General features: G+C 40.6%; 8 protein-coding genes across 11 annotated transcripts; 5 read left to right on the forward strand and 3 right to left on the reverse strand.

The window, feature by feature from the left end:
- The first annotated feature begins 1,673 nt into the window (after positions 1-1,673).
- Positions 1,674-196,067, forward strand: hpca (hippocalcin). Of its 2 annotated transcripts, XM_051955230.1 has the most exons (6): positions 1,674-1,683; positions 143,084-143,398; positions 181,779-181,947; positions 185,676-185,957; positions 191,240-191,345; positions 193,555-196,067. In XM_051955230.1, exons 3-6 carry the CDS (start codon positions 181,852-181,854, stop codon positions 193,650-193,652), a joined length of 582 nt encoding a protein of 193 aa, XP_051811190.1. In that variant the 5' UTR covers positions 1,674-1,683; positions 143,084-143,398; positions 181,779-181,851; the 3' UTR covers positions 193,653-196,067. The 2 variants fall into 2 exon arrangements, with proteins under 2 accessions (XP_051811190.1, XP_022063645.1); XM_022207953.2 differs by lacking the exon at positions 1,674-1,683 and having other exon boundaries at positions 142,967-143,398.
- On the forward strand, positions 5,755-32,555 carry LOC110960635 (hippocalcin-like protein 4). The gene is made up of 4 exons (XM_022207958.2): positions 5,755-5,925; positions 23,752-23,925; positions 25,779-25,994; positions 26,091-32,555. Exons 2-4 carry the CDS (start codon positions 23,764-23,766, stop codon positions 26,286-26,288), a joined length of 576 nt encoding a protein of 191 aa, XP_022063650.1. The 5' UTR covers positions 5,755-5,925; positions 23,752-23,763; the 3' UTR covers positions 26,289-32,555.
- Positions 37,762-60,343, forward strand: nt5c1aa (5'-nucleotidase, cytosolic IAa). Of its 2 annotated transcripts, XM_022207955.2 has the most exons (7): positions 37,762-38,420; positions 42,257-42,301; positions 45,925-46,092; positions 46,183-46,312; positions 52,888-53,010; positions 56,672-56,856; positions 57,448-60,343. In XM_022207955.2, the coding sequence occupies exons 1-7, from the start codon at positions 38,265-38,267 to the stop codon at positions 57,802-57,804; spliced, it is 1,164 nt and encodes a 387-aa protein (XP_022063647.1). In that variant the 5' UTR covers positions 37,762-38,264; the 3' UTR covers positions 57,805-60,343. The 2 variants fall into 2 exon arrangements, with proteins under 2 accessions (XP_022063647.1, XP_022063649.1); XM_022207957.2 differs by lacking the exon at positions 42,257-42,301.
- A 1,241-nt stretch (positions 196,068-197,308) lies between the features above and the next one.
- tmem54b (transmembrane protein 54b) lies at positions 197,309-208,132 on the reverse strand. The gene is made up of 6 exons (XM_022207952.2): positions 207,977-208,132; positions 206,687-206,883; positions 204,277-204,336; positions 201,025-201,216; positions 198,565-198,711; positions 197,309-198,428 (listed from the first exon to the last, which is right to left on the reverse strand). The coding sequence occupies exons 1-6, from the start codon at positions 207,987-207,989 to the stop codon at positions 198,096-198,098; spliced, it is 942 nt and encodes a 313-aa protein (XP_022063644.2). The 5' UTR covers positions 207,990-208,132; the 3' UTR covers positions 197,309-198,095.
- Positions 208,133-209,265: 1,133 nt separating this feature from the next.
- Positions 209,266-211,350, reverse strand: LOC110960638 (gap junction beta-3 protein-like). The gene has a single exon (XM_022207962.2). It carries the CDS (start codon positions 211,056-211,058, stop codon positions 210,327-210,329), a length of 732 nt encoding a protein of 243 aa, XP_022063654.1. The 5' UTR covers positions 211,059-211,350; the 3' UTR covers positions 209,266-210,326.
- A 1,598-nt stretch (positions 211,351-212,948) lies between these two features.
- On the reverse strand, positions 212,949-214,370 carry LOC110960630 (gap junction beta-4 protein-like). The gene is made up of 2 exons (XM_022207951.2): positions 213,532-214,370; positions 212,949-213,443 (listed from the first exon to the last, which is right to left on the reverse strand). Exons 1-2 carry the CDS (start codon positions 214,065-214,067, stop codon positions 213,170-213,172), a joined length of 810 nt encoding a protein of 269 aa, XP_022063643.1. The 5' UTR covers positions 214,068-214,370; the 3' UTR covers positions 212,949-213,169.
- Positions 214,371-216,098: 1,728 nt separating this feature from the next.
- On the forward strand, positions 216,099-233,674 carry zgc:91944 (uncharacterized protein LOC436941 homolog). The gene is given in 12 exon segments (XM_022207948.2): positions 216,099-216,430; positions 218,301-218,412; positions 219,634-219,816; positions 219,819-220,059; positions 220,398-220,483; positions 222,433-222,543; positions 223,794-224,018; positions 224,902-225,058; positions 226,569-226,651; positions 228,784-228,879; positions 228,989-229,107; positions 231,714-233,674. Coding segments are annotated over 11 exon segments (1,530 nt in total). The 5' UTR covers positions 216,099-216,430; positions 218,301-218,330; the 3' UTR covers positions 231,861-233,674.
- Positions 233,675-264,101: 30,427 nt separating this feature from the next.
- Positions 264,102-280,470, forward strand: khdrbs1b (KH domain containing, RNA binding, signal transduction associated 1b). Of its 2 annotated transcripts, XM_051955297.1 has the most exons (11): positions 264,102-264,527; positions 266,435-266,556; positions 267,718-267,834; positions 268,221-268,367; positions 271,493-271,617; positions 272,250-272,481; positions 272,897-272,964; positions 273,306-273,364; positions 273,909-274,097; positions 276,246-276,313; positions 278,918-280,470. In XM_051955297.1, exons 1-9 carry the CDS (start codon positions 264,434-264,436, stop codon positions 274,013-274,015), a joined length of 1,071 nt encoding a protein of 356 aa, XP_051811257.1. In that variant the 5' UTR covers positions 264,102-264,433; the 3' UTR covers positions 274,016-274,097; positions 276,246-276,313; positions 278,918-280,470. The 2 variants fall into 2 exon arrangements, with proteins under 2 accessions (XP_051811257.1, XP_051811256.1); XM_051955296.1 differs by having other exon boundaries at positions 273,909-276,313.
- Positions 280,471-288,358: the final 7,888 nt, after the last annotated feature.

Here is a 288,358-nt window from a genome sequence, read left to right on the forward strand (position 1 = left end):
TCTGTAGTAATGGCGATGTAGTCGGCTGCAGCATCAGGCAATATGGTGGAGCTCATGGAGTAGCTCCAGATGATAAAGAAACTCAGGCCTCAGAGGAAAGAGTACAGTTCAACAAAGACAGCAATCAGTGACGAGTCATACCTCTTAGTCATGCATTAACAGTCTTTGTACAGTTAGTCTTATTGCCATTTAACAAGTGGGGGAAGCTTAGGAAACATAACAGCTCACACAGTGCACAGGAGCTGCAGAGGACTAAGCATTGGCCTCAACACATATCCTCAACTGTGCTGTCAAACTGGGGGGAGGATGGCAATATAATAAGAATAAATAAAACCAAATCAGCCAAAAGTCATATTCTTTGCTTTCACTTTAGCATGATGAGCTTCACATACACACTTACCACTATGGCGCTATGCAACTACTACTACTACCACTCAAGTGTAGTTTTATTTATTGGGTGGAGCTAAGTAGTCACCCCAAATCACATTTAATTGGATAAACTTATGTAACAGACCTCAGATTAAGGTTGAGTCATCGCAACTTTTTTTTTTGCTGTTTTAGAGAAAGAGGAAATAGAAGTCAGGCTATAGCACAGGAGAGCAGCTTTTTATTCTATAACGGGTGATTGAGAGGTCTTTAGAATTTGCCAGTCAAGCCTACATGTGTTTTGTAACAGCCTATGAATTTCTAAAAGTCTGTGTTTGTATGTTTAAATCTCACCTGCTCAGTGTGGGTGTCGGACAAAGCTACACCTTGTCTCCACTTCTGTTTGTCATTTTCACTGAAAGGATTTCAAGGCGTAGCTGCAGTGAGGAAGGTATCCATCACTGGAGTCAAGTGGTCAAATGTCTGCCGTATTTGGATGATCTCTATCTTGTTGCAGGAGGGCCTTCAAGTGCTTACTTGAATGATTTGCAGACAAGTGAGATGCAGATCAGAACATCCAAATCTGAGGCCATGGTTTTCTTCTAGAAAAGGAAAGCATGCTATCCTGGGTGAAGGAGGAGAGGCACTAACTGCAGGCTGGGTGCAGCTTCTGCAGTAATGTACTTGCTGTACTGTACTTTGATCAAAAGGGAGCTGAGCTGTAAGGCAAAGCTGTCGATTCACCAGTCGATCTACATCCTCACCCTTACATATGACCATGAACTTTGGGTAGTGACCGAAAGAACAAGATTATGAGAACATGCAGCTGAAATTAATTTCCTCTTCAGGCTGCCAGGGCTTACTCTCCTGATCAGGTGAGAAGTTCAGAAACCTCAGAGAAGCTCAGAGCAGACCTGCTGGTTCTTCACACTGAGAAGAGCCAATTGAGGTGGTTTGGACACCTGATAAATATGCCCCCCAGGCGCCTTCCTTTAGAGGTTAACAAGACACAGCCAGCTGGGCAGATCTCCCGAGGCCTAGTCAAGACTCACTTGAGGCAATATATCTGTCAGCTGACCTGGGAGCGGTTGTGGATCCCATTGGAGGAGTTGGAATAAGTTGCTGGAGACAGGGAGGCTGTACATTTCTGCTTCCCCTAGTGCTACCACAACACTAAACTGAATCAAGATATCATTTTAAAACATAAATTAAAATTCAACACAGGGATATAGGAACAGAACCTAGAAAATGTAGTTTTCATGTCATCTTGGAACATTAAAAATGTTAGCTTTCTACCTAGAGAGGCCTAGAAAGCCAGTTGTTTCCTTGTCTTCAAGCTAAGCTAAGCTAACACTAGTTAGCTTTGTATTTACGCAACATTAACGAGTATGGTGTCAATCTTCTCACCAAACTTCCAGCAAGAAAATGGAAGAAAGTGCACCTCTCCAATATCCAACTACTCTTTTAAAATAATTCATTGTGTTTTCCATGACTTTAACCTTTCAACTATTGCATTGTAATTTCTATACATTATGACTAAATCAGGTTGTTCAATCTAGTTATCTGAGTCTCTTTGGGAATGAATGATGATTACCTTGGACGGAAGGACACACACACCACAGAATATAAAAGGTGTGTGTTGCGGTGGCCCTGCTAAGTGATGGACTTTAACCTTGTGTTGAAGGTTATGTCAATCCCAATGAGAGGCGCCAGCTGTCCTCGGCTAATCACACTGTGACACATTTTTCCTTCTTGTTTGTTAGAACTCAATCTTTCTAGTGCGACACTCAAAACATTTTCATGCACTGAGTGTCAAGTCAATTGTGAAAAAGGGTTACTCGTTGATCTGAATTTCACTAAATTTAGGTCACACAAATTTACAGTACATCTGCTTTATAGTATGTAAGTTAATATAAAACAATAATGGAGGCTACAGTCTATAGATTCTGCTAATAATAACAACAGTGTGTAAAAGCAATTTGGCATGATAGAAATCAATACATGCACTAGAGTTGAAACCATTATATAACCATGTGGGACATTATTGTAGGGGCTGCCATAAGACAAAAGCCACAAAATAATTCTCTGCACCCACAGTTTCTCTCATAAAATGACATTTGTGCCATTAAGTGAAAACATCGAGACAGTGTTCTGTGTCTCCCAGTGACATTTGGAGCCTTTTTCTCTCAGTTAAAATATGAAATATGTAAATGTTAACCGTAATAGATTCTGTGGGTCTGACTTTCATTTATTCTTTGCAAGTCAGCCTTTGTTTAAAGGAAATAAAACAGTTTTTTAGGTTATAGCCACAATTTTAACTTTGCTATAGCCTTATTCTTTTTCAAGACACCTATGTTTTTTATACCCTGGGTAAATGTCACCAGGCTTTATTTCAGCATTGGAAGTATCAATAGAATCAATTTTTGTCCCACTTTTCACTTGGTTCATTCAACATGCATGTTTTAATTTCTAACCTGATCACCCACAATCAGAATAACAGTAATGATCAGAAAGGCTCAACCTGCACAATTTAGCAAGACCTAAATAGGCAACTGCTCGATGGTCCCCAAAGCTACGGATTTAGTTACTGAAGTAAAGTCAAATTTCGTCTATAAAGCCCAACATCAGTTTTAAAGTCAAAAGTTGTAATGTCTGTACAGCATGCAACACTCCCTACCCTTAAATCCTCAATTCGTAGGAAGAAATAGCTCCTCAACAAACTTTTTACTAAGAGAAAAGGGAAGATATGTAAGGAAGAGCACAGTATAGATACAACAGATGTGTGCGTACAAAAGAAATAACAGGCCCAGTTGCAGTACGAACAATCTGAAAGATAACAACATATAGAGACATAGATGTCAACAGTTTTGTGCTCATTTAAACTGTAGAAGCATGTAGCACTAATGCAAAATAAATGTAATTAAAATCAAATAAAAATGTGCTGGCCAGCATTCTTAGAATCATGTTCACATTTAGTAATGTTGCTGTTTTTCATTTACATCCAATCTCCATGTCAAGTACCAAAATTGACATTTTTCGTGACCCTATGTACTATATGATCTCTCAGTAATGTCAGACAAATGTTTTTGTTGCGTAACTATAATTAGTCATATGTAGGCCATTTAATAATTTACTACTTTATTCAACCATCCGCAACTTTTGTTACCTTTGTTATATTTGTCATATTGCAGACACTATAGACAATGACAATCTCAACATTGTCGAAACTTGGAGATGTTGTAAGTTGTTGGATATTTGTGTTCTTGTTGGGGTGACAGACATAATAACAGCCTCAAAGACTTCTCTGACATGACATGGCTTACTGGTCTGCACTGTATCTGCCTTGAAGCCCAGAGTTGCCACTTTTGGATCTGTCAAATAAGAAGTGTGGGATTTTGTCCAAAACAAACACTAACTAGCTTACTGGGCTAGTAGGTTGTTACTTACTTTAACATCATTGTGCTAATTAGCACTTAGGTAAATAATAAATGACAGCATCCTGTGGTGGACTCATTAGCATAACCCCTTGACCATTGCATGCAAGAAATCACACTCTTTAACCACAAGTTCTGAAAGTCTGAGACAGGCTCAGTTCAGGAGCTGGGAAAAGCAACAACTCAAGACATAAAACCTTCTATAAAGCTTCAAATCAACAGTTAGGGAGCAATAACTTTCAAGATTACCACCACTACACTTTTTAGATGGTCTTAGCTTAGTGACTGAGTAAACAAAGACTCAATAGTCTTTCTGATTCTTCATAAAACATCTGGAAACACATGTCTGTTTCATATTTACAATTTTTTCTATGTAAATTCTCATTTTCTGCCTTATAGTGGCTTAGATGTAACTCACCATTGCTTCCTCTGGAAAGCAGATCTGTGAAGTCTCTGCCTCTTTATCACCCACCCGTCTCCACACACTGCAATTGAAGCACACCAGCTTAGTTCCAGCTCTGGCCAAACACTGTAAAACTGCTCGATGCCATCCAACAGTAAGATGTAATGTTAAAGTAATTCAACCATGCATGTTGAAAGTACAAATGGATTCTGAAGCAGAAAATATGTACAGAAGCTGGAGTTGACAGATTTTGGGTGCTTAGGTTTATTACATTTAAAACCCTGAAAGTCTGAATCTGCGCATTATCTCTAGCAGTGACACAATGCTGTGTAGAATGGTCTGGCTGCACCTCATTATCATTTTACTGTAGTACTGTCTTCCAATCAATCAAATTTGTTTTGTTTGTGGGTACGGACAGGATGCTGTGATGCTATTCATTCTTCATTGCTTTTGGTGGACCACTGGCACTCAGAGAGGGGAGGACTGTCAATAAATGGACAATTTATTGCAAAAAAAAATCTGACAGGATGCCATTTTGCATCATTTGAACCTTTGGCACGATGTTGAACTTGAGTGTAGATGGCTGCCTGGAGGTGGTTGTTGTTGTTTTCCCATAGTGGATGGGATTCTGAAAAACAGTAACACAGTGATTGCAGAAGGGAAGGGGAAAACACGACCAATGGCAGGCTTGTACTCACAGTCTACATCCAGTAAGTCAGACTGGCCTTCAGTACACTGCAGTTTCATGGTGGGAATGCTCAGCCATGACACTGACTGCTGATTTGGTCATAATTTGTCTTCCAACATATCATAGAGACATGTTTACAAGGTAATGAACTTGATTTATCACCAAATTAAGAGAAGCTGATGTCTTTCGATTGGGACTCAGTTTGAGTCAGCATCTAGCAACTGTCGGTGGTATGTAGGCACAAGGTACTAAATTTATTGTGTCATTATCTTGCTTTTGTGAAAGTATAAACACATTTCTTAAGTACAGTTGAATACACAAAATAGTAGAAGTGTTAAAAGGGCCCCTACATTTCATTTTTACCATGCAGGTGCAAGTTAATCCTGTCATAAACGTTGCAGTTTTGAGTTCTGTTATGTCACTGTATTGCGTATAACAAATGTATGTGTCCATGTGGGCTTATCAAGCCAGTCTGCCTGCCAGGTGTGCCATTTAAAGCGTAGGAGCCAACTTATATCTGCAGAAAACTGTCAAACTGTCCTCTCTAAAGCATGAGGTTAAATTAAAAGAGAACTGGCAGCGAACGAAATGAGTCATTTTCTTGTTTTGACTGCTGTTACATTTTCCTATTCAGCTTCTTACCTCCACCGTCCCTCTAGCGCTCTCGCTCCCTCTGTCTTTCTCGCGCGCGGCCGCGGCTTCCCGGAGCGGACGCAAGGGCACAGGCGCACGAGCATGAGCCCGTGTTTGATTGAAGAGGCGCTCCGTCCAATGAGATGACGAGGATCTACCTTTAATGAGACACCTGGCCAATCGCCGCGCGGAGGAGGCGGCCTTTATGCTAATGTGTTGGCAAGGGAGACGCAGCGGTTCATTCATCTTCTTCCAGAGAGAGGTGAGTTAACACGAAGGTGATTTTACATGAGGGAGCAACTGTTTGGGAGCAAAACACCGCCGTGACTGTAGCTGGGAAGCAAAAAATAGGCTTTTGTTTTCTAGCTAAAGGAGCTTGTTCTTCTTCCAGACAATACAGGGTAAGTGGAGGGCATTTTTTCCCCCTTAAATGTGTAAATGGTCTTTTCCCCCATCGTGTTAATGAGTACAAGTGTTAGTGAAAATGTGTCAAATGTGTCTGTATTTGCTAATTAACCAAGGCAAAGAGTGATGGGAAAGGAGGTCTTGGATGTTGTTTTGCTGGACTGTTATCCAAAAAGAACTGAACTCTTAACCTTAGTGTCTTACACTTATTTAGCACTACAGAAGGGGGAAATCAGTGTCTTTATACTTGGACAGGACTGTCTTGTTGAGCAGTGAAGGGCTTATGTGTTTTCCGCAAGGGCAGTTAATGCTGTAGAGGTAATTGAACTTAGGATTATGTTATAAGAAAAGAGGCACTATGGTGAGCATGTTTGCCGTGGTGAAAGCAAACTATCACCCTGAATATATTTCATTTGTTGAGTCATTTCTAAAGAAAAAGCTGATTTCTTCTGCATGCATCTGAAAATGGAGCTTGAGAAGTCAGAATGTCCTTCATGCTTTGGGAGCAAATAATGGATGAACAAAATAAGGCTACCTGTGTGTCGCATAACTGAAACTCTCTCTTCTCTGCATGCAGAGCATCAGCATCATGACATAAGCATGTAAATGGATGCCAATAATGTGGTTATCAGAGCATATCTTCCTGTGCTTAGAGGCTCTGAATGCCCTCTGAGTGGCTACTTGTACTAAATATCACAAGTGCATGTATACCAGTGGGTCAGTGTTTGCAGAAGACGTCTGCAGCTGTGAGTCCGGCTATTTTGTCTTCAAAGTCATCTCTCATTGACCTGTGTGAGTGTGCAGAGAGGGGAGAGACAGAGGCACACAGTGGGCTGAACTGGTGGTTTAGTTCCATCTGCATCATCCAATCCTCTGGATGACACCAGGACCCGCACAATCAATAGCACCAGCTTCCAATGTGTGTGTGAGCTTGTTCACATTACTGGCGGCCTGAATGCAACTGCGCATCAAACGCATATAAGATGAATTATTGCATCGTAGTATTTTACTGTGTGTGTGTCCATATATTTACAGTAAATACATAATGTAGTGCTCATTGTTTCATATACACAAAAAAACAGCAACGCAGCATTCCAAGAAAATGTAAAGATGCAAATGATTGTGCACACATGCGCGCACACATCTGTGATGAGCACATGCATGACAGACAGGTGGTGGCAGTGACAGATCAGTTTGGGTCTGTGGCCCTTTGGCTGCTGGCCTTTAACTGAAGCCGGTCTTCAGTGCATGATGGCAGATGTAATACAGTTCTGTGGTAGCCTGATAGGTCGCAATCTTGGCTCCTGGCTGAACCGAAAAGCATCTTCTGTCGCTTTTCTTCCACTCAACCCACTTTTATACTCTCAGCAGACTGTGTATAGTCCTCAGGAGTCAGCCTGTCTCAAGTGGTGCTGAGCATCCCATGAGGGAGTCACTGCAGAGTCACAATTAGAATCCTTTAAAGGTCCTTCTCCTCCAAAATGTCCCTGCAACCACAACACACTTATTTTTTCATACAATTGTTTTATTTCTTCTAAAAATACCAAATCAGCAGCTGTTTTCAGAATATAAAGTGCTGGAGTGTTGACATATTGTGTACACCTGAGATTTACTTCTGCAGCATACACTCAGCAGAATGGAAATTATTAGGACAGGGGGCTTGAAATCCTGAATTTGAGCTGAAAAAATAAATGAAGTTATCAAGCCACTTTCATTAAAATACATCAATTCAAAGTTAGTTTTAAATCAATTAAGGCAGAAACTTGAGTTTAATTTGCACACAATATTAACATGATATAATTACCAACATTATTATGTCGACCAACCCAATGCAAATAATGTTTGAAAGTTAAAATGTTTGTCTCTATCAGTGAATTTCGTTTTTTTTTTTTAAATCTTACAACCATGCATTTATGTAAGTGGTTGGTTTATAGTGTACATACAAATTAATTATGCAGTTCTGTATTTTGAATTTTGGTGGTCTATCTTAATATTTGGATCATATATTGTGTTAGCACTGACAACAAAATTGTGCATAATTTGTAGCTTAAGTGTTCAATGCTAAAACCACCACAATTTATTCTCCCTCTGTGATACCTTTGTTGATGAAACATGGGCTTCCACTGCTTGTTTCTCCTTTAACTGACTTCAAAGGAACATTTTGTATTCTCAGTAAATGTTACCTGCAACTTTTGTGCAGCTTTAGAGAAATGCGCCACAGACGCATTTCTAATCTTGGCGTTTATGTCCTCATCACAAAAGATGAGCAACAGGCTGCTTGCTAAAGACGTGGTGGGCTGATTGTTTGAACTTTGCAGTGTTGTTCGACGTAGTCATAGCTGCTCTGTTATTTACAGCAGTGGGTGGAAAGTAGCTACAGTTACACATAGCAGCTGACTGACTGACGGATCCCTGCATAGGAAAACACATTATTACAGCTACATCCTCTACTCTGGAAAGACCTATTGATCCGCATTCTGTGGAGTACAATACCATCAGCTTGGAGCAACATGTTACACTACAATTTCCTGTATGTGTCTGTGCATGTGTGTGTGTGTGTCCTCTGCTCCTTTTTTCTGTTCTACGGCAGTAGATGAATAACACTGTGGCACCCCTTTTCACCCCCTCTCTCACTCTTGTGTCTCTTTTTTTCCTCTGCACATGTATCACTTCCATTTTGTTGTAAGCCCGTGGCCAGGTGTACTGTGCATCTGTCTCATGCATCACTGGCTCAGTGTGTGTTTTGTGTGCATGTATTTGTGTTTGTATGGGAGGCTTTCATGAGCTACTGCATGTGTATGTGTCACTTGACTGATTGATTCATCCATTCCTGTCATATGCTTTATTAGCCAGGGAGACAGATGCTGGAATATGAAGACGAGTGTGTGTGTGTGTGTGCATATGTGTGTGTGTGTGTGTGTGTGTGTGTCTGTCTGTCATCACACTACCAGCTCCTGTGAGCTCATAGTTCAGCTGATAGTGGTCGAGCAACAACAAATGAATGTTGAGTGAAGGAGTTTGGCGTCACAGGCAGATAACTAATGAACATCCACTTTTATCAATGGACACCACTGACAGTGTCCTCCAGTGGCTTGACAGGTCCAGTAAGGTACAATGGAGAGGTAACACATACCAGCAACTGTTTCAAAGAATGGATCTCTTAAAAGGAAAAAAAAGGGAGTCACTTTAAAAGGTTGTGTGGGCAAACACCTTTTAAAAAAATAGCATAATGACTTTGATAGCATGCCTTTTAGGTGAGCCTTGACATTGAAATTGTCCCCAGGTGTGCATATGAGTGTGAATGGTCTATCTTGTTATACTCAGCCTCTAGCCCAGTGCATGCTGGGAGTGTCTTATGACTGTGAACACAGTGGTTTAAAGTGGTTTAAATCTCACTAATGGTTTAAAGAATGACTGGGTGATCCTGCTGTAGAAAGATCAGCAATAGCCTGTGGAATTGCTTTTTTTTGTCTTAACCCTTAAATGAATAGTTTTTCTGACACTGTTGCAACTCTCAGGTTGCCAGCAACATGGGATGCACAGTAGGCAGGTGAAGACAAATAATAATATGCTTAAAAATAAGCGTTATATGCTTTATGTAATATTATGAAATGCTACCAACTGTTTACTTGATCTATTAATTATTCTCTGTGTTAATTTCTCATTGATTATTGAAATATATCTGTGTAGTCTGCAGTTTTCCCAAACCCCAAGGTGATCCAACAGTCCAAAAGCAAAATTCATTCAGTTTATTGTTACAGTACCATGGAACAATTACTACTGTTCCAGCTAGGTCTCGGGGAATACAATGATAGTGACATGTGGCAGTGACAGCAATATGAAAATTGTCCGGTAGAAACATTAAGCCATGAAAGCACGGAAACAAAAATGCAAAGTTCAGTTGCATGAACAGACACCAACCATGCTCCTTGCCTGGCTCATGACAGCCCAAAACCTGTTGATAACGTAGCCTCTTCGCCCTCTTTCACTCTCCCTGTAGCTTCCATACAGGTCTCCTGAAGCACACCTGGGCCTCATGACAGCGCTGTTTGTGGTCCTCTGGTGGAGGCTATGATTCAGTAACTGAGTGTTGATTAGCATGATTTTGCTGTTAAACGTACCTGCATTTCCTCAGCAGTAACTTTCCCCAGGTAAGAGGAGTCTGTTGATGTTCCATCAGAGCAGCAAAAATAAATGTCGAGGATAGTTTTACTCCAGAACTTGTTTGCTTACATGGACAAGAGTTTTTGAAGATTGAGGAACTTTCAGGCCAAAATAGCACCGGACATTGCTGTAAGGTCAAGTCTGTTGTCATTTGCAGCATAAAATAATAAGCATGGAGCAGCCCAAGGCTTTGTTGTTCGTTTTCGCAAAAGATGACATCAAGATGGAATTTTTTCTAGTGTTTTTGATGTCAGTGCGCTATATTTCTTCTTCCTGGATCTTTGGACCTGCTGTGGAAACAGAAATAGCAGTACACTGGAGGAACCTGGAAAACTGAAGCTCTTGAAACCTTTGGTGGCCAAGCATTTTTACATTTAAAAATGTTCTAAATGTGTATTGAACAGACTTGATGCAACATTGTAATCAGCAAACAAGTTCTGTGATACCACTGAGAATAACACAGGACACTTACTCTGCAAAGCGCTGTAAGAAATTGCTGAGGTCAGAAGAGGCTAAATAAATGCAGCCCGTTTACCATTTTTTCTGTGAAATATGTGTTTTCCTTAAAGCTGCATTAAATGTGCAGTGTGTAGGATTTAGTAGCTTTAGTAGCTTTTAGGTTGTGGACTGCAACCAAATAAAGACCCCTCCCTCACCTTCCCTCTCCCTTGCCCACATAAAAGCGTGAAAGGTCCTCCCTATAGCCAGTAATTGGTTTGTTCATTCAGGGTTCACATTTGAAAACACAGAAGTGCAACAGGGCAGGCTCCATGCAAGAATACCCACTCCCTCTGTAGATATAAAGGGCTCAATCTAAGTTCATAAAAATGCAGTAAATTGTCCTTTGTAGTTTACGATACACTAATGAAACACTACTAAATACTATTAGATCCCTCTAAATCCTTTGCACTGGTCCTTCAAGTAATTTTTTGACCTTAAATAGAAACAGAAAGACACCAAAGCAAAGCAGTGCAGTCATCACAGATATACTGTTATTATGCTATTATGCATTAGAAAGCAAGTACCTACCTAAACACTTGATATGATGACTATTTATCGTGACTTTACTCATCACAAAGTATCCCTCTGTATACAATAAGCAAACAGATGAACAAGTATATGCCATTAGCCTCTCGAGTTGAGAGTGGTCGTAACACCTAATGGATAAAATAGATTAATAAAAAGCATGTAATTTTGACTATGATGCAGCTGCCCGTCTATCTTTCATCTGGCTACATGGCATAGGTAATAGCTAACCAGCACTAAAAGATCAATACTGAAAAATTCTCTTTTATGTAAAACAAGAAAAGCACTGAGAGAGCGCAGCGCTCAGCCAAGGCTGCTCGGGCATTGTATCATTACCGACGGCTGAAATCTTGAAATAAATTGTGGCAGAAATCACGGCAACATAAAATATGGCCATTTAGTATAGATGTACCCACAAACAAAATGACCTTGTGCTGAGCATAGGTGTGTGTTTTGCATGTGTACATTATGTACGGATACCGAATCGCATGACCTAAATATGTAACGGGTGGTGTGAATTGACAGGACTTGGAAACACCTCCGCAATTTAATCAGTTGTTCCTTGTATTCTTTCTGATGGACAAGTCCCGATTAGTCCACACCGTGTTGCTATCTCACAATGATAAAGAAATCTTTTACAAATACGTGGATCCAAACTATAAGCCGCATCACTGCCAAAATCTAATCAGTTGGTGACTTTGTCATGTCTGACCTTCCTTAAAAATTTCATCCAAATCTGTTATTCTGTTTTTGAGTAATGTTGCTCTCAGACAAACAGACAAACCAACAGTGATCGTCACATAACTCCACTGATGCTCAGCCTCCTTGGCGGAGTAAATATAAAAGATAAACATGCAAAGGCATCTCAATAATTTTTTTGTGTTATTCTAAATTTTGACACCAACATTTTCATTGTTCCATCAAATGTACGTCAGTTCCAAATATTGGTTAAATGGTAAATGGTTGTATTTATATCGCGCTTTTATCCAAAGCGCTTTACATGATATATCATATTTACACACTGATGGTGGAAGCTGCCATGCAAGGCGCTAACCACGACCCATCAGGAGCAATTAGGGGTTAGGTGCTTGCTCAGGGACACCTCGACATGAGCACGATGGGCCAAGGATCGAACCGGCAACCCTCCAGTTACAAGATGGGCACTCTACCCACTGAGCCATGCCGCCCCCCAATGTTACTGGATAATAATAATAATCAGTATTAGTAATGGTGTTAGAAACACTACATCAAGTGGCCTGTCATCAGATGCAGAAGTACTGGGAAGTTGTAATCATGGTTAGAAATACATTGGGAATTACTACATTTTTACTAGAAAGAAAACAAAAGTAAAAATAAGTCAGGGTCAGTGTAAGTCCAAAACAAGCAGAGATGCTGCCAAAATTTACAGAAGTCCACCTCAAGGTCGTAGACACTAAATACATGACTTTCCAAATGTAAAAATAGCTCAAGGAGTTTGTGTTCTCAAACATAAATTTATCTACAGAAAAGCTCTGTTACATCGGCCAGTGCTGATATATTTCTTCATGTAAAATGCAGTTTTGTATTAATCATTTTTTAAGTGTAAATACTTTTTTTTTCAATTCTGTGTCTTTGTAGCAAAAGATCAAGATTATGAAAACATTCTCTGTGTGTCTTATCCTTACCATGTACAATTAGTAGGTTTTTAATATTTTTGTGTGACTGAGGTAAATAGTTAAATTTAAATTAACCTTCAGCACCACTGAATACAAACTTCCATTATTATTGTGTAGGTAGTAAGGGTTTAACATTTCACCTGCTGTCAATCTCAGTTTCTGAACACATACCTGTAAACGGTAGAGATGAGAGTAGCGCTTTCAGCAGAGGAGCAGGGCCAAGCACTGTGGACACTTGTCCCATGCTCGGTTTCCCCTGTTGCCTTAAACTAGTTTGAACATGCTACACAATAAACATACTGCGTGTGTTTGTGGATCTGTGTGTGTATGTGTGAGTGTGTTTACGGGACATGGGCATGTTTGTTCTAGAGACTGTTTTTGTCTGGTGCTGGAACACCTGAGCCTTGGAACTAAACAGTCCTCCACCAGAGCTTGTCTGATATAGAAAAGTGCGTTTTTGTGCTTATAAAATGTACATGTGTGTGGCATTTTCCCACTTCTACCTGAGTTTGTAGGTATTGCTGAAATATTATTAGCCACACTTTACAAGGCTGTACAGTGTTTGTTATTGTGCAGACAGAAACAATACCTGACAATTAGCGCAGCACTCAGACATGAGTCACCCAGACTTCAGTAAACATGTAACAATTGTGGCAATAAAATAAAAAAACACAGGTGAATAGCTGATGTTTTTCGAGACAGGAAATAAAGGTTAGCTGAGAGTCTGACTCATGAGGGCACATGCACACAGTCATTTTGTCCCCCCATGTTTCTCCCCAGGCTCGACATGCTGCCTGGTCTTAAATTAGCATTTGAACTGCACTGAGGTGAGCAGCGTTTCTATAGCGATGCATCCTTCCTGCTCCAGTCACCAGAGAGATGTATGTAGATTAAAATAATATGGCAACCACACTGATAAGAAGTAACACCTCAACACAATTACATCCTTTCATTACTCTAAGTACTTAACTCCTGTTCACTTTTTTATTAAATCAACTTTCACTGGTTATGAATAACATTGTAAGCACTGACTGCAAAAAACTACATCCAAACATACAAACCTCTCATACAGTTATTACAACAACTACTTTATTTACTAGTAGTACCCACACCGATAAGCTGTGAACACTAGATTGGAACTCCTACAGCTTATAGGAGAATTTATACAGAACTCAGACAAGGTGTGGGCAAATAATTGCATAACTGACAATCTCACTTTCTCACTGAACCAATTTTATTACGTTGACATGTCACAGTCATTCAGCCTACCCTTATTGCAAGTCAAAACTTGTGTTATACTAACAATTAGCCATTTGAAGAAATGGAAGAGTCCTGTGCAGACAAGGAAGGAGATGGTTAAAAAAACAGACACACACACACACATAAACATGTTTTGGTGTGTTAGAAAAAAGAACAAAGCTTCATTCAAATACTGCATAGAAAAAGTTGCCAGTCCAAATGGAAATATGTCCAATATGTGTCAACAGCTGGACCTTATCAGCTCAAGCAGCACAGATGCATGCCAATAAAGCATTTCTATCACCATTAGATAAAAACAAAGGCGAGTGTTCCACCTCTGTGTGTTTAATTTAACTCATCACATGCCACTCTGAGGTTTGTTTGGACTTCCTGCACCAAGTAGAAATAAAGATATTATAAATTTAAAACCTAGATATTTCAGTATTTGCAGGGTTTTTATTATTTTTTTCATAAAATAGCCTCCTAAAAAGGGCTGGATAATACTACACAGAGCAGAACAAAGCATAATGGGAACACAACACAGCTCCCTGGACACATTGTATTCCTTTGTGTTTACTCTTGGAGAGAAATGTGATATATGAGTGCTACAAATGAATTATTTTCTGTCTAGGTCATGGAATTCTTTTTTTCTATATAAGCTGTGTAATTTAAATCTGTCATAATCTTCATTAAAATGAGTTAAATCAAAGTAAGGATACATAGTCTACCTGGACCACACTAGCTTTTATAACTGAATATTATTGCAGTTATAATTGCTTAAAATTTACTGTGTAAAAGGAAAATGTATAAGGATTTTGAAGATGTCAGAAAATTTTGTTATGCTGTTTGCTAGCAATATAGCGTAAAACTGTCAAGCAACTTCCTGGATTTTACAAAGAAAAAAAACAGTTAAAAGAAACTTCGTAAAGCCTTTATGTATTGGACGAAACAATAATAATGATAATGTAATTCCAAAGGACTCTCAGAGATCTTAATGGTTAAACACAACTGTTTAACAGAACAGTCAAAGCTTATGTCCAAGTAAAAGTTAAAGACAAAATCACCTCCTTAACCTAGGGACTTTTCAGACACTGCGCTTCTTTGCTTTTTTTTTTTTTTTGGAACGTTACTTTGTTGGGTCAGGTAAGCATTTCGGTTGCTTTTTATTTTACAGAAATAACAGCAGACGTGAAGCAATCCTCTACGTTTTCTTCAGCAACTGCAGCAGAGTCTGTATCTGTCTTAAGTACTGCAGCAGCTGGCTTCTCACACAGACATGGGGAGAAAACAGCTAACTTGGCTTTGTTTAATTAAATATGTCTACAAGTGAAGCTAAGGTTTACTAGTTAATATATCCCATTTGTTTCATTTGTCAGCACCACAGGTAAATTACTTTTTTTAAATATTTGGTCCGGTTGTTTCCCCTTGCTTCTACTGTTTGTGCTAAGCTAACCAGTTGCTAGCTGTGGGTCAATTTAGAGGTGTAACCCATCCAACATGTTTCCCAAAATATTGTCCACATATTCCGTCAAGACCGTCAAGAAGTCAAGTGTTGAGTAAGTCAAATCACATGACAGTCAAGTCTAAGTCATGCCTCTAGCCCCTATTTTTCAAGTCTACAACTCCTACCGTTAGATAATAAAGTGGTATAAACAATATAGTATATAAACAGTAAGATAAAATCTCAGTAACAGATGTTTACGATATTACGTGTAAATTAATTGGATTCATGCTCAGTGCAATGAATGCCTTTCATCATTGTAAATTAAAGAAAAAAACTTTGATGATTTCAGTTTTGATTAAAATCATCAGTCTGGATTGCAAAATTGTACGAGAGGTCGACATAATGCAACCATGCTATCACAATCCAGTACTGTTGGTGTTAATATTTCATCATTTGTGTGTTTAAAAGTAAAATTGATTAAAATAATAAGCACTTTAGCATGAAGAAACTACATGAGAATTCAATCCGGTTGAAAGTTGTCACAGTGTAACGGCCCTCTCTTCAGTTTAGCAATAACTCAATAAGCACAAAGCAAACAAACAGGACAGATAAATGATCAAACACAGAGCCTCACGTCAGATGTGGAAGACACTGGCCTGTATTTAGATTTTCAATGCAACCCCCACATCGAGCCCATATATCAGTCAGTTCATTGGTTAGGTCCAGTTGGCAGAGGGACTGTTTCGATTGGCCCAAAGCCTCGTTCTCTGCCGGACGGCGGTCTGGCAGAGAGCCAGGCAGCTGTTGTCAAGGCGACATATTCTTCTACTTTATTTTTGATGTTTTGTTGAGTTGCCATGAAGACCATTCAGGTTGTGGTTTATAATTCACAGCGAGCTGTCCGTCCACCTCTCATCAGATTTCTCCATCTTGCTCTACTGTGTTCCTTCACTCTCACTCACACACATACATACATACTTCGCAGTGCAGTTCATAGCAGGGCTGGTATTGGACTGGTATCCTATTGATTGCTCCCCTATTGCTGCTATGGTCCATTGGACTTTTTCCACTCTCACAAAGGTTATTGCCATTGCCAACACACAACACAAACACACACACATCCGTGTGCACACACTGGAACTGTATGGCAGACGCAGCTTCCCATTTTTGCTCTCTTTCCAACTCAATTACAGCTTTTGCCAGCTAATCATTTTCAGTCACAGGGACACCAACGCATTTTCCCTCTGGGCTCTGTGTGGCTAAAGCCAGCGTGCATGAACGTCATCATAATGACAGTGTATTCAACCTTGTTTTCTTTCTTGTGTGTAGCTGCTTGAATGCAGAGAGTGTTCGTAAAGGAAAGCTGTTTGGACTGTAGTTTGTTGGTGAAGGATAATTAGCGTGATTTAAGTTTGGGTCAGAAGCTGTTGAAGCTGCAAATTACAGAAACACCTCTTCAGATAATGCACAACGGCACCGTAAAGTGCATCGGCCAAAGTGATCATACAGTTATATCTCTTTAAAACAGTTTCAACAAGAACCTTATCACCTTCATGAAGGTTGGACTTACTGCAGGACTGCAGCAGTACAAACAGCTATGTGTATGTAATACACTCGTAACTCTGTGAAACATTAGAGTACAGCTTGTCTTAGCATGACTGAAACTAGTCTTAACGATACCTTTAAGCAGGTAAGAACGATTGTTAGCTACCTGTTTTCCACAAGAAGTTGCATTGTACATAGTTCCACATGCGACGCATCAGTGGCATGCAGTAAAGTATCCATCCATTCTCTATACACCGCTTTATCCTCACTAGGGTTGCGGGGGGTGCTGGAGCCTATCTCAGCTGACTAGGGCAAAGCCAGGGGACACCCTGGACAGGTCGCCAGTCTGTCGCAGGGCTACATATACAGACTGCAGAAAAGTAGATTTTCTAAAATATTCTGTGACTCATAAAGATGCTGTAACGGACTCTTACATTGAAACATATTACATCCCAGCAGGACTCAAGATTTTTCTGTGTCTATTATGTCAACTTGAAGGAACTAAACAGGCTTGAATTACAGCATCATTATCTAATAATTCATATCATGAGATATATTTTGCTTCATAAAACCAAAAAAAGACTCAGTCACCCATCTGATCTGTTATTGATCACCTACTACGCTTGAAAGATACAACGTAGCATTTTACTTTTTACGTAAGATCTTTCTTTTTTTTGTATTTTCACATTTTCGTTGGATAGTTACAGTTGAGAGAGATGGAGCACATTGGGATCGATTCAAAGACTGGTATACATCCTTACCACTCGGCTCTCTGCACTGTTGAGTTGGTCATCATTTAGGAGAGGAGTGCTGCAGCACTACCAGACAACTGTGAATAAAACACAGTAAAGTTCAGTAAAGACAAGATCAGCTTTCCATTGATACGCTTCATTAAAATACATCTGGATACATCTGTTCTAGAGAACTGGCTCGGGACATCCCTAGTGATTGTGATCATGGTCATGGCTAGAAACAGCTGAAAGTTGTTTGGAAAGGGGAAATAACCAACATTCTAAGCACTGAAGTCCCATGTTTTATTGACATTTTATAGTAGTGCCGCTTGACTTCCCCTGACAGCTCTTATCATAATTACTACAATCTGCTGGATGACTTTTTCAGGTAAACACGTCATTTTGGAGCACTGACTCAACCTGTTAATTCTGTCAGTGTTCTCAGGGGGACAGTCTTCTACAAGTCAAACGTTAATCTGAGAACCTTGAAGTATAGGACCTCTTGTGATACATCAGCCTAACAAGTGCCTTGAGTTTGACAGAACAGCCATCAGAATGTAAGCTTTAGCACAATGGACGCTGACATGTTTAACCAGCTTGTCCAATCAGAGAGATCGCCATGAAGCAGAGCTGACAAATACACACTCCTACACAGGGACACACTCAGAGCCTCCCACGCATTAACAACTCAGACCAGACTTACTGTTTACTATCAGTCTGACAGCTGGAATGAACATGCGTTAAGGCCCCTTCAGACTCAATAAGAGGCACGTCTTTCTCTACTGAACGCCTGTTGGGACAATTTTTAACAAGCTCTGCTTATCTGCCTGCCGTCTCACATCTCTCTCCGTCCTACCATCTTCATCACTTTTCCCTCCCTGTCTCTCTCCTCGTCTGTCTGCTTGTCCTCTCCCTCAGAGGTGTGAATCCAGATTGAGTCATCCTTCTTCTTGCATTTTTGTCTACCTCTGCCTCTTCATCTTTTCCTGCTGTGTCCTTCCTCCTCCTCTATCATTTCCATGTCAGTGTCTAAGAGTCCATATGTGTGAAACTGTCAGTGTGTGATAGAACTAATATACTAATATGTCCTGCCTGTCCCTGATTGAGCTGGCATGTTTAGGTCCGAGTGTGTGTGGATTTGAATGTGTGTGTGTGCGCTCGAGCCTCCGCCGTGTGTTGACGTGAACAGAATGTGAAAGGCGTCACCGTGCACAGCAACAGCATGTTGCCAGGCCAATTGATCCCTTTGATGGGAGGTGCAGAGCTGGAATTCAAGGCTGTACATGTCATGGATATTGCAGCGTTCAGGGGACAAAGTCAACCAGATGTTGTGACTTTGATTGCATCAAAGGTTTCTCATGGAATCTGACAGACTGAGGGTTTATGCTGCCTCTACTGAAATTGGTCATTTTGGAATCAAGCATTGATTGTTGAAATATACAAAGATTCAAAAATCCCACTTTACTTTTTTTTAACAATCAGCTTTGCCTGTTTTATCCCGCAGAGAACTTCATAGGACTGGAGCCTAGCCCAGCATTAGGTGAGAGGCGAGGTACATGCTGGACAAGTCACCAGTGGATGACAGAGAGACAGAAAAGCCATGCATGCTCACATAGCTATTGCCAATTTACAATCACCAATGAACCCAACATGCACCCATGCAGGAACAATGACAACATGTAAACTCCACACAGAAATTATCACCGTGCTTTCTCACATTAAGACATCATTTCAATGCATTTTCGAATATTAAATCATCAATAAATGACAACAGAATGGTACTCTTGACTGCTTAGTTTCCTTGTGCTGTATCCAAGTTTTGAGATCAGTGGCTTCCAGCTGGATCTCTAATTTAGTCAAACAGATTTGAAAGTTTGGGCCCAATATGTGGAATTCCTTCTGTGTCATACCCAAACTGGATCCTGACTGTGAATATTTTAAACTCAGACTGATTTGATAGAGGAGTCTGTCAAGTAATCATAAATCATCTGGTGCTTCTTGTTTCTTGTGTTTCTATTCTATTGTAGTTTATGTCCTGTATTGTTCTGTCTGCATTTTCTCATTTAGTGTTGTGTTTTACACAGGTCATGGGAATGGGCAGTGTAATCTAGCTGAGGCTAGAAATGCTTTTGTGTATTAGACGAGTACATAATACGTTGTGCATTGCAGAAATCACTGATCCGTCAGACTATGTGAGCATCTGTAAGTGGTACTATTTTTTGTCTGCCTAGAGTTGATGCCCATTGCTGCTTCTAATTCTTGTATTCATTGCAGACTCTCCTCCTGTGTGTAACTGAATTATGAATTTTCTTTTTTTCCATTTTTTTTTTTCAATTAGCTGAAGAATGTTAATGTAGAGCTGAGGGAAAATGTCTAGTTCTATAGTTATAATACTCAGTTCTTTTCAACTGTAAAGGACTTCTTTTACATTTTACATGGCTAATGACCATTTTAAATCTAAATAAACTGTAGATGTGGTCAATGATTCAGGAGTTCTTTATCCATTCTTTTGTCTGCCTTACCATTCTTTTTTCCAACACAACAAGCACATCTTTATACAAAAACAAATACACGTTCGTTTAACTTACAGCACGTGTGCACACAGATTTGTATGTTCATACACTCAGATAAGCATCACTTTCTCTAAGGCAGCCAAAATGAGAAAACGGTATAAGAGCTGGTGAATCTGTATGCTCGGTGCTTCACCTTGACTCCCCAGAGATCTGACTTGTTTGTTCTGAGAGGCAGCCTAAGCCAAGAATAAGAAACAGCCAGGGTTATCTCCACATAACTTCTAACACCTGAAAACTCTGCCACACTAGATTTCTACCTCAGTGAGATGAGTTAGCAGAGGCCTGAGGACCCAACCTAGGAACAATTACAATGAACCTACGAGTTGTCTGTTTTGCCGGCATGTGCAGTGTTTAATTTGATTCTTTCAGATGGGGTAAGTTTCCAGTGTGCCCACTCACCTGCCTAGTTTGCACCTCACGCATCCTTCCTCCGGAAACTCTATTATCTGCTACATTTGCTTTCCTAACAGAGGGATGAGACCTCATCTCCTTCAGTTGGAGCTAAGAAACAACGCTACAGCTCTGTGGAGTATGTGTGTGTGTGTGCGCGTCTGTGTTCCCAGGAGGGCACCAGCTAAAATAAATCACTTGTGGCACAAGTTGGTGTGTTTGTGATCTGTTTTTACTGATGCAGTCAGTGCTACCCGAGTGGATACTGTCAATGATTAAGAGATGGTTAAACGTTCATTCCAAGTGTCTGCTGCTTTGGACAGCAAGTCATGTAAGTTTAATGACTTCAATACCTGTAGTTTTATGGAGGTCCCTTCAAACTGACCTTCTCCCACAGGGAAAAATGCTGCTACAAGTGTTTCTTCCACAACTTTACGATCCTTTCTTCACCATCATCTGTCTTCGTACATCCTGCAACAGTTAGCTGTGTGTGTATAAGCAGTGTTTGCGTCAGTGCTTGTTTAAAGACCCTCTAACATGTCCGTCCATAAGCTGTTTTTTATATTCCAGAAGACACATCATGTACTGTGAAATTCTTCAAAAACAGACTCAGACTTTGGGGTTTTATACATAACAAACATAAGGTTGGGACTTTCTGTATCCTTATTCTTCTTCAGAATAGGTTTCCAGTTCAAACATGTACAGCTAAATGACTCCAATGTATGCTTAGAGTAGTGATGCAGCGTTCAAGAGTCACGACCGAGCTGGTGTGCCCGAGTTGCAGCAAGTAAGAAGGTGTGTAGGGGTCGTTGATTTAGTTTTTTCAGGGCCAATACTGAGACAGACTGTGAGAAATCATGGAGAATGCTCATATTTATTTGGAACCAATATACATGTGCTGTTAAAATGAAGTTTCTGGTGTCAAAATTTAGAACAACAAACAAGAGAGAGGCTTAAAAAGGGGCTGAACAGACCTGCACATTTAAAAGGTGTGGAGTTCAGTCGAAGCCATTTTACAAAAGGAAAGAAAAAAGCATATATAAAATAAAACATGTAACTGTGATACACAGAGATGAGTTTTAGGTGTTTAATTAATGGCCAGAGGGGGACTTCAGGTAGTGCATTAGATAAATCTTAAAACTGATGACACACAAATGAGATGCCATCTAAAACCAAACATCCCCAGTCATCTCTAAATGGATTCAGTGTCACTGAGCAATTTAAACACAGACTCCTTTGTGAAAATGAAACACTTATAATTGCCCTTTCACTGTTCACACATGCTGAGTGCTATTTTAATCACCCTAAAAGAGAAATCCAAGTCTAAGATGCTTGTATTGTATATTAAGTGGAGTGTATTGAACAGATGAAAATCCAGCTGACCTGTTCAGTGTTAAGGCTTTGACTCTTTGATTGCAACTGCTTTTATATGTGTCATCCATTTTACATGATCTTTACAGCTGCCCTTTTTTTCTGTGAAACAGCTGTAAGGATGTTCTCTGAGAACTGAGAAACATTCATTTTTTGCTTTTGAACTTGATAAGATCACAGGTGACCTTTTTTTAAAACAAGTTAGTGCTTCAGCAGCCTCTTATTGGCATCTTTTATTGCTCTTTCTCTAAGCTTCTGCCTCTGCTAGAGTGCCTGCCACTTGTCAGGGGAATTCAAAGTCCAAAATAATTCTGCAGCTTGCAGTGATTCGGGGTTTAGCTGCCTCTTTCTACATGACTCATTCGCCATAAAGTATGACTGGGGGGATATTTCAGCCACTAAACTGCACTCACACCAGTGGGATTTGTGGCCGCTTTGCTCAGCAGTGTCGGCTGTGTCCTGGTGTCAAAGTGCGAAAGCTGTCAGACAGAGCTATGAGTCAGGAATGGCGTCACAGAAGCACTGCAGTGGTCCTCAGCCTTGGGAATATGTGTGTACTGATGGAGGTAATGGACCATTTTATGGCCAAAATAGCAGTGATGTTATCAGGTGCTTTACTCACACAAAGTGATTACCGAGGTAAAATATCAGTCATTATGGAAATGGCAAGTCTTTTCAGAGCATGAACATTTTCTCTGTAACGTATGTGCCCTGCTCAAACTGCTCATCTAGGCAAATCATTAAATCGCTGCCATAAATTCCACAAATGCAGATTTGCATGATTAGCAACTAATTTCTGGCTGCTTAACTGCTTTAACCTGGTTCGGTGACTTCGCAGTGTGTTATACACACTTAGATTCACTAAGTGATATTTTCTAAAATTGCAGTGAATTATATACTGTGACTGTACAGTAGATATTCCGTATGACACACAGAAAAGGAAGACTAGCAATAGAACATTTTGATGGATAAAAATAGCATAATCAAGGGCTTGTAATAATTACAAAGTCTGCCTCTTTCTGCCTGTAAATGTATAGAAAAACTCTTTTTATCTTGTAATCAGTATATGCACTAAAAGAAAATGTATTATTGAATTTAGAAAAATACCAGGACAGATTATTGCAAACGATTACGAACTAAAACTGAACCAGACAGCTTTGAATATGTGTTTTTTCTTCTTCTATCAATTTGTGTTAATTCTGCTTATAATGTATACATAATAGTGCTATCAGTCTATAACTAAAAAGCTGCTTTTCATGTTCCAGCTGTATGAAAATCATTTGATCAAATGCTTCACTCTGATTAGTGAACGTTGCTGTGAGATAATAAGAAGACATCTTTTACAGAGTGGTCTTTGTGGACACATAACATTTAAGAGATATTAAAATTGTTGTGATGTGAAAACCTAAGAGTAGTATAAGTGCATTTTCATAATTCTTACAACAAATACATCACTAAATGTCTTGGTAAGATTATATTTAATGTATGTTTTGACAGACAAATGCATAAAAAGACAAAACATGCGTCCTCTGTGTGTGTCTGAGTGGAAGTAATTCCTTGTTTGGATCCTTCCTCAAGAGACCGGTGCTGTTGCAGCAACACAGGTGCATTATCACCATCAGTGTTGTTTGTCTAACACCTCCTCACCTGTGTGTTCGCTCTGTCTCTGCCTTTCATCCCACAGAGGTGAAGCATCATGGGGAAACACAACAGCAAACTGGCTCCAGAGGTCTTGGATGATCTGACCAAGAACACCGAATTCAACGAGGCAGAGCTCAAGCAGTGGTACAAAGGCTTCCTCAAAGACTGTCCCTCTGGCATTCTCAACCTGGAGGAGTTTCAGCAGCTCTATGTCAAGGTGAGAGCAGCAGAGAAGGGACATGGTATTGAAGAGATGAATTTATGACATTAATATCGATAGTTAAGGTCTTTGTACGTGGGTAACATTGTGTTTTTTCCTTCATTGCCTGTGGTTTAAGTATTACTCATTGTTTTTTCCATAGTTATAAAATAACAAAAGTTAACTCTTTAGTGAGTCATAGCATTGCTGTGTTTGTACATAGGCAGCTTATGTTACAGAGGATAACTAATCAATGTTGGGGTCATAGAGAAGACGTGAAGCCTCTAATCATACCTGTAACTCTGTTGCTGCCTGAAACTCCTTCATAATATTCTGGAGCTTTTGAAATGCCAAAGTGCCAGAGAGAGACCTACTGATTTGTCACTGGTTGCATGGTGAAAAGATATTTTTAAATCAGTTTTGCATATCCTCTCAAGTTCATTCACTCCCATTCAGTTTTAAAGATCACGGAAAACAACCGTGGGTTGCACAAGTGATGTGTGAAAAGTACTACTTGTATAAAGAATATAATTCAATTTCATAAGCAGAATGCGTTCATGTTAGCATTGGCTCATGTCTGTTGAAACCTCATTGAAACAAAGGATGACTTTGTTGTTAAGAGTCATCTTTAAATGCTTAGGTGTTAGGGTGATATCATTTGAGTTAAGCTAATGTCCTTTGAGCTAAAGCTCTCATAGTCATGCAGTGAAAGTGGATCATAGATTCTACGCTATTATTACTCTGCCAAGGAATTGGAGTTGTGTAACGAATGGCGTACATTTGCCCTTCCGTCTGTTAATCTGTCGTTCCGTCTGTGGGCAACATTACTCAAAAATGAACTAAAAGGTTTGCATGAAATTTTCAGGGAAGGTCAAAAATGACACAAGAACCAATTCATTAAATTTTTGTGTTGATGCAGCTTATAGTCTGGATCCACAGATTTGTTAAAGTTTTCTGTATCATTGCGGCACGGCATCACTGTAACTATGACAAGTGAACACTACGTCAGCTACCTGCTGACGATCACATGATTGTGATCCTACTACAAATCCACCACTGTGGACTTGTTGGAACTTATCCATTGGAAATCATACAACGACCGAGCAGCCTAGGCGGAGTACTGCACTCTCTTAGTGCTTTTCTTGTGTTGAATCTGTGTTGATGCATCAAATCTGTGATGCCAACCAAGCTAGGAAAAGATCACACAAAGAAAAAACACATTACCTGCTAAAACCTGAAGTGGAAACATTGAAAATAGCATGCTCTAAAGACCCAAGGAACTTCAATTATGACATTTTTTTGTTTGAAGGATCGAAGAGATTTGATGCCTTAATTAATAAGTTAGTCTGACTTAACAAGCCCAAAATTTCTGCTGTGCATTTCGCACTTCGTTCCCATCTCCTTCAGCTATCTGCATTACAGTTTTCAAAATCTAGTTCAAAATGGCAAAGAAGAACAGCATCATTTGACCTAGCCATTTGTTGACCTTTCTTGGTTCTGAAAATGGCAAGTTTTACAGAAGATTAGTATTATGGAACAAGGTTTTTTTTTCACGTATAATCGAATGATAATGGGTGGAGGTAGACCATTTCACAGCAGTGTCAGAATGGTCTGACTATGTAATTTAAGTAAACACGAGACAGGTTCAATATAGATGTTTGTATATGTTTAAGCGTTCACAAATAACGCTCACTCTGATGCAATTAATGTGTCAAACTGGAGCTGTAAAAATTTTTTAAAAATATAGATTTAAATCCCTCACATGGGTCAAAAATCTCCACTAATGCAATCCAGTATGAGCTTGTGATGCAAAATATTCATTTAAACTCATTTATGACAACTTGTTTTTCTGATTTTTTGGTTTTCTGCAGTTTTTCCCATATGGCGATGCCTCCAAGTTTGCTCAGCACGCTTTTCGGACATTCGATAAGAATGGCGACGGGACCATCGACTTCAGGGAGTTCATCTGTGCCCTGTCCATCACCTCCAGGGGCAGTTTCGAGCAGAAACTCAACTGGGCTTTCAACATGTATGATCTGGATGGGGATGGAAAGATCACACGTATGGAGATGCTGGAGATCATCGAGGTGTGTGTTTGCGAGGAGTGTAACGGGAAATCTGCTCTGTCCATTAAACCATTTAATCTGACTTTTTTTTTTTTTTTACGCTTTTCCCTCCTGCAGGCCATCTACAAGATGGTCGGCACGGTGATCATGATGCGTATGAACGAGGACGGGCTGACCCCTCAGCAGCGTGTGGACAAGATCTTCTCCAAGATGGACAAGGATAACAACGATGAGATCACCTTGGAAGAGTTTAAAGAAGCCGCCAAGTCTGACCCCTCCATCGTCCTACTGCTGCAGTGTGACATGCAGAAGTAGAGAGGGAAGGGTGGAGAAACAGAGGGAGGGAGGAGGGAGGGACAGGGTAAGTCTGAACTGAAATTAGAGAAGGAAGGAGGCTGAGTGAGGTGGAAGTAGAGAGGGAGGGATGCTGCAAGAGGGAGGAGGAGGAGGAGAGAGGCAGGGAAGCTTTTTTTTCCCCCTTTTTTCTGAGACACAGATGCCTGGAAATGAGCCATGTTTGGGACACGGTGAGTCCCTGATTGATGCTATTCTTTTTTGTAGGCCTCCCCGCTGTGCAGTGTTCTCCTGCAGCACTGCTGCCTCACTCTAGATGGGTGTCTTTATATATTCAGTGTGATGTTCTGTGAAAAGCGGAAATCCCTCCAGCTCCATTTGGCACAGACCAAAGAAACGTGGTAGGGATTTACAGAGGAAATATGTAGTGTAAGTGTCACTCATGCTTTCGCGCTGTCAAGATCAGTGCCTAGCATGTGACATTACAAAGCTGCAGGGTGTGTTAAGTGCGAAGATCTGCTATCTTTTTTTTTAACACAAATTTTCCTTTGTATGGTAATGCATTGCTTGCTCAGCCTTTCTAAGATATTAATCACACACGATGCAATTGCAAAGCAGGTTACATCCAACTGATGTCAGCCAACATGTACCACACTCCTTGGTTTTCTATTCAAGAGTAAAATGAAAAGGTTGATACCACTCTCTGCTACAGTCAGGACACAACATAGTTTTGCATAGAGACTGACAACAGGAGACAGCTGACCTAGCTCTTGTCAAGTAACAACACCGTGAGGTTGCCAGGCCTAAGACTTATAGAAGCCAGTGATTTCAACCAAGAAATAATCAATCACAGAACTAGCAAAGCCACAACTTTTTGCTTTTACTTTTTTTAAACCTTTGGATAGAGTAAGGGTAGCTGTTTCCCCCTGCTTTCAGTCTTTTTGGGAAGCTAAACTAATCATTGAACGGCTCCACATTCATATCCATCACACGGCCATGAGGGGGGTAATAAACAAACATGTTTCCCAAAATACCAGACGATTACTAATGCTGTCTTATTGGCCACCAGTGTAAATTCTGGCATAGAAAAATCTAATTTCTGCGTGCACCCAGTGTTTGGATGCTGTGCACCATGGGATAGCAGAATGAAAATGGAATGGCATTACACCAACTAAGGACCTGTTGTTTGGACCATATGGTCTGTCTGGAGCAGCAAGTAAGAATCAAATGTCATGCTGCTAGAGAGAAAATTCTGTAAATGAACACAACATTAGCTGTGTGCGTGCGTGTGTTTGTCTTTTACAGTGTTATGTGAGCATGAGCTCAGCGTTATGTCGATACAGGAGACCAGGTTACAAACAAAATGCACTTTTCCTCACGAAACCAGATCAAACTGCCTCTTCTGCAAGTGTTTGTGCGTAAATGTGCGGTGACATTCATTAGCTCCTCCACAGCTAAGTTCACAACCAGTTAGACTGCATTTAAAGAGAGCATTTCTCAGACATTACAGCACAAAGTCCACATGCTTTACTCTCTAAGTACGAGCCAGGCAGGTGATGAATGTCTCAGACGGCTGCCTCCAGCAGTGTGGTGAGGCATACTGATGTGCTACTCAGAGACTTCTGGCTGTCCCTGAAGCTGTTCCCCATTTGATAACAAAATCAATATCTTATCAAACTGATTACATGTGTTTCAATAGAAGGACTCGTAATCAGGTTAGAATAACGTCTGGTCTTCCACGTGATGCAGTCTGGGCCGACCAGCAGGAGAACATGCATCCTTTATGACTTTATTTTAGCTTATCATAATTAAAGCCTCTTTTGCACAATTTCTCTCTTTTAAATTGTTCTTTTGATCGGTTTCTATTGACAGAAAAAAATGGCAAAATCAGTGGAAGTCGTATGGTAATGTTGTAATGTTTTCAGCCTATGTCTTGCGACATTCATGTCTCTGTGTTGTCGTTCAACACAGAGTTGCTTTAAAGCCCTTAAAAATATTTAAAATCTTAAGAATTTCTAAATGACATATAGTATTTATGACTGAATTAACTGCAGTCATTGCTCAGATCTTGAAAATAACTTCCTTAAGTATTATTATTAACAATACATCCAAAATCTTCTTTAACCTGTTAAGCTATTAAGCAAACAGCCCTCGCACAGTGAACAAAATCTGATAAAATTGTTGCTAAATTCAGATTGGTACGGAATTAAGGGCATTGCCTTTTTTACAACACAGACTCACCCAGTGAGAAGACTTATAAGTTGCTTCAAATATTATTAGATTAAGTTCATTAGCTGTAATAGATCACACTTAATTACTTCTTAAAATGCTGCCCCAGATTTGGGTATTTATTTCTGGGTAACAGGTTTAATTTTAATGAGATATTACATTATTAGCAGTGCTTGTGTGTCTCTCTCGTGTGAAAACCCAAAAAACAAGACCTGGACTAACTCTCACAGTCCACAATGTGATATAGCTGCAATATAATAAAAAAACAAAAATAAAAAAAAACACGCATCCTGATACAAACGTGGTTATGCTCCTTGAAGACCAGCAATTTGAGTGCCAGGAGGAGCCACTAGAGCAGCGTGGAGTGGGGATAATCAGGACAGTAATTACAGGCCTTATGACAGAAATGGTATTTCTCAGAAAGGCCAAACCTGCCTCCATGATTCATTGTTGTTTCACATGAAAAGCTGAATTAGCCGTCTCTACTCTTTCTCTCCCACTTTCCTGCTCTCCCCCTTTTTTTGTCTTCTTCCTCCCTAAATGTCAGAGAGGAAGTGCTTTGATAATAGGTGGCCGGAGAGGAACTTTACTGAACTCAGCTCAGATCTAAAATCAATGTGAAAAAGAGCAAAAGGTTGAAGAGGTAGCTCAGGCGGTGTGTGTTTCTGAATGTTTGTGAAGCAGGAAGGAGTCATTGCACCTGCACATTCATTTGTAAAGAGCCAGAATTTCACGGCTACAACCTCTATGTATGCTAGCTGATTAGCTCAAAAGGTTACATCGAACAGTTTAGTTCCCATTTTAAAGCGAATTGATGCATTTTTTTAGGCCACATGAAGTCAGGAAGATGGTACGAATCTAAATGTATCATAAATATGAAGCTATAGCCAGGAGTCGCTTTGTTTAGCTTAGCTTAGCTTAGCTTAGCACTATGATTGAGAACGGGGAAAAATAGTAATTAAATTTTGGTACGAATTGAAAAAATGCAATACAAAAATATTTGTGAACTTCAGAGATAACAATAGGTAGTTTTTTAAAAATAATTTAAGAGTCAAACTAGTTTGCTCTTTCCCACTAATTTCAACTTTTGGCCTCTCATAAGCTAATCTAACCATCTCCTGACCATCTTCATATTTGCCATGATGTACTGACAGAAGAGTGGTATCAATCTTGTCATCTATCAGAAAGAAAATGAATAAGTGTGCTTCCCAAAACTAAATAATTTCCTCGATTTATTATAGTGAATGATGCGCCAATTTTGAAAGGTGGTTGTATTTACAAAAGTAAGTACAGCCTGTGTTTTGGGGAAAAGGGCAGTCCTTTCTGTTTGAAGTCATATTCTGGCTGAGTAGTTCTAAAAAAATTTGCAGATTTGTTCATCTGACTGTCTCAGAAATGATGGTGGTAAAAGCCATTTGGTCATGGAAAGATGTGAAGGAGAGAAAAAGAATCAGAGTAAAGTAAAACTCTTCATATTCATACACTGTCAATCAGTGAACTTCTCTGTATGTTCGAGTAAGGAACTACAACATGCTTGTATCTCCTTTTGTTTGTGTGCAACATGCCTGTGCAGTCAATTTAGGAAAGAAGATTTAAGAAAGTTGTTTTACATGGGATCATTGCCATTTCCGATTTTCACACATAAATATTAGACTTCTCTCCTGTCAGCAAATCAGATTATCTCCTCCTTCTCCCTCAGCCAAGGAGCATGCTCCCTCCCTAAAGCCACAGAACGAGCCTCCTCTGTGTGATAATGTAATGATAAATCTACATGTACATTACAATACGACTGTAATCGTATTTATGAATATAAACAGATATAATATGTAAATGTACCACTAGCTTAGGCTTAATTTCATATGATGACACGGCTACTGTGTATGTGAGACAAAGAGAGAGAGAGAGAGTGTGTGAGTGTGTACATGGCGAGCCTGAGTAACTGTGAGTGCTTGTGGAAGCTCGGTGTGTGTGTGTGTGTGTGGCACTTGTGCGAGTGTTCACGTGTTTTGTATTTGTATCATTTGTGTAACAAGAGATGCCTCAGACTAGTTTAACTTTGTAAAAAAATGTAAGTGTAAATCCTCACAATGAAGCACTGAGTATTATTACCCACAACTACATTTGCTTTTGTGGTCCGCTGGTATACAGTATGTGCCGTCTCCAACGTGGGACACGTTTTGTTGGCGTACTGTTGCAGTTTTACAAGTAATACTCATATATGCTGGTTAGTTTTCACCAAGTGACAGATCAGTGGCGAGTAGAGGGTTTTTTTGAAATGATGCTTGTGTGGCAGGAGAAGCCTGAAGTGTGAAGGAGGGCTGTATGTTATTAATGTGATAAAAAAAAACAGCCCTATGTCACAGTGTCACCCAGTGGATGGAAGCGTAATGCCACCGCTCACAGCTCAACTACTGTACAGTCCTCTCCATTTATTATGTAACGAACATGCCTGGAGATCAAAGCTAGCTACATTATGTAATGCAGACAGCTTTCTCAGATTATTTTCGCTCTCACAGTCATGGTTTCTCTAAAAAGAAGTGCGGAAATATGACAGTGGAGTAAGGCTTTTATAGGTTGTAAGGTAAGTTTAGTTGGTTCATGGAGTGGAGGCACAAATGCAGCCTTGCATGCAGAGGCTAAACCTTTCCAGACATTCAGTTGTCTATATGGAAAGGATCCAATTGGTTTGAAAGTTTAGAGCGGCATGTGGAAACAAAACAGTCTGATGCAGAGTTTTTTGTCATGTTACTGAGTGACACTTAAAGCTGCATTAATAACATTTCTCTTTTGGAATTATTTTGTAATTACAATGTGACAAACCCATTACTACGCCCAACTCTTTCTAAGCTTTTAAGCCAGTTTTAACTCATTGTTTTGGTTTTGCTGCCTACACTTCCACTTCCATCAACCCCATTTCCACAGCAGTTTATAAATGTATATCTAAATGCAACCTGCATGCAAACTAAAATTCTTCAGGAATTGGTTAAGACCTCAACACAAATGAAGCAGGTCCAAATGACCAAATTGCTACCTTTACTGTGGTGATATATAATAATTTTGTGCAAATATTTTTAGTTTTTCAACTGTTCCCAAAGCAAAACAAAACCACAAAAAAAAACTATTTTGCTGCAGCTTTAAAGCTAATTTAAAAACCCCTTATTTTAATGAGCATCCAGCAAAAGATTTTTCTTGAAACTAGAAACACAATCATCCTAACTTTTAAGATGGCATAAATCATTATTAAACTTGTTGAAATTAGACTGCGTTGCTCCTCTGGAAGGCATTTTTGCACATATTTGAAGAAAAATAAAAACGTGATATTGAACCGGCCCTGATTGTACATTGTTTCCTAACAGTTTTGTTGTTTTTTCCTCCCTCCATTATTGCCATAGGCTTGATTAAGCATCCTATTTTATAGTTTGATCAGAATACATTGGTTCACAAAGTGGCTTTACAATGTGTTCATCTCGGCACTCCTCTGCTGATTAGACTCTGTCCATCCTCATTAGCACCGGTTCAGAGCGAGACAGCCACTTTAACGTTCCCTCCTAAGACTGCAGACACCTTTGGTTTTTCTTGCTCTCTCATCAGGCGATTTTCACGCAGTTACATAGACAAAAAAAAAATCAGCATTTGCTCTGCGGATTTCATGTGCCAAAGATGGGTTTGTGTTGCATTTAAAAACCGAAAGATATGACTGCTGTGGTTGTGCTAGGTGAAGTTAAACATGAAGTGATGCTGTATTGATCACATGTGGCGCAGCTCATCAGTTGTAAAGTCTTCAGAACGCTCTGAGCAGACACTCTGAGCTGTCTGACACCAATATAAACATGGATATTCTACTTTTCTTTTTTGACAGGGGATCATTTGTGCTCGGTTGTGCAATATAATTCTAATCTTAAACATTTCTCTAAGATGTTCATGTAAATGTCTATTTGTCCCGTCGGATGATTTTTGCTTTTGTTTTTCTTTTGTTTTCAATATTGTTAGACTCCTAGAACAAAGACAATGTAATTATTTTTGTTACATAGAATAAAACACATGGATGTCGAGAGTGAATTGTTGCTGTTTTCTTGCTTCGGCCTATGTGTTTCCTCCGATTGAGTCTTCACACATTTAGACCAGCTTTCGACAAACACACACACACACACACACACACACACACACACACACACACACACACACACACACACACACACACACACACACACACACACACACACACACACACACACACACACACACACACACACACACAAAACACTGAGCCAAGAGAATGAGTCACCATCGAGCAATGATGTCACACTACTGCAGTGATGTCACCATTCATGCTGTTCTCATGGTAACCGTGCTGAGGCCACAAGGCGGGGGACGTAAACACGCACAAAACACTTCCACATTACTACACATCTTCATACAAAAGCCTGAACACACACACACACACACACACACACACACACACACACACACACACACACACACACACACACACACACACACACACACACACACACACACACGTCGTGAAATTAAATCACTGCGGAAATTAATGTTGCCGGTGGTGTCTGCGGACTCTCATTTACTCAGCTGGACAGCAATGGAGAAATAATTGAACACAATGAAATGACTCATGAGGATTGAGCTTTGACTTGATTACTCAGTACAGGCAATCACTTTTATATATTGTCCTCTCACAAGAGATGGGAACACTAACGCACAAGTTTGATGTTGAAAGGTGAAGAGAATGTCCTGTTTATAAATGCAGATTTAGCTTTCCATTTAGTTAATGTGCTTTTCCTGGGTTCAGTGTTTGTGGGCATCACTAAAGATGCAAAACTAAATTTGTTCCTCAGTCGCCTGCTTTCACTCCTCTGTTAAACTGTGTCCACTAACCTTGCCCCCCCCCCCTTCCATTCCCTAGCTGTCCATCAGGGATCAATAGAAATCTATTCCGAGCCTCGCTGCATCAGGCTTCAGTTCAGTGGAAAACCAAACATCACAAATGCGCACACAGTGGGCTGTAAGCAGCAGAGAAACAGTGAATCACACTGCAGTAATAGAGGTCACAGCGATGGGGCGTGCAGTTTGCAGAGTGGCCGCAGGATGGGGCTGTCGGCTCAGTCACACTCCAGCGTCTTTGCGGCGTGTCAGTGACATTTTAACTGCACCGGCCCTGCAAAGACCATGAAAAGGTCAGCTGTGTAGTTTCCTCATGGCATTCTGGTGATCATGTACAAGCAGCATGAAACAATCGAGGCAGAGAAGCACAGGAAATGACACAAATCTCAACAGACATCAGCGTTCAGCTTCAAAAAAAGTACACTTTATCGCACTGAGTCAGAGCAGCACTGACCAATGACCTGTCGGACGGACATGGCTGCTAAGCAACCTTCCCTCACACTGTGAATGTCTCACTTGTAGAGAGTAAGAAATGATCAGAGGAAAGAAAACGTACCTCTAACTACAACTACTGCTACCATCATTGCTGTAAACACACATTGTAGTAGTGCTTTAATCCTTTTACTTCTCATGACTCTTGGTGATATCAGCAGTTATTAGATTTTACAAAATTTTCTCAGTTAAAGACAACTAGAGGTTGCTGTCATTACCTAGAACATACACTACTGTCCAAAAATCTGAGATCACGAAAAGCATTTTTGTCAGCAAAGATAACATTAAATTACTCAGAAATGCAGTCTAGACATTGTTAATGTGGTAAATGACTATTCTAGCTGGAAACAGCTGATTTTTAATGGAGTATCGACGGATTTATTTAAAGTTTACAAACTTCGGTTGAATCTAGAAAAAGCAAGGGAATAGGATTATTAAAAATCCTTGACATGACAAATCTGATGAAAGATCCTACAGAGTTTCATGTTAAATGTAGGATCCAGCATTTCTGGATGTGATACACATTGTAACGACTAATATTCAGGATAATTCTGAACTATTCCTATTCAAGTGTGTCTGTTTGAAGCTTTGCAGCTCTCTGGAACTGCAAATCAGTGCCCACTCCTCTGCACATGTAAAGCCATTACAAATAATAGTACTGAATAACAATACTAATGCTAATTTTGCTACTAGTCGTGTAAATACTGCTAATAATGCTAATCCCTCAAAAATGTAAAACCCAAGCAAAATTTTCAGAGTGTAGGAAACTGCTTTTACTTTTAATATGTAGAAATGCAGCTAAAATTAGCATTTATTTTCAAAGATACTCAGTTTGAGAATTTGAAATCAGCCCATAATTGTGTTGAGATGGAGATCACTGTACAGCACAAGGCTTTCTGAGTGAAATAAATGAACAGACAGCTGAAGAAAAATCCACCTAATACTACAGAGTTAGTAGTGGTAATAGCATTACTAATTCTGTATCTATTGTCAGACAATGTTACTTGAAAATTCTATCAAAACTGATTATTATTGCCCCAGAAATCTCTACAAGAGAGACTAGAGTATGTAGATCACATTTGATTAACAAATTGTGTTTAACAAAGAATAAAAACTACTGGCTGTTTCTTTGTCTTCAGGAAAGTAAAATGGTTATTAGTTTATTAGAATTCTCTATGGTATTCTGCTGACATGGAATGGAGTAAACTACCTCCTATAATAAAAGAGGAGTCACACCTTCCTTCCTCTTTTGCCCACTGAAAACTGTGTATCAAAGTTATCTATTTAGAAGTTGGTTTTTCATGAAACTAATCCCTTCCTGCTTTAAAATGGCTTTGATGTAGCTCTACACGGTTGCTTCTTTCCCAGATCTATGTAGTCCCTGCCTCTCCATTCAACCACCCCACTCTGCTTGGTGCAGTCTGTTCCTGACTCTTCTCAAACACTGTAAAACGACTCTACACAACACAGTAGTGAGCTGTAATAGGGATGGCTGTGGCTCAGGTGGTCGAGCGGGTCATCCAACGATTGAAGGGTTGGTGGTTCGATTCCCGCTCTCGCCTAGTCGTGTGCTGCATGCCAAAGTTTCCTTGGGCAAGATTCTGAACCTCAAATTGCCTACCAGTGACTGTTCCACTGGTGTATGAATGTATACTGACTGATGTTGCAGGTTGATTAGCAACCTGCACGTGAATGGGAGGAATTGTTGTAAAAGTGCTTTGAGTACTCTGATGAGTAGAAAAGCGCTATATAAGAGCAAGTCCGTTTAATATTTGAATAATTCAGCCCCTATATGTTCAAACTGGAAGAACAAGTCTGACAAAGAATAATGATCCAGAAAATACCACTATGCAAACTGACAGGATTAGGTTGCTGTTTTTTTTTTAAGGTTGTATAAAAATAAATCTGTGGTATTTAGACTGTTACTGGTACACTGCCGTGTCAAAGTGGACATGCTCAGCCATGACACTGATTGCTAATTCAATCTTCAAGCAGATATAAGTTAAAAAAAAACAAAACTTGTTTTTCACCAGATGAGGTATTGCAAGGAATGAGGAGATCCATCCATTTTCAGATGAGATGTACAATTATTCCAGTGAGTTCTGGGTCGACCCTGGGGTTTCCTTCCAGTTTGATGTCCTCGGAAAAGAAAGGCGCCCTGTAGACATCTTAATCAGATCTATACCCTACCTCAGATAGCTGCTTTCAACATGAAGAAGCAGTGACTCTTCTGATGTCCAAGATTCCTATCTCTTAAGCTGAGCCCAGCCACCCCACGGAGGATACTAATTTTGGCTGCTTGTATATGTGATCTCATTCCTTTGATCACTGCTGTGTAGTGGATGGATACTAAAATGTGAGAATTTTTTTTTAATTTACTTGAACTGCATCAACCAGCCAAGATCAATGCCTGTGATGTTTCCTTTTAACGTACAGCACTGTTGAAAAGCTTAGGGTCACCCAGGCAATTTCATGTTTTCCATGAAAATTAACACTCATGTGCTAACATATTAATATTATTAATTATTAACATTCATGTGCTAACATAATTACACAGGGGTTTTCTAATCATCAATGAGCCTTTCAACACAATTAGCTAACACAATGTAGCATTAGAACACAGGAGTGATGGTTGCTGGAAATGTTCCTCTGTACCCCTATGTAGGTATTCCATTAAAAATCAGCCATTTCCAGCTAGAATAGTCATTTACAACATTAACAAGATTGCATTTCTGATTAATTTAATGCTATCTTCATTAAAAAAAAAAAATGCTTTTCTTTAAAAAATAAGAACATTTCTAAGTTATCCCAAACTTTTGAACAGTAGTGTACATAACAGGGTTGATGGCTTGTCTAAACATCATGGACTTGATCTGTTGTCAGTAAAAAATTATGTTTAAAAAGTATCTTTATGTCTTTTTTTATGTGCTTCACAGTTATCAACCCAGTAGTACTGAAGCCACTGGGGTGAAGCTGCACCATCTATCACAGATATCCTCAGGCGTTATGCTCCAGCTCCACTGAGCTGTGAAACATAGAATATTTTTTCCCGTTTAATTAAAAAATGAATGATTTTGTTCAGTTATCTCTGTATTAACATGACCGTGAACCACAGAGGCATTCAGCTGCTGTAAACCCCGACACTGCTACAGTCAGCACGCACGAGTAAGGACGCTAATGGCCCTGTGTTAAACTCAGTGTACAACCTTGATTTTTAATGAAGGTTACATCCATTATCTGCTACCTTTAGGCTAATCCATCCCCATCCCCTGATAAACCGCTCCCTAACTCACTCTCACTCTCACACACAGTTAGCAGTCTTGGCTTCTTTCAAGTTTAAACCTATTTACGTATCTTTTCCACTGCTTTCTACTTTTAGGTGTTTTTTTAAATGATGTGATAATAGGTGTAGTTTGCTTGTTCCAGTTCAATATAAGTAGAATATGAAAAATCAGGGAGCATACTGCAGTTGAACATTAAATTCCGCCAATATGGGATGAAAATGCACCTGCTTTTCTAATGATTCATCCAGTTTTTCAACGGATTTGCCAACAAGCAACATCCCCTCACTTGGTCTCACTTGTGAAAAAAAAAAACCTTTTTCATTTGCCCCTAGATTAAATGGCTCATCATGATGGCTATTTTTTGCTGTGTACTTAGCGAGTGCCTGAACTTCCCATGAGCCTCTTGGGCAAACTGCCTCGCCAACAAGGGGATGTTGGGGTGGGAGGGGGGAAGAGGCGGGGCCGCACTGAATAAGGAAGCAGGGCTGTGATTGGCCAGCGGGAGGGGGAACGAACAGGAGCCAGGGAGCTGAGAGAGTGATTGAACGGGACAGGGAGGGAGGGAGGGAGGGAGTGGAGGGCACTGAGAGGGGATAGAGGGAGACGAAAGAGGTAGCAGCAGATGGACTGCTGCACAGCCTGCAACACACTCAAAAAGGACAGCCTGTATGTATGACAGTATGTGTGTATGCATGCATACTGTAGCAGAGCAGGAACTGTGTGTAGGATAATGGTGGGGAAGGAGTGAGCACCTTTCATGTCCTGGATGCAGAGAAATAATCCTCTTGGGGAAAAAGGAAAAAAGGGATAAAGAGAAGTGAGCAGGAGGCAGAAGAGTGAACACTTTTGCTCTTCACACTTAAGTTGTTTTCAGGGCAGGTGCAATCCCAGCAGAAACCACTGTAGCAAACCAAAACATCAATGTGTGTGGCAGGAGAACCTCGATAAATGCTACGGACTGTGGCGGGACTTCTTGTTTATTTGGTTGCACCACTTCTCTCTTCTTTTTTTTTTCACTTAAGAAAAATACGGCGGTTTTATACGAGATAAAATAGCCTGGCTAGCTTTGGGAGCACACACTGAGGGATCCTCTATGGTGAAGATGAGTCTGGATCCTGTGCAGGTGATGAGCGGACAGGTCACGGAGCTCAAAGTTGCCCCTTCGTCCAACGGGGACAGCAGAGGATCATGGGAAGAGAAGGAAGAGTTTGACCAAGACCATCTGGGCCTGACTGCCAAGCCAAAACCAGTAAGTGTCACTGGCCGTTGAGAGCTACCTGTATGTCTGTGTCTAACTGTTATTATAGGTGTAAAGGCCTTTTTGTTACGAAACTGGACAACAAATGTCTTCCAAACATCCCTGTCCCTCTTTTCCCTCATCTCCTCTGCCCTATTGCTGCTCCCTCCAGGTTATTACTTTAAGTCAGATGTTTACATCGCTCACATGCGACTTAAAGCGTAAATAGGGGGACTGCAGGACAAGGTCATGCAGAGCACATGTGTGGAGATGTGTTTTTCAGTATATAGTCTTTAAGGTCAGACTCGTTTTACACCCTTACATCTGAAGGAATTCTAAACAGACACACAAGAAAACTTTAAAGGTTTGGCTGTTTATACATGAGCATGCCAGCCAAGAGCTTAGAGGCTAGGCTAAGAAGCTACCCTAACTGGATTACTTTTATTATTGTCACTCATCTTTGTCACTGGACTTTATTCTGAGGGCTCAGTCATGTTGGATTTTTCAAATACCATTCTACAACTTACCTCACAGCATATCAATAGAACTTACAGCAAAGTTCTAATGATCTGTGACCCCAGATGTTCTTTAATAAAACTCTAAAAGAGGCAATATTCACTTGGCTAGAAGTTCATTGCGAATAATGCAACCGTCTTACGGACTTTACTTAGTTATGACTTCTACAGTAGGTCCACAGTTCTGCCTCCAGAGCAGACAACATGTAGAGATTTAAGACTCCAGTTTGCAAAAGGTTAACATGAATCTGAGCTGACAATTACAGAGACGCAGTCACACTCACTGGCAAAGGTTTAGTGCTGTTTATAGCATTGCAGGACATCAACATACTGAAGAGGACACGCTGTTGCTTTTCCAGGGATTCAGGGAACACACTGCTGAGTCGCCGTGAAAGGGAGTTACTGCAATCTACCACAGAAAAACCTTTAGTAAGCTTGAAAGAACAAACATAGAAGAATGTGGAGACAGAAAAACTCCAATGAGTGAACAAATTACTCCAGACTGAAGTCAAGTGGCTAAAAGCTGAGTAATCTCTGCTGCTAGAGGATTAGTCACAGTGGTGTATTTTAGACTATAAACATCCATTACCATGTCCTAACATAGCTTAAGTATCAATCCAAATATTACCGCATTACGTTACTGTCTAATGCACCGCACAGATACATTTCGTGTACATAACAGGATGACGGTAAACTGCATTTGATTGTTCATCAGAGGTAATGGACCAGGCAGATTATAGGGCTTTTATTCAAATGAATATCTGTGAAATTAGATTATGACACTTATAACTGAGCAGACTACAGAGCGGGCCATTAAGATATAATTTTGTGCTCTTTATCATGGCATTTAAGTCATACATTTCTTAGTATGACTATTTTGGACATGATTCATAGTCACACTTTAACACATCTTTTCATTTTGACAAAAGACCCTCATTAAAAGCTGTTATTTCTACAGAAATCAAACATCATGAAATTCACTTCATGATGCACTTTATCCAGTGATACATTTCCGTGGACGACAGCCCCATTAAGCATAACTGGCCGACCAAGAGACTGAGTATAAAAGATAAATAAGAAGGTATTGCAGTTTTTCAGCACTGGGGCTTTTTCGTTCAACAGTGCAGGTTTCATTAATAAAAGAGAAATGCAGTGCTAATTAATTATCTAATTTTAATTAACATTAAATGGCCTGGTCAAAGGAATTAAGTTGCATTCATGGGAAATTAAAGCCACTTTTCATCTCCATTTAACCTGCAGATGAGAACCGAGAAGGGAAAATGACTCAATGCTGTAAATGAGGTGGGATTTTCTGTTAACTTACCTTTTGAAAATTAAATATAAAAATAAAAATTTGAAAATGAGTAATTTACCAGTAGATAGGTGGGACGGAAGAATAAAACTCAGAATTCACATATTCTGATAAGTAACATAGCTAGATGATTACCACCTTGATTGATGAATTCAAATGGAATTTATTAGGCAGTCATTACAATATGAGAACTCATGTTCATCAAATACTTACACTGGTCATAAGCCATCATGTTTTGATGTTACTATCACCATTTATACACCACCATGATGAAAAAAATCTCAATTACTGCCATACAAAAACCAGAAAGGCATACAGAACAATACTAAATCAAGTCACTATTAGCCCCAGCCATGTTGGAGAACTTCTCCAAGTAAATCTATAGATTTATGCTTTCTTTTCTATGTCTTTCTGGATCCTACACTGAGTCCATAAGCCTGCAGGCCATTTTAGTGCAGCCCAAATCGTTATGTGTGTTCAGCCCAGAAAAATTACTGTCAGAGAACATCTTTCAGGGATTTATTCATTGGAGAAAAAACTTCCTACTCCAGGGAAGGCCATGATAACACTACTATGTGGGTCTTGTCGAAGATTTTTTTTTAAACTTACAGAGAAGTCCTAGTTGGGTATAGGTCTTTTAATTTTGCATTTTGCAGTCATATTGCCAGAAAGCTATGTTTGAAGGGTTTGGAAGCTTTGGAACCTTTCTGTAGTTTTTGAGAAAAATGGGTTTAGAGTTTTGCGTTTTCTAACATTCAAAGTGCCACCGTATCGCTATATTTGGGTTGTGGTTTCGACCACATTATCACTAAAATCTAGACCATAAAATGTTACGGAAATTAAATTAAAATTATATTAAAACTCAGTTTGGATTTATTGTGGGTTAGATCACTCTGCTTCTAACCCCCTAGTTTTATCCGGATTAACCAAAATTAGATTGAATTCCTCCTGAAAGATGTATAAAGCAACACTGAAAAATACTGTACACACCAAATGTGTAATCACACATTATATCTGGGATTCCTGTGACTGCCTGGCTCATATGTAGATTTTAATTAAAGGACAATAATGGCCTGATTTCAGATCCACCACGACATTAACATTACTGTTACTGGCGGTTTTAAGTCACACTCCATGTTACCATATCCTCAAAGACACATACAGACTGCATCATCGCTGGCCTTTATCTATAAATATCAGCACCCCGCTGCTGCTCACCACTCCACCCACCCCGACACTTTCTGCTCACACTCTCACCTCTTTATTTTTCCCACTGCTTTCCCGCTCCGCCTGGTGTCTGGAAATCCCTTCCATCTCTCACCTTTTCATTCCCCAACGGATACAAGGAATGTCTCACAGCCTCTTGACGTGTAAATAACTGATGACTCATAGATCTGGGTTATGCACAGATACCAGCTCTGCTGATGTGGCAAAGCTCTGATAGGATTAATGTAAAGAGGGGAGCGCTGAGAGAGACTTCAGACAAACACATGCGAATGTTTACTTTCATTTACAGCAAGTTGAATTATTTATGGCTGCCTTGGCCATCATACGAATCAATACGCTTGAGGTAACTACAGTTGCTGTGGGTTCCTGTGCAAAAGAGCCTTGTGGTCGATGCATTCCCAGTGGGTGGGAGGCCCCCTGAGAGAGGGCAGGCAGTTAACACTACCGGTATCGAATCGCAGCAAAGAACTGAACTCTTGCTCTGGGATAACTCCCAAACTGTGCGACATGTTATTCATAGAGTAAACTGACTCTAGCAGATAAGCTGCACCAAAGGTCTTGTACATCTGCAAAGCTGTCTCTAAGCTCCTTGTTCTCCTCTGCAAACAGAGCTCTTTAAATATAGTTTCACCTGTTTTTCGACATATATATTTTATCGACTTTAAAAAAATGTTCAATGTCAGACACTGCAAGAAAAAAAGAAGCCTTAGCAGGACACCTAAACTCCATAAAAGAGATTTAAAGATGTAGAAAATTCTTACTGCTGAATAAAAACAAACTGTCATTCTGCTAAGGTGACAGGGAGACGAGCCCGGAAGGTGGAGGGAGGCGTATTCTTCGTAAGTATGCCCCATCGTCCTGTAAGATCAAAAGTTGTGTCCATGGCTACTGAACGACCACCAATGCTGCCCTTCCACCCTGTTCTAACCTCCTCTGTGGTGGCTGTTGATGTGCCTGCATGATCACGGACACGTGCACTCTACTAACCAATAGCCTGACCTGATGCATCATCATGTGTGCTGTCATGTTGATTCATATTGTCCTGGATGTCACTGGCTGGACTGAGCTATAAATCCAACACACTGGGTTTTAATCACTGGGCGGGTGTGGCTCTTTAATGTGTTTACTCACTGTAATCTTTGGTTAGGGTTTAGTTAACCAATTATATGCTCTTGTGTTGGCTTTAAATCTATCCTCATGTTGCTGCACTACAGTGAGTAATACTGAAAGAGTTTTCAGTGTTGTGACAGGGACGGCAGGAGCTTCAGTCACAAAGGCTGCACAACAGGTCTGTGTTTCAGTGGGAATAGTGACTAAAGTGCATTTAGATTTATGGTAAAGCCTCTATACATTTGATGACAGTGTTGCTCGTGCTTTAGTGCAACATAAAAGGGAGCAGAAGAGCAGCTCATCTTCAGGTGACAGAGTATGTCACTGCAGGATTTGATCAGTCCATCGACTGAAATTCAGGGATATCATAGTGTTGTTGTGGTGCTTGAACCCCTCATTACAAAATGAACGGCTATTGGACTGTTTAGTGGTGCGAAAACCATAGAAGTTGGTCCTATTAGGGTATGGATATAAGCGATATATAAAGTAATGCATCACCCTTCACCATGTTATCCACAAGTGGACGAGTGCTCATGTAGTGTACACTAAGAGAATAGTACAGATCTGAAAGCTTGACCCCTCCACTAAAGGCATCTGTTGGCTCTGTAATGATGCACTATTCTTTCCCTTTTATTTGTTCCCTGTTCATATGTCAAGATAAGGAACATAGTTGTTTGAAAAACTAGTGATCTAATATTGTAGTTTAATAAACATTTATGTGTTTGGGTGGCCTTTAGCAAGCACCATTTGCAAACATTTGGTGGCTTATCTGGCATTCAAGTCAGAGGAAATGTGATCGAAAAGAGTCCTGTGTTTACAGCTTTCCAAGGTGACAACTCAACAACTCAAAATGGAAGCTACTGATCTCCTAAGTGCTACTGCTTCTCTCTCATTACTGCATAGTCCAACACGAACCAACAAAAAACAGAAAGATTCAAACACTAGCCTTCTGCAGAGAAAAGCGTACTGTACAGTGTAGTTTGAACAAAGTGAACAATGTCAAATGAGTGTTTTAAACAACTTTGGGAGATCCTTGTTTGGTTGGTAGTACTTCCCACTTTTCTGTTTAAAATGTGACATTCCCAATCATAATAAGGATTTTTTCTGTTGATATGGACTCTGTCTACAAGTAGGAAAATGATAACTACTGTAAGTCTGATATGAAACAAAATTGGCATAAAAATGATTGGTTAACAAGAGTCCAGGAGTGAGTTGAGGTGTTGCTATTGTATAGTACAGCACATATTGTGTGATAGAGTAGATGGTTTTAACCAACAGAGAGTACCGCTAAGATGCTAAAAAAGAGCATTGGTGAGTTTTATGGAAAGGAATAAAAGCAAGGTATAAAGGTGGAGTATGTAGTTGTATTTCAGTTCACTTTGTCAAATTCATTGGATATCTCCTCAGTCAATTCCAAGTGTATGTTCTGAGTGTGACTGGAGAACCTGAGGACAGTACGCACAAAGATAAAGTAGCCCAGCCCTATAAATTACCCTCTGTCATCAACTGTTTCTCTCTAAATGGGACCTTACTTTACAAAATGAACATCACACAGTATTAAAAGAAGTTTCAAACAAGTGACCGAGACCATAAACTCATTAAGAAAATGCTTACTGAGATAGCGCGGCAAGTGTGAAGTTGGGGATTTTTTTTTTTTTTTGCCAAATTGTGCTACCCCCTGGTGGCTGTCAGAGACAATGCAAGTCTAAGGGACTTATGCGTTGGCTTAAATTTTGGACAACTAGAAGCTTCATCTGTTGCATAAGATTCACTGGAGTAAAAGGGATGGTAAATCTGACACGTCTATCTCCTGTAAGCATGTTAAATCACTAAACATCAACAGTCTTTCTCCAGGATGGCACACTCCACCATTAAATACCTGCATTACTGCACTTCCATTTTCTTTGTGATCAGGAAGCATGACAAATGACTTTATTTCTGATCGCAACTGAGCACATGATTTTTTCAGAAACACCATTGCTGAATGAGAACTTGCACAGCCTTACTGCAACTAGTGAAACAGAAGCACAGATGTGATGCAATGACTCCGACTACCTGTGTAATAAAATATTTTGCTGTCTTGTAGAGCATACAAAATGTTCACTTAAACCTCCTTTCTGAAGAGGACAGGTAACTTAGGTTATGTTTTATTTTAAGACATCTGTTAATAACACTGAACACGTGTAGCATGCTGGACAATCCAACTTCTGCTCATTTAAGTTGTGCCTGCAAAGCCAGCTTGCTAACATCGGCATGGATTCCCTCTGCAGATAATGTTTCATTCATGTCGTTTCAACACATTTATGTACAAGACAGCATCATCATAGCGAGCTTCACCTTCACGTCACCTGCACTTTCAAGGTCCTGTGGGTTCATTTTGTTTTGTTCTGACAAACAGCAGCCTTCACACCTCCTGTTCTCTCCCTCTCCCTCTCTCTGGTGACAAAAAAATAGTCTCATGCATGTGTGATGCAAACAGCACCTTTACATGCCTGAACGGCTGCATTTGTATGCACAGTTATACAATATATTGGAAATACCTGCATGACGGTGAACCATGTTAACATTCATGAAGCGTTTAGTGCCATACTTTTCTCCATAGCTAAATGTATTGAATCTGTTGTGGAGATTTGTCACACAGTTGTGTGCGGCATAAATGCATAGGAATGAATGACAAAAGAGGACTGAGAGTTGATGAAATAGGAATGTATTAATATGTATGAAGACACTGTGTACAATTCAGCTCAGTGCACACAGAAATACCAAACTTTACTGATGAGAGGAATTGTTAAAATTGGATAATGTTTGATGAAATCTGCCTTTCATCGGACGAGATGTGGGTCAGGATTAATCCTGAGGAGGTGGTGTGTGTGTGTGAACAGGTAAGTAGGTGACATATCAGCAGGCAGCAGTGTTATGATGGAACAAGGCTAAATACAGGAACAATGGCTCAGTGCACCTGTCAGCACATGTGGCCTATTTACAGGCATAAAGCCATTGTGACTAGGGCACACAAAGATCTCAATGGACAGATTTTAACCCTCACTACAAATACACACACTTGCCCAACATGCACTGTGATGTGAAGCATCTTAAACTGCATCCAGACAAAGTTTTAATGATTATACTGCCCAGACATAATGCACGACACACTTGTAAAATAAAAACATCCAAAGTATTCTTAACAGGGTTTTGTTTCAGGCTCAGTTTTCAGGTAAATAAATAGAGTCATCCATTCCTCTGACACCTCTACCCTCTCCTTCCTGTGTGTCTTCCAAGTCATCATGCCATTGGGTTATTGCTGCTCGCTTTTTTTTTCACCATTCTCTTCCTTGTGCCTCTTTTTCCGCAGCCAAAGCCGGAGAACGCAGTGACTATTGCCGTCTCTTCTCGGGTCTTGTTTCGGACTGAGCGGGAACAGAAGGTGTTTGAGCAGAAAGGTGTGGAGGAATATCTGAGATACCAAATCGAACACGAGAACGAACCCTTCGCCCCCGGACCTGCGTTCCCTTTTGTCAAGGTTAAATCACAAAAATGTCTGCAAATAGGCTTTGTTTCATCTTTTTTGCTGTCTTCAGTTAATTGGCCGACTGTTGTTTTACCCTGGCAGGCTCTGGAGGCGGTCAACTCTCGCCTGCGGGAGTTGTACCCACAAAGTGAGGAGCTGTTCGACATCGTTTTGGTCACATACAACCATGCACACGTAGGAATCCGGCTCATCAACACCATCAACCATCACAGTAAGTCTTGCAAAAGTGAACTTGACAAAGTACGTGCAATCTGAAAATTTATGACTTTGACGACCCTTTGTAGCACTATTAAAAGATACAACACAGCAGACAGAATACTGGTTTTAAATATCTTCTTGTCAAAGGGTAATGCCCCACAAGTTAATAATATATGACATTTCAAGCAGCCACGCAGGCTCTTTCACATCACTTTGACAAGCTCATTATCTGACTCCCTATGTAGCCAAATTGAACATATGCTCCCCAAGTCACTTATTCAAACACCGAGTTTGAAAAGACCTAATTTGTTTTACCAGTAGGGGAGAAAATGATCTAAAATGCTGAGATCCAATTTTGTGCCTTTGAAGTGGCTGTCAGACATTTTTTTAAATGCACACGATGCATCTAGAATCATTTCACTTGTGGCCACCAACAGCCTTAAGTAATTTAGAAAAGAGGACAGGATGGTCAGCTGACATACAGTTCTTCAGTGACAGGTAGTTGTGCTCACAGAACATTTTCGACACGTTTGATCGAGCTGCTTTGCACTTTGCTGACCTCAAGTGGTCATGAGAGGAAACTACTCAGCAGACCGAGATACGATATTAGGAGCATTTACAGTTGCATGTCAAAGTATTTAAAGTATATGCGCATAATGAACTCCTTGAAGCTATGTCTGCATACAACGAATTTTCGTTTCGGTGCAACATAACCACTGGGTGGATTACATTCAGAAGCATTTATGACCGCCATTGGCAGGAGGTGGTTGGGGTGGATGACGGGTGTATAAAGCACAAAACCAGAGCCAAAATACGTCATACCAGGGACTGGGACAGCTCATGTTTTTGTTTAAATGTGAACAAAAATGTTGTGTCTCAAGTCACAGCTAACGTTTCCTGTAATAAACCATCCACCATCTTCCTTTTTAAACTAACCCCAGTGTAGTGAGGGGCTAAGCATTACCATTACAGTGTTTCTAAAATTCATAGTCACTTGGTGACCCAGTAGCCAAGTGGTTAGAGTGTATAATGCTTGGGCAAAGATTCCCCACTTTGGTTTCGAGTTGCTGCATGTCAGTCCTTGATTATACTCCATAGACAGCATGGACACAAATGTTCTGCTCGCAGCCATACATTCTAGGGAAGCGCTGATTAATTCTACGTATGCGTACTACTACTGCCCGCACCAGCACAAACTTTGAACTGCATGTGGACATCCTCAGTCTTGGGAAGATAATGAAAATCATGTCATACAGACATACAGATCCTTGCGGACATTCGCATTGTTGTGTATGTGGAAAGTATGACACTGACCTCACTCTCTTTACCTCTATGACTTGTCTCTTTGCACTTTCTTTGTCTAAGAGAGATAAGTGAGTTATTTCCACAGCAAAATTGGATATTTTAGTAGAAAACATTGTCATCGGGATCACACAATAGCTTGGTGGTTAGCACTTTTGCCTAGCTAAAATCCCCACTTTGCCTTCACGGGATCTTTCTGCATGGAGTTTGCATGTTCTCTCTGCCCATGTGTGGGTTTTCTTCAGGTCCTCCGGCTTCCTCCCACAGTCCAAAAACATGCTGAGGTTAACTGGTAACTCTAAATTGTCCGGAGGTGTGAATGTGATTGTTTGTCTCTATGTGTAGCTCTGTGATTGACTGGCGACCTGTCCAGGGCGTCCCCTACCTTCACCCTAAAGCAGGTGGGATAGACTCCAGCCCCCCGCAACCCCAATGAGGATTAAGTGGTGTATAGAAAATGGATGGACAGAATATTGCCATCAACATATTACTGATATGCTGCTGATCATCATATTTTCAACTTGCCAAGTTCATTACCATTTTTCTTCATTACATTAATATAAAACATCAGTTATAATTATGTGTCCAAGAAACATATTAGCTGCTACAATTTAGTTGAGTAGGAATGTGACTTGTAGGAGATTTGATGTAGCTATGACATCGCAGATGTGCTTCTCTTTAAAAATATAACTACAAATAGAGGCTGCTATAGAGACACTTCATGGAAACCGGAAAAACTTCAGCATGGACTGCTTGTGTTTTTGTCCAACAACTTTCTCATCCTAGTGGAGATTATTGATTGTGAGGGTGACATAAGCAAGTTGAAGACAGGCTTAGGTATGTGTTGCTTTTCAGTAACACACAATGAACAAAACCATCTCTACTGAAAACCCACTGCTCAACAAAATGGCAATGAAGAAAAGAAAATACAGTGACTGCACTCAATAGTCTCCAAAGAAACAAAACACATACAAGTTGGACCAAAATGAAACCTCCCACTTCCCACAGAGTGCAGAGAACAATCTGCTGGTTCTGTTCTTCATGCCATGGTGTCCTTCTTATGGTGAGAAAAGACAGCCTTCCCCAAGGTTTGCCTGTGTGACAACTCAACTAAATAGCTTAAAATATTCTGCTTTAGTTAATCAAGAGGTGAAATCCAAACTTAGACTGGGTAACTTACTGACTCCTTATGCAACACCAAGAAAAGAAAATCAACACTGTAAGATGATAAGACACAGACAGGGATATAATGAAATAATCCAAACGGGTCAGGAAATGGAAGCTGACGCAGGCTCAGCTGAGAGACAAACAACAGAGTGTATGAACAGCTGACTGACAGGATCCTTCCCAGGGAAAATCTCAGACCCTGTGATGACATCTTCCTCACAGACCACTTCCTGCTCAACTCCTCAAATGTTTTCAGATCCTTAGAGCTTCAGGTCGGGGGGAGTTCAAGATTACGCCTCTTGGGACACAAGAGGCCTGAAAGAAAAACAGGTCTGACTGGAGCCACCAGATGCTTTCATGTTAGATCTCTCTGGTGGCCCTCTGAATGCGAGGCCCTGTGCATTCAAACAGTCCCCCGACCTGTGGCCTTTCCTACAGAACTAACGGAAAACAGTTCTCTGATCCCAGCTTGTTCACGGCCACTCCTGCAGCGGATCCTCCTGAGCAGCACAGCTATAAACATGGTTTAGACAGAAACATTTACTTGCTCTTTTAGCTTGAACAACAGAGAACCATTCAAATACTCGTCTGTCTCTCAGCAGTGCTCAGTCTACCTATTTATGGCAAAAGCAGGATGATGTATAACTTATTTCTCCTCGCATTTATGGGGAACTGCACTGTTAGAGTTTGCACATGGCTCTGACTGACAGGCGTGCTGTAGGTGCCAGTCAGCAATTCCATGCATCTACTTATCTATACATTATAGGACATGAGGGCCAGATTGAATGACAGGCTGCGTAATGTGCTCTGTGTGTGGATAATTGAGATTTCATGTGACAACTTTACATCCTCTATGGAAATCTGAACTGGACCCTCATATATGCATTAATATACATAACATCCAACTGTATCAGGCACACACCTTACATCTATAAGAGCAAAATGTTAAACCGCACGACGATGCTGCTGCTTCTTTGCTGTGACAGAAGTGTCTCTGCAGTCGTGCTTTGCTATATTACCATGTTTTAGATCTTCTGAACAAACAAATAAATCACACAGGGACAGATGATATCTAAACATGTTTGCAGGCAGGACAAAAAAGAAAGAAAGATACAAAGACATCAAGGGTGAGGACATTTTCCCTCGAGCGACTCCCACGCTCTAGCACCAGTCTGAACAGCGGGGTACGTTTGAGAGGTTTGAATCTATGAGGTATGGTACAGTGGAGCAGAGGGAGGTCAGACTCGCTAGAGCCCGACTACAAAGCTAAGTAAACCATTCAGGAAATCTTTAGAGGAAAGTTAGTTGTTTGCGTGACATAGAGATCACTCAGTGGGCTTCAAGCAACACTGTCCCTTTGTTTCTTCTAGTTTCCATCTCATTTTGCCTCAAGCCTGTTCTTGAGTCACGTTGTATATCTCTGTCTTTGTTTCTTGCTGCTATCTTTAAAACTGCACAACTCAACCTGCACTTTGACTGAAAAATTAATATGAGAATCCGGGGAACATTCAAAAGCAGCCATATACAAACGGCTTAAATAGCATGACAATGACACAAAGCGCGCAAGCAAATCCACCTCTGAGCAGCTCAAAAAGAACAAAAAAAAGGTTTTTGAATGATCGAGTCAAAGTCTAGACTTGAATCTATTAGAGATGCTGTGGCAAGACTTCAAAAGGGCAGTTCGAAAACCATCAAATGTAGCCGAATTACAGCTATTCAGCAGAGAAGACTGGTTCAAAATCCCTCCGTGGTGATGTACAAGACTGATCACAAGCTATCACAAACTTTTAACTGCAGTTGTTGCCGCCAAGTTGCTCAACCAGTTATTAGGTTCAGAGGGGCAACTTTTTTTTTTTCAATAAATCTTTCAGAAATCATATTTTAAAAACTGCTTTTTGCTGGTTATATCTTTCTTTTACTCAAAACATATAAATAATTAGATGAGTTACTTTGATGATTTAGAACATCAGACAAATATACAAAAACAGATTTCTGCAAATACTTTTTCACATCACTGTACTGATAACAGGCAGTACCTACTTGCTGCTATTTTCAGTGTACCAAAGTTCCTGCTAGTCTGTAAGCCTGCATGCTGAGTATAATAAAACACTCAACTGTACCTGCCTTCCTTCCTCATGGCTGCCCTTCCTGAGTCCTCCTTCCTGTCAGGTCATAATAGAGGATGATATTGCACAGGAATCTGCAGTAAGTTACTGAAGCTGGTCTCAGTGAGAGAATTTGCCTTTAAAAAAACAACGATAATTTATAAAAATAAAAATTACAGAATCTAAAGCAACTTTCTCTCAATGAACTGGCAGCTTGGTGGTTATGATGCTGTGAACAGAATATGTTCTATATATTTATAGCAACGGTCCCACGTCAGTTTTAATAGGAAACACATCCAAGACCCCCCATGGTTAAGAGGTCTGCTGGGAAAAAGCCACTTGTTACCAAACTAATGAAGGCAAAAAAAAAAGCATATTGTAATGATGAGCTGTGCAAAACTGACACCAGTCTGCATTTTGCTGTGTGTGTGTGTGTGTGTGTGTGTGTGTGTGTGTGTGTGTGTGTGTGTGTGTGTGTGTGTGTGTGTGTGTGTGTGTGTGTGTGTGTGTGTGTGTGTGTGTGTGTGTGTGTGTGTGTGTGTGTGTGTGTGTTGAATCCCTGCTGTCTAAAATCCATCTGGAAAACAATGATAAACCAGACATTTGCATGGATGCACATGTCACAAATGCTTAATTCAAATCTGATTTAGATTTATTGCACGCTGTTTACACTGAATATATTTAGACAGGCGGTGTTTATTTATGCAAAGTGTTTAATTTACATTAGCATTGTCTCTTTCGATGTAATATTTGGCTGTGAAAAATGCTGACTTAGTGTGGAAGGAGGGAAATCCCGAATAAGCCACATTTTCAGTTTCAGCTAACTTAAAGGACCACTCCCCTGATTTCACAGATAAAGGTCAGTTTATTAGTCATGGTGTGTACAGCTCAGCCTGTGAGAATGGTGATATAATATCCTCTACAGCTCTGGAGGGAGCTTTGTTAAGTCTGAGTAAATAAACTCTGTGATGTCATTGGGATGTTGCCAGGCATTCTTATTATTATTATTATTATTAGCAGGCGTTATGGGGAATGTCGAATCCAGCACTTTGGACACACTCCGTAGAGACTAAAAATCACGTTTCATCAGTTCTCACAAAATGTCTCATATGAGTTTGAAAATGCTATGAAAGCCTGGTACTAAATGACTGCAATGCCCCTTTAATGCGGGTGAAGCCTTTGATAAGTTTCTTGCCCTGACTAGAGCAGCTTTGAATAAATGTCATAACCCTGCCATGTCTGTTTTCATAAATCTCCCACCCGCACTAACCTTCTCCTTTACTACGTCTCCATCCATCTCGGGTGTCACACACCTTTTCACTCCATTATAACCTTCCACTCTATTCAAATTCATTCTATCACCCTCTCCACGCCAACATTAGTCTATTACTTCACTCCCATGCCCTTTCTAACAGGCCCCCTCCATCCTCTGCTCTGTCTGCTCCCTGATAAATATCACCTCATTTTACCTGAGGAGACAGATATGATCCACAGCTCCGCAATCATGGATCTAATTACCTAATATCAGTTTCCTCTCCACATACCGACTCGCCGCTGCTCTTTGGATCCAACCACAGCAATAAATTAAGAGGCAGCGCTGGCCAAAATGCAAACAGACACTTTCCCAGCAGTCTTAATACCGTCCTCCTCTCGTCTGCCCTCCCACGAAGCTGTCTTGCAATCCAGCTCTTCATGTTAGCCCCCTCTTTGGACCCTTTCCACCTATTTGTAAGTTTATCCTCTCAGCCTGTCCTTACTGACAACTCCCCTCCGCTTCGCCTTCTATGGCTCCTGAAATGACTCATCCTGAACTCACTGACAGCTTAAATATGGATTATATGTGTCAGTCTCTGAGATCACGTGATGTTGGCCGTATTTCCTGGCATGTTACCGTACAAACACATACATGCAACAGCACTGTAACAGATCTCTAAGGTGGTGAATGCTGACATTTACCACTGAGTGTTGGACTGTAATTAAAAACCTTGTTGCTGTTTGTTCCTCTTGTTCCCAGACTTGTTCATTGAGAGGTTTTGTATGACGGGAGGAAGCAGTCCTATTGGCTACCTGAAGGCATGGCACACCAACCTCTACCTGTCTGCTGATGCCGACAAGGTCAGGGAGGCGCTGGCTGAAGGTGAGCTCACACTACTGGACACATGAATGAGATTTCAATCAAGGTTTTAACATTCGTAATGTCGTACCTGGGAGAATGTTTAATGGCATTTGTAGTCTAAACGGCTCTTTTTGCCGTATTGAACATCAGTAAGATTAGACCCTTCCTGTCTGTACAAGCAGCACAACTCCTGGTACAAACTCTCGTCATATCACGCATCGACTACTACAGCTCCGTACTGGCAGGGCTCCCCTCAAGCATGGTCAAACCTCTGCAGATGACTCCGAATGCAGCAACACTTCTGGTTTTTAATCCAGCCAAAAACAGCACTTGTCACTCTGCTTTTCAGATAGTTTCACTTACTTCCAGTTGCTGCCAGCATAAAATTCAAAACTCTGACACTTGCCTACAAAACTGCCATGAAAACAGTTCCCTCCTACCTGAACTCTCTCATTCAGGTCTACACTCCCTGCCACTCACTACACTCGGCCAACTAAAGGTGCCTGATAGAACCACAACCCGGCTCATAGTTGACAGCTAGGTGGTGGAACGAGTTACCAAACTCTGTTCGATCTGCAGAGTCTCTCTCAGTCTTAGGAAGAAACTAAAGACCCAGCTCTTCACTAAATACACACACAAAAAAAAAACTTTTACCTCCCACACTGCGTATAGGCACCAAAGTCCAAGTTATTACACTTGAATTTGTTTTATGGCACTAATCCAAGTTGTTTTCTCCTCACTAGATCCTTGCTTGTGTTGTATCTGCTCTCAGATGTACATTGCTTTAGGTAAAAGTGTACCCAAAATTGTAGAATTGTGGATTGTGTAGAAAACAGACTTAACTCATAGAATAAAATCAAATTGAGAGAACGAAATATTAGTAGAACATTGGACACGAAAGCTTCCACTATCCCCTGGAAACACCTGGAAACTGGACCTCCTATATGTCTGCTAGTGTTTATTACTGATGCATGTGGCAATAATATGAGCAGTTTTGACAAAACGGCTGCTAAAGATGAACCAACAGGTAGTTGCCCCAACAACAGTTATGCATTTTTTAATATATGCTATGCTAGGTTAGATGCAAAGAATGATACTGCTCTCATGTTTGTGTCTTCAACAAGATGCTCGAGTCAGGAGCTTGATTTCAGGAAACAATGAAGCAACAACTAACCTTCTAATTACCAGTAGCTCTCATGAATGAATATTTTCTATGCTGGTTGTGTAATCTGAGCAAAAACAGATGGATACAATATGACAAGTTGTAGTTTTACAACAGGTTATAAGCCAAACTATTTCTTGGCTGGAACAGTGACTTCCTGAAGTCCTGCTTGGCAGCTTCACAGTGACACCAAGACTCAACAGGCAGCTCTTAATCAACATTAGAGACGTGTAATATTTCTCTGTGAAAAAAAGACAAATAGTCCTCATTCTTTAGTAGGAGTAAAACTAAAGGATTTCCCTGTAGGTGACAAACTTGTGTTGCAAATTACCAACTAGGCACTGCTGCCTTTCCCACTGCGTTGGAGGTGGATGATTGTGATAGATAACAGTGGCAGAAAGTAATAATTAGAACCCTGGATTCGTCCTTCAGATTCTGATACTCCTACATGTATTCATGCATACTGGACTCCTAATTATGATCACATTTTTGGAGAAACACATTTCTCTTTTTGAACATGGAAGCAGTTTCACAAAACAAATGCAAATCGCACATGATGCCACTGCCACATTCCACAAATGGCTGTAAATCTGATATTATACACATTTGCAAGTCCCACACAGCTCCCACACTCTCATGCATGTAAACAGTTTTGCTTTGATCTGTGAAATGTGTCCAAATGAAATCCTTTAAGTTACCTGGAAGCAATTTAGATCTTTCAGACTCTATAATGAAACTCGTGCGCCTGCAGAGTAGCATGTATGCGGAAAAAAACAAACCAAAACAAAACAAACTCATGTTTTAGTCATTTTTCTTTACTCTGCCAAAAAGTGGCGACTGGCGTACATTTGTCTGTCTTTCCGTCTGTGTGCAACATTACTCAAAAATGGACCAATGGATTTGGATATAATTTTCAGGGAAGGTCAGAAATGACACAAGGACCAAGTGATTAGATTTTGGCAGTGATGCAGCTTATTGTCAGGATAAATGGATTCGTTAAGGATTTCTGTACCATTGCGAGATAGAGGCACGGCCTCACTGTAACTATGACAAGTGTCAGCTGCTATGTCAGATCGCATGATTGCGATCCTACTACAAATTGGGACTTATCTGTTGGAAATGATACAAGGAACACCTGATCGAATTGTGAGGGTGTTTCTGAGTCCCATCAATTCTAGCTTCCCGCTACATATTTAGATGAGGCAACTCGGTTTCTGAACATAACGTACACATGCATATCACAGCCGTTTTGTTTGTGGGTACATCTTTATTAAATGGCCACATTCTTTGATGCCGTGATTTCTGTTCATTAATAACTAATAAACAAATGCTGCATTTCTGACAATACCGTATGGGGCTAGGAGCAGCCTTGGTGGAGTACTGCGCTCTCTAAGTGCTTTTCTTGCTACGAATGCTCTCACATTAAAACTACCATTTTCAAAGCTTAATAGTATTTGAATGTCTTTCCTGCTTTTCAGGCACCGCAATCTTAACTGCTGCCTTATAGGAATCATGGCAAGTTCTGCCTTTAATTTCACTTTAAATGGAAAGTGGTTCCTGTATAAAGCAACTTCTATCCCACACCAAAATCACTGTGCTGGGATTATACATTGTGCAATATTTCCGTCCTGTTTGCATAACAAGAAGCAGTGACATTACCGTAAATTGGCATATTGATTATTTCCTCCCTTTGCATTTTATTCGATGCATTCCTATATGTCACGGCATATCCACACACACACACATACACTAGGAGAATAACCGACATCACATTTGCTCTGCCTGTGGCTCTAAATATGTATCAGTATTTGAAAACATGAGCCTCCCTCTGCCAGAGAAATACAAGAAGTTAATATTGTGGAAGCAAGACATACTGATGTGAAATTTGTGAGACTTGAGGTGATAACCGCTTCTGAAGGTGTCAATCCGTTCAGCGCAGCACATTTCATGTTGCATTATTGCTGCTGTGGAAATGGAGACGCTTATACAGAAATACAGCAGAGAAATCTGTGTTTTCTAGCAGTAAGAACCAGAAACCAACATACTGCCGTCAGGTAGCGTGACTGTGAGCTGAGGGCAAATTAACTGGAGTGCTGATTGATCACAGCATGATCACATAGCTCTCAAGGAGACTTCGGGGACGCTCTCCATGTGCCTTACAAGCTTTATGTCAGTGATGCTGCGACCCTGTGGGAAGCACACAAACACACACAAATAGAGTCATGCAAGGGAAGAGCCCTTGACATTCTACTCCAAAGGTCTTAATTAGCTGTAAAGCTGTTTGTTAATCCTTCCTGTAAGGTGAAGGCCACAGCAAAAATCTGTTTTAAGCACTGAAGCACTAAACACTACATTATATTGTTTTTGAGCAGGTCTTTGGTAACAGTCCGAAGAAAAAAAACTACCCTTTATCAGGGAAAAACTCCAGCAGAACCAGGCTCAACTGGTTGGGATGAGGTAAAGGGGAGAGAAAAGGAAAGGCTGTTCTTTTCCTCATAATTTATCCATTTGTGTGTTCAGGCATTGCAGCAGCCACCATGTTCATGCCAGAAAAGCTGACGGAGGTATCACAGTCCCAGCTGCGGGTAGCGTTTGACGGTGACGCCGTCCTTTTCTCTGATGAGTCTGAACGCATCTTCAAGGCCCACGGGCTGGACAAGTTCTTCGAACACGAGAGGGAAAATGAGGACACGCTGCTGGATCATGTTTGTATATTTTAACGGAAATGCGAATGTTTTCTTTCTTAACAATAGCAATGTGCCATCATTAAGGATATCCCACATTTTAATCCCTGAGGCTGAATTAAAAAAAAAGTAATCACAGCAGATTCCATTTCACACTTTCCCAGAATGAGGTTTGGATTTCTGTCATTCATGAAACAAGCATAAGAATGTAGGTGAGCTTAAAACTAATCTGTTTTGTAGGCTTATACTGCCTTAATCACCTGTAAATGAATATGCAGATGTTCTCCCCATATAATCCATTTTAGAAACTGATTGTTCTATAAATATGTTATGCAACACAAAATTATATCATATGATGAATGGATTGAATAGGCAGTGAGATTCAGTCTGTCAGCTCCTGTGTCATTCTGTCAGACAGCCAGCAGTTTAAGAAATTAGCCGTAAGCTGTGCAGGCGTCACACTGCGCAGCATTAAAATAAAATGAGGCTAACTCAATGAGAGTTTGTTCAGGCTGAATACATAGAAAAGCTCTGACATGACAAAGAAACCTCAGTGGATGATGTAAGACATTAAACACACAGCTCACTGGCTCTTCCTCTCCTCTCTGCCAGGGTCCCCTGAAGGGTTTCCTGGAGGCGCTGGGGAAGCTCCAGAAAAAGTTCTATGCTAAAGGCCACCGCCTGGACTGTCCCATCCGCACCTTCTTGGTCACAGCTCGCAGCGCAGCGAGCTCCGGAATTCGGGCGCTGAAGACGCTCAGAGCCTGGGGCCTGGAGATCGATGAGGCCTTGTTCCTCGCAGGTGCACCCAAGGGCCCCATGCTGGAGAAGATTAGACCCCACATCTACTTTGATGATCAGATGTTTCACGTGGAGGGAGCGGCAGAGATGGGTACCATCGCTGCCCATGTTCCCTACGGCATCGCACAAAAACACAACGCCAAGCAGAACACTGGTGTGAGGAAGTAGGCAGCAGGACTTCAGCTGTCAAAGGCGCAGAAGAAGGAAGGGATGAAGAAACATCTTTAAAAAGAGCCAAAAGAAGAAGCATTTAAAATGAACTTTTAATGTTGAGTGTTTGGGAATGAATCATTTCCATAATGCAGCAATTTAACTGCAAGTTTGTTTGATCGTAATGTCATCTGTCTCAGCTTAATGCGATTAGGAGTTACACAGAAGACTGGATAAAGGTCAAGTAGCGGTCTGGAACCTGAGATGACCTGAATGCCCACATGTCCTTCTGCTACACATTTCAAAGCCTCCGTCTACTGAATACTGCTGTGTTTTATCAAATCTCGCTTTCTATGGCACTTTTGAAGGTGCTTATTTGCCACAGAGAACTGGGTATTTCCTCTCAGCACTACTTGTCTTCATGAAGAAGACACATCTTCACTGCTGCAAGGCTGGAGGACACTAAATGAAAGGTTTCACAGGCTCCTGTTTAAGTAAAGCACTACACTGTATGTTGTCAATAGAGCACAATGCAGAGATATTATATGGTTAAAGATTATAGTGATGTTCTGTAGTATGAGAGTTAAAGTTTCTGTGTCAGTCATTTTATAGAATGACTTCACAAAATTGTAAAAATGTTTGGTTGGAACTCTACAGAAAGTTGTTGTATATTACTGATGATAGCAATGCTATCTATTCTTCTGTTCAAAGCAAGTATAGAAAGCCATAAGTTTCAGTTGGTGCCTTAAGAGTAGAATTATACTTCTCTGGGCTGCATGTAGGCGAGAGTGCACAGTTCCTTTTATACTTGTATGTACTATGTTTCTGTTTTTACCCACATTTCAACACTATGTCCTGACAGGATCTGAGTCAACCACTGGAGTTGTTGTTGAGCCTCTATGACATGTCCATAACACACTCCTCTACTGAGATTCTGCTTTGTACCAAAAGCATAATTCCATGACTTTCAACTGCTGTAGGATGGAGTGCCATGAAATTCAGTATAGACATTAAGGCCAAATTCTCTTTAGCCTCATCTCTATGCAAAAGCATTAATGTGCAATAGCAGGACTTGTCCTGTTGGCAACGAAGGTTGATGAGAAATCAACCAGGTTGCAAGTATATAGTATATGCACTTTTGCCATTCGGCTACCAAACATTATGAGATGCATTTCATTTTGAAGAAGATGCCATATTATTTTAGTTTTTGTCCTAAACCTGAGGCTGTAAGTTTCAGTGGGTGCCTTTAGTTTCAATGAATGCATTACTTATAGGCAAGTGTCCCTGACTTTAAAGGTAACATCATGAACAAGTCAAAACTATGCATGAGTTTCTCTTACTCAAAACCGCTCAAACCAACTAAAATGAATTCCCATCTATTGCAACTCACCATTAGGGACGCTAAAACTAAAGGTCAGTACACGCTGTTTGTTCATCCAACCAAATTTGTAAAGGTCTATGTTGTACAACTAAATTTATTCTTTATAATTCAGTTAAAAAGATGGAATTGAGGTAGTTTCTTCTGGACTTTGCTCGGCACGTCTCAGGAATAATTGCATTGACACGCTGCTGCAGTCCAATCTGTAGCCAGCTGCTGTATCCTGCAAAAAGCCTTTCAGAAACATCCAGGGGAGTCCCATGTGTTTTCCTGTGTTCAGTATAAGTGGCCATATGGCTGCTGGTGTAGTATGAATAGAACTGCATGCACAATCACGGTCCACTTTCAAAGTCTACATCAGTCATGCAGAAACCATGAACTGGCCTCAACAAATACAGACGAGAGCAAATAAAGTTGAGTGAATTCTGATCATTTGGTTCCACTGATCTTACAAAAATAGCGAAGTTTGATTTCTGTGTTTAATGGATTCGGTAATTCTGCTTTCTGGTGAGCATTACATTTGCACAGGGATTATGTGTGCTTAGCCTTTAGCCCCTGTTTAAAAGTCAGTCTGGTGGCTGAAGGAAATAAAACCCCTGTGTTAATACACCGAGTGAAGTATCACATTATAGATGTGTATAAGGCAGCTATCGTGGCTCTCCTGTAGATCAGCGCTAGATCAAGATCACACTCTGCTAAGGTGGCATCCATTAATGTTGTGTAACCAATATAATTGTCAGCTTTCGATCAATACCTTGTTTCAATTATGACTTCTGTTTGATTTAAACACAGAAAAATTGACTTTCATTGGCAAAATGGCCTCAGTGGCCTTCAGAAGATGTCAGTCCACTTCACATCCCTCCGTACTGCTTCCACTCTGTGTGTTCTTAGCGATGCCTCATTACACCTCATCAGCTTTCTGAGAAACACGAAGCTCAGGAAAGTGACAAGCAATCCATGGGTTTAACCTGACACCCGAGACAATTAATTAAACGCATGCATCTCTTGGCGCTCGTAAACGATGGCAAGTTATCAGCGGGTCCAGATTCAGCAGGGAGGGATAATCAAGACTTGAGTTTGGTGACGTTCAGCGCATGAAGCAGCGGTTTTGTAACAGCTTTGTTGTCAGCTTTGCAGTAAGAACATGTCAATGAACAATAAATAACAATCAAAATTTCAGTTTGTTTTTGATTTATTAATGAAAATAGCCGCAGATTGAATGGCTTCTGTGAGGAAACATGACGGGGACTTGTGCTTTGGGAGTCACTGCTGTGCACTGCTTCAATCCACCATGCAGTGGCAGCATTGGAATAATGAATGACCAGCTGCTGGAACTGGTCTTCACACAGCACAGGAATGAAAAATGACGGGAAATGATCACTTGACACTGATTTAACATCCTCACAGACATTAAAATTAACTTAAATTGTCAGTTTTTTATCTTTCCATCTTCTCTTCTTATCTACCTTCATAATTTCTGTCTTCTCTAACATGCCCTTGTCTCCCCCACTGTTTAATTTATCAGTCTTCACACTGAGCAGAATCTTATTACTACCCACACGTTCCTTCCCCTATCTGCGTAACCTGTGATAAATGTGTTAATATTCCCAGTATTCTCATTCCCAGTCGAATTGAATCTTTCCAGCAGAGTCTGGGTGATAAAAAAAAACGGAAACGGCAGATCTTCAGCGACACTCTACCAGGTGCCATATTGCAAACAGCACCACAGGGACGGGCCCTGCTGGTAAACGCTGATGGATTGACATTGGCGTGGATTTTATAAGCTCCAAACCAGCAGCGAGATGATGCTGTTGGCAGCCTGGCGTGGAGAGCAGGGGCAGATAGATAAGACGTGGCCAGCTGGCGAACTCTCCAAAGCCTATGCACGGTTCGTAATGACACATGTGCGGGCTGCCAGCTGTATCTATAAACAGACAATAACCATGAGCGTGAATGGACAAGAGTGAAAGGCTCTATCCTCCACTGTGCCAGATTGAGACGCCGCCCGGGGACAGAAATGACCACAACCTGCCATCTTACAGATACTCCATCTAGTATATATTAGCTGGAAGGCACTCAAGTGAAGTATAAGGAGAAATTGTTGGGATATATTTTCATTTGAGTTAAAAAAAAAAAAATCAGCAGTGCAGAGACTGGAGAGCTGTTGGTTGCACGAGTGTAAGAAAGAAATAAACAGAGTGAGGAAGGCGGTTGTTTTATTCAGTGATATGGCTGCAATGGGTGACCAGATGTGGGGAGTAACAACCCATAAGCGCAAATAATATCTCACAGCCAGATGTGACCTGCAGTGGAAAGGCTGAGCAGTGGGTGGGGGGGGGTTGTAGTCAGCCTTTATCAGGCCTGGATAACAGCACGATAAAGAGCGACAACGAGAGACAAAAAGATCAGAGTAAAGACAGAGACAGATGGAGAGGAAAACAGCACTTGCCCCAAAGACACACATATGAGGAGTGTTGTTTTCCTTCTGCTCGCTTACAAAACAGCGTGGCACCCGTGGAGGGGAGACATGGGTGACTCACTGTGTCTTGGCAGAGATGCTGGTCAAGACTTGGAGGGTCCCTGCAGTGGGAGACCAATCCAAGAAGTGTTGTCAATCTGTTCTAATACACTTTTCTTTTGTTTTGTTTTTTTGCATTTGTAGTCTCACGAGCTCCTAAGATAGACAGTTTTCTGAATGTGCGGTAATGTTTTTAAATAGGAATTGAGCTGAAAACACACCGAATGAGTTCATGAGTTAATATACCTCCATTTCTAGATTCTGAGCATTTATTTATTTAGAGTGCTGGGTTTGCACACCACTCCGAGATCAGTAACATGATACGCTGGTATGGACTGAAAGAAAAGCAAAATGCGCGGTTATCCTCTCAGAACATTAATCTGTCGGTTACGTAAAGCTGACAACTTATGAAATCAAGAAGTGTTTTTCTTAAATTAGTGTTGCATTTCTGTTGATGCTACATGTGGATTTTTGTACAGTATAAACCATCTGCCACACACTACTGATCAAAAGTTTGGATTCACCTAGAAATTTCTATTTTTGATAGAAAAGCAGTTGTTGTTTTTTTTTAAATGAAGATAAAATTTAATTAACATAAATACAGTGTCGATATTGTTAATGTGGCAAATGACTATTCTAGCTGGAAACAGCTGATTTTTAGTGGAATATCTACATAGAGGTACAGAGGAACATTTCCAGCAACCATCACTCTTGTGTTCTAATGCTACACTGTGTCAGCTAATGGTGTTGAAAGGCTAATTGATGATTAGAAAACTCTTGTCCAATGATGTTATCAAATGAATAAAAGTGTGAGTTTTTTATGGAAAACATGAAACTGTCTGTGTGACCCCAAACATTTAGTTTCACAGTAGCAGAAATAAAAATCAAATGTGCAACTCATCATTTCAAACCTTTATGACGCCTTGAAAACCACCGAGGTGATATTGCAGTGATATTGAGTTACAGAAGAATATGTCGAGTTGAAAACTCAAGTGGACAGTAGTCAGTAAAAAAACATTTCAAACTACTGCACCTCAGATTGTTTTTCATCTTTAAATGTCCAGTCATACTGACAGTGTCCATCTTGGCAATATGTGGTAAACAATTCAATGTATGTGGTGCACAAAGGCAGATGTTCCAAGTCACGTTCAGTAGGCTCCTGTGGTCCACTCCATCATACATGTGATATAGGGTGCTCAGTGTCCAATATGGGATTTACAGATGAAAAGATATCAGGGTTTGTCACAGCTCGGCACCAGAGAGGACTGAATGCAATGGGGAGTGTAATAGAGATCTCTGGCAATCAGTCTGACAGCGAACAGAAAATATATCTAGGGGATCAAAGGGAAGCTCGACTTCTCTTTCCTTTTGATTTTGCTGCAGTTTAAAAATACGGTTTTCCATATGATGTTTAAATGTAAATTGTTTGTCAAAGTGAGTACTCGGATGTTTACTCTCTGTGGCTCTCTCAATATTGTGAGCATTCAATCTTAATGTTTACTGAAGGGGATCTTTGAAGTAATTATTTATTAGCTCCAGAAAAAAAAAAATGCTTGTTTCAAGTGTTGGTTTAGGATAAACAAGTGCATATTGAACACTGAGAGAAAGTTGTACGTTTTTAAGACATACAGAGTCTGCAAAACAATGCAGAACATTGTATGATTGACATTACAGTCAGAAAAGAGACAATATTATAAACATAAAAAGCAAGCAGGCCGGGGCCCAGGACTGATCCTTGTGGGACAAATCTGAGTGAATACATATATGAAGTGTTTGCAAAAGGTAATTCTGAAACCACCTACAAGCAACTGAATCAAGCCAAACAACCATAACTATTAATAACAATAGCATTAATTCAAAGAAGGAAAAGTTTTGTAATATATTGCGGGTAATAGAGATAAAAATGCTTTCTTTATTAACCCATTGCTATTAAGGCTTCTTCTTCGTCTTCTTTTTCTTCTTAGGTGTCTTGCGTAATCGCGTTGACGACCATGATTTTGCACTTTTCTCTGTCATACGTTGCATGTAGCAGTGTTGACATTCAATGCATTTGTCCAGTCTTTGTTGTCAATATGTCATTCTCTGGTGTCCTTTTTCTGTCTTCCCTTCCATTTTGCCTGTTATCGCAAGATTCTCTATGCTATTCCTCCTCATCACATGTCCTAGGAATTGAATTTTTCTCAGTTTGATGGTTGGCAGCTTTGTTCTTTTTGCATTTGCTCTCGTAAGCACCTCTTCGTTGGTTACTCGTTCTACCCATGATATCAATCTTCACAGGAACCACACTTCTGTTACTTGGAGTCTCTTCTGCGAAATATTTGATTTTGTCCACATTTCGCATCTGTATAGCAAGACTGACCAGACGTAGCATCTGAGGATTCTTAGTTTTCTCGGCATATTGATGTGTGAATTCATGAAGGTGGTCTTTTTTGTGTGTTTAAAGCATCTTTAGCTTTATATTGTGTTGGTCTCCTTTCTGCTGCTAAAACTCCTCTGACCCAGTGGGGCATGGACACAGGACCTCTGGGGACGTCCTGTGGCACCGGGATGGTTGCAGTGCATTCTGTGGGCCCTGTGGGTTTCAGGGTGGGACCTAATTAGATCAAGGTTATCCTGGTAAATCCCACAGATGCTTAATAAGATTTGGATCTGGGCAGTGAGGAACCCGGGTGAACAGCTTAGCTCTGTTGTGTTCCCCGGGGCACTCCTTTTGTGGTGTGCATTGTCCTGCTGATGGTGGAAACTGGACTGCTGTTGATATTTGGAGGTTGCTTGGCCTGCAGTGTTTAGGTGCGTGGTACATGTCATACATCCACATGAATGTCAGGACTCAGTGTTTCCCAGCAGAATGTTGCTTAACCCATTTGGCCTGTTGTAGTTACTGCATTATGCAGTTACATAAACTTAACATTTCCTGTGTCTGTTTCAGTTTTAAATCCCAGATGGGATTAAAGGACAACAGCTGGCTGAGACATTAACACACACACACAGTGACTGAAGTAGGACAATAATGCTGCAGATGAGTAATCCAGAACAACAAAGTGTTGAAAATAGCAGAATTATTTTGCTGAATTTATCCACATGAAACAACAAATGACCATATTGCTAAAGTAGCAGGCTCATCATACGACAGGCATCATAGCTTATCCAGCCTTGTTTTTCTCCCGGCACGTGTTCAGGGGCCAGCATTTATTTGTTCCTGTTGAGGATTATCAGAGACCCAGCTGTTTAATGACCACTAGGTTTTATTTAACTACATGCAGTATTATCCAGACTAACGGGGAGTTTGTCCACTGCGACTCTGTTACACGTGTATTAACGAGAACTTGATATCACATTCAAATGAGACAACTATGAAAAAGGCCCAATGGTGCGAGAGGTTTCCTCTGTCTTGGAAGTGGTCTAAGCTTACCTGAACTGTCTTCACCTGATGCAGATTCCTGGGAGTTCCAGGTTATAAACATTGTTGTGTGCTCACTTTGTCTCTTCCTGCCATCCTGCTGCATCAACCTTCTTCTATGTTTGTACCTTCAACAACCTTTAAATGACAAACTTTCACACTGCTTGCTTTGTGATCTTGCTGACTGCCACACTTGATTGCTTTCTCTATTTGGATTAAATGTAAAAGGAACATTTATTTTTAATCAAATCTCTTGTGTGGACATTGTTGTCAAATCTACATGACAGTTCTACATTTTTGTGTCCATAGATTATGAACATGTACAGTAGCTTCCTTCTCCAGTCAAGTGTAGTAAGAGAATGTGTAGCCATGACCTTTAGATATGTATGAGAAGAATGAAATGGGTTTTTCTAGACATTTCAAATGTTATTAGAGCAGAGGGAGTAAAATCTGATAAAGAAGGAATCACACTCAGCTTCCAAACAATCTGATGAGATTCTTCAGCATCTAGTGCAGCTCAAAGTGGGTATCAGACAACTCAGAAAGCAGCTACGTTAAACCATGAGAGCAAAACATGATTTAATCAGCCACTAGTTTCACTCAACTGACTTTTATTTGCTGGATATGGATGACAGTTAGTTTGCTAGCATTTAAAGCAGTGTAGGTGGCAGAAGACAAGCGTCTGCCAGTGTTGAACTTTAGGTTGTGACTATATGGCTATTTTCCATTGGCTGTGCTTTTCATATTTGCAAAAATGTCGGTATAAAATATTTTCAACCTTGGCCAGCACTACTGCACGGTGTCACCTCATAAAAATGAAAGGGAAGCCAGTGGAGTTAATAGCCTGACTCGCGGATGGCAAGCTAATTTGGTGAACTCTCCATCAGATTGGTAATGTGCAGTATCGCTGGTGAAATCAATGGTCTGCCTCTTCAAAGTGTGTCTGTCTTGGCCTCAGTAACTCAGTATTCATTAACTCGCAGGCTGCATTTCACAGATTCTGCAATTGCCTGGACGAGCAGCAGCTGGGAGCAAGAATGTAGTGAGTGGAAGAGGTTGCCAATCACGTATTCTGCAGTCAAGGTGTAATGAGGAAAAATACCTGTTTCACTGCACACACTAATGGATGTTTGACTGTGCAGATTTTGTGTTCGATGCGAGATGAGAGCTGCTCTGCTGGACAGCAAAATAACCGATTCTGTCAGAGCTGAGAAAAAAGTTGTATTCACCACAACTCATCTTAAATTCTCTCCTTGGTCTTTGATTAAAGCCCTCATCTCTTCATATCGATGAGATTTTTTCATGAAAATAATCTGTTCCTGCCTTTAAATGGCTCAGATGTAACTCTACATTGTTGGTTCCTCTAAAACAGGGATGTCAAACTCATTCCACAAAGGGCCGGTGTGGCTGCAGGTTTTTGTTCCAACTAAGCAGCATCACACCAGACCTGACTCATTTAATCAACCGATCTCAGTCTCCAAACAGGTGATTGGTCAGACTGTGTGCTCTAGGCTACAGCATTTAGTTCCAACATATCTACAGCACACAGTCTGACCAATCACCTGTCTGGAGACTGAGATCGGTTGATTAAATGAGTCATGTCTGGTGTGATGCTGCTTAGTTGGAACAAAAACCTGCAGCCACACCGGCCCTCTGTGGAATGAGTTTGACATCCCTGCTCTAAAATGTGCAGATCTATGAAGTTACCACTTCTTCCTCCATCCGCCACTCCACACTGGAGCACACCAGCTCACCCATTACTCTGTTTAAACACTGTAGAACTACTCTACACTACACAATGGCAAGATGGAGTTTTGGAATGATTCAGCAATCCATGTTAGAAATCCATTTTAAAGAAAAATAATGATTTGGAGAGCTCCACTCAGTAAGCTGACAGGACTGATTCCTAATGTTTGTTACTCCACCAAGTAGGCAAAGCCTCGATGGAGTGAAATGATGATCAGCGCTAGCTTGTCTGCCTGTCTGTCTGTTAGCAACATTACTCCAAAACGGACAAAGGGATTTGGATGAAATTTTCAGGGACGGGCAGAAATGACACAAGGACCAACCGATAAGATTTTGGCAGTAATGCAGGTTATGGTCTGGATCCACAGATTTGTTAAAGATTTCTATATTGCAAGAAAGTGTCATGTGTCACTGTAACTATGACAACAAGTGAACACTACAGCAGCTGCCTGCTGATGATCACATGATTGTGATCCTACTCAAATCAACTGTTGTGGAAATATTGGGATTTATTTGTCCGAAATAATAAAAGGAACAATGGATTAAATTATGGATTTATTTCTGAGTCTCATCAAATCCTGTTACCCACTGCATATTTAGGTCATGCTATTCGGTATCCATACATAACATACAGATGCATAACACACGCCTGTGCTCAACGCAATGTCATTTTGTTTGTGGGTACATTTGTATTAAATGGCCACATTCTATGGTACCGTAATTTTTGCAAACAATTTTTCTTCAAGATTTCAGCCATTGGAAATGATACAATGACTGAGCAGTCTTGGTGGAGTCTGCGCTCTCTGACTGTTTTTCTTTTTATGTATGAAGCCACGGAAGCCTGAGACTGGTGGACTGCAGTGTTATTCATAACGTGTCTCCTAACATAAAAAACACCTGAATACAATAAACATGATCATTTGTTTTTGATTTTCACTCCGTGAAGTCTTTAAGAAACAAATCTATTGATAAAAGGATGAATCTGGTATATTATTTGTGCCATTACAATCCCAAAACCAGCCAAAGCTGGATTGAGCTTCTTTTCAAATAAACTCCAAATGTGCTGCAATTTTCAGCTGAACATTGTACCAAACAACTGCCCTATTTCCTGCTGTTCAGGTAATGCTTCCAAAAAAATAGTGTCTAGATGTTTTAGGAAGTTACTGAGCCATCCTGTGAAAATAACACTATGCATATATTCACTGTAAAATAAAACTTATGACTGAAATGGGTGCCTGAAAAGATTTGATCATGTCAGAAATCTGTCCATTCTCCATGTCCATTCTCTTTCCATTAAATGTTCTGATTTAACACTGCCTGCTGCATAAACAGCCCGATCTCACGAGGATTCGTGAAACTGTCACGTAAATTTTTGTTTTGGTTTCGTGCGCACCAACACGATTTCGTCATGTTTTTCATGCCGCTCACAACGAAATGCACACCAGTGTATTTTAAACGGCGGACTTTTCGTGCCACTCAGAACGTATTTCAAACGAATGGGTATATTATATTTTTAATGTGAAACCGTTGCGAATCCAGCGCTATATTTTGCATTACATCATCCCTAACCATAACTCGGTGGTACACTTACCAATTTGCATAGGAATTTAAAGAATGTCCAAGGGGTGCAAACGCGATTCTAAGAATGTCCGACGGCTGCAAACGCGATTACACAAACAGTATACGCCGATGGACAGCTTAGATTGTCATGAATCCGCCGGTATAAACCACTTTCAGATGTGATTACCACAGCGGGTTTCGTTGTGAGCAACACGAAAAACATTTCGTTGTGAGCGGCACGAAAAACATGACGAAATCGTGTTGGTGCGCACGAAACCGAAACAAAAATTTACGTGACAGTTTCACGAATCCTCGTGAGACCGGGTTGGCATAAACTATTGTCTTGTTCTGATTTAACTTTGTCAGTTTAGCTCCTCTGCCAGTTCTTTAAACTTAAACATACATTTCAATATAGCCAATATCGTTAATGTTTTGTGAAGTTTAGTCAGATTCTCACTCTCAACATACAGCAGCAGCTGCTCTTGTCTTAATAACTTTTTGTAAGGCTGCTTTCATTAAATTCTAAAATGTACACGGATAGGGCATGAATGGGGCAGGTCCTAATGCAGGGTTCAATGTAACATTATTCCACAAAGGGTCAAGCAGGGAGTGCTGCTGGTCACTTTACCAGAATACAGTCTCACATGATGTTTTTAGACTTTGGTCTGGTTTCTGTTAAATTTTGTGGCAAAGAATGTTTTGGCAACAAGTTTAAACTTCTTTCACTTGCTTCAGTTATGCAAATCCAATTTTACATTATCTTGAAAACTGTCTCATTGCTTAAAATGTAATGCTGTTTCCATGTATCACATTTCCAACTCAGAGAAAATGTTAGTCAGGCTTGAGAAGCTCCACAGTGGGGGTAAGTTCTAACACAGTGTTACAACTTTGCTGCTAAATTTAAATAAAAACCACTGATTCTTGTCACTCTTTTTGGAAGACACATCCCCTGTTAAAGTTTTGATTTCCCGTCAATATTAACAACAATGTGGTTCTTATAAAGTGTTTTTAATACGCGATTTTCACGTGTGCTTCCTGCCTTGTGGACAAAAATAAATTTATCAATGCAGTTTTTCATAAACACAGTTTAACATCATATTTAGAGGATCTATAATCTACAGTGAATAAACTCCATCTGTTTGCATCCGTTGGGTCATCCATCTGAATATGCATTCATAATGCACCATTGGATGATGGCTGTAGACATTTATGGATATCTATTCATCCATCCATGATATAGAAGAAAGCACAGACAGATTTCCACACATACCTATTTATCCATCATCTGTCAGGGATACAAAGAGATGGGTAGATAGATAATATCCATGTGTATTCAGCCGTCGTATCCATCTGTCCATCCATGACAGATGAGGGATGCATACATGTGTGGACGTCTATCGATCAAACAGTCCACAAACACTACCTACCTGTACTATACAGGTAGAGTTGCATTTGCATGAATAGCTTTCTCTACATCAAACCATTTGTGTGTCACAATTACCCTGTCCACTGGGGAAGTTGTAGCATTTTACTTCTTCCACTCCTGTTGAAATATTACAAAAGATGTGCCTGTTGTTTGTCTAAGGAAAGGCAAATTAGCCTGCTTCAGATATATTTTAATTATTAAGCTGAAATTAAAATGTGCTGGGTTGTGTCTCATGACAACCTTCATCATGCTATTTTTCAAGATGTTGAGACGAGACAACCATTACTTATGTTCTCATGCATCTAAAGTTCAAATTTCTTCTCAAAATATTTGTTGACAAAATGCTGATAACCACCATCCTGAAATCCATCCATCCATCCATTCTCTATACACCGCTTTATCCTCACTAGGGTTGCGGGGGTGCTAGAGCCTACACACGTGGACAAAATTGTTGGTACCCCTCAGTTAAAGAAGGAAAAACCCACAATTCTCACTGAAATCACTTGAAACTCACAAAAGTAACAATAAATAAAAATTTATTGAAAATTAAATAATCAAAAACAGCCATCACTTTTGAATTGTTGATTAACATAATTATTTAAAAAAACAAACTAATGAAACAGGCCTGGACAAAAATGATGGTACCTCTATAAAAGATTGAAAACTATTTGACCAGAGTGACATGATTAACTCAGGTGTGTCATTTAATTGACATCACAGGTGTTTCCAAACTCATAATCAGTCAGTCTGCCTATTTAAAGGGAGACAAGTAGTCACCCTGCTGTTTGGTGAAAAGGTGTGTACCACACTGAACATGGACAACAGAAAGCGAAGGAGAGAATTGTCCCAGGACATCCCAAAAAAATGATAGACAAACATCTTAAAGGTAAAGGCTATAAGACCATCTCTAAACAGCTTGAAGTTCCTGTGACAACAGTGGCTCATATTATTCAGAAGTTCAAGACCCACGGGACAGTAGCCAACCTCCCTGGACGTGGCCGCAAGAGGAAAATTGATGACAAATTGAAGAGACGGATCGTTGGAATTGTATCCAAAGAGCCCAGAGCAACCTCCAAAGAAATTAAAGGTGAACTCCAAGGCCAAGGTACATCAGTGTCAGATCGCACCATTCGTCGTTGTTTGAGCCAAAGTGGACTTCATGGGAGACGACCAAGGAGGACACCACTGCTGAAAAAAACTCATAAAAAAGCCAGACTGGAATTTGCAAAAATGCATGTTGACAAGCCACAAAGCTTCTGGGAGAATGTCCTTTGGACAGATGAGACCAAACTGGAGCTTTTTGGTAAGGCACATCAACTCTATGTTCATAGACTCAAAAACCAAGCATACGAAGAAAAGAACACTGTCCCTACGGTGAAACATGGAGGAGGCTCAGTAATGTTTTGGGGCTGCTTTGCTGCATCTGGCACAGGGTGTCTTGAAAGTGTGCAAGGTACGATGAAATCTGAAGACTATCAAGGCATTCTGGAGAGAAATGTGCTGCCTAGTGTCAGAAAGCTTGGTCTCAGTCGCAGGTCATGGGTCTTCCAACAGGACAACGATCCAAAACACACAGCCAAAAACACCCAAGAATGGCTGAGAGAAAAGCGTTGGACTATTCTAAAGTGGCCTTCTATGAGCCCAGATCTGAATCCCATTCAACATATGTGGAAGGAGCTGAAACATGCCATTTGGAGAAGACACCCATCAAACCTGAGAGAACTGGAGCTGTTTGCTCATGAGGAGTGGGCCAAAATACCTGTTGACAGCTGCAGAACGCTCATTGACAAATGCAGAAATCGTTTAATTGCAGTGATTGCCTCAAAAGGTTGTGCAACAAAATATTAAGTTATGGGTACCATCATTTTTGTCCAGCCCTATTTCATTAGTTTGTTTTTTTAAATAATTATGTTAATCAACAATTCAAAAGTGATGGCTGATTTTGATTATTTAATTTTCAATAAATTTTTATTTATTGTTACTTTTGTGAGTTTCAAGTGATTTCAGTGAGAATTGTGGGTTTTTCCTTCTTTAACTGAGGGGTACCAACAATTTTGTCCACGTGTGTATCCCAGCTGACTCGGGCGAAGGCAGGGGACACCCTGGACAGGTCGCCAGTGTGTCGCAGGGCTATGTATACAGATAAACAGTCACATTCACACGTACGGACAGTTTAGAGTTATCAATTAACCTCAGCATATTTTTGGACTGTGGGAGGAAGCTGGAGTATCCGGAGAAAACCCACGCATGCACAGGGAGAACATGCAAACTGCATGCAGAAAGATCCCAGGCCCACCCCAGGATTTTAACCCAGGCTCTTCTTGCTGCAAGGCGAAAGTGCTGACCACTATGCAGCCCCATCCTGAAATGAAAAAAACAATATTAAGTGCTTTTTTTTTTTTTAGTTCTTCCAGGTACAGTTTTCTCTATGTTCTTGTTTTTTAAATGGTGATAGCAGAGGTAGGAGACAGAGTAGACCATAACATGCAGTAAGGTGCAGTAATATGCTGTCTTAATCCCTTAGTAACTAGATTCCATTGTTTTGTTTTGTTTAGTAGGTTTCAGAATCTCTTGTGTTACGTTTCACCCCCCAGTCTCAGACAAATAAACTAAGGTTATTCACGGGAGAAACGAACAAAAAACTGCACAAACAGAAAATGGGGTCTGTGGTCTCAAAGAGGATAGGGTATGGTTAAATACCACTATCCCCCACTAAATCTACCAAAAGTGGTAAAAAAACAACAACAACTGAAACCCCTCAAAAGAAAAAAACATTTCTCAAATCAAAAACAAAGAAGTGCTGGGTTCTGGGCATTAATGACACAAAGACGCTTAGGCTTCTGGAAAGGAGGCTGACTTGTGGTGTTGAACCTTCCAGGTCACCTAACCACAACCAACTGAGCAGCTGGGAGATCCCTCCTTATATCCCCGCTCAGCTGATTGGCAACAACACACAGCCGAGCTCAATCACACAGGTGCTGCAGGTTGAGCCTGATCTCAGAGTCAGGCTGTGAACTTTCTAAGCCCATAACATCTTGTAATACATACCATAATTTTCATTAATAACAATAACAAAGAAATAAAACAAATTGATAATTTCCAATTGGAGTTTAATACAATTTTATCAAAGTGAAATGATTTTCATTATTCAGTTTAGAAGCTATAAGAAACTGTAATGATGAAAGTTGATGGCAAAAACCTGCGTAGGGCAGATTATTCCCTGAAATAGAGCGCCATTTGGTAATAGCTCTATTAATTAGGGTACATGAAAGCTATAACATTCACAAACAAGGTGTTTAATGGATCATTTGTTCTAGGAACAAAGTGTTTTATTGTCTCAGACTATTTTAGACATTTTAATCAAATCCTCAGTATGCTGAGAGAAAACCTGGTTTTATAGTAAAGCCTATGAAAGCCACACAAGCAATCGTGTCTACATGCACTTTCTGCCCTTTTAAAACAACACCGAGTAAACCACTATGTACCAACACCTGTATCCAAATATAATACTAAAGCAGTGGTAACCTCTGGCTGGAAATGTGTACTGACCTTTTCAAAATCAGCAGTGTCAGGTTGGAAGTGCTTTTGATATGACTGTCAGTGCCGTGCCCTCGGCTTCACACTTACGAAATCTGCAGCACCTAATTTAAAATAACTTTGGCTAGTGCAGTAGTATGTCTCTGCTGTGTGTGTGGAACAGACAGCAGAACAGAGGAACAAAGTCAAACCTGCAGCAGAGAAGACAGAAGCACCAACCAGACTCTGAGTGTTAACTGAGAGCAGATTTAAAAGTACAACCAGCTGAACAATCTACTTAAATGCTTCCATTATCGTGCTTGTGTCTTTTAAGTGTCTCCAAGTTTCCATATAGAGGGATTCATCGCTCCATGTTGGTATCCATAGAAACAGATTAAAACGATCCTTCAAAAGAGATGAGAGGAGAGATGCCAGCAGGAAAGTTCTAATGTGTGTGTGTGTGTGTGTGTGCGCGCATCAGGTATGTTAGTAATCCCTGGATTGGTTTTTAGAAAATCTATTTTGTCACCACCACACTTCTACTGTGTTTCCATGGCTACCTTATCAGAGTGTTGAGGAAGGAAGGAAAGAAAATTTTGTGGAAAAAGTGGATGAATGTACACAAGAGGAATGAAAGTTAATAATGGTGGAAAACAGAATCTAACAGAATCCTAAATTAAATTGTCCTTTATAATATTTTACAGTCATTGACACCCTGAAGTCTGGAACCCATAGACATCACCAGACGCTGGGTTTGGTCCCTGGTGATGCTTCTAATGCTGCTGTATTTACTTCCTGCTTGTTCTTTGAGGATATTCCCTTCAGTTTTGTCTTCAGCAAGTGAAATTCATCCTAAGTTGGATTCAGGTCAGGTGACTGACTTGGTCATTGCAGATCATTCCACTTCTTTGCCTTAAAAAACTCTTTGGTTACTTTCGCAGTATGCTTCGAGTCATTGTCCATCTGTACCGTGAATGAGTCCAATGTGTTCTGATGCATTTGGTGGAATATGAGCAGGTTATATTGCCTGAAATACTTAAGGATCCTTTCTACTGTGTTTTTTCCAGCAGTCACATCATCATACATATAAGAGAACATGTTCCATTGGCAGCCATACATGCCCATGCCATCACACTACCACCACCATGCTTCACTGATGAGCTGGTTTGATTTGGATCTTTAACACTTCCTTCCCTTCTCCAGACTCTTCTCTTCCCATCATTCTGGTACAAGTTGATTTTTGTCTCATCTCTCCACAGGATGTTGCTCCAGAACTGCACAGGCTCTTTTAGATGTTTTTTGGGAAAACTCTAATCTGGACTTCCTGTTGTTGAGGTTCACCAATAGTTTATAGCTTGTGGTGAATCCTCTGTATTCACTCTGGCAAAGTCTTCTCTTAATTGTTGACTTTTATCTCCAGGGGAGTGTTTTTGATCTTGCCAACTGTTGTTAAGGGTTTTTTTTGACCAGAGAAAGGAATCTTCTGTCATCCAACACACTTGTTTTCTGTGATCTTCCCGATCTTTTGGCGTTGCTGGACTCACTAGTGTTTTTTTTCTTTTTAAGAATGTACAAAGCAGTTGATTTGGCCACACCTAATGTTTTTCCTATCTCTCTGATGGGTTTGTTTTGATTTCTCAGCCTAAGAATGGCTTTCTTCACTGATAGTGATGCTCTTTGGACTTCATATTGAGAGTTGACCTCACCAGAATCCAAATACTACACTTGAAATGAACTCTAGACCTTTTATCTTCTCCTAGTAAATGAAATAATGAGGTAATAACACACAACTGGCCATGGAACAGGTGAGCAGCCAATTGTCCAGTTACTCACAAAAATGTGTTGTAAATCCTCCATTGTTCCCCTGATTTGGGCATAAAAAACCTTCACATTAAAGCCTAAAGTTTGCACTTAAAGCACATCTTGACTGTTTCTTTTCAAACCCATTGTGGTGGTGTACAGAGATGAAATGCTGAAAATTATGTCAGCGTCCAAATATTTCTGGAGCTGACTACACAATGAATACCCATGTAAGTGTGAAGTCATGTACTATCTGCACTCACCTGAGGCAATTCAAACATACAGCACGTGGTGTACGGCAGAAGTGTCACATAAAGTGTGTGTGCACTCACATTCCCAGCAGGGAACACTTATTGAACGTGTGGTGAGTCATGTTGTTAAGCACTGACAGATCCTCCCAGATAAAGGGGATAGAAGTGTGGGGATGACGGAGGGAAGGCGTTGGAGGGGAAGATAGCGAGTAGATGGCTGGCAGAGGCGTTTTACTTCACTGAGCTTCATCACATGGAAGGATTTTTCCTCTCAGAACATATGAGAAGAGCTTAGTCAAGCCTGCATCAATCATGTCCAACTGCACTGGACCAGATAATAATGGTCAAAGCTGACATTTCAGATTTTAGAAAACTAATTTAATATTTCCCACATGTGGTTTTAAGACAACTTTATTCACAAATTGATGCAAAATGTACAAATCATAACAAACAAAACATATTACTGGTGGAGCACTTAAAGGTTGTAGGAGTTATTTGCATAGATGAGAACATATATGAAGATATACTGATATAACCTCATATCTGTGAGTTGACTACAGACCTGCTGCTTGTAGCTAATTACCTCAAGAGCTGCAATCAGTAAAGTCAGAGAATGAGCCAATAAAAATCAAAAACCACACCTGATTTTAAATTTGGTTTGAAGCGGTCTCTGCGCATCGATACACTGCTTCCAGTGCTCCTGCAACAATTAGAACGCCCCCTCAAGTTCTGTTGCTGCTGGATCAAAGTAGCAACCCTTCAAAACTGAATGTCATATTGGAGAAGAGGAAGAAGGGAGCCAAATGTTGTGAGTAGGGCAGATGGTGAGCAAAGATACAGTTAGTAAGTCCAAAACATTTTCTTTTGCACTGACTCAGACACCATAGAACATACAGTAGCACTCACCGCTGACGAATTCCCAGTTAGTGTTGAGCAAAATGACGAGCATACTTTTGGTCAGACTGCTGACCTAAAACACCTTCCTCAGTCTTGGAAGTTACTTCCTCAAATGATCGGTGGGCTTCATTCAAGTTATTTATTGATGTATTTTTATGAATAGACTGTACAGCATTTATGTTAAAATATTTTAAATAATTTGGATAAGAAAAGCAGCTATTCAGTCAACATGAATCCAACTCTTTTTACCTTCTTTTTTTCTCTGTACCCATCATAAGGAAAGAAAACCTGGGGAAATTGGCTTTACTGATTGCCTTACATCAACATAGACAATATAAATTAACAGATTGTGTGTTATGTTTTCCTTCAGATTTCATTATTAAACAAACCAGTTGTAGGGTTCCAATTAGGTGCATCAAACTGGACTGCTTGACCGCTAGTTTTCGCTGTCATTCCACATCTGCCAGGCAATTTTTTTATGCAGCTTAAAAACAAATGGACTTTTACAATAAAAAAGGCCAATTTAACTATTATCATTTTTAATTGGAAACTCTGATTCAAATAAAGCAACATTCTGGAAGGTAGTGAATTCTATCGACCAGTGAATCCTCTTCCTTTTCATCCCCTTACCACAGTGGATAGAGGTTCAATATCAGCTCATAAAGAGATTTCTGCAGCTTTTATTGATCTTTTTCCATCTGCCGGTAATCTTTTTGATGAAACTCGTGCAGTACTCCCTCCATATGCTGCTGATCCTGATATGCAGGTGATGCCAGCTGTTTTATGTTACAGCTGTTCTCTTCTAGCAAATGTTGCCGTTTGAGCTCCAATTGTTAAAATATATTTTTAACCTTTCATTTTTATCCTTAGCAGTTTCTAAGGTCTAGAAGGTCACTTATGTAACTCTTTTACGTAAGAGACGGTGGAACATTTGACCTCAATAATTATAGGCCAATATCTAAATTATCATGCCGAGCAAAAATACTAAGATGAATAATCAGCTTAAACCATTTCTTTCAGCATATTCTATTCTTAGCATACACCCATTGTGTTGTGTAGAGAAAAGAACATCATTGTTACTGCTGCCAGTTAAATTTACAACATTATCAATGTGGCTCTCGACAGGAATGAAAACTGTGCTGCTCTTTTTAAATTATTTTTTCATAGATCTTTAATACAGCTGATCAGGCTTTGCTTCTGTGTCAGATTTGAATAAATTACATAGAATTGGTTTAAGAGTTACTTCATGTATAGACGGCAGGGTTTATCCCATGGAAAAGTCAAATATGAATTTGTGAAATTGCTAAAGGTGTTCCACAAGGGTTAATCCTGGGTCCTTTTCTGTTTACTCTTGATATAGATGAAGCTGTTTTCTTCTGTGGCTGGATGTAAAGTACACCTTTATGCTTATGACACTAACTTGTACTGTAATGAAAATACTATTTAGACTGCAAGTAAATCCCTTCAGCACTGCTTTACTGAATTAGAAGTTGCACTAGATAACCATAAATTCATACTAAATGCAGATACGGTTCAACACATCTTTCACCAGGGCCAAAATTATCATGAAAATCTAATCATTTCTGCCTTCTTTTACAGGAACAAATCATGTTTTCCATTGTCATTTTATTGACATTTTATACATGCATGCATCACCTATGACAACAGTAACTGTTTATCAGTGCACACGAAGATTTATTGTCAGTGACAGTTATTATGCTCATTACTGTGAGCTGTGTGCTGAGGTTGGGTGGTCCTCCCTCTATAGACATGATAGACATGAAGTTTAACTTATTTATGAGGTTCATTGTGGTTTTCTAATCCCTTACATTACTTCAGTGCTGTCTTTTAATGTGGGTCCTGATCAAACACGCTTAAAAGATTGGATTATGTTACATATACTGATTGTTTTTACTGAGCTTTCATTTTCACTATATCTGCACCTACACTCTCAAATAGCATGCTGAACAATCTAAAGACTGCTTCATTTTATCCCTAGGGCAATTTAGGTCTTTAATTTCATCTTATCTGAACCAGTTGTTCTTGTTTCACTTTGTCTTAAATCCTAATTGCTCTGTTTGTTCTTAATGGCTTGATATTTTACCTTCTTGCCTTTTTAATATTTGTATCACTAAATTTGATATAAGTATCATATTTATATGCCTACATCTTCTGTTGATTTGTGTCATTGCTCAGGTAAATGAGTCCTCCGCGCCAAATAATCACACGTTGAATTAATGAAAAGCAAAGTTAATTGAGTCACAGCTTCACAACAAAAAGATCCCACAATGTCAAACAATCCTTTAAACTGCAAAAAGGCTGCATAACAAAGACTGGAGCACAACAGTAACTCTAGAGTAATCATGCCAGGCATATTGATTTAATAATGATTTTATTTCTCTCTGATGAAGAGAGGAAACTGAATGTGACAACCTGGGAGCAGCAGCAGTACCTTTTGTATTCACTTCATAATCACTGCTTTATTTTCCAACTGTGCATCAATTATACCCAGCAGAATGTATAAAAAGAGTCCTCTAATTAATGCATGCATCCTGAATATAATTGAATCAGAGATGCTGGCAACAGCAGGAAAACAGGCTCCAGCAAAGGATTTACTTTGTCACAAGTGTAATTTTTTCAGTTATATTTTGCTTTTTAGTTCCCAAAAGCATCAGAGAGACAAACAAGTGAGTGTGGAAAAGGCAGTTCCAAAACACATTGTTTTGATGTTTTTGAAAAATTAACTAAACGTGAATACATTAGAGCGTGATGCATGTTTGGCGCCTGCTGCCACCTCACTGATTATTAGGTTTAAGGCACTGCATGACTTCATATGGCTCCAGGATCACAGTAGTTGTTGCTGTGTGGGGAAACTTTGATTCAAGCTGTAGAGAGGCAAAGCCTCTCAGAGTGTGAAGGATTCAGAAATGATCAAATTTGATGTTGGGGACAACAATCAACTCTCCATATACTTCTAATTTAAATCTCATAATAAGTTACCATTGCCTGGGATTCCCTTACTGTTCTGCCATTTGGTGTTTTCACTAAAAACATGAGCAGCTAGAAGAAGTTGGATTTGTGATCTTTAATATCTAATCATCAGTGTGGAGGCAGCAGGGGATGATCGTGTGAACTGAGTGACTCACATCCAAAGCCAAATTTTCTTTTCTTTTTTTTATCAGGCTTTTCCATCAGAGCCTGAACTGAGACTTAAAGTAACAACAAGATAACAGCCAGAGAGTGCGGATCAGGAGAAATCAAAGGGAATATCAAATGTGAACATTCATCTTCAGGACTTGTCCACTGCAACAGAGTGAAGTACATATACATATGTATACACATATATACACATGTATCCAATTGTTTGTATCCAATGAGCCCCGTTTAAATGACCTCAGGGAAGTCAGCTGTAGTCACTCATAATCACTCACAAGAAGTTAAGAAGCCATGCTTTGAAGATCGTTTCATTGACACAACTTTCTAAGTCACCAAAATTGCTATTTCATGTTGCTGTATGTATATTTTTGACCCAGCAGATTTGGTCACTTTTTCTGTTCACCCATAATATTGTGGATTACAATATAATATTGTGAGTGGTGTCAGATACATGCATAATTTCAAGCTGCTGGGACTTTCAAAAACTGATGGCCTGCATTCCAACAAAGTGGGCTCACACGTTCTGGCAACAAACTTAATGCACAATATCCACCAAAACTGATCAGCCTCCAGCATAAAAAGCGTGGACAATAGTAATCAGTTCATCGTCTCCACACCTGCTGCCATCAGCAGCTGACATCCCCAGGGAGGAGTCGCTTTACTGGGCACGCACTGTTAAATTGTCCACAGACCATTCACAGGCTGTGTTCCACTGCAACACACACTTCACACATATCAACAACATGATCCGATCAGTTTGTGCCATCTATCTGCTCACCAGCTACGATTTCCATCAGTGTGACTGAAAGACCTCATAGGTTGTTGTTAAAATCTAACCTGACAAATTCACAGTCACTTATAAGATTGAAACTCCAAATTCACAGCAGAGTAAATTTTAACAACCTCGTATGTATCCTTGAATTGGGTCGATGTTGTCAAACACTAAGTAAATACGTGAATGGCATTCCTCTTAAAGTGGTTTATGGCACTTCTTAACAATAACAATAATTCAATATCTCATCTTTTATCCCCATTGTTTTAGCAATTGTTCACTGATATAACATACCTATTGTGTTAAGCAGCAAATCTCTGAATTTGTCTCACACAGACTTAAATTGTTTTGCAGAGGAAGTTTAACTATAACTGATCACTTGCTATTCACCGGCATCATTTCTGCTGCATTTAAAAATACTGTAATTAAACCATTGGTTCAAAATAAGAGAGAAAAATTCAAGTGAAAAAGTTGTGTTTGGAAAATTCCAGCTGAATTTCAGAGTTCAGACCAGTACAGAAATAGCTCTAGTCAAAGTTGAAGTTCTTACATGGTTCAGGTCTAACGTGCTCCATGATTCTTTGTGGCTGTGGACGACCACCTCTAGAATAAAATAAACGAGGTGTCCCACAGGTCTCTATGTTCGGCCTATTTCTTTTCAGGCTACGTATGTTACCATTCAGTAGTATAATTGCAAACTGCAACATCAGCTGCTAGAATTTCACAGACAATTCCTGACTATACGTCACTCTAGGCTCAAATGATTATGGCTCTATCAGTGATTCGATTCCATGCATCTCTGACTTGCAACTGGAAAGATTCATAACTTCTTAAAACTAATTCAAGACAAAACAGATTCAAAACCTGCAGAAGAAAAACTGTCTGGCCAATAATTTACTTTACAAAACGACTGGTTAGTTACAGCTCGTACAGGTCACAGCAACACATGTTCTGACAAAAAAATAGTCAGAGCTCACATTAGTCCAATCTTAAAGTCTTTACATTGGCGACCACTCATTCACAGAATTCATTTTCAGACTATGTTGCCATTTTTAAATCACTGAATGGCCTTGACCCATTTTATCTGTCAGAGGGAGTTAAGACATATGTGGTTTCTTAGATCCACTGGCTCAAAGTTTGAATTGTTCCTGAGGTTAGAACTGAAAGGTAGCTTTTGTTACACTCTAAAACTCCTGCGACAGTCTCTCCAAAGGGTCTTCTAGAGGCCGGTTTCTGACAGCCAGAGAGCCAAAGTGTAGCTCAATATTTTTGAACCAATTTTCAGTCAAGCATCACCTTTTCATGCCAGGGTGTGAGATGTGATATTCAGCCATAGACCGGCTTTTTGCACCCAGCAGTTATAGTAATTAGGTAGACAGAGACAAGCTGGATAATTGCAGCTGATAGGGGTTCAGTACTGTCAGCAGGGCCGGCACTCAGCCAGCACTCATGAATGAGAAGAAGAGGGCGCTCAGGTCTGGTAACAGGGAGGTAATAAAAGGTTTCCGCAACAACTGGCAGAGATTATATCAGAGAGGGAAAGGAGGCTTATGGGAGGAAGAGGCTGAAACAAAAAAGGGGGGGCATCATTGTAGATGAGAGCATTAACAGAATGTATGTTTGAATCATACATGTTAGCTGCCTTATTTTCTTCCTTTGTTGTCACATAGACCTCTTTCACACACCTAACGAAACCGTTCCATTAAGTGTCCCAGTAAACCATTACACTGAGTCAGACTACCCAGTACTAAGGTCCTGGCATTGATTCACCGACATGGAAAGCATTTGTTTTAGTCAAAAGTCTGCCGAAAAGAAGGTCTATTGTTGTGTATCATGACAGAGTACCTACCACCTGTAGATCAGTGGACCTGTGCAAAACTACTGGCTTCACTGTTAATAGCATCACCCCAACACACATGTGTGCCTGTGCACCTTTATGTGAGCAAGAAACAAAACAGTGGCATGCGACAGTCAAAAACTCCAAAGGGGAAGCTGTAATTAATGATTGCATCCAAATGGGTTATTATTATAAAATGTTATTTCATCATTCTTGCCTTCAGATTAATTGGAGTTTTGTTTCATTCTGTTTTTTTAATGTCCCTTTTCTAAGTCTGCTTTTATGGTTGATTTGATTCCATAATTACAGTTTTCACCAGGCACCAGCCCTCGTCCCTGAGCCAATTACATGTCCCCAGCCTCCCGTAACAGTGTGTTCATTCAGTATTCATAAAGACATTAGCCATGAGAGGCAACAGTAACAAATGTGAGTAGTACATGTTTAGATGTGAGGCAGCTCGTACAAGGTGAAATGACTGTAGCTGTAATGTGTCTCTGATGACCACAGACAGAGCAACATATAGATTATTTTCAACAGAATCACACAGAAATGATCCAGTTTCATTGAAACTAAACGGTATGAAATTTGTGCTTTGAACACTCTGAGTTCGTGCCTTAGCAGATGACCAGTGTAGCTCAGGGTAGTTACAGCATATATGCTTAGAATAAATGCTCATGATGTTTAATGCAAAGTGTATCATTTATTTAACAGACATTCCTCAATGGTTTGAAGATGTTGTGAAGTGGTGTGGGATCATGGCAATTGTTTTCACCGGTACTGCTGAAGGAAATCTTTCTGATTTGACTCTGGCAGAAATCATGCTCACGGATGTGGCCGTGTAGTAAAGTTTGATTTAAGTGAGGTGTAGTCACATATATTCATGTTGACTGTGTAGATGCACAGTCATCCACGCCTTCAGAACTGAAGAAGTCCAGAAAGAGTCTAGTTGCTGACAGTTGTTGCTGAAGTCACATAATTTTGCCCCTGTGCACCACCCAGTAAATCTGAAATGAACCAATCAGGTGTTGATGTTAATTTCAACTTTTTCCAAAGGATTTAACAAAACCATTCAATTAACTGTTTAGGAATTACTGGCATTTTTTACATAGCCACTTTAGTTTCATAGGTTCAAAATGATTTCCTAAATTAATATAATTACAAATACAAGGATTGTTTTTAATGCTTAGATGAAAACCTTTTAAATTCAGTGATAGCGAAGACCAGAAAACATTGGAAACACCGAATGCTGAGTTTCCTCCAGGCCTTTACAGCAGCCACCTTCAGTTGCTGCATATATATGGATCATTCTGAACTCAGTTTTGTCCTCAGTAAGTGAAAGCTGCTCCGTTGATCTGAAGTCAGGTGACTGGCTTGACCACTGAGTAACTTTCCATGTCTTTGCTTTAAGAAGCTAGGAAGTTGCCTTAACAGCATTGTGCTTTAGGTCATTGTCCTTCTGTACAGTGAAGCACCACACGATCAGTTTTGCAGTATTTGACTAAACTTGAGAAAATAAAGGAGTCACATCATCAATAAACACCAGTGAATCATGTCAGTCACTTAACACCGCCTCAATGTTTGACTGATGACATGGTCTGCTTTGTTCAAGGTGTGGTGCACACCAAAATTGGGTGGCCACTTATGTGTGTACTTCATTTAACCTGCTAAATATGTTGTTTCAATCAATCATTTATTTACTGTTTCCTAAGACCTTATATTTGCCCTCGTAATTTTGGATGTTATTTATGTCGATTCATTTTCCATATGTAGTGTGGAAAGAAATAATAATTATAAGCAGCATACAGGTGGAACTTTTGGCACGGGAGCAGTTGCACCCCGGGTTGTCTAAGGGGGGGGAGCATCCGCCCACACCTCAGACACAAACTGGATGAGAAGCTGAATGCTCCGTGTCTTCATTGCTGCTTAACTTTTCTGTTTTATACAGGTTAGTAATTGGTTAAAATGACCACTGTAAACGCTGTAAAGCCACCTTAACCTGGGGAGATGTCACAAAAGTATTGCAATACTATTTTAGCCTCCCAATTAATATTGGAAAAATCGCGCGTTTGTGTGTGTGTGTAACGCGGCCATTTCAGGTGTCACTGAACGGGCAGGAACTATGCCGCGGGAAGTCTAGTTGCCATTACCCGAGTATTGTCTCGTAGGCAGGTCTTTGGGGTTTAAGTAGTTTTTATTTTGCAGTGTTTTATATTTGCTTATGGATAATGTGCACATTGTTATTAAGGTTTCAGGATTGAATTTAACTGAGATTGTACTGTATGGCTGTTGAATGTAAAAGGTTACTATGATATATATGAATATGGTTGATATAATTGTTTTATGTTGAATTTTGAAAATAAGACACAAACTGGATGAGAAGCTGAATGCTCCGTGTCTTCATTGCTGCTTAACTTTTCTGTTTTATACAGAGATTCATCTTCTGTTGCTGGGGCCCCCTCCAAAGCCGGGGACCTGTAACAAAGGCATTCCTTCTCTTCACATATTTTTGATGCAGGTTCATCTTGGTTTCATCTGTCCAAACACTTGATCCAGAACTGTACAGGATCATCGAGATGTTTTCTGACAAAGTCTAATTTCTGTTTTTCAGTGTTTTCAGTGGTTTGCATCTTGAGGTAAACTCTCTGTATTTACATTTTTGAAGGCATCTCTTGATTACTGAATCCAACCTGCTACAGAGTGCTGTTGATGTTTTGAAGGAGTTCTGCAATCTTCCACTGATGTTATCTTCACTTGTCTTTTGGTGTGGTTTTTTTTTTGGTATTTCTGAGCTCACTGATGTATTTCTCCTTTTAAACAATGTAGCAGACAGTTGTTACCTCTTCATTTGTCAGGAGGGAAACAAGCCATGAAACTGCATCGGTCAGTTATCCAGTTACTTCTGAGAGTGAAAACGGAGGCATTATGTAAGAAATGGCTGTAATTTCTGAACAAGTGATGCAATATTTTGACTAAAAAGCTGAAAGTCAACACATCAGTGACATCTCGACTGCTTCATATTCGTTGTGATGTGTGCAAATGCTGAATTATGAACTCACTTTTTCAAATAATTTAACAAAACAACAGCATTACTCTACTTCTTTTTGGATATTTAGAAAAGTTAAGTATTACACCTTTAATTGTGCAACTTTTTTACCACCTCAGTATGAATTTGTGACACTGGCTTGACTGACACGGAACAGATAAACATTCTTGATAATGACAAGCTAAATATGAACAAGAAAAGTAGTCATTTACTAATATTTATACTATATTTTACTTTCACAGTTTGTCCTCTCACCCTCTTTGCATTAACAACTTATCCCCATAGTTGCCATAGCAACATCCCAAACTAATCTGGCTAAATAGGATGCAGAAATAAAGGTGCCTCAGGTGCAGGGAGCTGATAATGTCATCCACTACAATCTGAAGCTGCAAAAAGTGATGTCAGAAACCGACAGTCCGAAACACTTTGGAGTTTTTCCGAGAAACAAGTAGACTAACATACAGTAGCATGAAGTTAATCAGCACCTCGTTTAACTGTGAAAAAAGAGATATACCATCTGGTGCTGTCTGCTGAAACACTGGCATTTGACTCAGGCTAATTAGAGGCATTTAACTATCAGAGCTGGGTTTTAGACAGAGTGAATTTCTTTGCTCATTCAGTGTCTTGTCAGAGCTAGAGTTTATTTTTCCTTCCAGTGATGGAGGAAATGGTCGGCTGCTCTCAGATGATCCAAAGCACTCTGAATTTGCAAAAAAGCTTCGTGGCAGCTCTGGTATATTGCTGCTATAATCACTGCTGATCAAACAAACAGATAATGTTCCTACTAATGGCCTTAATGTCCACACATTAGCCACAGTAATCTAAGTGTGTGTTAGTGTGTGTGCATAGGGGCAGAAGTGGCGCTGTGTGAGCCTTTGGTTTATAGTGTGTGTGTGATTTTACAAGCCTTTAAGGTGTGTGCGTGCGTGTGTGATCTGACAATTGCAGTGAAGACTGACAGAATGGATTTCCTGTTTGACCCATAAGAAGACACAGTCGATCGATGCTCTTTGACGCAAGCACACACTCAACACTGACTCACACACATTTGTTTCTCTACCTTTGTGAGGACCAATGATTACTATAAATCTAATTTTCCTACATACAAAACTGAAATACGCCATTTTTACAATTATATATGTGCGCATTGAGTAAATAGGTAAAACATATACATATATAACACAGCTGTGGACATGTTAGAAAGTTTGCTTTTCAATTTAATATGCTATACCAGTATTTATTTACTGTTCCCATCTGTGCTAAACTAGTGCTACACATGTCAAGAACCCACAGTATTCCTATTGACTTCAACGTTCTTTTGTTCTATGGAATGCAAAGTTTGACATTTTGGGAAATCATTACTCAGATTAATACTTAATGCATTTATGTCTGTGCATCAGTTGTGAAGTGAAATCACCGACTGGATATAAAGATGAATGAATTGAAATTTTGAAACACAATGTCCTGACTCTGGCCCTCACCACCTTGCAAGTTCCTGACTCCTCTTAACTCCCGGCTAATGCAAAAATTGGCGAAGAGGTGGAGCATAAGTGGAGCTGAGGCGGGACATGCTCACTTCTCTGGAGCATGGACGGTCCTCTGGCCAGAGCACACTGGTGCAAAAAAGGCCTTTTTGTATAATTCTGATGTGCACATTATTTTTCAGTTTTGGGTAACTTTACCTCTTTTAAACCTCAGGAAGTTAACCACTTACCTTTGTACCATTTAAAGCTATTCATTGGACCTAAACTACTTGAATTTCAATAAAAAAAATTGGAAAAATTGGGGCATTCTAAAACTTTTCACTGGTAGTGTACTTGCAAATCTAACCTCATGAACTCATGGGTGTACCTTCATGTTTAGACCTGAACACACATCACTCTGCTTATGTTTCCGTAATGAGAGTGTTACAATGCAGGAACTGAGAGCTCACACAGAGAACAAAAGAAAAGAAAAAGTTTAGACTTTAGCCTGCACTTTAAATATTTCTATTTGATACATCATAGGGCTGTATAGACAGGGAAAATAAAAGAGCATAGAGTGCCAATGTTTCAATCCAATGTTTCCTCAGTGCAAAAATGGTCCAACATAAACTGAAACATTTTCACTTTGGTTCTCTTTTCACTTACTGCTGTGTGAACAGAATCTAGTCTCTTGTATGAACTCATTATTTGTCTTCATCTGCTGCACAGTAGTCATTAATGAAAACGTTACTATTTATTTACGGCATACTGAAAAGCTAAGAAAGTCAGCAACTTCATTACTAGACTGTAATGTAGCAACATCAGACAGTGATTGCCCAACAATGAGGAAATAGAAATGTAACTTTGGAAAGCCTACTGTTTGTGTAAATGAGTATAGTATCAATAGTATTGCAGCTTCACTTTACATTGTCACAATGAATCAAATCAAATAGGCTGTATTTGAGGTTTCTCCATCATTACACACACCGTCTATGTCAGGAGGTCACTCAAAAAGGTATTTGAGGGTACTATGTTTACTCTGAACAATACATTGACCTGTGACTCCAGTCTAATGTCTACAAATGTCTCGGAACCTTCCCAAAGTAAAGTGGCTGATATACTATTGCATAGTGTGTTAGATGCATAATATGACTGCCACTGTGGATCTGCTGTTGGCTGCTCCCCGGGGCACTAGTGGTAAAGGCCAACCTCTACATCAAAACACAAAAAAGGAACAATTATAATAATGAGGCTCTTTTATTGTTCATAAAAATTAATTAAAGATATTCAGTCTTCAATTAGCACCACAATCACAGCCGCTGTCTTACTGCACCTCCACACGCATGCACAAAACCACTCCCAATCAGTACCAATCAGAGTGAACGTGATGCTTCAGACCCTGCTACGGTGCAAATTAAGCAAAGACGAACCACCAGCCCCGACTATAACCACACCCTAAATCTAACCCCAGCTGCCTCCAAGTGTGGATGAATTAAAGATGTTTTCTTAGAATTATTGCAAAGTCGTTTTTTTCCAATCCAAGATCAGACACGCACACACACAGTCGGTGGTATGAGTCATGCAGCAGCTGGACAACACACAGATGACTGATAGGAAGCGGTAAATGGAAGTTCACTGAGACTTAGGCACTGTTGATTTGCAGACAAGAGGGGTTTACAGATTTAAAGATTAAAAAAAGATTTAAAAAAAGAGGTAAAAAGTACAAGAGCAAAGGGTGGATGAAAGCTGTGCTGGTGGTGTGTTTCCTCTGTCCTGCAGAACTGTTTCATCCCATCCGAGCAGATGAAACAGCTAGCTGTCAGTCCAACAATGATATGTACAACCCACCAACTACCAGCTACGCACATTCATTCATTTCCATGCACATTCATATACAAGCTGTAAACACACACACGCACACACACACAGCCACAACCACAACTACAAGCTCGCTCCATCACTGCCATGCAGCGTCTCTCTCTCTCCCCCCCCTGAGGGCCACCTGGCAGCGACTTCTCTCACCCGTCGCAGTACAGGGATCCAATCATGACTGATGGCCTGTCACACACATGACAACACACGCAGCGAACGAGCAGATGCACGACTGTGCTGTGAGCACACCCACACTGACACAAACATACTCCCCCCCCCCTCCCGTATGGGGGTCAGCGGGGTCTCAAAGTGTGAATGTGTCGAACTGAAAATGGTCTTCTGGACATACACTCAACAAAAATATACACACGTGGACAAAATTGTTGGTACCCCTCAGTTAAAGAAGGAAAAACCCACAATTCTCACTGAAATCACTTGAAACTCACAAAAGTAACAATAAATAAAAATTTATTGAAAATTAAATCATCAAAATCAGCCATCACTTTTGAATTGTTGATTAACATAATTATTTAAAAAACCAAACTAATGAAATAGGGCTGGACAAAAATGATGGTACCCATAACTTAATATTTTGTTGCACAACCTTTTGAGGCAATCACTGCAATTAAACGATTTCTGTATTTGTCAATGAGCGTTCTGCAGCTGTCAACAGGTATTTTGGCCCACTCCTCATGAGCAAACAGCTCCAGTTGTCTCAGGTTTGATGGGTGTCTTCTCCAAATGGCATGTTTCAGCTCCTTCCACATATGTTCAATGGGATTCAGATCTGGGCTCATAGAAGGCCACTTTAGAATAGTCCAACGCTTTTCTCTCAGCCATTCTTGGGTGTTTTTGGCTGTGTGTTTTGGATGGTTGTCCTGTTGGAAGACCCATGACCTGCGACTGAGACCAAGCTTTCTGACACAAGGCAGCACATTTCTCTCCAGAATGCCTTGATAGTCTTCAGATTTCATCGTACCTTGCACACTTTCAAGACACCCTGTGCCAGATGCAGCAAAGCAGCCCCAAAACATTACTGAGCCTCCTCCATGTTTCACCGTAGGGACAGTGTTCTTTTCTTCGTATGCTTGGTTTTTGAGTCTATGAACATAGAGTTGATGTGCCTTACCAAAAAGCTCCAGTTTGGTCTCATCTGTCCAAAGGACATTCTCCCAGAAGCTTTGTGGCTTGTCAACATGCATTTTTGCAAATTCCAGTCTCGCTTTTTTATGAGTTTTTTTCAGCAGTGGTGTCCTCCTTGGTCGTCTCCCATGAAGTCCACTTTGGCTCAAACAATGACGAATGGTGCGATCTGACACTGATGTACCTTGGCCTTGGAGTTCACCTTTAATTTCTTTGGAGGTTGCTCTGGGCTCTTTGGATACAATTCCAACAATCCGTCTCTTCAATTTCTCATCAATTTTCCTCTTGCGGCCACGTCCAGGGAGGGCTACTGTCCCGTGGGTCTTGAACTTCTGAATAATATGAGCCACTGTTGTCACAGGAACTTCAAGCTGTTTAGAGATGGTCTTATAGCCTTTACCTTTAAGATGTTTGTCTATAATTTTTTTTGGGATGTCCTGGGACAATTCTCTCCTTCGCTTTCTGTTGTCCATGTTCAGTGTGGTACACACCTTTTCACCAAACAGCAGGGTGACTACTTGTCTCCCTTTAAATAGGCAGACTGACTGATTATGAGTTTGGAAACACCTGTGATGTCAATTAAATGACACACCTGAGTTAATCATGTCACTCTGGTCAAATAGTTTTCAATCTTTTATAGAGGTACCATCATTTTTGTCCAGGCCTGTTTCATTAGTTTGTTTTTTTAAATAATTATGTTAATCAACAATTCAAAAGTAATGGCTGTTTTTGATTATTTAATTTTCAATAAATTTTTATTTATTGTTACTTTTGTGAGTTTCAAGTGATTTCAGTGAGAATTGTGGGTTTTTCCTTCTTTAACTGAGGGGTACCAACAATTTTGTCCACGTGTGTAAACGCAACACTTTTGTTTTTGCTTCCATTTTTTATGCTCCCTCAAATCTTGCCACATCTGTGGCATTGTGCTGTGTGATAAAACTGCACCTTTCAGAGTGGCCTTTTATTGTGGGCAGTCTAAGGCACACCTGTGCACTAATCATGGTGTCTAATCAGCATCTTGATATGGCACACCTGTGAGGTGGGATGGATTATCTCAGCAAAGGAGAAGTGCTCACTATCACAGATTTAGACAGATTTGTGAAAAATATTTGAGAGAAATGGGGATATTGTGTACGTGGAAAAAGTTTTAGGTCTTCGAGTTCATCTCATAAAAAATGGGAGCAAAAACAAAAGTGTTGTGTTTATATTTTTGTTGAGTGTACTTTTGTAGTGTAGTGTAGTTGTAATGTATTAGACCTGGTTCCAAAGTGTGGGCATGAAAAATTGTTAAAAAGTCACCACTGACTTTATAGAACAGAACATGCAGGCAATATTTAAGCAAAACCACAATGTTAGAACAGTGCTTTATTCTATTCTGACCACATCTTTCCCTTGAACAATTACACTGATTATTCTCGTCCGTGTTCTTAGTAAATTTTTAACTAGTTCAAATGATTTAGTGAATCTGCTTGTTCCATTTAAACTTAAGGCTGCTATAATCAATAATTTATTATGAAAGCTCATAAAATGTCAAACTGAACACAGCGTTAAAGTGCTGCTCGAATTGATGAACCTGCGGAGACCTGTCGCCTGAATTTGCAGTTTTAAAGTGAATTTCGGGTTATTTTTTTACCTGTTAGGAACACTCTCATAGCATTGTTTTTATGCTATCACTCTCTACAATCTCTAGTTTATAAAACCATTGTACATTACCTGCTCAGCACCAAATAGCACACAGACAGTTAGACGAAGCAATTAGCAGTTAATTAGCCATTCCTTGCTGTCAGGGCATCACCATCCTGTTTTCTAGTGCACGTCTGTGGAACATGTATGCTCAGCCCCCAGTTCTACTTTGTATAGAAACGAAGCCTGCTGTTTGAGGCAGACGCTGTCCAAAAGATGCGGAAACCAGAAATAGACCTGTATTCTAATGGCATTTCATTCTAGTTGCCCAGGAGCCATTAAAGCTGGAGTTTGCTGTCCTGAGTGTGGCTCATTTGTTCAAATCTCAAGACTGCCACAAATTCTGTGATGCCTCATTAGTAAAGCAAACGAGCGCCACCATAATCAGCATTAGGATGATGCCTTGGATATTTAGAGGAATGTTTATTGCAAGTTAAAAACAATTAACTGACTTCTCAACTTGTCCCAAAAAGTGAAAAGTGACCCCAAACTTTTGAACGGTAGTATAAGTTTGATTGCGATTACACTCTAAAACACCAATAAAACCCATAAAACAGCAGGCAGGTTGTCAGTATTTTGGAAGAATTTCTGTTCAGTCTGCACTAAACCTGCTGCAAAAGAACAATCCTCTGTGGCCATCCTACAGGGTTTCTCCTTCAACCTTGCACTTGCCTTGTGTGAAATTGAACAGCATGCTCCGGTGCAGTGCCTCCTACGCCTCTTGTGGCCTGAGCCTTCAGTATTGAACACCTCTTGTGACAAGAAGGGAATAAGGGTACGCTTGTGTTCGGCTGCTCATTCTACCTGGGTGAGTGAACACCTTGATAAGCAGTACCACGCACTCATAGCCCACATGCGCATCGATCAGTAGAGTCCTCAGTGTGCTTTAAATTCAGCGCACAGGCAGTAGGGTACAGGATATGAGTTTTTCCATAGGGCGGTTAGGCTCAACTCCAGATATAGGGTGAGGAGGTGTGATCTGATTAGGAAGCTTCATGAGTGCTGAATTGGTTCCTATAGCACACTGTAATGATGCTGTCACTATCATTCTCCTTGTGTTCCAGCTTCCGCCTTCCCTCTCAGCTTCTCTCTGTGTTCATGTGTTCATATTTGTGTGTCTTTGGACATAGCCAGTCTTTCTGCTCCTCTGTAACATGTCGCTGCCACACCAGCCTGTCATTACTCCTTTACTTCCTACAAAACACCAGCCCAAGCATCTCCATCACTCTCCACAGGATCATCCCTACAGCGGTAGCTCTCACACTCCCAGGCCAACCTGCTGATCTCTCTGCTTCTCTGTGTGAATCTCCTTGTGTTAATGACTTTTTTCTGTGCCCAGAATCTTCCTCATGTGTCAGGGAGCTTTCGCTTTTTCCAGCCATCAGCCTTCTAACAATCTGATTCTCTGTCACACTTCATCCCTGCCAGCCTGAAAACTGCCTGCAGCTATTCCAAACTCCAGTAAGAGGTGGAAGACAGTTGCCAAAAATTTAGTAATTTTAGTTTAGTTTTGCTTTTTTGCCAGTGTTACTTTGCATTTCACCAGTTTCCGAATGCAGTTATTGTGCCTGAAGCATCAGAAACACAGTAAGGTCTTAAGAAAGTTCAATATAGCAAGGTGATCCTTTTGCATTAGTTTTTACTTTAAGTGTCGCCATTATTAGATTAAAAAAACCGCTAGGTTAGAAATTACCTGATATGTGACAGCTGATGCTTGTGGAAGCTACAGCTAGCAGCTTAGCTTCGCATAGCATAAAGACTGGAAACAAAGGGAAATGCTGCCTGGCACTGTCCAAAGAAAACTAAATCCATTAGCACCTCTAAAGCTCACTGAGCTAACTAACTGAGCCCTGGTTACAGCTTCATATTTGGCCTCTAGAAAGAGTAATATTTGTGAAATGTCAGACTGTTCCTTTCATTTTGATTTAGAATTACTTTGCTTTGTTTTTCTTCACATGCAATTTTACTTTTGTTTTGCTGTTTAATTAGATGTCTAATTCTGTATCTAGAACCTCACAGATCAGTGAGGATTTATCACAGCGCAAAATAACACAATGGCACATTCAGAATCTCACAGCAGATGTGTATGGATGCCGCTGGCAAACTGGTCATTTAGCTCATTGTGGTGCCTCATTTCAAGCTTCTGTTTAAAATGTCATAAAATTAGTTCAATTGCCTTGAACCAACAAAAAGCGCAGCCAGATCATGACAATTCATCATATAACATAATCTATTATTCCCTGAGGGAAATTCTACTGCACTCTACCCTCCAAGTTTTCATTTAGCTGACAGAAAAATAATCAAGCAGCTTCTATTCTTGACCATACGTCCACTTAAAATCTGACAGCACTCGAGACCAAGTGTGACCAAAGTTAGTCCACATGATAGTTTCCACATAGAATTCTGCCAAAAAAAATCCTCCGTCTGACGATGGCTAATACAATGCTTTACATTTGAGCAGAAAATATTTCTTAATGAGTGGAGCCAGATGTAAAATTAAGAAAAATAATATTGGCTAAAGTTACTAAGAGGATGCTTATAGATTTATGATTTAGGCACCAGTTCTAAATATTTCAGTTTTGTTTCTGAGAAGCCATCAGTTGTCAGTATATCAGCTGGAATTTAAAACAATTTGTCACCACAGTTTTAGGCCGATGAATTCTATCGAACCTGCTGCAGAATTTAAAAGTGAGCCGATTTAAGTCATTCTGTCGAACTGTGTATGTATTACAGTAAATCACAATACTGAACCCTCCATCCTCCTCAAAGCACCAGCACAGTCCCTGACAACAGAACAGTAGCTACTCTTTGACTCCCACCATGTACTGGAACATAAACTGAACAACCTTACAGCACTGGGCTGAGAATGCTTACACCAAGAGAGAGGGAAACGAAAAGAAGCACAAACATAAAACCGGTGGCTATCCCAACTGGGCCTTCAATAAGTCAGCCAAGAGATCTGAAACAGCACTACAGCAAGCAGAGGAGAAGAGGCATAAGAACATGGTCATCCCTTATGTGGTACGAGTGTCTGAGAAAATTTGAAGGATTTTTACCGCACTTCAGTCCCAGCAACAGTTCATACATAAAAAACTGGTTCACCCCGGGGATAAAGCAGCCTTACACAAGCCGAGTAATGTTGTATATGCAGTCCAGTGCACTGAGAAGACCTATATATAGGGGAGACTAAACAAAAACTCCACAAGCACATGACAAACACAGGAGAGCAGCTCCTCAGGACAAGACTCAGCAGTCCACCTGTATCTGAAGGATAAAAGGCACTATTTTGAGGACAGTAACGTTCACATTGTAGAGAGAAAAGACAGATGGTGTGAGAGATGGTGAAAAAAGCCATCCATGCTATAGTGGAATCTAATCAGGGGATGTATGATTACCACTTATCATGTACTTACACTAATGCAGCCCTGAGAATCTTCTCGAGTTGCTTTCACTGTCATTACAATTTTTAGTCACATAAGTCTAGGGCTCCTAACCCTTAAATGCATATGTTTTCTTGCAATATCTTTGTAATGAAAAGTTTTTAACATTTCATATTCCAGTTATTCCTCAAAAACATGTTTTTGATATCATTCCATTTCAACGTTTTCGTTACCTTTTATACTTTTAAAGAAGTTGTAATATTTGTATTACTACCCCAAGCTCTTTATCACTGAAAATATCATACAAGAGGTGATGCACAAACTTGGAGGGTGACAGCTGGAGGAAAAGAGTAGAAAAATGTCTACAACATGGAGGTTGACCTTCTTCTATTGCTGTTCTGTGTAAACTTCTTTTTTTTTCAATTATCACAATGTTCAAAATCTGTTATAAAGTGAAAAATAAACATATTTCAAACATGAAATGGTCCTTATGTGGACAAAATGTCACACAAACAATAATACAAATGATTATTCTTAACCAAAAATGGCATAAAAATACATTGATTCTTATACGAGTCATTCTTGACCCATTTATGGAAGAGTGTAGGGTCCAGTCACTCGTGCATCTAAGGGTACTGACTCATGTCTCATATATGAGTCAATTATTTATCATGCTGATATAAATACCTGGAACTCCTCATGTGTCAGTAAATACATCCATGCTCTGACCAGTTAGTTGGACAGCTAATTAACATCAGCTCTGTCAGTAAGCTTTGTGCATTAGATGAAAACATATACAGTAGCTCTGTGAGGTTGTTGAAAAATTAATGTTGAGCTTCATGTAAGAGAAAGAGAAAAAATAAATTCTCAGATGCACATCCCTTTGAATAAAAGCTGCTAATTGAAATTGTAGAATTGCAAAAATTGTACATTAGCTTCATGAAACGATCACAATGTAAGGCTTGGTCGGTACAGTGGATAGTATCTTTCATAACGGTTTCTGTCAGATAAACACACTGTTGTAACCAGTCTTCTCTTGCTGTAGCCCCATGCACATCTCTTATTCATGAGGGAACATTAAAATCTTGGCATACAGCTCTAGGCAACCGCTTGTGAGGATGTAATCTGTGCATATGGTGCAGACAGATTTATATTATATGTAAGTGCAAGTGGAAAGGTTCATGTATTCGCTCAATATGTTATTTCAAATCAGAGTGAGTGTGGTAAGGGAGTTTTGACTTCAGTGTGAAACGTTTGCACATAATGATGTCAATGTAAGATTGGGGAGAGAACTAAAGAGATAATGAAAGAATGTTTCTATGTTAATCATCTCGGCAAGATCAGACGTTTGTTGTAATTAAGGGCCTGAGCACATTTCATGAGTGAGACTGTAGATGAGATTTGGAAGAAATTACAGACACGTGCATCAAATACAGCATCTTCCAGTTAGCACAGAGGTAGTTCCTCATCCTCACAAGAAACGCTGACTGTCCCTGAGGAGAAAATACCAGACGTGTTGTTCAAAACCTACCTGGCAACAGCTTGGATTGTTCAGCTTCTTCTGCTCCCAGTTGCACAAGTGCTCTAGCAACAGATCACACAAACCCTGATTGAAACCTGTGGGACTGACTCTCTGGACGGCTCTTCAAACAGACAGAAGGGGTGCACATCAGAGCAGATTTTATTGTACATTCAGAAGGAACTGTTCTGTCAAATACTGAAAAGAAAGGTCTGTGTTAATTGTGTCTGTATGCAGAAAGCAGAATGTTTCCCTACTTATCAATACTTCAAATATTTTTCGTACATACACTACCAGTCAAAATTTTGGACACACCTTCTCATTTAATGTTTTTTTCTTTTTTTCATGACTATTTACATTGTAGATTCTCATGGAATTCATCAAAACTATGAATGAACTCATATGGAATTATGCAGTCAACAAAAAAGAGTGAAATAAGTCAAAACATGTTTTATATTTTACATTCTTCAAAGTAGCCACCCTTTGCTTTGATCACTGCTTTGCACACTCTTGGCGTTCTCTGGATGAGCTTCATGAGGTAGTCACCTGAAATGGTTTTTCACTTCACAGGTGTGTCTTGTCAAGGTTCATTTGTGGAATTTCTTGCCTTCTTAATGGAGTTGGGACCATCAGTTGTGTTGTGTAGAAGTCAGGTTGGTACACAGTTGACAGGCCTGTTTGACAGTTATTAGAATTCTTATAATGGGAAGAACCAGTCAGCTAAGTAAAGAGAAACGACAGTCCATCATTACTCTAAGAACTGAAGGTCAGTCAGTCCAGAAAATTGCTAAAACTCTGAGTGTAAAAACCATCAAGCGCTACAACGAAACTGGCTCATATGAAGACCACCCCAGGAAAGGAAGACCAAGAGTCACCTCTGCTGCTAAGAATAAGTTCATCCGAGTCACCAGCCTCCGAAATGGCAAGGTAACAGCACCTCAGAGTAGAGCAGAGATTAATGCCACACAGAGTTCTAGTAGGAGACACATTTCTACATCAATCGCCAAGCGAAGTACCTTCAGTGAGAATTTACAATATAAATAGTCATCAACATAAATAAAAACCATTAAATGAGATGGTGTGTCCAAACGTTTGACCGGTAGTGTAGTCTAGCATGACTGTAGATGTCTAGTCTTTTCATATTATGTTTAGCTGGTACAATCTTTGCAATTGTCTGTCGCCAGAACTAAGTTTGGTTACTAAATTTTGTGTTGATCGCACGTGAGGGTCATCACTACTTTTGCTATTTCAAAAAATTGTATGAATGCAAAACAAGCTTTAATTTGGAGTGTAGAGTACTTTGATTTGGACGGACAGTGTGGAGAAACAGATTGGCTCTCAGCATGAATAAATTAAAACTTCAAATCAAACTTCAATGGGAGCCTCTCAGTGACCAACAGACGTGTGTTTTGCTAATCTGTGGTCAGTTATTGTACGTAACTGTGGATGTAAAACACTCTCTTCATAAATGTTAATAAGCTGCTGTGCCCCTGCTGCTTGCTGAATCGATGATGACCACATGCCTTCATCATCATCCTCCCGCCAGCCTGGCCCTGCCCCAGTGTAACGGCACTGCTATATTTAGATCCAGGACCCAGAATACAGTAGCCAAGTAATCACCCCCATCCTGTGTGAGTGATGAACTGCTCCCAGCCTCTCTCCAAGGCTCTCCGGGGGGGTGAGGAGCCTCTTCCAACACCGCCGTGGTCTGTATCAGCAGGTCCATCACAGTAAAGCATACCTGCAATTAAAAACACACACATATCCACAGTGCTGTGAAGGTAATACTCTGAAACATGACTATTTAAACACACTCACTCTCTAATGATTGGACAAATACTCACACAGACTTCAGCCAGTAATCTTATCTGTGAGTGAGTTCACAGATACGCTTCCACAAGAAAAACTCATGAGATATTACTGAGCAGAAAATCACACTTTACTGTACAAAATTTCATTTACGACCAGTAGACACTACCGCACAGAAATACCTTGTAATATTTCATTTTCATAGATTTTCATTGACAAAGAGAGCAGATCTACAGCCGTCATAATGTATCTGCACAGGCCTCTCCCCCTTTAAGATGACTCAAGATCTCAATCTACCCAAACTTGGTTTCCATAGTAACAGTCCCCTCCTCTTTCTCCCTCTCTCCGTCCATTGCCAATCTGTTTTAATTAAAGTGTGTGAGAAGCCAAAGGCCAGTCAGCCAGTCTAGTCGTTGCCTCTGACTCTGTCCTGTCATGTTTGCTCTGACTCACGACTCAGACGTTTTCCCTCCCATCACTCCGCCCTGTCTGCCTGCATGCATGCATACATCCTTCCTCCTTGTTTACTTTCTCTCTGACCCCCTCTGTTCCCCGCGTCATACATATTTTAACACCACCCTCCTCCGTCACAGGTTACTGTATACTGAACGGCTCTGTCATGTATTATGGAAGCACAGCAGATAGCAGACCTGTCGTTGCTTTTATTGCAAAAGTAAATGTCAGGAAACCTCAAAAAACTGGATGAAGGAAATCAAAAAGGACAGGGTGCATTTACCCAACTTTTGCTGAATTTAATTTTTATGGAAGATCCACTCTAAAGTGAAACTTAATGTAGAAATGATCAACAAAACTGATGTGGACCAAGCGGAGAAGGAGTAGCAGAGGAGTCTTAAGACCGCATTAGAGACTCTCACACTGAGCTGAAAGGAAATGAGTGCACATATATTAGATAAATATTATAAATAAAATACCGTGTTTTTAGTTGTTTTCAAAAATTTCAACTGAACGCTGGACTTTCCTTTTACTCTTCCATTGCTGTGTGTCTCACTCTGAAGGAAGTTTAGGATCAACAGTTTCAAAGGGAGGGACTCACGTGCACTAACTTAAATATGCCCATGAGACTGGATTGAACGGAGCCCCCTAGGGGACATCCTTCCTGTTTGTGTTATATCCCTTCCTGTTGTACTTTTTCTCCTCCGCGTTTGTATTTTATTCCTTCGCGTTTGTGTTTTTTTCCTTCGCGTTGTACTTTCTCTCCTCCGCGTTTGTGTTTTATCCCTCCGCGTTTATTTTTTAAGGAACACTTTTGTCATTTTTGCCCTCCGCCTTTATTTTTTAAGGAACACTTTTGTCATTTTTGCTGTTGACAAGTTGTTTTTCAAAGACGGAGTTCGCGTTCAAAGTCGAACTCCGCGTTCAAAGTCGAACTCCGCGTTTAAAAACGAACTCCGCGTTCAAAGTCGAACTCCATCTTGGGCCCGAGCAGTGTCACTCAGTCAGTCTGTTGAGCGTGCAGCAGGGGAGTCAGAGGATGGATTCCTACGGTACTACTTCCTGTCCAAACTTAGTTTGGAGGTTTGCTTTGCCTGGCACACCGGCTGATCATCACCTTGGGACATTACACGCCAAACGGTAAATAATTATTTTAATGAATACCACAGTGCTTCGTCTATTGTTCTGAACTCTGCTGATCTCAAGTCACATTAGCCCTTTCTGTATTTATTGCAGTTGGACTGCTTCGGTTTGCACGCTGGCATGAAGCTAAAAGGAGCGCTCGTTTTTGTTCAGTGGGACCGCGCGCGGGACGGTGCGCTTTTTATACATTCAGAGAAACAGTCGCGGTTTGGTCAGTAGAAACATTGACAAAGTGTTAGTTTTCATGGAAAACATGAAATTGCCTGGGTGACCCCAAACTTTTGAATGGTAGTGTATGTAAATATATACATAAAACTTAATAATTACTGCTTATTATCTAATGCCATCTTTTAACGATTAATCATTTATTCTTTTAACTGATTCAGAACCAGCTTGGTATTTTTTTGTTGCACAAGTAAGTGTGAGCACTCCTTTCTGTCCATTACTTATTTTATTTAGATAATAAAAACAAATCATAATTCAAAAAAAGAAAGGAAAAAAAAACTTAAACCTCCAACCCCAGAGAAAATGCGCGTTTTTATCTGCTAAAAGGGAAAAACAGTCTACAAAAATTGTGAGCAATATCTGTCTGTTTGGTACCAGGTAGGTAGTGTATAGTGGGTTTATTAATTGTTTCATTTTTGTTAGGAAAGAGGTTAATAAAACCAAATGTTTCCAGGCAGTAAAGCCAAAATAATTCACTGAAATATGCTCAAAGTGTAACACTTCGCTGTGGGTTTGTCAGTTGTCGTTTGACACATTGTTATTAACGAAAATATCGACTTGTACATCAAGTCAACCCTTACAATTTCAGATTCAAATTCAGTTTTCAATACAATCATTCAAGCTGAACTATTTAAATTTAAATATAAATGATTCAAATTCAACTTTAGTGACACATATTTCTGCCCATATAAGTTTTAATTCATTTTCAACAAATCCTTTGTTCCTTTAATTCAGGATTACCTCGGCCTATGTGTGGCTGCACACCTAAGCACCTTAAATAGTTTGCATGAAGCATTACTTTCTGCCCCACTTCCCTCACTAGCACTCACTTTATTCCATTCCCCTCAAGCTTATTGAAATAATAAAGACAAAGAGCAAAAACTTAAAATGACACTTAGAGCATGGACATAAGCTGATTATGATAATCACATGTTGGACATGAACTGTGTTTTTGCTTTCTAACAACGTGCCATTCCCTGCCCCCTCATTCCCGGAGGTAAAAGATCAGAGGAGTTAGTTATCAGAGCTCTAATCTGTCGCATCACATTCTTTACGCAAGCGAATTCCAGCTAATTAATGTGCAGAGAGAACAAATCGGAAACATTTGACCTCATCCGGCTTAAAAATAAGTCCCACAATCCTTTTGGGTGATCAGAACCGCGCAATGGGATGTCCCGATTTTCCGACGCATAAACGTGTGTGTGTGATAATTATTGCAGTACAGAGGCTAATTGGGCCAATGCATATTAATTCATTAAAACGTCTCCCTGCTGGTATCCACTTCAAATCTGGGCCTCATCTGTCGGAAGGGTAGGTGTCCTAGCAGGTTCCTGGGAGAAATAGAGAGTGAATTATTCTCAGGTAATATCCAGAGATATCGAGATGTCTGTCAGAGCAGAGCGGAGATATTCAAAGTAGCCCTCTTTGGTACAACTTCCTCTGACTTCTCAAGTGGAGTTGAAATGGAAAAGACATCACAGTTTTGACTTCATTTATTCTCTTAACTTGTTCGCGCAATGAAGCTTTCTTTGGCAGTTCATGCAGATGATAAAATGCCCTTAACATGTGTACATGTGTGTTCCAGTGCTCACAAGAGACACACAGCTAAAGGCTAGCAGGGCCCACAGGGACTGTTCCCAGGGCCTGGCTAGAGAATGGTTGCCATAGCAAACTGCTTAGTATTGACTTCTGCCAAACACCAAGATCCTCTGGTTTTTATCCGTTACCCGTCCTGTTTGTGTGTGTGAGTGTGTGTTTTTGAGTTGTTTATCTGAGAGAGCCTTGTGTTAAATGAACCAAATGAGTAGATAGCAATCAGCTGAAGGGCTAAATGAGCTTCTGCACAGCAACACTGAAAACAATAGGAGCAGACTGTGACCTTAAGCCATGGTGTGACTGTGTGTGCGTGTGTGTGTGTGTGTGTGTGTGTGTGTGTTGTTCACCCTACCTGAGGCCACATTGTGCAAATGCACCAAGAGATGCATGGAGAATATGGCGCAAAATTCTCCACAGGCTGCATCACTATCAAATCAGAATAATGTGAGTCCCAATTTGCCTTTATGATAATCTTTGTTATGTGAAGGATACATAATTGAAGCTGTGGGCGAAAAAGGCTATTCCCTAGAATGGAGACAGAAGGTGAGGGGGAAAAAATCAAATTATGGCTAATCAATGGTCCACTAGAGCGTTTGAAAGCGAGTTTAAAAGACACAGAGGTAATGCAGATGAATAGGAAGAAAGCCAAAGTGAAAGAGTGAGCGACGTATGACCGAGTCGTGACTGAGGAAACTGGGAAAACGTCTGACTGGGTGCTTTATAACAATGGGGATGAAAATGAGGAAAGGCAGACCAAGTTGGAGAGAGGGAGGAGGGGGAGGCGAGGGAAGATCACTGGGTGCCTCAGCAGGGGAAGCAGTGGGAGTGGAGCTGATGAGCTGAAAATCAAAAGACTGTCTTGCCCCATTATTAGAGGAGGGAAGAGAGAAGAGGAGATAACCGACATAAACATTGCTCTTCATAGAATTCCTGAACATGTTGTCTTGTTAGAGGTGAACCTTTGAACACCCAGTTTCATCCTTTTATTTCCATTTAAATATGCTCTAATTCTTAATTTTGGGTCCAACATGTAATTAGACAGGTGCTGCTGTAAGTGGAAAAAAACAAAAAACAAAACTGAAAGTGTTGACCTAACTCTTCGTGTTGCATTTTGGTTCATTTCAGAATTGGAGGACATTTTACGTCCTACCCATCAAATTTCAAATAATCCATAAGTAAAAAAAATACTAAAACATGCAGTTTCAGAGTAAATGGAGTTGTCCTGAGACCAAATTTTTTTAAAAAAGGAGAAAAGAATGTTTGAATTTTTTTTTTAAAAACATCAAATAAGTCTGGAGTTCCCCCTTAAATGCCATTTTCCACTTATCCCACCCCGATGATGACCAAATTGAATCTCAAATCAAATAGCCAAAATTAAATTTAAATCTCCTTTATTTGGTATTATTTTTTTCATTGATGTCTCTTATAATTGTGGGAACATTTTTTAATCAACATAATATTTTAAATATCTTATGCATGGAATGTGTGTCCCACAACAACCCTGTTAGCATAACCTTTCAGCTGATGGAAGAAGAAAACAGTGAATCACATCAAATGCTGGAATTAACATCATCAAACAGTTTTCCAAAAGAATGGGTAGAGCAAAGCTGTCTCCTCTCTTCTATTTTTCATATTTTCGTAAAATTGTCAGCCATTACTGAATGTCTTACTTTACCTTAAATTATCAGGATAGGGCAAATTCTTTTTACTTTTTTCTTTCTTTTCTTTTTTTTTTGCATCAGTGAGTTTGTCCTCTTGGTCAGCTGTATCAGCTAGCTAAATATCTAGCTTCTACTCCGGAGGAAAAAAGCTAACATTAGCATGGATTAGCAACCCTGGTACTGTGATTAGAGTAAACAACAAACAAATTAAACATTGAATAAAGATTGATGTGTGAGATGAGCCAATCAAGCCTTTGATAGTTTATTATTTATTATTGATGAATTGGTACCAGGAAATAGTAAAAGAGAAGATTTATTTTTCAAAAATTTTGAAGGCCAAATGTCCACAAATTCTGGAATGACCCCTTTTCTGTCTTTCAGTAAAATGTGAATTGTTTTGATACTATGACCTTGCGGCTTTAATGTTTCAATTCGCTCTCACAGCTCTCATTGACCCAGCAATTAGTAGTCCTGCTTGGCCGCCCTGTTCTGCAGCACAGAATGATTTAACTGCACGCCACTGTCATTCTGCTAGCTAAGAACTTTAATTAAAATGGCTAATTCCGCCCGACTGTCACTGCACAATCCAAATCCTAAGCAAAATGAGATTTTTTTTCAGTGTGTAGGTTGTTGACCAGAGGTTGTTGTTGCTGCATTGTCAGTGCCAGGCTTATAACACAGGCTACATCTAGTGAGTCAGGCATTAGCAACCGAAGAGACGGATATTTTCCTCAGGATTTGGATGAGGCCTGAACAGAACAAAAAGAGACTGGATACTGGACATTTGGATGTTGTCAGGTGGCCATAAACACACCTCCAAATGACTGCTGAAAGAGTTTTTGTCTTAACTAGCCAATAAAGGTAGGTCTAAGTTGCTCTAGAACTGGCAAAAAATCACTTACACATGCACAGTTCCATCAAAGGTAAATATTCCAGTTGGCATGATTTTGCACACAAAACATCCCAGCTTTAATGATCAGAACCTGATGTATCCCTTTCTAAGCACAATATAAATGTTACATCAAGTAAGAAACAAGAGACAGGGGTATAAATGTAACAGTTCCGCATCTTGGGAAAGTCCGGTCAAGGCAGAGGTAAAACTATAAAAGCAACTGATATGAAAACACTTCATTGCAACTTAAACAAGGGAAATGTAATGAGGCTATAAAAGCCACGGTCAGTAATTTGCAGCAGGTCAAACAGATTTCTCCTTCACCCTGTGTGATGTCAGCAGAAGAAAATAAATAATTAGATAACTCTCTCCAGCATCACGCTGAGCCCTCGCATTCCCTCTTGCATATTCTGGGCAACATTCCTAATGGCACTCCTCATCACCCTCCCAAAAACTCACAGGGAAGGGACCGAAACTTTCAAGAGTGCTATCCTGAATTAAAGAGAACACCACAGTAATTAATTGATGTTGCAGTGAATGAAGCCTAGAATATTTTCATCTTTAATGGTGCCACTCGGGAACGCACTCAGGCAAAGTGTGCATTACTGCCTATCTATAATTGATGTGTCACGTTCAGCACACAGGGCTCTGGCTGGGAGGACTGTGTAAAGGGATATGCCACACGCTCCAGATTGAAATGAAGGCAACGCCGCAGCTCAGGTATGACAAGACGTCTGGGCCAAACTGAATACTTCGCTCGCAAACTGTGCAATAGAAAATGTAAATAATGAAGCTGTGCAATTTAAAAAAAATCTTGCTGTAGATACTGTTTCTTTCCTTTTCTTCTGAAGAAAATTTTCATATTTATATATGTATATATGCACTGTGTGCTTTCTGTGTGCTGCAATCTCTCTCTTATTCAATGTCCTATTGCTGCTGTACAATGGTTATTTCCCCGCTGTGGGCTTAATAAAGGTTTAATCTATCTATCTATCTATCTATCTATCTATCTATCTATCTATCTATCTATCTATCTATCTATCTATCTATCTATCTGCACGTACATGAACACATAAAACATACATATATAAACAAAGCATGTGCGCGTCAGAAAGTGTGTGTTTGTGCTTGATTATGTATATATATGTGTGCTTAGTATGTATGCATGCATCTGGATGGCACCATATTTTTACTGGAAGCTGCTACCACAACATGGTGCGTTACTGATGAAGGCACAGACAGGCGCAAACAAAGTGAATGTGCATGTAATTTAAATTTATAACATTTTCTTCCATCCCTTTAACAGCAATAGAGACTTTGTCGTGATTCAACCCGGTCTCACGGGGATTCGTGAAACTGTCACGTAAGTTTTAGTTTCGGTTTCGTGCGCACCAACACGATTTCGTCATGTTTTTCGTGCCGCTCACCACGAAATGTTTTTCGCTGTGGTAATCACATCTGAAAGTGGTTTATACCGGCGGATTCATGACGATCTAAGCTGTCCATCGGCGTATACTGCTTGTGTGATCGTGTTTGCGGTCGCCGGCCGCCGGACATTCTTGAAATTCCTATGCAAATTGGTAAGTGTACCACCGGCTTATGGTTAGGTTATGGTTAGGGTTATGGTTAGGGTTATGTTTAGGAACGATGTCATGCAAAATATAGCGTTGGATTCGCCACGGTTTTACATTAAAAATATAATATACCCATTCGTTTGAAATACGTTCTGAGTGGCACGAAAAGTCCGCCGTTTAAAATACATTGGTGCGCATTTCGTGGTGAGCGGCACGAAAAACATGACGAAATCGTGTTGGTGCGCACGAAACCGAAATTAAAACTTACGTGACAGTTTCACGAATCCTCGTGAGATCGGGCTGCGTGATTACACGACTGCTCAAAAGTTTGGGGTCACTTAGAAATGTCTTTCTAAGTATTTTTTTTCAATGAAGATAACATTAAATTAATCGCAAATACAGTCTAGACATTGCTAATGTGGTAAATGACTATTCCTGCAGGAAACGACTGATTTTTAATGGAATATCTCCATAGGGGTACAGAAGAACATTTCCAGCAACCATCACTCCTGTGTGCTAATGCTACATTGTGTTAGCTAATGGTGTTGAAAGGCTAATTGATGATTTAACAACTCCTGTGCAATTGTGTTATCACAAAAGTGTGAATTTTCATGGAAAACATGAAATTGCCTGGATGACCCCAAACTTTTGAACGGGGGTATTATTTTCATACAGAGAGAAATTTCAGATTGCTTGATGAGTACATTACTTGTAGCCTATGGGAAGGTAGGTGTGAAGCAAGAAAGAACCTGAAAAATCTTTCTATGGATGTTTGCTCTCATGGCCTCCATCTAATGACAGTTTTACAGAACCTTAAGAGCGGATTATTGCCATAAAATGAGCTGCTGTTTGCTAACCCATGGTCAAGCAAGCTGCCCTTTGATTCTAATTGCTCTTCTCTATGTTTCAGTAAGTGCAGTATCCTAAAGGCAAAGTTGAAACATTTGCTGCATAGAAAGATGGACAGACTCTCCCTGACATCACCTACAGGTTTTCTGTATATTGACTTTGAACCTCATTGTGGTGGTTCTGGCTGTCACCAACTTGACAGGGCCTGACTCCTCCTAACTACAGGCTAATACCAAAATGAGAAAAGAGGTTGAGTTTGAGTGGAGTTAAAAACAGATCATGCACTATCTTTTAACAGTATCTACCTGTCAATGAAAGCCACATTCTTAACGATGCCTAACTTTAAGCCTTAAGAGTGAGATGTAACAAAATTCACCAGCCGCAGTTGTCAGGAACAGGGAAATTAGCTATAGAGAGCAAAATTGTTATGTTTATTTCTGCTGTAAACTTGGACGCTTTAAAATGGAGGTCTATGGGAAATGAGTCGATCTTGGAACCAGCCTTTAAGGAACCCCGTTTAAGGAGCTACATTTCACTTGTTCCTGAATTTAACCAATCAGACATGGCTCTATCTTTACACTATCCAAAAATAGAAAAAAAAATATTCTGTATAAATATACAATTCTGTCAGAGCATAGATGTAAATATACCACAACCTTTTGATGCCCTGTATCCTGGCTGGATGTGGATTAACTTTTAGTAAGAGAACAGTGTAACCTGACAGCTGCGAAGTAGGTGTTTGTATGCGGTTCTAAATGAATGCGCCGTTATTCAGTTACAGACAGCAGCTCAGCTAAAGAGCTTAGAACTACAGTTTGTTTAAATGCCAACAAGACAAAAGGATCCTGCTGGAGTAGTTTTAAAATGGCTGGAAGTCTACATATGGCCATGGCACAAGCAGGATAAGACCCTCCAGGATTCAGCTGTTTTTAGCTTTTAAGAAATCCATTGCTCATGGGGTGTCATCTTTCCTGGACTAAACAGCAATCCTTGTAAGTTATAGTTTGGTAAATTAACAAGTACTGTCACCGACTATTTTCTACTGCATGCTGTAACTCACAAATGTTGAAAAAGTTCTCCGTCATTTAATCCTATTTAAACCCAGCTTCTAGGTGTTTTTTGCTTGTTACACTTTTGTACTCACTGTGTGTTCATTTTCTCTGCAATGTAAAGTCATGCACCACCACGGCTAGAAATAGAGAGAATGAAAATATGTCTTAAGTTCAGCTTTAGGGTTTCAATGGTCAATGGTTGCCAACAAAAAACTAACTTCTTCATGAACGTTTTGACGAAATTGGAAAAAAATAAATGTACCACACCACACATACTTTCACACAGATTTTCTAGGAACATTTAATCCTGCAGAATCCTACAAAGTGTGAGTAAAGTCCTTATACAGTCTGGGCCGGTTGCCACTGCTAGCATATTTTGGCAGGGGCTTAAGAGTGAGGCCAAACATTTCCTGGGCAACACACATCCACCCAATGCCACACACGCACACACACACTTTCTAATGAGGAAAACTCATCAAGGGGCTTGTCTTGTACACACTCATCACAAATACACAGTGATACACTAAAAAATCCCCTCATCCGAACACACGCGCTACATGCTGACATCGCTTAGGACTCTGATGTGTGATCTGCTGTCCACAATGCTGCTAATGAGTTACTATTGTAAGAATCAGCTGGGCGACCTGACTCTGACACACATTAGCGGATTATGCTAATGCGCATTCCTAAAACAAGAATATGACTACTGTGAATTATTTTGGGAAGTTATGCTGCATTATAGGAGGAATTTATCAAACGCAGGAAGTTATTGCTCTTTTCCCCATGGCTGTCACCTTAGTCTTTTATCTTCTTTACTCTGAGCCAAAAAAAGCTTTGTGTTTGTTGCTCATATGGATATTGTTTTACTGAGGCGGTGAAAGCATAGAATTAAGATAGAGGAGGGCAGAAACAGGGAAATGTTTTATCATTAGACAAGATTATCAGTTGGAGTGTGGGAGAATGCTGTTTTGTATTTGTGCTTGAAGATCCCACTGTCCTCTCAAGGGCAGAAAGACGAGACAAATTTGGTTTGAGGCTTGGATTATAATTACTATCAGCTTTATTTTGGAGTTAAGGTTGACTGTGTAGCTTTGCAAAACAGTTGCACGAAAGATTGAAGAATAATGTGGTCGGAATGAGGTTATCGTATGTGCTCTACTAAGACTGTGTGTGTCTGTGTGTGTCTGTGTGTGTGTGTGTGTGTGGAGGAGCACAGAATCAAATTCATCCATGATCAAAATCACTTTGCCTCAGGCCAGCAGGACATGGAGGTGAGGACTATTCTGTTCTGCCTGTAATTTTTTTCTTGAACTATCCACCCGAAAATTCAAGGGAGTCTTTACTCACTCAAGGTGCCCAGGATTCATTTGAATGAAAAATGAGTCAAGAAGCTCTTTCAGTGCGCATTGATTTTGTGTGGATTTCATCATTATGCCTCTCTTTATTTCATTCACAGTTCGGCTTGAAACTGACGTCTTCACAGGGTCTACTTTTCTCTGAGGATCTGACTGGGTACTAGAGTGACAGGGGTTGAAATTCTTCTCTTATTCAGTGAAATGAGGGGCATTAAAGTCTCATTTTGCTGTTGCAGAACCCAGTGTTGTGGGTCAATAAATGTTTTTGCACTGCCGGAACTCGGGACAGGCACAAGGAGACGTGAACATTTACAGGACCAGCCCTGTTATCAACTCTTTCAGCCTTTCTGCTTTGCATTGCAGTCTAGAATCCAACCGTTCTGACAACAATATCAAGTCAGAGTGTCTCAAAACAACAACAAATAGTGGATGTAACTTCAGTTTTGTAAGTATATAGAAAATTGAACAATGGAGCTTTTATTATATTAGCCTATGTTGGAAATGATACCTTGTAAATGGCGACATTACAGACTCTCAACAGAGAACAGAAAAAGGCACTTGTTCCTGAATTTAACCAATCAGACATGGCTTTATCTGAGTTTAACCAATCATTTTTTATTCTTTTACTGCATTTTTTTTTTCAGGGCCACTCAGAAGTATGTAGACTGGAGTGGGTACTTTTTCAACAGGAACATTTCTTGCCGTTGGAACACTCATAAAGTTTCAGACCTCTTTAAAATGGGCACCAAGTTCCTGCAATGTAAAAGTGAGTGAATCTGAAAGGGCTTCATTTCTGCTTTGCATATTTTGACACTCAGCTTGTAATTATCTTGCAGTTTTTCATAATAGCAATAGGAAACGATGTAATTTGATGATGTTGTGATATAGTGTGGGATCATGGGAGTTGTTGTCTTCCACCACTGCTGAGGAAAATCACAAATCATGTTCACATACAAGGTATAGCATGAAATTTTTACTTATACCCCAGCTAGATTATTTAATTCTAAAAAAAATAAAAATAAAGAAAAGCTGAAAGTAACATTAGCTAATGAAATGCTAAAATGAGAAAACCCAGCCCTGGATCAGTGCTTTCCTTTTTTTTGTTTTGGTGTCATGAAATTTATCCTGGTTCTATATGCAAATGAATATGTGCAATCCACTGTCCTGGATTAGTGCCCGAACGTTGGCCCTGCTGGGCCTGTTGTTTTGACAGCATCATCTCCGCCTGCCCTGACTGATTGGACCGATGCCCCAGCCTTGCACTCCAACCAAGGTTAGCTTTTGGTTGTGCCAGAAAGCTCTTATCATTGTTGTATGAAACTACTTTGATTACTGGATGCTGGATCAGGTTAGAACTTACAGTTTTCACTTTCAACCCATTATAGATGCAAATACAAGTGTTTAACCACACTGAATGTACAGGTCTTACTCGTGGCTGCAAATTTTGTTTGGGTAGGTGTAGAAAAGTCAGCAAAGGACTGAATCTTGAGTAGTTAAGAGAAGCTAGGTAAGTGTGTTTCAAAACTTATTGTTAAAATCTGCCTTTTGTTTATATTCACTTCTTTTAGTACCCTCCGTCCTATGACTAGTTACAGTATGCTGTCGCCACAAAATACCTCCACTTATTAAAATATATTAAAATTTGGTATAAAGCCATCCGTTAAGTGGTTAATATGTTACTTCTCTGTCCCCTAGTTAGCTGGGTCATAACAATAAGTGACTACACTGAATTATAAGAGATGTTAGGATAGGGGAGAGATATGAAATCTTTAACTCAAGGTGAAGAATGATTCAGCTGCCAAGCTAATTTCATTAAGTTTCCTAAACCTGAATTTAGCTTCAAATCAACTAACACAGAGATTAGGCTTTAAATTACACACAATATCAAATTGATGCAATTAGCAACATTATTATGTCAACACTACCCATCAAAAATAATTATTGTAATGTAAATGAGTGGATTAGATTTGTTTTTTAAATCTTCCAACCTTGTACTTAATTAAGCAGTGAATAGATGAGATCAGTTACTTTTAGAGTGTAATATACCGGTATGTTGTTCATTTCTTTCACTTTCATCTTTCACACTACCATACAAACGTTTTCCTGTTTTCCATGAAAACCCACACTTTCATTCATGTGCTAACATAATTGCACAAGGGTTTTCTAATCATCAATTAGCCTTTCAACACCATTAGCTAACATAATGTAGCATTAGAACACAGGAGTGATGGTTGCTATAAATGAGTCTCTGTACCCCTATGTAGATATTCCATTAAAAATCAGCCATTTCCAGCTAGAATAGTCATTTACTTCATTGACAGACTGTATTTCTGATTCTGGGTAGAAAACAATCAGGGACAACTTCCAATTTGTAGTTTGAACAATGTAGAATTTTATTTATTAATTTGTCTGTCTTATTTAATCAATTGTATAACCCTCATGTACTGATGATGTAAATATCTTTATTTTATAACTATACTTGATACCTTCCCTCATCTACATCTGCCTGAGGGCTGTGGCTTGAGGCGACAATACCGGCATCACGCACGGTTGAGTTGCTTTGCAGTTAACAGATTATGACAAGGTAGAAGAATGAGTCATAAAGAATTATTCTTTTACCCATTTCTTGAGTTTCTACAATTTTCTGCCTTTTGTCTCTTGTTAGTCTTCATTTGTCTTCCATATGTGTTGTGTGTCTTTGTCTTCCTCTATGTGGGCAAACACCCAACACACCTGAGTGTCATCCAGTAATCACCAGCTGCAGCATTTAAACCTCATTTCATCCCTCCACACCTCTACTTATTGTTCTGTCCTTTCTGTTGCGATATCTTCAGCCAAACTCTGCTTACAGTTTTGCTCCAGTCTAACCTGCAATTACTCTTGTGCCTCAGGTTTAAGTCACCTTCAGTCATCTTCTTGCCAGCTTACTCCCGCTAAGAAGCTTCAACCTGCAACTCACAGTGTCAGTCGCAACATTCCTCCAGTCAAGTCAGCCATCCACCAAACCACACACCATGCGAAAAGCCACCAGCCATTAGCACCATCTGCTTTAAGATTCCCACACCAGCAGCCACTCACCTGCAACAGCCTCCTCATCTTTGGATTCCCTCCATTACCAAGACTGAGTGCTGTGTTCATAACAGAATGTGTTGTTGACATGATATCGCAGGGGAAACAACTAAAACTTTATATAGCAGTAAACATTTTCTGTTACCAGTAAAATTTTGCAGATATATTGCAGAGCAGCATTTCGTCATTGTGCTAAAACAGAAATCACCTAGTCACGTAATGCATCACTTCTCACTGTGTTTAAAAGTGAAAACAGGCCTAGTGATCGTGTGCTTGCTTTTTTTCAGTCTGACAAACACATTTAGAACACCCGTTTATACTGTACATTAGCTGGTATTTTGGCACCTCGTATCAAATGGTTGTGACTTTTTCAGTGTTCCAAGGTGTCATTGATTACTTTAGTGAGAAAGACAAGACAAACTTTATTGATCCCTTACTGGAAAAACGTACGTTACAGCAGCCACAAACACAGGAGGAATGGAGGAATCAGAACAACAATTACAAAAGTACAATAAGGCTAAAAAATAAAGACAAAATAATGGTATGATAATGCCAGAATACACATACAAATATGTATCGATATGACTTGATGAATTTATTTATGCAAGTGTGGCATGGAAGATAATGTGCTCACATTTCTATTATTTCATTCATAAACATTACTGAGAGTTGTTGATGATCTTATTACACCTTTAGAGATATCAGTAGCATATTATTATCAAAACTAACAAAACAAATGCTACAACACACAAGCTGTGGTACATTTATCCAGATTACCATGGTTCCCCCACTTTGTATCCCATATAGGTGTTTCAAAAATGAACCAAATCCAGAAGCTATGTCACTGTTTACACCTGTAGTGCTGACTGGTGTGTGTCTTTGAATATTGTATGTCCCCATATTCCATCATTCCACACGCATACCTCCAGTCTGTTGTTCACAATCCAAGTTAACGAGCTGCAACCTCTGGAGGCCTCAGCTATGGATCCTGAAATATTGGATTCTCACCTCATTAGCATGCTACAGCACATTAGCTGTTTTGTAGGCCGCCCCAGGACATCAGTGCAGCATGGAAAGCAACAGGAAGTGACAGAAGACAAATGGTTGTTGACAAATTTGATGACCAATGGTAATCATCCCGGCAATTCTGACTTTATGGTTCGGGCTTTTTCTTCCTCGAGCTGTTTTTATACTTTGCAGCAGAGCATTAACTTTGTACTTAAAATAGACATGCACAGGAAGCTTTTTGCTTTTGACGCTTGTACAGGTCAGTGATGTGGCTTATACCAGTATGTTATTATCTATAGAAACCTGCTTTCCTTTATTAATACAATGGTCTCCCCTTTAGAGAGGTGAAAGATCAATGGCCACCTGTAATTAAACCAAAATGAAGAACAACCATTTTTTCATGTCATATTTTGGGGCAATCTGCTTGGAAACTTGACTCTGTCTGTATCCGAGCAACAGCTGAGTATTAATTTAACAATAAAGCATCTACGCCACAACAACTAATTCCATCATCTTGCCAATTGTGTAACCTCAATGATCATAGTGGAGGCCAAACTCTTTGTAAATGCAGAACAATGAGCCTGCCTCTATTAGTAATAATTTTCAGCAATCTGCCTAATGCACACAATTGGGAACAATGTGAAATACTACTTTCTTTTTGTGAGCTCCCTGACTTGAGCGGTTTAATCAACCGCTCCAGCAGCAAATTGACAGCAAGACTCAAAGGCCGCCTTATTATCTCGGTGATGTCTTGTGTATGATGCATTTAGGATTTCAGTCATGTAGTACTGTAAGTAATCACTTCGCATGTCCACCAAATAACCTGAAAATGTGCTCCCAACACGCTTAGTCACCATCAATGCAGATTTAGGCATTGATCCTCAAAGTAGGTCCACAGCTGCTGGACAAAGGATTTCAGTATAATGTTTCTGAAGTCATGAGTTTTCCGATTAACCCTTGAGTCTCTGCAGAGGATCTTATGTCTCATTACGTCATCGTAGTGGTGCAAGCCTTTCCTCTGCCTCATGCCTCATGTCTTCGCTGTTTTTCACTTTTAGTTGTATCTTTTGGAGGTCGCATTTGTCATCTGTGTCCGTCCTGATGCGGCGCTTCATTCCTCCTGCTGCCAGCTGATCTCCACATTTTAGACTCATCCCCCCAATTTACGTGTATGCCCACCTCAGCTCTTCTCTCCATTCTCCACCGGATCACTCAGTTCGCTGATGTGACACTAACGCTACGGCCGACATAATCTCCAGTTCAGTTTTCTCTCATCTTTCTTTATCTTGTTCTATTATAATTACTGTGTCTCTGCACGTCTGGTTTGCTACCTGCAATCAATCTCGCCTGATTCTCCACCGTGAACAAACCGTCCTGCTCCGCTCCACACTCCTCCTGTACGATGTCAATCCACAGCCTGTGCTACTCACCCTCCAACATCTTTATCCTCACCACTTCTGGATTCTTCATCTCATTCTTGACAAATTGTGCCAGTAAAACCTCCTTCCTTTCTCTGTCGTACTTCTGAGTCCTGTGCTTGGCCACATTTTTTCTCAGTTCCCAACAGTTTCAGCAAACGCGCGTTTTTCCATTAACATGTCAGCATTTTGTCAGTCCTAAAATGTATGACACCTCAAACATGCTGAAGCTCCTCAAGCTGAACTCATTGACTTTGTATGCTGGATATGAGGAGCTGCAGAGCATCGCACAGAGCGGCATGTGTGGACCAATGTGCCGGATGATGTAATGCAGGATGATTAGATAAAACAGCAAGTAGTGTAGATCTGCAGATGGAGATCCCTAATCCCTAAATGTCTGATGCAAGCAGCTACTTTCTGCTTGCTTTCGCACTTCAATAAGGATTCTTTTTCATTGAATTGCTGTAATGGAATTACAGAATGCAAACACTGCACAACCCAAGAGCCATGATAGCCATATTAATGGAAAACATCAGGTTAAAATAACCAGGAATGATCTGGCATTAATAACTACATTTCCCAGTTGTGATTCTGTGTACTAATTCAAAGCTAAGTGTATGTATGAAATCAGGATGTGGAGTGCTGAGGCCAGAGTACTACCTGGTCCTGTGAGATTTTACATTAAAGAATAATGTTAGTTTTATTTATGTTGCACCTTTCTAAAGAAAGTTTCTACATCAGGCAGACGTTAGCGTACAACGGATGAAATCAAGTAGATGCAACACAGCATTTGTTAAAGAGCAAAATGAAATAACCACAATGCAACAGATTTTAAAACAAACAAACAAGAGGACTGACAGAAATATATAAATAACAAAGAATAATATATAAGAACAAAATGTGATAACCGCAATACAACCAATTAGGAGAAGGCTTTATTATTAAAGAATGTTTTCAGAAATGTTTTAAAAGAGGACACTGACAGTCTGAGATCCTCTTGGAAAAGTTCACAGCAAAAAAGTTAACAGCGTAGAGAAATGAACAGCAAACACACGATCACCTCTGGTCTGACACTCAGAAACAAAAGGTTCCTGTCAGAAGGTCTCAAACAGCCATCAGGCTCATGAGGAGTTAAAACAACTTGAAGGCCAGCATGAAGAGTAATGTGGTTACTTCTACTGGAAGAAGTTAAAAGCAGAGCAGCAACATTTTGGATTCATTGAAGCCTTTGTAAGTTTCTCTTACTGATACTGGAGTAAAGTGCGTTACAGTAATTAAGTCTGGAGGCGATGAATGCATGAATGACCTTTTCTCCATCAGAGATCAGTCTGTACTACCTCTGTCACCTGAGCATTAAAAGGAAGACTGGGTCGCTGCACTCCTCCTCCTCTTTTGTTGTAATCACCTGTGTTGCCTGTCCAGCACCTTCATCCGTCTAGCCTCTGCTGTCTTGTCCTGCTTACCCTCTCTAGAGGTGACACTGGACCGGAGCAGACCAGACTACAATCAAGAGACGCATGTGACCTTGAAAAGGCTCCTTCACCAGGCATTCGGTGGCGGTTCTTCTTGGGAGAAGTTGAGCTTGCCCCGGTGTACTTTGTGCTTCAAAACTTGTGATGGGGAATTGAATCAGTTTACCTGAGGGACTCTTGGGTCGTTGAAGGTGAGAATAGAAAAATCTTTGTTAGCTTTAGTTTAGGGGTGCTACTGTTATTTTACAGAGTATTCCTAAAGTCTGGACACATAGGAAATCTCAGTAACTATATATTGTTTTACCTCCACAGATTAAATATGGCTTTGTTGTTTAAAAGTTTAAAGCAACGGGCAGTGTCATGGACAAACCCAGTTCTAGATGACCAAATATATCAGCCGAAACTATAAATTGGTCATGGCTTAAATTCATGCTAGCCCCCAAAAATCAATTCCCTAACCTTAACCCTATGTTTCCATATGTCCATCCTTCACGTCCACTGAGAACTACCAGATCAACTCTTTTTTCTTTAGACAAGGCCATATTTCATCTGTGGAGGCAAAAAATTATAGTAAATGAGATTTCCAATGTGTCCAGACTTCAGGGACGTTCTGTATTTTGGTTTGGGAGATGAGTTGTAAGAGTATTTTTGGAGGGGTGTTTTGGTGATATTTTTCTTTGCAGTGAGCCTGACCTTATAACTAAACCGTTGCCTATCACTCCAGAACAGAGCATGTCTTCTGCTTTTTGTTCACCACGACTACCCTGGACAACCCGGGTCGTAACGCACACTGAGATTTCAGGCCTCTCATATAACATCGGTGGATAGAGTGCCCGGTGTAGACATAAAGTGATTGCATTGTTTTTACAGCTGGAATATGATGACTTCTGTGTACCTGTATAGCAGAACTGGATGAGCACAAGTGTACAGGAGGTGTATATGAGCAGCTGTGGAACTCATACATGTAGCATGTAGTGGAAGTCAGTGCTAAGATTATCAAGCTCAGCTGACAAGGCTCCACGAGAATTGAAGCTGTAGCCAATCAAACAAGTGGAACTGGTTTACATTTTAAGATAAGGATTCAGACCTACAATCTGAAGGAATCGTTCCAATTCTTGAACTTTGCGAAGGGAGTCATGCTGGTGGTGTGTAACTGCTGGTTTCTGGCAAGAAGCTGAAGCCTCTTGAAAAAAGGGGGAATATCAAATATATCCATTTTCAGGTGACTCGTTGCCCACCACATAATTAAAATTATGATTGCAACTGATTTAGATAAATCTTTAAGTTGCAAGCATTGTTTTGATGAATTACATTGACATATAAATGTTGGTAATTACACCAATTTAAAGACTGTGAGTAATTTAAACTGCCATTTTTGTGTTATGTTACCTCATTAAACATCTACTCATTAAGACAGTTTTACGGTATTTTGAAAAAATATTCCAGCACCACTGTAACTGATATTTCCTTATACGAAAAGTGATAATAATTCAGATTTAAATTCTGCTTTTGTAATGCAAAGCATATGCAGTGTGAGATTCTTGGCAATCCTCAAGCATTTAGAAAACTGCAGCGATGATTTGAAGACTCAGGGTTGGAAAAAAATGAAGTCACGACCTGTACTGTAGGTTTGACGCTCTTGTTCTTCATCTCCAGCTTCAGATGACTCACTGGCGCTGCGCTCATCTCATCAATATTAGAAAACCCTCCATCCTTGAGCCAGCAGGCCCAGGCAACATTACTAATTTAACCTTTATTTTTTCTGTTTTCTCTAGCTGCCTCACCTCGGGCAGCTCAGATGAGTTGAGCAGGTTTGGAAGTGATGAGGTGAAGGTCTGTAGGAGATCTGAACCATTCCGTCCAGCTACTGATTTAGCCGAGCAATCACGATGTCAGGCAGTCATGTGGAATAAATTCATGCAAAAAATAGTTGAAAAAAAGAGCAGAAAAACACGAGGCATGAAAATATTTGAAGCGTTTTCTACCAGCAGTATCGTGTTTTCTGGCTGTGTATTATTAATCAGCACCTGCACTATGGTGAGATTTATCATTCTGACTAAAGGTCACTTGAAGCTTCACCTCTATGCGCTCTGGTTTTGTTAGTTAGGGTGTTATCGGACATTGATCCTGAATTATGCATCCTCGAATCGCTGAGAGGTCAAGCACCAGGCCCGACTTGTATTTCAAGGCTGCTGCTCAATAAGATAAAAACACTTAAAATCCAATGGCAAGATATTAAAATTGATCCACTTAGGTTAGTTTGTATTCACATGGATTGAGGGATATTTTTTGTGCTGCAATCCCAGCAGGTGAGATGCTTCTGTTGTCTGTGAGTTTGCGCACTTGTACTTGGCAGCATGCACGTGCATGTTGCATATCCACAGTGTAGCTTTGATGTATTCTCCACTAGATGCTATTAACTAGCCCTGGGCATCTAGCCAGGTCTAATCCTCTCTCATACAATCGGTAGCCCTTTCAGAGCTGGCTAGTGAGCAATGACTGCTTCAGCTGCTGCTCATCACATCACAGTTCTGCTTATAAATGATTAATTACAGATGTATAATGGATAGTAAAGCATATTGAATGTATAGTCTGCAGGTACTGACCTTGGTCTTACCACAGTTCTGGATGCCTGTTCGTTACTGGTTGTTTCATGAATAAATTCAAGGACTACGCTACTGTTCAAGTTTGGGGTCACCCAGACAATTTCATGTTTTCCATGAAAACTCACAGTTTTATTCCAGTGCTAACATAATTGCACAAGGGTTTTCTAATCATCAATCACCCTTCCAACACCATTAGAAAACACAATGTAGCATTAGAACACAGGAGAAATGGTTGCTAGAAATGTTCCTCTGTACCCCTATGTAGATATTCTATTAAAAATGAGCCATTTCCAGCTAGAATAGTCACTTACCACATTAACAATGTAATTAAATGTTATCTTCATTGAAAAAAAATGCTTTTCTTTCAAAAATAAGGACATTTCTAAGTGACCCCAAACTTTTGAACGATACTGTACTTTCCTGATGTGGATGTTCATCATGCCCCTTCATACCTTTGCTATAGCTTGAAGAGTGACAGCAATAGTGGGAAAAAAAAGAAGATTTTTAGGGTTTCAAAACTGTAAATGTTTATAGCTATTTGTATTGTGTTCAGTTTTTGGCAAGCAAGATAAAACTTTATTAATCCTGCAGGAAATTCCTTTGCCAGATATTGGTCAGAAATAGAATTACACAGCATTAGGAAATGCATTTCCTAAAAAAAAGGCAATAAGGTGTTTGTACAATAAATTACTGGAGACAAAATAAGTATGTTAAATAAGGCTATCCAACAGAAAATAACAAAAAATGGACTCAGAGGGCACAGTACTCTGCCAAGGCTGCTCAGTCGTTGTATCATTTCCTACTGCTGAAATCATGAAAACTGCACATTGCATTGACATATTGTGTATGAAATATTACACATGTAATAAGATACTGCAAATGTACTTTTACACCTGATACTGAAGCTAATATTGCACAACCAGTTGAAGAAATTTAAGTGGCCAATGTTTCACCTGTCAAATAGTTATTGCAAAGGATCATAACTGTCAAGCAAAGAGCAGAAAGTAGTCAGATTCTTCACTTCAATTCATTTCAAAATACAGCCAATAATATGTACAATTTCTCCATTTAAAATGTTACTAAGGTAAAAGCACGCATCAGCAAAACGCACAATGAACAAAAGTGCAAGTGATGGAGACAAAGAAATGTTGATATTTAGCAAGTTACCACATTTGAATTAGGACGTGCAAGATTTTGGATAATTAGAACTTTATTTATATCTATTTTATCATGTAGCACAGTTCAGTGGAACTCAAAGGGCTAAATAGAAATAATGATGTAACATTAGTCAATTAAAACCACAAAAGTCCATAACAAAAGTAATAAACAGATCTGATAACAGAATATTTCATGAAACCACATTAAAATATATACACCACCTGTCAAAGGTTTTGACAGGTGGTTTATAAACAGAGGCCTAAATAATATGGATAAGGGTTTTGTTTGAAGCTGTTTACACATAGACTGTATATATAGTGGACGTAGCATCTGGCTCCAGAATTGAAGCCAACCCAGAAGTGTCAAAAACTTGCAATATCCCGCCGTCCACTAGGGTTGGCTCCAAAAAGCTTTTTCTCCATAGACCCCAATTCATTTTTGGAGAAAATAAAATTTGATAGACTGATTTTCTGCAGCTCAGGATTTTTTTCCCCGTTAGTTTTCATGGTCAAAATGGGAGATCAGGTGGCCGATCTTAAAATAAATTAATACTGAATTTTAAATAAATCGTTAAAGTTGGCGGAGCCAGGGGGCGTGGCTATACTTGATAGACAGCAACAGAAGCCTCTGCGGTAAAATGTGTGCGGGATAAGAGAGTCCTCAGCCAATCCTGCCCCTAGTTGCTCTCCGGTCCAGTCTGTTTGATGACGCTTTTTACGTCACTGGCTCCAAAAAATCCAAAACGGCGACCAGGAAGTAGCGAAATCAGAGCTTCATTTTCTCGGCGTTGAAACCAACGGGTGACGTCACGGTTAGTTTACGCCAGATGCTCCAACTTCTAGATGACACAGAATGCAGTGTCTCTGTACGTCTTAGTCCTACTCTGAGGAACTTTTGCTGTAAGGGACCAGAGTTACAGGATCTATAAAGTGCATCCTTAACAAACATACCAGATAAATAACCAGGAACTAGTCCATTAGTAGATTTAAAGAATATAATCTGAATCCTAAAATGAATTCTGAAATGAATAGGAAGATTATGAAAAGTCTTTAAAACTGGAAGAATGTACTCTTTATGTTTAGTTTTGATGAGCAGTCATTCTGCATCATCTGCAACTTGCTTAGAGATTTGTTTGGAAGGACAGAGAACAGAGCGGTACAATATTCCAGTCTGCCAGACAGGAGAGCAATATCTCTGAGACGCTGAAATGCATTTACCATCAATCTTGCTCAAACTGCCCACTTTCACCACTACCTCTCCTCCTGTCCCCTGATCCTGTGAGCAAGCCAAATAGTGTTTCGTGGATCTACCCAAGCAGTTTTGTTTATTTGCTATTTACAGAGTCAGGGCTGTGCACGAACTGTGGACAGCAAGCAGACAGCTAGTGAGGAGATCTTCACTGAATTTGACTTTTTTTTAAAAAGTGTACTTCAGATCAGTGACGCTGGATATCTGTTATGATGGTATCAGTGCAAAATTGATGTCTTCAAATTGGTGTTTCTTAAATCATTTAAATAAAAAACTGCCAAACAAATCCTGGCTTTAACTGTTATGTCTGATGTAATACGCAACCATGGAAATGCAGTTAATTGCATCATACTTTTTCCTATATTACAAGCTGCTTTCAATACTGATGCAATTTAATGTTTGAACTTTTTGAAATAGAGCTTTTAACTACTCGGAATAATGTGTGTTAGTTTAATCCATTCAGGTACTTATATGACAGAAAGTGTAATATATTCTCTGAAACACACTGAAGAACTGAATATGTGCAGTTCCTGAATAAGGACACTTTACATCTCTAAAGGATGCACATATACAAAATTCACATAATCAAAAAAATTATTAATAAACTAGTTTTGTGGCTTTGTTTGTGTATTTCCTCCCTTCCCCCACATTTAAAATTCAAACGAGGAAAAAATTGGAAAGTAGAGCGATGAGCAGCGTGCTGTCATCTCCAGCACGAGCAGAGAGCTTTCAAAGCCTGAACGCCAGAGACACTCACAGTGAAAAGGCTCGTTAGAACAGGAAACTTTCATCGTGATGAGGCCGATGGGCGACACGCTCGCGGATGAACACTTGCAATCCTATTTTCAGCTTTATGCACAGTCACTCGCTGTCATCTGAAAGATGACACTCTTCATCTCCGCACCAAAGACGCTGCTTCCCTGCTTCATTAGTGGAAAGCAAAATGCAGAAGCCTTTCACCTTGGTCTGGAAGACCTTGGACCATCTGCCAATTTTATGATTAGGTTAAGATGCACAGGCTGCTGTGAGGATGAGAAGCACTCCTGTGCAGTCTGCCATTTTCTAGGAGAACGTGACTCCCTGAGGGAAAAAAAATAGGATTGGAGAGTGAAAAATATGAACAGCGTTAGGGTCTTTCCAGAACTGGAGGACGTTGTACATTCCACCCATCTAATTTCAAATAATTAATGTACAAAATGCAAAACCATGCAGTTGTTGTGTAAATATACTTGTCCTGAGACCTAATTATTATGCATGGAACGTGTGTCCCACAACACTAGCCTTTTAGCTGGTAGAAGAAAAAGAAAACAGTGAGAATGGGTAGTTCAAAGCTATGTCTTCTATTTTTCCTATTTTCATAACATTGTCAGCCTTGATTGAATGTCTCACTACCTCATATTATCAGGATAAGAAAAACTCTTTTTTTTCCATCAGTCAGGTTGTCCTCTTGGTCAGCAGTAACAGCTGGCTAAATATCTAGCTTCTACTCCTGAAAAAGCTAACATTAGCATGGATTAGCAACCCTGTTATTGTGATTAGAGTAGGGTTAGCAAACAGCAAATAAAACATGGAATAAAAATTGTACCACTGATGTGTAAGCTGAGCTACTCAAGCCTTTGATAGTTTATTACCTATTATTGATGAATGTGTGGTAGAAAATTGTAAAAGAGTAGGTCTATTTTTTAAAACATTTTGAAGCCCAAATGTCCTCCAGTGACCTTTTACTCAGTACAGTGAATAATGACCTGTGAAATGTGGCGAGGAGTTCCACAATCATTTTAGAAACGGAGGGAATTTTATTTATTTCCTGATGCCATACATCTCCAACTGGCCTTTTAGAAGTGGAGCTTTCAGGTGTTTCGAAGAACAAATGTCATATCTGCGTAGACGAGGGGCTCATTAAGGACCGTCATTCATCTTCATCAGTCCAGTCGCTCTCATCCACAGCCATTAAGTCCTCCTGTGTTGCTCTCACAGGTGAGAACATCCTCTCCTCACCGCCAAAGCAGATTAAGTGGAAGCATTACAGGGTGTAGACAAAGCATTAGCGAGAGATGCATTAAAACTAGCCATCTCTGTCTGGATGGACATGAATGTTTAAGTCTGTGAAACCGAGGCCTGGAGAATGATGCATCACCGCAACAGGAGCCGTCGGAGCCATTTAAGATTCATCCCACCAGGCATTATGTATTCACTGCTGCTGCTCTTAATTGGGTCTAACATTCATGGGACCTGTTTGTGTTGCAGCAGCATTGTGTTTCGCACAGTCACGACTCGCTACAGGAGGCGCTTGCATATTCAAAACGAGATGTGTGAAATAGCTCGCAGGGCTGATTTTCAGTGGGATTACAGAGAAGAGAGCCCCTCTTCCTCTCTCTGAAATAACTCGGCTATAATCCCTCTATGTGAGCGCGGGTGATATCAGCTGCTGCAGGATTAGCTGTCACCCAGCAGACAGGTGTGGAGGGAAACCTGGTTTACTCCTGACAAATCATCTGGTCAGTGAAGTTTCAGTTGCACGTCCTCATTACTGAATCCTCCTCTGGTGAAAACACCCCTCTCAGGCTAATTAAAACGAGACACTAGACAAGATTCAACTTGACTTACTTCCTACCTTGGGAAAAAAGCATTTTCTTAAACCAAACTCAAATGTAGATCTCTTCTATTAGCATATATTCATAAATATATTTGCTATGTATTGTGAAATGCACTCATTTTACTTTTTTCTGCCTTATATTAATAGGACGTCATTTCACATAAATTGCAATTAGAGAAATTCTTTACAATCTATAAGAAAATCTATGCTAAGTATAGTTGACAAAGCAACTTCAGTTACTTTATCAGCCCTTCTGGCACTTTTAGTGATATCACATGTTCTTAATTAGCCGATAGGGTTTGTTCTGTTGTCATGGAGTTGACGCAGCATCTTTAATCGTTCTAGCATAGGCTGCAAATGACAGCAAGTGTGGCTTACCAGCTTCCTAAGAAGAGCCCCTTTTAGACATGCACTCATTTGTGTTAACATCTGAAAGTGTCAGCTTCGTGTCTGAGTGAGCATCCTGGTGGCTTTTCAGTAAAATCAGAAAAGCAATACCAGGTCAGACCTCTTAATTTTTCCATCTCATCATCAACACAACACAAGTTTCAACTGCACACAGTCACAAAAGACATACCTAGAGTTGTGTGAAATGACTTAGGGAAGACTTCCTACACATTTTTGGTACCAATATTGGCAAACCAACAGTCATACTCTAATATGTACCCGTCTGTGCATACTGCCGCATTGCCCCTCATATTGAACTCATAAAAACACACGGTGGATGTTTCTGAAAGGCTGGCTGTGACTTTGCATCTTTTATAGGATACAGCAGCTGCTTACAGACTGAACTGTAGCTCCATGTCAACTTCATTATTCCTCATGTTTCTCCTGCACAGTGGGTGAACTTAGTGCGGCATTTCTGGAGAATTTAGAACCACGTACAAATCAAAATACCTTCCAGGTCTGACAACAGCTACTTCTAATACTCATTTAAATGTGTTTAATAGTAAATTCTAACAGGGTTTATCCTTTTAACAAGCTTTTGTTTGAAGCACTATTTGTTTTCGTGGCACATGTGCGGTTAGAAGCCTTACAGTGCCATTACAAAATCTGGACTGCATGCAGAGATCCACAGAGATATCCACATATAGACACTTGTGAACTTGGGTAGATGACAAAATGTATGCTATGTGAACTTTGGGGACCTGCAGACACAGAAAGCATAAATTGGTTGTTAATGTGCTGGTTTGCCCGCAGCTGCAGCAGCACAGAGTTTCCTGTCTGGGGAGGTGACCCCACACTCTGAGCTCAGCTGTCTCTGTGTGACAGCTACATACATTAAATGTTCGGAATGGTGTTATTATGGGGTTATGGTCAGCTTGCTCTACCTGGCAGAAGTAAAACACAAAATAATGGTTGGCATTTGACATCTCTCTTAATGAATCACCAATTCAATGCACAATGCTGTGAGCTGACCAGGTGACCCCAAATCAAACAGACCCTTGTTACATGACCAGCAGGTGCATGCTGGTCTTCCGGCTGGACATTTAATGAGGAACATCAGCCTTCAGTCAGGTGAGCTCCACCTTTCTGCTGTTTGTGACTGTTAATGTGTGACTGCAGAGAGTCTTTCAGCTACAACATTCACAACTTTGAAGAGTGCACTGGAGCAGAGAGGCTGAATAGACCGAATGAACAGGAACAGAAACCCAGAAATGGCTTCCTGTGCACAGTGAATGTCATTCAAACTGCCATTCAAGGATAGATTTTTGTAACTCATTGTAAAGAGAAGAACTGTTCTGCAGCAACTGAGGAGTTCAAATGTTAATGCATCTGTGTGCCCACTGCTTTACACTAGTCTTAATTCTGCAAGGAGCTACAACCAGGCGTAAACTAACCGTGACGTCACCCGTTGGTTTCAACGCCGAGAAAATGAAGCCCGGATTTTGCTACTTTCTGGTCGCCGTTTTGGATTTTTTGGAGCCAGTGACGTAAAAAGCGTCATCAAACAGGCTGGACCGGAGAGCAACTAGGGGCAGGATTGGCTGAGGACTTCTCTTATCCCGCCCAGAGGCTTCTGTTGCTGTCTATCAAGTATAGCCACGCCCCCTGGCTCCGCCAACTTTAACAATTTATTTAAAATTCAGTATTGATTTATTTTAAGATCGGCCACCTGATCTCTCATTTTGACCATGAAAAATAACGGGAAAAAAATCCTGAGCTGTAGAAAATCAGTCTATCAAATTTTATTTTCTCCAAAAATTAATTGGGGTCTATGGAGCAAAAGCTTTTTGGAGCCAACCCTAGTGGACGGCGTGATATTGCAAGTTTTTCACACTTCCGGGTTGACTTTTGCCCTCTTTCCTGGTTAATTCTTGTAAGGCTGTATCCCATTGAGGGTAAATGTGTTTCTAGTCAGATATGCAGATGCTGCAAATGTTTATCTAAAGAAGCAAAAAGTGAAAGGATTTGGATTACGATGTTCTGTGTTATGAGTTTCACCTGTGAATAGTGTGATGTATTTCTTATAATTCTGATAATGCCTTTCAGATGTGTTACTGCCTTTTATTTAATTGTCTAAAACTGTGTGTTTTAAACATGGCCATTACCAGACTCTTCCCCCATTCTGTGACTCTGAGTACATGCTACAGTTTCTCCGTGTGGCATTCAGAAAATCCTTGTTACGAATGACATTTGAGGGCTTGAAGTGAACTGCAGTCAGCTTTCTTCTCCACAAGAAGGCAAGAATATTCTTGAAATCCGGTAATGATATGACGTACAACAGACCGGGCATGACTGACCAGCACCATGGTGATAGATGAAGTAACTACTATTGTTTTATAGTTTGATTGCATGTATATTGCTTTACCTGTCAGTAGTGAAGGGAGAGAGAGCAGCGTAACATGTATTTTAGGAAACTGTCTACTTTTCCAGGTCAGTTCAGATAGATTTAAATTTCAGGTAACTTTGCCATGGCTCAGCAGCCACACTGTCAGCATGGACACCCAGGTCTATTTTCCACCCACCAGCACAGTAAACCCCAGATTTATTTCTGCTGTTGCATAGCTTGTTATATCAGTGACAACCTCTCTGAGCATTTCTTTTTAAATCTCAATTAAGACTCCAACTACAAGAACTTTTCCACTGACCTAAACAATATATTAAACAGAGGCAACAATGGCAGATTTTTTAGAGGATTGTCTTGAAACCTAAAACACTTTCCTAAAATCTGAACACAATGTATTTCATTGACCTTAATCATGATTTGCAGATCCCGCTTGAGCTTAACAAAAGCTGCCAAAGTTGTAGAAAACTGTGGCCTGATGTTTGTTCCCGTCCAGTCGTTGTTCATCACATTTAGATCTTGCTCGATGAGCAGATTTAGGGTAGAAGTAGCAAAGAAGACACAAACACAGAGACTCGACTGTAAGTGGACTAACATCTCTGTCTTGAAATCATATCTGCTCTTTATTGAACACTCAGTTGTGGGAGGCCGGGCTCCTGCAGAGCTTGTATCTGCGCTGGAGATGCAGGTGAAGTGCAGGGCAACACTGCTGCCATTGTATTTCCTGAAAAGATAAATATCCAGTTACATATCCTGCTCTATTCAGGGATTTTCCACGTGTCATGGAGCTTGGGTCAGATTAAAACAGTGGAAAATGCTCTGTCAAGTATCATCAATATGTTTCTTTTTGTTGTCGTTCCTTTACTCCAGCCACCTGTCATTAGAGAATAGTTCCTGCTGGGTACTGTCTATTTCTTGAGGCTGTGTTTGTCAGTACCAATAACTGGCAGGAATGAACCCAAACTATTTCCTATCACCTCAGCTGCAGTGAAACCATCTATAACCTGCATGCAGATTCTTAAACCTGCATTTGCTTGGTGTTTAGCTTCGGTTTATTGCTGACTGCAGCAGTGCTCAGGGAGGACAACAGCAGACCCTGAACAATTCAGCTCTGTCATAAAAGTTTACAGTGATGCCTGCAGTTCAGAAAGTGGAAATTCTGAAAAAACAGATATTAAGTCACAAAAGAAATATCTGGTCTGGGCAACATACAGAGCTTCCCGAGACAAAAACCTGTTCCTGGAGGTGTAGTTGTGATGTCTGGAGGGAGCTGCAGAAAGTAGAATTTAACACACTAGTCAAATCGGAGAATAGAACATCCTTTTGGCTATTTTAGCAGATTGTTTGAATTGGCACAGTGAACAGTAAACCGTGTGAAGGCGGAAGATATTTATATTGGAATAAGCTAACCTTAACAGTACAATAAAAATGCTACTTGCATGCCAGCAGTAGTTTTTTACAGTCTTTTTATTGCTCTGCTTTTGTTTTTGCTTTTGGCAGTGGTGTAGCCTTTGACAGCTTCTCGATCAGATCTACAGCCCCATGTTTCATTACTCAAGACAGGGTTTTTTTTGGCTTTTTTTCTTCTTGGATTACCTTCTTGACTCATTGGAACTACTGCAAAATTAAGAACAAGATGCATTTAGTTTCTATTTAATGCATAAAATTCATGAATTTGTGTTTGTTTTGGATGAGTGCTGTAAATCACAATGATCTGTCTGGCAGAAGGAAATATGATTTTGTTGTGGGTGATCAGGTTTTATTGCTGTTACTGCATTCCTGGAAATAACAATTGACACAGTTTTACGGTATATAACCATGTTCTATATTTATCATTAACCCCAAATTAAAAATAAATAAATATCCATCCATCCAATATCTATGCACCACTTAATCCTCATTAGGGTCATGGGGAGCTGGAGTCTATCCCAGCTGATTTAGGGTGAAGACAGGGGACACCTGGACAGGTCACCAGTCAGTCACAGGCCTACATATAGAGACAAACAATCACAGTTACATTCACACCTACAGACAATTTAGAGTTACCAATTAACCTCAGCATGTTTTTGGACTGTGGAAGGAAGCTGGCAGATCTGGAGAAAACCCACGCATGGACAGGGTGAGACGCGAACCAGGGATCTTCTAGCTGCATGGTATAAATAAATATGCTGACAAATTTACTTTATTTGTATGGAAATATAAAAACATAGTACCATTCAAAAGTTTGGAGTCACTTAGAAATGTTCTTATTATAGAAAGAAATGCAGTTTGCTTCAATGAAGATAACATTAAATTAATTAGAAATACAGTTTAGACATTGTTTATGTGTTAAATGACTATTCTAGAAATGGCTGATTTTTAATTGAATATCTACATAGTATTACAGAGGCCCATTTCCAGCAACCATCACTCCTGTGTTCTAATGCTACATTGTGTTAGCTAATCGTACTAAAATAGAATAGAATGGAATCACTTTATTCAAATTAAAAGGCTAACTGATGATTAGAAAACCCTTGTGCAATTATGCTAGCACATGAATAAAAGTGTGAGTTTTCATGGAAAACATGAAATTGCCTGGGTGACGTCAAACTTTTGAACGGTAGTGTATGGTAAGATGTAAAATAAGTCAGTCCATCCAGGTTTTGGCAGGCTTTTTTCGAGATTGTTGCAGCCTAAAATGCCTGAATGTCATGGCCCCTCCCTCCTCTGTGCTTCACCTCGGACCTGTTAACGATCCCGGTGATTGGACACAGCTGCAGAAGGAGCGCAGCTGTCTCCAGTCTCGTTAACAGCAGCTAAAGCCTGGCTCACCCCACCACTCTCTGTCAGCTTATTGTCTCTGCTGGCTTCATGAAAGTCGCACTCTGCCCTGGCCTACTCCTGCTGACTCTCCACCAGCTGCTCAGCCCTGGTCGGCCACAGCTCCGGACCCCCCTGCCTGCTCTGTCCTGCCCGGCCTGTTCCGGGAGCTTTCCCCTTCTAGCCCTGCCTCAGCTCCCACTTCCGGCCTCCGCTGCATTTCTTCAGCCACCAGCCTCTGCTGCACGTTGGCAGCTCCCAGCGTGCGCCGCCACAGTCTGCCAGCTTCCACACCGGCCTGCCACCCCAAGCCCCCCAGTTGGACCTTTCAGTTGTGAGTCATGCTGTTTTGTTTTAGTTGAGGTTCTGGCCCATGTTTTTTGGTCAGTTTTTGTTATTATTCTTGGTTATTTTAGAACTGTTTGGTTTTAGTTAAAATCGTTAATTTCTGAATGAAGTTTGGTTTGCCTAGGTTCCTCTGCCAGTGGTGTGTTCTGTTAAAATAAAGTGCTTATTTTTAACTTCTATCCATCTCCTGTGTGCCTGCACTCTGGGTTCAACCCCCCTGATCCCTGTGACACTGAATGTGCGGAGATTGGTTGAACTCCCATGAATTGGTGTCATCGCAACATTGTGAATTCCTGGAGCAACTGATAAGTGGAGTGTGAATGAGTCAATGTTTTCAATCAGTAGCTTCAAGTCCCGTTAAATACAGCATGGTTTTCATTAAGCACCTTTTGAACCTACTTATAATAAGATAGATGATAAAGCAGGCATGTTTTTGGGCGAGGCTACTTTGCGATTGACAGGTTGCTACTGTGCCATTGTGCACAGTGATGGCGGGTCAACAGGGACTCTGAGTGTTGTGCTGTGTGTTCTGACACTTTCCTATCATGGCAGCATCAAGGTTTTCACTTGTTTGTTCTGCAGTATCTCTCAAATGGGATCAAAACACACAGATTAACCTTCACTCAACACATGCATCAGTCAGACTTGGGTAATCATGTCAGTGGATGTCCTTTCTTGGACCCCTTTTGTTAGCTACTAACCGCTGTAACCAAGAACACACTGCAAGATTTGCTGCTTCGGAGGTGCTCTGACCCTCATTTTGTCATCACAATTTGTCCCTTGTCAGACACTCTCAGATCCTCACACTGCCTATTTTTCCTGCTTTTAATATATAAACTTCAAGAACGGAGTGTTTACTTGCTCCCTGATATGTCCCACCACTTGACATGTGCCTCTGTAATGAAGTGGTTATTACCTTCACCTGCCAGTGGTAATGGGAACAAAAATCACTAACTAGAAGGAGTTTATTTTCTAAAGGTTGAGTCATTTCTATTCCTGAAGAGAGGTCTTAGACTCAAGTGGAAAAGATGAGCCAACACTAATAAAGAGTAAAAGAAACCTAACTATGTAGAATCATTTTGTTTAACTACAATTTGTCTGTACGCAGATCTGCTGCTCTTACAGAGGCTTTCCTGTGCCTCCAATTATCGTCCAAACCCCTCATGTGATAGTCCAGTGGATGATTTTAACAAATAACTATTCATAGTTTGACCAGAGTTAAACTTTAAAAGGTCACGCTGAGACTGAAACCACCACAGAATACTAATGAAGCCTGAGACAGGAGAAAATGCAGATCGAGTGATATGAGTCACTATTAATGGCAGACAAACTTGTTCCCTTTCATTAATGAGCCACAGACAGATCAATCCCGAAACTTCTTGTCAAGTTAATTAGTATTTTAATATCAATAACTGGTCTTTGGCTCCCATCCTGAAGAGTTTGAATCACACTTCAGGAAATAGATGATTATCACTGTGTCCTCTGCAGGCCGGTTATGAGGCACTGATCTTTCTGTCAGTCTGATTTCCACTTGTCATGAGAAGCATGCACATTTTAAGCTCTGTCTTTTGTTATTTTTGGAAATCATTTATTTGAATCATCATTTCTTCTTTGATCTTTTGTCTGACAGAAAATTTTTGTCCACAGATACACACTGATGTTATATTTAATCTTTATCAATCTGTGGAAAAACTAACTAAACACATTTACTAAAGTACTCAACTTCATCACAGTGTTGAGGTCCTCGTACTTGATTTGAGTGTTTCTAATTTGTCCTGCTTTATACTTTAAAGTTGGAAATATTGTACGTTTTGAAGCACATCCTCTGTTTGAAAGATAACCTTGGTTTCTTTCAACATGGCTTATTTCCCATTAACATTACTGCTGTGGTTCATGCTAACTTTGCACTCTTAACCTGCTGTAGAGATTTGTGGAAAATGAAGAACTGCAGAACACAGCTGTGAGCAGCGTTTAACAACGCAATTTAGCATGAGCTCCCTGTAGCTTTCAAGAGAAACTAAAATTTACATTAATCATCTTCATTCCTGACATGATCACCAGAATATTCATCTACACACACCATTTGTTTTCATATGTGTGGCTGGATGTCACCATAAGGATCAATGCAGAAAGACATGATGTCCTGATGGACAGCATACGTTGGAAAACTGGTGGTGTTCCTGTGCTCATCGCTCTGCTGGCGATCGAGGAGGAAAACTGTTGCTGCAAGAGTGGGACCTGCTGATGACAGCTGTGGAATTACAACTAACTTTCTTATGAAAATATACAGGAAGTTCATGCTAAAACTGGAAGTTCTACCTTTTCTAGAATGTTGCTGGTGTAATATTGTGCATTCACAGTTGTACCTTGAGATACAATGTGCAGCTCTGAGAGACCTGAAGCAGACCTAGTCCCCCAAAACCATACTATGGGCACTGAATTTCACTTGTTCAGATGATGGTACTTTTTCATCTGTATAGATATGGTCGTGTTGGTTGAGAAAATCCAGTTCTCTTCATCTTTTGGAATCAGTTTTGTTCTTCTTTGTGAAAGCCAGTCTCCTTTCCTTGTGCAGTTTGAGTCACGAGGTACGTTGCCTCTTGTAAGCTTTCAGCCCCAATATTTCTGTTAAATAACGATGCACAGTCCTCTAACAGCTTCTGCAAGATTTTTAAGCCTGTGACTGAGTCGCCGGTATGACTGGTGTCTTTTACCCTCTGCCTTTCTCATCAGATCCTTGGCTCTTGCACTTAGGCCAGATGGACGTTCTGAGTGAGGCAAGTCTTTGAAGGATCCTCCATTGTTGTACCTTTATCACCATTTCTGCATCTAGCAGATACTTCTGCCAAGGGCTTGAGCATGCTGACCAGTTTTTCCTGCATTTTGAAGAGCAATGGAAATCTCAGATTCTGAAAGAGTAGCTATTCCATCCTCACTCTTGGCCGTGGTAACAATGCTTCCAAAATTTGGTTATGAGTGCAATACATTTTTGCCACGCAAGAAATTCATATACTGGGACTTGACAGTTTGACCAGATGAACAACCAAACAGTACCTGATTGACCAGGTGGAACCCATTTTAGAAACAAACATGTCTACTGGGGAGAAGGAACCTTTGGGACACTTTGTACTGGAATTCACTTGTAGCACAAAGTTAATGAGGACCTTGTTTTATACACGCCATTTATTTAACCTCTATTGTCATAATGTGTTAATTTAGCTTTAAGCTCACCCAAACAGATGTTGGCAAGTATTAGAAATGTGAAAGCTGTAAATTGTCTTGTAAAACAGCTAACAGGGGAGAGCGATTTTTTTTTATTTTTTTTTTTTTTATTTATTTTTTTAACTTTTTTTTCTTTAAAGGCACCCTAACCCTTGCGTTAAAGAGTAAACAAAAGAATTGAAGGTGTTATGTCGTTTTGACTTACTATCTCATTATTATATGATATTTAAGAGTTCCCATTCTTTCAATTATACAAAACTATTTTGTGATTATAAGACAACAGACTGAGTGCTTCAGAATCTACCTGAGAATCCATCAATTTTTAGGCTTTCTTCAGTATCCAAGTAATTCAGTGATAGCTGACAGTTAAACTGAGGCAAATAGCGAAAAGCAAATGTAAATAGTGATGTTCCCAAATTTAAACAATTCCAGGCACAAAACAGGGCTGAAGTTGCAGCCCACACAGGAGCTGACTGTATACAGAGGCTATAAGAGGATCTAGATATCATGATTATGAAAAAGTAAGTCGGCATTAATTCTGCATTTGCACAGAAGCTCACTGCTCAATCTAGTAAGCTTCATGGACAGTTTTTGTATCTTGTACACAGAACAATATTTTTATTTTTGCTCACACTACTGGTACTTTTATTCAAGTAGAAGCGTGAAAGCAGAATTTTCCTTGTGATAGAGTATTACACTACCAAATTGTGGTGCTGTTGCTATTCCCTAAAGGATGCGACTATTTCTCACACCTCTCATGTTAGTGAACTGTTCATTTAATGTAACTTGCACCTGATGTGATGACTCTGAGCCAAACTTGAACACAACTGTGAGTGTGACAGTTACATAATAAGATGTTCTCCAAACACTGTGGAAGTAAACCACCTCATTTCTTACTTGTACGACACAGAGCAGATATACAAACTGTCTACTTGGTAAGACAGCTGCAGATTTTGGGAGAACTCCACCGATTCAGCATTGCAGTCAACTTATTCTTAGCTCTGTCAGTCTCAGTGGAAAGGTTTTTTTTTTGTTTTTTTTTAAGTTAGCAGAACACACTGTTACAGCAAACCTGTTTCACTCTGACAAAATGTCCTGTAGACCTGTAGTCAATCTTATTTTCCAAGCTGGTACCAAGTAGCCTTTTTAGAACCCAATGTGACAAAAAGCAGAGATAAGTACTGATTTTAGACGACACCACCTCAACCCTGACAACACTGTGATGCCACCTGGTAGGAACTGGGAAGTCTTACAATTACTTGGTACCATTAAAAAATACTAAATGCTATCTTCACTGACAAAACTGCTTTTCTTTCAACAATAAATGACCCCAAACTTTTAAACGATAGTGTATATTGACCAAGACTGATCACGAGACATGGTGAGATTCTGCTGTTATTGAGTAAAATGGGTGATTTTGTGACAAGTCCTTCAGAGCCCCTCCAACTGATCACTTAGAAATGATGCTTCCTCCACAGGGTTGAACTCATTCTTCCTTCCGTCCAGCTCCATGCATGTTGGAAACCCTTCTCTGTGTACACATGCTCATCACAGTGTCATCAGTTGTGCTAAATAACAGCTGCATCGCACAATGTCTCAGCAGAAGCATGCAATAGAATCTAATCAAGTCATAAATTAGGCATATTCCTCAATTTTTCTGTTCTGTAAGAGGAAGCACGGTGTCTGTCACAGCTCTGCTCAAAGCTGAAAAGTGGAGGGGCAACCACATGCGTTGTGATCCAAAAATTATTTAATTTTACAGAATTTTGAAGGAAATTAACTGAAGTGCAAGCAAGATAAATCCCAACCAGGTGGAAGCAGGGGGGGGGGGGGGGGGGAGAGAGAGAGAGAGAGAGAGAGAGAGACTGTCTGACTGCCACCTGTTTCCACAGTAGAACCAGACCAGGTGAGCTGGATCTCCCTGATGTCCTGACTCTTCCCACCAGACTCCTGCAGGAAAAGGCTGCTCACAGGATCACCACCTCCCCCTCATGACAAAGGTATTCCTACAAGCCCTGGTATTGAAAAAGCAATGTTAATTTACAGTTAAATTTGGCATTCCACAAAAGGCCATCTCGTCCTTCATTTCCAGTCCTTTTAGCTCTGCTCTGCAGCGACACAACACACAGATTCTCCTCAGGTCTCATGCCCAAACTCTGGCTGTTTGAACAGAACAGCATTAGCTTCAGCTACAATTTCTACAGTATCAATATAGCAGATGCTTTTATCCAAAATGACATACATATGAAAGTAGATACACCATAAGCAAGGATCTAGTCAGAATACAACAACCCAGATAAGTGCCATAAAACAAGTTCAAGTTTTGACAGTGTGTCAAGTGCAAAGGTGTACAGTAAAATGATGAGTTTTTAGTCTTTTCTAAAAGGCTGAGAGGGACTCTGTAGATCGAAAAGAGTTTGGTTACTCGTTCCACCACCGGGGACCCAAAGAGGAAATCTTGCTATTGACTGACCCTGTTGTGGTGTTTGTATCAGGAGCCTTTAATTGGCCAAGTGTAGTGAGTGTAGACCTGAATGAGAGAGTTCAGGTAGGAGGGAGCTGTTTTCATTATAGCTCTGAATGCAATTGTCAGAGTTTTGAATTTTATGAGGGCAGTAAATGCAAGCCAGTGAAGCGATCTGAACAACGGGGTGATGTGCTGTTTTTGGCTGGTTGAAAACCAGACATGCTGCTGCATTCTGGATCATCTGCTGAGGTTTGACCGTGCATGATTGCAGGCCTGCCAGTAAGGAGTTGCTTTATCACAGATATCTCTTTAAAGTAGCTCAACATGCATTATGACAATGGCAAAACCCATGATTTGACTCAACTGTAAACATTTCAGAGTCTTTTATGCCATGAGAAGCTAATTTTGCCTCTGGCTGCCAGTCTGCACTAGAAAAGAGGAGGAAACTTCAGATCTTTGTGAAACTAATTTCCTTCTGACTGCCCACCCCCAGGTTTTTTAAACTTGTCTTCAGACCCATCTAATGCAACTTGACTCAACGTGACTGGAGGCAGTTTTTCAGATTTTTCATATATGCAGTCAGTCCCTGCAGGTTTGAATGTGTAGTTATTTAATAACAGTGTAGAGCCTATAAAATAAGCACCCTGGGCAAATTTAAATTCTGTGTAAACAATGAATACAGAGCAATTTATTCACTTTCTTATGGGCTATGTTTCCCAGACAAGCTTGTTTTTATTGACTTTCTTGTAAATACTTGAGCAGCAGAAGATACCTGTGTTCTTGCCATCCTTTGAACTCCTGTATTTAAACACCTGTGTGTCCCTCAGTGGTGAATGACACTGAATCCAGCAGAAAGCCAAAACCCTCCCATCAATAAATAACTAAATAAACTCTTTGTCGCTCGTGGCATTCAAGAGCGTGAGTCTTTGTCCAAGGCAGATCCTGATGCTTTATCCTACTTCAGCGAAGGTCAAACAGGTCTAATGACGCTGTCCTGTGGGGAGCCGAGCTCCACGTGCAGCGAGGGAAGTCTTTCTAGAATACTGAAATGAAGGTCAGCTTTCTGGGCCGCCGTTTCCCACAGTGACCATGCTGCCTGGGGAGGAGGAGATGGAGAATGCAGCGCAACGCGACCGCTGCACAGTTACGCAAGACCAGAGAAAGTGCAACAACAGCATTGAACCCTGGCTCAGAGGGGGGAAAGTGCCAACGGTACACAAAACACGAGAGAGCGAGAGAGGGGGAAAAGAGAGGGAAGGAGAGTGGGAGGAAAGGGTAATTCAATCACATCAGTGTCCTCATTCACAGGACAGAGAGACACAGAGCCAGAGTTATGAACATCTAATGAAATAAGCAAAAGCTGAGTCAGATGTTTGCCTCGGTCTCACTCTCAGGGAAACAAGAGGTGAGACAAGGAGAGGTGTGGGCAGAGAAACCATCAGGACAACAGCTGGCCAGACAAACACAGAACTGTCCTACAGTAGCTTCTCCCTCACCCCTCTGAGCTGAAGCACACATGCATTATTATATGCAAAAAAAACCCCCACAATATCAGGCCTTAAACATGCAACGCTGTCAGCCTTCAGCTTCCCACTGTCGTATTCACTTTCATGATCATCCTCCTCAGGTTTGTGGTGGGATTTCTGGACCTTCTCTTCTGTAGATGAAGCCAACACAGCAAAACCCAACCCACTGTTGGCAGGTCAGTTAAATGCAAAAGAGATCCGTCACCAAGATTTACCAAAGAGCAAGTCAGGGCATTCACAGAAAGGACAGATGATGTGTTTGCGTCAAACAGAACTGATGGTGAAATGGGAAAAAATGACCTTGTTTACGCCTGCAGTACTGAAGTCATCTGTGTGGATGACAGTACAACACATCCATTATTTGGGCTTACTCAGCTTGACCAGAGGTCTTTGGTCAAAGTAAGGCAAGCTTCACGTCAGACACTCGTAATCACAACTTAGATTTTGATGAATGTCCAAAACTAGTTTTAAAAGTAACTTTGATTTGACATGAATGCATCATTAGCGTTTTAACTGGACTTGATGATGTGATTTAGAGGAGCATTTTCGAGGGGAAAGCAGGGCAATCTAATAATAATTCATTAATTCCTTGGGGGAATACAGAGAGTGCTTTGTTTTTACAATTAAACAAACATCATTAACAATTTGTCAGCAAAGGACATTAACATTTAAAGTCATTCAGGTTTAGCAGAAAGTCTTAGTCAGGTTTCTATCTTGGTAAGACAGAGAAAGCCTCTGGCATCATATCCTGCATTATCTGCTTTCAGCAATTGAACTTACTTGGAAAAATATAGATTTTTGACATTCAAAAAGTTATAGAACCCATCCTATTTTGCTCTCACAGCAGCATGAATGTAATTCATCACTGTAATCACTGTTTCCTTTCATTTATAGATTTTAGAAACTTTATGTGCAACTTTCCCTCAGGGCTGTAGTGGCTTCAGGGATTCCACACGAAGACATAAACATGTTTTCTCCTCCAAATGTGCCAGTGCAAGTGAATAGAAATGATATTTTGTTTTCTTTTTCATATCCGTACATAACATACACAGACATAACACACATCCATGCTCAGCACAAGGTCATTTGTCTGTGGATACATCTATATTAAATGGCCACATTCTATGTTGACATGATTTCTGATCATCAATAAGTAATAAACAAATGCTACATTTAAAAAATAAATAAATAAAATACTGCGTTTCTGACAATGCCATATGGGTGAATGAACAGCCTTGGTGGAGTACTGCGCTGTCTGAGGGATTTTCTTGTTCTAAATAGGATCATAATTTACCAAATGACCACCATGCTGTATTTGCCAAGATTTGAAATTAGCAATTAAGGCCATAAAATCATTACTTAAATGTTTACTGAGACAACAATTCCAGTGAGAATTTGGATTGTTTTCTCATAAAACTGTATAACAGAACTTTGTTTTCCAAGCAGAGGAGCCGCCCCCCGCTGGCAGGTTTAAGGCACTTCTGCAGTCGCTTAATCATTTTTCACTTCTCCGATATTTCATTTGTACTTGTCCTTCCACTGGAGACCAATCTCTGGCCAGAGAGTTTGAATGCATTTTACTACGCCTTCCATTTCTGAATAATTTTAAACTCATGCTGAGCACAGAAAATTGTAATTCCACTCTTGCCATCTTCCAGTTGCATCTCATTCTGCGTTTGATTTGCCCTACCCCGCTGTGATTCCTTCTCTTCTTCATTTATATGCCAGGGTGTGATGTCTTGGCAGCAACATTCATCTATAAAATATTCCTTTTAATCAGACACACAACTTTCAACTTTTGATTTGGAACTACCTCCACTTTGTGTTTGCAACCTTTCCATTCACCCCTGACTCATATTTGTGCTTTCTTTGAAGAGGTGGTAAATTGACTGTGATGTTCTGATCCCATTGTGAAATAGCTCATTTCACATACACCTTCTGTCTCGAGCTTTGCTGTACAAAAGATTCAGCAGAAGTGAATGTGGTGAGCAGAGAGCACACACTGGGCCACGTCAACAGAATATCCGTTGCCTAAATGACTAAAGGCTAATGAGGCACGATCATCACACGCTACAGTGGCTGATTAAGAAGCTGACCACCCTTGAAAAGCCTCTGCTTCACATTCCTCATCTAAAATACAGCATGGCACAGACTGTCTCAGGAAATTGTTGCTGCTCCGAGCGCTTACATGCTCCCTTTAGGAATGTGTCGTTTTTGATTTTCCTGTTGGGGTGGCGCTGGTTACGCAGGCCAGCTGTCCCTTCGCCGAGCAGCCAAACTTAGTCTGGAGAGACCACCGACTGTGAGTCATCTCCAACCTTTTGGAGATAATAAAAAACCTTCCCCAGCTCCCTCAAGCTCTGTGAGGTGTGACAAAGTATGGCTGATGTCTGGCTCAGATGGCGAACCTCAGACTGCTGTGTGTGTGTGTGCGTGTGTGTGTGTGTGTGTGTGTGTGTGTGTGTTCTTGTACTTGCTACATTGTGAGGGCCATTTTCTGCATTTAACTATCAAAGTGAGGACATTTTTACAAAGTGAGGACATTTTGGCCGGTCCTCACTTTGAAACAGCCATGTTTGAGGGTGAAGACTTGTTTTTAGAGAACAGGTATGAATTGAGGTTTGGTTAGGGTTAGGCGATCAGTTGTGATAGTTAAGATTAGGGTAAGGCTCTAGGAAATGCATTACGCTTATGGATGTCCTCACCAAGATAGAAGTACAAACGTGTGTGTGCGTGTGTGTGTGTGTGTGTGTGTGTGTGCTCACCTCGTATAAAAAACAGTGAGGTTGCAGTAAAAAACGTACATAGACAAACCGTTGGTGGAAAAGTTGGTGTGACAGTGCTATAGAAACGGTCTTTAGGAATACCTCATGATATACACTGATGTTCAGCTGGGAAACCTTAAATCCTGCTTGCATGTGGATGGTTCTTTGACTCATACCTCCCACTCAAACATTGTTGCAGACCAAGAACAACAGCGGCACCAAAGCCGGCAACTTCTGCCGAACGATGTCCCCTGCCACACTGCCGAAACTGTCCAGAAATGGTTTTAAGGAACATGACAAAGAGCCCAACATGTTGACCTAGCAACCAAACTCCACAGATTCCAATACAATCAACAATCCACAAGATATGCTGGACATGAACGATCCATAGAGGCCCCACCCTAAAACCCACCAGACTCAGAAGATCAGCTGACAACATCCCAGCACCACCACACCACAGGACAATCCTGTATTGAGCTGTTTTACTGGAACCTACACACTTTTAGGCAGGTGGTGTTAATGTTGTGATTAGATCAGTGTACTAGAAATATAATAAAGCATCACTCCACTGGAAAGACTAAAAATTGCAGCCGATGAAAACATCAGATCTGTGCAGAGCAACGATGAGAGGAAACCTGCCTCAGTTCAAAGTATGAAACCAACATTTAAAGCTTTTCTATCTTTTTTTAAAAATATGTTCTCCCAGAGATGCATCACGGTGAACTGGAAAATGTGTCCCATTTATTACCAGTCAACACAGCTGTCAGCATGCAGGTCAAGACCTCTGCCTTCCTGTTGGATGCCTGCACATATCTATGTATTCTCAAGTCTTCAGCCACTCCTTTTCTGGTAATTGTGTCTGAGGGGAAAGAAAATAGGTTTTTGGGCCAGTGGACTGGTGTTCTTAAGCCATCTTGTCGTCCTCTTCTACAATTCATCAAAATGTCTCAACACTTAACTTTTGTACATTGCTAGAATTGATGAAAGTGCGTAATAATTTTCATTTTTATGCATATTTTCTGAAAATTCTAGTAAATTAATCCTAGATTTTGATGAAAATTTCCCAGATAGTAAGAAATTCAGTTTTAAAAATATGATGAAACATAGGGCAATTTAAAAAGTCAAATCTAGCCGTGAGTGGACAGTACGACAGGTTGGTGCTGACTCTGGGTTGACCCTATGTCCGCATGCTGCTAGGAATGTAAGCAATCCTCTTCTTTCCTTGTTATGCTAATATCATGATGCATATCCACCTCCCTAACATTTCCCTCACATTCGTCATGAATAAATTAGTTTGAAATAAACAAACAAGCTGTTCATTTTTTGGGGGGAAATATTGTTAATTATCTAATTCCGATAAGTGTGAATAGAGAAGACTTAAATTGAATGGGGTGTACATTACCAGTTCCTTATTTTAGCTTAACTGCCAACATACACCTGCCTGTATACATATGTGAAAAAAACTCAGCAACAGTAACCATGCAGGAGGCGTATTATGATCCAGAACATCAGAATACATGGTTGACGAAGACTATGACGACAAGGATTCTGATGATAGATAGAGAGACCCCTCACTTCATTACAAGAATAAATGTACATTTGAGAATTCAGTGGTGTAAAAAAAATAGTCTACAGTGATGTGGTACGAAGTGATATGGTCAGATGAGTCATTCTTCACCATATTCTCAACAAGTGGACGAGTGCACATGTGGCCACTTCAAGAGAACATTTCAGGCCTGATCCCTTGAACTCTACTGTGAGGGGATTCAGTGGCTCTCTTATGCTGTTCAGGGCATTTGATTGACTTGGTTTCAGTCCACTTGTCCCTCTAGACTGAAGGGTCAAAACAAATCAATACAAAGTTATCATGAGAAATCACCTTTGTCCTAAACATTTCTATGCTGATTGATCTTTTTCAGGATGACAATGTCCTCATCCATAGGACACGAGGGGTCACTGTATGGTTTGATGGAAATGATGTGAATCATATGTTGTGGATTTTACATTCACCAAATCTCAATCTAACTGAACATCTATGTGAGATTTTATGGAACTAGACAAACATGCTAGACATTGTTCTCCAAAACCATCATCAAAGCACTAACAGAGGGAACATCTTTTGGAAGAAAAGTATTCATTTCTCCAGTAGAGTTTCAGAGACTACACTGAAGGTATTATGATAACATGTGGTGGCCTAACAGCGTATTAAAAATACTTTATGATATATTAATGCATCTCAACAAACTAGAATATTGTGGAAAAAGCTTATTATTTCCCATCAGTTATTGAAGAAAATGGAAAACTAATATATAACCTTATATATTCTAGGTCCATTGCATGCATCTATTTTTCACTTCATACATCATGAGTATAGGGTGCATGAATGTTTACCTCTCTGAATAAAATTAACTTTCCGACGATATTCTAATTTGTTGAATATAGACGCACGAGTGTGTGTGTGAGTGTGTGTGCGTATAAGAGGTAAGGTGACACATATATGATGATATAATATATGTGACATATAGTGCAATAATGTGCAATAAGAGAACCATTATTATTCTCAAAGGTCAAGCAAAAACTTGGTTCAGAAATGGACAGCAATGTTACCACACATATTTTTCTCCATTGCTCTGCTATTTTGAGAGCAGAACATGAAGATATCTTGATTGTTCATAAAGACCACCAGTGTAGAGCTATATCACGTCCAGAATGATGGTCTACCACAGAGATTACTGTACAATCAGTATTTTATCTACTGGGACCACATACTACAGTGACATATATGGGTCATTCCAGATTTGGAGAACATTTTACATCAAATAATCCAAGTACAAAATACTAAAACATGCAGTTGTTGTGTGAATTTACTTGTCGTGAGAGCAAATCTAAAAAAATACAATAAAATTGGAGAAAAGAAAGTTTGAAAATATTTTTAAAACACAAAAAAAGTCCATAATTCCCCCTAAAATGCCATTTTCCTCGTCCAACCCCGATGACCAAATTGAATCTCAAATGAAACTGTTAAAAATTAATTCAAATCTCCTTTTTTTGGCATTTTTTTTATTCTTGTCTCTTGTAATTGTGGCAGCTTTTTTTTTTCAATCAATATAACATTTTAAATAATAATTATTATGCATGGAACATGTGTCTCACAACAACCCTTTTAGCATAACCTTTTTGGCTGGTAGAAGAAGAAGAAAACAGTGAATCATATAAGCTGGAGATAACATCAAGTTTTCCATAAGAATGGGCAGAGTAAATGTATATCCTCGATTCTATTTTATATATTTTCATAACATCATCAGCCTTGATTGAATCCCTCACTCTACCTCAACAACGAATAAAACATGGAATAACAATTGCACCATTGATGTGTAAGCTGAATCAGTCAGCCTTTGATAGTTTATTACCTATTACTGAGTAATATGTGGCAGAAAATTATAAACGTGAAGATTTAAGGGTCCTTGTTTGTGACCCCTGTCCAGAGCTCATCTCCAATGACTAGAACAGAAACGTTGCGCAGTGAACATTAGGTCTATTCCACACACAACGTGGAGCAGCATCGTTCTGTGTTGTTGCATGCACGTCCATCTATTTCACTCTGAGGGAGAGAGAGAGAGAGAGAGAGAGAGAGAGAGAGAGAGAGAGAGAGAGAGAGAGGGCAGTAGGAGGAGGGATGTGCGCAACCTCGGTGCCAATGGGCGCAGCGCTATCTAATTAAACCCCTACCACGTAATCCCAACGACACCATCCCCCCGTTTAAATCCACTCCACCGGCGCACACCACTTAAACACACTGTCCTCCGCTGCTGTCCCGTCCCCTGCAGGAGAGAGAAAGCCAGCAGCAGCAGCAGCAGCAGCACCATCTCTGCTGCCTCTCGCCTGCACGGTAACATGGTTTGCAGGGTTCGGCTGCAGTAGCCAAGGGCCACTCAGTCAGTCGCTCAGCCAGCCAGCCAGTCGGCGTGTGTGGACGTGTGTGAGTGTGTATTAAGAAGCAGAGAGGAGATCTCGATCCAGCGCACAAGGAGCTCCGGAGTGAAGCGTCCAGAGCGAGCCGAGCATCCCCCATCTCTCCCCGGTTGTCCTCCGCGCAGGTCCCGCAGCAGGGAGACCCTACGTCCCCGGCCAAGACACTACCTCGCTGTACCGGGTAAGGAAAAAGGCATGATGTTCGTGTACATCTGAAATGTTCAGCCTGTTTGGTTATTCCTGCTTATCATATATCTATTATAAGGGATCCTGCAGAAGCGGCGCAGACGCTTTTGTTTACCCGCTGAAACTGTGCGTCTCCCGGCTGTGCGCTGACAATTAGCCCGCCTGAGCGACAAGAACATTCCTCTGCAGTTTATATCACCGCGCATTGGAACAGATGTTCAGTGTTATTGTGCAGTTCTCGGGACAGCTCACTTACATAAAGGGAGGAAAGCAGTATTTTGCGCAGCCAATCGTGTGGCAGCAGTGTAGGCCTGCCATTTTTTTATGAATGATCAGAACGCGGGACAGGAGGAGAGGATGGATGCGCATGGTGGTGCTCTGGATCTTCCTCCTATCTCTGCTCCGAGCTGCCCTGAACTCCTCCATAACAGAGGGAGACAGCTTTTCACTTTGTGCTTTTTTTTTTTTTTATCATCTACTAGTAATAAAACACACTAATTTGCTCACAAACATATTTTTATATAGGATAATAAATAGGTTGTTGTTTTCATTGGTTTTCAGTATGAGGTTTTTAGAGATTCCAAACAAAAATCATCCTTTTGTTTTGTAGCAGCTACATAATGTCTCACTTTTTTAAAAACTTATATAAATAGTGTTACTGTAGTATCATCTTAATGATCCAAAGTGTGAAGTAGTTGAGTCTTGCTTTGCCTCCGGTGTGCTCACATGCAGCAGGAGTCTGCACAAACAGCCCACACCCTCCTTTAGCCGCTATCTGCACATCTCATGTATCATGTAAAACATGGCGTTTCATCCATACTGGACATATGAGAGGTGCTTCTGTCCTGATCGCCACTAGTGTTGGGGACTGGATGAATTAGAGGCGGGGGGCTGAATGGCTCTGAGGGGTACGGAACATGTCATCTTAAATGATTGTCTGTCACTGAGGTGTTCGGGACCTCTGCTTTTCCTTCAGATAACAAGTCCGCCTATGCCAACCTCACTGTAAACATCTTTATTTATTTATTTAGCATTTATTTAACCAGGTTAGTCCTATTGAGAGCAGAGACCTCCTTTGATCACATATAACACTTGTACTCAGACAAGGCAGACTGTAGTGATTTCATCAGAGCTTTAAACTCATTCAGTGTGACGAGGGCTTGAAGTCGAAGCTGAGATTGTAATTCATTCTAAGCATTAGGTGCCAAAAACCTAAATGCTTTCTTGCCCAGTTCAGATCGTACTTTGGGGATGACAAATTGCAGAGTATCCATAGATCGGAGATTGTGACTTCCATGTTTCCGGGTTGAAAGGCAAGACAAATAAGAAGGAACAGTACCCAGAATGGTTCTGTAAATAAACACATACCAATGACTGAGATGTCGGACACTTAAAAATGTCCAATTAACTTTAGAATAGAGCACACAATGGTGAGTAAGGGTACCACATTTGATCATGAATCTCAATTAGCAGAATCCTTCATATACAACACATTTCCATAGCCAGTGACAGGCAAAAATGTCGTTTCCACCAATTTCTGTTTCTCAATCATGATGCATGTTCTCCTGCCACGCAGCTGTTGCTCGCCTTCTATGTAATCCTTTCCGATTTAACAAGTTTCTGTCAGACATCAGACGGCAAGAGACGTGAAATGTGTGCTGAAAGTCACCTGCCGTCCGCTCAGGAGTATTTATAGGAAGCACATGAGTGGCAAAAATTCACCGTGGTTATTCTCTGATTGTCTAGCAATGAAAATAATGATGAGAGGGCCAGTGATGTGGCTGACGTTGGCCCCAGGTTAATGATGGCACGGCCGTTACAAAGTGATCTGTAGATTCGAGGCTCATGACTTAAGGAGATGTGCTCGACTCTATTTGTTCGGGCTGAGAAGCCGACAGAATCCTGCTGCTCACACTTTGCTGGGATGAGGCGGTGTTTAGCCTTCATGTGCTAATGCTAGTCTAGTTGTTACATAAGAAGATAAATGTTCAGTGGAGCACTACACTCTCTGCCACTTGGACTCATAAACATACCCGCCTGCACGCACACACACTCTCACTCACTTCTATCTTGTATGTATACATATCAGAGGAGGTTGTAACCCTGAGGCGTTAAGCACTTCGCAAATGATAAATGCTGTAGTCAAGGTGCGCTTCAATGGTGCAGGGGAGTTCCATACTGGAGCGGTTTTATCGTTGACTCTCTTCAGTGGCTGTTTCATGCATTTCTCCTGTGTGTATAATGGATTTCTTTCTCTTTTTTTTTGACACTGCAGGCTCTCACATTAATAGGGACAGTGCAGCTTTGCTCATATAGGTGACCTTGCTCTCATGTGATGCCGCGAGAAATTCTTGACAAGACGCCCCTGACCGCCTGTATGCATTGAATACATAAGTACACAGCTGGAGAGTCACTTTGAATTAAGGTTTCTGTTGTGTCACGTGAGTGCAGGTCAGATTTTATCATGCGATAGAAACACATGGGCTCTTTCTTCCAGACACATGTGAAACCTTTGAGTGTTATTGATGCTGGAAACTTTGGTAGACCCGGAGTGGCCTCCAGAGCCACGTGTCGGGTTAAATTCCCTCCACAGAGGCCTGCTGTTTGTACGTCTTCCGGCAGCATGATGGATATAAAAGGCCAGTGGAAATTTCTGAGGATAACTCTTAGGGCTTTCTGGAAAAAAAAAAAAAATCATTAAGAGATGTACTTGAAGGCTCTGAGTAAAAAGGATCTGTGGTTTGGTGGTATGACACAGTAATGGGGGGAAATGGAAATGAATTTGTTTATCTTTTAAGAGAGTTATGTTACAATTCAATTAGTTAATACTGAGTAGCCACTTTCTCATAAAGCATCAACGACACGCCTTTTTAAATGCTGTTTGGTATTGAGATATTAGAGACTCTCCTCACCAAAAAACATGCACCGTTTTTTGTTCAAATGATGAATTATGTTTACCTTTTTCCTGGCATGTGACCTTTCAGATGTAAATGACAGAGGTGGAAGTCATGTAACGCTGTGTTACTGCTGAGCGTCACACTTTGACAGCAAGGACTGGGATTTGCTTTCCGTCTCCTACCGGCAGTTAAATTATTTTAAAACCTCTGAAAACGTCCACATAGTACATATTTAATTTTTAAAAAACATTGAGAAATTCCAATAATTTATACATTGAGATTGTGTAGGGGTGTTGTAATCTGACTGAACTGATATTGATTTAACTGTTCCACAACCAAAACTGTCCTCAAAATGTTGATTCCAGATGTTTAGACGCTCCAATTGGTACAAACGAATGCATAACATCATCGTCTTCCAAATGAGCCCCGCCCACTTTACACCTGTGAGAAAAACAGAATTACTAAATACGTTAATGTGAAACAACCAAATCTGCTCATACCTGACTGAATAAACATATCTGACTAGTCACAAATCACAGGTAACAGCTGATCAACACTGACAGATAAATGCTGAAAATTATATAACAAATCAATGAAGTTTGCTGTTGAAATTTTTGTTATTCTGAATTGTAACATTAAAGTTAAACTGTTTTACAAAAGATTTTGGAATGAAAAAAAACACAGAGATCATGCCTTGTTTTATTGTCTCATTTAGGTCAGCTATAAAACATCAGATCCTGCATTCCACATAGTACAGTGCAGTAGCATCTTGCCTTTCAAATATGAACTTCTTTCATCCCAACATGCCATGCAATGGGGACTTTTTGTTAAAGAATGCACTCAAAAGTTTGGGGTCACCCAGACAAATTCATGTTTTCCTTGAAAACCCACATATTTATTCATGTGCTGACATAATTGCACAAGGGTTTTCTAGATAGATAGATAGATAGATATTTTATTAATCTCCAAAGAGAAATTCACAGAGCACACTGAGCTGCTGCTGGTGAGGCTGCCACTTGCGTCGGCGCCAGGTGACAGAAATCATCTAATCATCAATTAGCCTTTCAACACCATTAGCTAACACAATGTAGCATTAGAACACTGGAGTGATGGCTGCTGGAAATGTTCCTCTGTACCCCTATGTAGATATTCTGTTAAAAATCAGCCGTTTACAGCTAGAATAGTGATTTACATCATTAGCAATGTCTTGACTGGATTTCTGATTAATTTAGTGTTATATTTACTGAAAAAAAAACATGCTTTTCTTTCAAAAATAAGGACATTTCTGAGTGACCCCAGACTTTTGAACAGTAGTGGAAGTCAATAAGAATTAGCCTGTTGACATCATTACTTATCATTAGCATTTTTAGGTAAGACGATTTTTGATTCCAAGCCGACTTCACTGAATTTCATGTGTGGAATCAGTACAATGGTCCCTTTCATAAAATACAGAATTACACCAAGTCAATATTCAGATATAGCTTGAGATTTGGAAATAGAGGTATGCTACATATTTACAATGAAACTAGTGGGAATTAGCTACTCCAAAAATGTTTTCATGCTTGAAGCCTTCTGTCTTTGTGACCGTGGTTTCATATGCTGGGGAGTGGGATGAGTGGGATGCGATCTGTGTTTCCCTATAATCTGCCCTGATCCTACCGGGGAGGGGCGTCTCCTGCCTGTCAGACATCCAGTCTGATAATGTCTGTGATAAGGCTGAGAGAGCAATCGCTCTGCTGGAGGTGGATGGCTCAGAGACACTAAAAACCTAAGATTTCACCAATGACTCTGAGGTGACGCTGGATTTAGCCGGGAGCTCAGTGTCAGTGGTGCGTTTGGTTGTTTGTCAGAGCATCGCCACTCGTTGTATTGGCACGTGAATGCTGGGTGTTATTCTTTTGGATCCTCTTTTGTGAATAGGTTGCAGTTGCTTGCTTGCAACCCTCTGAACTCCAGACAGGCTCAGGGCATTTGTTTCCTCCTGTCTCATTTATGCTCACTGTGGGATAATTTTTCATTGCAATTTAAAGTTTCGCACCTCAATGAAAGCAGCACAGTTGTGGCTAGAGATAACTCAAAAATGTATTTGTGCCGTGTAACAAATTATAATGCAGTAAATCACAAAAAAACAAACAAAAATGAAGGTTAAGTTGAATTGTCTAATTTTACAACCTGGAATCAACATGTACACCATTTTACCAATGACCCACAGGTGTACTAATACTCCTGAAAACTGTACATCCTATAGATATAATTCCTCCGTCAAGGAATGCAGCGTATGTTTGTCTGTCCGTCTGTTATTCCGTCTGTGTGCAACATTTCTCAAAAATGGACTAACAGATTTGGTTGAAATTTTCAGTGAAGGTCAGAAATGACACAAGGACCAAGTGATTAGCCCGTTGTGCTTCAGTGTTTGAGATCTGCATAAGCATTTCCTTAAATGACTGAAGCTGCAAACGCGATTATACAAACACTATACGCCGATGGAAAGCTGAGATTCTCATGAATCCGCCGGTATAAACCATTTTCAGATGTGATTACCACAGTGGGTAATATAAACACATTTGTCCGACAAACAACGAATATCCATCCATCCGTTCTCTATACACGGCTTTAACGTACACAGCGCGACTCACATTTGTGGGTTCATTATTACACACAGATGAAAATATTCCACAAAAAACGGCCATAATCAAACCTTGGACATCCAGACGAAACAAGCCAGTAAAATATTTTGTCCAAAACATGTCTTGAAGTCGGTATAAAATCCACGAATAGGTCATTTTCAAGGAAATGCACCTCGCGATGCGCGTCCAATATTCCCTGTATTTGTCGTCATATTTTTATTTACAAATAAAATAGCGATTTTTTGTACTGAAAATGGCTGGAATTGACTGCACCTTATAGGGCTATATTTTAGCAGTGATGCGACTTCTGAGATAGCGGCCCAGCATCACTGTAACTATGACAACAAGTGAACAGTACGTCAGCTGCCTGCTGACGATCCCATGATTGCGATCCTACTGCAAATCGACCACTGCGGACTTATCGGGACTTATCCGTCTGAAATTATACAAGGAACAATTGATTACAATGTGGGGTTGTTTCTGAGTCCCATTTATTCTCGCCGCCTGCTACATATTTAGGTCACGTGATTCGGTATCCGGACCTAATGTACACATGCATAACACACGCCTGTGTTCAGTGCAAAGTCTTTTTGTTTGTGGGTAAATCTACATTTATTGGCCACATTCCATGTTGCCGTGATTTGTGATCATAAATAGCTAATAAACAAATGTCCTATTTCTAAAAAACAATATGCTGCATTTCTGAGAATGCCATATAGGCAAATGGGCTATGGGCTATGTTTCCTTAGTGGTCTCCTCTCTGCCCTGTATATACACAGCCTGCAGTTCAACCAAGTAGTCACAGAAGTTTTGTTGCATGACTGATGCTGAGTCATTAATTGTTTTACAGTTGCGCAGACGAATGCAGAAATGTAGTTTTTTTAATCTGCTTGGAGAAAGCTGTTTTATTTCTCCACAATTTTAAAAGAGATATTGCAATACAATTATTGTCATGAAATACTCTGGTTTAGATTAGCACAATTCTCCCAAACATCACAGACGAATGGTTTCACAATTTTCAAAAAAAAAAAAGGTGAAAATTAGACAGTTTAGTCCTCCATTAGCGCTGGTTCTGACAAATGCTGTCATTTCTGTATTTTTTTTAATTATGTAAAAGGCCTTTTAAACCCAGCTTTGACTTTAGGGCTTCAAAGGGTTAAATCAAACAAATCAGATCCGGAGCTTCACCTACACTACAGCTCAAAATCTTCATAATAAGGACGTCTAGCTGCTCTGTCTACAGTGGATCCAAATCAAACGACACAGATCTCTAATCTTTTGGCTGAACTAGTGTGCGATTTTCCCCTTCATCTTTGAATAGAAACACAAAAACAAATTAAGTAGGAACCAGAAAGTGCAGCTAAATAGCAGGGAGTTAAAACAATAAAGCAAAGAGAAAGAGGAATCACATGGAGGCGATCAAGGAAAATAAGTTTTGAGTGGAAATATTTAATAAATGACAGTAATTTTTCTGGTTTGCCTCCTGTTCTCTGCTATCCTTTCCTCTCCTCCAGCCATTAGGAGGCTGAAAGGGCAGCCAATTACTCTGTGAGTTCGCCATGCGGTTTGGCTAATGAAGCCAGAGGGGAGGAAAGTGTGAGAGCGGCTGCATATGCGAGTGTGTTCTTTATCATGAAAGGGCCAACAGCTCTTAAAGGACAAGGTATAGTAGTGGAGACACATCCGCCACACTTTTAGTCAGCTAAGATCCTATCTCAACACACCACAATCCCCTCTGCTTCTGTCTCTCTTCCACTTCTCTCCCAGACCACAAGAACATTTCCTTTAAGTGATTCTTCTCTGCATCGATTCCGCTCGTCTCTCTGTTTATTTCAAAAAGCTCTTTGAAAAATAAAAAGTACTTTAATTAGTCCCTTTACTCCAGAAAGCTGGAGCGAAAAATAAACCCGAAAATATTTTCAGTTCTCGTGGCGCTCCCCTGGTTCTTCACTCCTCAAGGGTTTCTCTCTCGATTTGGATGCCTCCATCACGCCTGAGCAGAACGTGAGGAATTTTATGGAAGAATAACCACCATCTGTGTCTCCTCTATACCTCAGATCCAGAAGCATAAACTGAGTGGTGGATATTGTGCCTGTTTCTATCTATTTATTTATTTATCATACATGAGGCTGTATTACACGCAATCAGAGCGATGAGATGAACGGTTCAGGGTGACGGGTTCTAACCTGCTTCGTGCCACGACACCGTCAATTAGAGCTCCACGTTAGCTTCCCTTCCCTCACCTCCACCTCCTCCACCGCCGGCCTCTCTGAGCAATAACACAGAGCCAATCAGAAATAGCAAAATCGATCTGGCGCCGGCTGGCTTGGATGCATTTACAAGCAGCCGTAATGACTGCAGACTCATTTCTGCGGCTGCTGGTGCAATCACATAGCAACCCTATTTTCTGCCGAGCTCCGAGCAAAAGAGCAGCATTATTTCTGAGGAGTGTGTTCAATAGCCGTGAATGTGCTTCCGGCCTCTCAGACCGCAGTGTGATACTCCTATGATGTGGCCAGCTATGCTTACATTTATTTTTTATTTCCCCCCCTCCGTCACTCAGGCCATTTTTTCTTTAACCCTGTCTGTAACTTGAAGAACAGCTACCTCTCTGTTGTCCCCGTTTATGCCGACTGATGAGGTGCCCGTCACACCAATGAGCAGTGAGTGATGTTGCTGCCCTTTCTTAGCTGTTGGGTTGAATTAGTGGCCGTCCAAGGTGTCATGTAGGACAGAGGTGAAGGGGGAAGGGCTGAACAGGTGGCTTGGAAAATGCCACATATTACAGACGCTGCTCTTTTCGCAGGAGCCCTAATTTCTTGCAGCACTTGTTGGTGATCAGCAGCGATGTAGAAGTCTCATGGGGCCGCATTCGCTTCCGTGACTTCACAAGAAGAATTAATAACTGGAAGTGCGTGCATGGATGGTAGTTGTAGAACAGGTAGATCGCTACCTTTTTTTAAAATTCCCAGCACAATGGTGGCAAAACAGTGTTTTGGCATGCGGCCTCAAGGTCTAAAAGATTGTGCTGAGTTCATTTTCTCCTTCATTGCGAAGCCTATTTTTTTGCATCTGCACCTGCAACAGTCATAGCCAGAGGCATTTTGTTTTTGGATTGTCCAACTGAGCCTTTCTTGTGACCGCCTGGATAGAATTTCTTCAAATTTAACACAAATTTAGGGTTGAGTGATAGTCCAGCAACCAGCCACTGCTGCAGCGATATATTCACAGAGGTGTTCCACACTATTTGCACAAGTCCACCGTCATGAGATCGGCGTTTCCTGACCGCTTTTAATGAGCTGAATTCTGAAAACAACAAGCAGCAATGGACTTCACCATCTGACCGCAAATAGTCGATATATCCATCCCATCACCCGACCCGAGCACAGCTGTCCACTTGGACTAAGCAGCAAACTCATTAGATTGGGAGGTCAAGGGTCAGAGCTTTTTGGCCATAAGTCAAGAATTTATATGCTAATTATGGAAACATTTCACAATAAGGCAGCGATGACATTACACGGGTAAAAGGTCAAAGGTCAGCTTACTGTGATTATAAACCAATCAGCAAAAACACTACAATGCCATGACCCCAAACAGGACAGATTGATGTAAACTGAAACTGGATTAGCTGGTCTTGTTTAGTGTCTGTCTTTGCTTGCTTTCAGTCCTCTTCTGCGTTAACCTTTGCTGCCATATTGTTGCATGTTGTCCTCCACTGTCAGCTGACAACTTGAATAGCTCCATGTATTACACTGCAACTCATGATTTCTTTTACTGTTACATAATCACAAGTTTATCTCCTCGGATGATGTTATCTTCATTGAAAAAAAAAAAAACTTTTCTATGTAGTGTTTGATGACAAAAACTGATCACTTCCATCATCTGCTTGGGTTGAGACACGGTGAGATTCTGCTGTTATTGAGTAAAACGGGCAATATTGTGATATGTCATGAATTAGTGCAGCCTTTAGAGCCATTCCAGCCGATCATTTAGAGATGATGCTTCCTCCAGAGGACATTTCTAAGTGACCTCAAACTGTTAAACTCTAGTATATACTCTGATCAGACACTGCAAGATGACAAATATTACAGTAGTTCACCCAAATATGTTTGAACCGGAAACTAAATCTGAAGTAGAATCATGACAAAGAAAGGTGACAGGGTTGTTTCTTTCTGTTTGTTACCTCTGACACAGCACTGCTTCTGAGTCTGTCATTAATACACTGCAGTTTCAAGGTGGAAACACTCAGCCATGGTGTTGACTGTTTTTTTCCCCTAATGATGTGTCATCCAGCACATAGAAAGCACCATATGGATGTGTTGACAAGGTGAAAAACAGGGTTTTCATGAAAAAAATAGAAATTGCAACAACTGGCACTATCAAAAGGCATTAGGCCCAAGTGTTATGGAAGCTCTTGGACAGGTCTACATGATATTAGTATAAATACTTGTTATTACTGACACAGTGATTAGTATGTAGGTCTGTAGCAGCTGGTGAACCTGTCAATCTGTCTGCTGCACTCCAGCAGGTCAGGCAACCCTTGATTATGTTCAGTCCACTTGCTGGCTTTACCACCTGTGCATTTTATGATTAAACACTGTGCAATTGTATTGACGTTCCGCTCATAGAAAGGCAACAATGTTTGGTGCCATGATATGACCGCAAACCTGAGGTTAAAAACTCACACAAACTATTCAAAACAGAAATAGGAGCATGCAGCATGAAAGCACTGAATAGGATAACATGTTTGTATGTGTCAGATGATGTTTCTGTGTTCCTCCCAGCCTGTGGAAACGTAGGATAGTTGTCATCTCTAAACAGAACGTTCTCTTTCCTTTACATGTCTCAGATCCTTAGTAGAATATTAATGCACAGAGAAGTCCAAAAAAGGGAGATAAAAGGAGATAGCAGGTATGGGAGAGCAGGCTGTGTGCACCCGCATGGAAAATAATTCTCTCTGATTAGCTGCCTCAGTGTTTTCTATGGAGGATCCAGCAAGGCTCGGCTTATTTATTGCTTATAGGGATGTCGTATTTTATGTGTTGGTACAGCCCTATGGGTATTTTCAGTTGCTGCAGTTTGTAGACGAAATGTTAATATAATCAATTATGCAAATAACTCTGCAAGGCTTCATAACTCCAAAGGCAACTATTCCCAGTTTGTTAGTTCTTAGTGGAGTGGAGTTTCCTTTTAAATCAGTTCATGCTTTTTGCATCTTCAAGCCAAAATGTGCAAACTGTCCATAAGTCAAGCAGCTGTGCGTGAGCGACACAAGTGTGTACTGTATTCCACAATCCTTCACTCTACTGATGTGAGGCAGCTCCATACGGTTTTCACTTTTGACTTTTCCATCTTTCAGAATGCATGCACATACACATACTCCTGTTTAGTATTGTCATGATACTAACGTCGATGAAAGACCTTGAAAAATGTCAATATGCTACCGTTTTCAGTACAATGTGGGGAAACTGTCACAGCACTGACAGCATAAAATGGGAGATTTTTAGTAATAGAAAAGACCTTAACGTGACAAAGAGGTACACTTTCACTGTTTTCCTTATATATAAAACCGGTCATGGTGGTTCTCCACTTGCCGTCTCTTGAAAACCATAACCTACCTCTGTTCAAGTGGAGCAAATGTGACAAGAGACGAGGAGACAGAACTGTGAGTGAGTGAGAGGAGGCAGGGCTGTGAGGGCACTTCACCGTGTGTCTGCAGAAGAGAGAGTGAGAAAGCACAAATGTTCCAATCAGTATTGAAAAGTCTATATTTCTGACAACATCTCTCCCCTCTGTAGTATGTATAGAAATATGCCCCCTATTTTAAAACAACAGCTGTCCACAAACATTTACATGGAACCTATGAATTAGACTTTTCTCTTGAAAGGATAGAAGCATGCTGCAGTGTATACTTCATTTGAACTGCTATGATGCACAGTGATGCGCAGTGGGTTCACCAAAGCTAGATATACATTGGTATTTTTGCATCCCGTGTTATTTCCTTGAAAGCTTATTGTCCAGTGTAGCTAAGAAGGATTATATAAAGTTCAGATGGTTCAGAGAACTCCAGCTCTCCAGATGGAAATTGTTCGTATAGAACAATTGTTCTATATGAAGAGAAAGTAGGAGCAACTACAAAGTGTTTAACCCTCATCAATAAAATTTTAAAAATAAAAAATAGTCTGCAAAATAGCTGAATTGATTTTGAACAATATGTAGTGTAACTGTAGAGCTAACATATGGACTTACAATGATTGTCAAAAATTATAATTTTGACAATTGATTAATCATTTTGAGTGTTTTGCTTAAGAATAAAAGTTTAAATTCTCCAATTGCAGCTTTGTAAATGTGAATATTTGTTGGTTTCTTTCCTTCTCTGTGAGAGTAAACTGAATGTCTTTACATTGTGGACAAAACAAGATTTTTGAGTATGTCATGTTAGGCTTTAAGAAACAATCATGAACAGTTTTGACCATCTTCTTACGTTATATACGACCAGACAACTAATCAACAATGAAAATAATTTTCATTTGCCGCCTCACTAACGTATAATAGGTTCAAGTTTGGATTCAGCGAACGTGCAATGCTACACTATATAGCAGATGTAATGCTTTTTTTTATTCCGCCAAGGAGCGACGGAGTTATGTGATGATCGGTGTACGTTTGTTTGTCTGTTTGTCTGTCTGTCTGTGAGCAACATTACTCAAAAATGGAATAACAGATTTGGATGAAATTTTCAGGGAAATTCAGAAATGACACAAGAACCAAATGATTAGATTTTGGCAGTGATGCGGCTTATAGTCTGGATCCACTGATTTGTTGAAGATTTTTGTAGCATTGCGATAGCAGCACAGCGTCACTGTAACTGTGACAAGTGAACACTACTTCAGCTGCCTGCTAAAGATCACACACTGCTATCCTATTACAAATTAACTGCTTCATACTTATCGGGACTTATCCATCAGAAATGATACAAGGAAGTATTTATTAAATTCTGGAGGTGTTTCCGACTCACATCAATTCATATTTAGCTCATAGGATTCGGTATCTATATATAACGTGACACGCCTGTGATCAGCGCAAGGTCACTTTGCTTCTGTATTAAATGGCCACATTCTATATACTGTTGTGATTTCTTGCACAGTTTTTTTTTTCAAGATTTCAGCCGTCACAAATGATACAACTGATCAGCCTTGGCGCAGTACTCTGCTCTCTGAGTGCTTCTGCTGCCTCCCTGAATTACTAACTAACCCCGCTTTAAGGCACTTTCAGTGAAGTTGCTGGACTGATGTAGCATTTTACATCAGTATTTACTGTTTATGGCATTAAATCCAAAGTGATTCCTCACACTTTGTGCTGCTTGTTAGTTTTCATCTGAATTAAGCAAAAAGAACAACAATAACCTGGCTGACAGAAAGGGCTACAGGGCAGCTGCACTGAAGTACGACACAAAATATTGGACACGAATAGTTATTTTTTTCTGTGCTCAAAATCCAGTCTAATTTTGACATAGTCTAAATAATCATAGAATACGACTACAGTGTAAAAAGAAAAGCAAACTTAATAAGATGTGTTTCAGGGCACATGTGGTTGTATGATGATGTACAACTGCCGTTTAGTTCCAGGTAAACAAAATATAAGTGAACCAGACTTTCTTTTTACAGATCAAATGATGATGTTCTGGAGGTCTTGTTTTTTATGCACATTTCCCCCAAGGGATCTCCTCTTGAATCTAAATACTGAACCGGTTAATTATGCAGCGTCGACATAAGAAGCAGAGTTGATTTTTCATTACTTGCTGACAGGAATTCTTATCACACAGGTACCAGGTTGTAGCACAGAGTCACACTTCCAGTAGTTGTAATGCACAGCTCCATGGTAAAAATGGGAAACTGGGGGAGTCGCTAACCAGCTAGGATGTGATTCTGTTCTCGGTATCAGCAGCCTGATGTGTGATCTTCACAGCCGAGCCTGCAGGAGATGAAGAGGGAGGATGTAGAGAATCTGCAAGCAAGAGACGAGGAGTTGTCTGAACGTGTGATCTTTCCATCTGAGCCCAGAGCGAGCCCTGCACTCCAGCGCTGCGCAACTCACAGCGCTGCATTGTGGGCTATATCTCTGTCACGCAGCTCGCGGGCCTGTATCACTGCGACGTGACCACTTGAAGGGGAAATTCTCGCTGAGGTGGCTCTCTGCCTTCCTGACAAAAGTCGGTATTTTTAGATTCTTTCTCTATTTTCATCACCAGTGCAGGAAATTAGAAAGCGAGACGGCTTTAATGTGGCGAGGTGCTGTTGTGGCACACCCCTCGTGTCCCGTCACTGAGATTTAGGTTGCTTCCCAAGCTTCCTCCACCTCCTTGCGTATCACACGCTGCATGCCTCTGCCGTATTTGGGAATTCAAGGCCCTTTATGCATACGTTCTAGACCTTGAGCTCCATGACGTAACATTACTCCAGTTCTGCTGTTAAAATACTGTCACGCCGTCTGGCTTTTCCCTCCATCCTGCTGCATATTCAGAGCTGAGCCTTCCTCTCAAATCTTCTTGTGATAGAGAGAAGTTGCACTGAATAAGCAAGACTAAGTGCGAGTTAGATTATGGTTGTGAGAACGCGAAGTGGAGGCTAAATCCTCTTTATGTAAGTATATTAGAGAGCAATGTCCTTTGCCTTATATTAACGTGATGACTTTTTGGCCAGAGTTCCCACAGCGCTCCCTCCCCCTCCCTTCCTGTTTTTCTAGCCACACACCACTTCTGTGAGAAGGGACACACTGCATTATGTAAAGATAACAGGATTTAATGTACAGAACAGCCCGACCACATGCTGTGCACAGTAAACATCTTTATCACCCTCACCGTGTGAAATGGAGCAATATGGTGAACGTGCATCCACAGTTCTCCTACACGTGTGAGCCGTAAACAGAAACACTGCCAGAATCGTACGATATTTTTACAGCTTTCATTCAGTACTTCTTTTTTTGATGCGTCACATACTTCAAAGGATGTGTGATCATTATTTGTTGGATGTGAGGGGGGAATCTAGCCAAGAGGGGGGGGGATGGGATTGACAGCAGTCTGTGCTGGTGATTTTCATGTGGGTGATTAGCAAATGTCATTCAGTACATACAGTAGAAGGTTTGCAGGAGAGAAGTGATGAATAGAAGAAGAAGGGGGCAAGATGTGGAGAAGGAGGGTGTTTGAAAATGAAATGGAAAGCTTGAGAGGGGGAGACAAAAAGCGAAAAGGGGTCGTAACCTTGTCAGTGCTTGTGCCAGAAAGCAGCTGGAATAGACTGATGCTGCTGCCTCTGCCATCTGCCTTTCACACCCCCGCCACTCGTCAGCTCCACGTGATCACAGCTTCCTCTTTTGTTTTTTTCATCACTTTCTTCCTCCTGTCTTTTTTGCATGGATTTTCCTCACCGCAGACCTTCCCTTGGGTTTGGCCTGGCCTTAAGAACTCTTGCGTGTTATCCTGCCTCATTTAATGAAGCTCAAAGTCCCTGCTGAGGATGTGACGTTAGCAGGTATTTGGTGTAGACGATAATTCCTTCCAACATACAGTAGATGTTCCTGCATAGAAGCCACAAATGTGGATGGTGCACTCGCATCTTAAGCTGAGCAGCACTGAAAATCTATACAGTCGTAACACTTTCAAAGTGGACACACAAAATTAGTGTTATTAATTCAGTATTGAAGCTTGAAGCACCGAATACTGGCTAAAAACATAATGATGGAACATTAAAGTTGACCTGTGACCTTTTGGTTAAATGCCATGACATCATCATGATATCTCATTAGATGTACACTACCAGTCTCATTTAATGTTTTTTCTTTATTTTCATGACTATTTACATTGTAGATTCGCACGTTAGATTCTTCAAAATAGCCACCGTTTGCTTTGATTACTACTTTGCACACTCTTGGCCTTCTCTCCATGAGCTTCATGAGGTAGTCACCTGAAATGGTTTTGTCTGGTTTTGTCAAACAGTTTTGAAGGAGTTCCCAGAGATGCTGAGCCCTTTCGCTTTCACTCTGCGATCCATCTCATTCCAAGCCATCTCATGAAGCTCATCGAGAGAAGGCCAAGAGTGTGCAAAGCAGTAATCAAAGCAAACGGTGGCTATTCTGAAGAAGTCATGAAAATAAAGAAAAAACATTGAATGAGAAGATGTGCCCAAACTTTTGACTGGTAGTGTTTTTATCAAGCTTTGGTAGAATTATGGCCAAAAATGTGTTTTGCGAGGTTAAAGTGACCTTTGACATTTGGCCACAAAAATCTAAATAATTCACAATTGTACCAATTTTCAAAGAAATTACTTTTAGGCGTTCATGAGAGTGGGACAAATATACATACATATAAACAGACAACCTAAATACATCATGCCTCTGGTTACATCTATGGCTCGTTTTAAAGGAATCTCAAGCAAATGAATGTATTTTAACATATTCTGACAGATGGTACGGTACTGATGGTGATCACATTATAAGCTATCGCTACATTAGCCTGAACAGAACAACATTAGCCTTTGTGAATGCCATGTGAGGAGCATTGTAAAACAGATGCAGCTATCACAGTCCACAGACAGTACCAGACATATTTTAATCAAAATTTGTTAATTTGTTAATTAAAATGATTATTTTTGGTCTTAAAATGGCTTGATTTTAACTCTACACCACTACTTCCTCTTGAATTTGCAGATGCACTGCCTCTCCCTTCTCCCACCTCTCCCCACTCGCTACAGCTTGAGCACTCCAGCTCACCTGCAACTCTGCTCAGACACTGTAAAATCACACTACGCTGTACATGTTCAAACCGCAATAGGTTGTTACATGTGAACCCGTGTTTTTAAGCTGCTGTCAACACACCAATTTCAAGGTAGAAATGCTTAGCCATGACGCTAAGTACTTATTTTGCTCACGATGTGTCCTATTGCACAAAAAACACCATTTGAAGGTGTTAACAAGAAAAAAAAAACCTTGATGTTCACTTGAAAGGGTCTTTATAGAAAATCGTTTTCCACCTCTAAGCTGGTTTCTAGGCTAAACCACAAGAGTACCACATCATGCCAAACCCAGCAATGCCCACATGCCCATGTAGATGTCTTTCTTCTCCCATCCATTCCTCTTGACAGAACAATCCTTGACCTAAATAAGCGAATAACTGCCTCCAGCAACAAAGGAAGGAAGTTGATGCTGGGAGAATAATTGCCATCTTGATCTCGGGAAGTGTTTACGTCCCTACAGTGTGCGCTTTTGTGTCGCACAGCTCCTGCACGTGGCTGTGAGCATGTCTTTGGGGCTCTTGCTGTGCCGGTGCAGTTTGGTGCCCTGGGACATGAGCTAAAATACACTTCGGTGCTTCGAAAGCCCTTCACCCTGGGGGCCTCTCTCAGTAAGGGATGTCCCCTTTTTGGAGTCTTTGGAGAGCTAAAGAAACAGTGCAGTAACCCTTTAAGTACCCAGTGCCTCGAGGACAACACACTTCCCAGGCAACGTGATACTGTTGGCAGGTTGAAAGGAGAGAGGTTTGATTCAGTGTCCTGTTTAACTTGGCCTTAAAATATCATTTACACTGGAGCTACAACTAAAGCTAACCACAAGCTTTTCAGACTGCCAGAGCTACTGGACGGCTATCAGAAGAATGGCATTTCTCTCCTGATGCAGGCAGGTTTGTATCAGGTTTTTGAAATATTGCATTATCGTTCATGGGCATGCATGATAGAATCTCATTAAACCTAAATCTATCAGGTGTTCAAGGGTTAGAGTCTCATTACTCTTCTGATAGCTTTTCAAGGTAGCCGGGTGACGAAACCAGCATACTGCGACAATGCTCTGAACCCACTTTTCTTCTTTTTTTAGTTTCATAATGAGGAGAAAGGCCAGAGGGCCTGGTCCTAGTGGCCTTGTTGCCAGTTTGCGTTGGCAGGACCAGGACGGAAAGATCTAGATCAGCGATACCAGGGGAGCACAGGCAGCAGCAAGTTCGGCCCAAGGCATTTAGTAAAGATCAAGGGCTGTTAAAAACGACAAACTGACATTGGAAACAGTATAGAGGTGACAGTGGATGGATGGAGAAGGGAGGAAATGAAAAAAAGAGGATAAATGAGAGGATAGGGAAGATGGGTGTTGCATGTCAGCAGATCGATTGCAGCTAAGGATAGAACTATATCAGGATTCTCCTTCACCTCAGTGGCAGGAATAGCTGCACCTGTGACCCCTGAGGCGAATCTGTGGATGCTATAGATTTGTTTAGGGGTCAGTCCCACAGAAACAGTCTCCATAAATCTTAAACAGGAATCTTTGGATGGGTTTTTTTTTATCTTCAAAAAGGGTAAATTTATTCTTCTCAAACAGATAAGCGTCTCATTGACTTTCATGTAGGCAAAGAAACCATTGTAATGCTGATAAAGAGATCCTGATTACAGCGGGTGACAACTTGGTTTGAGATCGTTAATGTTTCTGCCTTAAATATTCATGGTGAAGGAAGCAACAATCACAGCATAACTTCAGGTACTACGTATGTGTTGGAACTTTCATGTGGAAAAATCCATCTGGTCTGTAGCAGAGCCAGGTGGGTGTGGTTTAAACAGATTCAAATGTTACTCAACTCTGATTGGTCCACTGTAGACACTGGATATTTTAAATGAACCCCACCCAGTTTCTCCTAGTAGGAAACAAAGATAACTAAATATTGTTCACACATACCAAGAAGCTGACTGAGAAATTGTTTTTCATGGCCTTTAATTTCTCCGTTTGTGCCTCACAGTGGTTGAATCAGTGGCTTTTACTATTGTACCTCTTTTTGCCTGTGACTGAGAAACACTACTGTAAGCTCAGCTGTGATATACAGTCTTTTGAAAAACTGCAATATCCATTTAAAGAAAGAACCATGATGCTAAAGGATAAACCCTTTGCAGATACATTACAATTCAGCAGTTTGGGGTCACTGAGACATGTCCTTATTTTTGAAAGAAAAACAGTTTTTGCAATGAAGGCAACTTTAAATTAATCAGAAATACAGTCTTTATATTGTTCATGTGGTATATGACTATTCTAGCAAGAAACGACTGATTTTTAATGGAATATCTCCATAGGGGTACAGAGGAACATTTCCAGCAACCATCACTCCTGTGTTCTAATGCTACATTGTGTAAGCTAATCATAATAAAAAGGCTAATTGATTATTAGAAAACCCTTGTGCAGTTATGTTAGCACACGAATAAAAGTGAGTTTTCATGGAAAACATGAAATTGCCTGGGTGACCCCAAACTTTTCAGCGGTAGTGTATGTGGTTGGCAATCTGTCAGAAGTTTGACCACCAATGATGTAGAGTTCTCAGGATAAATAATGGTGGTAAATCTTTGAATTTACCTAATCTGTTTGACTCAGCAAAGTGATTCAGAAGTTCCAAATCTACTTCATGTGTAGTAATATGCTTGCACATATCACCAGTGAGAAGTGCTCCAATAATCTGCCTTTAATCCACAGGATTACACTGATAGCTGTATGGCTGTTATACTTTCGCATGTTAGCATGGGACTCAACACTGAAGGACCGGTGAGCACTCAGTCTGATTGGTAATTATTAGACTTTACTTTTAAAACAGTGATGCAATGTGAGAGCACAAACATTATTAGAAAAGGTTATGAAAGGTTTCTGAAGTTTTGGCCATGGTAAAATCCTATAATAGTGGTACGCGTTTGTCATAAAGAGTCCTCCTCTTTTTCTTTTTTTTTCAAGTGGATTGTTACATTCGTGCAAATTGTGTTAGAGCACATGTGACAATTTGCGTAACTTCCTGACAATGAGTATCATCTTGAAATACATCAGTGTGCATAGCTCAGCTGCTGAGGTCAAGTTCTCTCCAAGAGGAAGACGAACAAACTTGTGGCTGAATCCCCCCCATGGGAGCCTGACTGCTGCTGATATAATAGGCTGTCTGAGCAGAGGGCCACGATTCGGCCTGTCAGCAGCCAAGCCTCCTGTCTTCAGTTTGCACAGTGTGCAGCAGACACTATGGATTTTCATATATTATTATGCTCAGGCCCTGTGCTAGAATTACACCCTCGCTAAAGGTCATAATGCTGCACGGAGCAGATACTGAGACGAAAACAAACCGAGGGAGGAAGAGGAAAAAGAGGCATTAATTATCCATCAGTGTTCCGCTCATGTTGTTTAATCTCTTTCTTTTTACAGCTCGCCTTTTGCTTTCCCTTTCTTCTCCTTCTCTTAATCCTGCACCTCTAAATGCAACCCAGCCTTACAAACACCCATATTGTCTCCTAGCCTCACATATGGCGTAATCACCAAGAGGAACCGCTCGGCTCCCTTTGATGCACCAACTGTGCAGACACTCTGCTCGCCGTCTCCTCGAACCTGGCCCTTCCCACACAAACACATGGCGCGCTACAGTCGGGAAGCGAGCTAGAACACACTCCCCTGCTGTGAATGCACGGACAGATGCAGAGCTGACCTGAGCCGTATGCCGGGCGAAACGCAAGCCTTTCTCAAAGCAACAGCTCTGAGCGTTCGCAGCACTCGCCCTCCATCGAAACATGTTTAGAATGACTTATCAACTCGCTGTGTCTTAGCCATTAGCCCATATAAACCAAAAACAGCAAGGTTGGAGTAGCCGCCCACACTTTTCTGTTCGCGAACACTCACCTTGCTCTTAACGTGCACTTTGGTCATCTGCATGCATGAAATTTGCTGGAGTAAAGAGTGGGAAGTGCATTAGAAGATACTTTTTGTGTGTTTTGCATCCCAAGTGAGCACACAAAAGTGTTAAAATTGTGGCGCTACAGCACAATGTTGAATTTATATTGCTTTCTGTTTTTTAAACACGAGCTCATGGTGTGCGTTTGCTATTATTGCATGCAAATGTTCAGGATGATTTAGCATTTATATGCAACAATGTCTCATATGTGTCGGCAGTTGAGCAGCTACACGAGTGAACCGGTTGGAGAATTTTGTGTTGCTGACTGTGAAGATGAGCTTCCCAGTGTAAATATTTCATAAGGAACTGCTGCGAGCAGGCTTTCCACAAGTCCTGCTTCTTGAAAAATATTATATAAATATTATATAAATGAATATCTTCTTTTTCCCTGTGGTAACGACTGGCTCATATCTGCCCTGCAAGGAGACAGTAAAGAATTTGTGCGCGTTCAGTCCCATATGCTGACATATTTGGGAAGGTGCCTGATTTATTTTTTTTTCATTCTGATTAAATATTAAATGTTGACTACATCATTGTGAGGAAAGTTTTGTGCTTTGCGTCATTGGAAAGCAGTGATCGTGTTTCAGCAGCTGTGATCTGAGACTTGGAATGCTTCTGTGTTCATGCAAGATAGACGCATGGCTCCGTGTTGAACAGGGATGGTGTACGTTTGGGGAAAATAAAATCACTGCCTGGTGCCAAGAAAGCTCTTATCACAACCGCCCTGTTGTCCACTGACTTGTGGGAATAGGTTTACCTCCATGATCTGAAGGCCCCCAAATAGTCCAAGACTTCCTAGCAGAGGATTGATCCGTATTTGCTTGCTGAGGACCCAGAGAAATGGATATGTTGGGGCTGCTTGAAGGCTTCAGTGATGTAACGGAGATTTTTGCTGTTACTGGTAGGAGGACATTATTTCTTGTCTTTGTGACCCAGATGGAAATAGCATTGCCCTTCATTGGTTGCGTTATAAATGAGGTCAGCCTCCGCACAGATGGAGGTATGAGTTCCTGAAAAGAGGTCTACTGCGTTTTGTTCTGCGGGGGGAGTGGTGGTGGTGGATGGCTGCTTGAGGGACTGATTTTATTTCGCTCTGTATTTTTATTCAGAAGATTTAAACCCAAACTCCAGAAAGTGTATTTTGACAGAAGTGTAATTTTGTTGTAGAACTGTGCTGAAATAGTGATTTTTTTTCCTGTGATATACCATATGTTGTGATATGAAAAAAGGGAAATTTCACCAAATTAGTTGAGAAACTAATTTCTCAACTAAATTAGTTGAGATCAAGGATATTTTGTAATGGAATGCATCTGTGAAAAAAAAAATTTATAGCTGAAAAATGACTTTTTTTACTGTGATTGCAAAGAAGACAGACATGTAAATTTTAAAAATGTTCAGATCTAGCTTTTTACACATCATGTAGAGTTTTGTGGTGCTAATTTCCCTAGTCAAACCGGGTAATTTTTACTGCCTCTTGTGGTAGAAACAACTCCATAACACAAACTCCCTGCTTTCGTCAAAATCATCTTTTCTGTAGCTGAAACGTCTTCCACATAACGGATGTTGCACTTTATCTTGTAACCAAATGATCTTTTTCTATGTTTCTCTGCTGTTTCTCAATCATTTGCTGTGCACGTGTGAAGCCTGCTGGTCGACAAACTCTTTTAAAAGCGGTGTATCCTGAAAATGGGAAGAAGGACATGGAGTTCTGTCAGACAGACTCTTCTTGTAGATTAAGTTGTCTTTTGGTATCAAGGGGCAAAATACAGTTGTCGAAAGATTTGTTTGAGTTAATTTGCCGCAGTTCATATGCCACTTCCTGTGATGTGACTGTTACACTTGTAAAGACATTGCAGTAGTGATGCTGAAACGCCATATCATGAAGCCCTAATTTAAGATTGTTTTTATGTACTCCAGAGCAAATGCACTTCATATTCTCCTTCATATTCTCAAATCAAGTGGAGTTTTTTCTGGTTTCAGAGCTGTTTCTCTATTATCAAGACTATGCAGAAACTAACATGCCAAATTTCATGAAACTTGTTGATGTGAAGATCCAGATCACTTTCTTTAAAACTACAAGCTAAGGCATTGGTCTCTCTAAAAGCTCTTTTATTTCCCCGTTTCCAAACGCTGGTTGCAGATTTTGATAAATAGGGAAGAAATGTAAACTGATCAATGACATTGAAACCAATGACAGATGAAGAGAAAACATTTATCACCTCATTGCAAAACAGTGTTCTGGTAATTAATGTTACTTTGACATATACCATCCATCTAAACAGTGAAGCACCCTCCAAGACAGCAGTGGTGTCACCCAGTGGGACAATTCCACCACACTGCAAAAACACCATATCTAAAGGGACACAACAATAAGCCCAAGTTGTTGACCTCCAAACTCCCCTGATTCCAATCTGATCAAGCATCTGCTGGATTCACCAGAACATACCCAATCACTGGAGCCAGCCGCACCTAAAGGATCGCTGTTGTGGTTTCACAAGCAGGACCTACTCTATATTACACTGTAGTAGTGGTTTGAATGCTGTGGCTGAAAGGTGTACCTTAGTGCTGCAATGATTAGTCGACTAGCTTATTGAAAGAAAATTAATCTGCAGTTATTATGATAATCAATGATTCAGGTCATTTTTCAAGTAAAAAGGTGTGTAATATTTGATGGTTCCAAGTTGTCAAAAGATAGAAATTGCTTCATTTTTAATTTTGCATGATAGTAAACGGGGGGCTGCCTTGCAGCACGAAGATCCCTGGTTCGCGTCCCGGCTTTCCTGGGATCTCTCTGCATGGAGTTTGCATGTTCTCCCTGTGCATGTGTGGGTTTTCTCTAGATTCTCAGGCTGATTGATGATTCTAAATTGTCTGTAGGTGTGAATGTGAGTGTGATTGTTTGTCTGCATATGTAGCCTTGTGATTGACTGGTGACCTGTGCAGGGTGTCCCCTGCCCTTCACCCTAAGTCAGCTCGGATGGATTCCAGCCCCCCGACAACTCGAATGAGGATTAAGCGGTATTTAGCAAGGGCTGCACAGTGGTGTACTGGTTCATACTTTCGCCTTGCCGCAAGAAGATCCCTGGTTAAAATTCCGGCCTGGGCCTGGGATCTTTCTGCATGGAGTTTGCATGTTCTCCCTGTGCATGCGTGGGTTTTCTCCAGGTACTCCGGCTTCCTCCCACAGTCCAAAAATATGCTGAGGTTAACTGATTACTCTAAATTGTCCGTAGGTGTGAATGTGAGTGTGATTGTTTGTCTGTATATGTAGCCCTGTGACAGACTGGCGAACTGTCCAGGGTGTCCCCTGCCTTTGCCTGAGTCAGCTGAGATAGGTTCCAGCACCCCCGCGACCCTACTGAGGATAAAGCGGTGTATAGAGAATGGATGGACAGTATTTAGCAAATGCATGGGTGATAGTAAACAAAATGTCGTGAGGTTATGACATCATCTTTGGCTTTGCAGTGTTTTTACTGGATGAAAAAGATTGCTCGTTGAATCCTTCATCTACATAAGACTAACTTGCTGAGCTTTTCCGTTCTTGCTGCACTGAGAATGTCTATTCAATAGTCAACATGTCCCTGGTCAGAGAATGCATATTCAGACAGACAGGAAGACGAAATCCTTTTGCAGTCCTCTGAATTTGATTACAGTAATCTCCAGAGTATGGTTTTCTTTTTCCATTAGTATTTGTTTTCCATCAGCAAAAAAAAGGCAGTCCTGATTTACCCCATGTCTGCCCTTCTATCATCTGTCAGTCCATCTCTCATCCTCTTTCTGTAAACTTAACACCACAAAGACCTTTTAAGTCGTCTGCTTTTATATGTTACTCATCACATTGTTCTTTTTACTCATCCTTTCAGTCAATTTGAAAGAAAGAGGGAACATTTTAGATCATACCTTACAGCCATGTGTGTGTGTGTGTGCAGACCTGTGTGAATACTTGTGCGTGTGTGCGTACTCCCTCTTTGACAGCAAGTTATTATCGGGATTTGGACATGCTCTGAAAACTCTCTGCAGCAGAAGAGAGCTCCACACTGAGGACCAGTCCTCATTCTTATTTTTAACCACTAATGTCTTTTCTTTCAATAACTCCCTGTGTCTTCATCCCTTCCTCTCCCTCTGCTTCTCTGTGCCTATTTTTTCTCATCGACTATTAAGACGGAAATACATGAATTTTAAGGCTTGATGAGTTGATTCCTATTGATCAGAAGCAGTGGCAGAAAGGGCACAATATGGAGCAGAAAGGGAAAAGTAGTCTTAAAAGACCATGTTCAGATCCATTATTTATATCTTGAAGATCACGAAAATCAGAAAGAATATTTGACTTACGTACATTCATCAGATAACCGGAATCCACTTCTACATTAATAAGAGCATGACATTTGCTTCTTTTCTTGCCGTGTTTGTGGGTATTTTCACTCCAAGAGCTTGCTGTAGTCACTTTTGGCCAGAAAAAAAGTTGTGTAGCCCCCCCAGTTATGTTTTAGCCCATTCTGAATACCCTGCAGAATATTTTAAAGTTTTTAAAATGAAGTTAAAAATTTCTTTTCCTTGTGGATGCCTTCAGGGATGCTGCCAAAAAGATTTGCATTCATGAATGACTTTGCCCTTTGGAGGATGTACCAGGAAGAATTCTATTGCATTACTGGAGTCTGGATGTGATGAAAGTGAATTTCAGCTGCAGGAAAAGGGTGGGATAGGCAGAGCAGAGCCTTTTTTTTTCAAGTGGAAAAGTGCAGTTTGAGGAATAAGATTTGCTTATGTTCAAATGAGAATTTATAGTCAGAAAATGACTCCCAGATGGTAGATATGAGGCAAAAGAGTCAATTAGATGGTGAGGCAGAAGTTGTGGATCATTACTCCAAGAACTTTTTCACACATTTATCCTAATTTTTGGATTCATGTTAGGGATGTTAAAATCACATCAGAGGATTCATGGACATGTACACACGTGGACAAAATTGTTGGTACCCCTCAGTTAAAGAAGGAAAAACCCACAATTCTCACTGAAATCACTTGAAACTCACAAAAGTAACAATAAATAAAAATTTATTGAAAATTAAATAATCAAAAACAGCCATTACTTTTGAATTGTTGATTAACATAATTATTTTAAAAAACAAACTAATGAAACAGGCCTGGACAAAAATGATGGTACCGCTATAAAAGATAGAAAACTATTTGACCAGAGTGACATGATTAACTCAGGTGTGTCATTTAATTGACATCACAGGTGTTTCCAAACTCATAATCAGTCAGTCTGCCTATTTAAAGGGAGACAAGTAGTCACCCTGCTGTTTGGTGAAAAGGTGTGTACCACACTGAACATGGACAACAGAAAGCGAAGGAGAGAATTGTCCCAGGACATCCGAAAAAAAATTATAGACAAACATCTTAAAGGTAAAGGCTATAAGACCATCTCTAAACAGCTTGAAGTTCCTGTGACAACAGTGGCTGATATTATTCAGAAGTTCAAGACCCACGGGACAGTAGCCAACCTCCCTGGACGTGGCCGCAAGAGGAAAATTGATGACAAATTGAAGAGACGGATCGTTGGAATTGTATCCAAAGAGCCCAGAGCAACCTCCAAAGAAATTAAAGGTGAACTCCAAGGCCAAGGTACATCAGTGTCAGATGGCACCATTCGTCGTTGTTTGAGCCAAAGTGGACTTCATGGGAGACGACCAAGGAGGACACCACTGCTGAAAAAAACTCATAAAAAAGCGAGACTGGAATTTGCAAAAATGCATGTTGACAAGCCACAAAACTTCTGGGAGAATGTCCTTTGGACAGATGAGACCAAACTGGAGCTTTTTGGTAAGGCACATCAACTCTATGTTCATAGACTCAAAAACCAAGCATACGAAGAAAAGAACACTGTCCCTACGGTGAAACATGGAGGAGGCTCAGTAATGTTTTGGGGCTGCTTTGCTGCATCTGACACAGGGTGTCTTGAAAGTGTGCAAGGTACGATGAAATCTGAAGACTATCAAGGCATTCTGGAGAGAAATGTGCTGCCTAGTGTCAGAAAGCTTGGTCTCAGTCGCAGGTCATGGGTCTTCCAACAGGACAACGATCCAAAACACACAGCCAAAAACACCCAAGAATGGCTGAGAGAAAAGCGTTGGACTATTCTAAAGTGGCCTTCTATGAGCCCAGATCTGAATCCCATTGAACATATGTGGAAGGAGCTGAAACATGCCATTTGGAGAAGACACCCATCAAACCTGAGACAACTGGAGCTGTTTGCTCATGAGGAGTGGGCCAAAATACCTGTTGACAGCTGCAGAACGCTCATTGACAAATACAGAAATCGTTTAATTGCAGTGATTGCCTCAAAAGGTTGTGCAACAAAATATTAAGTTATGGGTACCATCATTTTTGTCCAGCCCTATTTCATTAGTTTGTTTTTTTAAATAATTATGTTAATCAACAATTCAAAAGTGATGGCTGATTTTGATTATTTAATTTTCAATAAATTTTTATTTATTGTTACTTTTGTGAGTTTCAAGTGATTTCAGTGAGAATTGTGGGTTTTTCCTTCTTTAACTGAGGGGTACCAACAATTTTGTCCATGTGTGTATGTCCAAAATGTAGTGTAGATTAGCTGTGGTACATCGCTGTTCCACCAGGTGGTGTCAATTACGGTTTTGCATTTTAACAACCTAGAGAGGCAGTCAGTCAGACAACAGGCTGTTCCATGTTGGCAAGCAGAGAGCTTTGTGAGAGTTTAGTTAATAAAGTGCCACCATGACAAAGTCTTCTGTGACGCTTCATGTCTTCGGCCATAGCTGTCTATTCGTAAGTGAGCTGAGGCATGCACAGACAGTGTCATTCTGGTGATGTAGATGACAATCCATGTCATTGGAATGGCCATGTTAAGTGACAATTGAAGTGGCTATGAGACTTTCAAAAAGACAATCGTGTCTTTATTTGACATAGAAAGATGTCCTTTAATTAATTTCGTGATATCAATTAATTAGTTATCGATTGATAAGGTTGCTGATCACTGACTACAAAATTTGTTCAGAATTTACATCCCTAGTTCCAATTCATCATATTTAAATACCCACTGGTTTGTCATAGTCTTTAATGATAGTAAAGTGAGTACGTTTAGGTTTTTGGACTATTGAATAGATGATATGGGCTGCACAGTGGATTGGTGGTTAGCACTTTGGTCTTGCAGATAGAAAATCCCTGACTCATGTCCTGACCTTCCCGGGATCTTTCTGCGTGGAGTTTGCATGTTCTCCCTGTGCATGTGTGGATTTTCTCTGGGTTCTCCAGCTTCCTCCCACAGTCTAAAAACATGCTGAGGTTAACTGGTAACTCGAAATTGTCCTTAGATGTAAATATGAGTGTGATTGTTTGTCTGCATATGTAGCCCTGTGATAGACTGGTGACCTGTCCAGAGTGTCCCTTGCTTTTGCCCGAAGCCAGCTGGGATAGACTACAGCACCCTGCGACCCTAATGAGGATTAAACAGTGTATGGATAATAGATGGATAGATGGATGTTACTGTCTGCAGACTGTGACAGCTGCATCTGTTGTCGGAATGCTCCATACGTAACATTCACAAACGCTAATGTTATTCTGTTCAGGCTAATGTAGTAATACTTTATGATGTAACCACATCATTTCTGTACTATCTAGTAATGAGGATTAAGCAGTGTACACATAATGAATGGATGTATAAATGATACGATGCAGTATAGTATTTTTTTGGATGAGAGTTGCTGCATTTGACAAAGATTTAACATGAACAGACATGTAACAATCAAACACATACTAAAGTACACATGTACAGGGGGTCCTCGACCTAAGTTGGAATTCCGTTCATACAGCGCGTCGTAAGTCGGAACTCACACTCTCCTGTGTCTAGCACAGTCCAATTTGTCGTACAACCGACGAATGACAACAAAGCTGTTTTCAATACGTGCAATGACGTATTTGTCCGCTCCGCTTGCCACCTAGTTCCATGTAACCAGTTCCAACGTAACACCGAAACCCCATAGGTCGAGAACGTCATAAACCGAGAACCAACTCGTGGCCAGTTCTGACGTAACAACGAAGCTCCATAGGCTGAGGACATCGTAAACCGAGGAAACCCTCTACACATATTTAAGTGATATTAGTAAAAACTAACACAACATATTGTACCAAAATTTGAAAACTGCTGTGCTCAAATGGTTAAATAATCAAGGTTCTGCTAGACTTAGGGGTCTCGTTTGATTTGCAGGGCTGCAACCCACCATAAGTTACCACAACCAGCTATGTTATTTATGCAATCACAAGGTATATGCTCCTTACAGACTGTAAATAATAAAAGTGCTTGTGGTTTTCATCTCGTCTTCATGTGTGCTCAAAGCTTTGGTTGTTTTATATCCATGATGTAAGTTTGGTGATTCTACTGATCAGGATGCAAAGAGGTGCAGTAAAGATTTTATCAATACATAGAGGTGAACACCATCGGCATGACAGATAATAATGTCACAGTACCCACTTTTCCCTGAATGTACCAACAATTCTTCAAAACTATCACTTGTAGAAACTTAAATACTTAATTTATTTCATCGCCGTATTGTCACCTACACAATACATGAGCACAGCTATCATCAACAGTGACAAGAAAGAAAAGAAAAAAATCTGACTCAAGATCTTCAGTGAGAATAATTTCAGAGAGACAAGTTAGACAATGCAGCGCTATCGTTTCTCTCCAGTGTGGCAAAGAGAAACAGCAGGTCACCAGGAGGGAAGTGACAAGAGAAAAAAAGCAAATTGCTGGGCAGAAATAATAGGAAATTGCAATCGAGATTAAAAAAAAAACATGACGAGGAGGACGTGGACAAAAGGAAGAAAGGGAATATGGGGGAAATGTATAAGCTGTGCAGCGTCTCAGGTGGCCTCTCAGATTGCAGCTCTTTGAGAAGAGGCAGCGGGAGACGGTAGACTGACAACACTCGAGTGAAGAAAAAAAAATCGATGATGCCTGTCAGTTTTTTTGATCTGTCGCTTTTTTCACATGGCACCAGCTCTCTGTGCTTTATTTTAGTGCCGCAAACCTCTTCAACACCCCCTCCCTGCTTTGTCCATCTTTTCTTCTCTCTAGTCCTCTTACTTTCTCTCTTCTCTCTCTCTCCATCCCTCTTCCTCCCTAATGACTGAGCTGCTGGCAGGCGATATGAAGGCGGCATTTTCTCGTCTTATAAGCACATTAAACAGTCCAGAAAGAGACCGGCTCTCTGAAATTTTAAATTAGACTTTGGATTTATCTCTTCTCAAACTCTCTGGCTTTTTCACATTCCTCCTGCCTCTTTTTTTTTCCATTTTCATCTTTCTATCTTTTCTCCAACACTTTCTTCCTCCAATTTATTGCAGCCAAAGTTGGCCAGATGTTCTGTAACGGGTCTTTTATTAAAAACCTGATATTGGCCGGCCAGTGTCATCCACTTCTTTGATAATGGCAGTACCTCCCTAACCACAGTTAGTCAATATGCTTTTAATATTTTTTATTTCACATGGCCACCCAGAGAAATCATTTCAGCCCGGTGTGGGAGGGTTTTACAGAGCGGTCTGTAAAACTTGCAATGAAACCTGCATCAATCCTCCTTAAGGAGCAGCTTACACAATTCAAATAACTAAATTACTTTTAGTGTGCACTGATGTGCTATAAGGTTCTTCTGAAAGGTTTCTGGGCAATAAAATGGCCCTATAAAAAAATCCAATCATAACGTTGGTGCAAAATACTTGCTACTGGCAGAAGAAATGAAAAAGAAAGTCAGAATCAGTTTTATCATAAAGTTTCACCATGTTGTCCAGAGCTCAATTTGCACATCGTGCCTTTTATTATTACATTAAAGCAGCTAAGACCTTAAGATAAACCCTGGTGACTGTTGAAAAATTATACTTTAGTAATGTTTAACAATGTAGTTTTTAAGTCCTAAACTTCACTTAGGGTGAAAGTCTTTTTTTTCTCCATATTTTGTCCCACTTATGACTTATAATCCAAACATGGCAGTCAGAAGTGATGTGTCTCCGAACATGATTTTGATCCATATGGAATGTACATAGATGAACAGTCAGTGTTGTATCCAATAATCCCTAAAGTCTGTGTAGAACAGTAATAAAAATGTGTTCTGAGTTGGAAGATAAGGGCGGGAGACAGTCCGTTCAGCTGTATCCAACAGTATCATGGATTATACCAGTTTGTAAAGCGTACAAAAAGATCACTGCAGTTGTGGATGTCAGTGGTGATCTTAGCTTCTCCATCATTGTGACTCTTACCAAACTCAGCTTTCCTCTTCTTCGTCTAATGATTCTCAGGAAAATTCTCATGAAGAGGCTAAGCTGTTCTGCAGATTCTGGTGTCAGGGTCACATGTATTTGCTAGATGAAGGCATACCTAGCTAGCAGATTGTTGGTTGTGGTAGGTGGAATAACTTGCATTCATCAGGAGAACCACTGATGAATGTCCTGTATTTAAAATCAAAAAATGTTGAAAGACCAAAACTTGATTGTATAATCAGTTTGCATCATATCTGGCATTTAATGACTATTTACAGTGAGTTTAACATTAGCACAACATCAGCCATTCTGACTGCACCATGAAGGCCCATCCTGACACCTCAGCCCCATGAGTGATTCCTGAATACGGGTTCACTCGGGGACTCAGATGGATCCTATTTTAGTCAAGGCTAGTCGGCTTCCCAAACCTCCAGCTCGTGTGCTAATCTAAGGCATCTTGGAGCACCGAGCTGAATACTAAGTTATCAGAGAAGCTGGACATTACACTGATCAGTAAATTGCTTGAGTCACACTGACAATTCTTAGTCTACTTAGTGAAAAAAAGGAATCAAATAACATGTTACAGCAACACTGCTTCTGGCTATCATCTCTTAAAATCTGAGAAATACAATTGCATCAAAACTATAGGTGTTGTGAATGACCTTTTGGGTTTTTGAAAGATTGTTACCAATGTATGTTTCAGAAAAGAGGTTTCTTACAGTTGTAGATATTCCACCAAGTCTTCACCTCTATGAATGACTTTCTACCACCTAATAACACCTTTTCTACACTTTTTCTCTCTGGTAGAACCTCTTGTCCTTGGGTTTGATTTCTCTCACCTCAGCTCTTTTGCTCTTTATGATCCTGTCTCAGTTCTTCAATCATTTGCCTGCATGCTATTGTTGCTCTCTTTGTTCAGTCTTTCCTTCCTCCTCTGTTTAAAGATCTTAAAGAAGGGGAGACTTATGGCAGGAGTGGCAAGCAGTGGGCTCTGAGCCTGGATGTTTCTTGGCTCAGGATGGTGGATGAATGATAAAGACACAGTTTGAAGGGTTTGGACTTATAGGGTTTGGGTTTTGGTGGCCGCTTAGGGATTAAAGCAACCGTTGCTACTGAGGACAGAAAGATTTTTATGATGCTGTGATTCCCAGACCAGCTGCATAGAGCTTTAACAAGTCACAGCCAGGTTTAAGAAAGGAAAAAAAATCTAGGGGGAGAGGAGGGAGAGAGCAGAGTGTGATGAAAAGGTCAGCATGTTGGAATAGGATTTGTTGTGCAGATGTAGCTAGTAGAGACAACTGGCAGCCTGCTTGTCAGTTTGCACTCGGTCTCTATCTTGGATTTGGTGTTTGTCGAACCTGTAGAGGTTCTGTTAGAAGGGGAATCTCTTGATGTAATGATCATTATTTTAAATTCAATTTAGTTCTTTTTTTTCTGTAGCACCAATGCACAACATATGCCACTACCAAGCACCTCACATAGTAAATTGAAGAGAGAAAACAAACAAAATCAAGCAATTCCCTGTAAGCAAACTCTTTAGCGACAGTGGGGGGGAAAAAAAAAGCCCTTCAGCATGATAAACCTCTGACAAAACCATACTGAAGAGGAGTAGCCATCTGCCTCGACCTGTTGGAGTGGGGATAAGGAGAAGAGAAAACAGGATGATAATATGAAAGAAACACATCGGGGCTCAATAACGAAATTTGCTCCATATGACTTGCTCTGAAATATGATTAAATCTGCCACATAGTAATAAAAGCACATATTTAAGAGGCGAAGGAGACACCAGTTAATATATTAAACCCACCTGTTTAATATGGTATAGGTCCCCCTTGTGCTACAAAAATAGCTCTGAACTGTTGGGCAGTGGGCCTCTTGGGCTGTCTTGTGATATCTCAGCAGTGGGACATTGACAGCAGATCTTTTGGGTCCAATGGGTTGCTTGGTGACACCTCCATGGATCTGGCTTGTTCCAGTGCATCCCGTGGATATTCAATCAGAGTGAGCTCTGGGGAGTCTGGAGACCGGCCTTGGGCTCTTTGTTGAGGCCCTTAAGCTGATCCTGAGCAGTTTTTGAGGTATAGCATGGCACAATGTCCTGCAGGGGGAGGCTGCTGTGACTGGGGCGTGCCATTGCTAGGATCTGTGCGCTTGGCCTGGAACAGTGTTTGGGTGACGTGTGTCAAAGTATTACACTTGAATGTCAGCACCAAAGGTTTTTCCAAATGACCATTGTGTTGTGACGAGTTGTGTGATCAATGTTATATAGTTCACTTGTCAGTGGTTTTAATGTTTTGTCTTGAAGTTCTCATAAGGTAACTGTAGTTGCTCAGAAAAGATCAGCTAAGATCTTGTTGGACCTGGTAATCGGTCAGATTGTTTTTACAGTGCATTCACCACAGCACATCTTGATAAGGTCTAGTTACCGAACCTGACTTAGAGCTGTTCTCAGCCTTTCCACCGACAACAAATTGAGCTGTCGATGGAAAAATATAAAGGATTCTATTGATCTGTGTGAAAGTGTAGAAAAGGAATGTGTGCAGTTGGCCTGAGAGGAGAGCGCTACACTCCTAGAATCTTGGGAGAGAAACATTACACTCCTATGATAGAAAAGGAGATTTTGTGCTTGTCTCCCATGACAGAACAAAAGACTAACTATTCAGAACAGATAGAACTTACTTGTAGCTGAACACCGTGATACAAATATATAAATACTGTCACCGATCTTGACACACTTCTGTATCATTTGACAGATGCTGATGTCAAGATCCTCATTTTGAGAGTTTGATTCTTTTTCACCCACAGCTGGTCTCGTTACAGAAAATACCAAACTTTGGAATTGGAGTCATACAGTAACATCAGTGATTATGTCTTATAAAAGAGGGAAACCAAAGCACAAGTTTACTCAGTGTGCTAATGAAGAAAAGCAAACACAGTCTTTAGTTCTCGTACTAATATTTGAAGGCAGGCTGCACTGACCGGGAAATAAAAAAGTATGATGATGCCTGTTTCTGAGACTGGTACTAGAACCAGAACCAATTCAAATCAGTTGTTCTGATTTGATAGTTTTGGTGTGTTTCCTCTGCAGCATTCAAGATAAGCAACATGTTAACATGGCCTTGAAGGCATCAGCAGGCCTGTTTTTGTTTCTGGTGGAAATATTAATAATACTGTTTTTTTCCCTTCTGCTACAAACCAATTAAAGCAGAGGTTTGCTGTGTGTGTCTGCCATCAGGAAGCAGTAGTGGCTGTAATTAGAAATTTTGCATCTACAATTAAATCTTGTCCTCTCTTTCAAGCTTTTCTTCCTATACACTGCAGTCCATCAACTCACGTCCCCATACACTCTCAGACACTCTCGTAAGTGTACAGATTGTTTGTTTTGTGGCTGCACACTGCAAATGAAAACTGGACAACTTGGGAGGCAGTTATTAGTTTCTACAGGTACTAAAACGTCAATGTGTGTATGATGGGTGTTTGTTTTCCAAACACTCATCTAAGGCACAGCAGTGCTCTCAGTCCGTTCTCAACCTGCTCAATGAAACACAAATTACTAGTTTAAGGCGAGTACCTACTGATTTAATACATAGCTTTAGCACTGCAGACGGCACTCAATAGCTCCTTGAGGAGAAATGAATTTGTGACTGGCTTTGTTTATAGATTGTGTGTAGTGCTGAAGACTGACTGAAGGATGCTGGTGTTTGCACAGAGGGAAAAAAAACTAATTCGGCTGACATTTTTATAAATAAACTAACTTTCAAGTTTTTGGCTTTATCTTACTTTTCAAACTATGGATCTTAAACATGCAGCTGGTCTCAAAATAGTAGAAAGCATCGTTTATAAGTATGTAATAATGTCGGTTTTCTCAGTAACATGGTTGATGAAAATGACACGTTTACAGTCTTTCCTGATGGTGACAGCGTTGTCTCACTGTTGCAGTGTCTGCAATCGGACAAAATGATCCAGAAGTGTGTCCGTTTGGCTTTTTGTCACAGTAGCATCACTGCGCTGCAGATGATTACAGGTTTAGTGCAGAACATTATATGCTGTGATGGATGGGTTTGCTATGATTGATGAGAACAGCTCTTAAAATATATGTATAGACCTGAGACTGAGAAATAATTTGCATGGATTTTGTGAATCAGATCATTTGAAAGCAGAACTAGAGCATGAAAATCACACAGTTACATGATACGGGATAGAATAGAATAGAATATCTTTATTTAACTGTATAAACAGCTTTCGATGGGGCATGACATTCTGCATTTCCTCACATATAAACTTGTGGTAAATTAAAAGTTTCCTATATTGATCTAAGGCAAGATCAATACAACAAATACAGTAGAGGTTGTGATGAAGCCCATGTAGTGTGCATGTCAGTTAAACGTTATGTACATTTTTTACTGCTTTATTTGAATAAATTCAACAATATAATTCTGCTATTTTCAGCACTTCTGGATTACTCATCCACAGTATTATTGTCCTATTTCAGTCACTGTGGGTGTATGTGTGTTAATGCCAACTGGCGTCCTTTAATCCCATCTGACTGTTGTTGCATATGGTGTGCCTGCAAAAGCTTCACAATAAAAGCCCTGTTAACACACAAACGGTTTCTGTCCACTGGAGCACTAAAGGGCTTAAAATTTGAAATGTAACGTTCAGAGAGCAAATAGGAGATACAAAAACAAAGCTTTGTGCTAAAATATAACCAATTATACTTATTAAACAGATGGAATTAAAAATAAAGGCCTGCCTTTTATACAAGCCAGCTACAAATAAAGACCTGTTATCTTCTACAGTCGAGTACATAAAGTCACAGGTAACTATTTGAGGGATACAATAGTTACACAAAATGCGTCCCATAGGAAGAAAAGTGAGGAATGATTAAGGAATCTCATATAGTTATCTTAAGAGCCTCAATTCTGCTCTCGTAAACACAAACTTGGGAAGCCAGAATGCCATACAATTTCACACTGGCCTGGAAAACACTGGCCTTCAACTGCTTCTAAAACGGCCTCCAAAAGATAATGCTTTTGAAGTTTGTTCAGAATCGGAGTCACTTGAGCTGAAAACTCCCACAAAAAAAAAGCTAGAGATGCCACAACTGTCCTTGTGCTCGGCCGCAGACGGCAAAGTGGTGCACTTTGTACAAAACACCACGATGCAATAACCACAACCAAGTAGGCTGTCTGCAACATAGAGACTGCAAGAAAAATATAACTCTACACTGAGTGGCTAAAAAATATTTTCTGTTGTTTGTCTTTAAGTACGGAAAAGGTTAGAAACTTTGTTCTGTAAATATATAGCTTCATTGACCTTACAGAAGTGCTATGTTGACACATGTATGCTAAATATCTACACTACCATTCAAAAGTTTGGGGTCACTTAGAAATGTCTTTAGTGATGAGAGACTGAAAAAGAGCAGTTTTTTTCAATAAAGATAATATTAAATGAACCAGAAACACAGTCTAGACATTGTTAATGTGGTAAATGACTATTCTAGCTGGAAACAGATGATTTTTAATGGAATATCTACATAGGGGTACAGAAGAACATTTCCAGCAACCATCACTCCTGTGGTCTAATGCTACACTGTGTTAGCTAATGGTGTTGAAAGACTGATTGATGATTAGAAAACCCTTGTGCAATGATGTTAGCACATGAATAAAAGTGTGAGTTTTCATGGAAAACGTGAAATTGCCTGGGTGACTCCAAACATTTGAATGGTAGTGTATTTATAGTACTGTGCAAAAAAAAAAACAATGGCACTAAAAGTAAAGAAAGAATACTTTATTGATTTTTTATATATTGATTAACTGATGACTCTGGGTTTGCTATGATGCTGCAGAACAGACTAATGGCAGTATGGTGGTGGTACATCACAGATAAACATCTAAACATGAAACAAAAGTGAGAAGTGTACTGTCACATTATTGAAACAGAAGGATTTGGCACTTTCCTTGGTTAAGTCGGTCTCATAAATCATTTTGTAGGACACAGTGTGAATGTGAGCTGCACTTTTATGCCAGGTGGCAAATAGCATCTATATTACTTCCTAATCCTCCATGTGTGCAGGTTTCACCGGTCCCCTAACAGAAAGGAGGGAATCGTAGTTGGTGGCTACAGCTCTCCCTTCACTAGCTTGGGAATTGGCTGCAAGCATCACTGTTCATGTACAAGCATTTACTCTAATGCCTTCAGGATGAGGGGCTTAATATGACTCTCATTTTATTAGCTGAGCAAAGAGATGGTCGGATGTGTGGGTTTTGCTTCTGTGTTGGTGAAGCTCTCGCCAGGCAGCGATAAACACCTGCAACGCCCACGCCGCCCACCTCATATGCACCACACTTGCTCTTTGACTCTTTCAAGTTCATGTAAACACAAACAGGCCAGTGCTTGTTCTCACTTTCTCCACACACATACACGCAAAGGTGCCACTGTAATTACCCGGCAGCACGGAGCGGAGACTGGAGGTCAGAGAGGTCGGACAGTCTCGTCGGAGGTGTTCAAGCCCCACTGATACTGTGATTTTAATCACCATTCACACACAAACCGAGGCCAACGCTTTGATGGCAGAGCACAGGCTAATTAGCTGTCTAGAACAAAGAGGCAAAGTTAACAAGCCCAAGTTTGTTGCACTTCTTTTTATTTACTCAAATCTATTATAGTTTGCAGTATGTGCACCATATAATCTCTCAGAAATATCTGAATGTGTTACAATCCATTAGTTATTCCATTAAAGTGTAATTCTACATGGAAGTTGCATGATTTTTAATGAATAATTTGAATTTGATCAAAAGGCGTAAAACCAACCTTGAGTTTTTGCTTTCATTTAAAACCTATAGTTAAGTTGAAAAATGTTAACTTTTAACTACTTTTTTAAAAACCGTATTGATATTCTTGTAACCAATATCGCAAATAATTATCTCCTTACAATTAAAAGTATGACTATGACATCATTATTCTAGGTGCAAATTAATGGAATACTGTATTGTGTTTTTTTTTTAAAAATGCGTACGCTACCACATGTTAACAGTTTTATTGTGTAGTTGAATCCCTGAAATCGCATTTTTTTCCAGGAGGTTGAGCTGAGTTGAAGATTAGTTGATCTGAGCACACAAACACACACGGCCGATTTGACACACAAACACACAGCTGGCTAGATAAACCCATAAAAATGTGATCGGTGGGCTAGTGCTTGACGTCACCGGGGCGCTTTCGTGTGTTGCGGCTGTGATGCAGCAGTTGACAGACTTGCATAACATGTCGTGTCAAGGGGACTGGGACACGATGCTGTGACAAGGCTCGCTTTGATTTCATCGAAATATGCAGAAAGTGAGAGTGTGATTGGACAAAATCATAGTGTCAGTTTGTGTGTCTTATAGAGAACAGTTTCATGTTACACTTCAGTTGTTTGCTTGGTGATTAGGATTTCTGAAGTGATGTTTTTTGGGCCTTTTGTTGACTTTATTAGACAGGTTCGTAGAGAGGCAGACAGGAAAGTAGGGAAAAAAGGGGGAAGACCTGCACAAACGGCCATGAGCTGGATCATCCCCAGGCCACTGCATCGGGGACTATATCCCCTGCTCTTGGATGGCTGAGCAGGGTTATCTGGGCACCCGGTGATTGTGATTTATATTTTCCACTGAAGCTCACAGTCACCCCTAACTACTTTTGCACAGGGAATCCTCCATTCTAATCCCATATAGTTTTTTTCTTATCTGCTGCTCAGCAGTGACGTCGTGCTGTTTGCTGACCAACTGCATTTCACTTTTCATCCATCACCAGAGTTAAGCCTGCTCTTAATTGTTGCTGACCTCCTGTTTCCTTATCTCTGACTGACAGGTGTGGAAAGCGGCCTGGCTAGTGCTATAGTCGCTCTTGTTGTCAAGGAAACTCAGAGTCCTGTCCCGTTGCCATGGGGAAACAGAACAGCAAGCTGCGGCCAGAGATGCTGCAGGACCTCCGGGAGAATACCGAGTTCTCCGACCACGAGCTGCAGGAGTGGTACAAGGTATACACTGAATACAAGCATGGTTGGAACCAAAACAAACCATAGTAACTACACCATAAATTCAGTGGTGGAAACTGAAGTTTTTCAAGTTCTGTACTTTATACTACATTCTGTTTATACTCCACCACACTTCTAAGAGGAATACTAATTGTTTTTACTTCACGTATTCAAAGTTTACTTGCATCATGCATGATTGTTACTATCTGACTGAACAGACGAGTAATTTATAAAGTAGTTAAAATAGATCGACCTTCACCTCTGCCAACTCCAACAGTAAAATACTACTTTACACACAAGCACTAGAAACCCAACACTCAACAAGGAGTGGTACCATTGTAGCATACGTATTTATACTTTCCTTTTGTAGGTGCCTTTCACTGATACTTCTATAGTGCTTGAACCTGCCATAATAGATTTTTTTTTTAGCTAACTGGGAGCAACAAAGCAAGTTGGTGAACCTTTGAGCAATTTGCACGTCCAACAGATCCAGCTAGCAGCATTAGCATTCATTCAGAGTCATGGTTCTGGCCATATGAGGAATGCAATACTTTACAATCCGTCTCCTTTTAGCTCTGTTTTAAACTGCACCAACACCCGAGGGAAACATCTGGCTCTTGGAATGCTAAATGCTCCACCGTGGACACTAGTTAGCCTCTAAGGTTATCTGTAAACTGTTGTCAGTTACCACATTAAGAATGTCTAGACTATATTTCTATTTCATTTAATGTTATCTTCATTGAACAAAAACAGCTTTTCTTTTTAAAATAAAGACATTTCTAAGTGACTCCAGCCTTTTGAACGGCAGTGTATGTCAGTCCTTTAAAATCAAAGAAAGTTCACTTAAGAATATATTCAGGTAAAATACGTTCTGTTTGGCTACAGTCATTCTGCATTTCATTTTAACATTTAATACCGAGACTGCATATGTATTGCAGATGTCCATATCTCAGTTTATCTAACTGAAAAAGGACATTTCCATTATCCACATTGTCATTCTTCTTGGACAAATGATGATACTGTAACCATTCATGTGTAAGACTTGTCTCATTACTGCAATTCAGGATCAGATATCCACACTGTTAATTGTAGATCAAGATATCTTTCATGCTCCTCATTTCAAAAATATCTAATTTATTTTACTTTTTAGATATCTTAAACTAGATTTGAATAAGATACTGTAGATATCTCAAACTGGAATTCCGCGTAGTCAAAGTGTATTTACAGATATTACGAATTGGAGTTTTGACCGATGAAATGACATTGCAGATGTTTCTGCTTATGTAAGAGGTCGAAGCGGTTTGCTTTTCAAACATACTACAGCACTGCAACCGTAAGCACATATGACAAACTGTTTTACTGCCATGTTAGAGCAGCCTGAGGCAGAGTTCTGGTAAATTCCGACCACAAGTCTCAAAGGAATGAAGCTGTCGTTCTCCACAAACGCATGTTCTAACAATCTTATACGCCACAACAGTCGCCTTTACTTCAGCAAACACTGTTCAAATGCTTTGCAGGACCAGTATCCAATGTTGGGCCTCTTATCAGCAGCGTCATGCACAAAATTTCTAAGTAGTCATACTGGTGTTTGAGATATCTGCAAGGTCCAAGCTGAGTACAGTAATCTGTAACTGTTATGTTGACTAGTCAGAGTAATGTTATACATATCTGGAATAAAAATTGGTTCTTGTCAAAGTGCAATCACAACTCACAGTGTAATTATGACTAGCCCAAATGATGCTGATCAGTAATTTAATTTCCTGATAGATAAACACAGCTATTAAATGTGAACATGACTTGCCATAACAGTCATTCACAGGGCAGGAAATCTGTAGCCTTTTCAGGTTAAGGTTAATGAAAATGTCTTTGTTGACACTGTTGGCATGAATTCACACATTCAACATGTGACAACACAGAGAAAAACTTTTATGATGCAAACAAATATCCAGAGTTTGAATAGAATAGAAATCCTTAATCCCCGAGGGGAAGTTTGTCACAACCATAAATGCAGTTAAATAAGTAAAAACATGCAGTAAATAAAAAATAAACAATAAAACTAACATAATGAGCAAAATGTCCCATGTAAAGGATGTACAAAGAGCAGAATTTAATCAACTGTTCCTTGTGTCATTTCCGACGGATAAGTCCCCGATAAATCCACAACAGACGATTTGTAGTAGGATCGCAATCATGTGATCGTCAGCAGGCAGCTGACATAGTGTTCACTTGTAGTCATAGTTACAGTGACACCGTGCCGCTATCTTGCAATGATACAGAAATCTTTAACAAATCCATGGAGCCAGACCATAAGCCGCATCAGTGCCAAAATCTGTCAGGGGGGTCTTTGTGTCATTTCTGACCTTCCCTGAAAATTCCATCCAAATCTGTTTTTGAATAAAATTGATAGCAGATGGACAGACAGGCAGACAAACCAACACCGATCGTCACATAGCTCCGTCACATAACTAATAATTACAGAACTAGAAACCGATGCTACAAGGCAGAGAGGACTGAGAGCTCTCTGCCAGCCAGGGGTGATGCAACAGATATTAAGTCAATAACAGGATAAAAGAGCACAAGTATAAGATAATAAGAAAAAAAACAGAGTAAGTCACACAAGTCTTTCGTACTTTTTAGGCAAAAGTAAGTTCACGAGTGATCAGTGACACCGACTGAACTCCTATACTCCCAGTCTGTTATGTACTGGTGAGACTGGATTAGACCTCAGCATTATCAAGTACCACAGTGAGCTGACCGCACGAATTATGTTATCTTGTGCATATGGATAAGTGGCTATATGGCTTCAATCATGGATCAGACCTATGGAACAGCTGTGTGAACTGCCACGAATAAGAACTGCGCATGTTAAACCGCCACCCTCCTGACATGTGACCCCAGGTCACTTTGCACTGACTGCAGTCACAACTCTGACCAGATTAACAGCTGCTGGATGCTGGAGATGTCACAGTATATTCCACAGGATGTTAGGGTACTCAAGGTCTCTGAGAATTTATCCAACTTGTCTTTCTGGAGGGGATTTATGGGCCATAAATCTGAGCTTCGATTCGGAAAGTCTCCCTAAACACCGCAACACTGTCTCGCTGAAAATGTCAAGGACTGGCAATAAAGACAAAAAAAAATATTAAGAGCACAGCCATGTTGACTTTAAACCTAAGCTTGTGAGAATATATTGCATGATGTTCAAAAAAGTAATTCCAGCCTTCATATTGGGACAATGACTTTGTCACCTCACTGCCTCCATCCTAAAGGTCTTTATTTCCGCTGAACAAAAACCGAGACTGACATGACTTTTACCTCCTTTTCTTCTCAGACACAATGCTGCTTTGTCAAATGTGTCTACTTGAAAAGAAGACAGCTTTTGCTCAAGACTACGCTTCTTTTCAACGCATACTTCTTCAGTCTGGACAGAATAAAGAATTACACAAGTTAAACATTTACTGGTCAAAGTTTGGTTACAGAAATGTGATTTAGTGTAGGTCAGTTATAAAAGTGTCTGCTGATGCAAAACCTTTATTACTGGAATGTATTATATTGTCTAGGAGGCTGAAAGAGGATGTTAAAGGATGTATTTTCACCCTTGTTTCTAAGAGCCCTGTAATGTTAAATTTCTCCTTTGTGAGATTAATAAAGTCTATCTTATCTTATCTTATCTTATCTTATCTTATCTTATCTTGTCTCATCCCATGTCTTCATTCTTCTCTGTCCCTCAGGGATTCTTGAAGGACTGTCCCAGTGGAACCTTGAATGTGGAGGAGTTCAAGAAGATCTACGCTAATTTCTTCCCGTACGGTGACGCCTCCAAGTTCGCTGAGCACGTCTTCCGAACTTTTGACACCAACGGCGACGGGACGATAGACTTCCGGGAGTTCATCATCGCCTTGAGCGTGACGTCACGGGGAAAACTGGAGCAGAAGCTGAAATGGGCCTTCAGTATGTACGACTTGGACGGAAACGGGTACATCAGCCGTGAGGAGATGCTGGAGATTGTACAGGTGAGCAAATTTAATTTGGAGGCAGGATATTTGTGGGGTTTTTTTTGGAAATGGCATGCTCGTGTTCAGGTGTGTTTGTGGAGGCGGTTCATGCCTTGGCCTCAGGTGCTGACAGCAGGGTTGTCACATGTGGCAGATGTGGATCAGACCAGCTGTCTTATATAAATGCTGGAACAGCGGAAGCTTTTCTTAATACACAACATTTCCAGAGAGGCACCAAAACATCTGCAGACTCCTAAAGCTTTCAACAATGGTCAGAATCACATCAGCTGTGGCATGTTTCTAGTCATATTTTTGACATGTCCATACTATAAGTTTTTGTTTTTCATCACTGGTTGACTTATCAGTCAATATATTGACCTCACTAACTTATTTATCAGTATCTAGACCATGTCAGGGAGAAAAAAAAACAATGTTTCCTTTTAATTCTGATCTGTTTTGTGTTCGCATTGACTTATTACAACCAGACTAAAAGCTGTAAACAAGAAGATATCTGATCCTATCTTGCATTATCAGAGCAACAGATGTCATTATATACCAGTGTTGAGGATACCCAAGACATAAGATAATAATAAATAATAATAAAGTGAAAATCTTTAATTGAGCGAGCTCTAATCAGAATTGAAATAGAGAATCAAATTACAGTGACTTACAACAGGTCATCACTGTTTTTTGCAGATAGATAGATAGATAGATGGATAGATAGATGGATGGATAGATGGATAGGTAGATATGTCAAAGTCTGGAATAGGTTCGACCATAAAGGAACAGTCAGTTCTCATAGTCAGCAGGCTGGATGTGAGTCAAACAGACAGCTCTGAAAAAAAAGCCAAATTACGACAGAGTTGGAGCACCAACAAGGTTTGTGGTGTCTGAGGCTGGACAGACCATGATACAGCATACTGAGGGATGCTCTGGAACAAATCTGATCTGCTGTGGCTCCAACTCACAAGTAACTAGACTTGAAGGATCTGGTACCTGATGCCACAGGGCACCTTCAAAGGTCTTGTAAAGTTCGTGGTCTTGGTCTGCAAATGACTTAGAGCTTATTAGGCATCACAAAAAGCTCAGGAAGAAAAAACTGATTATGAATGGAGACTGAAGTTCAGCCTCATGTTGTGAATAACAGTGGACAGGAACTGGACCAGTAACATTACAGGTGAGTTGTGTCCAGGTTTTTTCTCATTTTTTAATGTGGGATTTAGTGTTACTATGGCTACCTAATAGTTCTCATAGGCATACCAGCAAATGCACTGGAGTTAGTTTAACCTGAACCAAACAGCACTGTTTAGTTTCTAGCATGGGGCAAGTTTCAAAACTACTGGATCTTATATTTCCCATAATACTATCAACAAAATTTGTCTACAACATTTCCAAATGTGAATAGTGGCTGGTATCTTCAGGCCTAAACCAAGGCTAACCCTAATGGTTTTTGGAGGGGTTGCATGTAGATTTTTGGAAATCAGTCAAGTTTCCACTTTAAAGAAAGACTAGATTTCAGTTCTGTGCTTTTCAAGTGTGTGTATGAACCTAAAATAATGTTAATCTCCTAATCACCAAAGCTAACTGTGCTTTTATTAAACGCACATGGTGCAGGTGATATGATAATATGCCTAAAGAACAATTTTGACTTCACTGGGAGATTAAATACAGTTTCTTGCTCACTGCTTCAAGTTTCCTTCAAGCTCCGCAGCACATTTTATTTGAAGCAGCCAATCACACAGGACTCTGTACTTTGATAAAACAGCAGAGTGCTTGTGATGAATACTCGCTTCAATTATGTAAGTTAATGCATTCATTTAAGTATGTGCACGGCGGCGTCGAGTACAGATGTGCGAAGGCTCTAATAGACATCCTTAATGTACTGACTGCAGTATCGACACAGGCAACAGTTTGCAGGAAGACTGCAAAGCACTGAGCTACATTAGTGCTGCTTGTAATCCTTCCACGGTTGACGGGAAGAAATACAGGGACTCCCATGTCGAAATGTTGGGCTGAGGACCTTGCTGTATGTTGTGTGTGTGTTTGTCTGTCTTTGTGTGTGTGTGCGTGTGTGTGTGTGTGTGTGTGTGTGTGTGTGTGTGTGTGTGTTTCTGCCTTCTCATGGATTAGCAAGTTAAATTTAACAAGAGTTTATCCCTGAGTGTGCAGAATACTGGGATTATCCCCAGGCTCATTGAGGTTACGCACCGTGAGAGAGAGAGAGGAGACGACCATTGTGTCATTGTGCACTGAGAGGGAGATTGTCACGACTGAGGAGGTCGGATTTGTTTTACACCACATTATCGGACCAACAGGCCACATGTTCACCCTAAATGATCAATAGACCACCATCCACCAAGACAATCACAATTTAAATCAGGCGTAAGGGCCTGATTTTATATTTTGTATCATTTTATATCCCCATAAAACAGAGATGTTTGCTGTATTGCTCCAACCTAAATCTCTTGAACAATCTCCCTGTCCATGTCCTTGTTGTTGCCTGAGTTGATACTAAGATTAAATCAGTTCAGTGACAAGATAACTCAAGCACACTGCCTTATTATGTAGCTTTCAGTTGTGCAGTCTTTACAGTGATGACAAGCAGTGGCCTTCACTCAAGTACTTCTGCGTTACTGTCTCTTCATGGTGTGGCCTTTTTCTCTTTTTTTCAATGACACACTCAAGTTGAATGGTTGTTTACTCTCAAATACTAAGCTACACGAGTGGTAGATTTTACACTTCTCGTGGCTGATTTCATTGACATTGGTATTCATCACTGGCAAGTTTGTTTGTTTTTTGCATAGATCTCCAGGTGTGTATGCACAGATATATGACATTCGATGGGTGGCAGGTTATACATAATAAGAAAATCTTCACCTCATGTAAGATTTGTGCAGTGTTTGTTAACAATGTCACAGGCAGTGGAGTTTTTAATAGGAGCCTTTGATAAATGTCTGTTTCTTCTTACAGTATCAGTCCTAACAAGCACATTCATTGAGAAAACCCTCATTAATAATGACACTGGTAGCTGTTAGGTAAACTGCAGTCAGCTCATGCACATGTGTGCACTTTAGGTAGATGTGACTGAGCATGCTGGGCAAAACAGTGATGTGACATACACAGGACTGAATAGGACTGAGCAACATCATGCCAACTAACTAAACTTATACTGTTTTTATAGATATACACTACCATTCAAAAGTTTGGGGTCACTTAGAAATGTCCATATTTTTGAAAGGAAAACAGTTTTTTTTTTTTTCAATGAAGATATAATGAAATTAATCAGAAATACAGTCTAGACATTGCTAATGTGGTAAATGACTATTCTAGCTGGAAACATCCATCCATCCTCTATACACCGCTTTATCCTCATTAGGGTCGCGGGGGGTGCTGGAGCCTATCCCAGCTGACTCGGGCGAAGGCAGGGGACACCCAGGACAGGTCGCCAGTCTGTCACAGGGCTACATACACAGACGAACAATCACACTCGCATTCACACCTACGGACAATTTAGAGTACTCAATGAACCTCAGCATGTTTTTGGACTGTGGGAGGAAGCCGGAGTGCCCGGAGAAAACCCACGCATGCTCAGGGAGAACATGCAAACTCCATGCAGAAAGATCCCAGGCCCAGACCGGGATTCGAACCAGGGATCTTCTTGCTGCAAGGCGAAAGTGCTAATCACTACGCCACTGAGCAGCCCTAGCTGGAAACAGCTGATTTTTAATGGAATATCTCCATAGAGGTACAGAGGAACATTTCCAGCAACCATCACTCCTGTGTTCTAATGCTACATTTTGTTAGCTTGTGGTGTTGAAAGGATAATTGATGATTGGAAAATCCTTGTACAATTACATTAGCTCCTGAACAAAGTGTGAGTTTTCATGGAAAACATGAAATTGTCTGAGTGATCCCAAACTTTTGAATGATAGTGTATTTTTTAGACTAAATCCTTTAGATTTCATCTCTAGTTTCTGATACAGTCAACCAAGAGCTCATTTTTTAAGTAACATTACATACTGTTTACACATGGGCATAAAAAAAACTATTAATACATAATAATTTGCTTCACTTTTTTACACGTTCTTCCTTTAACGGTAAATAGGGATGGGTTATTTGATGATGTGTGGCCGCTGTAGTGATTGTGTGATCATCTCTATGCTGCTCACCCAAAAATGCAATCTTTGTAGAAATAAACTGGCTTGTTTCTTAAACTCTTTCTTGCCCAATGTTTTCTGTGACTAACAGAAGGACCCCGATGCATTCTGACTGCATGGCAATGAAAGATAGGCTAAAGGACAGACAGTTTTTATTGTCCTCTTGGCTCAAACATTTTCTTTCTTTTTAAGGCGTTTCTGAACAAAGGACATCAGGTATCGCCAATGCAACCCAGCACTGATGAGGTTTTTCTGTTAGGCACACGTGAGGCCCTCTTCCATTGCTGCCTGAAACACCTGTTGACAATGAGCTGATCGTTGAGGAAGTGCTAAAAGGACCCAGCAGTGAACCTGAAGGACACAGATTTGTCACTGTGGGCTAAACACAAGGATACATTTGTGAAGTATTTGTGTATGTAACCTTTATAGTCTTCGGTTGAGTGCAGTGTCTTTTGATTCTGCTTTTTTGGGGAGTGGTGAGATATCATTTTCGAGTTGGTATGTCTTACAGAAAAGCACAGAAGGCTTTATTCCTGCAAGCTATTGTACCATCATGCTGCTGTGACACTGATCTACAGTCAGTTTTACACCCTATACTCCCAGTGGAGGAGATTTAATGGGCACATAAGCTGATTTTAGATCCGTGCATGAAGCCAGCTAATACTTGGAGCTTCTCCGTGCTCACTTGCAGAGGTTAATTTAATGCTATCAGGGGACACAAGGCACTCATATCGGTCAACAGATAAAGATGTATCAGATCAATACTGTAAGCTCTGCTCGTAAGCCCTTCTTTCCTCCCCCCCCAACCCTGCTGGCGCATGTCACTGTGGTATGATGGCTTGATTCTATAGGCATACAGACCCTGCGTGGGTATTTATGGAAAAGCAGCCCAGAGAACAGCTCTTAGCATCAGGAGTAACAAATGTCACTGAATCATGTGGACTTTCAGAAAGGGTGTTTATCAACATCTTGAAAGCTGCCGAGCCTTTATTTTTCAGTTCGGTTGTGTTTTCGTTCTCTCCCGCTGAGCCTCCTTAATGGGTCCCTGCTGGCTTGAATTCACTTATCTTTCTGTTCTCCTGCCACCGCCCACCCAACCACCCACATTGTCTCTCTGCTTCTTTCTCTCGCTCTGTCTCTCAGGCCATCTACAAGATGGTGTCATCTGTGATGAAGATGCCAGAGGATGAATCCACGCCGGAGAAGAGGACAGATAAGATCTTCAGACAAATGGACCTCAATAATGATGGTGAGAGCAGGAAATGACAACAAGGAGGGATGCTGTGGAGAGGGCAGGGGGGATGAATGTGACAGTTTATTGAAAATAATCTTTGAAATGTGCTCAATTTACTGGGAACAAGACATTTTTACAATGAATTCCAAACACCATATTCAAGTTTTTCACTGTCTTGCCAAACATCCATCATGGGATTACAAGATCAAACTTTAAAAGACACAGCATGCATCTTTTTTTCATACAAAACCAAAGCAAAATGGAAAAGCAAATCTTAGAACATTGTGTGTCTGTTTTTCTTTGAATTCATTAAAAAAAAAACAGGAATTATGCAAGAAAATGCAGAGCTAGGCCAATAATCTTAGGTATCATCTTGTTTTTAACTTACAAAGTAAACACATGAGGATGGTAGGCTAAGAGTTTAGTATCAACAACATGAAGTTACAGACTCAACCTGCCTTTTTTTAACTGTCCAGGCGGCTGTTGCTGGTGTAATGATGTGGGGAATGTTTTCTTGGAGCACTTTAGGCCTCTTATTACCAAACAGTTATGGTATGAATGCCACAGCCTGTCTTAGTATGGCTGCTGACAGCATTGCATCCCATTATGGTCACAGTTTACCATCTTCTAATGGATACTTTCAGCAGCATTATAGAAGCAAAGCAAACAATACAAGCAAACAAAACATCTCAAACGTCATCGTTTTTTGACTTTTGAAGTCTCGAGTATGGCATTTGGTCAACGCCATGTTCGTCTTTTGAAACCAGATGAAGACACCACGTACAGCTATACAGTAGAGGCCTGTCAATCACAAGGTAGCCCCGCCCTAAAACATACCCTGCTTTATCGTCTGTTTTACTCTGAATGGGACCGTGATTTACTGAATGAACGTTATGTTGTATTTGAAAAGCTTGAAAGTAGTGATTGAAGCTGTAAACTCATTTGGGAAATGTTTACTGTGGTAGCAGATGAAGTGAGAATTGGAGTCATTTTCTCATAAACATCTGTGCAATCTGATTTTATTTCGCAACCAGCCTGATGGGTTTAAGAAGTAATGCAGGTTTAAGGCATTTCTGCATTGGCTTCTCTTTCCAGACTTGTAAGATGTGCCTACCTTTGACATACAGTGTATGATCCAGAGTGGACACCTTTGAGAAGTGGTGGCATTGGAGATGCAAAGCAATTATGTCAAGTCCATGACACCAAAATGAATAGTCTTTGACCATAATTGGAGCTAGTCAAATTATCTAAATGTCAAGAAAAGGAGTTTCAGTGTTTCCTTCCTCATCTCCTTCAGCATAGAATACACTGGATCATGCTCTTCTCCTGACAAATGGCAACATCAAGTCGACATTTTAAGGTGTTGACTGAGTTGTGTGGTAGTTGCTGAGCTATTGTATGCAGATGCTTATAATCAGATCAGAATCAACACAGAAATTTGTCTTTTAAAAAAAAAATGGTTTATGAGATGTCTTAAGTCAGACTGTGCGGTTGAATGACATGCAATAGTAGATTTGTGGGTTGAAAACATTACACCCACCTTACATAAATGTATCAGTTACATTTTACGATCATACTGACAAGAGAGTGAGTATGAGCAGTCATTCTGTTTTATTTCAATTCAAGCCTTGGTGATAATATGATATATTTTCTGTGGTTTGTCTGTAATCATAAAGCCTGTATCAAACAACACACACATGGTGATTTATATAGGACGCACTTTCAGTTCACCATCTTTGGAAGGTTAGAGTTTCCCCACGGCAGATCCAGGCCACCAACATTCACCACTACATAACTCCATACCCTTGTGTAAATGCAACTGGATTCTCTTAGAACTGCAGTTGTTTTTCCTAAGTTCTCGTAAATTTTGCTTTGTATCTTTTCTCCATATCTTGATATATTTCATTAACGTGATTATTTTTTTGGACTATTTGACTGCAACCTGAGGCTGTTTTGAGAGCAAAAAGTGGTTCATCCCAACCAGCTAAGCCCTGTATTAGAAATCTGTATCGTTTGTCACGGTGGTTTTGCACCAGGACAAATTCAATTCAGCACATTAGTAGGTGCTGTTAGACTCCTTCATTCTTAGTCATCAATTTTGATACCATACCGACTTCTCCAAATAAGCCTCATTACAGTCTGTGTGTAACACATCTCTCACTGCCATATGCCCGCAAAATAATGTCTGTCCTTCTGTTTTTCTCTCTCCCCATCTGTCTTGCAGGCAAATTGTCCCTGGAAGAGTTCATCAAAGGTGCCAAAAGCGACCCCTCCATCGTCCGGCTACTCCAGTGCGACCCCAGCTCGGCCTCCCAGTTCTGAACCCACTCTGCCGCGACCCTTTATTTTTTTCTCCTCACCCTCGCTCTGTTGCTATTGAAACAGTCACTCAAATCAATGCATGATGGTTCTCATCTCTCATATCATCTTCTTCTTTATTTTGCTGTTGTTGTGTGCAAGGATGGAGATGGAGGAGGAGGAGGGGGAAAAGTCGTCACTATCATTTTCTATTTGAGAAGACGGAGGGACATGGATACATTAATTATCGGTCCAGAGAGGTGCCCACTAATGTTCCCGAATCTCTCTCTCTCTCTCTGGAACATCGGATTTCCAGAGCGTGGAAGTGTGGATGTTTTTCGCAGCGCGGGGATCGCTCGGTTTCTCCTCCAATGCCCATGTATATCATGTATATACTGTACGTCTGTGTATATCATAAGATGAGGTACGGCACACACTCTCTGTTATCGAACAGCAGTATTATGTAGCGTAGCTTCCTGGTCTGATCTGAACGGGGGGTCGGGGTAGATTCTGGATGGAGGGTGGGGCACTTGGGATTTTACTGCTATATGATCTTTCGCTGAGAAAAAGAAGGCCTAAGATCCTATTTAGTTTTTGTTGTCATCTGCTGGCATTTTATTGATTTTTGAAATTCGAATGCTTTTATTTTTCATTTGTACATAGCGTTTCCTCCTTCGTGTTGTTTTATTTATTCATTTTTATCCTTATTATTGTTCTTTTACTTTGATATGTTGTTTAAGATGACCATATTCCAGTTTACAGTGACAGAGAGAGAGAGAAAACATGTGAGTCAAGCTTGGGATTTGTGGATTTGTTCAAGTGACGAATAATGACGTTCTAGTGAAATAAGGGGATCCCATGATGCATTTGATCGATGGCACCAGTAGCACATACCGTTCGAGCCGCCATGTGTTTATAAATTACGGCTGTACATTTGGTTCGAATGCGTGCGCGTGCATGTGAATATACACTGTATGCTTGAGGCTAACTTTTACAGTATTATCATGTTGTGTTGTTTCTTAATTTGTAAGTATTTTAAAGCTCTTCAACAACGAGCAGGAAACTTAAGATAGTCGTAACTTGTCACTATACTGCATGATCCGACGAAAAATTCACTAAAACTGTTTACGCACAGTGGTATGTTTTTGTAGCTCTGCAGCCTCCTCCGCACTGGATCAGGCAGAAATGATTGAATATTTGTCTTGCTTTGGGACAACCCCTGCCCTCCCACCCCCGCTCTCTTTTTCCTCTCACAGACAGAGAACTCACTAAGGGCTAGTTCATCACTCTCTAGCTGAATGCTTTTTTCTCTGACCTCCTGGATTAGTCTGCTTGCAGAGCAGTTAGATGAAGGGACTTGTTTCACGAGATGGGAGCGAGTTCAAACGCTCGCTGTGATTTGGAGTTTTAGGGTTTACAAACTCATGTCGCAATCCGACTCATGCCAGTGGCTGCATTTACATTCGCGCTACACCTTTAAAATTCAGGGCACTTCTGTTTTATCTGGTTTATAATTGGAATGTCAGAGATTTTGAAAATTAATATATCCGTCTCTTGTAGAGGAATAAGAATTGTGTGTTGTTGAAGTTTTAAAATATGGCCTTGACTGAATGAAACATGCAAACGTGAATAAAGCCAAACCCTGACATACTGTGCAAATGTAAACAGAGCCACTGGTTGCAGCACAGCCAGCAGCACTCTCATATGTCACACCTTAAAGGTCCCATTGTTAGATCATTATTGCCACCTTCTGTTTTTGAGGTTAAACACACTTTCAAATTCAGTCTGAAGTGGGTAAACATTAGGCAGAAAAAAAATTTCTATACATGTTGCACAGGAAGGTTTTACTGCAGGGCACATTAAATGGGATAAGAGTTCTGTATTTATTCTATAATTAATGTAGCTTTTCAGAGAGGAAACTCCATTATATAAAGCCTAATCAGTGTAGTTTAAAGCATCAGTTTTACCTTTATAATTATGTTGTTACCAGATATTTCACTACCTCGCACATTGAATTACTGTGTGCAGTGGGGGCAAACTGAGCTAACAATGAAAATCCGAGAGCTGTTCCGCTGCGGCTGCGTCCAGGTGACATAAAGATCAATAGAAAGTTGACTTGTACCAAACATTTGCACAGGAGCTTCCTTACCAGCCGCACCTCTGCTTTGGGGATCCTTTAGTGTCACTGCCTTCTGCTGGTAGGATAAAGAACAGTTGCTACTCCCTGATCTACTACAGTTGAATCCTTTTCTATTCTCACTGCCTCTGATGAACTGGTACCTTGTGTTGGATAAATAAGCCCCGTTCTTTCTTCCTTCTTTCCTTCCCGACCCCCATTCCTTTCCTTCCAATTTTTTGTTGCATGAAAACCTCATGAGAGGATGTCATGTTTGTTCTGTTGAACCTGAAATCGAAATATACCTATGTGTTTCAAAGCTATGGACTGTGTCCTCATTTCTGTTCAGTGAGAAATGTGAGAAATGCATTAAGGGATGTTACTTTGTGAAATACGCTGCAGGTCGTTAACGTGCGCCTGCAAGGACTGTACCAACCTGTCAGGAAGTCTGCCTGTGGCTGAGTGTAACCAGTCATACCTGTCAGGCCACTAGCTGCTGCCATTACCACATTAAAATGTTCCTGGTTACACAATGTAGACACAAAACACAAATCAGTAGGATTACTTTGAATAAAAACTTTATTTACTTTGGCAATAAATACAGAAACGTGTACTACTAGTTTGTCTTGACCTAACAGCAGATAAAATGAACACACACTCATGATTCACACAGGTAGCTCAAACATGAGGCTCTATTCCCACACACACTCTGCGTGCTATAATGCTTCACTCGTGTGGATAATTTCTGCCTTGCCTAGCTTCTTTTTATGTGTAAATCCAAACCTTAAAAGAAGTAGTTCAACATTGTGGGAAGTACATTTTGTACAGAGATTTGGGTGAGAAGATTCATACCACACTAAAAGTATATTATGTTGATATTAAGCTCAGAGTCAGGAGACAATTAGCTTAGCTTAGCATAACAACCGAAACAGTGCAGAACAGCTGGACTGGCTATTTTTTTTCTTGGGTACGCACTAAATACAATTAGACACATGGTATTCATTAGCAGCGCTGATAGACCTGTAGTTAATTTTGTTAGATTAGCTCTTTCTCTGTTTCAAATTTAACATCAAGCTAAGCTAATTTCATACAACAGCTAAAGTGTCGATATTCTAGGACATCACAGCTCCAGCAAACAAAAGTGGCAAATATGCTTTGTTCATATCATATCAGCTAGAGGGAGTTTGCTCATAACCGGTTTCACAAACTCCTACAAGTATGTAATATGACAAAATTAGCTAATTTATTCAATGTGACAACAAGGGAGCCCTGTAGCTAAAGCACCATGAAAGATGATTGCACTCATCGGGTGTCAGAATAATTTGCAAAGAATGAGTTCCCAACAATGAAAATTTACCCCCTAAAGTTGGAACAACTCAAAAAGTGGAAAGTTGTTCCCATTCTTGTATGTAAAGAAATTTGGAGGACAAACGTAAATGTGAGGCTGATGATAAAATCATATCCATGGCAGAATTAACAAAATGTTGGCCATGAAAGAAAAATATAGAAAAGTCATCAGGAGTTGTTCTCAGTCAAGAAAGTTGGTTCTTTTGTTGATATCAGCTGGTACTGGGTATGTTTCATGTTGTCCAGAGGCGATTTTTTTTTGCGAAAATGGGGAAGTTGTTTAGAATTTTGCCATTTCCACTAAGTTTAACCAATGTGGTTCTTTAAAATGTATATCAAAATGTGTAATGGCAACATGATTTGTGACTCCCAAATAACAATAAGTGGTGTTTATCTTGTGCCTTTTATGCTGTGGACATCATGAGAAAGCATCAATAACTTCTATGAAAAACCACAGCTTGTAATATTCACACTTTCATTCAACATAAGTTGTTGCTTGATGTTTATCTTAGCTGCCCATATCCCCCTACATCAAGTCTCAATGCAAAGGTAAACTAACTATTGTTTTAGCTGTAGCTCCGTAAGTCACAGACATTAGATTGATATCAATCTCTCATCCACCTCTTGATGAGAAAATGAGTTATCTCCCATAATATCAAACTACTCCATTAAGGACCGTCACCATTTCCTCACTCTCGAGCTCACTTTAGCTCGGTTTTCTCTCCTGATAATTTGTCTCTCATACGTAGAAAGACGAAAATAAGAACAAACTCACATAACTGGGATCTTTTCAAACCATGTAAACAGTCCAAGCCTGAGAAAACTCACACATCAGGTGCACTAAATAAACCATCTTCAGTCTCTGAGGTCATAGCTGTGAAGTACCGATAGGGATCGAGGGCTGTGAGTGTGTTTGATTCCAGGTAAAGTAGCTAAAACTTACAGCAAACAACCTCTAAGCCCTGTGTCTCACTCTTCAAGTAGGTCTGACATGTCAAATATGGCTAAATCCAGAAGCTGGACCTTTCCAGTGCACCCCTCTGCAGCAGCTGGTGTTGCTCTGGTGGCCTTTGCTGACTGCCAGCCCTTGTTTCTGCCCTTTCTCTGTCTGACCTTTCTCTATATGGTTGGTAAAGAGGCCGTCTCTCTGAGGGAGGAAGACTCTGGTGCTGGCGGGGAGGATGAGGTCGGTGATGTTGCCTTGGTGGTGCAGTGGTCCGTCTTGAAGGTTCGTTGTGGTGTCTCGGAAGCTCAGTGTGGCGTGATGGAGGTTCATTGTAGCTTCTTGGAGGCGCCGTATATTGAGCAACTTCCTCAATTGGCCTTACCACATTAATCTATACAAACAGAAATTACGGCAATTCATGATCTAATTTCTTAAACAGTTCCCCACTGTCCTATGCACCATCTCACAATTAAGGATTTTGCTTTCAGTGCGGCATTTTTACATGTGTGTTTGACTCGAAATCTCACCGCTCTGCCGAAGTCTCTGGGCCTCTTCCTGGTGGGGCAGCAAGGCAGACCCAGGAAGGACATGCAGACACCAAAGCACCGGGCGGAAAACACCAGCTGGATGACACAAGTCACGATCAGAGGCACCCAAAGGATCAGAGTGGTACTCTGAGAGGGGGAGAGGAGGGGGAGGGGAGTTACCAACTGGACCATTCAGAGGCAGGAGTGCTCAGCTGCCTCACATAAACGGAGATGCAGTACAGGTAATGATGTGACACAGATCCTTGTTTGTTCTCAGATGACTACATAGCGCCGCAAAACAACACCGGCAAGTCAGGGAATTTCAGTGTGCACAGGAGAGTTGGCACTGTGAATAAAATATGCAGAACAGAATGTATCAAAGTAAAAGTGTACAGAGGGAATTCAAAGGAAAAAGAGCCGCCTTTTGTTAGGCATGCTGACTTGCAGACTACAAAGGGAATGAAAAGTTTACAGCTCGAAGTTTGGAGCTTTCTTTGGAAATCATAATGAAATATGCAAGAAGCACAGAAAATAAACCTTGCATAACCATCATTACTGCCTCTAAGCAACTGTGCGTATCAGAACCAGAAGTCCAAAACACACTGTCAGGTGATGTAATGCACCCTCTGGCAGCCATATTGGAGGTCCCTAGCTAATATGCAGTGCTTACTGAACAGCATGGTCTGCATTCTCAGTAGGCTGCGACAAAGTTAGTTACTCCTGAGTTGGAATGCAATTTAAATCTGGTTTATCACAAACTTCATATCTAAGACAAGAAGAAAGCACACCCAAGAAGACTCTCGTAAATCCATTATTTCAGGAACACTTGGACAGTTTGTGTTTAAAAGAAACTATTGTCCCTTCTTTTCTCTTTCCAAATAAGTTTGGTTAATCTGGGGATTTGTTTAAAGACACTCTCTGGTGAAAACCTGTCCATTTTACCTAGTTAAAAAATCCCTAAAATGTTTCTAATGTTAGAAGTCACTATGAACAAAATGTTCAGTCAACACTGTGTATGAGCACTTCTACCTTCAAACTGCAGTGTACCAACTCGATGACAGTCCATTTAATATTATTGATACACACCAAAACTACGAAACCAAGACCAAAGTTCACCCAAAAAAAGTTAGTTTCTAGCTCGTTGCCTAAAGATTCTGAGATTCTGCAGCTTCTCACTGCACATTGGCCTAAACAAGCATGACAAATGTCTACCAGTTGCATGCCCTTTTTTTGCTAAATTAGATTGATGTAAACAGATGTACATGTATGACAATGTCATTTTTGGTGTACATGGTGCTGAAGTGGAAAATGTGTAGTTTTTAAATTGCATTAAAGTCAAGTAAAGAAGTTGGAAATTTACGGGTCATGACAGAGTTATGTGACTATAAATTAGTGACCCTAACTAGGCCTTAGCTGTGTGATTCCTGAAAAAATGTGAGCTAGGGTTAGGGTTAGGCCACAGAGATCGCAACTGTGCTTTCTATGACAAATTTGCAGTGGCTGTTAGTGAAGATAGCTGTAAACAAATAGCAGAAAAGCTCAATAAGCTTATATCTATGAAGGGAAACCACCTAATGTCTATACAGCTGATGAAGTAAGGAACTTTTCTACACAGAGATGAGCTTTTAGGGGTTAAATCCACAACTGGAAAAGGATTTGAAAATACAGACATATCTGTTCAGTCAGACTGGTGTGAAACACCTGCCACAGAGACAAGTGCGAGCACACTGTGGTGGAGAGTGGCACTCTGTAATTACCACTGTGTACCACAGTGAATGACAGGTTGAGTTGTAAACAGGACTGTATGATGGTAGACTCTTTTTCAATAATGGGATGAGTCAAGCCCTCCCACTGGTGCACTGTGTCACAAATGTGGTTGAAAGAATGTAAACACAATGGATGATTGTACATCTGCCGAGTGCTGTGCTTGTGCTATTAATGGGTGAAATATAATTCTGTATAAATCAAAACCTTCACTGTGTGTATCTACAGTGGCTCCACCATTAATGTATTGTGTCATAAATAAAACCAGTCCAAGACAAAGGTCACGTAACTGACAAATTGTCAACTACAGGACGTGTTAAAATGCCAGTGTGGTGTTGACGTGTGGATGCAGCATTGAGGCTGAGCGGGCCTGACAGTCCATCTGTAGCACACTGGAACAGAACACAGCCTGAAGTGGACCGACAGGGTCGGGTCAGCGTTTGTGCCACCAGCCCGTCAGCCGCACAGTGTGACTGACTGAGTGACAGAGAAAACGGACAGTCCAGCTTCCCACTCCTCCTCCCACACCCTTTGTACACACAGACTCAAAATGGACTCCATGACGCACAGCCTCACTGCTCTGTTGTGTTCATGCCGCAGTGGCAACGGTCATCTGTTCAAAGAGCCAGCAGCTGCGCCAAAGGTCACAGTTCATGCCTTGATCTCAGCATCTGTCACACACACTAATACACTCACGTAGATGCGCGTGGGGTCAAAGGGACACTCGTTGGTGACGCTGGAGTAGCCAATGGCGTCGGGGAAGCGGCAGTGAGTCAGGAGGCTCCGCCCACCGTGAATGACGGCCCTCACCACCGACACTAAGAGCCCGATGGCCGACGCTGCTGCCATGAGAGCCGCAACCAGACTGATGGTGAAAAGAGACCACGTCTGGGGAAGAAAAAGAGACACACAGCTAAAATAATCAGGAAAGAAAATCTTGATGACTGATAAGACGAAGCTTTAATGCTCCCACTTGGAAATCTGGGGCGTCTGCAGCAGTAAATAGATAAAAGGCTGACAAAGAGTAAACAACATCAATAGTGCTTTTTTCACAGCACATACTTTGACATGTCACAGCAGGAAAAGCTCAGGTGTATTAATGATGGCTGGATTCTACCTCTACCTGTTATCGCGCATGCTGACTCATTGTCATGGCTTTCTGGGACTCCTAATGGAACTGATCCATCATTATCCATCATCCTGTGTTTTTTTTTTGTGCCATGACAGCTGAAAATGTGTGCTGTGAAAAAGGACTATACAAAGAGAACAAATACAGTAGCACTAAGGAAACAGGTGCAACACAAAATGATAGGATTTAAGCACAGGGAGTGATTCATAGAAGAAACACTGAAGACTGATTTCACCTTATGAACAATCAAGAACTACTTTAGAAGGATTATACGGAAAATAGAGGTTCCGAAGTAGAAACTCAACATAACAAAAGTGAATACACTTCTGATCACTGATGGACAAGTTAAATAATGAGCATAATTGCATGCCCATTGTTGGAAGAAAATCTGTGAACACCAGAACTTTCTCATCTTCAGACCATGGACTATGTCTGCCTGCATGTCACTATCATTGGCTGCACATAGAGGAAGAAATCAGTGGCAGCCGTTATTAGGAGCTATGTAATGATTCATAGTACCACGAATCAGAACAGCAGCAATCATCCTCCAAAAATGACACCGGGGACAGTGCACTGTTTTCACAGTGTAGCTTTGAAAGAGATGGTAAGAGCTTCAGACTTGGCAAAAGAGTTATCACTGGAAATCAGAGTTTCTGTGACAGGTCAGACATGACAAAGAAGGTTTCATAATTTCAACCACAACAGAAAACATCACAGAAAAAAATATGCTTTGCTGTTCAGCGCAAAATAGCAAGAATTTCTCTAAAGCCTAATGAACACTGGGAGCACATTCTTTGAAGACCAAGATAAATTTGCTCAGCTCAGATGGGATCCAGGATGTTTGGTGTGACCCGGCCACGTCCAGCAAAGAGCAGCTGAAAAGATGGACTGTGAAAAATTGGCAAAACATCTCTCCAGAAATCTCGCGTCCTCCATGCTGAGGAGGATTGAATCTTTTATCAGAAAAGAAAGTGGACGTATTGAAAAAAAAAAAAGATTTGAATCTGGGTAGTGATTTTCTGTTGCACTGTTTGTTCCTACTTTTGGGCCTGTGTTGTCAATGTGGTCTGTCTCGATTGCGATTTTTCTTATGAGTAAATACCCTCTTGTTTAATGTAGGAGTGATGCAATTCTTGAGAGGTGACACAATTCTGAATCATTTGGCACAGGCACGTACTCATTTCTGCTGCACGATACATTGTGATCAGAATGCAACCAAACCTGATAGTGAGCACTTTAGCCTCTGCAGAAAGTTATTTTAAAATAAATTATGCCCATTTAAGGTCTGGTCACAATGTTGGCAGAATTAAGGCAGTCGGGACAGCCTATTAATGTTTAAAACTAGGCTTCAAGTCCAACTTTACCATAAACACACAAAGCACTGTCATTTACTTTGGCTAAATTCCACATCCACTGTGCTTCTCTGCAGTGAATGCCATTTACTACAAATGACAAACCAATCAGTGTGTGTCAGAGAATTACTTTATGTTCATGGCTCCTCCTTACATTTACTTTTAGAGTGACTGGGTTTCACAGACAGTTTAGGAGAGCCTCAAAGTGCTGGGAGGTGGAATACTTTTGTTGGTTTTGCTTGATGCTGAGAAAAATATACAGGGTGTCCATAAAGTCTCTTTCCAATTTTAAGAATTTATTGCAAAGGCAGTTGATAAGATATCTTAACCAGATTGGCCGATGGATGGGCCAATTCCTTTGACACCACGTTCACCAGGTATTACTCCCAAGGACTTCTTTCTATGGAGTTATGTTAAAGAATTCATATATCAAACAAAGATACGGGACATTACTGACTTGAAGCAAAAGATTTCTGATGCTATTGGCACCACTGATGAGGCTATGCTACAGCGAACATGGCAAGAAATCGAGTTCCACTTTGATGTGCTTCATGCGACTAATGGTGCACATATCGAGGTTTATTAAATGAGGAAGAAAAAAACTTTGACAAGCACTGATTGCAATAAAACGGATCTGGTTAAGATATCTTATCGACTGCCTTTGTAATAAATTCTTAAAACTGTAAAGAGACTGTATGGATGCCCTGTAGTACTACTAATACTCCCACACAGAAGTTATCAGCAACACATGATCATACTTAACAGACTGGGTAGGCAAACCTCTCCTTCAATAAGTTTACAGAAGGTGACTCGCTTCGATTTGTGAGAGTGACTGAGGTGTTAAACCAAAACTCAATAAAGGACGACAAAAAAAATAACGCAATATGTCTGAGAGATTAGAAGCTGTAGTAGCCAGCACATATGACAGAGGCATGTGTTAACACGCTTTCATTCATGCCATGGATGACTGGACGGCTGAATAAGATAACAAGACGGCTGATGATCTGACTGCTCACTGTTCGCGCAGTCCTGCCTGCTTTAAGGTGGCTCTCCCTAACAAAGGAAACGGGGAGTGGTTTATCACTCTGCAGCTTACTCATTCTGATCAGAGAGCTGCCTCGTCAGTCCCGTCTGAGCAGGCCGACAGCCGACTGAATAAACACAGAGGAGATGCCACGAAGAGAGACGAGAAGAAAAACACAGAGACGATTCAGACACCTGAGGCAACACGCTGGTTTTTATACGTTCTGAGACGGAGCTGAGAATAAAGACAGAGAGAGCTGTAAAATATCAAAGTGAAAGGAAGCGAGCAGTGCACGTAGACAGACTGAAAGTAGCAGAGGGCCATGAAAACACTGATTTGAAACAGGACAGTTAGACAAAGTGAAAACATCAGGGGAAAAGAATGCACTCTACATTCTTGCTTGTAATAAAAAAAACAAAAAAAAAACAAGAAGTGATACAAACCAGTCCTTTGCTCTTCTTGTTTTTCGACAGAATAATAGCCAGAACACCAACAACTACGCCCTGCAGAGAGAAGACAGATAGGATTTAGAAATACATTCATATTGCTCCTTTGGGAGCAGCTACACAACAGGGGAAGGTAAAATGTAAAAATGCCACAAAATTGAATACAGTATGATTTCACATTCTTTACTCCTCATCTAGACCGCGGCAGCAGCAACATAAAGGTCAAAAGACAGTTTCCTTCAACACTACAGCTGTACTATCACCACAAACATGTCTTCAAGCCCGTCGGTGTGTTTTCAAAGTTGTTTCTGTGAGGCCTTAAGAAAATCATCAAAGACTGGTCCTTGAACTTTAATCTAACTCAAAACATCAGCAAACGGAATTACCAATTCCAGATCATCAGATAAATATGACCTACCAGAAGCACAGTACCTGGTCATATGATTGCAATGAAGAAATAATATAGAACATGTAGAAAATAGTTGAAGAGCTGTGTGAGAGAGAGAATACTGGAACTCCACTGTGCTGCACTAGAGGAAGACAAAAATCCAAAGATCTCCAAGCCAAATAAATGCTTTTCTTTTTCATGTTTAATTTAAGCAATCTGCATAGAAAAAGTGGTTTAACAAGTAAACCCAAAGAACAGAAGGATCCAATCAAGATTCTCATTTTAGTGTCTGACACATTTCACACTGTGTCTCGTGCTGGTTGCCATCTTCAGAAAATGCCACTTCGTAGCAGCAGTTACGATGTTTCATGGCACAAGACTGATGAATCCATTGGTGTATTGTTTTTTAAGAAGTAGATGCTCAGTGGTAGGGAGTGAACTGTTGGAAATTATCTGTATTTTGGCAAAAATCTGTCCTTAAAATTGGCTGTAGGGTTTAGGCGGAACGGTTGATTGTTCGGTCGATATGTCCTCATCCGACCAAGCCCTCATTAGTCAGGCAATAACTGGTGTTTCTTTCATAAGGAGAAAATTTGTTATTTTGTCAAAGGGAGGAACAGATGACATCTGAACACTCCTGCACCTTCACAACTTTTTATATCACAGCTCAGCAACCAACGTGGCAGATCATCTAAAAACCTTGAGCTGTTATATTCCTCTATAGTTCTTGTTTTGGGATCACCAGTTTATGGAGTTGTATTTTCAGAAATCATATAAAATATCCAAATATTCAGCAAATACAAGCTTTTTCCTGCTAATTTAGAATTTAATTAGTGGAGTAATGCTAGCAGGTGGGGTGCACTGTGGACAATGTAGTTCATCTCAAGGTAAAATGCTGATTTTTTTTTATCTCCTGCAACAGGTCAATATGTTGAAGGAAAAGGCTGACAGAGTTTCTTTGGTTGACAACAGTTCTATTTAAATTATGTCAGATCTTGAAACACAATTACTAGTAACTATTTTTTACGAATAACACACACATTCTTGTATTAACACCCCCCTACAGGCTAGTCACATCAACAAAAGCTTACTGGGATTAAGAATGAGCACGCCTGGCGTTCAGTCGATGAAAGATTGGAGGTGTGGATCAAAACTGAAAAATTACCCTAAGCACATTGTGTGTGTTTATTTTTTAAAGACCTATTAAAGCAGAAAAACAGGTCATTCAAAAGGGTGCTTTTTCTTGTCACGGTGTTCTAACCTCTGGTATCACAGGTCTGAAGGAGAAACAATGCTTGTGCACTGAGTCTTCAACTGAAAATACCACAACAAGAAAAACACTCAGAGAGCACAGGCTGTTTATTCCTACATATGGCAATTTCAGAAATGCAGCACTTTTTTGTAGAAATGAAAAAAAATGACCTTGCGCCAAGCACAGGCGTGTGTTATGCATGTGTATGTTTTGTGCGGATACCGAATCGTGTGACCCAAATATGTAGCAGGCGGCGGGAATTAACGGAACTTGAAAACACCCCCACAATTTAATCAATTGTTCCTTGTATCATTTCTGATGGAGAAGTCCTGATAAGTACACAACGGTCGATTTGTAGTAGGATCACAATCATGTGATCGTCAACAGGCAGCTGATTTAGTGTTGACGTGTCGTCATAGTTACAGTGATGCCATGCCACCATCTCGTTATTATACGGAAACCCTAAACAAATCCATGGATCCAGACCATAAGCAGCATCACTGCCAAATTCGATTCAGGTGGTCCTTGTGGCATTTTAGACATTCCCTGACGATTTTGTTCAAATCAGTTAGTTTGTTTTTGAGTAATGTTGTGCATGGACGGAAGAACAGACGGACAGATAAATGTACACCAATTGTTACATAACTCCTTTGCATTCCTTGGCGGAAAACAAAATGTGCGTTCCAAAACTCCCTTCGACTCCATAACTACAGTTCTATAGCGATACTGCAGGACGGCATCACAGTGATCTCAGCGTGTACACTCACCACCAGGCCGGAGGTTAGAGCCACCACGTTGGAGATGGCGTACTCCATGGCCCGGGCCTGCTTGTGGAGGTTAATGTGCCTGAGCACTACGCCATGCACCAGCGCTCCCAGTAGGAAGTTCACATGACCGACAAGGACCACGCTCAGACCCATCTTCATCAGGGCCTTGGGCTCCTCCAAGCTTCCACAGCATAGTCCTGAGGAGGAGAAAGGGAGAGGGCGAAGAGAGGGACATTAACCCTCTACAGAAAAACAGAGCGTTGCAGTGGTTTCAGATCGTCCGTGATGCTCCGGGTGTATTGATCAGAGATACAAGAGTCATGTCCAAACTGCAGCAGAAATGTCACCTGTGTTAATGATTAGCTGCTGAGCACATACATAGCTACAGTCCAGGCTGGGCAAAGTGTCACTGCCCCAAACAGGTGTACGATAGCAAGAACACAGACTGCAGAGAAAAGAACTGATGATCTGATGAAAGTGTTATCGAGGCAGCTTTAAACTGAAGTCATGGTCAAGTTGTCTAAAGAAAAATCATAGTAAATGCTGTTTGAAAAGTTCCACATTTGAGGAAAAACTAGGATAGGTAGGTAGGTACTTTATTGATCCCAAGGGAAATTCAAGAAACCAGCAGCATATTAAACATACAGAATATACAGATTTAAGAGATAAGAGCAGAGCACACAGGGGATATAGAGACTTAAGAAATACATAAAAGCATAATTATGTACAAAATGTAAAAACTAATGCTAAAAACTGTGTAGCTTGTGTGCAAGTTGGCCAAAAAATATGAATCAAATAGGAACTGTGCAGCTAGAATGTGATGCAGTTGAATTGCTTGATGGAATTTATCTGGTCACCTGAGGTTGGTTCTTGCATCATTTTACAGGGGATTCATGTCATATTGAACCCACTTACAAATGTATGTCACATGGGACAAGTCGCCATTTTAACCTGCACTCACAAGATGGTTCCACAGCTGAATATTTGGGGAATGCTCATTGTCATGTTCCTGCGTGACCTCAGACGTCCCACAAGCAGAGGTGACAATTTACATTTCACAAAGTTGTTCAGCCAGAAATGTTACTCAGGTGGGCCAACGGTGAAGAGCTCAAAACAGATCAGAGGACTTTGAAAACTCTCACTATATATTATTAGAATGATAATGCGATCACTTCACCAAATCTCATCCCCATGCTGCTGTGCCACACCACACCACCACCACACCCAAACAAAGAAAGTTTTAAACAAACACTGCCTGCATTTAAACAGCTCCACAGGTGCATCTATTACCTGTATCGACCATCTCTGTCAGGTGACCATCCGCTTCAGGTGACAGCAGGTCCTATGTTCAGTTGGTCAGCGTGTCCCCTGCTTTCTTCAAACTGATCACCTCAGACTGTCTTGTCAGGCAGCAAAACGCACTGAATATGACACTTTGAAGACATTTCAAAATAAAACTTACCTGAGGACGCCTTCCTTGAAATGCATCATTATTGATTATCTAAATGTCAGAATATCAGAGTGATTTTAAGTCCAGCAGCTAGGATTCCTTAAACTTATTCAAGACTTATAATGGAAATTTGAAGGTGGACTTTAGAATACCAGCAAAAAATCAGCTGACTGCAACTGCTTTAAGTAAATGAATATATTTTACCAAAATTAAGGTTTTGTTTAAGCAGTCATCTGTTTTGAATTAATGATTAAAATGCTTCGCATTTCCTAAATCATCCCCTGTGTACATCAACATGGTTATTTCTTTCTTGCTTGCACAAGCATGCTTTTATTTTGAAATTGAAGTTGGAACACCTGTTGGAAACTCCCAGTGTTTTGCTGTTGTAGAAATCAAGTATGCAAATCTCTCATACTTTAATGTAGGATGTGTCTTTCTTTTTTCTTTATTTCGTTTTTTCTTTCTTTTTTTAATCTTAAAATGAACTTTGGTTAAATGTAGTGCACTAAAGTTCTCATCCAGATCAAAGCCTGATGGTGGCAAATGTGAACATTTAACTATATAACTCTAAACATGTCATTACTATATTCTAGCAATATGAATATTAGCATAAAGCGTAGTATATTTATATATAATATAAAAAATACAACTGCTCTGTTTCCTCCCACACTTCAAAGATGATGGGTTAATTAGTGTTTCTAAATAAAGTTGCATGTAGGTGTGCATGTGCATGGTTGTCTTTTTGTCTTCTCCATACAATGCACTGGCAATCCTAAACCAGCTAGAAGTCTCCAGCTCTTCATAGGATAAAGCATGGATGGGTAAAAATACAACAGATACGAGTTTGTCAGCCAGGTTCCGTTAAAAGTACAAGCATATGACAATATATAGTCTATGGTAGGTATGAATGATGGAAAAATCTCACATGAATTAAAAATTTTGTAGGAATTAATTACAAAGTTGTCTTTCATGCAGTCCAAACAATAAACAACAGGAAAATAGTAGAACCCTGAGAACAGCTGTTCCCCTGAGGGCTTCTCAGCCTTCACATGATTATGCCTTTGGGGCCACCTAGTGGAGAAATGATGCTATTGACAAAGGAGAGAGCTCAGATGTTAATTTTCTCAGGTTTTATTATACGAAGAAAAAACTTAGGAAATACAAATATATTAATGATAAGTCAGTGTATCTTATTATACTGACTATTGTCACAAAACCGACTTCTTCATTTAATGGTCACATATTGTATCAGTGAACTGTCTTCTTGTACAAAAATGTCTTATCATACATAGAAAATAATTCTAATACCATCATACTTCAAAGAACATTTATACCATTTTATTCTAAAATTACATTGCAAATTTGAATACCCTTAAAGGATACGTTCACCTTTTTTTCAAGGTTGTAAATTTTCACAGGATTATTTTCACAGTTTTAGCCATGAGGAAATCCCTTCCTAATGTAAACAGATGGGAGACAAAACCTGCAGTCTTTGCTATGTGTAGTGAAGGTACTTTAAAGGAAGGATCGACTGATTATTGGCTTGGCCAGTTACGGTCCAGTGTTCTGCATTTCTCCAATTATCAGTAATGTTATTTCAGATCAACAATAAAAATAATTTTTTTTTTTTTTTTAAATATGTTGCTTTGGCTCTGATAAAATTGCCTCTATCTGTAGTGATTCTCCTGTTGTCCTGAGCAATGGCTCGCTCACAGCATTAATTTACTGGTTGCACGCATTAAATAACAGCCTGAAAACACTAAAGGAATAATGTTGGAAAGTTCTCTTTTATATTTATAGATATTTTAACAAAGTTTTTGGTTGTAATTTTGTGTTCTAAATTTATAACCAAGATTTTCATTTTTACTCCAAATGTCCAAATGTTGGTTATCATTAATAATTATTATCTACATTGGCCCTGAAAAACAAAAGTATCTGTCGACCCCTATTTTAAAGTTCATTCAGCGTTCATATTAGGCTTCAGCTCTCTAAGTTCAACAATTTAAGAGGTTGCCTTATTCAAATAGTGTTAGGCAGGGATCTGAGGTTTAACGATTACAGTGGCCTTTCAGTGTGCATAAAGATGTGAATTTAAAGATTTGAAAGAAAAGTGAACGTGTCCTATAATAAAGAAAATTTAACAATTAAAGGCCTAAGAAGATGTCTAGGTTCTAGCTACTGGGTCTCTACCTATCCTTTCAGAGAGGACTTGCTGTCATCACTCTTCGTACTAGGGTAGATCTTTCTAGATGAGGTGTGGACGCTGCCTCTGTGCCTGAGATTTACTAGCCGCAAAGCAATCAGATAGAAAATCTCACAAATGTTGAGCACCACACACATGACGGACGCCCCCACCATAAAGTAGGTGAAAATGGTCTTCTCTGTGGGCCGAGATATGTAGCAGTCCACTAGATTAGGACAGGGCTTGATATCACACTGGACCTTCCTGGGCAGCTTGAAGCTGTCGTAGATGTAGTGGAGCAAATAGAGGAAAATGATCTCGAAACCAGTTTTGATGAAGAGGCTCATCAGGTAGGTCCACCACAGACCGCCATGCTTCTGGCCCGGGTTGTCGTAAAGCCGAGTGTCCTCTCCGTGCTTGGCTCGGTACTTGCGTTCCCGTTCTTCCCGGTAGGCCACGTGCAACACCACCATGAAGGAAGGGCAAGTGACGAAGATGAGCTGAAGGGCCCAGAGGCGAATGTGGGAGATGGGGAAGAAGTAATCATAGCAGATATTGGTGCATCCAGGCTGACGAGTGTTGCAGTCGAAGAGTCCTTGGTCGTCGCTCCAGACCCGCTCGGCAGCCACCACATAGACCAACACCCGGAAGACGAAGACCACCGATAGCCAGATCCGTCCGAAGGCAGTGGAGTACTTGTTGACTCCACTGAGAAGACCCTGGAGAAACTTCCAATCCATGAGCTCTGCTTTGATCTGCTTGTTTGACTCTTTAGAAACTAGGGAGCTAGAACAAAGTGAAGGCAAACAAAGACAAAGTTATGCAGTTATTTAGAGACATGAGATTTTTACCAAGTGAAACCATAGAAAAAAATTGCAAAATTAGCTTTGATTTCACAATCTTCCAAACATACCAGTGTGTATTTTAAATAGGTGTTCTGTTCAAACAGCACTCTGACAGCTCTGAGACCTCAAACCTTTCTCCCACTTCCTTCAGTTGTGTTTGCACTTAGGTACAGTTTGCCACTTTAAAGAAAAGTACCTTTAATAATTGATGAAATACTTGCTTGTTCAACACAAAAACCCTCCAGAGCACACAGCAATGGTTGGTTTCAACGTCAAACACTTTCAGAAAAGTTTAAGCTAAAGCTTGAATGTAAAGTTCTTTAAGTTGCAACTTATGCACCTTCCAAACACACCAATCAACTCTCAGATTTGCCTTTAAATCTCATGTTATTGGATTTGCAGATCTGAAAATAATTTTATCTTAGAAAAAGAATTACAAAATCCTGACTAAAATGTCATAACTTACCTTAAGACTTCCACTCAGTCCATTGTGTCCTCTCTCTGCCTGGGAAATAGACTTACTGTGTTCAACAGGTAGCTGTGGTCAGTGTTATCCTTCAGTGGGATGCTGATATCAACTTGGGTGGAAGAATCAGTTCTTGGTGCTAATCTAGAGGCGTGTCCACTTTTGGCATCCACTTAGAGTTTCCCTTTAAACCCACAACTATTTATTACAAACTCCTTCCTTGTTCCCCATGAGTTTCATCTTATCTGAACACTTAAGGTCAGCTAAGAGCTCCGACAACAATGAGCATTACATTCATTACTTTCTATGGGTACTGTGTTGTCCTGGTGTACTGTTAATGTGATGAATACACAAAAAATGAAGTCCAATTGAATATGTATAGATAGTTGGTTTTACTGAACAAGGAATCTGGCTGCCAAATGTGACTTTATAAAAATTAGTCAAATTTATATGCTAACATGTAGAACTTAAAAGGCAACTTTTAAGTGTGCTTATTCACTCACTATGTCTCTTATCAGTTACATAATGCAACTCTGATGTTGAGCCTTTGGTAAATCACTATTACATACAGCCACCACCTAACATTTGTTTGAGCAAGCACTCAGGAACCAAAATCCACTTGAGATACGGAGATTTGATACGGCAAAATGAGATATAGCAAGAATTTGCTTTTTCATTTTTCTCGGGACACAATGTGAAGCAGACACCGCCTTATTAGCACACTCAGTTTTGAGATATGTCCTTTACAGATTTACTCCTGATATGTTGTTCTGATTTATATGGAATTCAGGGTGAGGTTAAATGGAACTGAGGTGGTCTGAAACTTGCAGGAGTGGTGTTCTTTTTTAATCTATAATGCTGCTCCTGACAGTAACACATGTGGTACATCACATTGCAGATGTGCTGATTACTTTTGGGTGATCTACTTCATTCTAGAGCTTCTAATAGTTCAGTGTTTTCCATACTGTTCTCCTATCTTACTTGCAAATTGTCGATATACTACATGTGATACAGTTTTAACAGGTTCTCTATTAAATATTTACCCGAACAACACACCTAACATTATTTTCATGAGTTAGGTTTCTAAAAATAGGAAGGAGGAATTGAAAGTCAAGTAAAATTGCACAGAGGTGTTAATATACACCTTCATTCTTTCTTTCTTTCTTTTTGCTTCTGGTCTTAGTTCATGACTTTTAAATAGACTGAAAATATATATTTGTCTTGTTTCCAATATATGTCAGTGAGTTCAGCAATTTTATTCCAGACACCTTAAAAATAGGTAACATATAAATAGTCAAAATAAATAATTTCTACATCAGTCATTTCAGATCAAGCGTTTATTTCAAAAAAGCTCTACATACACATTCAGCTGACATTATTAAAGGACAAAAACATGGGGTCATTCTCGTGTGCTCATGTAAAATGCTTCAAAAATTACATGACTTCTGTAAACAACATTTCTGAAAAACTTCTATGCTATTGCAGACAATTTAGACTTAGAGTTGCATTTTATTCTCATAAGTCAAACTCATTATGTCTCTCAGGAGACTGCTATGGTGTACGCCGGCGCTGAAGCTTTTCCGTCGACCGCCTTGGTCTTCTCCAGTGCAGGCCCGTTGTACGCCGAGCTTGGCTTCTCAGTGAGGGGAGTTCTGCTCATCATGAAGGAGTTTTCTCTCATGGGGAGAGATCCTCCTCGACAGCACTCAGCGAACCTCTTCCCACACAGGTAGAGGACCTCGCAAAAAGTGAGGAATATGCAGATGAAGCTGGTCACCACCATAAAGATAGTGAATAGTTTCTTCTCTGTTGGCCTGACGAACACATTGTTGAAGAGAATACATGTTAGAGGATGGAGATTATGAAATTTTTGCTATTTAAAATCTTGAAGATGAATGTTACCTGGCAATGTAGCAGTCCACCTCGTTGGGACATGGGTCTTGACTGCACTTGACCACCGGAGGGAAGAAGGTGGCTTCATAGATGTAGAACAGCAAGAAGACAAACACACCATCCACTGTTATCTTGAACAGCAAGCTGAAGAAGTAGGTCCACCAGAGACCTCCTCGTTTCTTTCCTGTATCATCGTACAAAGGGGCGCTGTCTTCTCCATTCTTCAGCCGGTGCTTGCGCTCCCGGTCTTTTCTGTAGGACACATGGAGAGTCACAAGAAGAGACGGACAAGTGACAAAGATCAGCTGGAGAGCCCAGAGCCGGGTGTAGGAGATGGGGTAGAAGTGGTCATAGCAGACATTGTGACAACCCGGCTGGCGGGTGTTGCAGTCAAAGTCCTTCTGCTCGTCACCCCAGACTTTCTCGCAGGCCACCAGGAACACTAAGAGTCTGAAGATGAAAACGATGGCAAGCCAGATGCGACCAAAGGCAGTGGAGTACTTGTTCACCCCGCTGAGGAGGCCCTCGAGGAAGGCCCAGTTCATGGCGCTGTTTGAGATGTCAGGTTGAAGAGAAAATCAACCCTAAACAACCCGAAATTAGGCACACACTCTGCTTCGTGCTCAAATGCAGATGTCCTGGACTCACTCTGAACAGGGCAGGTCAAGCACAAAGAGTCTTTAATATTGTTCTTAATGCTACTGCCTTCTTGGCACAGGTTGAAGGGGAGGGAGAGATACTGAATAAAGCAAATAGAGACTCAGCTATAGTCACTAGTGGGACTGGCAATAGCAAACACTTTGACTAACAAGCAGGACAGAGATAGAGGGATTGCTAATACTATGCATATTAATTTACACAAACCCAGAACCAGCACACTACAAATTAAATTTAAGATACTTATAGAAATGCTTTATTGGGCAATAGAAATAATGACTCGCTAGTTGAGAATTAGATGAGATGACTGAAAGCATTTCTACAGTGAGCTATTGAAAATGAAGCCTTAAGAGTATTTTGCTAAGCACTGCGACTGGAAGCAGGGTTGAAAAAACGGATCTGACTCCGTCCAAAATCACAAGGGGATAGGCAGGTTTTTAAAGAATCTTTGAATAGAGCATTTACTCTAAGCTAAGTTAGCCATCTACTGCACAAGCTTCATTTTTGACAAACATGACAGTGGGCTTTTAAATTAATTAATTAATTGATGCCCCCATCAAGTAGGAGTCCTCTGCTCTCGGACATTGATATCAACAACATAAAGTTCTTCACACAGGCTGACATAACAAACCTCCATTGTTCTGTTTAGTACATGCTCATACAACTGAAGCTACATCCTGCTACTAGTGTTTGTTGTTGTCTTGGCACGTTTCTGCAATGGAAACAGAGAAGCTGAGATGGTGGTTTAGGAGGCTGTTCCTTTAAACATCTGTGCCACCTTCAGCCTGCCCTGAGTTCCTGCAGTGCCTTGAGAAACAAAAGGCAATTCTGGAAAAGGCTTGAACCTCTGTGTGCATTCTGATCACAAGAACTGTCCTTGTAGAGGAAAAAAGTGCCTACTCCAGGGTAAGTAGTTTTGAGAGGCCCTGATATAATAAAGGGCTTGCAAATGCTCTCCTCGCCTCGCACCTGCTGCGAGATCCTGTAGCTCTTTAAAGCTCACTGATGTTTGGTTGATTCAGATTTAAATTAATTAACAATCTCAGAGACAATACTGTAAGAAATATACCACTAAAATCCAAAATTAGTGGTATATTTCAACTGTTTAAAAGGAGCTGTTGCACTCAGAAAATGCAATTTTCAAATGGGGCAATTATAAAGTTTCCAAAACTTCAGCCTCCATTTTACTCCCTTAGACTGCTGGTTCTAGACAAAGAAGTTACTCAGCTCGTGTATCGACCCACATAAGTGAGGTGGTCTGCTGGCCGGCACCATTGCCTCCACAGTGGACGGTTTCTTAAGAGGGAATATCTACAACCACATCAGCCAGAATCAAGTATTCCTTTGGGTTTAGACCACAGACTGTATAATATGGTTTGGACATTGTCTGCACTTGTCTGCGTGAAGCTGGACAATCAAATTTAGGTATATTAGATTACGCTGGAATTGATGCTCATTCTCCAAGAGCACAAAAATGCAGTGATGCATGTGTGGGTCCCCTGCAGTCAATTTTAGATTTAAGGATTGGTCCTGTTGGTTATCAATTGGGGATATTATAGAGCTACAGTGTCAAAAAAAAAAAACCAGGCACTCAAAGGTCTCCTGGGCATTCAAAGCTAAGAGCAGCTCCAGTCTTATAATTATCATTATGATTATTCTTGTTTATATTCAACTTCTTCAGCAAATGCTTGCAATGAGGCTGCAGACAGATACCGATGTCTTGGGTGTGCTCCGTCAAGGCAGACGAATTAAGTGACTAATTTCCGAACTTGCCAACCAAAATAAAAGAATAAGCAACTTAATTTTGACAACAGAGTGTCGCTGCATCCGGGTGAAGTTGATAAATGCACGAGTATTGTTGGGATTTACATTTCTGGATAATTTGCCAAATATTTGACCTTTAGTGTCGTGTAGTTATTCAGTTGTGTTTGAATAAACATTTAATATTTTTAATGGGTACAGTACAACCGGAATCTTAATGATAATTCGTGCTGCCTTTACAGTAGTGTCGGGTGAGGGGTCACAAATTGAGACAGACTCCACACATTTGCATACTCTATTTCCCCACTGCATAGCTGAAAGACAATATGACCCCGCGTCGGCCACCCTCTGCTCGGTAGTTACCCGCCAGCCCCGGACCCAGGAGTTACTTTCCACAGCGGGGTGGGGTGGACCGACACTTTCTCCACAGTTTTAACTATCCGTGGTGTCCGTCCAGCCGGCTGCGGCTGTCTCTCTACAGCGACGGGAGGTAAGAGAGGGGCTCCGCGGTGGGACAATCCGCTGCTAGCTGCCAGCTAACTTAGCCTGCTAGCGAGCTAACTCGTTAGCAGCTGGCCGCGTCCCAGCCCCTCGACCGAACACAACACATGTTTGCTTGCAGCCATGCAGAACACAAAGGCTTCATAAATAGCAGCTCGTTTGAAATGCTGTCAGTGTAACATTAAGGGTGTAAGTTTTAGGTAAGTTGTTAGCCAAGACAGGACAGATTATAGTGTCAGATTAGCCGCACTCGATAATAGCGTTTCCTGTGTCCTTCAAAATAAAAGCGTAACACATGTGCCTTATTTGCAGTAATCGCGTTAAATAGAGCTTCAATAATTGATCGGTTAATCAATTAATTTCTCAGCTCTGGAATAAATTATTATTTTAGTGATCAATTGGTTTAAGTAATTGTTTAAGATAAATATCTAAATTGTTAGGTTTCAGCTGGTTTATCTCATCATCTATGACAGTAAACTAAATTCCTTTTTTTGTGGACCAAAAAAAAGACATTTGAGGGTGTCATTTGGAGTTTTGGGCATCAAAATTTGGGTTCCAGCAACAAATTGATAAAAGATTGATAAAATAACTGACAGATTATTACACAGTTATTCTTGCATAGTCAGACTATGTTGCAGAAAAGAATCTGCACCTGATTGCCTTACTGTTATCTTTTGGGAAAATGCCCTTGTTTGTTTGTAGTTCTGCAAGTGCATGTTGTATACATCAATCAAGGATGTAGCAGTAATGTTTCTGTAAAATAGTTTTTGGTGGAACATTTGCATGCTGGGTGGGGAGGGCTGGATATAAAATTGGTATCACACTGAAGAAGAAACTAGTAGGGTTGCCTTACTCTACAATCCACATGATCAGTGTGGTTGCGCCTGTTTCCTTTAGGAAAGGGGATTTTGAAAATGGTAACACACAGATAGTGGAAATGTGCAGCCAATGCTCAGCAGCCTGAATTAGATTAAACGCTAAACAAGTCAAACAAATGCTGGCATCCTGTAATGACATGAATTAAACAGAAAGTGTAGTGTAATCTGACTTTCAAAATGTTGTTTGTACGTTTCACTGGCAAGGATTACATTAGAATATAAATATTTAAATGTAGTTGACCTATGTCACAGATTTTATCTTTCCACTTTTTAAAAGATGACAGTTTGCTGCATTTTATCAGTGTATATTTAGTGCTAACTATGCATAGCAATGAAACTGAAGAGTTTTCAGCTTTATGGACTGAATGAGATTTTGATATTTTTTTTATCTCTGATATTTTACAGAGTAGTAGCAATTCAATTGGGAAAAACAAACCATAAAGTGAGACATAGTAGCTGTAGCCAGACAAATAGATGCAGATGCATTTATTGTATGCAGCAAAGTATAACCCAATTTACTCTTTTAATTAGAGGCGATGTGGTTGCTCCATCTGCTAATCCACTTAGTATAAGTGAAAGGTATTTGAATTGATTTTATGTCCAACATTTGTAAGTCAGTTATTAGCAAATGCCTGGTTTAATCAAAGTTGTTCTATCTGCTCCTTTGGAAATAGAATGTAATGTAAATAGCGATAACGATGATTATTACACTTCCAAACAGTACATCTTGAGCATGCTACAGATTCTATTATTTTGAAGGCCGCCTGCGTTGCTCGTCCTCTGTAATCTGGTGGCGTTTAACAGACAGCAGAGCCGCTGTCGATGGAGGCTGGAGCTCAGGGGAACCAGCCACAGTTGACGGTGCTAGCTTAGCCAGCGCAGCCTGCTAGCGAGTCGTCTGCTGCTGTAGGTTTGCCAGCATGCTAATCGAGGCGCTTTAACCGCAACACACTGCAGCAAGTCTCCTGTCTGACTCCGTAGAGGTCCAGCCGAGCTGAACTCCTCTGAGCCATGCGACAGTGGTGTGTCCCCGCCGCGACCCCACGCACCGAGCCGCTCCCGGGGCGCCTGTCCGTGTCCCCACCTCCGACAGGTAAGAATCACACAAACTGTTTAAGTCTTGAAGTTTGGCGCAGAAATATCCCAGAAAGGCAGTGTGGTAAAAGTGGCTGACTTAGATAACTGTTGTCTGCCCTGTAAACACACTGCATGTTAAACAGAATTCACTTTAAACATCCAGCAAGTTAACTTTCTCCATGAAGTACATTTGTGGCTGCTTTAGACTTGTTGTATTTGAGAAATTGTTGTGTCTCTGTGGTAAATCCGGCATGCACCCCATCTAGCATTAACTTTCTAAATTGTATCTCACTTCTATGTATTTTGTTGGAGTTATGTAACAATATGTGCAAAATGAACATACTTATGCCAAGTTGAAAAGTGGGGTCTCAGTATTTGTAAAGAAACAGGAAGTTAAATTGTCCCAAGAGTCCACCTTTCAAGTATGCAAGGTCATGTCAGTTTCCTAGATTTCCTCACTGACTTTAATGCAATCTTCTCTCTGTGTAGTTATCAGTGGAGGTTCAGATCAGACTCCCTGCAACCTTGCAGGAAAGGCAGGTGTGTAAAGTAAAAGGATGGATGGATGTGACTCTGTCGAGGGGACCTGATGTTAGGTTATGTATGCCAGGGTGATCTTACTTTATTTCCACCCTGGACAAATAGAGCAAGGTTAGCCCCAAGTGTCTGTGCCAAGTGTTTGAAAGGTTGCCAAAATTTTGTGTGACCCAGGGGTTCTTCAGAGGAGAATGCAGTCTCTTCTTTTTTTTCCCTTAAGTACAGTTTTATAAACCAATGCTTTGTTTCTTTAGTTCTTTGATGTCAACATTTCCAACATAACCGGATCAGATTTGCATTTAAAGTGTTGTACTCGAGATAAATGAACTCCTACAAAGTAAGTTAGTTCTTAGCTGCGCATGTCTTTTTCTATTTCTGTTTTCATCTATTAATAATCCTTTCATCATTTATCAGTTTGTCTGCAGGTTCTGAAAAAGTCTGCAACATATTATCTAAATTTAAGGCTGGTGCCGAGTAGAGATAAATATAGCAGCGTATGTCTTGGTAAGACTTTGTGAAGTGTTGGGGTGCTGTTTATCTGGTGGGAAATCAACCCAGCCGTGCAGCTCTTTGGTGTATTAATAGGGCGACAGTCGGTTCCTCTTCACTTACAAATTTGGGCTTGTGTTTCGTTCAGATCGCCAGTTTCAAATTCGCCTTGTTAAAACGTGCACCCACCCCCCTCACGTTGTGTATGCAGATGCCAGGATGGAGTGCTGCGAGGTGGAGCCACGCTACACCATCGAACAGATCGACCTCCTGCAGCGCCTGCGTCTATCCGGCATGACCAAACCTCAGATCATCCACGCTTTGGAGTCTCTGGAGAGGCTCGACCCGGAACACCGCCCAGCACACTGTGACTCTCACGCCGCCCCGTCCACCAACACCCCACCACGGCCGCTCCAGCCCCGTCTTCATCCTCATCCTCCTCCTCCTCGCTCTCCCTGGCCTCCGCCACCACGCAGACCTCCGGCCTGGACGGCGCCGCGCTGTCCCCCAGCAACAGCTACGAGGCCTCACCTCCGCCCCTCTATCCTCCCAGCGTGGCCGTTCAGCGGTCGTTCAGCTACGACATGATGGGGGAGGAGGAGTGGGACCTGGAGGAAAAGGTGGAGGAATACATGAGGTGAGAAAGGGGAGAGGGAGGATGGTGCTGCTGGTGTTATCAGAGAGCCTGAGAGATAAATAAGCGCAGGCTGAGGATGAGTTGGGAGAAAAAAAAGACCAAAAGAATAGTAGAGACAAAGAGGGACTATTATAACATCAGATAATGACAGCTACGGTCCCCAGAGGTGCAGGCTTATTCTCCAGAATTTTAGTGGAGTTAATTCAGGTCAGGTGTTGAGGGATGGCTGAAAAAAGAGAAGCATCAGTGAATAAGGTTAGTCGGAGCAAAGGCTCGTGTTTTAACCACCGAGTAATGGTTCTTATGTCATAGTGAGAGTTTTTTTTGTGCTTTTACAGGAGAGACAGCAACCTGGTGAAAGAAGAGATCAAAACTTTCCTCAACAATCGCAGGATCTCTCAGGCGATCGTAGGCCAAGTTACAGGTACTCTGCTTTCTCTGCAAAGCTGTTATAAAGTCATTTATTAATAAATTAACTACTAATGGGTCGGTATAAACAGAGCTGACAGGAATGGGTTGAGAATTCTGGGGAATCTCGCTGTTCAATTTAATTAGATTTCGGAGCCTTCATTCAAACATGATGCAAAACTAATTCTTGATTCAAGAAGACAAAATGGGCAGCCGCTCAATGCCAAGATATTCAATGTGAAACACAACAAGCTCCGAAGCTAATTTGTTGTGATGAAGGACTCTGTCTCCGTCTGAACACAAAAAATGCAGAGAAATGTGTGGAGGATTAAATGCAAGTTCATTTGTTACAGCTGTCTGCACCAAATATTAGAAAAAAATGAAATGAAATAGTACATTACCGAGTACCAACGCTGGCTGGGCGTCAAGGTTTTTTTTTTTTTGTAGAAACAGAAGTTGTGTCTTAAGTGTTCTGCTGTTTGAGGGGTAAAAAAAACATTTTACCAGGAAGTAAAGAATACTGTTTGTGGCAACACTCGATCAGGAAATCCAGCAATTATCTACAAAGCTGCACTGGAGTTAGCTTCTCAACCTGGCTAGAAAGTTTAGTAAAATGTTGCAGTGTGTGCATGAATTGGATGATTAGTTTGCTCACACTCATTCTTTACTGAGAACAGACTGTGGTTTATGATGTGCAGCATCACCTTCATCTTGCAAAGGTAATTATGAAATTGTAGAATGGAAAAAGTGCAAAATGCTCGCCTGTGCTCAGCGCAAGGTCATTTTGTTTGTGGGTACATCTATACTAACTGGCCACGTTCTATGTTACTGTGATTTCTGCCAAGATTTTTTCAAGCTTTCAACCGTCGGAAATGATGCAACTGAGCAGCCTTGGAGGAGTACTGTGCTCTCTGAGTGCTTTTCTTGTTACACTATGACGATAGATATCATTATTCAAAGATATATGGAGTGTGCACAAGCCTCTAGATGTATCTTTGTGCATGCATGTCTGGATATATTTATATCTAAAATGCATTAGTATAAGATGCTGTAGCTGAGCAATGCCTGGCATGAGCACTGTCCATCCATTACCTGGACTCTCTTTCCTGTAGAACGTCACGGGGCCTGGAGGCTCTCCCAGCTGACACTGGATGAGATGCAGAGTACGTCCAGGACAAGTTGCCAGTCCATCATAGGGCATGAATATTGAATGCGATTTAATTTTTTGTGTTACAGCTGCATATTCTGTGATTGCATGTGGTTAGTATGCTTGTGAATAACAAGAAATTGTTATTTTTAACTTATTTCACTACATAAACACGCTGTTTTTTGAGAATTTTAAATGTTTGGCTGTGCTCATCGGTGTTTAGGGCTGGTTAGAGAAAAACGGAAATTAAGTAGGAGTGGAGGGGGAGTCGGCTCAACCTTCTTCAGGCAAAATTTACTAAACCAATTTAGAGAGCAAGGCTGGCAGATAAAATAACAGATATGTAATTGTAGTTGCAGTCATTAACATTGTATGTGTCACATCATACAACACATACTAAAATGGTAGAGCAACCCTTTTATTTGATAGATAGAATATAAGGGTCTTCAGGTAGAAAAGTAACTCCTAGGCCAGACATGTTTTTCAAGTAGAGCCTATTAATGGATTTGCCCTAAAAATATTTATGTTTCTATTGGTAATGCATTAAAGCAGAAGGGCTTGTGCTGCACTTAACACACAGCAGCGAGTTCACATCAGTAAACTTTTTTTTTTTCCCAACTCCTCCCATGAAATTGTATTGCACTAAATCACATGCTCTTAATTAAACTATTGATGTTGGGATGGCTTCATTAGCTTAACAGGAGTTTTCCAGAGCTGGAACACAGCCGATCTGAATAGTGGCGGTGCTGCTGGTGCGCCACGACGTAAATCAGTGTCTTCAGTGTGTTGAAATAACATGTCTCACCTCGTGCACGCAGGCATCAGCCAGAGCTACATCTCCCAGTGGTTGCTGCAGCAAGGCCTGGAGATGAGCGACTCCAAACGCAGAGCTTTCTACCGCTGGTACCTGCTGGAGAGGAATAACCCAGGTGAGATGCAGGGCTGTCATGGTTAGAGCGAGGTTTGTTAGTCAGATCCAGCGTCAGATTCGACTTTTACAGAGCAAAGGAGTGAGATATAGATCCTTAGAGCGCTAATGGATGGAAACAATAATTATGAGAGAGTGCAGATTAGCACCTTGAAGTTGAATGTCAGGTTAATGATGATAGATTATAGATTAGATAATGTGGGGCTTGTATTAAAAAAGGGATAATATGTCTTGTGTTTCGTGAATGTGAACCACTGCTTGCTAACCCTTCGCTGTCCATCCTCCTCTTTACCCCCATCCTCCTGCATGGTAAACGTACACACCTCTAATTCCTAACTCCAACCTGGTCCTAAAGGGCTGCGAGGTCAAGGAAGGACACGAGACAAATCTATAATTTCAGAGGAAAGACAAATGATAAAGGTAGCCTCGTCACAGTAGATTCTAATCAATAATATTAAGGCTTCTGGTTTGGAAATGAAACTTTAGTGGGTGAGTGCGGTTTGTCTGTTCGGGCTACAGTAACAGCTTGGGTTGGTGCTGACCTCTCCATGTCCTAGGATCCAGGGATAGAGCTACTTCAAACGTTCAGCATGCATTCAAAACGGCTCCAACATAGCAAATACGCGGCTGCTCAAGATGCTCACAGCTTTTATAGATTTGTGTCAAACAGCATGCATTCTCGGTAAATCTTGTTAAAAAGTCACATTTTTACATTATTAGTCGATGAAATAAACAAAGCCGCTCCTGGACCATCTGCTGTCCCTGCTGTCTCCCTTCATCTTAATGTTTTATTTTTCTCCCACCGACCCACCCAGCCTTTGCTTTAGCTCCTGTGTAGTTCTCAGCCCTGATGCTGGAGGTACTCTGGTGCTGGTTTTCATTCCTACATGGCTAACAAGCAGGCTATTAACAGTGATACTAACAATAATCACTCTTCTGCAATGTTTCCAGTGCAAAGTGGCCCCAGTGCTTTGCTTCTCGCATAGGCTCCTATTGACCTGCCCATTATTAAGCTCAAAAGAAGCAGTGCTGCCAGTCAGATTGACTTGTAATTGGAAAACACACTGACATAATTTACAAAGCACACATTTGTTGTCAGGTTGCTGAGGCAGGTCTACAGGAGTGTGTCATTTAATCCAGAGACACAGATATAAATGTAAACTATCAGCCTCCAGTTATTGCCACAACTGGTGTCTATAAGCTAATCCATGGCTGTGGCCTGCCTGACTATTGGTTTTGTCCCGACTGAAGGGCTGAGGTGGAGTGAAAGCCAGCACAGCGTGAGCCCCATGGCCAGGGCCAGGGGAGGGGACAGAGACGGGACGGTAGCAGGGGCAAGTGGCAGCCTCCACAACATCCTCCCCAACCCCAACACCAACCTCAACCCCAACCCGTCGTGGAGCAGGCAGAGAGAGCTGCTGATGCACTTGCTGCCGTGGTACACTGCTGCCGCTGCAGCTGCCCAGGCCCAGCCAGGTAACCTCCCTGCCCCGGCCTCAGCGGCTTGCCACAGGGAACACATCAGCCGGCCTGCATGACAATCATCCTGCACCCGCTCTGTCAGCTTGGGATGCATCTCAGCCATCTCAAATGGCAGAGCTAAACTAGAGGATTGTGGCCCTGATGCGAAAATGAAGCAGCTCCATTCTGTTGAAATCCTCTTGGCTTTGCCATTGTATGAGCAGGCTGTCACAGCAGCTTTTTGTCCGTTCAAATGTGCCTTGGTTTAAGTGTGGGAGTGTGCGCAGTTGTAATGTAAAAGCTGGGATGGCTTCAGTCAGCATCATTAGGCCTGTAGGAAACACTGTCACCATTGTTTGCTGTAGTAGCCATGAAGCTCATGGAGTTACAGTGATTTAGTGTCAGTTTCAGTCAAAACATAAAAGGATTTGTAACTTTCTGTTTTTAATCCATTCAGCAGTCTGACGTCCAACTCACATTTAGTCAATGAATTATATTGTTTGGGTTTTTTTTATCGTACTGCAAGAAAATACTAAAATAACATGATATGATAATAAATCATTCTCGGCTCTATCGTATCTACTGTTTTTCCATCATGTTTTAGAAGGCGTGACTGTGAACTGGGTATTGAATTGCATTGTGTGATATTAAAATATGTTTTAAACAGAATATGATGAAACCCATAAAAACCTTGAAAAAGTCAATTACAACAGTGAGTTTTTGCTCTTGGCATTCTCTTAATTAGACTGTTAATGTTTTTGTCTGACTTGTTACAGTGTAACAGTTTGTGTTGACCTTCAAACTTCACATCCGACTTCCGTTCAGCCGGTGCGACAGGAAGCACCGTCTTTGCATAACTTCTGAACAGTTAAATAGTTGCTTATTCTCTCTCCCTCAGGTGCCACCTTGTCAATGCGTTCTTTGGTGAAGGAGGAACCTGACTGGAGGACAGGGATCATGACTGGTGACCGAGCAGGGATAGTGGGCGGTCCTCTGAGGCTGCGCAGAGGAAGCAGGTTCACCTGGAGGAAGGAGTGTCAATCAATTATGGAGAGGTGAGCAAAATGTACATGAGACTTGTTTTAGAAAAGAAGGGAGACACACTGTACATATGCTCATGTGAGAAAACAGAGATGAGATATTATGACCACCAGAACGGCTCCAATCTATCAAGGTGTGAACTTCTCAGACCTCTGAAGGTGTCCTGTGGTATAAGGCAGCAAGTACTGTAAGTCATAGAAGTTGGTGCCACATCTCTGTGTCATTGCCACCACTGCTGACCCTACAAGCCTTACTGCTGCTGGGTAACAATTTGGCCCCTGTCAAGTCACCCCAGCCTTTACATCTACCTGTTTGTCCCTCTTCCAAAACCACAAAACTTTCAAAAGTTTGTTTGACACTGAGCTATGAAAGAGCACATGAAGGTCCGTCAAAGTCTGCCGAAACCTTTAAAGCGCCTGATGGCTCCAGGTGAGTTTAAACATGTCAGTATTTGAATAGCTGGAGCAGGAATAAAGCACTGCTTGAGGTGATTTTTCAATTTTAATAACCTTCCCAGCGTTAATGTCCTCTACTGCCTAACTGCTGACTTCCCACTTTTGTTGCAGAGCAGAACCAGTCGAGTTTACGATGTCGTCTTTTTTTTTATTAGGTGTATTGTAATGCTGCTTCTCTGTAACACATTTGTCCCAGACAGTGTTCTCAGTAACTCAGAAGGATGCTGAGAAATGAGGAGCACACAGTCCTACCCACTGTGTGCAATTGATTTCTCTATTACATGGTTGCTTTAAGTATAGGGAGCAGTCTGGGCACTCACAGTAATAAGACCACACAGACAACACTCACCAGCAGCGTCCCGGGATTACGCAATTCCACTGCAGTGCTGATCCGTATGAGCTAGTTTAGACCCAAGGACGATACAGTAGAGGTGAAGATGGTGTGTGTGTGTCTGTGTGTGTCTGTGTGTGTCTGTGTGTGTGTGTGTGTGTGTGTGTGTGTGTGTGTGTGTGTGTGTGTGTGTGTGTGTGTGTGTGTGTGTGTGTGTGTGTGTGTGTGTTAGAGAGAGACAGGATAGGGCAACTCGGAGGGTGAGAGGATAAGGGGGCTGGAGGAAATTGATCCCTGTGTGTTTTGTCATGTGAGATAATAATTCTTTTTCAGCCTTGGAGGGACGGAGAAAAAAAAGCAAGACATGAGTGAAGCAAATTTAGAGAGGAAGGGGGGGTGGGGGGTGGTTACTTTGATCTTCACCTAGATGAAGCTTTTTCCAGAGAATGTTCTTACTTAAAGGCCTAAGAAGAGATTTGAGTATTCAAAGCTTGAATTACAGAAGTTAATCCACTTAATGCATTCAGTCTATTCTTTACCAGCGACGACCCTGATGCTCTCCTCTATGTAAATATTGCCCCTACTCTCCTGCGGTTCAATGCAAAGACTAGAAGTTGATGAGGTGTAAAATTAAGGTGTAACTAGCTCTGCTCTGACTGCTGCCATCTCCTAATAAACATAGAGCCTGTGATGAAGTATGAATTTACCGTTTTCAACACTGTGCGTTATCTCTTACAGTTTCTTCATGGAAAACCAGTACCCAGATGAGGCAAAGCGGGAGGAGATCGCCAACGCCTGTAACTCCGTCATCCAGAAACCAGGTAACAGGAGGCGTCGTTTACATGACATCAAAAGCTGGTTCCTGTCAGAAAAGGTTGTTCAGAATAGCTCAGATCAAGCACTCTGTAATTTGGAATGTCATTCTACTATACAGTACTATTGATCTAAATTAGTTCTAAAAAAGTGACTTTTTCAGTTATCTATGAGGCGATCATGCTAATTCTGCTATTTACAGCTTCTCAGGTTAAAAAACATTCTGCTTTACTTGGCTTCATGTCATTGTCCACTGCACAAGTATGGGAATCCTTAGGATGAGCTTGTTTTATGCTTTTTAGTAAATTAATAATAAAAACTATAATTTCATCTAAGTCACAAGTATAGACAAACACAATGTGATTAAGCTAACAAACAGAAAGCTCTAATCATTGGTGTTCTTGCTGAACACACCGATTAAACATTCTGCTTAGAAAAGCAAGTGAACACTTGGATTCACCTCAAACAAGCATTTCTTTCAGCTGCAAATCAGACGTGCAGAACTTTCAGGAGGAATATTGGGCTTTCTCACAGATGTGAGCTCAGAATGGTTTCGACTTTAAGCTCGGACACAGACGCTGCTGAATTCACACTACAATTTTAGGGTACAGTCTGCTGCACTGACATGTAAAAAAACAAAAACACATTGTTCCTGTGGATGTTTCTGAAAGGTCAGCTGTGACATGACACTTTTCAACTGCAGGATCTGCCGTAGGTTTTAGTTCCAGATTGAGCTCTCAAACCGTCAGAGATTTTTCTTGAGCTGTGCCAAGCTGGCAACCAGATTTTGTTGCCTTTCAGTCCCAAGTGCAGTGGGAGGACATAGCACAGAATGAGGAGAATTTGGAACTTCCCGCTGTGTTTGGACGCTGTCGATGAAAAGCAGCTACAAATCAAAGCAGTCCACCAGCGACGACTACAATTATCACTGTTTAATTCTGGAATTATAACACCAAGCAATGATGAATGTTAAAGTTGTGGATAACAGCGACTCCTCTCACAAAGCCTCACCTGAAAACAAACATCTATCCAAGCTCAAGGACAGTCAGTGCACTTCAATGTGTACAGTCCATGTAGACTCACATTTTTATCTGCACATGGACGTCCACAGTGGGAGCTGTGTGGACATTCAAGAAATATGCCAGGCAACCCCTCGCTGACATGCAAATACATCTCTGCTGGATTAAGGTCTATACTGTGACTGGGTTACCACAAAAGAAGGACTTATTTATATGGAATAATTCTGTAGTAGATTTACTTCCATGTTGTCCTGTTTGTCCTCTTGTGTGACCCCGCTTCTATTGAACTTCACCAGAACAAACAGATATTATTCTGTACGGTACATTTATAAACTCTAGCGTTCCCTTTTTACAACATATTTGTTCTCCCCAAATAGTTCAGCCTCTGTTTGATTAGTTCACCAAACATTTTCCCACTAACATTGTGAAGTGTCAAAGGTCTCTTTGGCAAACATCAGGTGTGCAGTAAGGGGGTTTTTGGAGTACAGAAGTTTCCTCTGTGGTATCCTGCATCGACACATGCTCCAAACAACCTTCCACCGTGATTTGCATATGGGAGACTGAGGAAAAGAAATATTAACCAGATCCAGTGATTCCGGCAAGCCTTCAGTTGTTACTCTGGGCTTCTGTTCTATTACACTGAACATTCGGCAAATTATCTTAGCTGGGTGCCCATTTTCATTGAGAGAATAGGGCAAATGGTTTTTTTTAGAAAATATGTAGTTGTCATTTTTCTAAATGATCTTGTGGTTTGATTTGAAATATGTTTTGCAAAGTCAAGCTTCAGTTCAGTATTCATTGTGTAATGGATGTAAAATGTGATGGATTTTTGGCACATGAAATACAAAGATGATGACATAAATGTGTAAAACTGTTTACATGACACTTTAAACCCTGGATCAAATGCACTGCTTAATACATGTCCTGAATAGCAGCCTTTTGCTGATTGCTTTGTTTCAGATCATGATTTTGATTTGAAATCAATTAATCATGTAGTCCTACTGCCTGACAGTATTAAATCATCTACATGTATGGACAGTTCTGTATATATATATTCCACTGCAGTACTTCACTGTATTTTGGGCATCATTTTTGTCTGTTTTATTTGCTTCATCTTCCAGGTTGTAAACTGTCAGAGTTTGAGCGTGTGACGGCGCTGAAGGTGTACAACTGGTTCGCTAATCGTCGAAAGGAGATGAAGAGAAGGGCAAATATAGGTGAGGTCCTGTTAAACTTTGCTAAAGTAGAGGAGACTTTTGGCTTCCATGCAATTTCCATGCACATTTGTTTTTACTCAACCTCTGCTTTCCTCTCTGACACCACCAGAAGCTGCCATTTTGGAAAGCCACGGAATTGAGGTGCCAAGTCCAAGCTGCCACTCAAACGGGGAAGAGGGAGAGATGCAAGAGTTTGCAGACCAGGTGAATCATCGATTCTCAGAGCAAGTAAGTCAACAGTGAGACCTGTAGGACTAAACTAATGCTGCTGTAAAAGCTGTTTATTCAAACAGTGTATAGCACACAGAGTTACAGCTGGAGATGGTTTGAAAAAACTCAACTGTTTGTAATATTTAAACAGAAATGTGTTATTGCTATGGTACTTGGGCAGATGCTCTTGTAACGATAGACATTTTCACTTGTCAGAGAAGGATTTATAGTGATTGCTGTATTCCGTGTAGGTTTGAATAGATGGATCATTAATACTGAAGACAAAGTGTAACAACACAAGTTACACTTTTTACACTGCACACGCATAGGAACACATACATGCACACACAGTAGCAGCCCAACATAGTGCGTCAGCTGGCCAGTACAGTTCACAAAGGCAGCATACAGTGTCAAGATGGAAATGCCTTCTTCTAATGAAAGAGTTAACCCTCTTAACCAACAACAACCTGCGAGTGGGTTTGAAAGGCATGCTGCCTTTTTAAAAAAAAATCTGCAAAGATACACGATTGATTAGAGCAAGAATTGTAGGATTTTCACCTTTTCGACAGTCTTTGAACAATTCATCTTTGACTTTGGTTTCATCGGGTAAACAAAGAAAATAACCCAAAAAGCTAAATATTTCATCAAATTACTTTATTTCTGCATGTGTCATTTTCAAATTTGACATTTTTTTGCGGTAATTTCATTCTGTAAAACAAAAACAAAAGCACTTATTAGTCACATGACACAAATTCAAGGACTTTTTGGTTGGCCTGAGCTGACCTGCACGCTGTGCCTACAATTAGAAATGTAGGTAGAAAAATATTATGTAATAATAGTATGTAGAGACAGTTTTTTGTTTGGTCACATCTGGGGTGATGTTTCCATCTGTTAGGAAAAAAAAACTGATTTACATAGTGATTCCAGGTTTTTAATTTTTTTAATAAAAAGAATAAAAAAATGTAATTTTATCTTTTTTTCTATGAATTATGGAAAAAGCCATTTTGAGTTTTTCAGGTGCAGCAGTAAAAAAACTCCTGGAAACTTCAGGGAATTAAACAAGCAAATGACCACAGCAAAGTGATTGTTCCTAGACAAGATAAATAGATACAAGTTAATCCTTTTAGGCTACATGTAAGCATTTAATACCGGCTCATTTTGCATGAATTTACTCAGGTTGAACCAAATTACTGGGAATACTACAAGCCCTTGTGCAAACACTGCACCTTTTTGAGCTTTGCATGTAAGCATTTAATACCGGCTCATTTTGCATGAATTTACTCAGGTTGAACCAAATTACTGGGAATACTACAAGCCCTTGTGCAAACACTGCACCTTTTTGAGCTTTGCATCCCATGTGATCAGCATAGGAATGAAACAATGTGTTCACATAAAAAGAGTGCTCAATCTGTTTTTGAAAAATAAGATGTTAAGTACCTTTTTGTGTACACTTACCTTGTGAGCTAAATTGTATTAGAATTTTCCCATCAATCTGAAATACTGTCTCAGTATAAACAGAAAGGCTGATGGTGACAATGGAGGAGCCGAGGTCAGTACAGCAGAGCAGGTAGCATAGTGTAGTGATGCATTAGTGTTGATAGTTGTTATATGTACGTTCAATAAAACAGCTTAAGTAATTTAGTGCTACAGGAGCCTCTAGAGCCCTTTAGGTGTCAGAAGCTCTCGGGAAATTTAGCACACACACACTCGGTGAATGTGAATAACCCCGTCTGTATTGATTTTAAGGTTGTTTAAGTATTTCCATCAGTGACACATGTAAATACAGTTCACAAAGTGGTGGATATGTGCAGAAAATCCCAATTGAATCTCTGAATTAGGCATTCCAGTGAGGCATCTGTGTTGATAACCTTTAAGTGGGTCTCTTAGCTGTAATCACACTTAGAAGTAGTCATCTTTCTGCTGATACTCGGTTCACGATTTTGCTTCAAATTGTCAGCCAATAATGTCACAGGCTTCAGTGTCGATGATATGATTTAGTCAAGTCATCAGTAGGTAGTAGCGATGTGTCTGCACAGAAGACATGTCATGTTTATCATCATCCACATCAGGAACATCTGTTGAAGTGAGTAAGGTTCTGCTTTAATCCAACCACTTGTCTGCACAGGTAGAATTACAACCTGTTTTTACTGACAAATGGTGCGAGTACAGCATTATTTTTATGCTCTAGATGTTGGGCACTCAACACTCCCAAAACACAGAAAACCTACAGTTCTGAACTGTTTCTGATCACTTCATGTCTAAACACAGACTGGGCTGCTGCTGCTCTGCTGAATTGCTACGCTGTCCATGTAGACATGGTGTAACAGCCAGAGTTTACTACACTTTACAAATTGCTGGAAGTCAGTGGTGCAGCAGCAGAAACTGGAGCCAGCTGTTAGCTGGTCACAGCAGGCAGCAGGACATGGACACAGTCTGTGAAGCTTCGGCAGCCGCTTCACTGACCCTAGCAAGCTGACCGAGGCAACAGCTGCTGGTGGGGACCTTTAGACTGATAGGAGCTCTTTGAGGCCTGAAAGCATCCAAGCTGCTGTATGGGCAAAAAGCCCCCTTCATACCAACAGGATGTGTCTAATAGAAAACTGTACTGTTTTACTTTTTCACAGGAAGACGCATCTTCCCAGAGAATTGTTGAACAACAAGATCCCTCCTCTTTGGCTACTATGGAGGTGGCGGCCCTGCCGAGCCCCAGCCCTCAGGTCCTGGAACAGAAAGACGAGGATTCAAAAAGGGAGACTGTGGATGAAGAGTGACTAAAGTAAACAGAGTCTGGATCATCATATTTGAATTTTAATCAGATGAAATAGGAAAACAATAAGTTCCTCTCACTCCACCAATGTAGGGCCTTTCAGGCCTATGACACCCAAAAATCAAATGGCGAAGGGTGCTGAAGCTTGCTGAGGTGCCTCAGGTGGTAAGGAGGCCACTGTATTTATCAACAGTAATCCTGCTTATATTAACGGCAATATACAGTATATATAAATATATATCAATATATAGTGCATTCCAAGATGGTATTAAAAAGCCTAAATTCCTTAGAGGGAGAATTATGTAAAGGATACCTCGCTCATTTTAAGCTAAGCCTTTTCTGCTTTCTTTGCTCCATGCCTTCGTTTAGCTTTTTCAAAGGGTGGCTGTTTAATAGACATGAATGTGCTGAGCCTGCAGGTCAGGTGTGTTTGGGTGCGGGGATAAAGTGTGGCATCAAGGATCTAGTTTGTGGGGAAACAAATGCCCTCTGCTTGCTTGAATGTCTCTGACCCCATCTGGTTCGTAAGACTCTAACCTCAATCAGTCGATTGATTCAATCAGTCGATCAATCAGCAAGTGCTGTCGCCATCAAATCCGCAAAGCCCTGAGGGTCAACTGGAATCTCAGGTAATCCCAAAAATCATGGATAATGACAGTGAAGAGTTGCACCAGGTTTCTTTTTGTGTCTTAACACGTGCTTCATTTTCTTCATCTTAACTGTGTTTAACCAAAACAGAGCGTGTTATTTATACCTTTTTATATTAGCCAAACAAGCCTAGGACAAATATCATAGAGTCTCTTTGTCATCTGTCTTCTTTGTTATACTGAATGCTGCTGTTTGGCCATTTTTGTAGTCTACCGTCATTTCAAAGTGTCTCAAACCTCAGCCAGTGAAGCTAGACTCGTTGCATAAAGTCTACTCAGATATTTTTCTTTTTTTTTTTTTTTATCGTTTGAAAGAACGCTAAAACAAATGTGATCAAAATCATGATGTGTTAGCATAAATGCTACGAGCACCTTCTCTCCTGTTGGGATAAGCTAAAGCTTAAGCTCATGGCAGTTTGTAAGACTGCAAAACTGCACTTCAAAGTGGATCTCACTATAATTGAAAGAGGGGAGCTTTCCAGACTGTACCTGCATTTGGGCCTCAACATGTACATAACCCATAGCGCAGAAAATATACACGTCTATGGGTGCTTTCCTTCAAATTACATGAGCAGTATATAGAAACTGTTATTTGTCAAACTTGAAATATGAATAGCTGACTTGAGCGTTGCATTACGTAGTCCCTTATATCCACGGGCCCAAGGCCTCAGGAGTTACCTCCTAAATGTTCATATAATGAACAAAGACGCTTGTTCTCAAATGGCCCCTAACAGGGCGCTACCATGTTACCTCCTAATGCCAAAGCTATGCCAAGGTAGAGAAGAGCCACAGAGCAAACTGTGCTTACAGGAACAGATTGTGACAGTCACAACACTATAGATATTCAGTACGTAATAGATGTTTATTTGCTCAGTACAACACTAGCCAACTCTAGCTTACCTCAGAAGATGAATGTGTCAGGCTAACTGTCGTAAAACACTGACAGCAGCCATCATTGTGACTGTTTATGATATGGACAGTGTTATGTAGCATTTATGACGGTGGGGTTTGCCCTGTGTTGTTAACATATACTCACCTCAGACAGTTCTCTCGTCTGGCTTTGGACAGGAACCCCCAAAGCTGCACGCAGTTTCTGATTATTATGCTCCTCTCTATCTGCTTTTATTCTGACAAGGGAAAACAATAACAATAATAAAATTGTACACAATCAGTGGGATATGTCTGTGTCTTTTGACTATCTTACGGTTTGGTCTTTGGGATAGAAAGCGTTAAAAATGAATCTTTCATTATCATGACTAAAACAGGTTAGAGTCTCACCTTGTCAGCAGACACGAAATATGACGGTTTTTACCAAGCAATAAGTTATCAATAATAATTATGCCTGTTTAAATCAATGCTAGACTGAATGTTAAAATGTTCTCTAATGTATTCAGTGCAGGTGTCAGGAGAAGTGCCAGAATTGTGAGATAGTATCTACCTCAGCAGAAGCTCAGGGTCACTGAAGATGATGTTGGCTGAAAACTGAAAGGTAGCTGAACATCAAGGTGAGCTATTCTGTACCTTTGAAGTATTCACTGCTAATATGTGAATACTATCTCATTAAAACTTGCTATTTGACATATTAACTGGAACTATCTGGCATGTAAGTATTAGTATATAATGAGCATTGGAAATAAAGTGAATTAACAGCCTGGGCATTAAGTGACAAATGATAAATGTAGGTAAGACATTATGTTAGAAATGCTGATGGATTTTAACTATTTCCATGTTTGTTTTTCTTTTTTCTCAATTTTGCCATGTCCAAAGTGGTTCTTTCCATTTCTCAGTACTCTGTGATAAAAACATTATTTTCCTCCACAGCCATCAAACGTTTCCTATAATTGCGTACAAGTTTTCTTCATGTCTCTAGTGGGATTCTGTTCTGCTCCTCTTTTGATGATCTCCTGGTCTTTGAGGTCGGAACGCTTCCTTTCCGTCACTCTGGATTTCAGTTCCCTCCACAGATGCTCAAAGGGGTTCATGTTAGGACTCCAAAATGCTCATATCATTGTCTGTTAAATATTTCTTGACCACTTTGGCCGTATGTATCAGATCATTGTCTTGTTGGAAGGCAACACCTGCTCAAGTCCGGGTTTTTCTGCAGACTGCCGGACGCTTCCTTCCAGAATCTTAATGTTGTCCTCGTTTCTCATGATGCCATTTATTTCAACATGCCTGCCTGGCTTATTAGCTGAAAAACTCCCACAAAGCCATTGCCACCACCATGGAGGTGGTGTTCTTGGGGGTTCATTGCTTTTTCTTTCTTTCAGCACATCCCTGTATAGAAACAGTTTTTTTTCATCATCTCATCCAACCACAGAACTGATCATCAAAGCTTCTTTCTTTATTCAGAAGAACTTTTGCAAAAGCTTGACAAGCTTTTGTGCATCTGTCTTAGAGAAACCAAGTCCTTTTTAGTGTTTGAACTGCTGAGATTCATCAGGAAGGTCTTGTTGGTGATCCTCCGATTCTTTCTGGCCTTTCACACTCTGTTATTGACAGTGCAGGGGCACCTTTGGCTTCCTACCACACTCTTTCAGATTTTTAAGTGTGGAGTTCCGTATATTTAATTCACAGCTCATTGCTCTTTCACACTATTAGCAAGGCACCACATGTTCCCCTTCCCAAATGTCTACATTTTGAACATCAAAGACACATAACATTGCTGAAATATCATCAAACTGCAACTACAGTAACTCACCTCTCACCACAAGATGGCAACATTGTCATTCATCTACTCATCAAATAAATGTTGCTTAAGCAAGAATAAAAGTTAATGCAGCTTGAAAAAAAAAGAAGAAGTGGAAAATCATTACAGAGCCCATGAGCTCAGCTGTTTTTTTAAATTGGAACTGAGGCAAATATGTATACAAATTGTTGCTGTGATATGCTGACCAGTGGTCCAAGCTGAATGGCAAAAAGATGCTGAGCTAATGAAAGAGGCAGCTTTAAATACAGAAAATACATCAAGGCAGTAGCGGGAACCAGCGAGTATTAATCGGTGCCTGATTCATGCAATGAGAGTACACTGTAAACTGCAGACTGTAGTGTTACAAAGGATTAATATAAATGATATTGTGTCAGCTGATCGAGATAATGTTCAAAAAGGAGCAGTCTGAGACAAACATGCTCATCACATATGACATTCCGGTAACTTTTACATTACAGCAATTTACCTGATGTAACCTTCTCTAGCTTTTCCACTGGTTGATCACTATGCATGCAGCAAAGGCAAAGAGGCCAAATTAACATGTTGTACGAAATTGCCATTTAGAAAACAGCAGTGCTCCACTGCTGTCGGACATACTGGCTGATGTAATGTTATGGCAACATGATAAAAGTCCCTCAGAATGCTGGAATATGCTCAAAATTTGGCCTTGAGGCCGACAGCTGGAGCTACTTCAGATGTTTGAGTCCATAAATTAAATGAGTGCATCAGTGTGTGTTTGCACGTGTATGAGGAGCAGGCCGTATGCTCGTGTCCATGCATGCTTCCTGGATTAAACAGCCTTAACAGGTTGTGTCCTGATGGATGCAAAGTTCATGGATGACCTGTTATTTCTTCCTTCAAACACAAGAGGGAGACATTGTCTAGTGTTGATTATTTAACACCACAATCAGCTGAAACTCTTCCAACTGTACAATGATCATAATGATGAAATGCTGCAACTGATTTTTAAATGCAACTTTTTTGAAGAAAAAAAAATAACTGCATGATTTGTTGTGTTCACAAATGATCTGAGAAGCAGAGTGAAGCGGTTTTTAGGGAGACTTTCACACATGGTCACGTCTGCTCCAACTGCTTCACAGGACAAGACAATATGATGAGTATCAGCGAGTGTCAGAAATCACAGTAACGTCTTTGCAAGTCAAATTAGCACCACTCCCTTTGTTTTTCCTGGTGTCTGGTATTTCGAGAATAGTCGTGTTGCAACAAAACCGCAAACCATCTGGGACATTTAACAGCCTGAAGCAGACTCACTGTCCTACAGACCAACTACATTTGAATGTGCATTTGTTTGGTTAATTTATGCAGAGAGAGAGAAAAAAGACTATCTTTTTTAGGATTGAAAAATCCAGATGCTCTACTTTTATCACACTCTTCTGATCTGATTTGAAGCGTTGGTACACCAAAAAGGTGTAGAGCTGCTACTCGACTCACAATAGACCTTTAAACAGGAATTGACAAGGAGATAATTACAGCCAATATGAAAAGCTCTTATTCAAGAAGGTATTTTAATCACGTATCATAGACATTAATTAAAATTGTTTTGTCAAATTTGCGCTTAAATCTCCAAACCTTTTGTTTGCATCTCTATCAGTGCAGCGTGCCAGGGTGGCCTGATCAAATATACCCAAGTTCATTATAATTGATGATTAGCCTGAGTTGCAGCTATAGAAGTCTGAACTGACATTGGGTGTCTGTATGAAGCATTTCACCTCAAAAGTTGAATTAAAACGAGAATACTATATAACATACTCTCTACGGATTTTAGAGAATAGTCTGACAGTTTTTGGAATAGACTTATTTGTGATTTTTAGAGCAGCGAGATGAAAATATCAACTCTCATTTCTGTGCATATAGACCTGGAGCTCGGAGATGACTGTCTCAGACAAAAAGCAGTTTGATGCAGCTAGTAGTTCAGTGAAAAAACAAATCTACTAACCAGGGTTGGGTCACATTACTTTAAAATGTTGTCAATTACCAAATACAAATTTCATTGAAATGTTTGTAATTTGTCATGCAATGATTACAAAAAAAAATCTAATCTTCATACTTCTAGATTGGTTGCAAAGCTCCACACATTTTTTTCTTTGAACATCCTGAATCATTTTCAACTAAAGTTGCTGCTAATGTTTTTGAATCAAAGACCACATGGATATATCAATGTAAGTTACGACTGTCCTGTTGTCACTCCATCAGTTGTGATTTAACTCATATTTGTTTTTGATTTTTAATGATGATTTATGGCTTTAACCTTCCTATTTGCATAGAAATAGAAGTTGGGATGTTTTAAATACTGATTATAATCACTTATGTGTAGTCTAATTGCGTAATCCTAATTACACTAAATCCATTACTACCCAACCCTGCTGCTGATCCTGCTCCAAAACCTCTTAACATGTTTTATCTCCATGCAGAATTAGAAAAAAATTTAAAAGCAGTTTGGAGGTTCAGAGGAATTATGTGCTGGGAGACCCAGAAATGTGAGCTGTTTGTCATGAAACAGTTACATGGTCTAAGTTCCTCCTAGAAAATAAAGCATTTTTACATTTCTGATTGTTTATGGATTTATCAGCTGAGATCTGTTGTGTAATGTACTGAGCTTTACAGTGCTTTTGGCCATGTTTTAGCAGGCAGTTCAAGCTTCCAGACACCTGCTTGCAGCTGCTGGTAATACTAGTTCTAATATATCTGACTTGATGCCATGACTGGTGAAAGTACCTGAAAAAGTCAGCAAACATTGACGTTTCAACCAGAGCCCATTGTTAAAGGCAATACAATTAAGTGTGATTAATACTGTGTTATATTGAACAGACATTGTTTTTAACCTTCACAAGCCCAACTGTGCTGTAAAGCAACTCCCACTCAACATTATTACAGTTACTTGCAATTACACTCCCATAGAGTGGCCACTGATTAATGGAGTTACTTTGCTTTCTTTAATCAAGAGCATGGTGCTTGAGTCAAAGAGCATTTTCTTCATGGTACAATCAGATTTCATAATGCTTTCCCTCAAACCCTGTCCTCTCTTAAACAGACCCCGCTCAGGTGCAGATCTGCTCTGTTAAAAGCTGCTGTTCTCAGATATACTGTACAGTCCCGTGTTACAGTTTGAATGTATGTCCCAACACTCAGGCTGCTTCTGTATGTTATACACTACCATTAAAAGTTTGGGGTCACTTAGAAATGCCCTTCTTTTTCAAAGAAAGGCATTTTTTTCAAAGAAGATAACATTTAATTAATCAGAAATACAGTCAAGACATTGTTAATGTCGTACATGACTATTCTAACTGGAAACGACTGATTTTTTTAATGGAATATCTACATAGGGGTACAGAGGAACATTTCCAGCAATCATCACTCCTGTGTTCTAATGCTACATTGTGTTAGCTAATGGTGTTGAAAGGCTAATTAATGATTAGAAAACCCTTGTGCAATTATGTCAGTACATGAATAAAAGTGTGATTTTTCATGGAAAACATGAAATTGTCTGGGTGACTGCAGTGTATGTACTTAAATGCATCAACCAGAGTCTTTATTTTCTCTTTTAATAGCTACATATAATAGTAGCGCCTTAGCACATAGGCTTCCTGCCATGCTGCTAGAGGAAGAAAAGGACCAAATACACACGTGGACAAAATTGTTGGTACCCCTCAGTTAAAGAAGGAAAAACCCACAATTCTCACTGAAATCACTTGAAACTCACAAAAGTAACAATAAATAAAAATTTATTGAAAATTAAATAATCAAAAACAGCCATTACTTTTGAATTGTTGATTAACATAATTATTTAAAAAAACAAACTAATGAAACAGGCCTGGACAAAAATGATGGTACCTCTATAAAAGATTGAAAACTATTTGACCAGAGTGACATGATTAACTCAGGTGTGTCATTTAATTGACATCACAGGTGTTTCCAAACTCATAATCAGTCAGTCTGCCTATTTAAAGGGAGACAAGTAGTCACCCTGCTGTTTGGTGAAAAGGTGTGTACCACACTGAACATGGACAACAGAAAGCGAAGGAGAGAATTGTCCCAGGACATCCCAAAAAAAATGATAGACAAACATCTTAAAGGTAAAGGCTATAAGACCATCTCTAAACAGCTTGAAGTTCCTGTGACAACAGTGGCTCATATTATTCAGAAGTTCAAGACCCACGGGACAGTAGCCAACCTCCCTGGACGTGGCCGCAAGAGGAAAATTGATGACAAATTGAAGAGACGGATCGTTGGAATTGTATCCAAAGAGCCCAGAGCAACCTCCAAAGAAATTAAAGGTGAACTCCAAGGCCAAGGTACATCAGTGTCAGATCGCACCATTCGTCGTTGTTTGAGCCAAAGTGGACTTCATGGGAGACGACCAAGGAGGACACCACTGCTGAAAAAAACTCATAAAAAAGCCAGACTGGAATTTGCAAAAATGCATGTTGACAAGCCACAAAGCTTCTGGGAGAATGTCCTTTGGACAGATGAGACCAAACTGGAGCTTTTTGGTAAGGCACATCAACTCTATGTTCATAGACTCAAAAACCAAGCATACGAAGAAAAGAACACTGTCCCTACGGTGAAACATGGAGGAGGCTCAGTAATGTTTTGGGGCTGCTTTGCTGCATCTGGCACAGGGTGTCTTGAAAGTGTGCAAGGTACGATGAAATCTGAAGACTATCAAGACATTCTGGAGAGAAATGTGCTGCCTAGTGTCAGAAAGCTTGGTCTCAGTCGCAGGTCATGGGTCTTCCAACAGGACAACGATCCAAAACACACAGCCAAAAACACCCAAGAATGGCTGAGAGAAAAGCGTTGGACTATTCTAAAGTGGCCTTCTATGAGCCCAGATCTGAATCCCATTGAACATATGTGGAAGGAGCTGAAACATGCCATTTGGAGAAGACACCCATCAAACCTGAGAGAACTGGAGCTGTTTGCTCATGAGGAGTGGGCCAAAATACCTGTTGACAGCTGCAGAACGCTCATTGACAAATACAGAAATCGTTTAATTGCAGTGATTGCCTCAAAAGGTTGTGCAACAAAATATTAAGTTATGGGTACCATCATTTTTGTCCAGCCCTATTTCATTAGTTTGTTTTTTTAAATAATTATGTTAATCAACAATTCAAAAGTGATGGCTGATTTTGATTATTTAATTTTCAATAAATTTTTATTTATTGTTACTTTTGTGAGTTTCAAGTGATTTCAGTGAGAATTGTGGGTTTTTCCTTCTTTAACTGAGGGGTACCAACAATTTTGTCCACGTGTGTAGGGTTTTACAATGTCCCTTACTTGTTACTGTTTTGGTTTTACAGACCACAGCCAGCATGGATCACCAAAACATCACCTCAAGTAAGTATTTTAGTTTCATCAAAAGGCATATTTTTAATGTGGAATACATCAACGATAATATGCTTGGCTTTCAAGTGTTGCTTGCACTTAGCAATGCAAACACTTCCCACAAATAATGCTGTGAGATTAAAAGGCCACTCTCTTGAGTACAGATAGAAAAGTAACTCCATATTGAGGTTTTTACCTCACTGCTCTTAACTGCAAAGATACTTTAACACTTCAACCATATAGGTGCGAGTCAGACGGTCTATATGTCGTTAAGGTATTCATAACTCATAGATTCTTATGTAGACTTTAGCACTTGGATTGTTACAAATGCTAAATATGTATCAATAGTAGATACTTGGCTAAGTCAAATTATTCATATTACAAAGTACTTTCTTGATCTTTTATCCTCACCCAATTGTTATTTTAGTCAAGTATCAGCTACCACCTTTTCCCCCCTCGTGTTAATTTTAGAGAGGGATTACTTATTGTAATATGTCAAATTTAAATTCCTAGTTTGGACAGCACAATAATGTAACGTAATGTAAAGCTGTGAAATGTTAGTGCCTGTTAATTAGCTTTGGCATTTCGTTCATTAGAACATCCAAAGAGATACAAAAGTCTGGCATTTTCTACTATTTAAAATGACAAGAACCTGCCGCAATATGAAGGCACCAGAGACACTTCTCAGCTGGATGAAATGACCATATATATCTGCAGTTTTATTGCTAGGGAAGGCTGGCATCTTTTAAAGAACTATACTTATAAAAAGTATTCAACTCCACTTGAAAGTTTCCCTTCTTGACAAGAATTTACCAAAAAAAGAAGACTCTTTCACATCAAGTGACAAGAGATTTCTACAAAGTAATGTGACTTAATTACTGAATGTAAAAGCAAATACTTTATATAAGCACTGTATATTGTGTATCTCTTTCTGGTTTTTGTTTTTTTTGGTCTTATTTCCTTGATTAGGACTAAAAAGTGAAAAGAATAGAATGGAAATTAGCTCTAAAAAGTGTAAAGATGAGAACCTTTTCCAACATTATCTTCCGTTCTACATGCCATGAATATCACATAATCACATATGAGAGTGGAATCTGTCTTCTGATTTAACTCCAGCATTGAATGAGATGATTGATTTTGCTCACATGCCTTGCTTTAAGGCACGGATTTTGAATAGATTTCATTCTTTTTTTTAGTGACTCAAGGACGTTACTCTGTCCAGCTCCCTGGAAGGCTAGGCAGTCAAAGACCAGCAGAGAGCTTAATTACTGTGATTCAGTGCTGTAGTTGCGCAAACACACACACACACACACACACACACACACACGACTGCATTCAAATCTGTACAGTGCACGACGTACTCACAAGCTCTAACTCGGGCCCTTTCGGGTGCACACACAGACAGAGCTGTGAATCCCTCTCACGCGCACACAAACACACACACCTCCGCATACAACGGTGTGTTTTGGCAGCGTCAGGCTTTGAGGCCAGCGTGGCTCTTCTATCATTCATTCCCTCAGAAGTGTTTTTCATCCCCTTTTTCCCCCCGTGGAAAACAGAATTCATGACCTGCCACCTTTTCTGCTGACTGCACAGGCCATCCGCTGCCTTGGTAAACGATTTTCCCGGCTATTTTAGTTGCCTCACAAAACACTTGATGACACAAGTGGCATGAAAAGTATGCAATTCAATTTGTCAGTGGTTATTACTTTGTAGCACGGACAGTTACAGTTATGTGTTGATTACGGGCATTTTCTGTCGAGCTGGCTGTCGCGTCGGACCGTTTGAAAAAGCGGAGCTAAAGTGTTTATTTCTTCCCTTTGGCCATCTATTAAATGTCCCCTCTTGTCTGATTACATTTCATCTCATGGCAAGGCTCACCTTTTAGCGAGGTGTCCTTTTGTGTGACGAGAGAAAGGAGGTGAGAAACGGAGTGGGAAGAGGGTGTTACACAGATGAAGATAAAGGGACGGAAGGGAAAGGTTACCTTCAGACTGGAGCATTTGTGTGAAAGTAGGAGAAGATTTCAGCTGCTCCAGTGCTCAGATTGTACTTACAGCATGTGTGCGTACACTGTGTGTTTAAATAAGGCTATAGCCAAGTAGGTTATTTGCCCTTGAAGGAATGACACAGGAGTAGATGAGTAGCAACCTTTTTCCACCATGTCCTATTTCACAGGACAAATAAAAGGAAAACACAGACTTAGAAACACACTGACACGCCGTGCCCTGAATCTGTCAGGGCCTCGGTCCCCCTTCCTCCAGTCAGATAAGAATTTCCACAAAGGACTTGTCGCAATCTCACCGTGCTTTTTCTCCCCCCCATCCTCCCGACTTATTCTTCCTATAATTCAGAGCATCTCTCAAACGAACACAAGCAGTTTCAAATAAAATGAGCAGAACCCGCCTCTCCTCTGAGGCTTCTCCTCCGAGTTAGAGATCTGTTTTCTCTTTAATTCTCCCCCTTTCTGCCCCCGTCATCCTCTCCGGCCCCTGCAACATTCTCTCTTTACTTTGCTCTTTCCATCATCATCACCCTCACTGGGGTTGCAGACTGCAAAAAGTTAAAAATAAAAAAAATTAGCCCTTTCATGATGAAAGAAACCCAGCCTCTGCTTACTGAAATACCAAACCAACAGCTGTCAAATGTTCAAATAAGATACAAATGACAGCTACACATATTTTTAACCTAGATTTTATCCAAGAAAGTGTGTGTGTGTTTGTGTGTGCTCTTTGCAAACAATTCCCTGCTTTGTTTTTCACACACTCACAGCGTGAGTAGTTTTGTACTGCTGGTCTCTGTATAGATTCCCTGCAGGGCCTGCCTTGCTCAAAAGCACTTTGCAATTTGTCAAGTTCTGGTGGATTTTCTTCACATGAATTTTTCATTCTGGAGACTTGCACCAATTCTAACAGATAACGGTGTTTTCAGCTGCGTCTGGTGGTGCCGATGTCTTGCATTTAAATCAATCTATTATGACAGCCACGTAACTGGTCTGTTTCCTTCGGTTTTACATGCAGTTGCTGTGCTGTGGTTGTGTGCAGTGTGTGATTGTGTATCCCTGAACACTTCCTTTCCAGACGCTCACTGTAGACGGTACATCACATGACCTCTGACCTCTTGTGGATTAATGACAGTTGTCTTTGACATGCAAAGATGGTGAAGCACGACCTTCGTACGGCACCGCAAAAAGCATCTTCGGTGTCTTCAGCAGGAAAACAAAGCAAATGTACTTTAGAGATGGCGCAACTGCGTGCAAAGTCAAAAGAAAAACACGAGTGGGTGGAAGTAGATGCAAATTCAGTCTGGGCTGAGTGATTTGAGGTCACATCCAGTCAACCTTGACTAAGTAGTTTTGTTGGCTACACTTTGAGGGAAACTACAGTTTATCACAACTTTGGTTTTATACTCGTAGCTGCAGGCTCTGGTTCTGTTGGTTGGGATTGCATCATACTCACCAGAGAAGCTTCTGGGATCAAAATAGGTCCAACGTGGCAACACACGAGCAGTGGGACAGTCAGATAAAAAGAAAGCAGTTGAACCAGACGTTATAAACTACTTAAAGTGTCAACTTTCAAAGATATTCATTTAAATAAATGTCCGTTAAGTCACTGTCTACCACCAAATGAACCAACACAGTGATGACTGAGCCTGTGACCCCCTGATGAAATGACATGAAAGCTGTTGCATTTACAATGTTTTGAACTATGTGTCGGTGGTGACATTCCCACACATAATCACAAGCCATGCACACTTAGTAGCGCATGTTCTTTTATCCAGCAGTTATCTTTAACCCAAAAAAGGAAAATAGAGCAGGAGACAAACAAGATTCAACCTCCTGAAAAAAAGTCAGAGGAGGAGGGGCATGAAACTTTTTTGTCCTTCAACAGGAGGCCTGACAGAAGAAGTTTTAGAACCACTGTGCTAACTGATGATTCTAAATTGTCCGTAGGTGGGAATGTGACTGTGATTGTCTCTATGTGTAGCCCTGTGATAAACCGGTGACCTGTCCAGAGTGTCCCATGCCTTCACCCTAAGTCAGCTGGGATAGACTCCAGCCCCACTGCGACCCTAATGAGGATTAAGCAGTGTATCGATAATGGATGAATGGAAAATTGCAATTACTCTGTCATGTGAGCTGCCATGCTTCCTCTGTCCAGAGTCTCTAAAACCAGAGGAAGTTGATTACTCATGTGGGCTGTTTGCTAAATAAGAACTTAGAAAAATGGGGTGTAAGTTTTGTAAATTTTGCTGTTTTGATGAAGTTTTGTCATGTGAATCTTCAAAATGGGCATAGAAATACATTCTGGAAACCTGGCTAATGTTTGGATCTCAGAAATGAGACTCAAAAATGCTGCAATTACTGCTCATTGCAGTGACTGCCACCAAAAAGCGCAAAACAGTTCTTGGAGACTGCAACTTTAAAGGCAAGATAAAACCAAAAATTTGCAAAGGAAAACCATCAGTGTGCTCAACTACAGCTGTTATTGATCAAACATGAACCCCTGTAGTCGGTCTCTATGACTCTCTAACTGACTTTGGTACTTTTGTTTTAGTTAATTTCACCACAAGATGGTAACTCTCCTTAATGAGAGTTGAGATTTCACTTTTCCACCCTTTGCTCTGTGTGGTGCAAACTGAGACTGGGATGTTTCTACATGAGCTCATCCTGAGGCTGTATGAAGAATTAGAAAGACAGGCGACACTGGAGAAAGCCAACAGAAAACATTGTTGGTGTAAATGAGCGCAAATAACGTTCGCTGAAAATTTGCTTGGTTTCAGCTTGAATGCGTCCTTACAGAAGACGTTAAATGGATGGTTAGGCATAAAACTGATTGACTCTGACATCAGAGATTGCTGTTAGCATTTTATATCCTGCCAGCCATCAGCGTAACCATTTAGCAACGTTATTATAACCAAACTCTAATCATAGAGATCCATTATGTAACCCACCATGTAGGTCATACGGGTAGATGTGAAAGGCAATGACAAATTGTGCTGCTGGAGGACCTGCTTGACCAGAATCTCAGCGATCTGCATAATCTCCAGATCCATCAGTATTTATCCTCGCTGTATTACGTTGGCGTGCCGCCCATAGACGCCCTCCCCTGCCTCGTATGATTTCATGTTCCAGCCGCCCTGCTGTTTCATAAGGGTTTAGGCCTGCTGGCAGAGGACACATGAGATGAAGCACCTGAGTGTGCTGAGCTTCAGAGAGTGCTATTCTGCCCCGCGATAGATAAGACTCCGTCTCCGCCAGCCGCCTTCGCCACGCGCTCATCCTTCAGCGAAGAAGATTGAAAAGGAAGATTTCCTGGAAAATTTCAAAGCAGCAAACAGGATCAACAGCTTAGACGGCTTTTCACTTCTCAGCAACTTCCTTCGTCTGATGTTTATGCTTTTTTTTTTGAAAGATTCTGCTGTGTGTGTGTCTGTGTGTGTGTGTGTACTTGTGTGGAAAAAAAGGGTGGTCTAGTGAGGGAATTTATTCTCCTGTGTATTGGTGTGTAAAAGATGCCAGAATGCTGTCTTTCACTTCACTGATGATGTGCAGCAGCCACATGAAGCGGGAAAGTAAACCTCCCCCATCCTCTCACACACACACAAACACACACTGTAACTCTTGCCCTTTTTCCATCACCCACTTTGTGACATTCATATAAATACAGCCACTCAGTACATTATTACTTACATGATGCGCCTGCCTCTGTCACTTTTATGGCCGCTGCTCCGTCATATGAATGCAAATGAGACTGTGAGTTTCCAGAGACACGGCTCACAAGCAACCAGCGCCAAAACCCAGTGAGCATGTGCTGATTCTTCTTCCTGCCTCTAATTCCTTAGTCACGATGTTGTTTGCTTGATAAAGCAGTAGTGAAGCAGCAGTTCGGCAGCTCTGTGCCGCTGTAGAGGATTGAATCGGCTTTCTAGATGTTCTATGTTTACACAGGATGTATTTCTGAAGGCAGCAAATTCCACGTCACCGCCAGAGGCCGTAAACGAATCGATAGGAGAAAAAAAAATAGAACACAGGAAGAGGATTCTGGCTGTTGACAGAGGGCTGCAGCAAGAGGGTCAAACAGCTAAAACAAAAAGGTCTCAGCATCAAACAGAGAAGCATGTTCCTCAGCTGAATCCCAGTCCAAATAAACTGGTGAACGGAGCCAGGACTGCAATGAGAAAGTATTTTGCTGCAGCCAAGTGGAACAATCCATCGCTTCATGTTTTTCTTTACAGTTTTGGGTAAATTTGTACTTTGTTCCAGTTTGATTTGAGCTGCATTTTCAAAAGTTTGAAGGACTTATATTCCCACAAAACACATCATTGCCAGGAGGTAAATGAGGAGTCCAAACAATTTAAGGTTGATTTTTCGGACTTTATGCAGCTCCATCTGGAGGCATAGAAAACTTAATCTTTTTTTTTTTTCGTTACACATGCAGTAGTAACTAACCAAATCCTCAAAGTGGATTTTGATTTGGAAAATTGGAAGAACTCATCTTTAATCAGTTACTAAAATTTATGGTGATTAAACCTACACCGCAGATAAGGATGAGCTACACGGTGGCTCGGTTGTTAACATCGTCGCCTCACAGCGAGAAGATTCCCAGTTGGCTACTTGGCATGGGATCTTTCTGTGTGGAGTTTGCATGTTCTCCTTATGCAGCATGGGTTTTCTCTGAATTCTCCAGCTTTCTCCTCGTCCAAAGACATTTTGAGGTTAATTGGTGATTCTAAATTGTCCATAGGTGTGAATGTGAGTGTGATTGTTTGTCTCTGTGTAGCCCTGTGATAGACTGGTGACCTGTCCAGAGTGTCCTTTGCCTTCACCTTAAGTCAGCTGGGATAGACTCCAGCCCCCCAGTGACCCTACAGAGGATAGAGTGGTGTATAGATAACAGATGGATGTAGATAAGGATGGATGCCACCCATTGGTTTCCCAATGGTGGCTCCAGTCATCACCGTCTTGGCGATGCCTGACTCCTCCTAACTGTGGGGTGATCTATAAATCTGCAAAGAGATGGAGCCTGAGTGGAGCTGAGACGGATCATGAATATGTCTCTGGACAATAGACTGTAGTATTGTGGCATTTTAAATTACTTTAACCCCTGACACAATTTCACCCCTTTTACAATTGTCATGGATATGGAAATTAGCCATTGAGACCAAAGCAGCTCTTTGCAGCAGGCTGTAAATATTTATTTCTGCTGTAAAGTGAAGCCTTTTTAACATGCAAGTCTTTGTGGATTGACTTGGTTTTACAACCAGGCACAAGTGGACATTTCAGAAACTGCAGTTTTTGTCAATGCTGCATTTACGTAATTTGTCAGCCCCTGAGGTTGTCGCTTATTATCAATTTGAGGAATAAAAGTTTATTGTGTGTCATGGATTAATCTGAACCACAATATGAATTTCCTACATTTTCCATCATCACCAAAGGGGTAAACATAAAAAAAATCTTGACTGTTTCATCCAGTGAAAGTTAAAAATGTGCTATCATGACAGCACTGCTGTTTGCCAATTCCTATAAGCACTCCGAGGAGAAAGTCTGCAGCTGAGAAATGAAATCCTGCTGTTTGTTCTGCTTGTTATTTGGGCTGTGGGCTGCTCTTGTGTGCCGACCTGTGCTGACCTCTGGCTGTATGCGCTGTACACACTGAGCCGATGCTCTCCTTTTCTGCCTGTGCTTTTGGCTTCCTCCCCCGGAGCCAGCTGTGAGAGAGCACCTATGCCCCGGCATGCCCAAAGCGTCAGATGGATTCATGTTGAAATTCGGAGAAGATATCACATTATTGCTCAGTGTGTGCATGTGTGGGTGTGAGTGACAGCCATATAGTAAAGTATAGTGCAGTGAAGATATGAAATTTTTACACTTCTTTCCATAGATGTCCAGACAGGTTGAAATATTGTCACACTGTTTGACGTCCAGGAAGTGGAAAACACACTCCCTGACAGAGAGATAATTAGAAACTTAAGCATCGAGCCGTGATCAGATTCCATCTCCAGGAGGATTACAACCATTTCCTCGCTCCCTACATCATTCTCATCTCCACTCCCCCTCGCTTTCCGTGTCCTCTGTCATCCTGCTTGACCTTGTATTATTCTAATTATTCTCATTACTGTGTGGCTTTAGAGACTTCTTGTTGCAGGTGCTGTGCTAACAGTAGAGCCTCGGCTGACCTTGGAGACAGTGGGACAATGATGGCTCATTTAAACACGACTGTGACAGTCCTTGGTTGATGTGTGGGAGGACGTGGAGGGGGGCTTCTCGCTCTGGGAGCTGGTTTGTCTCCTACACAGGTAATTAATACGCTTATTAACTCCTCAGCTCATATCATACTCAAAACCACAAGGAGAGAGTGGAGAGTGGTGTGGGAGGAATGTCTTAATGAAATTCACACGCCTTTAACTTGCAAGGTAGAGCTTTGAGGTATAAGGGGGGGGGGGGGGGGGGGGGGGGAGTATTTAAAGTTTAGAGGTGACTGAATTATTTGACTGTGTTAAGGTTCAGCTGGGTATGTCCAGGTGTGGGCAGCCGCAATAACTTACCCTGTAAATGAGGAGGAACTTTTAGTTTACAGGAGAGTGACGAGGAAGCAGATGGTGCAGAAAATGCCATAATCAGAAGGCTAGTTTTCAAGGCAGCAAGAGGTGTTAGCGACAGGTCAGTGTGTAGCAGTAGAAACCATAACAGGGAGTTGTCATTAAAGTGGGTGTCAGCAGTTCTGTCCAATACAGTTTTAGTCTAATTCAGAGAATATCCCCTCATGGTCTGCTTTACAGATGCTGGACACATCCGCAAAACATCATCCTAGCACACCTAAACATGTGCTAGGTGAGCTATGTTTAACATGATGAAACTATGCCGTCTGTTGCCTAGTAACAGCGTTGGCATCATGAAGCAGAACGCCCCAAAGCCAAGCATATTAACACGGAGGTATTCCCAGGCTGCAAATATGCCTTCACCAATTAAAACTGAAAAATATTATTCCATGATTGAAATGAAATGATTGCTTGAGGGCTTTGATTTGATTCCATGCTGGCAGTGCTTTGCTGAACCCGGTTAAACAGTAATCACCATAAGGGACGTGGTAAAAACCTCACATACCAAATGTTCTTCTCCGGGGAGGCAATGGGAAGCCAATGTACTGTGAGGCTACAATTACATGTAGCTATTATAAGAACAAATACGGTCTCTGTGTAGTAACTACAAAAGAACCACAAGATAAGGGGAAACATTATAGAATCTGAAATTAAGAGAAATGTATTTAGCAAATTGAAAGACAACACTCTTGAGTAAAGAAAGGAAACTAGTTCCACATGAAACCAGTTGAAATATAATCCTGAAAGTAGATTTATTATGTCTTGAAAATATGAGCAGTAAAGGCAGTTGCAGTGTCAATTGAAGGAAGATCACTGAAAGCAGCTGAACTACTTGACCTTGTTGAAATGTAAGTTGAAGTGGCAAAAACTGAATGAAACTTCCGTAATGAAAGCAGTCAAGTGAAGTTTAAGCACTGGAAATCACTTCAAAGCCTGCGGAAGAGCTGAAAACCAATGAACGGCTGGCTGAAGTGTAAGTGAAGACAGCAGGTAACGGCTTAGTTGAGGGAAAGCAGATGATAGGTGATAATATTGTATACTGAAATGTTAGTGCTAAACATGATCAAATTCTTACATGTTATATAAATGCAGCAAAACTTACAATGTCACTTGAAGCGTTAGGATCTGAATGAGAAAAAATGAAAGCATGAATATTAGATAAACTAACAGCTAATGTGTCAGTTTGAGAGCAAACCCTCAACACTTTTAAATGCTAGTAACTTCAGATGTCATTTAATGTGAATGCGATGAAATCAGTTGCACTGAGTAAGAACCAACTGTACAGTTATTTTAAGGGTAAAACCTAAAAGCGTTTGAAGTGTTAGTACACATGTGAGTGCTGAAAGTAATCAAAGTGTTCAATCTGTGCTTTTAGAAGTGAAAACGTTGCCGTGCTGAAGCTTCTGTTGAGGACTGAAGTGTTAGCTGTGAGTGTGACAATCTAGGGATGAGAACTTAAATGAATCAAGTTAAATGTTTCAAAAACTGCAGTTCCTTAATTGTCCACCTGAGGCTGCTCCAAACATGAGTCAGTCCCCACGAGGCCCCATGTTAAAATGTCCAATTTTACAGCAGAAATCAGCATGTTTACAGCCTGGTACAAATATGGTTTGGGGCTCTTCAGCTAATTTCACTATCTGTGCCAATCATGCAGTGGAAGAAATTGAATATAACTTTCATTTTTAAATTCTACTAAGGCTTAAATTTATCAAGAATTGAGTGCCGTTTGCATGTCATACCTTAGCTCCGCTGCAGGTGTTTGCTCATTTCTGGATTTTTGCAGAAGTCAGACACATGCTAGGTGGCCAGAGTCAAAACAATGAGCTGTGAAACTGCTGTTCAGGAATCCTCACAGAGCGTTTGTCCATAATTATATACAATCAGTGACTTGAAGCACAGTACCAGATCAGGTGCTGTCTAATGGGATTACTTGATGGCGTATTGTTCAATCATTATATCATACTGTTAAAACCCCTGTTTCTTAGCAGTCTGCTCCACTGGTTTATTAATTCAATCCCTCAGTTAACTAATGTATTGCTAGAAGTTTTCACATAAATATTTTGTTCCAATCTCATGACCCCTTGAGGACACCACAGAAAATGCAGGTTTGGTAGTTCTTCTGTGACTTTTCCAACAACATAGATCTCACTGAACTGCCATTCCTGGGTGAGGAAAGAAGCTAAGGGGATTTAATGCACAAAGCTCCACAGAAAACTGCAAGAGCATTGCGAAAAACAAAACAGACCTTTCTTTAAAATTCATCTGAAGTACACGGTTGGCCGTTGAGGTTGGATGGTCTCCCTGACCTCGCTACTGTAGGAAACACTGCAGGTAGCTGAGCGAGTCCATTGAGAATGCAGAGTTTCAGACGCCCGAGGCCACATCAGACCTCATCAGGCCAGCTGTCTGGATCCAGGTGTTGTTTGAGTCGAGGGGGCTCAGCCTCTACTTCCCCCACAGCTTGTGTTTGAGTGTTTTTTTTTATTCAGGCATGTGTGCGCATTGTTTGTGTGCTTTTACTAAAGGCCAAACTAGACAAATCTGACTCGACACTCAAGAAGGACCTCGTAACCTCGACGTGAGGAGGGGGTTGGGGCCTGCCAAGCAATCAGATTACCCAAAATGACAAGATGGAGCAGTGGTTCTGGATATGGGAAAAGACAAAACTCCTTCAGGGCTTTGATTGATGGTCTTTTGGTGTGCATGTGAGCTAGCCTCACTGAGCAAATCCAACAAAAAAAATTCACCCAAAAAAAAATCTCGAGGTGAATGATTCTGTTTATGCAAGCCTGCTGAGCCGAGCAGCGAGGTGAGAAACTAAGTATTGTGTTTTAAATTAGCAAGCGTGACAGGATTTTCTGCTTTGGGTAATACAAAACACTGTTTACCTGCTAGACATACGGTGAACATACGCAATTTTAGTCTCGGCGAAAGATAAACAGACCTTCACATGGCTGTGGAACAAGGACAGTGCCAAAATGCGAATATTCAAGGATGGAGCTGAATGTCACACGGATGTGCTTCTTTGCCGTGGATGGCTGCAGAACGCTGAGTCAGAACATGAATATTGTTCTTGGGGAATGAACAGGAAAGCATCTCCTGCACATAATTACAAGTTTTCATGAATAATTTTTAGTGATATGTGGAGCAGGGAGGTGATAAATTGTGTTTCTGTGCATTCGTTGCTTGCGTGAAACATTCGACAGAAGGGGTAATGATGCAGGGAAGGTTTGGGTGACTGCGGTGGTGGCTGCGGGGGAAGCACGTTCCCTTTTTTTCTGGTTTGCATTCAAAGTTCCGCCTGTCATTAGCTGGGAAGAGCCAAAGTGTCTCATTTCCACACACACACACACACACACACACACACACACACACACTTTCTCTTACACCTCAGAGCGGGTGTATTTGATCAAAAATCTTTGGCATTGGGGAGCATATTGTTATTGTTTACTGTTTGCATGAAGACATGAACACACACAAACGTGGCTGCATGCACACAAGCCACACATCATCGACCTCGATCAAAGAGCTCCGTGAAAAAAAGCTCAAAGGCAGGATTTCCCTCCTCTCCCTCACCCCTCCATTTTGCCTTAAAAGAATGGCAGCTTTGAAGAAGCACTATAAAGAGAGGTATATCATTTACAATCATTAAAAACTGAATGCGGAATGAGTTACGGTTGCATTTGTGTGAATGCCCTGAAGGGAGAAAGCAGGTGAAGGGGAAGAAAAATAGTCATGACATTTCTTTACAGAGCTTTGACAGTTAAGAAAGGCTTCTGATCTCCATCTGCAGCCAGCCTTTGAAGGCCTAAATGCATTTCTAATTGTTAGAACCAAAAACCAAGTGCCAAATCCGCTTTACGTTTTGCAGATTATTTACAGTGTGTGTGCTTTCGAGACACTATTCAGCAGAGGGAGACAGGAGGGACCATGGTTTGACATATTAAATGGGCTGTGAGCCCTGTTTGATGTTGCCGTGTCACAGCAATCTGCAGCACAGGGTCTGGGTTTTGACCATGACAGTCTGTCTACCTGCTGTGGGTGTGAAGAAGCTGAACGCAAAATCAGATGAGTTTTGGTCATGACACAAATAAAAGGGATGTGATATTTTAAAGTAAAGAGAAACAAAGAGACTTTGAAGAAGGTCTCGATGATAAATGGATTCCTGGCTCCATAATTTAGAGATGCTGAATGAAGTTTTTGGGAGACTGTCTGCACCTGCACTGCTCACTATTGAACTTGATGTGTAACTGTATTTAAAGCTCCTCTTCAGTCACTGATTAAACCCCCAAAAACTCATCTCTGTGTATCAGAATTACATATTCAGAAGTGTACCCCATGAAAATCAGCCTGTCTTGCTTTCAGGTAATTTCATGATTTCCATATCCCTGTCTGCAGACTGATGGACGTGCATGGAGTTCTGTTCATGCTACAATATCCTCCTGAGACCCAGCCCATTCATTTATGTCTTCTGTACTGGACATTCGTTTTTAACCGATATCTTTTGACTCATTTGCGGTACCCTACTAAATCCTGACGTGCCTAATAGAGAACATCCTTGCCTTTCTAATATCTCAAGTGACTTGGTGGGATGAGGGGAACTTTGTTTTCATGTTGAGACAAAATGGAGACAGAAGTGAAATGTGCCTGCCAGGAAAAGAGGAAAGTTAAGGCAAAAGTTGTTAAGATATTGTTGTTTTAGCTATGGTAATCGTATATCTTCTTGTTAATGAATATGTCAGGAATTATAAATTGGGGTCAGAGTTCAGTTAAAAGTCTTGTCAGGAAAAATAATAACCCTTTTATGAATGTCAGCTGTTGTGGATGATTTAATGGGGTTCACACTCTGAATGTGAAGTGATTCATGTCATAAATAAATAGTTGTGTATTATTATGTTACATTCAACCTCTTAATGTTTGACATTGGTGTTATTTAATTTAGTTTCTTAAAGTTCCATTGTTTTCTTGTCGGCCTGTTTTGATTTTGAAGTGTTATGGGTTTTTTTTTATGATAAAATTGTTCTGTTGTCGGCTGCACAGTGGGCTAGTGGTTAGCACTTTCGACTTGCAGCAAGAAGATTCCTGGTTCAAATCCCGGCTTGGGCCTGGGATCTTTCTGCATGGAGTTTGCATGTTCTCTCCATGCATGCGTGGGTTTTCTCCGGGTACTCCGGCTTCCTCCCACAGTCCAAAAATATGCTAAGGTTACTTGGTTACTCTAAATTGCCCGTAGGTGTGAATGTGAGAGTGATTGTCTGTATATGTAGCCCTGTGACAGACTGGTGACCTGTCCAGGGTGTCCCCTGCCTTCGCCCGAGTCAGTTGGGATAGACTCCAGCACCCCCCATGACCCTAGTGAGGATAAAGCGGTGTATAGAGAATGGAAGGATGTTCTGTTGTCTGTAAATAAAATATTTTTATAAAATTCTAAATTGTGAGGTTTTTGTTTTAGCTCCAAAAAGGCAAGAAATCACAAAAAAGTTACATTGAAAGATATTTTTTTCCCTCGGTTCTCAGGAGGATATACGGTGCACGCTGATCTGCTACAAAGACGGTCTTATTGCCTCTAATACTGACTACTAAAAAACACATGGTGCTTTCATGGATATTCCTAAAAGCCTGGCTGTGTCTGCATTTTTCACAGGATATAGAAGTCAGTTACAGATTGGACTGTAGATCATATCAATCTGATTATTCCTGTGATGTGTCGAGACCATTTTTTTGTCGCTTTCTAACTTTTTTGTCTTTTTTGTCTCTGTTTTTGTTTTGTGTCGTTTGTCTCATTTTTTTTGTCATCTTGTGTCTCACTTTTGTCCTTCTGTGTCTGTTTTTGTAATAATCTGTTTCGTTTTTGTTATTTTTGTCTCACTTTTGTTGTTTTGATCATAAACGTAAACTATATCGTTCAGTTCTAGATACCTGTGACTAAATGTTTTGTGCCTTTGTAGACACTCTGTGATCTGAAAGTTGTAATGTGTAAATGATAAACTGAGACATCATGTGGAAATTTAATTAATTTCTCTTCAGAAGTTTCTGGTTGTTCATAATGTTTTGCAAAAAGATAATTCCTTAAATTTGAACATTTTCAGATTGTACTTTTTTTTGCACTATAACAAGGGAAAAATTTGGAATCATTGTTATTTATAGGTTATTATGCTCTGATTTTACTGGTGCAGCCCACTTGAGATCAAATTGGGCCGAATATGACTCCTGAACTGTCTCACTAGCTGACTAATCTGTGCTTTCTAGACTGTTGTCAGTACACTGCAGTGCTCAGCCAAATTGCTGACTGCTTATTTTGCTCCACCATATTAAAAAAACACTACGTGGAAACATTAACGAGGTAAAAACCTTGATTTTTACAGTAAAGGGTATTTAAATGTCACTGTGCTGTCATAGACCAAACAGGAAAAGGCTAGGGTACTACGAATGTGTTTGCATAAAGGCAATAAATAATACATTATTTTCAGAAAAAAACAACGCAGATTGTATGCTCTCATGGGTAAGTGCCTGTGTACACCACCGAAAATGTTTGTCAGACGGATGAATAGTTTAGGAAATCACTGACTCCATTTTAAAATCAGATTTGGAGAGGCTAAGTCCGATCATCTCTCGTGAGATGGGATTTAACTCCTCTCTGACATGACTATTTCTGTCACTTTCCATGCGAACAATGCCAAGTGTCTTCCAGGAGAGACTGGCTGAAAGCATTTGCTGCTATCCCCATGTTTAATTAATACCACATCTCCTCGGTCTCTACAGTGAGCAGCTTTTTATTCTGCCTTAGAGTGTGGCCATTCAGATCAGACATGCACACTTTGGATTTCTCATGGTTCACTTCTGTTGAGCCTTTATTACAATCCCACACGGGCAGACAGAGTAACATGTGTGAAGCAGTGACCGTAACAGTACAATTCAGCTTCTGAGTAGATAAAAGATAAAGTACACACGTTAAATATGTTTAATCCCACAATTACCTTGTTTGAGACAGACTTGACAGGTTTTTAAAAAAAGCTCCTACAAACAGATTGTTGAATACTGATACAAATTACAACTGTGGAGCTAATTCTGAATATGATCTTTCATAATTCTTTTAAAACGCGATTTCAATTTGACACCAACCATCAGTGATGTCACTTGAGTATCCGCGTAGGGAGTTATTTGGGTAAGTAAACGCCTTTACCGGAAGTTCGTTTTATGGATGCTAATGGTCTTGATTGTTCAGGTTGATGGTCTTTTTTTGTTGGATTTGCAGTTTCAGTGTTTCAGTGCTCCATTTCTACACTGTTGAAAATGAAGTCATCCAATTCATTATGTATAGATGTAGTCTACAGGTCAACTGGTCAATTGCTTAGTCGATATGCTCTCATCTAAACACATCTCATTGGTCAGGCAGTCACAGATGGTACTTCCTTCAGGAGAAAAGTGTCACATCAAGGGCATTCAGGATCACTTTAGGAGCTGGGAGGAACAGACAGTTTTGAATTAGGTAGTGTCTACAGATATGGACCCGTACCCATAGCCTGTGGCCTACGGATACGGCACTTTCCATTTGCCAGACAGATACGGACCCGTACGCGAGTCTCGCGAGTCAAGAAGCTGCTAACCACTGCAAACTGTTGAAAGATAAGCAAAGGTTAAGGTTAGGGTTAGTGTTAGGGTTAGGTTTAGGGTCCGTACCTGTAGTACCGATGCTACGGGTCCGTACCGCTAGCATCTACCGGGAGTCACGTGACCAGATCTCGCGTATCTGATTGGCAAATGGCAAGTGCCGTATCCGTAGTTCACAGGCTACGGGTACGGGTCCGTACCTCGAGCAACAACCTTTGAATTACACAACCTAATGGAGACTGCCTGGTCTAACTTACTAACATTTAGTCTTATGTTTGGTTGTATTTAGTTGAATATGGGTTGCCAGAAAGTCAGGTTTAACAGTAGCAGTAGTTTGCATGTCACAACTCAACAACCAACATGGCAGACCATCTAAAAATCAGCAGCTAATTTGTCGTTCTTATATTATTTAATAGTTCTTTTCCTGGGACCACCAGGTATTTTCAGGAATCATGCATTTGGCAGCTGGTCTATTCTGTGTCTGTCATCAATTATTATAAAATGACCAGGTAAAGGCATTTAACATGCTGCAAATTTTCGCTTTTTGTGGTTATTTACGCTTCATTCAGAATTCAGAGGTTTAGCAGACGGAGAGCAGTTGTGGACAGTTCAGTTCAGTTTTCTGTGTAAAATATTGTACAGTCGGTTCCTTGACATGTAAGTTAGTCATGTTAATTTATATTACATACAATATTGCTGGGTTTTCACCTTAACAAGTCAGGGAAATCTGTATTTTAAACAATATTTTAGGGTCCTAATTCAATACTTCATGTACTTGGGTAAATTTACATTATAAATAATATTGTTAAACTTGGTAGGTACATTTGTAACACCAATTTTACTTCTGTGCTGGAAATCACTGTGGCCTAACCAGCTGTTCCTTTAAATGTGATATATAAATAATATTGACTTGACTTGACTAATCGGCAAATTGCAGTTTGGCATCTGTTGTTTTCTTGTTTTAACTTTATCTTAAGTGTGATTATTTTTCCAAGATACTATCCTAGTATCTTGGCCTGTCAAAGCACTTTGTAAACCTTTGTTTTTGACAGAGATGTATAAATGAAATTATTACTTATAATCCAGAGATAATGTATATATTTCACATTTCCTGCGACCCATTGATTGGTTGAAGAGTGGGTACAATTTCAGTCCATCAATTATCATTGGTTGACTGCAGCACTATTAATGCATCATGCAACCTCAGTGAATCAAGGGAAAATATCACAGACTCCATGATTGTCATTCAGAATAGTCTTTTTCTACAAATAAGATACCATGAGGACAACTTGAAATATTATGCTCATATATACTGAAACAAACATCTTTGCATAGGAGCTTCAAGTACTGCAGGGACCCACTGTTGTTATCATTGTTAATAGAAGGAAACGGTGTTCATGCAGGGAGATGAGATAGAGAAGACTAACTTCTGTCATACTGACAGTTAAAGTGTCTCTACACCACGATGAAATCCTCACTCAGTCTATGTTTGGCACTCCAGTCCTGCCTGAGAGCCCGAATATCTCCCCCAGCCACTTTCCTGTTTGCTTACTGATGACACAGAACCAGGGCTGAATGCAAACTGTTACCTGAGCGTTCTCCCAGAGGTATCACTGGATATAAAAACTTAACGAGCCACGGGGCATTATGTGAAGATATATATGTCTATAAACACCTTATTGGCTTTTCATTTGGGTCCGATGAAGGTGGCTGCGTACCATAAATCAGTACTGTAGGTATATCTTTAGCGGGAGAGCGTGGAGCGCTTACATCAAAGTGCGAAGGAGCGAGGGAGAGCCCCTGAGTGTTGAGCTTGTTCTACATATAACACACACAGACGCCCACCTTTGCGCTGCACACGCAAGCACAGACAAACAACAGTAACAGAGAAATCGGAACATTGATGAAAATAACAAATGAAAACCTTGAGTGTGAGTGAACACATCCCTCTGCTTCCTGGCCTCAAAAGTGGCCTACTTATTTCCAACACAAATCACACCAGTCACACAAGCAGATCAGATAGTATCACTCCTCAAAGCCATAATCCAAGTGCTTGGGATGTTGGCCAGGTAGTCAGCTTATGATGCTCTGAGTATGCACCAGGAGTTGTGTACCTGGCAGAGCATTGTGCTTAGTGTCAAGCACTTAAAGCTGCATTAATTAGCTTCTGGCTTTGAGGTGGCAGAAGAACACGTCTTGACAAATCCAACACATACAGAGCAACTTCATGGGAATTTCTGGCCCCTGATTAGGCGAAGTCCAATTTTATCAGCACAGGTTGCTCTTTTCCACATTGTCTACTATCAGGATTGTGAGTTTGTCAAATGCTAATGTAGCTTTCTTACCCAGATAGATAGTTCATTTAGGAATGCAAACGTTTCTTTATTTTGTTGTTTTTTTGCCAAAAAATTGCCAACTACTTCTCTTCAAAACTAAACTTGTAAAATATTTGTTTGTAATTACCCCTAGAATAATGGTGGTAATTACTCTGCAAGAAACATGGCGGAGTTGTGTGATGATCCGCAGATGTCCGTCTGTCTGTTTGTTAGCAACATTACTCAAAAATGAACTAACAGATTTGGATGAAAATTTCAAGGAAGGTCCAAAATGACACTAGGAGCAACGGATTAGATTTTGAGAGTGATGTGACTTATAGTCTGGATCCATGGATTTGTTAAAGATTTCTATATCACTGCGAGATAGCAGCATTACGTCACTGTAACTATGACAACAAGTGAACACATGATTGCAATCCTACTACAAATCGACCGCTGCGAACTTATCAGGACTTATCTTTCAGAAATCATACATTGACTGAGCAGCCTTTGCGGAGTACTGCGCTCTTTGAGTGCTTTTCTTGTTTTTGAATACTTTCTTAAACTGTTACAAAAATCAACAAGTGTACAGACAACAGCCTCAAAAAGACAAATTCAGACTTCCAGGGTTTCATATGTAGCAAACCTGAGAAGCTAATTCTGTCCACCTGCAGGATGGGACTTTCTGTTCCAGTAGTCTGCTTTAATTACTCCAATATTGCAGCTTGTCATTGTGTACCATTAAGTAATTTTACATTGTCTCAAGAGAGTCAGAAGTGAGTTGGTGTGCTGGAGCTGCAGCTAGTGAGGCCGTTGTGAGTGAAAAGAGAGGTGTGGATGACATCAATCTGCACATTCTCGAGGAAGCAATGGTGTAGAATTATATTAAGGCCATTTCAAGGCATTAAGGGGTACATTCAGGTGAGTTTTTAGGGGTTCAGACTTCTTTAAGGTTCAGAAATGTCTGACTGAAAATACTAATCTGGTTAAATTAAAATAATGCCTAAAAGAAGCCAATTTTGACTACTAGTGGGAATTTACTTAAAAAAAAACAAACCGCTGACTTGGGAGGACGGTCTTGTGTTAGTAGGATTAAGTGAGACAAGAGCTCTGGGCCTTAAAAAGTAGAACCGTTAGCTCAAGTACTCTGAAAAGGAAGGTAGGGATTTACTCATTTGGCTCAAAGACATGGTTTCTAACTCTCTATACCCTACAAATATGAAGTGATAGTGCTGTTTTACCACATTTTAGATGTTCATCTGTGAGATTTCTGCTGACAATCACTCATTAGGTGAACAAAATTTTGTTTGTGGTGCTCACAACACTAAAGTATAAAATATGAAAAAGTCTGAAACAACCTGGAACGGAATAACATTCTTGCAAAGAAATAGAAAGAAACAACAAATATCCCAGTATAACAGAAACTACTTGCCTGGCAAGATATAAGCCGGCCAACTGACCCTTTATTAAGCATAGAAGAATAATCCTAGTCATTACAGGCAATGTAATGTTTGCCAAATTATGAACAAACTTCAGTAAGAAAAGACTTCTAATTTTGTTGCCCAGGTCCACATTTCAGCAAAAATGACTATAATAGAAGCACATAAGGGATTCTCACATTTTCTCACACCAAAAATGAGCTGTTGCACCTTTTTTTAACGGTAAAAATGAGCTTCCCTAGTTCCTCTAAGCTGTTTCACAAATACGCAGGTAATGTGAAATGTCACATTACGCATTTATTGAAGCAAAAGACGTTGTGATTTCACCTGGAATGCTTTTTAGGCCTCCGCTGTGTTAATGGGGGTAAATTAAAGTTTTTTGGCTGCTGAGTCCAGGCCAGTTTTTGTCCCTGTTTCTGCAGTAGCAGCAGAATGTGTAAGTACCCACACTAATGGCTTTTCCCAGAACTCCTGTCTCCAAGCGTTGGAGTAAGACTCTTGCAATTCCAATAAAAGTCCAGAGGAATAACGTGACGCTCCACATAGCGGCGGGCATTTGTATTTGTAGAACACAAGACTTTCATCAAAATTCAAACCAAAAGGCTCTGAAAGACAAATAAATGTAAATGACAGGGACAGACAGAGATGCTGGCAGATGGGTTGAAGGGAGAGCTTGTTTTCTGCCGAGGGTGGGGGTGGTGGGGGGGGGGGAGGTGGAGATTGGAGGCAGAGGAGGGGGAGTGGGGTGGTGTTACAGACCTAAGCAGGTGTGACAGTTCTGAAAGCTTTCATGGGGAAAAAAAGGTTTCTCTGGCCTTGTAGCGATGCTAAACTGAGCGTGACCCTCAGACTGAACCCAGCCATCTTTCTCGCTCTCTCGCTCGCTTTCTCGCCTAAACCTCCCAAGAAGAGGAAAACCCTTTGCTGACAGTGTGTAGACTATAGGATTAAAGCCTACAAATTCCTTTTCTCCTTCTATTTGTCCCTCCACCACTTTCATTTTATCTCTATTTTCTGTTTGCTATTGTTGACCGAGGAAATACACTTCAGGGATGAGAGCCTTTCATTTAAAATGGGCTATCATCCCATTTAGTGGTGTGATGGTTTCCACGGTGATTACATTTAGCCCATATGTTTCAAATTATATTGTTTTGTTTTGGGTTTTTTTATGTGGGATGCCTGACCAGAAAAAAACTATTTGATCCATGCCACTAGGAATGGATCAGTTGTCAGTCGGCCTGTTCACCAGTTTGATCCAGACTGAAATATTTTAACAACCGTCCAAGTGATTGTCATTAAATTTTGTGCCAACATTTATGGTCCACAGAGGAAGAATTGTACTGACTTTGAATATTATCTAACTTGACTTGATGCCATCAACAAGTCACACATTTATCCTGGAAGATCTCAATATTTAGATGGACTGGCATATTCGTGATCCTCAGATTATGTATCTTAATCACTTTCCCTTCAATGTTCCTCTTATTCCACCACATAATTGAGGCATTGATGGTTAAGGTGTCAACAAATTTTTACAGGCTATCATGGCCATTAGAGGATGAACCCCAAAGACTTTGATGATCCCCTGATTTTTCCTTAAACATCACCATAAAGCTGACATTTGTGGTTTTCAGTTAATTGTCTGAACTACTGAATGGATCACATCAAGGTTAGCACATTGTCCTCTTCAGGATGAATTGTAGTAAGAAATTAGCACGCTGACAAGTCAAGATGGTTTTGGAGGTAAACAGTCCAAATGCTCAGCGTGGTAGCATTCAGTGAGTATGTTAGCATTTAGCTCAAAGCACAGCTGTGCCTGAGTTTCACAGAGGCTGTTGACTCAAAGTCTTGTTATGCTGCAGTTTGTAAAAATGTCAGTGAAATCTGCCATAAGGAGCTGCTAAGAATTTCATTAGTTTGACTTTTAATGGAGTTTCAGACTCCCATGATGCTCTAAATGCTATTCCACTGCCTCATCTGCACTAACAAGAGTAAAACTCTGGGGGAACACTAAATCTTTGCCATTTTTTCAAACCTGTGGGGCATGAAAAATGGTCAGATGCAAAGATCTGGAATAGCAGCTGCTTATATAAGCCTAACCCTAGTGTTTACCTCCTTCCATCTGCCCCTGTTTACCCCAGACTGTGGCCCTGTATGTTAGGGGACAGGGGAAGTCCACACAAGCAGAAGGCAAGAGCACAAGCCATCGGATTGGAACTCCTCCACCTGCCAAGAGAAGTAACTCTTCCTTTTATGAGCCAATTGAAATTCAGCTCACAGGCTATCTATTCTGTCAATGACAAGAGGAGTCAGGACAACCTTGCAACCCCCAGCACTAATAACACTGTAATGGTCAGAGATAGATCAAGCTGAGCGCTGATAGTTAGAGCGGGTCTTCGGCCTCCCATAAGTGTTTATTGCAGACAATTTTTGCCTTCATTTGTTTTGAGCAGATGCATGCTCGGGTACACCTGCGGTCGATCGTAATAGTTTTCACTCTGGCGGCGGACTGACAAATGACTTGCAGTTTTTGCTGTTTGTTCAAAGAACATCGGCCTGCACAAAGTACATGCTACTGTATATTCTTAAAGACCCAATATACAGGAAATGGTCCTCTCTTGCTTTGTATGCATAGGCCAGCTCTAACCTCTGACCCCATGTGCTCCACTGAATGGCAGTGCAGGTTCATTACCTCTATCTGAATAGGAGAAATCAATCCTGGAGAGGTCTCTTCCAGACATTCTCCTCACTGTGCTTTTCACTCACACATAAGTGTTTTTGAATCAATAGATGGTGGGGAGGAAAACGGATGATTAAACTAAGAAAGGGCTTCTGCTGATGGACCCATTTTCAGCTTCTCTGTCCTGGTCGGTGCGGCCACAGAGGGGCAGTAGAGAGCCTCAGATCACACACTTTCAAGGCACCATGTCTTAACTGAAATTATATTAACTAATTAAACAGTGAGGGTGTGTCATCAACTATCATTATCCTGCTCACACCAGTTAATATAGAGCTGATGTAAAAAAAAAAAAAAAAAGGTCTCTTACAACACTGCATAACAATTAAACATAGATTTGTGTTAGAATATGATAGATAGATAGATAGATAGATAGATAGATAGATAGATAGATAGATAGATAGATAGATAGATAGATAGATAGATACCTATAAAAGTGATTTTCGTTAAAAGTAACTTTATAATGAATACAAATGGATTATATGTCAGACAGCACCCACATGCTGATATGGAATTTTCTAAATATTCTTATAAAAATCGCATACCAACTAAAGTACATTAACCTGCACGGTGCTGCATAAGTATGACATCATATTACCATATTTGGACATTAATCTTTCACATCTAACTTCAAATATTTCAGTATACTCCAGCACTAGTGTCCCTCAGAGGGAATTCAACAGAGTATATAGAGGACCTGAACACCCTGTGAGTAGTCTAGACATTTTTATTAGCACTCTCCACAGCGGGCACACCCATATCAGCATCCAGCATCACACAGAGGGACTGAGGCTCCTGGAGGCGGAGCAGAGACACGGCGTTCAGTAGGCGGCGTCAGTCCGACAGCTACGTCCTTCTGAGCTCACTTCCGTCGGCTGGAGTCGGATCGCTGTTCTTCAGTCTCTCCCCGCTTTTGTTCTCCCATTTCCAACCAGCCAGCGCTGCTGTTAACAGGGACCCAGCCGGTCGGGAAACCACAAAGACGCAAAGTAGCGGAGCCGTCCGTCGCAGAAAACGCCCGGTAGCCACATGCAAAGCGCCGTCTGTACAGAGGATACGCGGCACTCCGTAGTTGCATAACTGGACTACTTTTTTTCTATTACTGTTGGGTTTTTTTTTCACGCTTTTTTTGTTGCACCGAAACTGACTGCCCCCCTCCAAACTCAACAAAATGGAGAACGACGATAAATACCTCCCCGAGCTTCTGGCGGAGAAGGACAGCCTGGACTCGTCGTTCACACACGCCATGAAACTTTTAAACGCAGGTAAAGTGTAGTTAATTGCTCTTTATTTTGCCTTGCTGCGGTCTGAGTTAGAGATAAAAAAAACACACTCCTCCACGGTTTGAGTGCCATGTGTTAGCGGACGGGACGAGGACCGCCTCATTAGCCGCAACACGAAGTGGCGGCGCAACAATGAAAATACGTAGGTAATAAATGGCGGTATTAGCTTCTAATTAATGACTAGTATCTGAAATAGTAAATAACTTGAAGCTATTTGGGGAAAATGCACTTTCAGACATATTCTTGTGTATAATTCATGCAGCTGCGACGCTTCCCGTCCTCGGTGGTGTCGTGGCTTTAAGCCGACTTGGAACTTGAAAACTCGGACACTTTAAGGACTGACCGCCGCTTGTTTGTTGCGTCGTGTCCCTGTTGATATCCTCGTCTGGCGGCTTCGTTGCGCAGCAGCTTAAAAATGTGCGCCTGTATTCGAGCCCGAGGTCACCTCGCTACTTTAGAGCCGAAAGGCGGCCTGGTAGCGACGACAGAGACCTTCAAGTTCCGGTGGGTGTCAGTTGGCGGTTGCTGAAGTGTCATTAGGCAGGAAATTGCAGCTGTATTGAAGCCCTGCGGGAAACCCCGGCTCCGGCTAAATCCTGGTTCTCTGGGGCGCTCAGCTCCCTCTCAATGCATAGTTACAGAGGTAGCACTGTATTCATGTAACACAATATGGCACATTCGGTGAAACAGTTTCGTCATACTGTACCAAAGTGTTGCAGAATTTCTATAAAGTCTCCTCTTACCACCACAAGTCTGTACTGGATCATTACAAAGAGTGAAAACCTCATTAGGGACATTTTAAGCCGCTATTGAGTGCCACAGATGATCTTATTTTTAAACCATGTGTTCACCCAGTGCCATTTCCTGCAAGCTGCTTCTTATCTGCTTCTTCATTCAAGTATCTCAGGTAGTCCTGGTGATAATGAAGTAGATGACACTGGATGTGCAAAACGTATGCCGCAAGTCTCAAATTGAAAGTGTGAATGATCGAGGAAGACAAAGAGTGTGTCAGTGCCTGTTGTGAGCATCTACTGAGGCTTCCCCCCGATCTGCAGCTGGTAGACTGTGGTGGAGCTGACATGTTTGCACATCGCAGGCTCATGAGTTGTCATGGTCAGAAGTGAGGAAGTGGTTTGAGATGAAGTGCTGCAATGGTGCTGTTTAGCGCTTTGGATGCAGGGCATGAGGCGCTCTGCCATCTAGAAATGGTGGTTACTTGCTCCAAGTTGTGGTGTGTGTGTGTCTCAGTATGAAAGCAATTGTAAATGAAAAATGAATCTTACTGATCTAAAATTTTGATTTCAAAAAGTGGAAAGACGGATGTAAATTCCAAGAGCCTAATGTCCAGTGTCTTGTTTTGTAGCGCTAAACACAAAGATATTCAGTTTACGAAATAGAGAAAAGCCACAAATGTTCACATTGGGGACGCTACAACAGCGTAGTAGTTTTAATTTTGCTTTAAAAATGATGGAAATGATTAAAAGTTCATAATAGATGAATTGTTTCCTCTGCAAACGCGATCGCAAAAGCCTGCTAGATAACTTAAATCATCGTTTATTTACCTATGTGAAACCAGCATTGTTTGACATTGACTTAATGTAGATTTGTTAATTTGTGAGAGACGACACTTAAGGTTGTTTGTGTGTAAAACTTGACAAATTAGATTGAAAAGTGAATTTCTTTCTAGAAGTCTGGAATGTGTAGAAATGTGGTTTCATGTTCATTATAAGTTCTTAACCCTCTCACAATGGGTATAAATCTCAAAATTATTTTTCCAGTGTAGTGTAAGAGCACCTAAATCCTCCAAATAACTGTGAAGAACATTGGCACTTTGACTGCTGTGTGATTGCATGAGCGCTTTGTCTGAAATGATACCTCTCCCCTTCTAGAAATTGATAGACTCCAGAAAGGAGAGACTAAAAAGGAGGCAGAGACGTACCTGGACCTTTTCACAACTAAGAACATCAAACTTAAGGAACGGGTGCTCATCCCTGTCAAACAGTACCCGAAGGTGAGTCTCCTTTGCCCTCCTTTTTTTCCTCCTTCTTCTTGTTCTGTCCTCATTTTTGCCACTGCGAACCCCTCTTGATTTAATTTATCCTGCAGCTGCGTTTCAATTACACAAAGCCATGAGGTTACTTGGGAGTCTCAAATTACTCCTCTCAACCCCGATCTTTAAGCTCCAGAGTATAATTACAGCTGATACAGGCATGTTTTAAAATATAACTAGAAGGATCAAAATGTTAATATTACTAGGACTAGGATAGCCCTGCATTTCAGTGTAATTCATACCGAGTTCTGATCCTCTCTTCTGTTTGCAAATGTTTTTGTTCATATTGAAGTTGGTTTGGTGCATTCAGCCAAATCGGTTCTATCTATCTCTGGCTTAGACATATGGCTGCATTGATTTTAGGATGAGTGTTTATGACGGAGGAGACGTGAGGCTTTAAACTGTCCTATAACACACAGAGAACAAATCGCTAGCTGCATAGTGCACAATTTGCATGCTGTTATATATATTTGCATAAATTTGAGTCACTAAAGTTTATGTGGCGGCTGTCTATGGTCTGCTGTATAACTTCTGATGTTCAGTTGTCTTGTTGACTTTTACAAAAGCGGACACACCAGACTGCTTCAAGATTTAATCCAAAGGACTAAGATCTATAGATTCTGCCCCTTCCTGAGAAACAAATCAATATGATGTAGGAACGTGGTCTGAGTTGGTACGACAGGCTTGTTTTAAGTTGTTACAGCACAGCACTGTGTTAGGCATGACGGAGCTAATGAGTGTTTTAGATCGCAGGAGCTACTTTTACAACTCCAGGAGGAAAAGCTTCCTTTGGGGCAGCTTTTTGCTAAACGTGTTTGGCAATGACAGCTAATTGTAAGACACATCATAGACCCGGTAATTACTTTATTCAGAGATCGAGGAAGTAAAGACTGCAGTTTTTGATCACAAGTTGGTTCTGGCTCAGTGCGTGGATGATTGTAGTGAATCGTAACTGATGGTATTACAGCCCTCGGGGGCTCATATCGACTTTGTCTGGTAAATCTACTACTTAAGGCTGCAGTATGTGCAACAAGATCCCTGACCGTGATTGCTCGCTCACTCTTAAACTTGCCTCTGCCTTGATTGTCAGACTAGTTTTGCTCTGCTTTGTTTTGTTGTTAGTTCAATTTCGTGGGGAAGATTTTGGGACCTCAGGGCAATACCATCAAACGCCTGCAGGAAGAAACCGGAGCCAAGATCTCTGTGCTGGGCAAAGGATCCATGAGAGACAAATCCAAGGTACTGCACATACACACATCTGGTGTTGGGCACCTGTGAGGAGGGTACCTGAAGCCATAACACATCTGGCCTTAACTTGAGAGGAAAGGCAGGCAGTAAGACCAGATGGTGTAAAGTTGTGGGATAGCTTGGGTGAACATTTACACAAAGCCAAGGGCATCGATGCACTGCACATCTGTTCCAGGATTCGTCAGGATAGCCTGCTAAACCTGTTATCTACTAGTTTGATGAAATTATTACGCTATATAAAAGAGGGGAATACCACACCTATGCCTGATGCCCTGTGAGGTGGATGAAATGCGATTAGTTGTTGCATAATTCATTTAATTTCTGAGTTAGCTGTGTGCTTCCTCACTGACACTCCTTTGATGTTGCCCTTGTTACAGGAGGAGGGGCTGAGGAAAGGCGGTGAGCCAAAATACGCCCACTTGTCTATGGAGCTGCACGTATTCATCGAGGTGTTTGCCCCCGTGCCCGAGGCCTACCTGCGCATGGCTCACGCCATGGAGGAGGTCAAGAAGTTCCTCTTTCCTGTGAGTTTGACTTTGCAGTTTTGACTCTGTTATCTTGTCTGTGTGGACTTTTCCAAAACTTTGCATGTCATTAATGACCTGTTTATTGTGTTTGAAATACATCACTTAGCCTGTAGCAATTCCCAGTCATGTCTATAGATTGAATAGTCTAAAAGCAAGTTTTTTTATTCTACAGATGGAAAAAATAGTAAGCAATGAATGCAGAAGAGTTTGTACTTGTAATTGTAAGGGCAGTTTTTTTTTTCTATTGATATCTGATCCACTTGACAAATTGAACTTAGGCTGCAACTAACAATTATTTTCATTGATTTATATTGACTCTTCCCATTCTTTTTTTTCAGGCATATAGTCTAAAAAATCTTAATTGGGTATTATAAAAATGTTTATTACAGTTTCATTGGTCCCAAGTGTGTATTTCAGTTTTTCCTAGGTTTCTGGAGGGCTTAGGTGCTGTGTGTGGAGAGGGTGGGTTGGCATTTTCAGACTGCCTTTTTGAGGTTATCATCTGTGACGAGCCTTTTTTTTTTCCCTTGCTCATCATGAATTTATTTTCCCCTGACAGTAAAACATGTCACAGGAGCCTTCACAATCTCCTGCAGGTTAAGCTGGGCTGATCAAACATTTTTCAGAGCTGATTAACTCTGAAAGACTCAGTGCAAATGGGCTGAAAAAATGTAGCCTCGCAAATTTCAGGCTTCGAATGACATTTGCAAATTCTCCATTAAATAACAATATTGGAACATACAATTGTCTAGTCCCCTAATACATGACAGCCTTCACTTTTATTTAAACCAGTACAGTGTCCTCTCTCTCCAGACACGTCACAAGATCTTGCTGAGAGTTCAGTTTGTGGTTTACTTTGTAGCCTTGACTATTAGCACTAACTAATTTAATCTGATCTGCTGGTCTGGCTTGAGTTGCTCATCCGTGTCCTCCTCTCTCGTACTACACAGCCAGATGAAAACAAACATCAAAGATCCTTGTTAAGCGCTAATGGCCATCCATTCAGACTGTAGCCATTTCAAAATCAGAACTTGATTAAAGACTGTGTTTAAGGTGACTAAGTGGGACTGGACACTCCAAACCTCTGAAAAATATCACTGAATTAACTTAAGCTTGTTTTCACAATAAAACATTGCAGTTTCTCACAAGTCTCTGCTTAAATCCACTCACAGACAGGGATGCAAGAGGTGTCACAGTCTCATAAAACTGCTTTTATTTTCTTTATAATTTTGAATTAAAAACAACTTTTCAATGTATTTTTGATTTAAATTTTCAGCAACTGCTCGGGCATGCTCTTTATGATGCCAGTAGCATCCAATTTCAGGCAACATCATGACAACATCATTGCTGGAGTCTGACGAATCTTTGGATCTAAAATGGAGTCATTGGCTGTTGAAGTTCGAAAGACCCTGCTAAAAATGTTCTTGGATAATTGACTGAGGTTGTCCTTTTCAGAAAGGCGTGGAGAGTCACGGCATCCACGTTAGACAAAGCTTAGGGAGGGGGCCCAACAGGACAGCTGGAGGAGATTGAGTGGGTATTTACCTGGAGCAAACACACTCTATGGCACAGTCCAGACACGTAAAGCAATCGGCTTAAGAGGAGGAATTGGGTCGCTTTCACTGTGTCAGCAGGGTTAGCCCCTTTATGTGGCTTGCCTGCATGTCTGTCGATGATTGCACCCTTACCTGAGTTTCATTCTTCAGGGAGTGAAGAGAATTATCCTGGAGATGTATAGCTTCTAGACAGAATATGGGCATATTCACTCTGCGCAGCCTACGCCTTCTTTATTGGCTTTATGCTGAGATTCTTGAGTGTCGGCCAACCCAGTCTGCTGTCAAGCCCGACTGAAGCCCATAGTGCTCTAACAATGGCTCATGCCAAAGCAGGCCAATAGGCCCAGGGGTTTGTGAGATGCCTTACATTTTTTAATTAGTGTGCAGGGTGCTATAGAAGAGAGAATAATTTGGATCAGACGCAAGATGAATGGACTGATGAACCAGTTGCGATGTTGGTATTGCTGTGTTATGTAAAAAGCCGTCCCCTGCAAAACCTGTCGTTACCATTTAAGGCCATAATCTGTCAGGCATGACGGCCTTCATTTAGAACAGGGCCATTATTAATAAATGACTGTGGTTCTTAGAAAATGGTGGATGTAATTTGTTAGTGGAAGTTTATGTGTTGCCTGTACTTTTGCTCAGGTATTCAGCAGGATTTGACTCCCTTGTTATTCTTCATCCTTTTTTTATCTCTGTCTAGCAGCACAGCTACTAATGTGAAAGCAAAAGCATTGCTTTGCTCCAGTGTAGATTTGCAGATTCTTGTGTAGTCTCTGCCTTCGATACAGTATAATGTCTACAAATCCTTAATCTAAACAGCTTAATAAGTAGTCATGGATCCACCTTTGCCTGTTAAATATAGCTGCTGCCACAGCGCTCCTCCTTTCAGATGAAATTATAATCAGTCAAATGGCGTGCTTTTGCTGTGGATAAATTGCCGTCTGCAGTGCGTATCCTAGTCTACGGTTTTCCTCTTTTCGCCATCATTAGAGCTCTGTCACCATTCCAGTCAGGGGACTGATATATGAAAAAGAATTGATTGGGTCACAGTGCAGCTCTTGTGATTGCTCCCAGAAGAAAGGCGGCGGATTGTGTTGTGGGATTTGGCTGCTCAGACAGGCAGCTTCACTAATCCACCCTAACTTATTGTTTTTGCAGATAAAATAAGGTAGCCGCTCATGCAGTCACACCAGACTTGTCAAGAAGTGCGGAGAGGAGTGATTTACATTTTGTGCATGATGGAAAGACACAGGAAGGCAGAAAGTGTGGATGGATGCTTTCCAACCTCCCACATCCACAACCCCCCTCCCTTCTCTTTGACACTCTGAGTCACTGGTGCTGAGACTTTCTCTTTTACTCGCTCTGTGAGCCATTAGGGGGAGATGCCATGTTTTGAGCTGCTCAGTAATTGTTTCACTCGTATTCTTCACTCTTTTTTTTCCCACATTGCCTCTTTACCTTCCACCTTCTCTTTCTTTCATGTATGTGCCTTCACTTTTGCCATTACATGTGCTCTTGTTTCTTACCCTCTCTTTCCTATTTTTATTTTTTTTGTGTGTGTAGGATATGATGGATGATATCTGCCAAGAGCAGTTCATGGAGATGAGCTATCTGAACGGAGGCCAGGATCACGGAGCCCGAGGCCGGGGGGGCATGCCGGTCAGGGGCCGCGGAGTCCCCCCTGCCAGGTGAGGAGATGCACACATGCTTTCTCATAGAACAGCTGCTGGGTCAATGAAGTAATACAAAGATACTGCTCATCTTCTACTTTATCTGTATATAAGTGTATTTCCAGCAGATGCTAAAGGAATTGGAGTACATATTGTACAGCCTTTAAACTTGCTGAGTTGAAGGAACATTGAGAAAGCTAAACCAGTGGCTGTGACAAAAACCTGTCCAAATTGTCTTCTCATGTTTAGTTTCTTCATAAAAATGAGAAAAATGTTCTACAAAAAAAAAAACATTTTCTTTTGGATAATTGCCTTCTTGGTATGAGTCTGTATGGTAAATAATGAAGCTACAACCAGCAGCCTGTTAGCTTAGCTTTGCATAAAGATAGCGCAAAGTTCATTAATTTATTCAAACACATATAGCAGGCTAACTAGTGAGTGAGGTGCTAGGGCGTGATTTTGCAACTTTCAGACAAGCTTTTTTCCTCTGCTTCTTGTCTTGTTGCTAAGCTACCTTACTGGCTGCTGTCTGCATAATGTACACACATGAGTGGTATCGCTCTTCTTGTCGAACTGTCACCAAAAAAAGCAAATGAGCATGTTCCATTATGTAGGAGACCATAGGAATAACTTAGTGTTCTTCTCTCCAGGGGCCGGGGAATGCCTCCTCGTGGTGCTGCTGCCAGGGGAGGTGTAACTCGAGGCGGCCCAGCCAGAGGTGGCGCAGTGAGGGGTGCCCCAGCAGGCAGAGGAGGACCTCCTGCAACACCTGCCAGGGGAGCTGTGGCACCTCGCGCCAGACCCCCTGCTGGTGGACCATCCCAGAGGATGGCACCACCTCCCCACCAGCACACCCCTGGTGCTGAGGGCTATGACGAATATGTAAGTACAACTGCCTGTAGAGTAGTTTTAATTCACCCCACCACAATTATAGCATAGGTTTTATTTAACATTCTGTCTGTTTACATGTTCATTTTGATAAGGTAGATAAAAGAAATAAAAAGTTATGTCATGAAATGGCTAGAAGATGGGATTTCCCCTCCAGATGTGATACGTTCAGATTTGACACAGCTAAATCTGACCTCTCCAACATGTCTCCTTTTTCTGGGCACTCTCGTTAGCTTTGAATTGCTCAACCGTCATCACAAGAATAAGTGATTTGAGAGGCTCAAGACATGAGGGGAGCATGCATGCTTTAGTACAAGTGTAGTGCTTTTGGGACATCTTGACATTCATGATTCATGAACAAGCCTCTCCTTAAATCTCACTGTGTTTCTCTGTTTCCTTCCCTCTCCAGGGCTACGATGAAAGCTACACAGACACGGCCTACGAGTCATACGACAGCTATTACAGTCAGCCGCAGGCGTGAGTGAATCAGACGTCTCTTTGGTTTTCACCTGCTTCTCACAAAGTGCACACACTTCGCCTGGTTGCTAGTTTCACTTGAAATGGAATTTGAGAGCAGCAGAAATACTTTTTAGCCACTCTGCACAAATTCGTCATTGAAAGTACTTTGTGTTTCATGGTTTGGATGGCAGTGTTATTCAGGAGGACCAGCCGGGACTCAGATGTTCCATTCTAGAGAGCCAAGCTTTGATCTTATTCGTGGAAGCCAATTATCATCCCCCTAGACATTAGAGTCAGCAGCTACTTGATGTTTTTCACAGATTAAAAGTGATTTTTTTTCTCCCTTTTTTGACCACCAGAGAACCAGAATATTATGACTATGGACATGGAGAGACCACAGAGGCATACGAGTCGTATGGTAAGGAAGAACCTAATTCACTGTGAGCAAAGATGACCTCATTTATGTAGTTGAAAATATCTGTAAGTGTGTGTGTGTGTGTATTTATATATATATATATATATATATATATACACACACACACCTGTTACTTTCTTGACATTGTCAAGAACCCACCTGTGTTTATTTTCTGTTGTAGCAGTAGTTGACTACTGATCCAAAATGCCTACCAAATTTTCAAGTTAAAGCGCCTATCTGTAACTTTAAAGGTACACTTGTGGTGTTTTTTGCCAACAGTTGTTTGTGTTTGCGATGGGGATTCCTGTACTGTTTGTGTTGGATGATGCAGTACACCATCCTGTAAATCATTCAGTGTTTTTCCAACATGTTTGATAAATCTTAAGGATAAACAAAACAGTCAATTTTGGAGAGACGCTCTGAATATAAACAGAACAAAAAACTCCACAGGGCAGCTTTAATGTTTGCCAGCTCAGTAAGCTGGTTTGAATCTGTAATTAATGTTTTGTGTTTTTTTTTTTTTTTTCCCTTCCTGCGTCCTCCGCAGGCCAAGATGACTGGAACGGCACCCAGCGAACAGCTCCAGGGAAGGCCCCTCCCCCCTCTAGAGGTGCCAAGACGCCTTACCGTGAGCACCCCTACCGACAGTACTGAAGCGGACTCGTCACCCTTAAAGTGTCGCCCTGACAACCGCCTGTCTACCACGGCAGCTCTCGCTTTAAGAAGCCCGACAAAAGTAATTGTCTGTTTTGTCTTTGGTTTGGTCTTTTCCTACACCGGACTTTATACGAGAGAGCAAATTGGGAACTGAAAATCGGAACTGGTTTTTGAGATTTGACCGCGAACTCCCTCCCCAACCCCTACTTTGTCACACCAACCAACCAACCAACCAACCTACCATCCACCCATCCAACCAACCAACCAACCAACCAAAGCGGCTTTTAGATGGGTCAGAGAGGAGAAGTTGGCGTCCTTTTTTTGTTCTGTTTCATTTGAGTTTTGGTTTATTTTGCTGTGTTTTTTCTCTGACCCTTTTTAATCCCCTCTGGCTTTTTTGCATTGTTGATTGTTAATTTTTTAACTGTTTGGGAGTAGTTATTTTTAGTGGAGTTAGTGGCTTATTATCCACTTGTCTAAGGAATCCATTTTAATTGTTTTTAAATACAAAGAATCTGTTGAGGGTCAGTTGCAGATTCCCATTTAGGCTACATTTCAAAATTCTGTTAATATAGCCAAATAAAAGACCTTTTAAACTTTCAATTATGTAATATAGAAACAAAAACAATCTTAAATGAAGTGAAGGCTAAATCAATGTTAATGGAATCAGTACAATTCATTCTTGATTATGGTTTGTTTTTAAATAGTTCTAAAACGTTGTCCATTTAGACTTAGGCAGCAATATTTGTCATTGTACTTAGAGTTTTGAAATATAGCCCTAATAGACACTGTTGAGATGGACTGTCCTCATATCCTCAATTTGTTTTACTTGTTAAAAATTAATTTTAAGACACTGAAGACAAAATGTTTGTTTAATGAGAACACGGCTGAGACATGGCCTCCTGTTATGCTAAAAACAGTTCAGGTCTTCATTTTGTGATCTGATTCTATATAAACTGCATGCACAAAGTACACAAAGAAGGATTGGGACAAAAATCTCCACATGGGTCTTCTCTTTCTACAGAGAAGGGATCCTGCAGCTCAATCCGAACTCTTGTACATATTTTAAAACATCCTAACTGTACTTATTCTGCCACTAGTATCTGTACCCTCTCCATAAAATGCATTATGCTACATGTGTAAGCTTGCCTAAATAGGTTACTAAATCTGTCCAAAAGATGTTTTGCAGCAGTTTGTCAATAAAGCTTAGTTTGTTTTTTATGAAACTTAACTTGCTTTATTTGTTTCCTGTGCTAGTAAAATTCTGAAATGGCCTTTTTTAAACAACCTTCGGCAGTCAGATGTAGGTGTTTTCCTTTGTTTCTCATTCAAAACCGCATTTTAAATCTAAATGAATGTATTGACGTCTGAAGACTTTAACCCTACTAAATGATGTCTTGATTGATTATCAAAAGAGCACAACTTATTCTTTCTCTCTCTTTCTATACTTTTTAAAAAGGACCCAGAGGTAAGACCTCTAAAATAACCTGGATAGCTTCCTAATGTGTATAGAGTTCTAAAGCATTGAATGCCTGGGTATGTATAAGACTTTTTCAATCCTCTTACCTGTGGTCGTAATCGTTAATGAGAATTGCTTTTATAGCATCTGAAAATTAACTGAATTCAAACCACCATTCAGGTCTAGGCTTCATTGTCATGAATGACGCTGGCGCGATGGCAACTTTAGTACAGAGTAATGGCAGTGCAATGGAGAGGATGGTTATAACCTAGAGAACTCCACTGTAAAGGTAACCTAACCCTAAATGTTTAATTTCGTAGTGTGTTTATCCTTTGACATAAACTTGCTGGTAAATGCGTACAATTTCTTAAAATATTATTACAGTCATGGAAACAAAAAAGAATCAACTCAAAAGTAAGAAAAACGTAACTTCCAATATCATGCAGTAGTGGATTTTATGTACCAAAATAACTGTTCTGTGTACTAACAAAATATGTTAGGATAGTGTTAATGCAACTCTTGCTAAAATGAACAAAGCCAAATCTATATCAATATCTTCTGTACAGTTGAGCTGCTGTTACTTTTTTATTTGCTGTGTAAAGGTTGCTTACTGTAATATTTAAAAGGTTCTGCCTGTACAGAGTAATCCAAAAAAGAAAGCTTGAGTTGCATGAGCATATCTTCTCCTGTAGACATTGCATGATCTGTCTCAAGTTTCTCCCAGTGTTTTTAGACAAGGTATTGATTTGGGGTTTGTCCTTCCTTCAGGCACAGCTTACGGTCACTGAGTGCCCGGAGACTGACAGTCTGCTGAAGTGAGACCATACAAACCTCAGGTTGGTTCGCCGCTGTACGTTTTCCATTTTTAAAGGACCATGCTGCTGCTTTTTGCACACTTGAGCCCACCAACTACACACTTGATGCTCCACGTCTTTTTCGTCACGACACAGCAAGTCGTAAAGACAGATATTTCGGTGTCTTCTCTGATTGTTTTCAGAGGCTAGATCCATCTTCACTGGGTCTTTATTTCTTATCGGCAACCGAATAGCTTGGCTTAGCACAAAGATTTAAAACATGGCAAAAAAAACAAAAACTAGCTGGGCTATGTTGAGAGGCAACATCTACCCACCAAACAGGATCCACTGCAACCCGTCCGATCACTCTGTCACGTTCCCCTATGACTTTTGTTGAGGTTAAGTAAACAAGACTAAGGCTGTGTCCGAAATCGCATACTTACGTACTACTCATACTAAGTGTGACATCAAAATAAGTATGTAGTGCGTTCACATTAGAAATACCTGGATGTATACTTTATCCGGAAAATTTTTAAGTATGCGCGGTGACCACACTAGTCATACTCAACCGCCCCATAATGCTTTGCGAGCTATCCACCGAAATGCAAGCCTCCGCGGGATATGTGGCTGGACCGGGGCGATTTTTATTTTATTTTATGTGGTTAAGTAGTCATCCTAATCACCCCACAGATTTGAGAAATAGGCGTTTTCTGACCAACGTTTTAAATTTGTCAGACGCCTCACAACATGCTACTGAATGCTAGCAGCTAGTTGCAGCAGCTCGCTTTGTATACAGAACAAGTAGCAGCTACCTCCAGTAGCCTGCAGCTACAATTGAAACAATTCACATAATCTGGCTAATAATTGCATGAGGAGTGCCGGCTTGAAATTGCCACATTAATTATGCGACTGTTTGTTAGCCGGCATTCAGCCGAGATATTTGATAGCCGTACTTTCGGTTTTTGTCGGAGGTTTGAAATGCATTATGGGAAATGTAGTAGTATACTGCAGTGTGAACGGTCGGCATTCTAATCATACTTATAGTACGTAGTATACAGTATATACTCATTGAGAATGTAGTATGTAGTACGTTAGTATGCCATTTCGGACACAGCCTAAGTGTTAATTTGTGAGCTTTAGATGTGCCAAGCTTGTAAATTAGTACATCACATCTTTTTTTTAAATCATGTTAATTAGAAGGTTTTATAAGTGCTGCTAGGCGGATTTCCTTACCTTTGAACAAAGGTTATCTTTGTACAAAGTAGACTGAATTGGTTCATAAGATTTACATACAGATAAAAATGAGAAAGTGCCAAACAACCCCCTTGATGGTAACAATGTCAATTTCACAAGGTGTTTTATTTCCAGTAATATCTCATGATTGAAATGCTTTTCAGAAATGGCAAACAAGGAGATCTTTTACACCTCACGCACGGAACTAACCTGACAAATTTCCCCCTGTGATGGATTAGCCATGTCGCGCTGTAATGTAAAGCACACACAATTTGTAGGTAATGGTCTAAAACATTCAAACCCACTGGCATGGTCCTTTAACGTCTTCCATTTTCTCCAAAACCCATTGTGTAAGAAACTGTGCTGTGGATGCCTGTGGGCCTTGCAGCCACTGTGACATTATGCAGCAGCAGCACGTTCATGATATTCACAGCATTTCAAAGGTTGGTTGAATCTGATGATTGCCCAGCTCCTGTAAGTCGCGTCGCTTCTGACAATGCCTGTGAATTGGTGTGTGGCCGCGCTGGACTTCAGTGAGTCTGAGGCAGGGAGAACGCGGGTGCTGGTGTCAGTATGGTCTCAGGAAAAGTGACTAATGAGGATCCGTAGCTCAAGGCTCTCTGACAGAAGGAAAAGAGCAGCTTGAAGGACTCTGCCGATTCCTGAAATGGAACCAGCAGGAGGGGAGAGGGTTTCTCCTCATGTCCTGTTTGTGCCTTGAAGGCAGGGAAAAGTTAAATGACGGCTGGAAACGTCATGCTTGGCTTGATGGTCAGACTTTGAGAAACTGTCATTGGCGCTACAGTGGAGAGAAATTGGATAACAAAACATTTAAGGGCGATTTTTGAGATGTTTTGACATAAAGGTCACTCACTTGTTAGAAGAATGTGTTCAACATGACGTTTTGTAGCAACACGTGAGGTGGCTTAGACCTTGTAGATTTTCACGAAAACTCCATATTTTGTCTGCTACACGTCCAGACTGCAGAGAAACCTTGAATCATAAGGGATATGTCTGGTCCTCGGTTCTCATTTACTTGGCTTTTCAAAGCTGCTGCATAGCCTCTGAAAGTGAGACCTGTGACTGCATAAGCTGCTGATTGAAATTTTAATGTGCTAATCCAAAATCACCAGTCTTGCTAGTAATTATGTCTCACTTAACAAAATGTTGCTTAGCTACTGTGGAGTAGCCGTGCAGCTTGGCAGTAAAATGACCTTTAATTATTGCAGCCGGTGCTTCAAAATTAAATTTAAAAAAGGTGGTCTTTTAGAAGAGCTGGACTGTAGCGCTCATCTCTAAATCGCCGTAAAGCAGGAGCGCAGGCGAGGACTGAGTGACTTGAAGAAGCACCGTTCTGTGTTTACATGTCTTCTCATGCCGATGTGTCTCCTGTGGTTTTTGTCTCCTCTGCAGTGAAGCCGTGCACAGGAGCAGCTCAGCATGAAGGAAGGTGGTCAGGCGAAGCTCTCGGGGCGCCCTGTTGAAAGGTGTGGCCCATGGCCCAGTTCTGTTCCTGGCAGGGAAGGTGGTGGTGGTGGTGGCGGTGGTGGTGGTGGTGTAGAGGGGGGTGTAGGGGAAGGGTGGCTGGCTGCCATGTCACCCAAAGGAGCCAGCTGATTTAGAGCGAGGGAGAGAGGAGCTGGCTCAGACTCCCACTCAAACAGGAACTGAGGCTGCAGCTGATCAGTGAAGACATTCGACTGACTGGGAATCCATAACAACCAGAGACTATTGAGCAACTCTCATTTCATGCGGACTATTTCCTACTATTTGTACATTTCTAGTCAATATTGAATTACCATGCATTACCCTTGTCTAATTATTTTCTAACACTGAAGACGCCCACTCGAAGCCTTTCCTGATTGTGTGCTTCTGTACACAGCTTCTACAGACCACCCCCCTCTCCCTACAAATGTAATTGTTCCAGCCTAATTTACCATAAAATGAGAACTCCTGTTATAGTAGGCTGTGAAATTGTTTTTAATTTCTATTAACCCTTGAATTAGACGTGAAAGAAACTCCTCCTTTCTGCAAGGCAAGCTGTATTCAAAGAGACTTGTGTGACATCTGCATTTCAAGTATTTGATTTTTTAACATTCCGCCGGCGCGCTGTTTAGCATCCATGCCTTATTGCCGCGTGAAATTAGACTCCGGGCTCGAGAGTTAAAGACGCCCGGAGAGTGCGGATCGCTATCTCGCCGCGGCCGAGTTCACGACGAAGCACACGCCGCCACATCTTGGCGTCGCACGGCCTGCCTAGCCCTGAGGATATCGAATGCTAATGCAGCGGCCTATTTGCATGTACTCACATGTACCCTCCCTGCAAATGTGAAACACTTTCATAACCAACGCTGGCCTGTTCTCGGCAGTTCAGCATCCAAGTATGATAATTCAGCGAGATGGAGCCAGGAAGAGAGCTGCATGTGAGAAAGGGACAGAGGGTGAAGACAGACATTACTGACATCCCTCCCATCTATCCATCTATCCATCATGCTTCTGTTGATTTGATTCCCTTCTATGCCATTTTCTGCCATTATCACTGATGATATTACAGCAGCCTGTGGTGCCGAGTTACATTTAGAGGTCAAAACTGTACTTTCCTGTATTAAAAACAAATTTCTCTTTCCCGATCCACTGGTCAGAGGCAGCATTAGCCAAGTCAGAGGCTCCATTTAGTTTATTGAAAAAGCCAGCAGCTCGGAGGATTGAGCATTAGATATTAGGATAGAAACCATCATTTGAGATGAAATGTCAACGGGCCACATCCAAAACAGACCATTTTTCAGTCTTTATGTGCTATTATGTCCGAAATAATGATTTCTGCTTCTCCTATAATCTAATGAAAGATAAGTGATGGTGTGGAAGCCGTCTCCTTTGCTTGAATCGATGAACTGTCAAAAGTCTAAGGGTGGAGAAGAAAGTAAATGTTATTGTGCAATGATCAATAAAAGTAGACTTGAATATGAGAGAGCCGTGTATCCGTCATCTGTGATGTTCCCTCTGGGCTGTAGCTGCCCTCAGCACAGTCTGCTGTTTCTACCCACCTCTCTGTAGTCAACTGGCGTGGTGCGTTCACATAACTCTACGTGGGAGAATAGATGGAAGAAGGCGAGAGACAGGAGGCCAGGCCGTCTTGTCGTTTAAGAAGCGGGGGGAGGAGGAGGTTACAGCGTGTGGAGGTGGACGTGTTAAAATGCTGTGTGTGTGTGTGTTAGAGGTGGAGATGCTGTGGGTAGATGCGGTGGACAGCTGGATTGCATCTTCTGGTCCTGACGGATTCACACCATCGGAGGAACATCGCATGCTGATGCCTGTGAAGTCGGTGACAATCAGCCTCCCCCAGATACACATCAGCTGCCTGCCGTTTCCTCAAGATAGGCAATAATCTCTGTGACTTGTGGTGCTTAAAGTGGGGTGAGCTGACCCCCAAGTGTCCTTGATGTTCCAGGGGAATTGAAGGGGAAGCTTTGAAGGTGTATAGGGAAGGCTGCTGTAATCAGCAGGCTGTGCACTCGTGTGTTCGCACAGCACAGGGAGGAAAAAAGCCCATGGAATGGGCGTCAATGAGATAAAATGGAGGTCAGTGGCCTGATGTGTTTTTAAAGTTTAACAGAAAGTTTGGCATCAAAGAATAAAGCTGGTGATATTCTGTACTTTTTATCAAATGCTTTAACAAGACCTAAACCAACAATAGCAAATATCAGATAATAAGCACATATGGTGTCTTTCTCTGGGCTCTGGAGCGCTTTTTTCCCCCCATAAACTGAACACATTAGTGAGCCACACACACTGTTACAATACCTTTTTACTGCAAACATGGGCTGACGCCTGCTGGAGGAAATACAACCACACCACATGTGTATTATCCACAGCTACAAATAGACCCTAAAATCTCTGTTTGTTCCTGTTTGAATATCTTCTGGTAAAAACTAAAGTGGCAAATTGTTTACGAAAATAGCTCTGCCTTTTCTAAAACCTGTTTTTACCTGTCCAGTGAAAACCATGCATCTCCAATTTGGAATTTTTTTAGGTAGACAGAAAGTAAAAAAAAATTTTATAAGTTAATAAATGATCCTACACACTTTGAACAACTCACTGGCTTAACTGAAAATGCATGTTTGCCATCTGAAAACTGAGCTCTGTCTTTGCTGAAATGCTGACATTTGGGAAAACTCATGTTGATGAGACAAAATATTTGATCACATTTATGCCTGGTGCTAATTTATACTACCATTCAAAAGTTTGCAATCACTTACAAATGTCCTTAATTTTGAAAGAAAACTTTTTTTTTTTTTTTTTTTTTAGTAAAGATAACATTAAATTAATCAGTGGCTCAGAGACACATTTCCACCCAGTCCTGTGTTCTAATGCTACATTGTGTTAGCTAATCATCTTGAAAGGCTAACTGATGATTAGAAAACTCTTGTGCAGTTATGTTAGCACATGAATAAAAGTGTGACTTTTCCTGGAAAACAAGAAATTGCCTGGGTGACCCCAAAACTTTTCAGCGGTAGTGTATTGTCTGCAGTATATCCACAGCACTTATTGGGATAAAGAAAATGCATTTTCAAGACAGCGGGATTGGAATGCAACCAGATTACCTCTCATTAGTCATCTAGCTTGTTTTGTCTGGTTTTCAACCAGGTGTAACCGTATTACATAGAAAATTCCTTTGGGATGTCACAATAATATATTCTCACTGCAGTGTTATCATGAACAAAATAATTGACAATGACGGTATCAACAAAACATCTATGAATATGGATAAAAAAATAATTATAGGGAGTATATGGAAGGAAAATCAGAATCTGACTATAACTGTACTGTATGATGTTCCTATGCTGGAGTGTTAACAGGATAGTTACTGGTGCTGATTACATACAATATTATCATATATGCATTGTAACATGACTCAAATATTTCAGTTTTTGATAGAATTTCATCGTCACTACTGATGCACACTACTATTCAAAAGTTTGGGGTCACCCAGGCAATTCCATGTTTCAGTGAAAACTCACACTTTTATTCATGTGCTAATGTAATTGCACAAGAGTTTTTAATTAGCCTTTTAACACCACTAGCTAACACAATGTAGCATTAGAACAGAGGAGTGATGGTTGCTGGAAATGTTCCTCTGTACCCCTAAGTAGATATTCCTTTGAAAATCATCTGTTTCCAGATAGAATAGTCATTTACCTGCTTTTCTTTAAAAAATAGGGACATTTCTAAATGACCCCAAACTTTTGAATGGCAGTGTATCTCAACATTCAGTGTGACACTCAAAATCAGAAAGTTGAAAGATTACCTAACTCTTCTTGTGACTCCAACAGACCCAACAAAAGTTACAGATGCTAACCCTCACCATGGATGTATTAGGGGAGAACTGGACACTGGATTTAAAGATGGCGCCTGCTCAGTTGAATTAGAATTACTGGCCTGACTCACAAACCAAAAAAGTTCCTGACCTCCAGGTTTGCTTTCACATTTACAAATGCAAAACCTCCATGGATACAAAATCATAACACGAAGAGTAAAACTCCAGCTAGTTTGCAGTTGGAGGTGTACTTTTGCTAATGTTGGTTTACGGGGAAAATTCATTTCGCACGGCAGAGGATGTCTTCATCACAATGCACTGAGTGACCACTTGAAGAAATTAGCAGCACCATATGCAGCTCTCTTAATCAACCAGGGCAGGAGATTAACATTACCTCAGTGATGGGAAAATAATACAGGCCAGCATTACAGCAGCAGTGCTTCCCTTCACTTTGTGCGCACCGTGTTTGTGCATGACAAGTCCGCCAGTCACGGCGAACTGATTTGCATGTTCAGATTGGATCAAATTGAGATAACAAGTGTGAATTTTAATGCCAGGCGTAAATGTAAAGAGCCACAGATTGGACGTTATCCAGATAATGTGTGCAGATACAGATTACATGTTAATACCAGGTGTAAATGGAGCTTTTGTGACCAGATTTTTCCAGTTAGAAACAACCACTACACGTCTACACGTCAACTATACCTGCCTGTCCAAAAAAGAAAAAAGTCACCACCTGGATCTAACTAAGCAAATAGGTAGGAGCCTTTCGTTGGATAATTACTGCAGTGATGAATACGTTTCAGCTACAACAACTTATTTAACCCCAGCTGATGCAGTGAGGAGCTTCTTATTTCTTAAACAACAGGATAGTTGTTGAAGACATATCCTGTGGTCATGGAAAGGATGTTAATCTGTTTCAGAAGGATCAAATTATTGGCCTGCATCAAGCAAAGAAAACAACTAAGGAGATGTCTGAAACACATAATTTAAACCTGAAGGATAGTGGTGAACTATCGTCTTTGAGGAAAAAATGTGGTCGGTCATGTGGTCTTATGATTCCAGATTTACTCTGTCCAAAGTGATGGGCGCATCAGGGTAAGAAGTAAGGCAGATGAAGCGATGCGCTCATTATAGCTAGTGCCTACTGTACAAGTCTGTGGGGGTTAGGGTTCTGATCTGGGGTTGGTCAGGTTCAGCAGCGTTATGTTCCCAAAGAATGAGGTCAGCTGACTACCGAAGTATACTAAAAAAAATACGAGATCTTTCCATCGGTGGAGTTTTTTTTCCCTTATGGCGCCGGCGTGTTCCAAGATGACGATGCCAGGGTTCATGGGCCTCACATTGAGAATGAGTGGATCAGGGAGCGTGAGACGTTATTTTCACACATGGATTGGCCTCCATAGAGTCCAGACCTCAGCCCAATTAAACATTTTTGGAATGTGCTGGAGAAGACTTTGCGCAGCGGTCCGACTCTCCCATCAATATAAGATCTTGGCAGAAAATGAATTAATCTCTGGACAGAAATAAATGCTGTGACATTGCAGAAGCTTATTGAAACTATGCTACGGCAAATATGTGCCCTCCTCAAAGCCAAAGGTGGTCCAACCAAATATTAGAATATGTGACTTTTTTTTGGACGGGCAGTGTAGATTAAATTCAGTAAAATGGCCTGCTGTTCCATTGTCTCTCGCTGCGTCCATGCTCAATTTTTACATTGGAATAACTTACCGCACCAACTCATAGGTGTCTGCAACTTCAGCACTCAGATGCATTTTTATATTAAAATAGTCCTTTTATTTAGGTCTCGTCAAGGTTTTATTAAGTAGAACAGGAAACTTTCTTGACTAAATGTTAGCGTTTGCATAGGGATTTTGCCCCCTCCTCTGTCTCCTGTGCCGTGCAGCCTGCACAGGGCCCAGTTGTCATCATGGATGGCAGTACTCAGCGGGGGCTGGAGTTGACTAACTAGGCCAGCTATATAAAGTGGATGAATCTTACTTTTGAAATGGTTGCCATGGAATACTTACAAGATGCTGCAGTGCAATATGGGATACTCTAGAGCAAGCCTGTATGTCTTTGTGTGTAAGTGTGTGTGTGTGTGTGTGTGAGACTGGAAGCACATCTTGGGTTGTTTACTAATGAAAGACACAGCCAAAAAGGAAGCAGCCTTACTGTGTGCATATATCAGTTTCTGTAGGAAGACAGAGAGGCTGAGGACGCCTTTACTCCTCATGAGAGGAAATGTCATACCTGTCGTGTTTCCTAAATAACATTTATCAAATCGCGAGATCACATTTAAAGAGCAACACGGCCATCTTTTAGTGTAGTTTACAATCTGAAAGCTCACGACAGCCAGACCTTTCACTAATCCCATTGATATTCAGAACCGCCTGCCTTTGTGTGAGAGCGAACCGCGGCATGTTCACATGTTGAATTCTCACATCCCAGGAGTGGCAGGCGGAGATCAATAAGACTCCAGCTTTACTGAAGTCAGCTTTCCCTTTAAAGTACAGACAGCTCAGGTACAGAGTGAGGGGGAAACAACAAATGGTGCTCCAACCAGCCCAGCTTGTCATGTCCTCATGCTTCTTTGTCACGTCTGATTTCAATCAAAAATAATGAAGTTACTTCTCCTTGTCTCAGCCCTCGTGGCTGCAGAGCTGATTTTGCAGAAGCATTCATGCGAAGCCCAAAGCAATTTGCAAACGAGAAGTTTAAGTGAAGTTAAAATAGGTCTTTCAGGCCTGTGAGTCACAGTTCATATCAAGACCAATTTGGATGGTAACCTTCACTTTTCTCCACTTTGATCTGTCAAAACTGTAGGATTTATACTTTGACCTTCATCAGCCGATTCAGGCACTGAAATGGAACTGAAACTGTTTGAACATGGCTGGGAGCAATGGCCTTTGATGGTGAAAGCCAGGTGAACACATGGTGGTTTCCGTAGTTTGTAATTAATGCTAAATGGGTGTTACACATCAGAGGAATATAACTGAGATGAAAATGAAGCCAGGGGAAGCCAAGGGTCCCCTAAGATTTGGCATTTTTCCAACACTCTCAGTCCCTTCACATTTGTAACAGTCATGAATCATACTCGTATTTGGACTGCAGGAAGCTACTTTCAGCTTCTCCCTAAACCATAGTTCACGCCACCCAAATAGTCTATATATTCAAGGTAGTAGTTTCTGCTGGTCCAAGAGTGAAATGGCTAAAGCACTGAGTTTTGCTGACTGCTTAATCAGAAGCCTAGAGACTTCTACAAGCTTCAGCTTTTATTCAGCCCCAAACACTGTTTTTTGTCCAATGGAAGTTGACACAGCATTAAATTACCCTGAAAATTGCACAATGTTGTCTTCTCATATTTAACTGTCTCAAAGCGATCCATTTTTAGTACTTTACGAGTGTATTTTTCCCGATTATTGTTAAGAAAATATAGTAGAAAGGCAAACACAAAAAAAAAAAAGACTGAAAATGGTCCATCCATTATCTATATATCGTTTAATCCTCATTAGGATCATGGGGGGAGGGGGGGGGGGGGCTTGGGGGGGGGCTTGGGGCCTATCCCAGCTGACTTACAGTGAAGGCAGGGAACACCCTGGACAGGTCACCAGTCTATCACAGGGTTACACATAGAGGCAAACAGTCACTCTCACATTCACATCTACAGACAATTTAGAATCATCAATTAACCTCAGCATGTTTTTGGACTGTGGGAAGAAGCCGGAGTGCCCGGAGAAAACTCACGCATGCACAGGGAGAACATGCAAACTCCATGCAGAAAGATCCCAGGCCCACAGAGGCAATAATGTATGACAAATAGTAGTTTTAAATAGTTTTACATTTACTTTAGAAACCTAGGAAAAATAGTTACTTAATGTAAATAAATTTAAAAGTCATGTAAGAATTGGGGTGCACAGTGGTTCGGTGGTTTGCACTTTTGCATTACATCTTAAAGATCTCTGGATCGCGGCCCGGGCTTCATGGGAACAAAAAGTGAACAAAACCGGAGCCAAAACCGCAATAAAGAAGTATTTTTCTGCAGCCAAATGGGACAATCCATCCCTTCATGTTTCTCTTTGCAGTTTTGGGCAAATTTGTTCGATGATGACAAGTTTGATTTTAACTACATTTTCAAAAGTTGAAAGCACTTGCATTCCCACAAAATATGTCATTGCCAGGAGGTAAATGAGGAGTTGATGAGATGGATTTTTTTGGACTTTATGCAGCTCCCTCTGGAGCCACAGAAAACTTTATTAAATTATTTTTCATTGCACATGCAGTAGTAACTCTCCCAAGTTGTCAACGTGGATCTTGATAAGGAAAATTTGAAGAGCTCATCTTTACTCAGTTAAAATTTATGTTGACTAAACCTACACTGCAGGTAAGGATGAGCTCTACAGTGGCTCAGTTGTTAGCACTGTTACCTCACAGCTAGAAGATTCCCAGTTCGCTACTTGGCATGGGATCTGTCTGCGTGGAGTTTGTATGTTCTGCCTGTGCATGCGTGGGTTTCCTCCTACAGTCCAAAAACATGCTGCGGTTCACTGATAATTCTAAAATGTCCGTAGGTGCGAATGCGAGTGTGATTGTTAATCTGTACTATATATGTAGTGACCTGTCCAAAGTGTACCATGCCTTCACCCTAAGTCAGCTGGGATAGACTCCAGCCCAGGTGTAAACTAACCGTGATGTCACCCGTTGGTTTCAACGCCGAGAAAATGAAGCCCGGATCTTGCTACTTCCTGGTCGCCGTTTTGGATTTTTTGGAGCCAGTGACGTAAAAAGCGTCATCAAACAGACTGGACCGGAGAGCAACTAGGGGCAGGATTGGCTGAGGACTCTCTTATCCCACCCATGTTTTACCGCAGAGGCTTCTGTTGCTGTCAATCAAGTATAGCCACGCCCCCTGGCTCCGCCAACTTTAACGATTTATTTAAAATTCAGTATTGATTTATTTTAAGATCGGCCACCTGATCTCTCATTTTGACCATGAAAACTAACGGGAAAAAAATCCTGAGCTGTAGAAAATCAGTCTATCAAATTTTATTTTTTCCAAAAATGAATTGGGGTCTATGGAGAAAAAGCTTTTTGGAGCCAACCCTAGTGGACGGCGTGATATTGCAAGTTTTTGACACTTCCGGGTTGGCTTCAATTCTGGAGCCAGATGCTACGTCCACTATATATACAGTCTATGCTCCAGTCCCTCTGCGACCCTAATGAGGGTGAGTGGTGTATGGATGGATGGATGTAAAAAACTACCTATGTCAGGGCCTCGGTGTAAGATTAGCCGTGATGGTATTACCTGCTTAAATTAGGTCACTACTGTAAATAATGCCTTGTGAACTGTTGTGCTAAAAGTTTATGTTCAGTTCACACCTTCTGGTGATGGTCTTTGTTGTTTATGTCTCCAAATTAGCATCAGATTTTTCTGCATTTAGCCATATTTTACAAAGTCAGTAGGCTACTGTTGCACCTTGACTGTATTTTAACAGTAATTAATTGCAGATCATCCAAAACATTTTCAATAGAAACAGAAA

The sequence above is a fragment of the Acanthochromis polyacanthus genome, chromosome 11, assembly GCF_021347895.1.
Source record: "Acanthochromis polyacanthus isolate Apoly-LR-REF ecotype Palm Island chromosome 11, KAUST_Apoly_ChrSc, whole genome shotgun sequence".
Taxonomy (NCBI): domain Eukaryota; kingdom Metazoa; phylum Chordata; class Actinopteri; family Pomacentridae; genus Acanthochromis; species Acanthochromis polyacanthus.

Coding starts and splice junctions, on each gene's coding strand:
- LOC110960630 (XM_022207951.2), bottom strand. CDS start 214,067: ATGAACTGGGCCTTCCTCGAGGGCCTCCTCAGCGGGGTGAACAAGTAC. Junction 213,444..213,531: donor GTGGACTGCTACATTGCCAG/GTAACATTCATC, acceptor TGTGTTCGTCAG/GCCAACAGAGAAGAAACTAT.
- hpca (XM_051955230.1), top strand. CDS start 181,852: ATGGGGAAACAGAACAGCAAGCTGCGGCCAGAGATGCTGCAGGACCTC. Junction 181,948..185,675: donor AGCTGCAGGAGTGGTACAAG/GTATACACTGAA, acceptor TCTGTCCCTCAG/GGATTCTTGAAGGACTGTCC. Junction 185,958..191,239: donor AGATGCTGGAGATTGTACAG/GTGAGCAAATTT, acceptor TCTGTCTCTCAG/GCCATCTACAAGATGGTGTC.
- khdrbs1b (XM_051955296.1), top strand. CDS start 264,434: ATGGAGAACGACGATAAATACCTCCCCGAGCTTCTGGCGGAGAAGGAC. Junction 266,557..267,717: donor CTGTCAAACAGTACCCGAAG/GTGAGTCTCCTT, acceptor TTTTGTTGTTAG/TTCAATTTCGTGGGGAAGAT. Junction 272,482..272,896: donor CTGAGGGCTATGACGAATAT/GTAAGTACAACT, acceptor TTCCCTCTCCAG/GGCTACGATGAAAGCTACAC.
- tmem54b (XM_022207952.2), bottom strand. Junction 201,217..204,276: donor ACAAGAAGAGCAAAGGACTG/GTTTGTATCACT, acceptor TTTCTTCCCCAG/ACGTGGTCTCTTTTCACCAT. Junction 198,429..198,564: donor CCAGAGACTTCGGCAGAGCG/GTGAGATTTCGA, acceptor CTGTTTGTATAG/ATTAATGTGGTAAGGCCAAT.
- nt5c1aa (XM_022207955.2), top strand. CDS start 38,265: ATGGTGAAGATGAGTCTGGATCCTGTGCAGGTGATGAGCGGACAGGTC. Junction 46,093..46,182: donor CTGCGTTCCCTTTTGTCAAG/GTTAAATCACAA, acceptor TTACCCTGGCAG/GCTCTGGAGGCGGTCAACTC. Junction 56,857..57,447: donor AGGACACGCTGCTGGATCAT/GTTTGTATATTT, acceptor CCTCTCTGCCAG/GGTCCCCTGAAGGGTTTCCT.
- LOC110960635 (XM_022207958.2), top strand. CDS start 23,764: ATGGGGAAACACAACAGCAAACTGGCTCCAGAGGTCTTGGATGATCTG. Junction 23,926..25,778: donor TTCAGCAGCTCTATGTCAAG/GTGAGAGCAGCA, acceptor GGTTTTCTGCAG/TTTTTCCCATATGGCGATGC. Junction 25,995..26,090: donor AGATGCTGGAGATCATCGAG/GTGTGTGTTTGC, acceptor TCCCTCCTGCAG/GCCATCTACAAGATGGTCGG.
- LOC110960638 (XM_022207962.2), bottom strand. CDS start 211,058: ATGGATTGGAAGTTTCTCCAGGGTCTTCTCAGTGGAGTCAACAAGTAC.